At 38.8% G+C, this 281,957-nt stretch overlaps 21 protein-coding genes, 14 long non-coding RNA genes and 8 pseudogenes across 70 annotated transcripts; 16 read left to right on the plus strand and 27 right to left on the minus strand.

The window, feature by feature from the left end:
- Nucleotides 1-6,700: 6,700 nt before the first annotated feature.
- On the plus strand, nt 6,701-8,928 carry LOC139196513 (F-box/kelch-repeat protein At3g06240-like). The gene is made up of 2 exons (XM_070822618.1): nt 6,701-7,045; nt 7,489-8,928. Exon 2 carries the CDS (start codon nt 7,560-7,562, stop codon nt 8,640-8,642), a length of 1,083 nt encoding a protein of 360 aa, XP_070678719.1. The 5' UTR covers nt 6,701-7,045; nt 7,489-7,559; the 3' UTR covers nt 8,643-8,928.
- An 808-nt stretch (nt 8,929-9,736) lies between these two features.
- LOC139196514 (F-box/kelch-repeat protein At3g06240-like) lies at nt 9,737-10,916 on the plus strand. Its single transcript, XM_070822619.1, has 2 exons — nt 9,737-9,878; nt 10,332-10,916. The coding sequence occupies exon 2, from the start codon at nt 10,400-10,402 to the stop codon at nt 10,823-10,825; it is 426 nt and encodes a 141-aa protein (XP_070678720.1). The 5' UTR covers nt 9,737-9,878; nt 10,332-10,399; the 3' UTR covers nt 10,826-10,916.
- A 1,936-nt stretch (nt 10,917-12,852) lies between these two features.
- Nucleotides 12,853-16,785, plus strand: LOC139196515 (protein NARROW LEAF 1-like). Its single transcript, XM_070822620.1, has 6 exons — nt 12,853-13,106; nt 14,058-14,565; nt 14,708-14,851; nt 14,947-15,187; nt 15,497-15,997; nt 16,192-16,785. Exons 2-6 carry the CDS (start codon nt 14,071-14,073, stop codon nt 16,629-16,631), a joined length of 1,821 nt encoding a protein of 606 aa, XP_070678721.1. The 5' UTR covers nt 12,853-13,106; nt 14,058-14,070; the 3' UTR covers nt 16,632-16,785.
- Nucleotides 16,786-17,385: 600 nt separating this feature from the next.
- LOC139196516 (serine/arginine-rich splicing factor SR45-like) lies at nt 17,386-23,327 on the plus strand. 2 transcript variants are annotated; one of them, XM_070822622.1, is made up of 13 exons: nt 17,386-17,840; nt 18,209-18,274; nt 18,684-18,772; nt 19,304-19,350; nt 19,431-19,511; nt 19,607-19,766; nt 19,857-20,076; nt 20,178-20,228; nt 20,797-20,910; nt 22,098-22,161; nt 22,239-22,270; nt 22,631-22,694; nt 22,889-23,327. In XM_070822622.1, exons 1-12 carry the CDS (start codon nt 17,632-17,634, stop codon nt 22,692-22,694), a joined length of 1,197 nt encoding a protein of 398 aa, XP_070678723.1. In that variant the 5' UTR covers nt 17,386-17,631; the 3' UTR covers nt 22,889-23,327. The 2 variants fall into 2 exon arrangements, with proteins under 2 accessions (XP_070678723.1, XP_070678722.1); XM_070822621.1 differs by having other exon boundaries at nt 17,410-17,840; nt 20,175-20,228.
- Nucleotides 23,328-24,904: 1,577 nt separating this feature from the next.
- LOC139195755 (protein Iojap, chloroplastic-like) lies at nt 24,905-27,657 on the plus strand. Its single transcript, XM_070821187.1, has 5 exons — nt 24,905-25,232; nt 25,529-25,655; nt 25,837-25,975; nt 26,085-26,173; nt 27,099-27,657. Exons 1-5 carry the CDS (start codon nt 24,984-24,986, stop codon nt 27,218-27,220), a joined length of 726 nt encoding a protein of 241 aa, XP_070677288.1. The 5' UTR covers nt 24,905-24,983; the 3' UTR covers nt 27,221-27,657.
- On the minus strand, nt 27,502-31,452 carry LOC139195754 (uncharacterized). 2 transcript variants are annotated; one of them, XM_070821185.1, is made up of 5 exons: nt 31,297-31,396; nt 30,326-30,378; nt 29,150-30,219; nt 28,394-28,778; nt 27,502-27,945 (listed from the first exon to the last, which is right to left on the minus strand). In XM_070821185.1, the coding sequence occupies exons 2-4, from the start codon at nt 30,376-30,378 to the stop codon at nt 28,402-28,404; spliced, it is 1,500 nt and encodes a 499-aa protein (XP_070677286.1). In that variant the 5' UTR covers nt 31,297-31,396; the 3' UTR covers nt 27,502-27,945; nt 28,394-28,401. The 2 variants fall into 2 exon arrangements, with proteins under 2 accessions (XP_070677286.1, XP_070677287.1); XM_070821186.1 differs by lacking the exon at nt 30,326-30,378 and having other exon boundaries at nt 31,297-31,452.
- Nucleotides 31,453-33,079: 1,627 nt separating this feature from the next.
- On the minus strand, nt 33,080-36,698 carry LOC114824953 (G-type lectin S-receptor-like serine/threonine-protein kinase At4g27290). 2 transcript variants are annotated; one of them, XM_070821188.1, is made up of 7 exons: nt 35,304-36,698; nt 34,887-35,033; nt 34,660-34,790; nt 34,310-34,520; nt 33,972-34,209; nt 33,700-33,850; nt 33,080-33,610 (listed from the first exon to the last, which is right to left on the minus strand). In XM_070821188.1, the coding sequence occupies exons 1-7, from the start codon at nt 36,592-36,594 to the stop codon at nt 33,308-33,310; spliced, it is 2,472 nt and encodes an 823-aa protein (XP_070677289.1). In that variant the 5' UTR covers nt 36,595-36,698; the 3' UTR covers nt 33,080-33,307. The 2 variants fall into 2 exon arrangements, with proteins under 2 accessions (XP_070677289.1, XP_070677290.1); XM_070821189.1 differs by lacking the exon at nt 34,887-35,033.
- Nucleotides 36,699-36,945: 247 nt separating this feature from the next.
- LOC114824954 (uncharacterized) lies at nt 36,946-37,464 on the minus strand. The gene is made up of 3 exons (XR_003773571.2): nt 37,402-37,464; nt 37,187-37,270; nt 36,946-37,017 (listed from the first exon to the last, which is right to left on the minus strand). It is a non-coding gene; the product is annotated as an uncharacterized lncRNA (long non-coding RNA).
- Nucleotides 37,465-38,960: 1,496 nt separating this feature from the next.
- On the minus strand, nt 38,961-40,681 carry LOC103426925 (uncharacterized). Its single transcript, XR_011580677.1, has 3 exons — nt 39,989-40,681; nt 39,548-39,635; nt 38,961-39,408 (listed from the first exon to the last, which is right to left on the minus strand). It is a non-coding gene; the product is annotated as an uncharacterized lncRNA (long non-coding RNA).
- A 16,244-nt stretch (nt 40,682-56,925) lies between these two features.
- LOC103435573 (G-type lectin S-receptor-like serine/threonine-protein kinase At4g27290) lies at nt 56,926-60,307 on the minus strand (annotated as a pseudogene).
- Nucleotides 60,308-63,811: 3,504 nt separating this feature from the next.
- On the minus strand, nt 63,812-64,746 carry LOC139196225 (uncharacterized; annotated as a pseudogene).
- A 5,016-nt stretch (nt 64,747-69,762) lies between these two features.
- Nucleotides 69,763-70,293, minus strand: LOC139196226 (uncharacterized). The gene is made up of 2 exons (XM_070821898.1): nt 70,070-70,293; nt 69,763-69,931 (listed from the first exon to the last, which is right to left on the minus strand). Exons 1-2 carry the CDS (start codon nt 70,291-70,293, stop codon nt 69,763-69,765), a joined length of 393 nt encoding a protein of 130 aa, XP_070677999.1.
- Nucleotides 70,294-83,712: 13,419 nt separating this feature from the next.
- Nucleotides 83,713-87,159, minus strand: LOC108169302 (G-type lectin S-receptor-like serine/threonine-protein kinase At4g27290). Its single transcript, XM_070821215.1, has 6 exons — nt 85,724-87,159; nt 85,101-85,231; nt 84,723-84,961; nt 84,463-84,690; nt 84,191-84,341; nt 83,713-84,101 (listed from the first exon to the last, which is right to left on the minus strand). Exons 1-6 carry the CDS (start codon nt 87,063-87,065, stop codon nt 83,799-83,801), a joined length of 2,394 nt encoding a protein of 797 aa, XP_070677316.1. The 5' UTR covers nt 87,066-87,159; the 3' UTR covers nt 83,713-83,798.
- A 1,203-nt stretch (nt 87,160-88,362) lies between these two features.
- On the minus strand, nt 88,363-137,232 carry LOC103435479 (uncharacterized; annotated as a pseudogene).
- Nucleotides 90,957-97,487, minus strand: LOC103435425 (G-type lectin S-receptor-like serine/threonine-protein kinase At4g27290). 20 transcript variants are annotated; one of them, XM_070821201.1, is made up of 12 exons: nt 96,804-97,487; nt 96,363-96,450; nt 96,184-96,224; nt 95,747-95,822; nt 94,917-94,962; nt 93,028-94,239; nt 92,625-92,771; nt 92,398-92,528; nt 92,048-92,258; nt 91,710-91,947; nt 91,437-91,587; nt 90,957-91,347 (listed from the first exon to the last, which is right to left on the minus strand). In XM_070821201.1, the coding sequence occupies exons 4-12, from the start codon at nt 95,801-95,803 to the stop codon at nt 91,045-91,047; spliced, it is 2,496 nt and encodes an 831-aa protein (XP_070677302.1). In that variant the 5' UTR covers nt 95,804-95,822; nt 96,184-96,224; nt 96,363-96,450; nt 96,804-97,487; the 3' UTR covers nt 90,957-91,044. The 20 variants fall into 20 exon arrangements, with proteins under 20 accessions (XP_070677302.1, XP_070677306.1, XP_070677296.1 ...); XM_070821205.1 differs by having other exon boundaries at nt 92,628-92,771; nt 93,028-94,242; XM_070821195.1 differs by having other exon boundaries at nt 93,028-94,242.
- Nucleotides 106,707-107,164, minus strand: LOC139196436 (uncharacterized). The gene is made up of 2 exons (XR_011581353.1): nt 106,971-107,164; nt 106,707-106,850 (listed from the first exon to the last, which is right to left on the minus strand). It is a non-coding gene; the product is annotated as an uncharacterized lncRNA (long non-coding RNA).
- On the plus strand, nt 114,791-117,652 carry LOC139195962 (uncharacterized). Its single transcript, XR_011581046.1, has 4 exons — nt 114,791-115,119; nt 115,257-115,591; nt 117,113-117,225; nt 117,548-117,652. It is a non-coding gene; the product is annotated as an uncharacterized lncRNA (long non-coding RNA).
- LOC139196302 (uncharacterized) lies at nt 118,327-119,367 on the plus strand. Its single transcript, XR_011581120.1, has 2 exons — nt 118,327-118,377; nt 119,126-119,367. It is a non-coding gene; the product is annotated as an uncharacterized lncRNA (long non-coding RNA).
- On the minus strand, nt 122,535-126,718 carry LOC103409095 (G-type lectin S-receptor-like serine/threonine-protein kinase At4g27290). Of its 2 annotated transcripts, XM_070821214.1 has the most exons (8): nt 125,607-126,163; nt 124,719-125,516; nt 124,292-124,447; nt 124,067-124,197; nt 123,708-123,918; nt 123,367-123,604; nt 123,102-123,252; nt 122,535-123,012 (listed from the first exon to the last, which is right to left on the minus strand). In XM_070821214.1, the coding sequence occupies exons 1-8, from the start codon at nt 126,037-126,039 to the stop codon at nt 122,710-122,712; spliced, it is 2,421 nt and encodes an 806-aa protein (XP_070677315.1). In that variant the 5' UTR covers nt 126,040-126,163; the 3' UTR covers nt 122,535-122,709. The 2 variants fall into 2 exon arrangements, with proteins under 2 accessions (XP_070677315.1, XP_028958659.1); XM_029102826.2 differs by having other exon boundaries at nt 124,719-126,718.
- On the minus strand, nt 126,790-137,244 carry LOC103409046 (uncharacterized; annotated as a pseudogene).
- Nucleotides 137,245-137,926: 682 nt separating this feature from the next.
- On the minus strand, nt 137,927-141,499 carry LOC108173349 (G-type lectin S-receptor-like serine/threonine-protein kinase At4g27290). Of its 4 annotated transcripts, XM_070821212.1 has the most exons (8): nt 141,484-141,499; nt 140,107-141,400; nt 139,688-139,843; nt 139,463-139,593; nt 139,113-139,323; nt 138,772-139,009; nt 138,500-138,650; nt 137,927-138,410 (listed from the first exon to the last, which is right to left on the minus strand). In XM_070821212.1, exons 2-8 carry the CDS (start codon nt 141,395-141,397, stop codon nt 138,108-138,110), a joined length of 2,481 nt encoding a protein of 826 aa, XP_070677313.1. In that variant the 5' UTR covers nt 141,398-141,400; nt 141,484-141,499; the 3' UTR covers nt 137,927-138,107. The 4 variants fall into 4 exon arrangements, with proteins under 4 accessions (XP_070677313.1, XP_070677312.1, XP_070677314.1 ...); XM_070821211.1 differs by lacking the exon at nt 141,484-141,499 and having other exon boundaries at nt 139,691-139,843; nt 140,107-141,434; XM_070821213.1 differs by lacking the exon at nt 141,484-141,499 and having other exon boundaries at nt 137,927-138,293; nt 140,107-141,434.
- Nucleotides 141,500-142,259: 760 nt separating this feature from the next.
- Nucleotides 142,260-144,631, minus strand: LOC139196227 (G-type lectin S-receptor-like serine/threonine-protein kinase SD1-1). Its single transcript, XM_070821899.1, has 7 exons — nt 144,611-144,631; nt 144,366-144,558; nt 144,163-144,288; nt 143,943-144,073; nt 143,261-143,821; nt 143,033-143,182; nt 142,260-142,778 (listed from the first exon to the last, which is right to left on the minus strand). The coding sequence occupies exons 1-5, from the start codon at nt 144,629-144,631 to the stop codon at nt 143,642-143,644; spliced, it is 651 nt and encodes a 216-aa protein (XP_070678000.1). The 3' UTR covers nt 142,260-142,778; nt 143,033-143,182; nt 143,261-143,641.
- Nucleotides 144,632-144,705: 74 nt separating this feature from the next.
- Nucleotides 144,706-145,604, minus strand: LOC139195756 (uncharacterized). Its single transcript, XR_011580678.1, has 3 exons — nt 145,466-145,604; nt 145,278-145,379; nt 144,706-144,938 (listed from the first exon to the last, which is right to left on the minus strand). It is a non-coding gene; the product is annotated as an uncharacterized lncRNA (long non-coding RNA).
- A 2,133-nt stretch (nt 145,605-147,737) lies between these two features.
- LOC103408004 (uncharacterized) lies at nt 147,738-151,833 on the minus strand. Its single transcript, XM_070821216.1, has 3 exons — nt 151,355-151,833; nt 150,420-150,981; nt 147,738-150,290 (listed from the first exon to the last, which is right to left on the minus strand). Exons 1-2 carry the CDS (start codon nt 151,686-151,688, stop codon nt 150,605-150,607), a joined length of 711 nt encoding a protein of 236 aa, XP_070677317.1. The 5' UTR covers nt 151,689-151,833; the 3' UTR covers nt 147,738-150,290; nt 150,420-150,604.
- Nucleotides 151,834-154,611: 2,778 nt separating this feature from the next.
- Nucleotides 154,612-158,110, minus strand: LOC139195757 (G-type lectin S-receptor-like serine/threonine-protein kinase At4g27290; annotated as a pseudogene).
- A 2,189-nt stretch (nt 158,111-160,299) lies between these two features.
- Nucleotides 160,300-166,796, minus strand: LOC103415885 (uncharacterized; annotated as a pseudogene).
- Nucleotides 166,797-167,470: 674 nt separating this feature from the next.
- Nucleotides 167,471-171,115, minus strand: LOC103409093 (G-type lectin S-receptor-like serine/threonine-protein kinase At4g27290). Its single transcript, XM_008347912.4, has 7 exons — nt 169,575-171,115; nt 169,156-169,311; nt 168,930-169,060; nt 168,580-168,790; nt 168,239-168,476; nt 167,967-168,117; nt 167,471-167,877 (listed from the first exon to the last, which is right to left on the minus strand). Exons 1-7 carry the CDS (start codon nt 170,863-170,865, stop codon nt 167,575-167,577), a joined length of 2,481 nt encoding a protein of 826 aa, XP_008346134.2. The 5' UTR covers nt 170,866-171,115; the 3' UTR covers nt 167,471-167,574.
- A 14,844-nt stretch (nt 171,116-185,959) lies between these two features.
- LOC108170617 (uncharacterized) lies at nt 185,960-189,864 on the plus strand. The gene is made up of 4 exons (XR_011581516.1): nt 185,960-186,161; nt 186,436-186,478; nt 188,621-188,710; nt 189,289-189,864. It is a non-coding gene; the product is annotated as an uncharacterized lncRNA (long non-coding RNA).
- Nucleotides 189,865-201,673: 11,809 nt separating this feature from the next.
- Nucleotides 201,674-202,663, minus strand: LOC139195758 (uncharacterized). Its single transcript, XR_011580680.1, has 2 exons — nt 202,465-202,663; nt 201,674-202,208 (listed from the first exon to the last, which is right to left on the minus strand). It is a non-coding gene; the product is annotated as an uncharacterized lncRNA (long non-coding RNA).
- Nucleotides 202,664-202,776: 113 nt separating this feature from the next.
- Nucleotides 202,777-207,468, minus strand: LOC108174126 (uncharacterized). 2 transcript variants are annotated; one of them, XR_011580679.1, is made up of 7 exons: nt 207,321-207,468; nt 207,088-207,169; nt 206,891-206,951; nt 205,216-205,297; nt 204,217-204,291; nt 203,507-203,639; nt 202,777-203,172 (listed from the first exon to the last, which is right to left on the minus strand). It is a non-coding gene; the product is annotated as an uncharacterized lncRNA (long non-coding RNA). The 2 variants fall into 2 exon arrangements; XR_001790894.3 differs by lacking the exons at nt 202,777-203,172; nt 203,507-203,639; nt 204,217-204,291 and having other exon boundaries at nt 205,103-205,297.
- A 2,573-nt stretch (nt 207,469-210,041) lies between these two features.
- On the plus strand, nt 210,042-213,624 carry LOC114823181 (uncharacterized). The gene is made up of 6 exons (XM_029098589.1): nt 210,042-210,761; nt 210,866-212,325; nt 212,417-212,725; nt 212,815-212,920; nt 213,021-213,257; nt 213,415-213,624. Exons 1-6 carry the CDS (start codon nt 210,042-210,044, stop codon nt 213,622-213,624), a joined length of 3,042 nt encoding a protein of 1,013 aa, XP_028954422.1.
- Nucleotides 213,625-214,301: 677 nt separating this feature from the next.
- Nucleotides 214,302-216,235, plus strand: LOC139196228 (uncharacterized). Its single transcript, XM_070821901.1, has 5 exons — nt 214,302-214,526; nt 214,610-214,780; nt 214,899-214,991; nt 215,090-215,191; nt 215,483-216,235. Exons 1-5 carry the CDS (start codon nt 214,302-214,304, stop codon nt 216,233-216,235), a joined length of 1,344 nt encoding a protein of 447 aa, XP_070678002.1.
- A 724-nt stretch (nt 216,236-216,959) lies between these two features.
- Nucleotides 216,960-218,026, plus strand: LOC139196517 (uncharacterized). Its single transcript, XR_011581522.1, has 3 exons — nt 216,960-217,021; nt 217,263-217,403; nt 217,917-218,026. It is a non-coding gene; the product is annotated as an uncharacterized lncRNA (long non-coding RNA).
- Nucleotides 217,495-221,647, minus strand: LOC103427314 (uncharacterized). Of its 5 annotated transcripts, none has more exons than XR_011581517.1 (9): nt 221,354-221,647; nt 220,933-220,985; nt 220,306-220,394; nt 219,889-219,997; nt 219,017-219,184; nt 218,828-218,933; nt 218,223-218,313; nt 217,868-217,973; nt 217,495-217,739 (listed from the first exon to the last, which is right to left on the minus strand). It is a non-coding gene; the product is annotated as an uncharacterized lncRNA (long non-coding RNA). The 5 variants fall into 5 exon arrangements; XR_011581519.1 differs by having other exon boundaries at nt 218,824-218,933; XR_011581518.1 differs by having other exon boundaries at nt 220,306-220,807; nt 221,354-221,642.
- Nucleotides 221,648-222,379: 732 nt separating this feature from the next.
- LOC103425115 (G-type lectin S-receptor-like serine/threonine-protein kinase SD1-1) lies at nt 222,380-224,751 on the minus strand (annotated as a pseudogene).
- On the minus strand, nt 224,660-228,269 carry LOC114823180 (uncharacterized). 3 transcript variants are annotated; one of them, XM_070821219.1, is made up of 6 exons: nt 227,992-228,222; nt 227,238-227,316; nt 226,545-227,151; nt 225,529-226,167; nt 225,341-225,434; nt 224,660-224,889 (listed from the first exon to the last, which is right to left on the minus strand). In XM_070821219.1, exons 3-4 carry the CDS (start codon nt 226,876-226,878, stop codon nt 225,791-225,793), a joined length of 711 nt encoding a protein of 236 aa, XP_070677320.1. In that variant the 5' UTR covers nt 226,879-227,151; nt 227,238-227,316; nt 227,992-228,222; the 3' UTR covers nt 224,660-224,889; nt 225,341-225,434; nt 225,529-225,790. The 3 variants fall into 3 exon arrangements, with proteins under 3 accessions (XP_070677320.1, XP_070677318.1, XP_070677319.1); XM_070821217.1 differs by lacking the exon at nt 224,660-224,889 and having other exon boundaries at nt 225,342-225,442; nt 227,992-228,260; XM_070821218.1 differs by lacking the exons at nt 224,660-224,889; nt 227,238-227,316 and having other exon boundaries at nt 225,342-225,442; nt 227,992-228,269.
- Nucleotides 228,270-233,554: 5,285 nt separating this feature from the next.
- Nucleotides 233,555-234,014, plus strand: LOC139196519 (uncharacterized). Its single transcript, XR_011581523.1, has 2 exons — nt 233,555-233,692; nt 233,868-234,014. It is a non-coding gene; the product is annotated as an uncharacterized lncRNA (long non-coding RNA).
- An 869-nt stretch (nt 234,015-234,883) lies between these two features.
- LOC139196518 (uncharacterized) lies at nt 234,884-237,407 on the plus strand. The gene is made up of 3 exons (XM_070822624.1): nt 234,884-235,918; nt 236,005-236,480; nt 236,561-237,407. The coding sequence occupies exons 1-3, from the start codon at nt 234,928-234,930 to the stop codon at nt 237,212-237,214; spliced, it is 2,121 nt and encodes a 706-aa protein (XP_070678725.1). The 5' UTR covers nt 234,884-234,927; the 3' UTR covers nt 237,215-237,407.
- A 6,839-nt stretch (nt 237,408-244,246) lies between these two features.
- LOC108173455 (G-type lectin S-receptor-like serine/threonine-protein kinase At4g27290) lies at nt 244,247-247,755 on the minus strand (annotated as a pseudogene).
- Nucleotides 247,756-256,713: 8,958 nt separating this feature from the next.
- LOC108171613 (uncharacterized) lies at nt 256,714-259,036 on the plus strand. The gene is made up of 6 exons (XR_011580682.1): nt 256,714-256,823; nt 257,212-257,298; nt 257,429-257,531; nt 257,736-257,974; nt 258,064-258,175; nt 258,903-259,036. It is a non-coding gene; the product is annotated as an uncharacterized lncRNA (long non-coding RNA).
- Nucleotides 259,037-259,169: 133 nt separating this feature from the next.
- LOC108173057 (uncharacterized) lies at nt 259,170-261,342 on the plus strand. The gene is made up of 5 exons (XR_011580681.1): nt 259,170-259,714; nt 259,849-259,938; nt 260,173-260,216; nt 260,363-260,688; nt 260,999-261,342. It is a non-coding gene; the product is annotated as an uncharacterized lncRNA (long non-coding RNA).
- Nucleotides 261,343-264,337: 2,995 nt separating this feature from the next.
- Nucleotides 264,338-268,045, minus strand: LOC103430883 (G-type lectin S-receptor-like serine/threonine-protein kinase At4g27290). 3 transcript variants are annotated; one of them, XM_070821222.1, is made up of 7 exons: nt 266,501-268,045; nt 266,084-266,236; nt 265,857-265,987; nt 265,514-265,724; nt 265,173-265,410; nt 264,905-265,055; nt 264,338-264,815 (listed from the first exon to the last, which is right to left on the minus strand). In XM_070821222.1, exons 1-7 carry the CDS (start codon nt 267,798-267,800, stop codon nt 264,513-264,515), a joined length of 2,487 nt encoding a protein of 828 aa, XP_070677323.1. In that variant the 5' UTR covers nt 267,801-268,045; the 3' UTR covers nt 264,338-264,512. The 3 variants fall into 3 exon arrangements, with proteins under 3 accessions (XP_070677323.1, XP_070677321.1, XP_070677324.1); XM_070821220.1 differs by having other exon boundaries at nt 266,081-266,236; nt 266,501-268,001; XM_070821223.1 differs by having other exon boundaries at nt 266,081-266,227; nt 266,501-267,936.
- An 11,664-nt stretch (nt 268,046-279,709) lies between these two features.
- Nucleotides 279,710-281,409, plus strand: LOC103435422 (probable BOI-related E3 ubiquitin-protein ligase 3). The gene is made up of 3 exons (XM_008373813.4): nt 279,710-280,015; nt 280,133-280,508; nt 280,632-281,409. The coding sequence occupies exons 1-3, from the start codon at nt 279,960-279,962 to the stop codon at nt 281,262-281,264; spliced, it is 1,065 nt and encodes a 354-aa protein (XP_008372035.2). The 5' UTR covers nt 279,710-279,959; the 3' UTR covers nt 281,265-281,409.
- Nucleotides 281,410-281,957: the final 548 nt, after the last annotated feature.

The following is a 281,957-nucleotide window of genomic DNA, read 5'->3' on the forward strand; positions in this document are numbered from 1 at the left end:
GCTTCACCTACAAAAGCTTCAACACACAAGCTTCACCTACAAAAGCTTCAACACAAAAGCTTCACCTACAAAAGCTTCAACACAAAAGCTTCACCCACAAAAGCTTCACCTACAAAAGCTTGACCCACAAAAGCTTGACCCACAAAAGCTTGACCTACAAAAGCTTCACCCACAAAAACTTGACCCACAAAAACTTGACCCACAAAAGCTTGACCCACAAAAGATTCACCTATAAAGCTTCAACACAAAAGCTTCACACTATCTTCATTAAGATAGTGTGAAGCAAAATCAATTCATTGTGCCCAACAAAGCTTCACCTACAAAGCTTCAACACCAAAGTTTCACCTACAAAGCTTCAACACCAAAGTTTCACCTACAAAGCTTTAAAATATATATATTTTTTTTCTTTTTCGGAAATTCGAAAATTCGAAAAAGAAAAAAAAATCGAAAAAAAAAATTGCCTAGGCCTCCTCTTCTTTGGGCCTAACAACTTTCATAACAAATATATATATGAAGAAGGAGTTTTGGGCTACCACTTAGAAAGGAAATGCCTCATTCGTCAACTCCCTCGACCGGAGACTTGGGGGACTCCTACCATATGCTACTGCACCTTGATACTCGAAAGTCTCACGACCACTCAATAACTTGGATTTTTCAAGTCTCCAAACGAGAAGTTTTACTCACTCGGGAAATTAAGGGAGCACTATCTCAACCTACATGCTTCACTCACAAAGCTTCAACATACAAGCTTCAACAAAAGGAAAAATTCAAAGAACTTAGTAAAGAAGGTCTTGGTGTATTTAACACAATACGTTGAAATGAAGCAAGGCTTGTTTATTGATATTTCCGATAAGTTACAAATATGTACATATACATGAATCAAAATAAACAAACAAGAGGAAGCCTTCACAAAGGTTGCTTAGAAGAAGTCTCAGCAGTCGGCAGAGCCCCAGAAAGATGAGGCACCAGAGGGTGATTATTCGGAGCCTCAGTACTAGGCAGAACCCCAGAAGGAGGAGGCACCGAAGGTTGATCATTTGGAGCTTTATTACGCGGTATAGCCCTAGAAGACGAAGGTAATAAATGCCTTTGGAACAAACCCACAAACCTCTAATGATCAAGTAAAATCTGACCATCAGATTCCTACAACTGGTCGAGCTTCATCTTCATGTTTGTAGCATAGTCATGTGCGAGCCTGTTTAACTATTTATTCTCATGCTTGAGCCCTCTGATCTCCTGTTTGAGACTTATCACTTCAGCCGCCAATGATTTAACTTGGCGGGTTCGAGCAAATTGGCGTTGTGCCATATTAGACACAGAACCTACACACTGAACACTGAGAGCCAGAGAATCCTTAACAGCTAACTCATCAGACCGTTTGGAAAGTAGTCTGTTATCTTTGAGAATGAGAAGGTTCTTGGCCACAACTGCAGCGGTCATATCATTCTTCATCACAGAGTCCCCAACGGTAAGAGGACCAGTAGGGGATAAGAATGATGGGCGTCATATGTTGTCTTGAGAAGGCATGGCTGCCTTTTCACCAAAGTTCAAGTCAAAACAACGGTCGGATAGGCCAGACATTCTCAGAAATGATGAAGGAGAAATGAGGTGCAATAAATCTCTGAGGTAAGGGGAAAATTCCTACAAGCAATAACTCTCTGAATGTACTTCTTGCACACAATTGGTGCCCTTATAAAAGAAAGGGCAACAAGGCCGTTGATTCAAAAATCGAAGAGGCATCACTCTCCGGATTTCGAAGAGGCACCACTTTCCATACGCAATACCAGCTCATCGGTTACCACAGATAACTTTGCCAAAGATCTTTGACAAAGTTTAGACACATAAATTTTGAAGGTCCAGCTATCCTACTATTACCCACAAGGGTAAAGGAACAACACCACTGCTTGATAACTAAAAAGTCCCAATATCTGTCAACCTCCGTGCTCCGTGGCAAGGCAGACTGGCAAAAATGCCCAACCTTTACTCACATTTGAGAAACCACTCCCAACAAGATTGCTTGCTCAAAAATCGAAGAGGAACCACTATCCGAATCGCGAGAGCCAGACTCCCAACAGGATTACTTTATCAAAAATCGAAGAGACACTGCTCTCCGAATCTCAAGAGTCAGACTCCCAACAGGATTGCTTTCTCAAAAATTGAAGAGGCACCGTTCTCTGAATCTCGAGAGCCAGATCCCCGATAAGATTACTTGTTCGAAAACCGAAGAGGCACCGCTCTCCGAACTTCAAAAGCCAGATTTCCTTGGATAAAGCTTGTCTGCAATCTTCACATGCAACATCAGCTTTCCAGATACCACATACCACTTTTTCAAAACGCTCTGACAAAGTTAAAACATGTGAAGCTTGCAGTTCTCACTACATTGCTATGACCAAAAAGGGTAAAGGAATAGCATTATTACTTACTCAAAAATCGAAGAGGCACCGCCCTCCGAATCTTAAGAACCAGACTCCCAACAGGATTACTTTCTCAAAAATCGAAGAGGCACCGCTCTCCGAATCTCATGAGCCAGACTCCCAACATGATTGCTTTCTAAAAAATTGAAGATGCACCGTTCTCTGAATCTCGAGAGCCAGATCCTCGACAGGATTGCTTGTTCAAAAACCGAAGAGGCATCGCTCTCCGAACTTCGAGAGCCAGATTTCCTTGGATAAAGCTTGTCTGCAATCTGCACATGCAACATCAGCTTTCCAAATACCACATACCACTTTTCAAAGTGCTCTGACAAAGTTAAAACACGTGAAGCTTGCGGCTCCCACTACATTGCTACGACCAAGAAGAGTAAAGGAATAACATTACTACTTGTTGTTAGGAAGACTCCTATATATGTCGACCTCCATCCTCCACGGACAGGCAGACCTGCAAAAATGCTCAACCCTTCCTCATATCTGAGAGGGCACTCCCAACGAAGCCTCTCGAAATACTCAGCTTTCTTCCCCCTAATAATACCTATGCAAACCAGCCACACCAGAGCAAGAGTATCTCATATCATAAGGGTCAAAAGCAAGAGTATCCCATATCATGCTTTTTCCCTGTCTTTTCCTTTGCCCTTGTTCTTACCTGCAAGACAAGGAGAAAGAGAGCAATCAGTTAGCACTTGGAATCAAGCTTCCAGTCAGGAACTGACTGCCTGGAACCCCTTACCTGATTACTTACCTGACATTGCTCTCGAGTACTCATCTTCAACATCTTATGCTTCCAAAAAAGATACCACATCTGCCTGAGGAACAGATAGGGCAAGTGAGAATGATACAAGGAAACATGTGGAGACAAGCGCAATAGAACACGTGCCGATTCATCTATTACTTCGTCAACAGCAAAAACATCCCATATCATCAAGGTCGAATGCACTCTTGATTTGATGGACTTGTTTTGACCCTCAAATTCTTGAGTCGGCCTTATACTCTAGAGGAAACCAGAAAACCCTCAAGCCCAGTTCAAGAATAAGCCTGTGGAAAGTTACTTCTTTAAAAGCAAAAGTATCTCATATCATCTCTTCTCCATTTGCTTCTCCTTATCCTTGTTGCTATTTACGACACAAGGAAAAGGAGAACAATCAACCGGAAGCCAAAGTCGAACCTCCGATCCAGGTTGCTTGCTTGGAAGTCTGGTTGCTTACCTTGTCTGTTATCTCTTTCGGTAAATCTCCTAGCTCGGCGACTTGGGGAACTCTTACTATAGGGTTTTGTATCGCACTTGACCAAGCCCGAAACTACAAGTAAGCTTCAAGTGAAATTGATACATTACCTTGTGCATCTTCATCGATTAAAGATACCACCCCTGGATAGAGGAAAATTACTTCTAGAGAAGATGCCACATCTATATATGAGACAGATAAGGCAAGTGAAAATGATACCACACTTCGGTACTTAGAAGTTTCGTGATTACTCAATGGCTTGGATCTTGCAAGTCCCCAACCGAGGAGTTTCCCTCACTCAAGAACTTAAGGGAGCACTATTTGTACCATACTTGACCAATCCCGAAACTACTGAACACTGGTCAACGTTCTACCGTCAAGGACCCAGAAGAGTTTCCCTCCAACCAAGAGGCCAATCACAGCGTGACACGTGTCGACATCAGAAGCCAATCATAGCGCGACACGTGTCAACATCAGAAGCCAATCACAATACGACACGTGTCAATGTCAGAATGAAACTAGAAACTCTCTTCTATAAATAGAGATCATTCTCTCACAATATTTCCTAATGTCATTTTTACTGAATCATTCACTAGTACTCACAAAAGGAGAGCTTGAACCTATGTACTTGTGTAAACCCTTCACTAATTAATGAGAACTCCTCTACTCCGTGGACGTAGCCAATCTAGGTGAACCACGTACATCTTGTGTTTGCTTCCCTGTCTCTATCCATTTACATACTTATCCACACTAGTGACCGAAGTAATATAGTGAAGGTCACAAACTTAACATTTTCTGTTGTATCAAAGTCCTTATTGATTTTGTGCATCAACAAATTCGAACTTTGAAATTTTGAATACCCCACCACAACTTCTCCATTAAGCTACTCGCAATGGCCGACGAGAGTTAGGATTTTTGAAATTCTTAATGCCCATTTCTAAGGTTTGCCTAATTTCCTCTTTCAGATTTTCAAGACTCCATTTTTTGTTCTTTCTATTTTTGTTGACTCATATGGAGGTGGATTGTCTTTCTATTTTTGTTGACTCATATGGAGGTGGATTGTCTGCCCTCCTATTTCCATACTATTCCCATCCCCTCATGTTTTGTGTGGTCACGTTAACATTTTATATTCCTATTACCTTTTGTTTTATTATTTTTATAAAAAAATCAATATAAAATGTTGACGTGGCTTAACCGTGACCACACAAATAAGAGAGGATGAGAAGAATATAGAAATGGGAGGGCAGACAATCCACCTCCGACTGACTGACTGGCCACCTCCACCTATTCCTCATCTGCCGGGATATCTGAGTTTGCAGTTTGAGAGAAACGGCTTTGCATCTATCGTGGTGGAGTTTATCTCCTCCACATTTGATTTTTTGAATTACCATTTTGTTCCTATTTTACTTGGCTAGTTGTTCATTGTTCTTCACTATCAAAGTGAGGGCATGATTGAGATAATGAAGCTTCACCATTTTGTTGCTCTCAAATTATATATATATATATATATATATATATATTTTTGGTCAACTGATAGATTTGTTAAATTAAATATTAGATTAGATGTTAGATTGAGATATTAAATTAGATGTTAGATTAAGCCAACAGGGTTGGAACCCAGTATAAAATCAACACTTATCTCCACCACTGTAGTAAATGACCGCTTGTTATATATATTTAAAATACATATTAATCAGACCCCCTGTTGTCATCAAAACTCTAACAACTTATCACTCTAACTCTCTCACTAGAACTGAACAAAAATAAAATTTATTGTTTTTATACTAAGTCATATAAATATGACATATCATATTTAAAAATTAAAAAATAAATAAACAAACCCCACTTTCTCTTCCCTTCTCTCTTCCTTTTTTGTATTTGTCTTTTTTTTATTGAGTTGTCATTGTACTCAATAATAATAAGTTATATTAAAATAAAAAAACAAATTTAGTTACACATGCGAAACGTGTGTGCCAATTGTTAGTACAGATGTTTAGATCAAGACATTCCCGTGAGGAAAACATCTTCATGTAACAAAATTTCAGTGTATGAGGAACAAAAAATGATACAACAAATATCATAATATAAATGATCGAAATTTTTTTTGAAGTGTTGAACCATTTGTTCCGTAACATTTATGGCCCATTTACTAATCCGTAATCAAAATAAATGGAATTGGATTGAGGGGGAATTGAATTGAAGAGGAATTGAATTGAGGAGAATTGAAATCCAGATTTCCATTAAAGTTGTTTACTACATTTTTCGGAATCGGAGTATAAATGGTCTAATTTAAATATAAGTTGTTTACTAATTCACTTGAATTGGAATGAAAATTTGTATGATTACTACAATGCCCTTTATTATAAATAAATATTTTATAAGAACTTATAGGAAATCAAGTCAATTGATATAAAATTAAAAATAAAAAACTAACCAACCCCAACCCAACCGTTCTCTCTATCTCTGCCTCAATCATCTTTCAACAATTTGAAATTCACGGTGGGTTTGAGGACTATGGGAAGTGCTGGTTGTGGTGATGTAATTTCTTTGAAGTTTAGTTTACGGGGTATATCATTTGAATGTGAGGAGTTTGGTTTTTAGCATTGTGTTAAAATGAAATAACTAAAATGAGTTCTTCTTCAGCTTTCGCTTGATCTTGTTTTCTGGTTGTAGTTGTTGTCTAGGAAGATGATGGTAGGTATGCGGCCTTTGGAAGACAGGAAGGGGGCGGTAGTGAGGGAGAAGCAGATAGACTAGCGCTGGGCACGGGAGCTGGTTTTATCATTGGAATTTCAGCAATTATGTGAGGGCATTATGGGTATGAAAAATGGATTCCCCATTCCCTCATTCTTCGGGAACTCAAATACCACCTACTATCAAGGGATCCAATTCCTCCAAAGTGAGGAATTGAATTCCAAACTTTGTGTGAGTCCCACCATATTTTTTATTCTTTAAAATTTAGTAAACACATGAATGGTCCGTAATCGGAATACGATTTCATGTTTTGATTCCCATTACGTGTACGTAAACGCGCTCTTACGGTATAACACCGCGTTTCCGTCTCACTGTAAAATCTCGATCTCCCTTGCAAACAGGGCCTAAAGCCGCTTTCATTTCTTTCGTCGTGTGATTCGACTTGACTTCATGTTCCTTTCTTCTGTTGACCTCGTTTTTATTTCTTTATTTCTTTCCATTTTCCAGAACGAGCGAGAGAGACTCGTCCCCAAAACCCCAAATAGAAGTATGGAATGAGAGTATTTGGCGGTGCCGATTAAAATAGAAGAAGAAGAAGCAGCCCAAGGCACGAGCTAGCAGAGAGAAGGAGAAGCAGAGAAAGATTGACACTGTCACTGGATTTGCAGAAAAAAAAACCCCACCCTTGTTTTCTGGGTATCATCACATTTTCTTCCTGCTAACCCTCTCTCTCTTTTGTTGCTAAATTTTGCGTTTATATCCTTTTTTTTTGGGTGAATAATTTTGCTTCGTCTCTATTTTTAATTTCTCTGATTATAAAGCTATTTAATTTATATGATTATACAGACCCATGTTTAGTTCCTGAATTAAGAAACCAAATTATAATCTAGATAAAGTACTCAACTTCAGGCATCTATGCCGAAATTTTGCTATAATCTGTTTAAATCCTCTGTGAAAATGTTTTTCATCTAAAATTATGTGTAATTTTTTCTTGTTTTTAAGGACCCATGGTTAGTTATTGATCTAGAAATTAAGTTGCAAATATCTTGGTGTAAGGACATGGATTTTGGAACTCCCATCTTTGCCACCTGCACTCGAAACTGAAATTTGTGTAAGTTGGGTTTGTTCTTTTTCTGCAGAGTGAGAAGGGAACAAAGAGTTTGAAAATCACTAAGCCGTTGTCAAGTACTGAACTTTTAGGCATCAATCAATGCAAAACCTGTTTTTGGCCCCGAATAAAATGTCAAACGGCCCAAAGCTTTCAGAAGATATCATTGAAGACATTCTTTCTAGACTTCCTGTGAAGTCTGTGTGTAGATTCCGGTGTGTATCGAAGTTATGGCTCCATCTCACCACTCAACCCCACTTCATCCAAGCTCACCTCAAGAGAACCCAGAGTTGCAAACTCCTTATTAGTTCTGCAAATTCTCTCTTCTCCTTGGACCATCTCGCACCTATAGATGATGATTTGTTACCCCTGGAGCTTGATTTTCCACTCAAGGGCGGCCAACCCTTCCTTCCTTGGATCCAAACCTTTGGTTCGTGTAATGGATTGGTCTGCATTATGCCCGGGCCAGAAAAATTCTTTATATTCAATCCTACCACCAGAGATTGCTTGAGGGTACCGGATTGCCCCATGCCGATTCATGTTTGTCCTGGACAAGACAGCCGTAATGGTTATCATAGGCACAGTTTTGGTTATGCTCCTTCTATCAATGACTACAAGTTTGTGAAGGTTGCTTATGGATGCATGGTGCATGTGTTTTCACTGAAAAACAATTCATGGAAAAGGGTTCAAGATTTTCCTTACAAACATCTTCTGGACGATTCTACAACATTTCTCAATGGAGCTGTGCACTGGTTATGTGGCCCTGTCGGAGTTGGAGATACCTGTGTCATTGCTGCATTTGATTTAGCAGAGGAGAAGTTCTTAGACTTGGCACCACCTGATTCAGTCACAAATCATACTAGATTTACGATTGGCGTTCTGGGAGGGTGCCTTTGTTTGCTACACCAGAACAATATCAAGCAACACTCATTTTGGGTTATGAAAGAGTATAATGTGAAGGAGTCTTGGACGAGGATCTTGATCACTGACTCATACTTTTCTCTACAGCCATTGTGTTACTGGAAGGATGGCAAGATATTACTGGTGAGAAATAGAAAGAAATTACTTCTGTGCAACACGAAGAATGGAACATGTAAAAAGTTCTTGGTAAATGGCCTTCCGTCTCGCATATTTGCTGACGTGTATGTGGAGAGCCTGGTGTCTCCAAACTTTCAGCAGAACTAGTGATTGTGTGCTTAATCCGGTGCGTACGTTTCTACCTCTATCGGTCTATGCGTCTTTGGTGTTTGCTACCCAATTCTTGTATGGAACTCAGCAAGTTTATATTTTGTTGTTAAGGAAGTAGTTCTCTTGTGTTTGCTTTGGTGAAATCATACGTTTATTTGACGGCGGACGATGATTTACTCTTGTTTGTTATCTGATTAGTTAATCTCTCAACAAATTTGTTAATGGCTTTGTAGTTTTTGGAGTTAAAGAGTTTACCATGACTCTATGAAGCATTATTTGTGAAGATTGAGCATTTAAGTCACTTTGGTTGTTAAGGTAGATATGGAAAAGGCAGACTATTTGTCTTGCATCAACTGGTAAATTACTCTCAAATTGACATTTACTGCTTCAGATTACTCTGTGTGGTGAAACTGAACAAACTTTTCAAAATTTACTGAATTTTAGATGGCCTTTTTGTCTTGTTGGCAATTTGCAGCTAAATTTTCTGAATATTGGCAGCAGGTTGTATTATTATTATTTTTTAAATATGAGCAGCAATTGTGGCATGCTACACACCTATCAAACGTGGGTATGTCAATTTAACCTGAGGGGCTTGCCAGCTTGGGACGTGCTTAATGTGACTTTAACTTGATGTGGTAATGAATCTCTCATCCTCTCGATTTAAATCCTCACACAACTAATCATTTTAATACCCTACTTATTAATTGTGGGCTATTAGTCTCCAAGTATGTCTGATTTTTTGCGGATTCAAGTCAAGTGACTTGCATGGAACACATTTTAAAGGGTAATAATTATTTTTCCGCCAATAAACTCATATTGTTGCATATTGATTGCGAATTTATCCTTCAACGTTAACTTTATAAATTTTCCATTTTAAGAATATAAGTCTTCAACTCGTTATAAATTGTCAATCTATCTTTGAAAGTGTATCAAATACGAGTGATAAATTGACGAATAATTAAATAAAACAACCGCAGTTTTAATTCTTGATATTCATGTTCGAATTTTGGATACATTTTTATTCAATAAAATAAAAAAGCACATAATTTTCCAAATATTTTGCGCGCATTGAACGGAGCCCAGAGCTTCTTTCCGTCGTATATGCCTCGGAGACGGCGCCCAAAGCCGCTTCATTTTTTATACTGATCCGATAGAAGAGGAACCCCAGAGAGAGAGAGAGAGAGAGTGTCGCTGTCACTGGATTTGCAGAAAAACCCTTCTCTTATTTTCTGGGTATTTATCACATTCTTCCAGCTACTCCTTTTTTTGCCAAATTTTCTCCTTTTTGGTGAATAATCTTTCTTATCCCCTCTGCGAAATTGGGTTCATCTCGAACCATGTTTAATTTCGCTGATTATAAAGTTTTTTAATTTCTCTGATTATGCATGTTTTAGTTCCTGATAAAGAAATGAAGTAATAAAGTTCTAAACTTTAGGGAATCAATGCCAAAATTAAGTTAAGTAATACGTTTAATTCCTCTGTGTGAAAAATGGGTTCATCTCAAATTATGTTCAATTTCTCTTATTGTAAAGTGATTTAATTTCTTGAATATATGTATATGTGAAAGTTTTTAAGCACCCATGAGGCCATGATTAGTTCCTGATTGATCTCATATCTTGGTGTATGCACATGGCTTTTGGCCATCTGCGCTCAAAACTGAATATTTGATGAATTTTGTCTCTGCAGAGTGAGTAGGCAAAAAGGAGTTTGGAAATCACTAACCCAATTGTCTAGTAGTGAACTTTTAGGCATCAATGTCAAACCTTTCAGAAGATATCATCGAAGACATTCTCTCTATACTTCCTGTGAAGTCTGTGTGTAGATTCCGGTGTGTATCGAAGTTATGGCTCCATCTCACCATGCAACCCCGCTTCATCCAAGCCCACCTCAAAAGAAGCCAGTGTAAAATCCTTGTCAGTTCTAAAGATTCTCTCAGCTCCTTGGACCATCTAGCGCCTATCGATGATGATTTGTTACCCTTGGAGCTTGATTTTCCACTCAAGGGCGTCCAATACCTTCCTTGGGTCCGGATTGTTGGTTCGTGTAATGGTTTGGTCTGCATTCTGCCTAAGCCAACAACTTATTTTATATTCAATCCTACCACCAGAGAGTGTTTGAGGTTACCAGGATGCCACACCACAGCATCGGCAATATCAAGCAATACTGGTTTTGGATTATGAAAGATTATAATGTGAAGGAGTCTTGGACTAGGATTTTGATCGCTGACTCGTACATTTCTCTACAGCCGTTGGATTACTGGAAGAATGGCAAGATATTACTGGTGAGAGATCACAAGGAATTACTTCTGTGCAACACGAAGGATGGCCTTCAGTTACCCTTCTTTGCTTACGTGTACGTGGAGAGCCTCGTGTCTCCAAACTTTCAGCACAACTAGCGACTGTGTTTGAATGAGTGCGTTCGTTTCTACTTGGATCATTCTGCATATTTACTACCCAGTTACATGAAAATCAGCAAGTTTATGTTTTGTGGTTAATGAAGTTGCTCTCTTGTGGTTTAAGCCTTGACTTTGATTTTGTGACGATGATTCATTATTTGCAGACAACTATTTCCTGATTATTTGCAGTTTGCACTCAAATTGACATGTACTGCTTCAGATTGCTGTGAATCGAAACTATGAATTTTTGCGATGTGTATAAACTGAAATTTCATGCGAGTTCTTTGAACTTGTTTTCCACTGGGTATATCTCTTTTTTAAGAGAGTTGTTGCTGGCACTCCTAAAGCTTTGTTTTTGCACGCAAGGGATAAACTGCTCTTAGAGAGTAATGCACAATGACTATTCGGGAGTGCCAACAATAGTTTGCCGTTTAAAAAATTGATTTGGAAATGTAGGCAAAGAGCCTCCAAGACATGATGTTGATAAAGTATCCACTCTTCACTCGATCTAAATTGTTGCGCGACGACAAAATATTGTGAACAATTTGATCAGTTTTCAACGAATTGGACTAAATTTTTAAAATGAAAGCCAACAATTTTGGGAGAAATTTTTGTTTAATCGTAACTCCGCTACGTAGTATTATAAATTCATGTATGTCGTATCAAATTAGCGGTGTGAATTTATGGTACGCCTATGCTAGAATTTTACTCTTGGAAGTAACAAATAGAAGAAAACCAGAACCCCTTGGAACCAACTTTGGTCAATTAAAGATATGGTAAAAGAATCCACAAATTGTTGAAGACCAAAATTCTCATTAAACATCAGGATCCAGTTTATAATATTTTGCAAAAACAATGTGGATTTGCCCTTATGAAATACTTTCTTACTTCAACAAACGTGAAACAAAATTGTACTTTATACGAGGAGTTCGTAACGCAAGTGGTTAAAAGTATCATCATTGGATATGACATTTTGTATTCGTTTCTCCCCCTCCTTCAATACAAATGTAATGTCCTACATACATATCCGAGCTTGTATCTCGAGAGCAGTTAAAAGTGTTATCTCTCATCCGATGTTCTGTATTTGATTCTCCTCCTCCTCCAATACAAATGTGATGACCTACGTACGGATACATCACATATACGAGCTTGTATCTCAAGAGCGGTTAAAAGTGCTATCTCTCATCCAATGTTTTGTATTCTATTCTCCTCCAATACAAATGTAATGTCCTACATACATATCCGAGCTTGTATCTTGAGAGCAGTTAAAAGTGTTATCTCTCATCCGATGTTCTGTATTTGATTCTCCTCCTCCTCCAATACAAATGTGATGACCTACGTACGGATACATCATATATACGAGCTTGTCTCTCAAGAGCGGTTAAAAGTGCTATCTCTCATCCAATGTTTTGTATTCTATTCTCCTCCAATACAAATGTGATGACCTACGTACGGATTGGGTACTTTATCCCTAACTAGAGAATCAGTTTTCAAGTTAAAGGGGCCAGAGCCAATACAAATGAGACAACTTCAAGCCTTCAAGACCCAAGTATTAGCAAACAAGTCCATTTTTTTATCACCACCATTTAGTGTGGTGTATGCTCATCATCCTATTTATCACCGTTAGATGAGTTTGAATTTTAAGATTTGTTCCTATCCACTACACGAATCTCGAAATTAAAACTCATTTAATAATAATAAATAAAGTAATGAGCATACACCAACTAAATGATAGTAAGCAAAAAAACGCAAAAAACCCCCTCCACTATCCTCTCTCTCTTCCCCATAAAAAAAAAAAAAGGAAAACGCTCATTAAAATAAGAGCACAAGCTATTAACTTTACCAAGCTTTAATTAATTTTATGGGTTTTAATGACCTCTTATAGCAGCAGCAACCACTCTGCTGCTGACAAGCAAACTGCTAATCACACAAGCTTTTTGGCCGATTCTTGCTCCAATACGGCTGAATTGCTACCTGGGTTGGTTTCTCTTGAGGTGTTGAGGTTCCTGAAAGAAGAACCCGTATAATATTTTTGTGTTCTGTGGCAGCTCCACCATTGCTGATCAGTGAGCTCTCTTCTTTTAACTCAATTTATTTGTTTTGAGTTTTTGTTCAAGTTGTTGTATTTGGTGGTGAGTTAGTGATTGTAGTGGTTCTCTTGTCTTAAAAAAACAAGTTTGCTTTTTGGGTTTCTGCTGGGTTTGCTGTTTCTTCTTTGATTGCATAAGCTTGACGAATTGCTTCTTGTATGTTCCCTCTGTGATTAGATTTTTGGTATCCGTTGAGCATCAATTCGAAACAAGTTTTCCCAACCCTTGTGTAAAATTGGAACATTTTGGTCACGAAGCAGCTTTCTTTAAGCAAGGTTCTGCTAGTTTGAAAGCTTTTATATTTCATTTGCTTTTGAGTTAAACAGCGAATGTCGAAGTGAATCTTAGTTTGATATGTTTTTTTGGAGATAGGAAGCAGAAGATACATCAATTCTCTCTTCATTTCTTCCACTTACTAGGAAACAAGACATGGTTGGCAATGATTATCATTTCTTTGTTAAATCTCATCACTTGGTTTTAGGAGTTTTTTTTCGTATTAATCTCCGCGTTGGGTGGTGCTCAAAAGTCGGATGATGCTTTTAAAGTTGTTTCGGGGCTTATAGGCTATAGCATGCGTTTCTTGTACGCGTAGTGGAAAACATCATAATTATATGTAATGTTGAAACTTAACGCTGCTGAACTGTAGGAGGATGTTTAATAATCCGTTTGTCTTTTGGGGCATGTCTTATTTTGAGGCATATCTTCACTCTGCGGTCTCTACTCACATTTGGGGATTGCATGGTCCACCCAATCTCCGTCATGTCTAATACGGTTATAATATTGTCTTGCTTGAATTTCTGTCGAGAAGTTTAGCATATTGTGTTTGCAACCTAAAATCTCCTGTTTTTCCGTTCATTTTTGTGAGTTGGAGTATTGTTACCTTAGGACCGTCCCACCATTTGTTTTTTCATTCTGTTATCGTGTTAGGCAAACCGGAAAGATGGAGCGGAGCAGATTTAATATGAGGATGCGTTGTTCTGGTTCAACACTGTCAGATGAGTCAGCTTTGGATCTTGAGAGAAACTGTTGCAGTCATTCTAATTTGCCTTCATTAAGTCCACCAACACTTCAACCCTTTGCATCAGCTGGACAGCATTGTGAGACTAACGCTGCTTACTTCTCGTGGCCTACCTCAAGCCGATTGAATGATGCTGCTGAAGAGAGGGCAAACTATTTCACTAATCTACAGAAAGGGCTCCTTCCTGAAATTCTTGGCCGGTTGCCGAAAGGGCAGCAAGCGACTACATTGCTTGAACTGTTGACTATTAGGGCATTTCACAGCAAGATCTTGCGATGTTATAGTCTTGGAACAGCAATTGGGTTTCGTATTCGACGGGGTGTGTTAACTGACATACCAGCTATTCTTGTCTTTGTTTCAAGAAAAGTTCACAAGCAATGGCTCAGCCCAATACAGTGTTTACCCACTGCCCTAGAGGTCAGGAAAGAATGTTAAGAATGGTTCCATTTTTCATTCATTTTGTAGTCATCAAGTTTGTTTTGGGTTATCGATGCCCTTTCCATCTGAATTTACTTGTGTTTCAAAGTTTAGTTAAAATAACTCTTTTTACTTTAATCAGGGACCTGGAGGTATATGGTGCGATGTGGATGTTGTGGAATTCTCATATTTTGGTGCTCCCGAGCCAGCTCCCAAAGAACAATTGTACACAGAAATTGTAGATGATTTGCGTGGAGGTGATCCATGCATTGGCTCAGGTTCTCAGGTATTGTTAAGTTACCTCCCGAGCTAGTTATTTTTCATAGTATTATCTAGTAAATCTGAATGCTGGTAAGTACTGTTTCATTTGCTGGTGTTCAGGTGGCAAGCCAAGAAACATATGGAACATTGGGTGCTATAGTAAGGAGCCAAACAGGCAATCGACAAGTTGGTTTTCTCACAAATCGGCATGTTGCAGTTGACTTAGATTACCCAAATCAGAAAATGTTTCATCCCCTGCCTCCTTCGCTTGGACCTGGGGTATATCTTGGTGCGGTGGAGAGAGCTACCTCATTTATCACAGATGAGCTTTGGTATGGCATCTTTGCCGGAATTAACCCAGGTAAATACGAAATTAAAAGTTGGTAATGTAACTTACATTGCTTTTAGAGATGGATTTAATAAAAATTTCTCTCAAGAGTGCTCATCAATCCAAATTTGAGTAGCTTGACTTTGTTTCTTTGACCTTTCTGTCAAGTTCCAAGTGGATATCTACTTAGCTAAGTTAAGCAAGCTCTAGTAAAGAAGTTGACAGTTTAAATGTAAAGATTACAAGCACAATACTCAATACAGATGTAACTTTTTTTTTAAAAGAACGAAGGAAAGGGAGAAGGAAGAAACACTTATTCATCCTGATTTGTTGTTATTACAGAGACGTTTGTGAGAGCAGACGGGGCATTCATTCCTTTTGCTGATGATTTTGACATGTGTACTGTTATTACATCCATGAAAGGAATAGGGGAGATTGGCAATGTTAAGATTATTGACTTGCAGTCTCCGATTAGTACCCTTATTGGAAAGCAGGTGATGAAGGTTGGAAGAAGTTCTGGTTTGACTGCTGGAACCGTGTTGGCCTATGCTCTTGAGTACAATGACGAGAAAGGCATATGCTTCTTAACTGATTTTCTAGTTGTTGGTGAGAACCAACAAACATTTGACCTCGAAGGAGACAGCGGGAGCCTGATAGTACTAAAAGGTGTGAATGGTGAGAAGCCACGACCAATTGGGATCATATGGGGTGGTACTGCTAACCGAGGACGACTTAAATTAAAAATTGGTCAACCTCCTGAGAATTGGACAAGCGGAGTTGATCTCGGACGTCTTCTGAAGCTCCTTGAACTTGACATCATTACAACTGATGAAGGGCTTAGAGGTTTGTGCTTTGGAAATTGCCCTTTATGCTGGTTTCCTTCCCCCCATGGTTAATGCACTGCATTTGTCTATCTTCAGCTTTTTATTTGTAGTTCGTCTACATGTATCTCTGATTGCTTCGCTCATTTTCCTTGCATATAATTTCATAGATTGTAAAGTGAATTAATTACAAATTTGTGTATATGTTACCTGCAGTGGCTGTACAAGAACAAAGGACTGCTTCAGCAACGGCAATTGGATCCACTGTTGGCGACTCTTCCCCTCCAGATGTGATGCTTCGAAAGGAAACATCTGAGGAGAAGTTTGAGTCACTGGGTCTTCAAATTCAGCATCTTCCTTTAGAAGTCGAACCCAGCAGCCCACCCAGGAATCCGTCCTTAGCGGAAACAGAGTTTCATCTTGAAGATGGGATCAAGGCAGTCCCCAGTGTCGAACATCAGTTTATACCAAGCTTCATCAGAGGCTCCCCTCTACATAAAAAGAATCAGATCCATGGAACAGTTTCTGAGAATCTCTCGTCGCTAAGGAATGGCTGCGACGAAGATATTTGTTTTTCGCTGCAGTTGGGGGACAATGAGGCCAAGAGAAGACGTTCAGATGCTTCAACCAGTGCCGGAGAACCAAAAATGAACTAGACTCCTAGCTTAAGCTTGGGGGAACCAACCCGTTTTGCGCGATAGGAAACACTATTTCGAGAGAATTATGTTGAAGTGAGCTACAATCCAAGTTAACATTTCTTGTACCGTTGATTTCTCCTAGCTAAAAGTTGAAGATAATTACTATGCACAACTAGTGTTCCTTGAGGTCTACCAAAAAAACTATGAAAATAAGCACTCCGATTTCTACGAGGTTTATCAATACGGGAAAGGATTCTCGCCCTATTATTTTCTTGGGGATCTTGTGATTGTGGCGGTCATCGTATATCGTGCTGTTAGTTTTTGTTATAAACTATTTATATTTAATTTTAAATTTTAAATTTTAAATAATTTTTGACCACACGATATACGATGAACGGTCACGATCACGGGATTCCCTGGATTTCAGAAAAGGATCCTATCAATACATCAGAACCTTTAAGGGAAGGTTAAAAAAAGGGATTAGTGGTGGGACTTCAACATTGAATTTTAACTATCCAAATTGCATATTTTTCAAGTTGCACTTCTTAGATTATTCTTGCAAAATATTAGTCAAATTGACAATATTTGAGGCAACTAATTAAATTCAAAGAAATTGACGACATTATATTTTAAGAAACATTAACATTTATCGTGATAATTAAATAGACAAATAATTTCGAATGAATTGAATTTTGCAAAGATGATCTATCAATCACGCGCGGCACACGCATTTTACTACCATCAGAAGGAGTTTGTTGCCATCTACCCAGTTGAGTTTGTTCATCATCGTTATATTACCATTTACGACTCTCATTAGTTATTATGTGTAAATCTGAGTCTTAATCCTAATTAGTAACTTATTGTATTGTTAAAATTTATTTAATTTAATTAGATATTTAAAAAAATCACCAAACATAACTTAAAAAACCACCTTCTCCCTTATCTCTGTGCCCACTTTACCAGAGCGGGGTTTATCTAGGGTTTCCTCTCTCTTTCTCTCTCTCTCTCTCTCTCCGCCATGGCGAAGCCAACCCGAGCCCGTCGCTCGCCATCTGGCTCCGTGTCCGGCTCATCCTCCCGGTCCCGTTCCCGCTCCTACTCAGGCTCCGACTCCCTCTCCAGCTCGCGTTCTCGCTCTCGATCTCGCTCCAGGTCCTTCACCTCTTCCTCCTCTCCGTCCCGGAGCGGCAGCTCTCGCAGCCGAAGTCCCCCTGCCTCCAAAAAAAGGTTCGATTTTCGTTTCCCGCTCCTAATTTGACACTCTAGGGTTTTGTGTCTGCTGTTTGGTTGCTTAGAAAGTGCAGTATAAATTCGTAAAGGAATATTAAACAATTTATACGATTAAAGTCACTAAATTTGAATGGAATGCCTAACAACCAAAACAACAGTTATAAGTGGATTAATTGATGAGGTTAGAGCAGTCGAACGTATAACTTTTTATGCATAGTTTAGATTCTAAACCATGCATCTTCGCTTTTCTTAATTTTTTTTTTTGTTGTTGTCGTGCTTTAATGTGATTATGGAATCCGTTAATTCAGGTTTTCATAAAAAAAACTATTGCTTTATTGTTAATTAAACTGATTTGTTTTTCACAGTCCTGAAGTTGCAAAACGAGGTCGTTCTCCACCACCACAATCTAAAAAGGCGTCACCGCCCCCAAGGTATTGATAGTTTTTTCTTTGAATTTGTGGTGTTTTTTTAGGGTACATTGGGAAGTAGAACTTGTTAGTTAATTTGAAGTAGACTTTGATTGGTTCAAGTGACTGTTCATGTACATATGCATTCTATGAGTATTGACAGCATCCTGTTATGTGATTTATTTTTGGTAAGCCAAAAATTATTAGCTTAAATTATGTTGGTGTAGATATTTTTTCCCTTTTTTACTGCAATTGACATTTGGATATGAGTTTTCTCTTAGAAACTTTATTTTCAACTTGCTACACAGAGTCTTAGATATTGCGTTCTTGCTGGACTTGATAGTTTTCTCTGGAGTAGATCCACTACGTTTTACTTTCTTAACCCCCTAAATTATAATGCGCATCTTTCATCTGATAATAAGTCACATTTCAGGAAAGCTTCTCCAGTTCATCAGTCACTTGTTCTTCACATTGACGCGCTTACGAGGAATGTGCATGAAGGCCATTTACGAGAAATATTCTGTATGGTTTTGTTTTGTATCTATAATATTTGACTTCTTTTTGCATTATGAGATTATGTTGGGATACCTAATTCCAGAGGAGTTGATCCTAAGCTAACTCCCCATACAAATCTTTATTTACATAATAGCCTATAGTGCAACAACTTAAAAATCATTCCAAAGGAGTCCAACATATATTTTTAGATCATACTCCTCACTATAAGATTTTCATATCAGCTTCTGGGAAAATTTGAAGTAACTTATGATTTGAACTTGTATTCTTTTAAAGTTTCATTGTTTTGGTTTTTTTGTTGTATTTATGCAAAATTGTAAAAGGATCAATTCCATGTAATTTTTAAAGCAACTAGTAATGACTTCATATTTAGGCAATTGCATGTGTCTTGTGCTTCGTAGCACCGATCCTAAACTCAGATTTATAACCATATGTATGAGAATTGCTTACATAATTGGCTCGTGTATTTTTTCTTCGCTAATGTCCAGATAAACTGAGTCACAGACAGTGTGTCTCATTCCGTTTTGTATTACTTTGTAGGTAACTTTGGTGAAGTTGTCAATGTGGAGCTGGCAATGGATCGTACTGTAAGTGCATGCTAGATTTAATTCTTGACTTTGAAGTATCTTTCTGTGCAACAAGTATGTTAAAGTGCCTTCTTCTGCAGGTTAATCTTCCAAAAGGATTTGGATATGTTGAGTTCAAAACACGAGCAGATGCTGAAAAAGCACAATTATACATGGACGGCGTAAGTTTTCTCGAAGTGTGGGAGTATAATAGTTCCTATAACTTTTAAGACCATAACATTTTTGGAATATGATGTGTTGAATTTCCTTATTTCAGGCTCAAATTGATGGTAATGTCGTTCGAGCAAAGTTTACATTACCTCAACGTCAGAAGGTGTCTTCTCCTCCTAAGCCTGTTGCCACTGCTCCAAAGAGAGATGTTGTGAAAACTGATGGTGCCAGTGCTGACAAAGATGCACCAAGGCGACCGAGGGAGGGTATAATCTTTCTATATTTTATTCTTTTTATGGTATCATATATATTTTTTCTACTATGTTAGTGATCTATCTTTTACTTAATGATATCAGCTTCTCCTCGTCGGAGAGGTGTTCCCTCACCACGAAGAAGATCACCTGTCGGTCGAAGAGGTGAATCTCCAAGACGACCATTAGATTCTCCACCACGTCGTCGTGCTGTCTCGCCTGCTCGTCCCTACCGTCATGGTGGTTCACCTCCAAGGAAAAGGCTTGCATCTCCACCCAGAGGTCGTTCTGGATCGCCGCCACCAAGGCGACGTTCCCCTGTTAGGTATTATATTGAAGCAATTTTGCATTTTTTCATGCTAAATTGTTTGAGTTATTTAAACAGTGTTGACTAATCATATACTTGAATATGACCTCTCCAAGAAGGATACGAGGCAGTCCCATTCGTAGACGCTCTCCAGGACCTCCAAGGCGCCGGTAAATAACTATTTTTCTGCCTAAGATTCTTCACAAATCTTGTGCTTAAAAAATAAGCCAATATATGGATTTTTCATAGACCATGAATTTCTGTGGAATTGAAAGAGATCTTGTACTACTCCTGGTTGATTTTACTGGTTTTGCATGTTCTTCCAACAGTTTCGTGAATCTTTATCACCTTGGAGAGTTGTCTGATTTCTGTGTATATGTGCTTATTCTTGCAGTCTTGTGATATTAAGTACCGTGCATATAAATCCTGCAAAGAAAAATGAAGTCAGGCTATTAATTTCTTGATAAATGCATAACAAAGATGATTCAAAGGGCTTAGTGTGTTTTGATAAGTAGGATGCATCCTATAAACCAATGGTATTATCACAGAATTTACATGCAACTTCGTGCACCATTTTTAATAAGATCTTGGTGTTTAGTCATGTATTGCAGCAAAACGTTGATGTTACTACCAAATGTGCTTACAAATACGAGTCTGTTAAGCTATTTTTTTCCTTTCGGTTAAGTTACTTTGAATTTATATATTGGTTTAATCTTATAAGCGAATTTAATTCTTCAGTTCACCTCCTAGACGGTTTCGTAGTCCTCCCAGAAGGTCTCCAATTCGTAGGCGTACCCGTTCTCCCATTCGTAGGCCTGGTCGATCCCGCTCAAGGTCAATCTCGCCGCGGAGGTAACATCTATATCCATGTCTGAAGAAGTCTTTTGCTTTATGCTTGAAGTGGATCATGTTTCTTGATTTTTCATGTTCTCGATTCATTGAAGTTGGATGGAATTGCATTGACTAGTGCATTGAGTTTGGAGTTTGTGATGTTTATTCATATTTTGTTGAAAATAAGGTTTGATTGAACTCATGTGTTGTAGTCTAGCTTTTGGGTGGGACAAGAATCATTCTGATTGTATATGTGTTCGTATGGTGTGTTGTAAACAGAATGTTCTTATGTTGGAAGGTTTTAAAGGGCGAAGGCGTAATTGAGGCATTTCATGGATAGCCTCGCCTAGGCAAAAGCCTTGAGGCGTGAGGCAAAGCCTTGTGGGACCTGAATAATTGGGTACTGCTGTAGATTATTAAAAAAATGGGGGACTGCTGCGGCATTAAAAAAAGGGGGACTGCTGTGGGTTATTAAAAAAAATAGACTTGGCCAAAACGACGTCGTTTTGAGCCAAGTCATATAAAAAAACTTGGCCCAAAACGATTTAAAAATAAATCCTTCTTATTCGCGATTGTCTCCTTTGTGAATATGCCGCCGCTGCAACTGAAAAAAAAAACCAGAGGGTAGAGCCTCAGAGGCCCAGCCTTCGACTTCAAGGGGTCCCCAGAATATTTCAAGCAAGGATTTCGGCCACCTCAGAGTGCTGGGGTGTGCGTCTAGGCGAGTTTTCGCATACTCCCATTGGGCAGAGGTGTTTTCACCCCCGCCCCGCCTCCGTAGCTGCCTAGGCACGCCTCAGGGCGCATTTTTTAAAACACTGTTTGACGAAGAATGAATGCATGAAGTAGATGTGGCCACTGATGCAGTCATCTGGATTACTTCGAATTTGCCATTGGATATGATTTTCCTCCAGAAATTCAGGGTGCTACATTTTATTTTGTTGTTCTTTTCTGCATCAGTATGTTCCAATGTATGTGGTGGAATATATGTTTGCGTACATCTCATTACTTAAACCTGCCGAAGTTTTTTTCCCCTCCAAGCGATATAGTGGTACTATCTTCTAGGACCTATTTTTTTGAATTCTTGGTTCCTGCTCTGCATATTGCCAAAATATACCTTTCAAAGTTCTTATATTGTCATTTTATTTTGAAGGAATAGTATGCTTGCTAATATGCCTTATACCTACTTTGTTGCTTGTATTCAACAGAGGTCGAGCACCAGCTACTAGACGTGGGAGGTCATCGTCATCTGGATCACCTAGTCCACGAAAGGTATGTTTTTATCAGTTTGTTTACATAACTTGGCTTCTGGGATAAATTACATGGATTAACTCTTTGCACTATAACAGGCACCCCGAAGAATCTCTCGCAGTCCGAGAAGGTAATTTTTTAATTTTTAGTTTTAACTTTGATCTGAATGAATTTCATTCCAGGTCCGTTTGTATCTGTTTTAGCTCTCACATTTGTATAACTTTGTTTTCATCTGCAATTATCCTTTCGGTTGTATTATGTATGTCTTTTTCATAATCAGTTTTATGTCTGATCATTTTTTCTACAAGTTCACAGCATATGTGTTTATTAGTCGCATATTAAACACCTAATTGAGATCCCAAACTTTGGCTTAGTACTTGTGTAGTAGCTTAAAAAATTCTCATGTTTCTGTGGACTGGGTTTGCTTGGTTTTTAACGGATTTGGTACTTGATTTTAGCTTGTTCTGATGTGGGAGGGTGTTTTATATAGGCCTTTAAGGGGAAGAAGCAGTAGCAAGAGCAGCACCAGCAGTTCACCCCCTCGTAAGCCATAGGTAATACTCTCTCTTGGATTTTTCAGTGGTTTTGTTGATAAATATTATATCTAATCGTAGTGGAACACAATTGGGCTAATGTTATTTAAAGTTGATACTTGTTCTTATGCAGTAGCTTAAATAAGATTGCTCATGATTTTTGGCGGGTTAGGTGGATTGTTTGGTTTTTGACGCTTTGTTATTTGCCTATTTAGCTTTAGGTTGTTCTGGTGGCGGGCACTTTATGAAGGTCTTTAAGGGAAAGCAGTAGCAGTTCACCTTCCGCGTAGGCCATAGGTAACACCTGCATCTCCCTCCTCTCCCCCTCACTCCCCCTCACTCCCCTCTCCCCTCTCCCCCGCTCCTTTCCTCTTTCTGTCCCTTCCCCTCCTGCTTTTACTTTGTTGTCATGAGTACGTAGCACAAAATTCTCAAGAGTGACGGATATTCTCGGAGTTGAAATTACCATTTGGATCGCTTATGAGTAGACAGGATCAAGTTTGTGTTATTTTGAGCTTTTAAAACTCTTTTCGGTGCTTTGCTTTTTTAATTCAATGACTGTATCCACGCTATGTGGGAAGGAAGGATGCTCTGCTTAATTGCACATTTGGTTAATCTATTGTGAAACAAGTCTATGATATGGTTTTCTTTTTAGCCAGGTGGTGTCATGAATTGAGTTGTACGGTTAAATTCTCTAAAGTTGTACCCCAACAAAAATCGGATTGTCGGATTCTTTCACCTTGTTAGATCCTTTGTCAAAAATACGTTGACCATGATCTAAAGGTTAAAGAATATGGATTATATAATACTCCGAAGCACCATAGAATTTTCGAAATGTGACAAAAATTTATTCACTTCTCTGCCAATAATAATTACCAAGGGCATTGTTCTATTGTGTCAACCGGAAGAGAATTTTTGCACCGGTTTAACCCAGCTTTCCAATAAGCTCTTAAAAATCTTGGAAGATGTGTTGGTTTACGACTCTGCACCAAGTCTCCTTGTAGGGAACTTTCTTGATGCTCCGGAGTATCCGGTACTTCGGAGTAGGGATGGGCACGGGCCGGGCCGTGCCCCAAATTTAGAGGAGTCGGACTGAACCTGTTTTAAAATGCAACGGGGTGGGGTGGGACTGGCTTACGAATTTTGATTTGTGGAACCGGGCCTAACATGGCCCATTTGAATTGGGCCGGGTCCATGGGTCCAAATCCTTTTTTCCTTTTTTCATTTTTTAAGTTTTGGATTGGTATATGAACATTCAGCTGCAGTATCATAGGAAGACAAATAATTTCTGGGCCAATATGTTCGCATGTCTAGAGCTAGCAATACGAACGCATGCCAACAAAAGTTGCAGAAAGAAAAGGTCAAATCGAGATAGTGGGGATTGCGGGCTCGACCAAGTGAGAAAGAAATTCAATCCCTTGATCCAATCCATTCGTTTCATATTAGAGACGGGCCGGTCCGGCCCCCGTGCTTCCTAAGTTTTGGACTCGCCCCGTCCCGCCCCATTTCTTCTTTGATAAATTTGTACCCCCCCCCCCGGGGAATCGTGAGTACCAAATCCTGGACTCGTTTGTCCACCCCTACTTTGAATCACTTAAGAATTTTTGCTTCTTGTAGTGTTCCTTTAGTTTTGTAGAATGATTATAAAACTGGCAAGTCCTGAAAGTAGGATGGTGGTGGTTGACAGAGAAAAATAATTATCACCAAGGGACGCAAAACACCAAATTTACCTCCACAAGACTTTGCGATCGAAAACCTTTTCTCCTAAACAAAATCTGGTTTCTCTTTTTTTTTCTTTTCTTTTTCTTGTGGCACAAATGAGAGCAGAAAGAGGGAGAAACGAACCTAGGACCTTTTGTGCGAGATAAGTGACTGATCTAGCATGCAACTCCTATGGAAAGCAAGTATTTTTATGCATAAGACTGAGTCAATTTGATTTCTAAAAAGGATTCCCAATCCTTAACTTCCAAGGAATCCGTAAACTGTGGTTGTGATTGATTGATTTTCTCAATCTTTTCTACCTTGGTTCCATAAGAGCAACTTAATCGCTTTAACTACAAATTTCTTGCAAAATCCGACTTTCTTCGTAAACAAATAAAAGAAAAAACTAATTCACGAAAAAGAAATAAATAAAGAGAGAGAAAAAAAAGACTGGGCCAGACATGATGTAGAAAGCCCAAGCCCAAATACCCGAACACCCGAACACCCAAAACCCATTATGATTCGATGACCATTGTTTCCGGTGATGTCGTATATTTTCTCTCATCTTCAACAATCTTTGCAGTCGTACCAAAAACCAAAACACCCAAAATGGCGGTGCTCATTACTCTGTCTGTCGCCGGAGCTGGTGCTGGATTCCGGTTCTCCGACGACCTCCAAAAGCTGGGTTGTCTTCAACCCAGGCTCTGTCAAAGTCCCACCACGATTTTTCCTCATAAGTGCTTGCACTGCAAGTGCTTTTGGCAAGCGCCTAGAAGCAAGAACTTAAATTTGAAGTCCAGGGAATTGCCCAGATTGCGTTTGGCTCGCGCCAAGGAAGCTGAAGATAGTTTCACTCCGGTATGTGATTTCGTTTTTCGGGTTTCCAAATCCATGTGACTAGCGTTAAAGGTTTTGAATTTTGTGTAATTTCTGCTACTAAATGAACATATTTATGATTTTTTATTTTTTTGAAGCTTATCTTGTAAATATTCAAACTTTTCGTATGATGTTTTTTTTTTCTTGTATTGTTTTGTATAGAGTCGTTGTTTTATGAGAAAAGAAGTAAAACTTGTAAGGGTTTTTTTTAATTTTTGTGATTTGTGTTCTGTCGTTTTAAACCTTGAATGCTTAGCTGAATCAATGGCACATTGCAGAATGTAAGCGAAGATACAGACGATATGTTTGATGACTTGTTTGATAAATATGGAAAGGTGGTATATAGTAGCAATGACAGGAAGTCACCTAGCACAGAGCTTGATGATGATGCTGAAAGCTTATCATGTAAGCTCATATCGTAAGCAATCTGAGCTAGATTCTTTGTTTCGGCCTTAATGTTACACGGGCAACTGATATGAAGATTCTTTCTAGTTTTCATTATTATAATCTCTAGCGTTATGAACCTAGACCTTCAAAATATGCTTATTTTATGAAGCTGATTAGTGATTTCCTGCAATCTATTTAGTTGCTGTTGCAATGGCCAACGTTGCAAATGACGTAAAAGCAGGAGATATAAAGGTCCTATTTGTGAAGCCTCTTGTGTATTGGACTCGGTTTTTTATTATTGCCACAGCATTTTCTCGTCCGCAAAGTGATGCAATTGCGTAAGTGCTTCAAACTTTAAATTTTTGAATGTTTATGTTTGATTTGCATGATAAATTGTGTGGCAGACTTGGAAGAAATATTTGATTTGATCTTTATGCTGCAATTAAGGTCCCGGATAAGAGATCTGGCAGAGGAGAAGTATGGAAGAGTTTCATCTGGGGACTCAAAACCCAACTCATGGACCCTGTTGGATTTTGGTGAGTTTTATTCCTTCACATTGTAGTGAAATTTTTTAATCATGGCTTAATTGGAAATATGGGATGTGACGTTGAACTCATTTTAGATTTACATTGATGCAGATTCCATGGGTAATAATATATAATATGAACCTTGTGCTTTTATTTTGCTTACCTATTTACTATATCCTTCTACTCCATTCATGGTTTTTGGCAACTGGGATGTGGTACCTGTTTGAAATTGTTATCGCAGTGCTAATGTGAAACAATTCCTGTTGTTTGATTGATGTGGGAGTAACTATTTCCATATGGTAGTATCTGAGCTGCCTATAACTTTCTTATATGACCCTTTTGACTTATTTAGATGAAACGTGTTATTAGCCAGTCAAATTTTTATTTTTTGAGTGCATAAGCTTGAGTGAAAAACAATGAATATGTTGGCAGTGACTATTGCCAAGACAGTCCCAGTGCCCATAGCACCCACCAACATATTCAATGTCCCCAATTAAGCTTTGATGTTACTCTGCTTTGTGAATTTCAACCCCATTCTTCTCAAGTTTTTCTTCTTGCGTCATAACTATGCATAAAGGGATTACATTCTGTACTGAATTGTGTCTTCTGTTCTAGAACTTCAAGACATGGCTGCATGTTCTGTTAGGTTCTAGCTGTTATACATTTTAAATTGGGAAGTATTGTAGCATCAGTCTGTTGGGAACTTGATTTTGCTAGTCATAAGATACCTGAAAATGTTGTTTTCCGGTCATGATTTTGGTGTCCTCAGACATATTTGCACAGCTATGGGGTCAATCATTAGGTGTCTGGTGATTCGTTGTAAGCGTGAGAGTGTGGTTGCAGTGTCTTTCTAGAAATTGTTAAATTCGCTGACAGATTCTTATTCAAGAATTCTCGATCTAACCCAGAATGCTTCACTCGTGTCTTATTTCAGGTGATGTTGTTATTCATATATTTCTTCCGCCACAGCGAGCTTTCTACAACTTGGAAGAATTCTATGCTAATGCTACGCCCGTTAAATTGCCTTTTGAAAACCAGTCACCATTTCGAGGCTGAGAAAAGCCTTGAATTTACGCGGAAAATTCAAACCGAGTGCTGTGGATTGCTACTGCAGATCTGTAAACCTCTACCAGTTTTGGGCCCTTGAACTACTGTCTCACTTGCAGAGTGACAGAAGGTTACTGAACAGGGTTTCTTGGCAATACCAGTTATAAAATGCAGCGGGCACGTTGTATTGTGTAAACACTAACGCAACTTTAAGGAGTGCTTCTGTTTTCTCGGGGCATCCAAACGACCCGAGGCTTGTATGTACCGACCGTGCGCGGTTATGTTTAGAATCTTGAAAAACTAGGTGTCTGTATTATTAACCGTGAAATATAAGTTGCACTGTATAAAACAGAGTACAAGATTGGTTAGAGGAAGATCTACCAACAAGATCAGGTGCTCTCTCTTTATTAATCTACAACTCGCACTGGAAAGCATTGAAATTCGAATTACAAGTGTAGTATTACAGCATCAAAACCTACACCATTTCATTCAGCGCTTTTCCGATCCTATTGCTCCCGACACGATACATGTAGCAGATGAAGGTTCCAAATACATGGTGTTCGCTTTGTCAACTTTTCTCAAAATGTCTATACAAACCGAAAACTTAGTATGGGCAGTATGAGTCACGATTGTCATCCTACGAGAATCGCGTGAAGTTGGACCACGCTTCTCGGTGCCGTGTATTGGAAGTTACCAGTACTGTTATCGGCCATCAAAGTCGAGTCAAACAATTCCTGCAGGGAGAGAAAAAAAAAAGGATGAATATCAGTTCGCATAGTAGACATCAAATTTAATGAGGGAAATGCAGCCCAAATGAGCTATATCAGGGAAAGAACTGCAATACAACTAATTGTCCAATTCTGTGTTGCATTTACACAACAGAGAATTAACATATATCCACGGAACTCCTGCAACGAAAAATATCACCATTGGCAAAGTTTACTTTTCTGTTCTTAATTCTACCACAGAGAGAAGCATATAACTTCTATTCCTAGCACAATCTTTAGACACTACGTTTCACTGGCATATATCCTATTATGATTTCACATATAATGTGTGCGCCAAGAGAAATAATATGTGATTATCTGCAAAGCATTGAACTAAAGAGAGGAATATAATGTGTAAGGATGCTTGGTTATTTAAATACTAACTTTTTTACTTGATTGCTAGAATGGGACTTACAGTTACAATTAACCGAGTGTTGACTGGCCAGCCTGTCCAGGTTCAGTTAGACTTAACTCCATATCATGAGTGGCTGTCCAACCAGGTTCATAGGCTTCAAGGAAACCGATCTTTGCCTTGTTGGGGAGATCATGGGGATGAACAAATGGCACCCCGTGTGGCCACCCAATCTCCATTCTTATATTGGCACAGGGGCTATCAACTGTCTGAATGTGATTCTCACACTCCTTCAGGTTGCAGAACCTCAGCTTGATTCCCTTCTTGTCTGCAATGTCTTGAACCCTTTCCTTCAGGACTCTCTGGGCCTCAACCCGTAATCTCTTGGAAGGTGGCAAAGGTTTGGTTCTTTCACTCTTTCTCCTCCTCAACAAAGGCTTCATAGATCCTGTACCAGCATTTCATCGACCCAAGGACCTGCTGTTAAAAGCTTCTCACTAAGAGATACACATAAACACGTGCAATCCAATATCAAGAGGATTCAAGAGACAGAGATAATTTTAGAAGATAAAACTAGATTGAAGATCCTTGTTTATGACAGCAGAAATGTGAAAACTATTAAGTAGTTGATGATTACTATCAATAGAGCCGGACTTAATTTAGCTTATACATTGAACTTATTTTTGGTGTGTGCATATGCTTCAGTCAGTAAGACCAATCCTAATTAAAGTAAGCTGTCATTAAAAAAATTGCATTATGAAATCAATTTACAGTATGTAACAAGCAGGCAATTGGTAAAGAAGATTAAATGCAGCATACCATCTTGTGCTGCATGGAAATTGGAACTTTGGAAACCATGTCTGTTAAAGAGTTGATCGGTGGGGTGGGATCTCTGCATAAAGTCATCAACCGCTACTGGAAGCTGGAACTGAGCTTCAACCCCATGACCAGCGGCTCTCATCTCTGAACAACTAAGACTGGTCATGGATTTAGGCATGAGTTTAAAAGCCAAAGAACATCGCCCAAACAAGTTGCTCTGTGTATTAGCAGTCTCCGTTCTCTGCAGTGCAGGGTTAACATATCCTGCAGTTGCCTGATAGAGTGCAAGTCCAGGGTAAACAATAGCTTCTTGAGGACCAAGATTTTCGTCCACAAGAACCCAACGACCCTGAAAGTCCTTTATGTGTAGACCAGCCTTGTCTGACTTGACAAGAGATATCAAGCTTTTGTCAACTTGATGCTCATGGTCAGAAAACATAACCAACTGGCCATCCTCTTGGGTCGTAAAACTATGGTGTTGTGTCCCCTGAAATGATGGCCTTGCATGACAACATACAGATAATACTGAAGAAGATATTTCCCGGTCTCTTAAGGGAACATTATCAAGTACTTCAGTAAATGGTGAGCTCCTCAAGTTCAAATAGAAGCTGATAGCGTCCAATATATCTCGAGCTGCCTTTGCAAGCAGTGGAAATATATCTGGTAAACCTGCTGGAGGAAATTCCATTGTGTTGTCGGGCTCTAAAGGAGTGAGTCCAGGTCTGTAATCATAGGTTTCTAGCCACAATTGAGGATCTGCATTATAACCGGAAGTCTTGCACCAGTCACGAGGGTCATTGTTATTAACCATATCTGCAGATGGGTATGATGCTTTCTGGTGGAAGTAGAGGCGAGCCGAATCTAAACCCGACCTCAAAAGTGCCCCATCACTCACTGGAAACTGAATGATGGCAGCAGAATAGAGTGCTAGTGATTGTGACAAAGTCGAAACAGATAGTCTGTAAGAATCTGATGGAAGGCCTTCAGCAGGTGCCAGATCAGTTAGCTTCACACGACCTAGAGATGGCAGGCCATTACTTGCCATGACACCCTTTGGGTATACTTGATACCTGATTTTGAAGAGAGGCACAGGTTACCACTGACATAACTCAAAATTAATAAACTGAAAACAGCATAATCATTCATCAATCAGAATCTCCTCTCTTTTTTTTTAACGAGAATTTAGGAACTCCTTGACCCCTAAGTTGAAGCCACAAAAGCTGAACCATCTGCGTATTATAAAGAAAGAATATGAAGTATAAATATATACATACAAATACATGCGTGTACATAGATGAACATTTTATATTGAAAAAGTGCTCTCCTAAGGTCCTTAAAAATGTCAAGCTGCTCAACTATTGATTGTATATGTACGCTAGAAAAGCAAGATCTATGGTACGTTGCATGCCAAGGGGACATTTGACCTATGTATAGATAAAGTTATAAACCAAGTTTTCCAAATTACTAGTATGAGCAACCAACACAAAAACTTTTCTTATTAAACTTCGATCTAACAATCTCGTTAGTCAGGAAATTGAAGTGATGTCCAAAATCTGCCACAATGTCATCTAAACTCAACACAAACTAGCAGTGTGGCCAAGTCAAACGATTGTCTGATACGAAAAAAAATAAAATTGCTTAACAGTTCTGCAAGATGAAGACTAAATGCTACAGCATCGACCGGAAACACTCTTCCAAACACTAAACCAACCTTGCAACCATATTCCTTCCAAGTATATTGTCCAAACGGGGTAGTCTTTGCTCATACAGAAGATTGAAAATCTTTAAACACACTCGATGCAGCGAGGAACGATTACTGTCTCCATTAAGATTTATGCAACTTTTAAAATGTTGGGTTTGTTTCAAAAGTTGTATTACTTTTCTCCCCAATTTTCAAACAAACAAATCATAAGTGACAAGAGCCCATAAGATCAATTGGCAACAATTCGCAATCCAGATTTAGCTTCATTAATTGTTACCCAACAACTAATTCAATCCAAAACGTGGAAAAAAAAAACTGGAACAATTTGTTTCCTTTACTTAATCTAATAAATATGGAAATGGTTCAAGAACACGGGAAATTCCCAATTCTCAAAACAAAGAGAGAGAGAGAGAGAGAGCGAGAGAGAGAGAGAGAGAGAACTGACCTTTATTGGTAGAAAATGTTGCAGAGGCCAGCCAACCCAGAAGAAAGTTCAATCCAGGGGAAGATTAGGGCTTTTCAAGAGGGAAAGAAGAGAGGAACAGACAACACAACTTTTTTTTTTTTTTTTTTTTGAGGTATTCATCAATTTCCCGAACTTGTAATTATTGGCCAATTTCCCCCTTCAACTTTAATTGTGGTCAATTCCCCCCTCAACTCTCATAATTAGTCAATTTTCCCCCTCAATTTTAATTTGGCCAATTTCTCCCATCAACTCTCATAATTAGTCAATTTACACCTTACTGTTAATTTTTTTTTCCATCTATTATTATTATTTTTTTCAATCTTTTTAATAACTTCCAACAAAGTACTAAAATTAACATAAACTCACCTGCATAATATAGGGTAAAATGTACAAAAACATAATACAATTAGTATGTGATATGGGTTGATTATAAGAAAAAGTTATGAATCGGGTTTAAAACATGTAGAAGAAGAAATAATAATCCTAAACTCATGGATCAGACCTATTTCAATAAAATGGGTTATTCTTAATAAGGAGTCGAAAATTATGAATTGACTAGTCATTTTTGCATTAAAGCTTGATTCTCCGCAATTTACTTGAACTTAGCTTTCACTTTTATAAATAAAATTGTATTCACATACAAAAATGTACACATCAATCCGTTTCGTTATCAATTTTGTATAGTAAAAAATCAAATAAAATTACTCCATACTGATTTATTATGACTAATAATACTATCTATGATAATTGTAAAATTCTAAATTTTAATGTATTTGTAATAGGATAAAGACATAGGAAAATGATTAACATACATCTTATTTAGTTTCTTACACACACTTGTTTAATTATGATCAAATTAAAAAATTAACAGTAGGGTGCAAATTGACTAATTATGGGAGTTGAGCAGGGAAATTGGCTAAAATTAAAGTTGAGAGGGAAAATTGGCCAATAGTCACAAGTTCATGAGGGAAATTGATGAATACCTCTTTTTTTTTTTTACACCTTAGATTAGTGATGAGATGGAAATTTGCTTGACCAAAAAAAAAAAAAAAAGAGGGGAATTTTGGATTTGGAAGTGACGGGTACAGAAGTTGTCGAATGCCGTATCACCTACTTGGACATGTCTTTCCGCGTTTCAAACTGAATAAATTTATGTCAGAAGTAGTTATTCATATATTTATTTTTATTTTTTAAGCATTCTTGTTAATATTTGGTTATGATTTAATTTTATTTATTTGATTTGACGGGTGACAATTGAGAGTGTTAGAAGTAAAATGAGTGTCTAGATAGCGCTACTCATTTTTTTATAAGAAAAAACTAACAAAAAATCAATTTTTTTTTAATTTTAATGAAAGGGGACAAATAAAGGTGTAGTGAATAGTACCCAGAAAGGTAAAAATGTTATTTTTCGTTAAAAGTAAACAGTACCGGAAATGCTTCGTTAAATTTCTCTTTTTTATATACAATTATCATTTAAGGTTTTAAATCTGTTTTGGGGAATTCAACATAAACGTCATAAAACTTATTTTCGTACAATTTTTGTTGCATTGTAAAATTTTTCAGAATTCATTTGAAACATTTTGAAAATGTTCCAATCGACGAAAATTTGTTCTAGCCACATACTGAAATTTGTTGGAAATTTTCCTCGTTGATTTTCATTTTTTGGCCTTAAAAATGAATAATGCTTGACCACTCAAAAATGAGAATTCCTCACAAACGGCTTGTAATACTTTTATTGATTGTTTTTATATACCTTAACGACTAAACAATATCATAATTTATTGATTGTTTTTTTTTTGTTGAAATATTATCTTTACAAATCGATTTATAATATGATAGTTCTGATCATATTCACAACTTTTGTGAATCGGCCTAAAGAGTGTTGCTATGTGACAACGACTTATATAACATTGTCTTCCAATTGAAGAAATTATAGGAAAATCAAGAGACAAAATAAAGACAGACGTGTGCGAAAATCATTTCCAATATTTTATCGAGCCTCGAGTAGTGAAATAGTGACTTCATTAGTTGAGCATGCTTTAGAAGAATGACTGGCTTCGAGTTCAGTCAGATCCCTTTCACTGTAGAAACCCGGTTTTAGGGGTGAGGGTAATGCACCTTCACCACCCAACATTAGAATTGTAGCTGACATGCTCGGCCTATCTTTTGGATTCTGCTGCACGCACAAAAGACCCACAAGAATCGTTCGTTCAACTTCATGCAAAGTGATGGAGTCCTCTATCGATGTATCAAGCAATTCGAGAGGCCTGCCTTCTGTGTGTAGCATCCACGCCTAAAACATGAAAACTAGTCTACTTAGTAGAAGTACTAGAATCGACTGATAAGAAATTTTAACCTGACATTTGATGTTGTCACACTCACATGTCCAAGAAGGTTGAGTTTGTGGTCTGGATGAGAGAATCCTCTATTTTTGCTCCCACTCACTATCTCTAACACCATAACACCAAAGCTATAGACGTCGGACTTTATAGAGTAGAAACCATCAATTGCATATTCTGGGGACATGTAACCGCTGCAAACCAATGTGTCAAAAAATGTTTTTATATGCAAAGAATCTAGACTTTCTAGTTTCTATAAGTGTTTTTGAAAATTCGTAAAAAAAGAGTCGTACAATTGTGTTTTAGGATACTTACTATGTTCCGACCACTTTCTTCGTTTTTGCTTTCGTTTCATTTCCTCCAAAGCTTCTAGCCAGGCCAAAGTCTGAGATTTTCGGATTAAATTCACTGCCTAACAAAATGTTACTTGCTTTGAGATCTCTATGGATAACTCTCAGTCTAGAATCTTGATGAAGATAGAGGATCCCTCGAGCTATCCCATTAATAATTTCAAAGCGCTTCGGCCAGTCTAACAACATCCTTCTTCTTTGATCTGCAGCATATCATACTTCAGTTCACAATTGTCAAAAAATACATCATGCGAGCATAAGTGGACTAATCGAACTAAATGTAAGGTTTTTGAGTGGTCAAACCGAATATAAAGAAGTCTAAGCTCTTGTTAGGCATGAACTCGTAGATCAGCATCATCTCATCTTCTTGAATGCAGTATCCGAGAAGCTTCACTAGATTCCTGTGCTGAAGTTTGGCAATATGTGTAACTTCATTCTTGAACTCGTTGAGTCCTTGTTGAGAACTTTTTGAAAGCTTTTTCACTGCGATTTCTTGTCCATCTTTCATTGTACCCTGAAATCCATCAGCGTATGTTATGGCCAAAATTCATACTTTGTAGTTTGCACACTATTTGTATCCATCATTCCATATTGTGATCAGAATTACATGTATCTATGGAACTTGGAAACTGTGAAGGACTATTTGGTTTTACCTTAAAGACAGATCCGAAACCGCCTTCACCAAGTTTGTTTTCAATTGAAAAGTTACTGGTTGCAGAAACTAAAGTCATCAAATCAAATAACGGTAATTCTAGATCCTCCTTTTGGCCGCATCCCAGTTTTCCTGCAAAGAAATAGTTACGGGGGTGAAAAAAATTCCCTATACAACAGAACTATGTAACTTGGAAAGCAGAGGAGCAGAGTAGTACAGCCAACTTACCACCTATCTGGTGCTGCTTCTTCCAAACATAAAACAGCAGGGCCAGGCCCATGATCAACAGTCCGGTAGACAACACAATTGTGCTTATTATGATTCTCATTTTCTTCGCTTTGGATTCAGAGTATTTAGCGTCGATCTTTGTATTGTCTTCATGATTTATAAGTGATTTTTTAAAACAGAAAATCTATGAGTCAGACAGTACTGAATAAATAAATAAAAACTCTATAGCGTCTATCATCCAACTAATAGTTGCTAGTTTGTGAGACAATTCTAAAAGAAGATATTGCTAATTGTGTCAAAATTCAAGGTTTAAATTGTTGGAATCAATACAACGTTTCACTTCGTTATGTCTTGACTTTGTTTCGAGCTTTTGATCATGAATAAATGCATAGTCACCAACAGGGGTTTTTTACATACCTAGTTCCGATGAGGCCATTCTTATATAAATATCTTGCCCGTTTTCAGCGAAGTATCTTATATCAATTAGATCGCCGTACCATAGCAAACATCCGCTTCCTCCATCTCGGATATCCAAATTTGTATACGCCGTGCAGGAGCAGTTCTTCAAGCACACCATCTCACATTCCTTGAGGTTCATACTTCTGTCAAACCAGGATTGTTCTGTGCTAGGCAATTTCAAACCCGAGTACTTTTGGAACATGTCTCCGGTGCAATTTAGAGAAGTCTTTCTCACACAACCATTTGACCAATCTACCAAATCCCATTCTTTCGGAAACTTCGGTGTAAATCCTTTCAAACAGCTACAAACCGGGGACTTTTCAATGTTACATGTACCATGTACACCACAGAATGCATAGTTGTCACAGTTATCGATCTGGACTGTTAGGTAAAGAACCCAACTTTGGGTTCTATCAATCCATGTATAGCGCCGCAGAAGTCCATCTGAAGTTAACACCAAGTTCGAAAGAATTGAGCTGTTGCGAGGCTTGTAACTGTAGTACAATTCATCAGGCTCAAAAACAAGACCGTATGTGTACATAGGGTTTGGATTTAACTGAGGCATTCCACTGAACCGGACTCCATTCCACGGTCCACTCCGAAATTTTATGACCGAACCTTCCCTCAGAAACATTTCTGCATATCCTTTGGGACCAAATTGATATGTATAATTACCTTGAGAAGGATCCTGAGGACTTTTCCATGATCTAACATGCCAACTGAAGCCTGTAACTGTGTTCCTACCAAGCTTCGCACCTGGTAAGACTATATTGCCAGGGTAATCAAAACTTTGCCACAGAAAGTTTTCAGGGTCATCATCACTCCTATCTATCACGACAAGATTACCCGAATCCAAAAGACGTGCCACTGGATTCTGTGCAGTTCTCGATGTATTGGAGGACCAAATTGTGTTCATGTTGTGGTTGAGGACAAGTATTCCGGGGTTGGTGACCTTCAGGACGCCAGACAAATCAGTGAGGGGTGTGTCTCTGTTGGCAACCCATACAATGGTTTTAACAGAAATCTTCTTGTACCATATCCCCACGTACCGTCTATTAGAAGCATCGGGACTGTAGAATCCTAGCTCAAATGTTCCGCCGGTTGAAACTACAGTCTCACCGTCACTAATGGACTGAAATGTACTTGTGCCGTCATCAGCTATGGAGAATACTGCTGCAACAATGAGCAGCAAAGTAGAGTAGAAAAGAAGCAAGCACATCTTGGTTGAAGCTTTCAATGGATTTTTCATTAAATTCGTGGGAAAGCAATGAAAATCAAAGACCTCAATTGTCCCTCTACGCCCTTCTTACATGTATGATTTCGCATTTTTTTGTCATTTTTACTACAATATTGTTGAATAATTGGGCACATGGGAAGACAAATTGTTCTCCAGTGTGTAACTGAGGAAATTATCGGAAGTAGACATCGGACTCGGTCCAAGAATGATATTGTCTTAGCAAAATATATAAATTAATATATAGTAGCATTATTGTTGGAAAAATTAGACGAAGAGAGCAGCCCCCACATTTGACTTCAATACACAAAAAATTATAGCTTAACTAATTGAAAGATAAGTAGAAATAAAAATACTCGTACTTACTGTCACTGTTTCAACTGAATAATAGCCACGGTCCACATAATCTCCCATAAACAAATAGTTTGTATCTGGGCACTGCAAACAAAATTGCAACAACAGGAAATAAATGTTAGTTTTGGAAAGTGAAACATCCAACAGAACAAACCAGAAAACTACAAAATAGGAAAGAGAAAACATCACCGATAAGTAGCAACCTATTAAGCAAATGTAAGAAGAATTAAATAGCCCAAATCAGAACAAATACCTTTCCTCCAATGCGGAAAAGCTCCGCCAGATCATGGAATTGTCCATGAATATCACCACAGATAGTTACAGGGCTTTTCACAGGCTGCAAAACATAAGACCCAAAATGGTTATTCATTTACCTCAAGACATGTCCAAATCATTATAGGTCCAAAACCTGTATGAAACAATACAAAGAAAGACATGAAACGGAAACTTGCAACTAAAAAGGCCCACCTGGACATTGCTTTCTTCCATTAATATTTCCTTGGTCTTCTCGCAGAGCACCCTTAACTATATTAAACAAAAAAATTAAGATGACAATTATTATACATCTTAAATAAACTCCCAAGAAGCCAACAAACATTAAATTGAACATGCGTGCACTTTCAATAACAGATTTCCGTTTTCTTGCTCATTAGCACTTTCAATGAGCAATTTTTTTGGTCTTATAACGTGTAATAGTGTATAGGCTGGTGTACCACAGAACATAGCCATGTTCTGAAATTCAAGAATCACTAAAGCAACTCACTTTCAAAGCTAACACTCTTGTAAAGTATGCCATCAGCCTAGCATATCCACACAACCCTTCATCCCTCCCCAAGAAATATTCGTAGCTTACATGCACTATAAAGCATACACCGCAGAGTGCACATTATTTGGCAAATCAAAAGGCGTATAGAGTTTCCTCATAGAATAGAATGTAAACTAAGGACGTTTAACATTACTGATTTCAGAACTGTCCAAATAAGGAAGAATTCAAGGTATCTCCTTAACAATGTATTACAATGATCACATTTAACCAAAACCATACTCAAATACTACGCTCCGTAAAGTCTCTGCTAATCACATGGTCTAAAATATCCATAATATCCCTATATTTCCATCGAAATTTTCGTGTTTTTGGACTACCGATATTTCCGATATCATCGATATTTTAGACTTTGCTAAGTCACTCATGTATCTTACCATGCAATGTATAAAGTGTAAAATATTGTACTAATTCATTATATATAAATGATTATGGTGTGTTTAAACTTCTTTCATTAATTACTACATATTTTCTACACTCACAATGTTTGCCAGCTCGTTATATAATCAACTTAAATCAGTTATATCTTCATGCAATGCATTTCCTTCCAATTTTTTGTGATAAACTAATATATAATTGACTAAATAAACATCCTGCAAAGTTTCAATAAAAATTTCCAAGTTATTCTTACAATTTCCGTGATTTTTATTCAATCGGTATCGATAATATCCCGATATTTCCATCAAAATTTCCGTGCTTTTAGACTACCAATATTTCTGATATTATCGATATTTTATACATTGGCTAATCATAACTCCACATAGGTTTAAAAATCTATTGAAAGATTCAGTTTTTGTGGCCTTATACTTAGAAACTCAAATTTTGTTTTTTTTGTTCACAAACCCACACACGGAAACCCGCAGTGTCACAGAAAAGGGGATCTGACCCACATTGCCAATACCCAATCCTAAAAGCAGAACAAATCATTTCAAACCCCAAGTTCATGTATTTCTTTAGAATTTTTAACCCTGTGGTAAATCCAATAAAAAGATCGATCCACCTAAGTGAAATCAAAACATTCATCCATGGATCCCCAAATTATATGAAATCACAACCCTAGATCGGTCCAATAAGAACCCTAATTCAGCTAAATTCAATTCACAGATCACGCCCATAGTGTCAAACAAAGAAATGCACCACATTTTTCGAGCTGCCCCATCAAGCTCTAACATTTCAGAGCTCGATCCGTCTCATTTCCTAAAACTCAACACAAATTCTCACCAAAAACACATTTACACCAAAATTTGGTCCCTGTATAGAATTATAACCACCCTTTTAAATTGTTGATAATTATAACCAAAAGTTGAATGAAAGTACGAATATACCCTTAATTACTAAAATCCTCCTCTTTTGCTCTTTTAACGGTTTAAGAACTAGCAGTGCTAGCTTCAGTTTTTCCACAATCCTTGCATCCCCAAATTCCATCTGTGTTTCTCTTCTCAGCATACTTGCCACACAATTCATGCACTATTTGATCAATATTAAACACTAATGCATGAATACCTTTCCTTATCTTTTCCTCCCCTGGGTCTTGCGTCTTCGTATACAACTTGCTAAAACCATGCCTTTTGTATTCTTCAATACGTAAAAAAAAAATTGCCAGATCCATACCTTTTACATTCTTGGTCCATAAAAGGAACAAATTAATTAACCTGCAATTCATACAATTAAATAAAATCAGAACAATAAACCCGTTTATTTTTTTCTTATAAAAACACCAAATAAGCTTTAGATGTAATCAGATTCGTTTTGAAAAAGAAAAAAAGACATCAAAAACAAAATAAGAGAGACATTTGAGAAACCCAGCATAGAAGGTCGGTTCCAAAGAGTGGGTGTTTGAGAGTGATGTATTCTGATGTTCCACAGCTACCCAAGAAACCTAACAACAAATTTAAGATCAACACAAAAACCAACAATTATGCATTTGATGTAGTAATCACTTGGTTCAATTGCCTCTGAGTATAGAGAAGTGTGGTGGTAGTGTTTCAACAATTGGGATAGAGATGAAGAGTTAAAGAAACAAACACTAGAGCTCCAGAGGTAGGAGAAGAAGATAGAGTTTTGACATACGGGTAATTAAGTTTTTTTAACTTCAATTTTGGCTAGTTTTATAAGAATTAGAAAGGATAGGGTATGTTTCATTAGATGGTTCTCAAAATGGTTATATTTCCAAATTTCTCAAAATTAAAATTAAAATAATTGAAAATCTTAAAAGTTAGAGGCTTTGGGTACCTCTTGTTCAGACAAGGACTTGCACTGCATGAGCTGAGCAATCTGTTCATCCAGGTTCGCATGTGAGTTCGAAGGGACCGAATCCATCCTCTTCTTCCTCTTCCCCCAAAACGCACCGTCTTTCGCAGATCAAGATGCCCCTCCGAAACCCTAACCTTAGATCTATAGGCAATCGTATATTTCCCTCTTCGTCTTCTTCGTTTTTCTTCGAGCCACTCAGAGAGAGAGAGAGTTGGGAGAGAGAGCGGTGGTGGAGAAATCCTCTCATCTCTGTGCAGCCCATACCGTTGCCTGTAAACCCATACTCCCATACCCGTTCCCTTCAATCCTCGCAGAAAATCCTTTCATCTCCCTCTCTCTCCCTTGTCCCATCTCTCTCTGCAAATCGCAGAAATACTCCCATCTCTTTCCCTCGGCGGCAACGAAGAGCTCGTTCTGCTTCTTGTACCTGAACGGATGGCGGAAGCTGACGCGGGCCAACGGAGAGCCGCGCCCGGGATCGTGGATGATCTCCCTCTCCCTCTCCCTCTCCTATCTCTATCTCTATGATGATCTATCTCTATCTCCATAAGCACGACCTCCCAAATGCGAAACCCTCAGAGAGGGATCCCTACTCATTTCTCTCCCTCTCCCTCCCTCTATCTCTATCCCAGAGGCGGCATGGCCTCTCGAACCCAAACCTTCCGCAATGGCCATTCATTCAAGCAATGGCATAGCCGTAAATAGAACAAAAATCCGGTCCAAACCACAAAGGCCACTCTGTAAAACAGTGGCATGGCCGTAATTAAACTGAAATTCGGACCCAAACACTGTTCATTTAAACGGTGCCGATTTCAAACCTTGCTTTAGACTAAAGTAATTATAACCAAAAGTTGAATGAAAGTACGAATATACCCTTAATTACTAAAATCCTCCTCTTTTGCTCTTTTAACGGTTTAAGAACTAGCAGTGCTAGCTTCAGTTTTTCCACAATCCTTGCATCCCCAAATTCCATTTGTGTTTCTCTTCTCAGCATACTTGCCACACAATTCATGCACTATTTGAGGTAATGACTTAGGTTAGTGCCAGGTGTCGTTAGTAGAGTAAAGAATATGGAGTTAGTTATAAGGTGGTTGTATTTATATATAAGTGAGGTAAACATATTGTATTTGATATCTGGAAATATACATAACATTTCTTTTACTCTCTCTCCTTCCTCTCTCTACATTTTCTCTCTGTACTTTCCTTCATTACTGTTGACATGGTATCTTCGCCGGCAAAGGGTAACACCGTCGTCGGTTCCTGATCGCTGTGCTTCCGCTCGTCTTGTTTGTGCTTTCATCTTGGTAATAATTGTTCTCGTCTTGCTCGTCTCGTTTCGTCGTCGTGGATCTAAGTCGGTTGCTGCAACCCTAGAAATTTGGGGCTTTTTCGTCTGTCGGTCAGTGATTGTTCTTCTTGAAATTCCTTCGTTAATTGTTGCTGTTGTGTGTTTCTTGAAGGCGTTGTGGTGTAGTTTTATCGTCGTTTTGTCTCGCTCATTTGCGATTGTTGCTGCGGTGGGATTGTTGAGATTTTCTTGATATTATCTTGATTGGAGTTTCTTGTGTTGCTTGATCTGGTTTCTTGATGTGCCTCTTGCTTGCTTACGTATTGCTGTTCGTCTGTGGAGAATCTTATTGACCAATTGTGTGTCTTTAGTTGTTTTCTGAGTCTTGACGATACATTGATCTTTTACAGTTCTCGTCATGGTTACAGTTGCTCAATTAGCACTTACTCAGTCACCAATTTCTTCGCTGATTCCTAGTGTTGGTAACACTGTCACTGTCAAATTGGATGATTCCAATTATGTTACCTGGAATTTTCAAATGGGGCTTTTATTAGAAGGAAATGGAATTTTTGGTTTTGTGGATGGATCCATTCCTTGCCCAGATAAATATCAGGATTCTGATTCTGAGGAAGAAACTGTTACTAATTCACATCATATTACTGACGATTACAAAGTATGGAAGATTCATGATAAAGCTCTCATGACTCTAATCACTGCTACATTGTCCACTGCTGCTCTGTCCTGTGTTATTGGTTGTCAAAGTTCACAGGACATGTGGAATAATCTGAAGGAACGGTTTTCTAACATGACTAGAACCAGTATTGTTCAAATGAAGATTGATCTGCAGAACATAAGGAAAGGGTCCGAGTCTATTGATTTGTATCTGCAGCGCATCAAGGACTGTAGGGATCAACTTGCTGCTGTTGGAGTGTTTATTTCAGATGATGATATTGTAATTGTTGCTCTTAAAGGGCTTCCGCATGAGTTTAATACTATCAAGGCAGTTATAAGGGGCAGAGAGAATCTTGTGTCTTTAAAGGAATTGCGTTCCCAATTGAAAGCTGAAGAGGCTACTTTGGACGAAGTTATTAAACAGGCTCCTATCATGTCTGCTATGTATGCTTCTAATTCAGTCTATGATGTTGGGGGATCATCTGGTGGTGCCGCACATAATGCATCTCAGCATTCTGTCAATAGTTCTCCTTTTCCGATCTCTTCAACCCCAGTGTTTCAACAAATGCCATTTCCTAATCAAATGTTCCAGATGAATAGTCCTCTTGCTTTTGTATCTCAGGGTGGTTAAGGGACTTATAACAATTTCAGGGGGAATAACTTCAAACCAAAGGGGAAAGGCAAGAAATTTTATAATAATTTTCAGCAACCTCAATAAACTGGTGCTTCATTTCCACAGCAGTCTTCATCAAATAATTTTCATCAGGGCTCTTCTTTTCAGTCTCTCCTTTCTCCTCTGCCTACTGAGCAAGGATATCAACCTTTGCAGATTTGTCAAATATGTAATAGGAAAGGTCATGGTGCTCTTCATTGTTTTCAAAAAGGGTGTCAAATTTGCAATCGGAAAGGGCATACTGCTGCAACCTGTTTTGATCGAAATAGTGGTTTTTCTTCGATGGTACCTCCCCAGTTTTCTTCATCGTCCCACGGGTTCTCTCCACAGCAGTTTCAACCCTCTCAACAGGCTACTTTTCCTGCACCATTTCCACCTGCTCATGTGGTTCATCCTCCTCAGTTTCATCCTGCCATGATGAACTCTCAAAATCATTCTCCGGTTGCTATGACTGTGCAAACTACTTCTTCTCCCTCTGCACCACAGCAAGAATATTGGTTGCTTGACTCAGGGGCCACCCATCACATGACTTCTGATTTGTCTAACATTCACATGGCTGCTCCTTACTCATCCTCTGATACTGTCACTGGTGCTAATGGAGAAGGTTTACATATTGCTCATATTGGCCATTCTAATCTTCCATTACAGTCTCATACTCTTTGTCTCAAATCTGTCTTACATGTACCTCAATTATCACAACATTTATTGTCTATGCATTAACTGTGCAAGGATAATAATTGTAGGTGTATTGTTGATGAGTCTTCTGTGTGCATACAGGACAAGGTCACTCAGGAAATTCTGTATCGAGGATTGAGTAACAATGCTGTCTATCCTTTACCAGTAATGAAGTCTTCTCCCGTTTCTCCCGCAGCATATATTGGACAAAGAATAAATTCTGCACTCTGGCATTGAGATTGGGTCATCCTGCTTCTTCAGTAGTCAAGGCAGCTCTTTCTAAGGCTGATATTCATTTTAAGTGTCTTGATTCTTTCTATACTTGTAAAGCTTGTTTACAAGGCAAATTTGCCAATCTACCTTTTCCTTCTTTGGCTTCAAAGTCTGTAATTCCTTTTGAAGTCATTCACACTGATGTTTGGGGTCCGTCACCTAGTTTGTCTATTGAAGGATATAGGTATTATGTGTCCTTTATTGATGAATGTACAAGGTACACATGGATATTTCCTATCATGAATAAAGCTGCTGTTTTTGGTCTGTTTGTCCAATTTCAAGCTTTTGTGCAAAATTTCTTTAATGTTCATATCAGAATATTGCAAAGTGATGGTGGTGGAGAGTATATTGGGATTCATTTTCAGAATTTTCTTAAGGACAAGGGTATTTTGCATCATAAGTCTTGCCCTTACACTCCTTAACAAAATGGGCTTATCGAGAGGAAGAATCGGCATATTACCGAGACAGCTATCACTCTTCTTCAACAAGCTTGTCTTCCTCCTCAGTTTTGGTACCATGCATGTGCCACAGCAGTATATCTTATTAATCGAATGCCTACACTGGTCTTGTCTATGAAGTCTCCCTTTGAAGTGTTATATCATTCTTCACCCAAACTAGATCACTTGAAGATTTTTGGTTGTGCTTGTTATCCGTCATTGAAGCCTTATAGATCTCATAAGCTTTCCCCAAAGACCAGTGAATGCATATTTTTGGGATATGCTGCTCAGTATAAAGGGTTTATCTGCTTTAATCCTACAGACAATAAACTAATTGTCTCTAGGCATGTTCTATTTGATGAACGTCATTTTCCTGCAACTCTTATGGCTCGTCATTTTGTCTCTGGTTCCAAGGTGGCTTCCATGTCTTCCACTGTACCCTCCAACACTTTTCATCATCCTCCTTTAGCATCTATACCGGTTCCACAAGTGTTCTCCCGGGATTCAAGTTCTCAGCATAGTCCTCCAGTATGTTCTTCAGCACCACGTGAGTTTGTTTCTTCTGGTACCATTTCCTCACTACCAGGGGATATTTCCATGGGTCACCTGTCCAGTGCAGCTCTTTTTGGTCAAGCCATGTCTGAGTTACATCCTGATACTCATCTGTCTCAAGTATCTGAGTTGCAACAAGTTTCTGTTGCTGCTGTTAACTCTCATCCTATCCAGACTCGGTCCAAGTCGGGCATTTTTAAGAAAAAGCATGCCTTTTCTGTTGACGTTCAAGCTGGTGCTCAGGAACCTCAGTCCTACTCTGCTGCTTGTAAATTGTCCGAGTGGCGAGGAGCAATGCAGGACGAGATGGATGCTCTTCTTCAGCAGAAAACTTGGACCTTGGTTCCTCTTCCTCCCGATAAGAACTTGGTTGGGTGTAAATGGATTTATAAGATCAAAAAACATCCTGATGGTACTGTTGCTCGGTACAAAGCTCGGTTAGTGGCTAAGGGATTTTCACAGGAGGCGGGGTTAGATTATTATGAGACTTTTAGTCCTGTGGTTAAACCTACCACAGTGAGACTTCTCCTTTCTTTAGCTGCTTCTAATGGCTGGCACTCAACCAATTGGATGTCAAAAATGCTTTTTTACATGGCTTTCTTGACGAGGAAGTATATATGGCTCAACCTCAGGGTTTTGTCGATCCTTTTCACCCCACACATGTGTGTAAACTCCAAAGATCTCTATATGGGTTGAAGCAGGCTCCCCGAGCATGGAATGAGCGTTTTACTAAATTTCTTCTTACTTTGGGCTTCAAATCCTCTTATGTTGATCCATCCTTGTTTGTCAAGTATGAGAATCAGTCTATTGTTGTTCTTTTGTTGTATGTGGACGACATTATTCTTACCGGTAATAGTGTTGCTGGGGTTCACAGTGTGATACAACAGTTGACTGCAGAGTTTGATATGAAAGATCTTGGTCTTTTGCATTATTTTCTTGGGTTACAGATTGAGTATCGTTCCAGTGGTCTTTTTGTTCATCAATCCAAGTATATCACGGATTTGTTACACAAGGCAGACATGTTCCATTGCAAGCCGTGCCTTACTCCCTGTCATCCTAATCATAAGCTGTTGACTCATGGCAGTCCCTCTTTCTCAGATCCTTTCAAATATCGGAGTATCGTTGGGGCGCTTCAATATCTAACTTTTGCTCGCCCTGACATAGCCTATTCCGTGAATCAGGTTTGTCAATTTATGCATGATCCTCTTGAAGATCATTTCATTGCTGTTAAAAGGATCTTGCGATATCTCCGTGGCACTATGCAGATTGGTATCCATTTTACACCTGGATCTCTTGATATTAAAGCATATACTGACGCTGATTGGGCTGGAGATCCCAATGACCGTCGTTCCACCACTGGTTTTGTTGTGTTTTTGGGTTCTAATCCTATTTCTTGGAGTTCCAAGAAACAACATACAGTGAGTCGCTCGTCTACTGAAGCTGAATATCGTGCTATGGCCACCACTACTGCTGAAATAGTATGGCTTCAACAACTTTTACGGGATCTGCATATTTCTTGTCAATCTGTACCCCTTCTTCATTGTGATAATCTTTCTGCTATGGCATTGGCTACTAATCCTATCCTTCATTCCAAAGCCAAGCACATCGAGATAGATTGCCATTTTGTTCGTGAACGAGTTCAACAAGGGACGATCATGCTTCAGTTTGTCTCTACCACAGAACAGTGTGCTGATGTGCTCACCAAAGGTTTATGTTCCTCTCAGTTTCAGGTTCATTGTTCCAATCTTATGTTGGGTTCTTCCCTTCATAAGATTGCGGGGGAATGTTAGGGAATGACTTAGGTTAGTGCCAGGTGTCGTTAGTAGAGTAAAGAATATGGAGTTAGTTATAAGGTGGTTGTATTTATATATAAGTGAGGTAAACATATTGTATTTGATATCTGGAAATATACATAACATTTCTTTTACTCTCTCTCCTTCCTCTCTCTACATTTTCTCTCTGTACTTTCTTTCATTACTGTTGACAGTTGGTTGTGGTTGTTTTTTGCAACCTTGTTTCCATTGCTGTCAGTTGCCTCAATTGCTTTCATGTTATTGGTTGTATTTTAGTTAAGTTGTACCAAAACAAAATGTTCAATCATGTATTGCAATAAACATTAGAACATACAGTAAAGTTGTCGAATCTGAACTACAGTAGTTCAAATGTATAATCTAATCCAATTGAAATCTATAAACGATAATGCACTTTCACCACTCAACATCAAAACTGCTGATGAATTTCGCTGCCCACATAAAAGACACATGGATCGACCGTAAAACGGCATGTGGATTACTGAAGTTCAATGGACTTGCCTTTGTGTGTTAATTCCATGCCTAAAAGATCACAACCACCAATCGTACTGAATAAATAGAAGTATAAATAATCGAGTAAATATAAACAATAATGCTAGACAAACCACATTTTATATTTTTAAGTGGAATCGAATCCATTTTTTAATGAGTTATCGTCACCAGATGTTAATAGAGAAGTCACTGTCACACATTGTATATCATTGGCTAATGCAGTCAGAATATAGTCCCTCTAGCATAATTCGACGAAAAATTATCAATTTGACAGCTAGCACTTACATGTCCTAGCAAGTTGAGGTTGTGGTCTGGATTAGAAAATCCTTTGTTTCTCTTCTCATTCACTATCTTGAGCACCATAACACCAAAGCTATAGACGTCAGATTTTATCTAGTAGAACCCATCGAAGACATATTCTGGGGACATGTAATGTAACCAATGCAAAGCAATGTATCAAGAACTATATTTTACAAGCAAAGCAAGTAAATGTGTTCCTACCAAGTTTTGTACCCTGTAGGAATGTGTCAACAGGGTAATCAAAACTCTGCCACATAAAATTCTCAAGGTCGTTACGATCATTACAATCTGTCACAACAAGATTTCCGAATCCGAAAGATGCGATGCTGGATTCGACGCAGATGTTGGTGTGTTTGAGGACCAAACGCTTGTCATGTTAATCTCAACAAGGACAAGAATTCCAAGGATGGTGACCGTGAGTAGACCTGATGAATCAATGAGCGGTGTGTCTCAGTTGGCTACCCATACGAACTTTTTTACTTGATTGCTAGAATGGGACTTGCAATTACAATTAACCGAGTGTTGACTCAATCCGAGAAGCGAATATTGAAAAGATGTGTGAGAAGTAAAAATGGCCATCTTCAATCGAGGGCTGGCCAAATGGCTCGTTTTAGCCCTATGACCATCCAAGATATTAATATTTTAATGAACAGTATAAGGTTATATTTGCCTCCATCTACAACCAAGAGTCAAAGGGTCATATGACTCGTTTTAGCCTTGTCACAAAAAAAGGTCTCCAACCGAGGGCCAAACATAATTTATTATTAAATTTAAAAACTAAAACAACAACTTAAATTTAAAAACTACAACTTATATTTGAAAATTATTGAAAAAATTGAAGGATAGATTTCTGAAAGAGGAAAGAAAATATGAGAATTGAAATGGTGTAGGAACGGTGAAAATTTTGTGAGGAATGATGAATGAATGGTTTAGGTATTTATAGGGAAAAAAAATTAGAATTTCTAAGAATTAAAAAAAAAATGGCCCAAAAAACCAAAAAAAAAAAAAAAAAATGGATCCAACGGTAACTGGCATCAGCTAGCTGTTGGATTCAAAAATTTATTTAAGCATTCATGTTGGTTATAATATATTTATATTAAATATATTCCTGTCGGTTATATCCGACAGGAATGCTAGAATTTCTGGCCAGCCCCGGGCTGGCTGGCTGGCTGGATCGGGCCAACCCTTTAGCCCTTTCAGATTCTGTGGGCCCCATAAGCCCTCTGGCCTAGACCTCGATTGGAGACGGTTTTCGGACTATTTTCGGCCCTCTGATCCTTTGGACCCTTCAGTTGGAAATGGCCTGAGTGTGTGGATAGCATTACCTTATATATATATGCATAACACATTATGAAACATACTTGAATTATACATAATGAAAGTAATGATTTAAATTAATGATGCTGATATTCGATTGAAAATATATTTATTGAAAATAGAAGGACTTACAAACAAACGTTTTGTCTACTGACAATTTAGGAGAGAAACATGGAGCTCGCAGGCATCCTTAGCTGATATAAATTAAAATATAAGTGTTTGAAGTATTACAAATATGAGGACTCTGTTCAAGATGAATACGCAGAGTTCTTCTTTCTCGAAAAACAACCTCCTCTTCAAATGGAGCTGGAGACCCTTGATAAAGGCCAGGGAGGTGATCCGGAATTCAGGATGGAAGCGGGATTCCCGCTTTGCATGTGCTACTGCTGTAAAGAGGCCGAAAGCAGAAGATGCTGTCGGAGACTGAGATTTTCACTCGGGTGAATACTGTGGAGGCAATGATGGATGAATAGTAAAAGTGATTTTACTATTCATGAATAGTGCCATGTCTGCTACTGCTGCTTTCATATGCGGCTGAATAATGCCATGTCTGCTACTGCTGCTTTCACATGCGGCTGTCGCTGCTGCATCGTGACTTGAAATACAAAATACAAAATACCCTACTGGGTCTAAATACGACGTACAAATCGGAAATTCCTATACATGCTATTACATCTTAAAATTCGTATGGGTCTTGAGAATCAGGCGGGAAAATATTTCCTTGTGTGGCTACTGCGCACTGAGATGAAGCATCCGAAGAGTTGTCGGAGTCCGAACTATCTTCATTTTCTTCTTGCAATTCCTTCATGAGGATTTTGGCTAGAGCCTTGGGCTTTGATGACTTCTTTTTCTTCGAACTGCTTGAAGATCTGGATGACTTGGTCTTGCCTTTGAGAGAGGAAGAAGGACTAATGTCCGATAATGACTCGATTTCTTCCTTGATTGGTTCTGGTAAAGCCGTTGCTGGAGGAGCTGCTACTGCAGGTACTGAGGTTGAAATTGGGGGAAAATCCTTAAGAATCACTTCAATGATCTTCTGATGATTGAATTTATCCCACCATTTGATCATTCTCTGTCGGAAGACTTGGTTGGATTCAAGCTCGTAATTCCATCGGAGAATCCAGGGGACCTTGTACTTTGCTATGAATAAGGCAAACAGGGGAATGCCTTCATCAAAACGAGCTCTATCGAATTTCTTCTGGAAGGTGCCTGATAAGACTTGTTTGAATTCATCTGGCATGAGATCGGAGATAAGGCCATGATCTGACCACCATCGGGGAAACCATGCAGGGAAAATTAATTTGAAACTTCTGTCAAAGGTTATAAACCATGAATGGCTAAAATCTTCAGACTGGTGTAAGAAAATGTTAGACCAGGCTTGGATGTAATCAAAATAAGTATAATGATTTGAATGGCTAGGGAAAGTGGTACTCCTAAAGGGTTTAGGCTGAAAAAAGGGTATTCCCCATTCGGATTCAATCAAGAATTTATTAATGGTAAGGGAATGATATAGGATTCTATTTTGATGACCCGAGGTTTTGTCAAAAATAGGTTTTATGGTGATGGATTCAGTCTCATTGAGGATAGTGGTATAGTACTTGAGGGTTTTGTGAAATTCACTTGGCTGGAAATGGGAGTTGGTTGGAAACATCTTTTTGGCTATGACCTCAGGTGTTTTCAGATGTTTGTAGTTGAAGGGGATACTGAATAGGTATTCTTTGGAAGGTTTAATAACATAAGGAGATGTTTTGGTATAGCTTACAGAGGGGGATGGCGATTGCCTGTAGGTAGAGGAGAAAGGATCATACTGGTTTACTAACGCTGTTTGGTAGTTTGGTCGGATATTTCCTATAGTTGATCCTAAGGGAGTGAATCTGTTGGTAATGGCTAAGGCCAAGGAACCGGGAATAGGTTCCTGTTTTGGTGGTGGTAATGAGGCAGGAAGCCTCCTTTGTTGGCTACTGCCCTGTGAAGAAGCTGTGTTTTTATTAGACATTCTTCCCCTGCAAAAATTCTCTGGTTAAGAAATCTGGAATGCAGTTATGGCTGCCTTTAATGTATTCAATATCAAAATCAAAAATTGATAATATGGCTTGCCATCGTGCAAAAATCTGTTTTGATGCAATATTTTGAACATCTTTTTGTAAAACATGTTTTGCAGATTTGCAGTCGACTCTAACAAGAAATTTTTGATTTAATAAATCATCTTGAAATTTACTAATGCATAATACTATAGATAATATTTCTTTCTTAATAGTACTATAATTAGTTTGAGCAGGATTCCAAACACCTGAATGGAAACGAACAATCTGTTCAGGCGAATTGGAAGAAGTTTGCTGTTTGAGGATACCTCCATAACCAACGTCAGAGGCGTCAGTTTCAACTATCTTAAAAGAGTTGGGAGTTGGAATGCCAAGACAGGGCAAAGTCTTAACATGATTTTTGATCTGTTTGACAATAGAAGTATGAATGGTAGACCAGGCAGGAGGATTCTCCTTAAGGCGATCAAACAAAGGTTTACATTGTTGACGCAAATGTGGATAAAATTCTGAAACATAATTCAAAAAACCTAAGAATCTTTGAAGCTGGGTTTTTTCAGTAATCTGGTCTGGAAATTTATCTGCAAATTGGATGACACGGTCAATTGGTTGGATGGTAGACCTATGGATGTTATAACCTAAAAACCTGACATTAAGTTGAAACAACTTAATCTTAGTGGCTGACACAACCAATCCATTTGATCTAATGATCCTAGCAAACAAGTTTAAATGTTTCCAATGTTCATCTATGGACTTAGAATAAACAAGAACATCATCAATGTAAACAATAGTAAAATGGCTATATTGATTAAAAATCTCATTCATGATATTCTGAAATTCAGATGGTGCATTTTTCAAACCAAAAGGCATAACATTCCATTCATAATGGCCGAAAGGCGTTACAAAAGCAGTTTTATACTTATCAGATTCATGGATTTGAATTTGCCAAAAACCTGATTTCATGTCAAACTTTGAGAAAATAGTTGCTTTACTAAGCCTTTTTATTAAATCTCTTTTGTTGGGAATTGGATATCGAATCCATTCCAAAACTTCATTTAAAGGTTTATAGTTAATAACTAGTCGGGGGGATCCCCTTTCAAGTTCTGCACTTTTCTGAACATAGAATGCAGGACATGACCAAGGTGATTTACTTTTACGGATAATTCCTTTATTAAGAAGGTCCTGAATTTCTGCCTTACAGAAATCCATTACTTCTTGACTCATTTGAATAGGTCTGGCCTTAGTAGGGATTTTTGATTCATTAAATTCCTTGATATAAGGTAATTTAACGATATGTTGTTTTCGGTGCCAAAAGGAGTTGGGAATATCAGAACATACTTCTTTAATAAGTTGTTCTTCAAATTTAAAGATTTTTTGAGATATAATCTCTTGTTTGAGTTGTTCTTCAGTTCTTTTGTGATGAATATCATCTTTCAGGAATTGAAGGTGTTTAGTCTTATTAGAGATTATGTTTAAGGATCGCGAAGTGCTATCCTTCTGGAGATGTCTAAGTTTTTTGAGGTTTGTTTCCAGGCAGAACTCAAAAGTGACCTTCTGTCCTAAGACTTTTGAGGTAATCCTATTATGATGTGTTTTAAAAGGATAGAGGAGTGCTATAAAGGGTAATCCTAATATGACAGGGTCAGATAAGTTCTTAATTAGAACGAAAGGTGTTTTGAAGCAAACTTCATTTTGGCAAACATGCGCCTTAGGAAGTTCATATTTGATTTCCATTGGAGATTCATTAGCAGCACTAAGGATTTCCTTTGATTTGTGGAAATACCTAGTGGGAATTAGGCCTTCTTGAATACAATTCAAGTCTGCGCCTGAATCAATCAATGCAATTGTTTCGAATCGATAATCTTCAATTACTATTGTTACTTTAGAATACCATTTTTGGATTCTAATTTTGTAAAGAAGATTCAGAACTAAGTGTTCTGAATGTGTATCGGATTCCGATTCGTGATGACTACTGGAAGAAGAGGAACTAAATAGTTCTTCTTTTGGAGGAGTATTGACTTTAATAAGTTGTGAGTGAATTTCGTGGTTGTCAGATTTCAGAAGCTTAATTTCTTCTTTAATGTTATTAATTTCTTTTTGGAGGTCACTGACCGTGATTTCTTTCTTAGTCTTACTAAACTTTGCTAGTGTAGAACTAAGAGAGATTTGGGGTTTCTGAATTTGAGGTTGGCTAGTGCCTACTTCTTCTTGGGAGACTAAGTTTTTAAGCTTTTTGAGGTAGAACTTTTTGAGTTCAGTGTCCTCAACATTGCTTATTAGCTCTAAGAGTAATTCTTCTTGTTTTTCTTGTTTAGTTAATACTGATATACTTTTACAACAAGCATCGAGACATCCGAGCTTGATGTTTGAAGTAGAGTGCTTACTAGAAGCAGATTGATATGAGGATGATGAGGTAGATCCTAGATCATCTTCAGATGAATGACTACTGTCGGTATTTTGGAGTTCTAAGGCTTGGATAAGTTGAAGCTTTTCTTCCTCAGAAATCTTCAACTGACTTATAGTTTTCTTAACTTTGCATTTATTGGCATAATGGCCTTCTTTGCCACATTTGTAGCATTTTCCCTTATGACTATTGTCTTTAGAGTGGAATTTTCCAGAGGATTTTCTCTTTCCTTTCCATCTCTTCTGTTTGGGATTTTCATAAAATGGGTTTGGTTTGACATACTTGCCTTTACGATATTTGGAGTAGTTGGTCTGTGGTTTAGAGATCTTTGATCTATTGAAGGTAGTTGATTTCTTTTTGAGATTGGAAGGAGCTATAGGTGGTAGACCATATTGCTCACAGAAGGTTCCTAATTCATATTTGGCGATAGCCTTTTCAGATTGTGCTTGTCTAGATATTTTCATATCTATGCACATTTTTAATCCTTCTTTTTGGATAATACTTATGATATGTCCATAAGTAAGATCATTATATGGTATAATACCTTCTTCGTTTATTAAGGTATTCCTTATTTTGTTTGCAAAAAGGTTTGGTAATCCGTTTATAAATTTTTCTTTCCAAAATGGTTGATTACTATCATCTCTAAGCATAACTCTTGACATAAATACATCTTTATACCATCTAAAATCACTTAGGGTTGGACACCTTAAGTTACTTAGTTGGTCATGGATCCTAGATGTGATGTTGGAAGGGATTCTTATGAAATGTTGTATGATTGTATAGAGTAAGGTATTGACTGCATCTGGGACACCACGTCCTAGATGTTCATCGAAGATAGGTATTCCTTCTTCATCTTGTTTTACAGCATTTCTTATTAGATTTCTGGAGTCTTCAGTGAGATGTTTTTCCCACCAGGAATGAAGCATTCCGGTAAATCCAGAGACAAGGATGTCAACAATTTGGGTTTGACTAAGGTCATGATTGGTGATATAGCTATTTGCTACCATGGATATGTGCTGAAGTTTGTTTAATAACTCTTGTTCTGATAAGCCATCTATATTCCATTCATAGAGTTTATCAGATGAAACAGTAAATTGGGATTGAAAATTCCTTTCTTCGAATTGAAGATCAGGAGGTGTTGGTCTGGGATACCAATTTTTAGTTAAGGATGTAGGATTAGTTCTTTTAACATTGAGACGTTTGACCTCAAGATTTTGAAAGGCTTTTTCTATGGAAATAACACTTTCATCAGCTGATTCCTGAGTTGATGAAGATGTTTCAGTATCATGTGGATTATGAATCACACGAACTGATTTTTCTTTTTCTAGCTTATGAAGCATTTGTTCTATCTTAACAGATGTTGAGGTTTTTAAAGAGGGTGACTCTCTAAAACTAGTTAAGGGTATTTCTTTACTAAGCGGTTTGACTGACAAATTGTCAACCTTTGTTTCAATTTTATCCAACTGTTTACCTATAATATGTAGGCTTTGGTTGGTAAAATTGTTTTGTTCAATAACAGGTTTGACACCTGCATCTTCCTTCGGAAGTTTGAACGGTGAGGCTGGGATTTGCGTATTCGCAGTACTAATAAGAATCGTTTCTTGTGGAGGATGACTAGAGGAGACTACTGTCTTGTCCTCTTTAACCCAATTTTCTTTGGTTATCACCTTTACTTGTTGGTCAGACTCATAATGTTTTTCTACGAAGTCGAAGAAAAATATTTCAAGCCTGTTTGTCTGCATGAAGGTTTTCCATGCTTTATGGATTTGTAATTTTTCTTCAGTAGTATATTTACTTCTGAAGATATTCCGTCTAGGGACATTTTCTAGGGCTTCTATGTCTCTACAGAGTTTTTTACGATCATATTTAAAAGGTTCTTGTCTGGTTAAAACCAATAATTGGTGATGGACTGGTTCTGCCTCAAAGTCAGAAGCAGTTGGGGATGATTGTTCATCCTTAGTAGGAATGGATGGGGTATGATATGTAGGCTGGACTACTTGAGCGTTTGTCTCAAGTGATTGGAGTTTGAAATTTAAAAGGTCATTTATTAATTCTTGTTGAGTGACTGATGAGCCTGTATCTACTGATTTTAATTTCCTATTAGCTAGGGAATTGATTAATTCTTGGTCTCGACCTTGCCTATCGTTTGACATAGATCCAGAGAAAGAATTCCTATTGGAAGTAAAGGATTTAAGTGATCGATTAGAATCACAGGATTTTCTAGCAGGACGATTAAAATTAATTTTAACCGTACCGTCAAAGTATTGTTCTACATTGTCTAAATTGACTAGACTATTTTGGATAGCTACTGGTCGGCTCTCGTTTATCAGACACCAATCTGAAGGGAGATTGATTTCTGACCACCTAATGGTTCGAGGTATTTTAATATTGGCATTCTCTTGATCGGTCTGGATCAAGAGAGTATGATCCTTCGGACTTTTAGTTAAAGCCTGAAAGTTCATATTTGTGCCAGTAACTTTATAATAAATTCTGTAAATTAAAGCCAAAGGTTGTGTTCCTTCAAGGACTTTGTATCCTGAAGTTTTAATATTTAATGTGAGTGCTTTTAGCATGTGTGGGTCGGATAGACTTATGGTAAGATCTGGAAAGCAGTCAAAGTGAATAGGTCCATTACAGAGGCTGGATTCAACCATACCAAGTATGCTATCACTGAAGTCAGTGAATCTAGCATCACGAAGACATAAGAGGATAGAGGTATTAAGACCTCTACGTGTTAACGGTTTGGCTGCAATTTGCACTAAACCTATATGGATATAGTTATGACCATCTTTCCTATGGGAATTAATTTGTTCTGGGGTAAACAATTGGCAAGTTTCATGATCTTTACTAAGAGCATAAGCTTGTTCAACCGTTTTGACATGGTGTTCAGTTTTAAAAGAGGCGAATGCCCATTTCTTTTTATAAATATTTTTTGAAGATATTTTTGGAATATTCCATTCAGCAAAATCTAAACTACTGTCTGTTTGAAATTCAAATTTTTGTTCTTCATTGACAATATTGGGTATTGTTCCTAGATTTGATCTAGAGCTAGTGCTGGCCATAGAATTAGATCTAAATAATCTACTCATACCAATAAATTCAGATAGTCAAAATACAGAAACCTTAACAGAAAATCTTACTAGTGATTCTAAACACCAAGCTCTCTGGGTCATGCGCGCCGCTCAGGCCCTATCCTCCGGGACTTACTGTTTGGGTGACGCCTTACTGCTCAGACCTTATGGAGATCAGAAGACACTAAGAAGATTAAACTGAAAAGATCAACTATAAAAAGACTATACCAAATTTAAAGATATAAACAGAGTATTCAGATACTAATGGTATAACCAACCACTTGGCTCTGATACCAAATGGGGGCGGAAGCAGATATCCCAAATGAGACAGAGAGACTCTATATACATGATGATATAATATCTGGGATGAGGACGGAAAATAAATCCGATAGGAGTAGAAAGTATAATAAATATGCATAACACATTATGAAACATACTTGAATTATACATAATATATATATATATATATATATATATATATATATATACAATTGTTATTTGGGGTTTTTAATTTGTTTTGGGGAATTCAACAAAACCGTCATAAAGCTTATTTTCATAGAACTTTTGTTGTTTTGTAAAATTTTTCAGAAGTCATTTAAAACGTTTCGAAAATGTTCCAATTGATGAAAATTTGCCCTAGCCACATACTAAAATCTGTTAGAATTTTTCTCCGTTGATTTTTCTTTTTCGCCTTAAAAATAAACAATGCTTGGCCACTCAAGAATGAAAATGCCTCATAAACACTTCGTAATACGTTTATCAATTCCTACCATATGTTTTTATATAGCTCAATAACTAAACAATATCATATTTTATTTTTTTTGCTGAAAAATCATCTTTACGAATCGATTTATAATATGACAGTTTCGATCATATTCACAAATTTTTGTGAATCAGCCTAAAGAGTGTAGCTATGTGACAATGACTTATATAACATTGCCTTCCAATTGAAGAAGTTATAGGAAAATCAAGACACAAAATATAGACGAAAGAGTGTACGAAAATCATTTCCAAAATTTTATCGAGCCTCGACTAGTGAAATAGTGACTTCATTAGCTGAGCATGCTTTAGAAGAATGATTGACTTCGAGTTCAGTCAGATCCCTTTCACTGTAAAAACCAGGTTTTAGAGGTGGGGGCAACGCACCTTCACCACCCAACATTAGAACTGCAGTTGACATGTTCGGCCTGTCTTCTGGATTCTGCTGCACACATAAAAGACCCACATGAATCGTTCTTACAACTTCATGCAAAGTGACGGAGTCCTCTACCGATGCATCAATCAGTTTGAGAGGCATGTCTTCTGTGTGTAGCATCCATGCCTAAAACATGAAAACAAGTCTACTTAGCAGAAGTAGTAGAGTCAAGCGATAAGAATTTTTAACTTAACATTTGATGTTGTCACACTCACATGTCCAAGAAGGTTGAGTTTGTGGTCTGGATGAGAGAATCCTCTATTTCTGCTCCCACTCACTATCTCTAGCACCATAACACCAAAGCTATAGACGTCGGACTTTATAGAGTAGAAACCATCAATTGCATATTCTGGGGACATGTAACCGCTGAGAACCAATGTGTCAAAAAACATTTTTATACGCAAAGAATCTAGACTTTCTAGTTTCTATTAGTGTTTTTGAAAATTCTAAAAAAAGTCCTACAATTGTGTTTTAGGATACTTACTATGTTCCGACCACTTTCTTCGTTTTTGCTTTCGTTTCATTTCCTCCAAAGCTTCTAGCCAAGCCAAAGTCTCAGATTTTTGGGTTAAATTCACTGCCTAATAAAATGTTACTTGCTTTGAGATCTCTATGAATAACTCTCAATCTAGAATCTTGATGAAGATAGAGGAGCCCTCGAGCTATCCCATTAATAATTTCAAAGCGCTTTGGCCAGTCTAATAACATCCTTCTTCTTTGATCTGCAAAATATCATAATTCACAATTGTCAAAAAATACATCGTGCTAGGCTGCTAGCATAAGTGGACTAATCGAACTAAATGCAAGGTTTTTGAGTGGTCAAACCAAAAATAAAGAAGTCTAAACTCTTGTTGGGCATGAACTCGTAGATCAATATCATCTCGTCTTCTTGAATGCAGCATCCAAGAAGCTTCACTAGATTCCTGTGCTGAAGTTTGGCAATATGTGTAACTTCATTCTTGAACTCGTCGAGTCCTTGTCTAGAACTTTTTGAAAGCCTTTTCACTGCGATTTCTTGTCCATCTTCCATCGTACCCTGAAGTCCATTAGCGTATGTTATGACCAAAATCATACTTTGTAGTTTGCACACTACTTGTATCCGTCATTCCATATTTTGACCAGAAGTACATGTATCTATACAACTTTGAAACTATGAAGGACTATCTGGTTTTACCTTAAAGACAGATCCGAAACCACCTTCACCAAGTTTGTTTTCAATTGAAAAGTTACTAGTTGCAGAAACTATAGTCATCAAGTCAAATAACGGTAATTCCAGATCCTCCTTTTGGTTGTGTCCCAGTTTTCCTGCAAAGATGCAATGATGGGTGAAAAAAAATCCCTATACAACTGAACTATGTAGTTTGGAAAGCAGAGGGGCACAATAGTACGACCAACTTACCACCTTTTTGGTGATGCTTCTTCCAAACATAAAATAGCAGGGCAAGGCCCAGGATCAGCAGTCCGGTAGACAACATAGTAGTGCTTATTATGATTCTCATTTTCTTTGCATTGGATTCAGAGTATTTAGCATTGATCTTTGTATTGTCTTCATGATCTACGAATGATATTTTTGAAGACAAAAAATCTATTGAGTCGGAGAGTAATAAACAAATAAATAAAAACTGTGTAATGTCTATCATCCAACTAATAGTTTCTAGTTTGTGAGACAATTCTAAAAGAAGATATTGCTAATTGTGTCAAAATTCAAAGTTAAAACCGTTAGAATTAGTACAATGTTTCACTTCGTTATGTCTTGACTTTGTTTCGAGCATATGATTGTGACTAAATGCATAGTCACCAACAAGTGTATTTTACATACCTTGTTCTGCTGCGGCCATTCTTATATAAATATCTTGCCCGTTTTCAGCAATGTATCTTATATTAATTAGATCACCGTACCATAGCAAGCACCCAGTTCCTCCATCCCGGATATCCAAATTTGTATAAGCCGTGCAGGAGCAGTTCTTCATGCACACCATCTCACATTCCTTGAGGTTCATACTTTTCGAACACGTCTCCGGTGCAATTTAGAGAAGTCTTTCTCACACAACCATTAGACCAATCTACCAAATCCCATTCTTTCGGAAACTTTGGTGTAAATCCTTTCAAACAGCTACAAACCGGGGACTTTTGAATGTTACATGCACCATGTACACCACAGAATGCATAGTTGTCACAGTTATCAATTTGGACTGTTTGGTAAAGAACCCAACCTTCGGTTCTATCAATCCAAGTGTAGCGCCGCAGAAGTCCATCTGAAGTTAACATCAACCTCGAAAAGATTGAGCTGTTGTGAAGCTTGTAACTGTATGACATTTCATCAGGCTCAGAAACAAGACTGTATGTGTATATAGGGTTTGGATTTAACTGAGGGTTTCCACTGAACCAGACTCCATTCCATGGTCCAGACCGAAATTTAATGACCGAACCTTCCCTCACAAATAATTCTGCATATCCTTTGGGACCAAGTTGAGATGTACAATTGCCTTGAGAAGGATCCTGAGGACTTTTCCACGATCTAAGATGCCAATTGAAGCCTGTAACTGTGTTCCTACCAATCTTCATACCTGGTAAGAATGTATCGCCAGGGTAATCAAAACTTTGCCACAGAAAGTTCTCAGAGTCATCATCACTCCTATCTATCACGACAAGATTACCCGAATCCAAAAGACGTGCCACTGGATTCTGTGCAGTTCTCGATGTGTTGGAGGACCAAACTGTGCTCATGTTGTGGTTTAGGACAAGAATTCCGGGGTTGGTGACCTTCAGAATGCCGGACAAATCGGCGAGGGGCTTGTCTCTGTTGGCAACCCATACAATGGTTGTAACAGATATGTGCTTGTACCATATCCCCACGTACCGTCTATTAGAAGCATCAGGACTGCAAAATCCTAGCTCAAACGTACCGCCAGTTGAAACTACAGTCTCACCGTCTCTAATGGACTGAAATGTACTCGTGGCATCATCAGCCATGGAGAATACTGCTGCGAAGATGAGCAGCAAAGAAGAGTAGAAGATGAGCATGCACATCTTAGTTGAAGCTTTCAATGGATTTTTCATTAAATTCATGGGAAGACAAATTGTCCCTCTACGCCCTTCTTACATGTATGATTTCCGCATTTTTGCTTTCAATTTTGACTTCAATATTGTTGAATAATTGGGAGCAGACATCGGAAGCAGACATCGGACTCGGTCCAAGAATGATATTGTCTTAGCAAAATATATAAACTAATATATAGTAGCATTATTGTTGGAAAAATTAGACGAAGAGAGGAACCCCCACATTTGACTTGAATACACAGATGCCGAAAACAGAGTATCAAATAAAAGCATGGGAGATAGTATGCCTTGTAACCGGTTGTATGTCCCTTTGTGTGTGTCTTTCTCTCTCTCTTCGTGTGAATTTTTTTATAGCAAAGTCAATATTTTACAGAATGATTCCAGGGATGCTACTGCCTTTTTTTTTATGCCATTGTGTCTACCGTTCCCTGCCGAATTTCTTTGTAGAAGTTTTGCTTTCTCGAAGTCTCTTTGTTTCTCTTACTTGTTTTTGCTTCTGCTTTGGGTTGTTCTTGGTTGCTGATTGTGGTTGTTTTTTGCAACCTTGTTTCCATTGCTGTCAGTTGCCTCAGTTGCTTTCATGTTGTTGGTTGTTTTTTAGCTAAGTTGTGCCAAAACAAAATGTTCAATCCTGTATTGCGGTAAACATTAGAATGTACAGTAAAGCTGTTGAATCTAAATCACAATAGTTCAAATGTATAATCTAATCCAATTGAAACATTAGAACGTACAATAAAGCTGTTGAATCTGAATCACAATAGTTCAAATGTATAATCTAATCCAATTGAAATCTATAAGCGATAACTATTTAATCTCTCTAATTCAAACTTCAACCTCGAGTTCTGTAAAAGTGACTTCATTAGCTGAAAATGCTCTAGCCTTGTTCGCACAAGGATCGACTTTGAGGTCCTCTAGATCCCTTTCGCTGTAAAAACCAGGTTTTTGAGGTTGAGACAATGCACTTTCACCACTCAACATCAGAACTACAACCGGATTTCGCTACATGCATAAAAGGCACATGGATCGACTGCAAAAAGTCATGTGGATTACTTAAGTCTCCTATTGATGTATCGAGCAGTTCAATGGACTTGCCTTTTGTGTGTTAATTCCATGCCTAAAAGATCACAACCACCAATCGTACTGAATAAATAGAAGTATAAAGAATCGAGTAAATATAAACAATAATGCTAGACGAACCACATTTTATATTTTAAGCGGAATCGAATCCATTTTTTAAATGAGTTATCGTCACCAAATGTTAATAGAGAAGTCACTGTCGCACACTATATATCATTAGCTAATCTCCATTCTTCATTCTTATATTGGCAAAGGGGCTATCAAGTGTCTGAATGTGATTCTCACACTCCTTCAGGTTGCACAACCTCAGCTTGATTCCCTTCTTGTCTGCAATGTCTTGAACCCTTTCCTTCAGAACTCTCTGGGCCTCGACCCACAATCTCTTGGAAGGTGGCAGAGGTTTGGTTCTTTCACTCTTTCTCCTCCTCAACAAAGGCTTCATAGATCCTGTACCAGCATTTCATCGATCCAAGGACCTAATGTTAAAAGCTTCTCACATAAGAGATACACATAAACACGTGCAATCCAATATCAAGAGGACTCAAAAGACGGATATAATTTTAGAAGATAAAACTAGATTGAAGATCCTTGTTTACGACAGCAGAAATGCGAAAACTATTAATTAGTTGATGATTTCTATCAATAGAGTTGGACTTAATTTAGCTTATACATTGAACTTATTTTTGGTGTGTGCATGTGCTTCAGTCAGTAAGACCAATCCTAATTAAATTAAGCTGTCATTAAAAAAATTGCATTCATGAAATCAATTTACAGTATGTAACAAGCAGGCAATTGGTAAAGAAGATTAAATGCAGCATACCATCTTGTGCTGCATGGAAATTGGAACTTTGGAAACTGTGTCTGTTAAAGAGTTGATCGGTGGTGTTTGGATCAAAACTTGAACTTTGGGCTCAAGGAAAGAGCTGGCCCGAAAAGAGGCCCAAAGGGAAAGATAGCCAGAACCCAGTCAAAGCCCAGAAGGCAGAAAGGGTCTTTTCTGACTTAGTGCAGCTCTTGAAGACCACTTGCTTACTTACCCAAAGGCCAAGTGGTGTGGACTGATCAGCTACACAGCCCATAAAACACTTTACGGTGGCATCACATGTAAAATAGTTGATGAGTCATCATCCTCACACCACATTCGGGCAAGGCTGCTGCTACAGAAGACCAAGCCGAGTTGTCTATATAAGAAGAAGGAGAAACCAGGAATAAGGACACTCAATTAAACAAACAAATGCAAGCACAAACTCTGCTCAAAGCCAGATTTGCCTTCAAAACAAAGCTGTAGTCAGCCTTCATCCCTTTCGGGACAAGCCTTCATCTCTCTCGGGATAACCCTCTCTTCAACCCTTTGTAATAGCTCTGCTACCTTGTTCAACCTTGCTGTAGTATCGATTCATCTTTTGTAATCTCTCTCTCTCTATCCCTCTAAGCTTTCAGACCTTTGACAAAACTACAAAGATAGGAACCTGCAAGACGAGCAACCTTACCCGATAAGGTTTAACCTTGCCCGACCTTCTTTGCTTTGTTTTTGTCTTTTCAATATGTTGTATACTTCCAGTTATATGCAAGTTATTTCTAGCAATATGACTATTAAAAGGCTTTCTCAGTACTTGAATTCGGTTTGAATATATCGTCAGTGTTCAAACCAGATCCAAGTCCTAAGCCCTCGGGCATGTAAATCTGATCAGTTAAAAGTCCTTGGCCTCAAGGCATAAAAAAGAACCTTATGTGGACTTAACCCATCCACGACAGTCCTTGATAAACGAGAAGTCCGAAGTTACTTGAGGCGCAAGTAATCGACCTACTTTCTAGTTTTATTTCTATTATATCATGATTACCATAGAACGCTTGAGCATGGAATGGATTCTGATGGAAAGCCTCAAGGCCTACACCTAAGGCCCCACAAAGGCATCCATTTGGATTAATTCCGTTCTGCGATATAAAGAGTCTGAGTATAAGAATGAACTCTGATGGGAAGCCTCAAGGCCTACACCTAAGGCCCCACGAAGGCACCTATTGGGGTTCATTCTACTTCTTGGACTCGGATAATCAGAAGTATAATAGTTAGAAAACTCCGGCAATCACGAGAACAAATATGATGTGTTCGAGCACCGGTTTAGTTATTGATGGGAAGCCTCAAGGCCTACACCTAAGGCCCCACAAAGGCACCTGTTATAACTAACACGGTTTCTTGGATACATACATATATGCAACTAAAACGCGACATCCATTTTACATTTGCCATGCTAAAGATGGCAGTGGCACGCCTAAGCACCTAAATGTTAACCTTGATTGTGAGCCTCAAGGCCTACACCTAAGGCCCCACAAAGGCACATCTCAAAGTTAACGCTGTCATTCTCTTTCAGCCTTGCCCGACGAGCCTTGCCTGAAGAGTCTTGCCCGACGAGACTTGCCCGACTAGACTTGCTCGACAACGCCCGACAGCGAAGCAGAAGCCCGACATCAGCCCTCAACCGGCGCCAACCTCCAGGGGAGCTGTGTGCTCGTCGGCCAGGAAACATCCCCGATGGAAATTCCTGACGCGAACAGGTGGGGTGAGATATCGGCATATAGTCATCAACCGCTGCTGGAAGCTCGAACTGAGATTCAACCCCATTACCAGCAGCTCTCATCTCTGAACAACTAAGACTGGTCATGGATTTAGGCATGAATTTAAAAGCCAAAATACATCGCCCAAACAAGTTGCTCTGTGTATTAGCAGTCTCCGTTCTCTGCAGTGCAGGGTTAACATATCCTGCAGTTGCCTGATAGAGTGCGAGTCCAGGGTAAACAATAGCTTCTTGAGGACCAAGATCTTCGTCCACAAGAACCCAACGACCCTGAAAGTCCTTTATGTGTAGACCAACCTTGTCTGACTTGACAAGAGATATCAAGCTTTTGTCAACTTGATGCTCATGGTCAGAAAACATAACCAGCTGGCCATCCTCTTGGGTCGTAAAACTATGGTGTTGTGTCCCCTAAAATGATGGCTTTGCATGACAACAGACAGATAATACTGAAGAAGATATTTACCAGTTTCTTAAGGGAACATTATCAAGTACTTTAGTAAATGGTGAGCTCCTCAAGTTCAAATAGAAGCTGATAGCGTCCAATATATCTCGAGCTGCCTTTGCAAGCAGTGAAAATATATCATGTAAAGCTGCTGGAGGAAATACCATTGTGTTGTCGGGCTCTAAAGGAGTGAGTCCAGGTCTGCAATCATAGGTTTCTAGCCACAATTGAGGATCTGCATTACAACCAGAGGTCTTGCACCAGTCACGAGGGTCATTGTTATTAACCATACCTGCAGCTGGGTATGATGCTTTCTGGTGGAAGTAGAGGCGAGCTGAATCTAAACCCGACCTCAAAAGAGCCCCATCACTCACCGGAAACTGAATTAAATAGCCCAAATCAGAACAAATACCTTTCCTCCAATGCGAAAAAGCTCCGCCAGATCATGGAATTGTCCATGAATATCACCACAGATAGTTACAGGGCTTTTCACAGGCTGCAAAACATAAGACCCAAAATGGTTATTCATTTACCTCAAGACATGTCCAAATCATTATAGGTCCAAAACCTGTATGAAACAATACAAAGAAAGACATGAAACAGAAACTTGCAACTAAAAAGGCCCACCTGGACATTGCTTTCTTCCATTAATATTTCCTTGGCCTTCTTGCAGAGCACCCTTACCTATATTAAACAAAAAAATTAAGATTGTTATATAAATGTAAAAGTTAGAGAGATAACCTTTATAGTGAGTGGACCGAAGCAGAGGTAAAATATTACAATGTAATTAAAACACAAGGAGATGGCAAATTAAAGAGGGGGATGAATGATATTATTGATCTGTTTTCGTATCCTCTGATTGCATTCGAGTGCTCTATTTATAGAGCAACTCAAACAACCGTATTAATTACATATGGAAATTTACAGCATGTAACCTTTGACAAACATGATCTCCTGCATCCAAAGTCAATTTCCAATTTGCATGGTCATTGAAAACTTCTACCAATGTTTTCAGTTTCTACGTGGGCATTCAATACCCACTAGTATTTTCAACACTCCCCCTTGGATGCCCACATATCAACATCAGTTGCCTCGTTAAAACCTTGCTTGGAAAAACCCAGTGGGAAAAATCCTGATTGAAGGAAAAAGAGTACAACAAGCATGTATCATGGATGCTCCCCCTGAGATGTATCTCCCCCTGATTCCGCATTCTCCAAACTTAGTTATTTGGTAAGTCGACGTAATCCGATACTTTGCACTAACTTCTGAAACGTGCATTTTGGTAGGGACTTGGTGAACAAGTCTGCCAGATTTTCATTAGAACGGATTTGTCTGACTTCAATAACTTTAGCATTATGAAGCTCATGTGCACTGAAAAACTTTGGAGATATGTGTTTAGTCTTATTGCCTTTGATGAATCCTTCCTTCATTTGAGCAACATAGGCTGCATTATCTTCATGAATGACAGTTGGATTATCTGTCTTCGAAGTTAGACCACATGAATTCCGAATATGATGGATCATTGATCTTAACCAAGAACATTCACGACTTGCTTCATGTAAAGCAAGTATTTCTGAATGATTTGAAGATGTAGCAACTAAGGTTTGCTTTGTTGAGCACCATGAGATTGCTGTATCTCCATTCTTGAACACATATCCAGTTTGTGAGCGGGTTTTATGCGGATCAGAGAGGAAACCAACATCTGCATATCCAACAAGGACCTGGTCATTTATGGAGTTCTTTGAGTAAAAGAGACCTATATCTGTTGTCCCACGAAGGTATCACAATACATCTTTGACACCCTTCCAATGACGGATTGTTGGAGCAGAGCTATATCTGGTCTAGTACATTGTGCTAAATACAACAAAGCACCTATTGCACTCAGATATGGTCCTTCTGGACTAAGGACCATTTCATCTTCTTCTTTTGGACGGAATGGATCTCTCTTAATGTCCAGAGAACGAACGACCATTGGTGTGCTGAGTGGATAAGCTTTATCCATGCCAAATCACTTCAGAATTTTTTCAATGTAAGCTGATTGGTGGACCAAAATTCCACTAGCACAATGCTCGATCTGCAGGCCGAGACAATATTTTGTTTTCCCAAGGTCTTTCATTTCAAATTCGCTTTTCAGATATTCAGCAGTTTTATGGAGCTCTTCAGGAGTTCCAACTAGGTTCATATCATCAACATATACTGCCACTATAGCAAATCCAGAGTTGGATTTCTTAATGAATACACAAGGGCAAATGAAATTGTTGATATATCCTTCTTTGATCAAATACTCACTAAGACGATTATACCACATTCGTCCAGATTGTTTCAACCCATACAATGATCGCCTTAATTTGATCGAGAGCATACCTCGTGGTTTGTTACTTGTTTCAGGCAACTTAAGTCCTTCTGGGACTTTCATGTATATGTCAGTATATAATTCTCCATATAGATACGCAGTGATGACATCCATAAGTCGCATGTCAAGCTTTTCTGAAACCACTAAACTTATTAAGTAACGGAACGTAATTGCGTCCATTACAGGAGAGTATGTCTCCTCATAATCAATTCCAGGTCTTTGTGAAAAACCTTGTGCAACGAGTCGTGCTTTGTATCTAGCAATCTCATTTTTCTCATTGCGTTTCATTGTGAATACCCATTTGTAACCCACAGGGTTTACATCAGGCGGGGTTTGGACTACTGGTCCAAAAATACTTCGCCTTTCCAAGGAATTTAATTCTGCCTGGATTGCATCTTTCCACTTAGGCCAATCTTGTCTCTGTTTGCACTCATCAACAGAGTGGGGCTCAATATCATCACTTAATATGATTTCAGTGGCTACTGCGAATGCGAACATATCATCAATGATTATTTCATTCTGATCCCACAATTCATTAGTACATGCATAATTTATAGAGATTTCTTTGCTTTCATGTACTTCTGTCTCTTCAGGGACATATGTCTCATCGAGGACATTTTCTTTTTCTGGAAGTCCAGAATCATGAATTGTGGATTTGTCATTCATTCTTTCTTCCTGAATGATTTCATTTGGATTCAGTTGTGCCCTTGTCTTTCTCTTTCGAGGGGCTAAATCTTTTGAACCTGGTGGTCTACCACGCTTCAGGTGTGCACCAGATGAATCATTCGCTGCTACTTTATTTTGTCCAACAGGGACATCAATTCTAGCAGGTGCATTTGCAGCTGGTATATGCGATTTTGTCACTTTCATAGCATCATTAAATGCATCTGGCATTTGATTGGCAATGCTTTGAAGATAAACGATCATTTTTACTTCATTTTCACATTGAATGCTTCGAGGATCAAAATGAGACAAAGTGGGAACAACCCATGTCAGTTCTTTCCGTTCTTCTGGAACGGTCTTTTCTCCCCCTAACGATGGGAAGACTGTCTCATCAAAATGACAATCAGCAAAACGAGCTGTAAACATATCACCTGTCAAGGGTTCCAAATATCTAATGATAGATGGTGAATCAAAACCCACATAAATTCCCTGTCTACGCTGAGGTCCCATTTTAGTGCGTTGCGGGGGTGCAATAGGCACATAAACAGCACAACCAAAAACTCGTAAATGTGAAATGTTTGGCTGATGTCCAAACACGAGTTGTATGGAGGAGTATTGGTGGTTGGCTATAGGTCTCAATAGAACCACTGATGCAGCATGTAGGATGGCATGTCCCCATGCAGAAGCTGGCAATTTGGTTTTTATAAGCCGAGTGCGGGCTATTAACTGAAGCCGCTTGATCAATGCTTCTGCTAAACCATTTTGAGTATGGACATGAGGAACAGGGTGTTCAACATCAATGCCCAATGTCATGCAGTAATCATCAAAGGTTTGAGATGTAAATTCACCAGCGTTATCAAGTCGGATTGACTTAATGGGATAATCTGGGAACTGTGCTCGTAACTTAGTTATCTGAGCAAGAAGTCTCGCAAAAGCTACATTCCGAGTAGACAAGAGACAAACATGTGACCATCTGGTGGATGCATCAACCAAAACCATAAAATATCGAAATGGTCCACAAGATGGTTGAATAGGTCCACAAATATCCCCTTGAATTCTTTGCAGAAATGATGGGGATTCAGCATCAACCTTTAGTTGTGATGGTCTTATTACCAACTTCCCTTGAGAACAAGCCTTGCAAGGGTTATCATTTGAGATAACAATGTCTCTGCTCAATAATGGATGTCCATTAGAGTTGGTAATGATCCTACGCATCATGGTGGATCCTGGATGACCCAAACGGTCATGCCAAAGCATGTAAACGTTTGAATCAATGAACTTCTGGTTCATGACAGTATGTGATTCAATTGTCTTTATGTATGTATAATATAATCCACTCGAAAAACCACCAACTTCTCCAATATACGCTTCTGGGTATCATTGGAGGTAATGCATAGATACTCCACATTTTCTGCACTTTTCATTTCAATGTGGTATCCATTTAGACATATGTCTTTGAAACTCAACAAATTTCGAGTAGATCGAGTAGCATACAATGCATTTTGTATGGACAATATTGTTCCATTTGGTAACATAATCTGGGCTTTCCCTGAGCCTTCAATCACATTTGAAGGTCCTGATATTGTTGTTACCCCTACTCTTGTAAGCATTAAGCTTGAGAAATACTTTTGATCACGAAGTATTGTATGTGTGGTTGCACTGTCTGCAAGACAAATATCTTCGCCATTTCTCATGTTCTGAGAATAACCATAGTTTTTATCCATGCTTTCTAAGTAAATGGAATCACAGTTAACAAACAATTTATAATAGGAAATTTACATGCCACTTTTATTGAATCTGAAAAACTAGTTTTAGACAACAAGTTCAGCATAATAAAAGTACATCAAACATAAATGATTTAGTCGGACCGATATACTTCATTCCCCCTTTCCATAATGAAGTGTGAAACATCGAGGTGAGTTGCGTCAAATTGCCCTGATAAATCAAACACTGGATCAGGTATATCCATTGGTTTAGCCTGGTCGAGAAAATTGGTCTCGACACCCTTCTCCTTGAGGGAGGCTTGATACAACTCTACTAGAAGTTTTGGGGTACGACAAGTTCGCGCTCAATGCCCATTGCCACCACACCTAGCGCAGGCTCCTTCAGAGTTCCTGGGAGCATTGGTCATGTGAGCTTTGCCTTTGTGACGATTCACATTTTTGAAGCTTGGGCCAGAATTATGCCTCGGAACCTGGTTGTGAAACTGACCACCATGGTTCTTGCCTTTCCTATTCCATTGACCTCGTTTGTGGCCACGTCCTCGTTTATGATAATCACCACCAGAGGATGTGGCGTTCACTTCGAGGGAAGCAACATTCACTTCTGGGAATGGTGCAGATCCAGTAGGTCGGGAATTATGGTTTTTCATCAGGAGCTCATTGTTCTATTCAGCTACCAGGAGCACAAATATCAGCTGGTTGTATTCAGTGTAGCCTCGTGCTCTATACTGCTGCTGCAGGAGCACGTTATTGGCATGAAATGTGTTGTAAGTCTTTTCCAGCAACATTTCCTCAGTAATGATATCCCCACAAAGCTTCATCTGAGAGGTAATCCTGAACAACGCAGAATTATACTCCGCTATTGATTTGAAATCCTGAATTCTCAGGTGAGACCGCTCATAGTGAGCTTTTGGAAGAATCACCGTTGTCTAGTGATTGTATCTGCTTCTCAAGGCCTCCCAGAGAGCTAACGGATCTTCAACCGTTAAGTACTCACTCTTTCGTGCCTCATCAAGATGGCGGCGAATAAAGATCATGGCCTTCGCCCGATCTTGAGAGGATGAGCTGCTTTCTTCCATGATGGTATCTCCAAGATTCCCTGCTTCCAGATGGATCTTGGTATCAAGTACCCAGGTAAGGTAATTCTTCCTGGTAATGTCTAGGGCAGCATATTCAAGCTTTGCCAAGTTCGCCATTTTCTTTTCTGAAAGAAAATGAGATGTGTAAGAACTTGCAATAATATGTATTCCTGGAGGAATGTAATGTTAGAACTACTGGTTCTTACAAATTTTTCATTTTGATCTTCAGGCCAAAATGATAAGCACTCGAAACTTCTGGCTCGAGATTTTCAGGGTGAATGAGAAGGGCAATTGTACCGCACTATTCTCATTAAAAGAATGTAACATGGAATGGGCGATTAGTCCGCACCACTCAAGTAGCAAGAAAATTGAAATATGTAGAGCAAGGTGGGCGATTATACCACACCACCTAAAATTGTAATGAAATTAAACAACAGGTAAATGTAAATTTGCAGAGCAAGGTGGGCGATTATACCGCTTCACCTGAAATTTGCAGTAAAAGTAGATCTGCAGTCCAAGATAGGTGATGATACCGCACCATCTTGGATCACAGTAAGATGAAATTTGCAGTTCAAGATGGGCGATTGTACCGCACCATCTTGGATTGCAGTAAAATCAACATAAATAAATACTGGGTTAGTAATCAATATCCAAACCAAACAAGTAATCAAAGATGTATGTAACCGCTAGTTGGAGAACTACGAGCAGGCATGGAGCAAATAGTTCGTCGCGAGGGTATACCGCACAATTGAGGCAGAGGAAGAAGATGAACAGGAAAAACCTTAGAGGAAACATTTTTTTTTTTCGTTCGGCGGAGAGAAATGAGAGAATGATTTCCTTTTTGTTTAGTGAATGTAAATGAGACATGGTTATATTTAGAGACTCGTGCTGATAACGTGTTATATAAATGTAAAAGTTAGAGAGATAACCTTTATAGTGAGTGGACCGAAGCAGAGGTAAAATATCACACTGTAATTAAAACACAAGGAGATGGCAAATTAAAGAGGGGGGATGGATGATATTATTGATCTGTTTTCGTATCCTCTGATTGCATTCGATTGCTCTATTTATAGAGCAACTCAAACAACCGTATTAATTACATATGGAAATTTACAGCATGTAACCTTTGACAAACATGATCTCCTGCATCCAAAGTCAGTTTCCAATTTGCATGGTCATTGAAAACTTCTACCAATGTTTTCAATTTCTACGTGGGCATTCAATACCCACTAGTATTTTCAACAAAGATGACAATTATTATACATCTTAAATAAACTCCCAAGAAGCCAACAAACATTAAATTGAACACGCGTGCACTTTCAATAACAGATTTCCGTTTTCTTGCTCATTAGCACTTTCAATGAGCAATTTTTTGGGTCTTATAATGTGTAATAGTGTATAGGCTGGTGTACCACAGAACATAGCCATGTTCTGAAATTCAAGAATCACTAAAGCAACTCACTTTCAAAGCTAACACTCTTGTAAAGTATGCCATCAGCCTAGCATACCCACACAACCCTTCATCCCTCCCCAATAAATATTCGTAGCTTACATGCACTATAAAGCATACACCGCAGAGTGCACATTATTTGGCAAATCAAAAGGCGTATAGAGTTTCCTCATAGAATAGAATGTAAACTAAGGACGTTTAACATTACTGATTTCAGAACTGGCCAAATAAAGAAGAATTCAAGGTATCTCCTTAACAATGTATTACAATGATCACATTTAGCCAAAACCATACTCAAATACTACGCTCCATAAAGTCTCTGCTAATCATAACTCCACATAGGTTTAAAATTCTATTGAAAGATTCATTTTTTGTGACCTTATACTTAGAAACCCAAATTTTATTTTTTTTGTTCACAAACCCACACACGGAAACCCGCAGTGTCAAAGAAAAGGGGATCTGACCCACATTGCCAATACCCAATCGTAAAAGCAGAACAAATCATTTCAAACCCCAAGTTCATGTATTTCTTTAGAATTTTTAACCCTGTGGTAAATCCAATAAAAAGATCGATCCACCTAAGTGAAATCAAAACATTCATCCATGGATCCCCAAATTATATGAAATCACAACCCTAGATCGGTCCAATAAGAACCCTAATTCAGCTAAATTCAATTCACAGATCACGCCCATAGTGTCAAACAAAGAAATGCACCACATTTTTCGATCTGCCCCATCAAGCTCTAACATTTCAGAGCTCGATCCGTCTCATTTCCTAAAACTCAACACAAATTCTCACTAAAAACACATTTACACCAAAATTTGGTCCCTGTATAGAATTATAACCACCCTTTTAAATTGTTGATAATTATAACCAAAAGTTGAATGAAAGTACGAATATACCCTTAATTACTAAAATCGTCCTCTTTTGCTCTTTTAACGGTTTAAGAACTAGCAGTGCTAGCTTCAGTCTTTCCACAATCCTTGCATCCCCAAATTCCATCTGTGTTTCTCTTCTCAGCATACTTGCCACACAATTCATGCACTATTTGACCAATATTAAACACTAGTGCATGAATACCTTTACTTATATTTTCCTCCCCTAGGTCTTGCGTCTTCCAATACAACTTGCTAAAACCATGCCTTTTGTATTCTTGTTTGGACCCAAAAGTACACCATCAACCCATGCAATCGAGGCCGTTAAGTAAGCATTGTTCTAGACCGTCGGATAAGTTAAGATAATTTTGTTTTGAGATAATGTTATGGTTTTTAATCATATTAATTATCTTTTGATAAATCATCTTGATTTTCTTGTACAAAATAAATGGGATACAAATCATATCCCCAACTCAGAAGCAAAAAGAACAGTCCAAATTAATTTGGATTTGTTAGCAGTGCACCGTGTGAAGAGCAGCTTGGATTGGGACTCCTAGCACTGATGTGGTCATGATGGCTTTTGCACCGCAGATGAAATAAGAAAATAGTTGCGTGATGCGGTAGAAGGTTATTATGCAAGATGAAATTTGTATTTAGGGGTTTAATTCTTTGTTGATTGTTATTCTTCTCTTTCTCGGAGGATTTATATTTATACACACCGCATCTCTTGCAGTACAATTAAAGGAATGAATCCTAACTAACTAGGAAATACAATAAACCAATAATTACATTCCTATTCAAATAGGGACTCACACGCCAACACTCCCCCTCAAGTTGGTGCGTAGATATCTCCTAGCCCCAACTTGTCAAGTGAGTCCTGAAATCTTCCAGCAGAAATTGCATAAGTTAAGATGTCAGCCAATTGTTCTTTTGTCCTGACAAACGGAATGTCAATGAGCTTAACATCCAACTTCTCTTTTATGAAGTGCCTATCTACCTCAACGTGCTTGGTTCTATCATGTTGTACTGGATTATTAGCTATCTCTCGCACATCCTGATTATCACAGTAAACACCATAGATCCCTTTGGTTTGAATCCTATTTTAGTAAGTAGGATCCAAAGCCATAAGAGCTTACAAATACCATGTGCCATTCCCCTGTATTCTGCCTCTGCTGACGATCTTGCCACGACATTCTGCTTCTTACTTCTCCAAGTCACAAGATTACCAGCCACAAACATGAAATAACTTGACGTAGATCGCCTGTCAATAATATTCCCAGCCCAATCTGCATCAGTATATTCCTTCACATTCATGTGTCCATGCTTTTTGTACATTAATCCTTTCCCAGGAGCCCCTTTTAAGTAACTAAGAATCGGCATTATTGCTGCCATGTGATCCTCACTTGGTGCATGCATAAACTGACTTACCACACTTATAGCATAAGCAAAATTGGGTCTCGTAAGCGATAAGTAAATCAATCTTCCAACTAACCTTTGATACCTTTCTTTATTCGTCGGGACTTGGTCTTGATAAATTGCAAGGTGATGATTTTGCACGATCGGGGCATCCACGGGTTTACGTGCCAACATACCAGTTTTTTATAACAAGTCTAACACATACTTTCGTTGCGACAAGTATATGCCTTCTTGAGACCTAGCAACTTCGATTCCCAGGAAGTATTTGAGTCCTCCGAGATCTTTCATCTCGAACTCAGAGTACAAATACCCTTGTAACTGTTCAATCTCCTTTGTGTCATCACCTGTAACAATCATATCACCCATATATATAATGAGCACCTTACCATCCTTACGCTTGATGAATAAGGTATGATCTGAGAAAATCATCCAAACCATGCTCTAGGTGATTGTTTCAAACCATACAATGCCTTTTGAAGTCTGCATACTTTCCCATTGGAGTATTCAATGTCGTAGCCTGGTGGAAAATCCATGTATACCTCTTCCTCTAAATCCCCGTGCAAAAAAGCATTTTTTACATCAAACTGTCTTAAAGGCCAATCAAGATTAGCAGTAAGAGATAACAGAACTCTAATGGTATTCATTTTTGCAACTGGAGCAAAAGTTTCCTGATAGTCAACACCAAAGGTCTGTGTATATCCTTTGGTTACTAATCTTGCCTTGTATCTATCGATTGTTCCATCCGCCTTATGTTTGATGGCAAACACCCATTTGCACCCTACTGATTTCTTACCCTTATGAAGTGTAGCCACTCTCCATGTCTTATTTTTCTGTAATGCTTCCATCTCAATTTGCATTGCCTCTGTCCACTTTGGATCTCTCAAGGCTTCTTCTACCTTGGTAGGAATTTTAATATTTTCCATTTGTTGAACAAGTGCACAATATTTCGGCGATAGTAAATAAGTGGAAACATAGTTAGCAATTGAATATCGCACCTTCCCTTCTAGGGAGTACTTGTCTAGTGGTTTTCCCCGATTCTGTCTAGGAGGTAACACATAAACTGATTCGGTAGGTTTTGAGTGAGTACTTACCTCGGAAATTATTTCTGTAAGACTGACGTGTACTTAAGGAATTGATGGGGGCTATTGTTGTCATTGTACGTCACACTTAGTCCAACTTCATCCCTTGCAGCATGCCCACGTGGGCACACACCAAACAAAAAATCATTTTGTATTGTGACATCTTCTGGCCCACTTACTATCGTTTCGGCCTGGTCATCTAGCCCACTTAGGCTTTCATTGCACTCAATGTTGTTGCACTCGGTGCTGTTACAGTTGGCTGCTGCCTCACGCCCATTTGGGCTTTCTTTTCCCATGTCATCATGCCCATTTGGGCCAACTGAAACTTGATAGTTGTCACGCCCATTTGGGCTACTTGCAGCTTCATTCTCACGATCTGGGTTGGCAGCTGGGTCGACATCCATCCATCCATAATCTTCATCTCCAGTCGTCTCCCCTTGAAAAGTATAGCTGGGGGGAAAATAAAGTTCATCTTCCGAGAAGGTCACGTCCATGGTGACATAAACATGTTGAGTAGGGGGATGATAACATCTATACCCCTTTTGTTAAGGGCTAAAGCCAATGAAAACACATCGCACCACACATGGATCAAGCTTACTCCGTTGATTTTTGTGAAGATGAACATAAGCTATACACCCAAAAACTCGCGGTTCCAGATGAAGAGTGGAAATGAGATAGACATGATTAGCGAGCATAGCAAAAAGAGTTCGGAAAGAGAGAACCCGCGATGGAATTCGATTCATGAGATAAATGGCATAGGGCACTGCATCGGCCCAATATGTTTTGGGTACACATGCACCAATTAGAAGTGCACGGGTAACCTCAAGAAAATGTCTATTTTTCCGTTCAGCTACTCCATTTTGTTGAGGGGTCTGAGGACATGTAGTCTCATGAAGAATACCTTTGTCTTTGAAGAACTGGGACATGTCCTGATTGAGATATTCACCACCATTGTTAGATCGGAGAACTTTAACAGGAAGCAAATATTGTGTGTAGACCATGTGATAAAATGTTTTGAATATTTCACCCACATTACTCTTATTTTTCATGAGATACAACCAAGTCATTCTAGTGCAATCGTCAACAAATGTGACAAACCAACGAATTCCATGCCGAGAAGTAACTGGAGACGATCCCCACATATCAGAATGAACTAACTCAAAAGGAACCGTTCTTTTAATGACACTTGGAGAATACGAAGCACGATGACTTTTAGCTAATGTGCAGACATTACACTTGAGGCATGAATCTGAAATGTTACTGAATAATGTTGGAAGTAATTTCCGCAAATATCTGAATGAGGCATGACCAAGATGACGATGCCATAATTGAACAATCTTTAACTTTTTACTAACCTGACTTTGAACTTGATGAGCACGACCTTGTGTAACATCGTCAACATAGTACATCCCCCTTCTCTTAATACCACGCCCAATGATCGCCTGAGTTCGGATATCTTGAAGTAAACAGAATGAAGGAAACATTAGCACAACACAGTCTAATTGTTCAGTGACCTGTCCCACAGATAATAGATGACTAGACAATGTGGAAACAAGTAAACAATTGTGCAGGGAGAGAGTTGGAGTAAGTGGAATTGATCCAACTCCTGTAATTGGAGCAACTCCTCCATTGGCAGTAACTATACTATTTCGTGGAGGCGATGTTGTGGAATTAAAGAGAGTATGATCGTACGTCATATGATCCGTAGCTCCGGAGTCAATAATCCAACCTGTATCATGATCAATAGACGTAATTAGGGCAATGCTTATGTTACCTGGATATTCAGATTCCTCGTTTAATCATATTCAAGAAAGAGAGCTGTGGGCCCAGTTCATTTGGGTCGGCCTCCTGTTTTTTTCCCACAGGTTGGCAGATTTGGCCCAAGTCACTGGCAGCATGATTTGAGTTGGCAGACTTGGTTGCTATTCCATTTTCCCGTAGGTTTTGGGCTGTCTTGGCACGCCCACTTCTAGGTGAATTATTCATCAAAGCTGCTGCTACATTCTTCCCATGTGGACTCTGGGTTCCTAATGTCGGTGCCATGGCTGGAATAATAACCCTGTTGTCAGCCATAGATTGTGGCTTCTATGTATTTTTTTCTTTTTTCTCTGCTTTTGTTTGCTTATGATTCAAAGTTCTTATGAAAGTCTCTTGTCTTGAGACTTTCAAAGGCAGTCGGTGATTGTTTTTTGGTATGTGATTTTGGCAACAAGTCGAAAAGCTCGCGGCATTCTTTAGTTGGCTGGGCAGCCAACAAGAAAAAAATTATATTTTCACGCTGGCATTAGTTGGGATTAGGGTTGAGGCAGAGACAGGCCGAAACCTGCTTTGATACCATTTGTCACATCCCGGCCCGGGTCCACCACGTCCTGGGCCTGCTCTACCACCGTAACACGATATTGTCCACTTTGGGCTTACCATTCCCTCACGATTTTGTTTTTTGGGAACTCACAAGCAACTTCCCAGCAGGTCACCATCTTAGGAGTGCTCTGGCCTCCTTCTCACTTAACTTCGGAGTTCCTACGAAACCCGAAGCCAGTGAGCTCCCAAAAAGCCTCGTGCTAGGTAGGGATGGGAATATAAATTTAAGGATCACTCCTCTAGGCGATGTGGGATGTCACAATCCACCCTCCTTAGGGGCCCGACGTCCTCGTCGGCACACTTCTGACCAGGGATTGGCTCTGATACCAAGATGAAATTTGTATTTAGGGTTTAATTCTTTGTTGATTGTTATTCTTCTCTTTCCCAGAGGATTTATATTTATACACACCACATCTCTTGCGGTACAATTAAAGGAATGAATCCTAAATAACTAGGAAATACAATAAACCAATAATTACATTCCTATTCAAATAGGGACTCACACGCCAACAATGCATGCATGGATAGATCATGAAAAAGCCTAGATAGGCCTGACTTTTGGTGATGATGTGATAAGCCTAGGATTCGATGGTCTTGGATAATGGTGAAATAAGAAACCTAGGTAGGCTAGGCCTTTTTGCATGGTGATGGAAGTTATCAGATGAGTTTAAAGGCTTCTGATGGAGGTTTTTTATGAGATAAGAAGCCTAGGTGGGCTAGGTTTTTGATGTGATGTGATAAAGCCTAGATAGGCTTTATTTTGTTTGAAAAGTCACGAAATTTGAAGGATATGCCTTGGCATTTGACATAGATCAATTTTAGTTCAACGAGGTAGAGTTGCAGTTGGACTCTACAAAGTTATTACGCCGTGTGAAGTAAAAGACAACCACTACAAATACAGAGTCGTATGCAGCAATGAGCTCCCCTCCAATTCAACACACAAACTGCCCTGCACAACCTCTCAACAATCTTGAGATTTTTATTTTCCTTTTTCGCCAACATATCTTCAATTTGGATAAACAGCACTATGAAGGCAACCAATGAACATCTTCAGTTTGAATAAACAGTATTGTTACCATAGAATCAGCTGACCCTGAAGCACCTTCAGTTTAGATAAACAGCACAGTGACAAGGTCAACTGGTTATCTATCCAAGTCTCGATCGAGAAGGATTTTCAAATCCTTATTGGCAGAAGTCATCTGATCAGTCTTCTCGACGAAGTGAGGTGTACCAGGTTACTACATTCGGCACCCTGAGAGCCGAAATTGATATTGAACTTCGTCGAACTAGCAGCCTTGTCTTCAAGCTTTGGAACCTGGAGGCCGAGATGTGTTCCTTCCTCGGCCGCAGTCGCGAGATTAAGAAGTTAGCAGCGCTCCCAAAGCAACATCAACAAATTTTACTCACCGACAGAGCTCGGCTGTCGAGTTGCACGCCCCGCACACAACCTAAGGAAGTAGTTAGCTTATCAATTACTCAGCATGCGTGCCATGTAGGCTTAGTAGTTTTTAGGGTCAACAATTCTTCCATTCGTAAAAAAAAAAAAATTGCCAGATCCATACCTTTTACATTCTTGGTCCATAAAAGGAACAAATTAATTAACCTGCAATTCATACAATTAAATAAAATCAGAACAATAAACTCGTTTATTTTTTTCTTAGATCTCTTTCGCGTTGTCTCCCTCTCCCTCTCCCTTTCTCTATCTCTATCCCAGAGACGGCATGGCCTCTCGAACCCAAACCTTCCGCAATGGCCATTCATTCAAGCAATGGCATAGCCATAAATAGAACAAAAATCTAGTCCAAACCACAGTGGCATGGCCGTAATTAAATTGAAATTCGGACCCAAACACTGTTCATTTAAACGGTGCTAATTTCAAACCTTACTTTAGACTAAAGTAATGTCCCTTTGCGTGTGGGTGTGTGTCTCTCTCCCTCTTCGCGTAAATTTTTTTTTTTATAGCAAAGTTAATATTTTTCAGAATGATTCCAGGGATGCTACTTCCTTTTCTTTTTATGCCATTGTGTCTACAATTCCCTGCATAATTTCTTTGTAGAAGTTTTGCTTTTTCGTAGTCTCCCTGTTTCTCTTGTTTGTTTTTGCTTCTGCTTTGGGTTGTTGTTGCTTGTGGTTGTTTTTTGCAACCTTGTTTCCATTGCTATCAGTTGCCTCAGTTGCTTTCATGTTATTGGTTGTATTTTAGTTAAGTTGTACCAAAACAAAATGTTCAATCATGTATTGTAGTAAGCATTAGAACGTACAGTAAAGCTGTCGAATCTGAATCACAGTGGTTCAAATGTATAATCTAATCCAATTGAAATCTATAAACGATAATGCACTTTCACCACTCAACATCAGAACTGCTGCTGGATTTCGCTGCCCGCATAAAAGACACATAGATCGACCGCAAAACGACATGTGGATTACTGAAGTTCAATGGACTAGCCTTTGTGTGTTAATTCCATGCCTAAAAGATCACAACCACCATGAAGGAAATTTTGTGAAAAACATGTTCATTTGAGCAACATCTATGGCATGCAATTAACATTTAAAGGCGGAATCATGCTTGTATGCACTCTAAACAAAACATTACCCATGAAATTCAAAGCCTAGTAGAAAGGTGAACCAAGACTCAACTCAAGAACAAAGTGAGTTGAGAGATTTTATACCTTTGTTGATTCCTCTTTGCATAAGCAAAGGCTAATCACCCAAGGAGAGGGCCTTCATTCCTTGCTTCTTAGATCCATGGATTTCTTGGATGAGGATGGTTGAAAGGATTCTCCAAGTTCCCAAAGTTAAGAACCTCTAATTTTTCCACACCAAAGATGGACTTGAAGAAGAGATAAGTGACCTTGGAGGATGAGAGATTGCTAGCTAATCTCCTCCAAGGGGGCCGGCCTCTTAGAGAGAAAGGGAGAGCATTGTGTTCTCATCCTTTCCCAAAAACAAAACCCCAAGGATGAAATGGCTATAAAGTTGCCTTTACACCACCTTACAATGGAGTGGCAAACTTGCAATTAAAGCAAGTTCACTACCCTCCTCTATTTGGCCGGCCTTAAGGGTTTATTGGGCTTTCAAGCCCTTTGTTTATTCAAGTTGTCATACAACTTGAGTTAATGGGCTTGACATTCAAATCCCATTGGGCCTTGCGGCCCAAAACTAACCCGAGGTCTTTAACGAACTTTATTCGTTTGATTAATTAACATATTAATTAATCCTTGCCATAAATAATTAAACCATTTAATTATCCTTACTCATCTCTGTTATTTCTTCAATCTCTACCTTACACGGTGTACGATCCATTAGGTTCCTTTTAGCGAGGCAGTGGGCGATTAGAACTCTTTCAAATCGATTGTGAATTGAAACTTACTTTCAATTCTCCCTTTAGTGATTATACACGTTTAGGGCTTCCACAAACCATGAGTGACACCTAGCAGCATGTCATGGTTACCCAAGCTAATCAGAAGAGGTGGAGAACCTATTCAGTTTAGGATTACAATACAATACGGTCTTTCTCTAATACAATACTCTTAACCACATTGTTTGGTTTGATAGTTTATTCATGTCTTCTATCCAATGTGATTCTCTTACTTATATGATTACCTTGAATGTGATTTGGAACGACTTCCTAAATCTCATTCATACTCTGGCCAGAGATTCTTAATCATATCATAGAGTATTCTCCCTCAAACGGTTTGAAGGTTAGAGATCCCTTGTTGCGCATTTACTTGCCTCCATGGCTAAGTGGCTTAACCCCAACTATGCCGCGGGTACCCTCTGATGGAGTGACTTTGACATAGTCAAAGATCAATGACCTAACCACAAGACAACTATGATGCCTCAGGTCAAAGGACTACTTTGCATTATCCCAACCATGAGTTCTCATGTGACATGAGTATGAGAACTCATCGTTGATCGTGTTCAGTGGACTCATTCTCTATTGAGCACCTACATGCTTGTCTTGGTGTCAATCACACCAATGTCTCGAGACTAATCACTCTCCCTAAGAGAAGACATAGCACGTACTGATCTTAACGGACTGTCAATGCCCAATTGGCAATCCTATGATCAGGAACGTTTATGATATTTATACAAAAGAGAATGGTCTCATGAATCTAACTTCTTTAAATTACATTCTCCTAATTACATATTCCTTGGACTTATCGTTTAAGCATATAACATTTATATGAGACGGCTTAAAACAATAATCTTTGCCCTTGATATTAAACCAGATTAGTTTAACATGTGAAATGTCCGTAAAGTATCATCATATGATTGGTTTTAGGGCACATTTCCAACACACCAATCGTACTGAATAAATAAAAGTATAAATAATCGAGAAAATATAAACAATAATGCTAGACGAACCACATTTTATATTTTTAAGCGGAATCAAATCCATTTTTTAAATGAGTTATCGTCACCAGATGTTAATAGAGAAGTCACTGTCACACATTGTATATCATTAGCTAATGCAGTCAGAATATAGTCCCCCTAACATAATTCGACGAAAAATGATCAATTTGAGAGATGGCACTTACATGTCCTAGCAGGTTAAGGTTGTGGCCTGGATGAGAAAATCCTTTGTTTCTCTTCTTATTCATTATCTTGAGCACCATAACACCAAAGCTATAGACGTCAGATTTTATCTAGTAGAACCCATCGAAGACATATTCTGGGGACATGTAATGTAACCAGTACAAAGCAATGTATCAAGAACTATATTTTACAAGCAAGGCAAGTAAATGTGTTCCTACCGAGTTTTGTACCCAGTAGGAATGTGTCAACAGGGTCATCAAAACTCTGCCACATAAAATTCTCAAGGTAGTTGCGATCATTACAATCTGTCACAACAAGATTTCCGAATCCGAAAGTTACGTTGCTGGATTCGACGCAGATGTTGGTGTGTTCGAGGACCAAACACTTGTCATGTTAGTATCAACAAGGACAAGAATTCCAGGGATGGTGACCGTGAGTAGACCTGATGAATCAATGAACGATGTGTCTCGGTTGGCTACCCATACAGACTTTTTTACTTGATTGCTAGAATGGGATTTACAATTACAATTAACCGAGTGTTGACTCAATCCGAGGAGCGAATATGGAAAAGATGTGTGAGAAGTAAAAATGGATATCTTCAACCGAGGGCTGGCCAAGGAGCTCATTTTAGCCCTATGACCATCCAAGATATTAATATTTTAATGAACAATATAGGGTTATATTTGCCTCCATCTCCAACTGAGGGCTAAAGGGTCATAGGGCTCGTTTTAGCCCTGTCACAAAAAAAGGTCTCCAACCAAGGGCCAAACATAATTTATTATTTAAATTTAAAAACTACAACAACAACTTAAATTTAAAAACTACAACTTATATTTGAAAATAATTGAAAAAATTGAAGGATAGATTTTTGAAAGAGGAAAGAAAATATGAGAATTGAAATGGTGTAGGAATGGTGAAAGAATGGTTTAGGTATTTATAGGAAAAAAAAAATTAGAATTTCTAAGAATTAAAAAAAAAAAAAATTGGCCCAAAAAACCAAAAAAAAAAAAAAATTGAATCCAACAGTCACTGGCGTCAGCTGGTCGTTGAATTAAAACATTTGTTTAAGCATTCATGTCGGTTATAATATATTTATATTAAATATATTCTTGTCAGTTATAACCAACAGGAATGCTAGAATTTCTGGCCAGCCCCGGGCTGGCTGGCTGACTAGATTGGGCCATCCCTTTAACCCTTTCAGATTTCGTGGGGCCTATGAGCCCTCTGGCCTAGACCTCGATTGGAGACGGTTTTCGGGCTATTTTCGACCCTCTGACCCTATAGACCCTTCGATTGGAGATGGCTTGAGTGTGTAGATAGCATTACTTATATATATATATATATATATATATATATATATATATATATATATACAATTGTTATTTGGGGTTTTTAATTTGTTTTTGGGGAAATTCAACAAAACCGTCATAAAACTTATTTTCATAGAACTTTTGTTGTATTGTAAAATTTTCAGATCATTTAAAATGTTTCAAAAATGTTCCAATTGATGAAAATTTGTTCTAGCCACATACTAAAATTTGTTAGAATTTTTCTCTGTTGATTTTTCTTTTTCGCCTTAAAAATGAACAATGTTTGGCCACTCAAGAATGAAAATGCCTCATAAACAGCTCGTAATACTTTTATCAATTCCTACCATATGTTTTTATATATCTCAATGACTAAACAATATCATATTTTATTTTTTTGCTGAAAAATCATCTTTACGAATCGATTTATAATATGACAGTTCCGATCATATTCACAAACTTTTGTGAATCAGCCTAAAAAGTGTAGCTATGTGACAATGACTTATATAACGTTACCTTCCAATTGAAGAAGTTATAGGAAAATCAAGACACAAAATAAAGACGAAAGTGTGTACGAAATTCATTTCCAAAATTTTATCGAGCCTCAACTAGTGAAATAGTGACTTCATTAGCTGAGCATGCTTTAGAAGAATGACTGACTTCAAGTTCAGTCAGATCCCTTTCACTGTAAAAACTAGGTTTTAGAGGTGGGGGCAACGCACCTTCACCACCCAACATTAGAACTACAGCTGACATGCTCGGCCGGTCGCCTGGATTCCGCTGCACGCATAAAAGACCCACATGAATCGTTCTTACAACTTCATGCAAAGTGACGGAGTCCTCTACCGATGCATCAATCAGTTTGAGAGGCATGTCTTTTGTGTGTAGCATCCATGCCTAAAACATGAAAACAAGTCTACTTAGCAGAAGTAACAGAGTCGAGTGATAAGAATTTTTAACTTAACATTTGATGTTGTCACACTCACATGTCCAAGAAGGTTGAGTTTGTGGTCTGGATGAGAGAATCCTCTATTTCTGCTCCCACTCACTATCTCTAGCACCATAACACCAAAGCTATAGACGTCGGACTTTATAGAGTAGAAACCATCAATTACATATTCTGGGGACATGTAACCGCTGAGAACCAATGTGTCAAAAAACATTTTAATACGCAAAGAATCTAGACTTTCTAGTTTCTACTAGTGTTTTTGAAACTTCGTAAAAAAAGAGTCGTACAATTGTGTTTTAGGATACTTACTATTTTCCAACCACTTTCTTCGTTTTTGCTGTCGTTTCATTTCCTCCAAAGCTTCTAGCTAGGCCAAAGTCTGAGATTTTTGGGTTAAATTCACTGCCTAATAAGATGTTACTTGCTTTGAGATCTCTATGAATAACTCTCAATCTAGAATCTTGATGAAGATAGAGGATCCCTCGAGCTATCCCATTAATAATTTCAAAGCGCTTAGGCCAGTCTAATAACATCGTGCTAGGCTGCTAGCATAAGCGGACTAATCGAACTAAATGCAAGGTTTTTGAGTGGTCAAACCAAAAATAAAGAAGTCTAAACTCTTGTTGGGCATGAACTCGTAGATCAGTATCATCTCGTCTTCTTGAATGCAGCATCCAAGAAGCTTCACTAGATTCCTATGCTGAAGTTTGGCAATATGTGTAACTTCATTCTTGAACTCGTCGAGTCCTTGTCTAGAACTTTTTGAAAGCCTTTTCACTGCGATTTCTTGTCCATTTTCCATCGTACCCTGAAATCCATCAGCGTATGTTATGACCAAAATTCATACTTTGTAGTTTGCACACTACTTGTATCCATCATTCCATATTCTTACCAGAAGTACATGTATCTATACAACTTCAAAACTATGAAGGACTATTTGGTTTTACCTTAAAGACAGATCCGAAACCACCTTCACCAAGTTTGTTTTCAATTGAAAAGTTACTGGTTGCAGAAACTATAGTCATCAAGTCAAATAACGGTAATTCCAAATCCTCCTTTTGGTTGCGTCCCAGTTTTCCTGCAAAGAAGTAGTGACGGGTGAAAAAAATTCCCTATACAATTGAACTATGTAGTTTGGAAAGAAGACAGGCACAATAGTACAACCAACTTACCACCTTTTTGGTGCTGCTTCTTCCAAACATAAAACAGCAGGGCAAGGCCCAGGATTAGCAGTCCGGTAGACAAGATAGTAGTGCTTATTATAATTCTCATTTTCTTTGCATTGGATTCAGAGTTGATCTTTGTATCGTCTTCATGATCTACGAATGATATTTTTGGAGACAAAAAATCTATTGAGTTGGAGAGTAATAAACAAATAAATAAAAACTGTGTAATGTCTATCATCCAACTACTGTGAGACAATTCTAAAAGAAGATATTGCTAATTGTGTCAAAATTCAAAGTTAAAACTGTTAGAATTATTACAATGTTTCACTTCGTTATGTCTTGACTTTGTTTCGAGCATATGATTATGACTAAATGCATAGCACCAACAAGTGTTTTTTACATACCTTGTTCTGCTGCGGCCATTCTTATATAAATATCTTGCCCGTTTTCAGCAATGTATCTTATATCAATTAGATCACCGTACCACAGCAAGCACCCAGTTCCTCCATCACGGATATCCAAATTTGTATAAGCCGTGCAGGAGCAGTTCTTCATGCACACCATCTCACATTCCTTGAGGTTCATACTTCTGTTAAACCAGGATTGTTCTGTGCTAGGCAATTTCAAACCCGAGTACTTTTGGAACACGTCTCCGGTGCAATTTAGAGAAGTTTTTCTCACACAACCATTAGACCAATCTACCAAATCCCATTCTTTCGGAAACTTTGGTGTAAATCCTTTCAAACAGCTACAAACCGGGGACTTTTGAATGTTACATGCACCATGTACACCACATAATGCATAGTTGTCACAGTTATCAATTTGGACTGTTTGGTAAAGAACCCAACCTTGGGTTCTATCAATCCATGTGTAGCGCCGCAGAAGTCCATCTGAAGTTAACATCAACCTCGAAAAGATTGAGCTATTGTGAAGCTTGTAACTGTAGTACATTTCATCAGGCTCAGAAACAAGACTGTACGTGTATATAGGGTTTGGATTTAACTGAGGGTTTCCACTGAACCAGACTCCATTCCATGGTCCAGACCGAAATTTAAGGATCGAACCTTCCCTCACAAATAATTCTGCATATCCTTTGGGACCAAGTTGAGATGTACAATTTCCTTGAGAAGGATCATGAGGACTTTTCCACGATCTAAGATGCCAATTGAAGCCTGTAACTGTGTTCCTACCAATCTTCATACCTGGTAAGAATGTATCGCCAGGGTAATCAAAACTTTGCCACAGAAAGTTCTCAGAGTCATCATCACTCCTATCTATCACGACAAGATTACCCGAATCCAAAAGACGTGCTACTGGATTCTGTGCAGTTCTCGATGTGTTGGAGGACCAAACTGTGCTCATGTTGTGGTTGAGGACAAGAATTCCGGGGTTGGTGACCTTCAAAAAGCCGGACAAATCAGAGAGGGGCTTGTCTCTGTTGGCAACCCATACAATGGTTTTAACAGATATCTGCTTGTACCATATCGCCACGTACCGTCCATTAGAAGCATCAAGATTGTAAAATCCTAGCTCAAACGTACCGCCAGTTGAAACTACAGTCTCACCGTCTCTAATGGACTGAAATGTACTCGTGGTGTCATCAGCTTTGGAGAATACTGCTGCGACGATGAGCAGCAAAGAAGAGTAGAAAAGAAGCAAGCACATCTTAGCTGAAGCTTTTGACGGATTTTTCATAAACTTCATGGGAAAGCACTGAATGTTGAAGGTTTCAATCGTCCGTCTCATTTGAACACCTTATTGAAATAACATTGATACCTTTTTCCTGCAAGCAACCAATCATTTTCAAGTTCAATATTGTTGAATAGTCGGGTGGGTGGGAAGACAAATTGTTCCCCAAAGTGTGAAACTGAGAAAGTTGTCTTCAATCTGAAGTAGACTTCGCATTCGGTTAAGAATGACGTTGTCGTAGCCGGATATTTCACTATGACAACTAAGATATTTTCATCTAGTAGAAAATATCCGAATTAATATGTGGTCATCCAGTTCCCTCGGCTCAAGGGAAACCTAATTTTGAGAGAAAAAGGCATGTGAAAAAGCACATTAGTCTCTAGGTGTAAATCACATTAGTCTAATTATGGCTAGGATAAAAAATCATGTCATAAACTGTGGTAGTTGTTGTTGTAATAGCTTTGAACTTTGTATAGAGAGGAAATTATTTATTATATTTCTCTCTATTTGTTTCTTTGGTGTGTGAGAGCTATTGGTTGTATTGCGGTTTTGGGTTATGAGCTTGCCAACACTTGTAAACTCCCATTTGGTTGATAGTGGATTATTGGGTGAGCTCCTACTGCTCCGAAGACGTACTCCAGTTACATTGACTGGTGAGGAACCTCGTTAAAATATTAGTGTCTTTTATATTTTGTTCTTTCATTCCATTTGATATATTTCATGTGGGTTAGCTTGAGTTAGTTCCAATTGGTTTGGTGTTATCGAAGCACAACAAGAGTGTAAAATCCTAGCTCAAACGTACCGCCAGTTGAAACTACAGTCTCACCGTCTCTAATGGATTGAAATGTACTTGTGGTGTCATCATCTAAGGAGAATATTGCTGCGAAGATGAGCAGCAAAGAAGAGTATAAGAGAAGTTGAAGCTTTCAATGGATTTTTCATTAAATTCATGGGAAGACAAATTGCCCCTCTACACCCTTCTTACATGTATGATTTCGCATTTTTGCTTTCATTTTTTACTTCAATATTGTTGAATAATTGGGAGCAGACATCGGAAGCAGACAAATTGCCCCTCTACACCCTTCTTATATATATTGTCTTAGCAAAATATATAAACTAATATATAGTAGCATTATTGTTGGAAAAATTAGACGAAGAGAGGAACCCCCACATTTGACTTGAATACACAAATGCCAAAAACAGAGTATCAAATAAGAGCATCTCGGATGGGAGAAAGTATGCCTTGTAACCGGTTGTATGTTCCTTTGTGTGTGTCTTTCTCTCTCTCTCCGTGTGAATTTTTTTGTAGCAACAATCTGTCACAACAAGATTTCCGAATCCGAAAGCTGCGCTGCTGGATTCGACGCAGATGTTGGTGTGTTCGAGGACCAAACGCTTGTCTTGTTAGAATCCATACGAACTTTTTTACTTGATTGCTAGAATGGGACTTACAATTCCAATTAACCGAGTGTTGACTGGCCAGCCTGTCCGGGTTCGGTTAGACTTAACTCCATATCATGAGTAGCTGTCCAACCAGGCTCATCGGCTTCAAGGAAACCGATCTTTGCCTTGTTGGGGAGATCATGGGGATGAACAAATGGCACCCGTGTGGCCACCCAATCTCCATTCTTATATTGGCACAGGGGCTATCAAGTGTCTGAATTTGATTCTCACACTCCTTCAGGTTGCACAACCTCAGCTTGATTCTCTTCTTGTCTGCAATGTCTTGAACCCATTCCTTCAGGACTCTCTGTGCCTCGACCCATAATCTCTTGGAAGGTGGCAGAGGTTTGGTTCTTTCACTCTTTCTCCTCCTCAACAAAGGCTCCTTAGATTCTGTACCAGCATTTCATCGATCCAAGGACCTGCTGTTAAAAGCTTCTCACATAAGAGATACACATAAACACGTGCAATCCAATATCAAGAGGACTCAAGAGATGGATATAATTTTAGAAGAGAAAACTAGATTGAAGATCCTTGTTTACGACAGCAGAAATGCGAAAACTATTAAGTAGTTGATGATTTCTATCAATAGAGTTGGACTTAATTTAGCTTATACATTGAACTTATTTTTGGTGTGTGCATGTGCTTCAGTCAGTAAGACCAATCCTAATTAAATTAAGCTGTCATTAAAAAAATTGCATTCATGAAATCAATTTACAGTATGTAACAAGCAGGCAATTGGTAAAGAAGATTAAATGCAACATACCATCTTGTGCTGCATGGAAATTGGAACTTTGGAAACTGTGTCTGTTAAAGAGTTGATTGGTGGGGTGAGATCTCTGCATAAAGTCATCAACCGCTACTGGAAGCTGGAACTGAGCTTCAACCCCATTACCAGCAGCTCTCATCTCTGAACAACTAAGACTGGTCATGGATTTAGGCATGAATTTAAAAGCCAAAGAACATCACCCAAACAAGTTGCTCTGTGTATTAGCAGTCTCCGTTCTCTGCAGTGCAGGGTTAACATATCCTGCAGTTGCCTGATAGAGTGCGAGTCCAGGGTAAACAATAGCTTCTTGAGGACCAAGATCTTCGTCCACAAGAAACCAACGACCCTGAAAGTCCTTTATGTGTAGACCAGCCTTGTCTGACTTGACAAGAGATATCAAGCTTTTGTCAACTTGATGCTCATGGTCAGAAAACATAACCAACTGGCCATCCTCTTGGGTCGTAAAACTATGGTGTTGTGTCCCCTGAAATGATGGCCTTGCATGACAACAGACAGATAATACTGAAGAAGATATTTACCGGTTTCTTAAGGGAACATTATCAAGTACTTCAGTAAATGGTGAGCTCCTCAAGTTCAAATAGAAGCTGATAGCGTCCAATATATCTCGAGCTGCCTTTGCAAGCAGTGAAAATATATCAGGTAAAGCTGCTGGAGGAAATTCCATTGTGTTGTCGGGCTCTAAAGGAGTGAGTCCAGGTCTGTAATCATAGGTTTCTAGCCACAATGGAGGATCTGCATTACAACCGGAGGTCTTGCACCAGTCACAAGGGTCATTGTTATTAACCATATCTGCAGCTGGGTATGATGCTTTCTGGTGGAAGTAGAGGCGAGCCGAATCTAAACCCGACCTCAAAAGTGCCCCATCACTCACTGGAAACTAAATGATGGCAGCAGAAAAGAGTGCTAGTGATTGTGACAAAGTCGAAACAGATAGTTTGTAAGAATCTGATGGAAGGCTTTCAGCAGGTGCCAGATCAGTTAGCTTCACACGACCTAGAGATTGTTGAATAAAAAACCCGCACACTAGACCTTGTTCTTTAATATTTGGTTATTATTTTATTTAATTTATTTGATTTGATGAACGACAATTGAGAGAGTGTGTGAAAAGTAAAATGAGTGTGTAGATAACGTTACTTTTTTTTTTATAAGGAAAACTAATGAAAAGTTCAAAAAAAATTTAATTTTAATGAAAAGGGACAAATAAATATGGAGTGAATAGTACCAAGAAGGTAAAAATATGGTTTTTCATTAAAAGTGACCAGTATCGAAAATGTTTCCTTAAAACTCATTTTTTATATACTATTATTATTTTGGGGAATTCAACAAAAACGTCATAAAACTTATTTTCATAGAATTTTTGTTGCATTGTAAAATTTTTCGGAATTCACTTAAAACATTTCGAAAATGTTCCAATCGACGAAAATTTGTTCTAGCCACATACTAAAATCTGTTGGAATTTTTCTCCGTTGATTTTTATATTTTGGCCTTTAAAATGAACAATGCTTAACCACTTAAAAATGAGATTTCCTCACAAACGGTTTGTTATTGATTGTTTTTATATACCTTAATGACTAAACAATATCATATTTTATTGATTGTTTTTTTTATTTTTTATGATATATTATCTTTACAAATCGATTTATAACATGATAGTTCTGATCATATTCACAAACTTTTGTGAATCGGCCAAAAGAGTGTCACTATGTGACAATGACTCATATAACATTGTCTTCCAATTGAAAAAGTCATAGGAAAATCAAGAGACAAAATAAAGCCATGTGTGCGAAAATCATTTCCAATATTTTATCGAGCCTCAAGTAGTGAAATAGTGACATCATTAGCTGAGCATGCTTTAGAAGAATGACCGGCATCAAGTTCAGTCAAATCCCTTTCACTGTAGAAACCAGGTTTTAGAGGTGGGGGCAATGCACCTTCACCACCCAACATTAGAACTGCAGCCGACATGCTTGGCCTATCTTCTGGATTCCTCTGCACACACAAAAGACCCACATGAATTGTTCGTACAACTTCATGCAAAGTGATGGAGTCCTCTACCGATGTATCAAGCAATTCGAGAGGCCTGCCTTCTGTGTGTAGCATCCACGCCTAAAACATGAAAACTAGTCTACTTAGTGGAAGTAGTAGAATCGAGTAATAAGAAATTTTAACCTGACATTTGATGTTGTCACACTCACATGTCCAAGAAGGTTGAGTTTGTGGTCTGGATGAGAGAATCCTCTATTTCTGCTCCCACTCACTATCTCTAGCACCATAACACCAAAGCTATAGACGTCGGACTTTATAGAGTAGAAACCATCAATTGCATATTCTGGGGACATGTAACCGCTGCAAACCAATATGTCAAAAAATGTTTTTATACGCAAAGAATCTAGACTTTCTAGTTTCTATTAGTGTTTTTGAAAATTCGGAAAAAAAAAAGTCGTACAATTGTGTTTTAGGATACTTACTATGTTCCGACCACTTTCTTCGTTTTTGTTTTCGTTTCATTTCCTCCAAAGCTTCTAGCCAGGCCAAAGTCTGAGATTTTCGGATTAAATTCACTGCCTAACAAAATGTTACTTGCTTTGAGATCTCTATGGATAACTCTCAGTCTAGAATCTTGATGAAGATAGAGGATCCCTCGAGCTATCCCATTAATAATTTCAAAGCGCTTCGGCCAGTCTAATAACATCCTTCTTCTTTGATCTGCAGCATATCATACTTCAGTTCACAATTGTCAAAAAATACATCATGCGAGCATAAGTGGACTAATCAAACTAAATGTAAGGTTTTTGAGTGGTCAAACCGAATATAAAGAAGTCTAAGCTCTTGTTAGGCATGTACTCGTAGATCAGCATCATCTCGTCTTCTTGAATGCAGTATCCAAGAAGCTTCACTAGATTCCTGTGCTGAAGTTTGGCAATATGTGTAACTTCATTCTTGAACTCGTCGAGCCCTTGTTGAGAACTTTTTGAAAGCTTTTTCACTGCGATTTCTTGTCCATCTTTCATTGTACCCTGAAATCCATCAGCGTATGTTATGGCCAAAATTCATACTTTATAGTTTGCACACTACTTGTATCCATCATTCCATATTATAATCAGAACTACATCTATCTATGCAACTTGGAAATTGTGAAGGACTATTTGGTTGTACCTTAAAGACAGATCCGAAACCTCCTTCACCAAGTTTGTTTTCACTTGAAAAGTTACTGGTTGCAGAAACTACAGTCATCAAATCAAATAACGGTAATTCAAGATCCTCCTTTTGGCCGCATCCCAGTTTTCCTGCAAAGACACAGTTACAGGGGTGAAAAAAATTCCCTATACAACAGAACTATGTAACTTGTAAAGCAGAGAAGCAGAATAGTATAGCCAACTTACCACCTTTCTGGTGCTGCTTCTTCCAAACATAAAACAGCAGGGCCAGGCCCATGATCAGCAGTCCGGTAGACAACACAGTAGTGCTTATTATGATTCTCATTTTCTTCACATTGGATTCAGAGTATTTAGCGTCGATCTTTGTATTGTCTTCATTTTTTAAAACAGATAATCTATGAGTCAGAGAGTACTGAATAAATAAATAAAAACTCTATAGCGTCTATCATCCAACTAATAGTTGCTAGTTTGTGAGACAATTCTAAAAGAAGATATTGCTAATTGTGTCAAAATTCAAGGTTTAAACTGTTGGAATCAATACAACGTTTCACTTCGTTATGTCTTGACTTTGTTTCAAGCTTTTGATCATGAATAAATGCATATTCACCAACAGGGGTTTTTTACATACCTAGTTCCGATGAAGCCATTCTTATATAAATATCTTGCCCGTTTTCAGCCAAGTATCTTATATCAATTAGATCGCCGTACCACAGCAAACACCCGCTTCCTCCATCTCGGATATCCAAATTTGTATAAGCCGTGCAGGAGCAGTTCTTCATGCACACCATCTCACATTCCTTGAGGTTCATACTTCTGTTAAACCAGGATTGTTCTGTGCTAGGCAATTTCAACCCCGAGTACTTTTGGAACACGTCTCCGGTGCAATTTAGAGAAGTCTTTCTCACACAGCCATTTGACCAATCCACCAAATCCCATTCGTTTGGAAACTTTGGGGTAAATCCTTTCAAACAGCTACATACCGGGGACTTTTCAATGTTACATGTGCCATATACACCACAGAATGCATAGTTGTTACAGTTATCAATCTGGGCTGTTAGGTAAAGAAACCAATCTTTGGTTCTATCAATCCATATATAGCGCCGTGAAAGCCCCTCTGAAGTTAACACCATGTTCGAAAGGATTGAGTTGTTGCGAAGCTTGTAACTGTAGTACATTTCATCAGTCTCAAAAACAAGACCGTATGTGTATATAGGGTTTGGACTTAACTGCGGCATTCCACTGAACCGGACTCCATTCCATGGTCCACTCCGAAATTTTATGACAGAACCTTCCCTCAGAAACATTTCTGCATATCCTTTGGGACCAAATTGATATGTATAATTACCTGGAGAAGGATCCTGAGGACTTTTCCATGATCTAAGATGCCAATTGAAGCCTGTAACTGTGTTCCTACCAAGCTTCGCACCTGGTAGGCATGTATCGCCAGGGTAATCAAAACTTTGCCACAGAAAGTTCTCAGGGTCATCATCACTCCTATCTACCACAACAAGATTACCCGAGTCCAAAAGACGTGCCACTGGATTCTGTGCAGTTCTCGATGTGTTGGAGGACCAAATTGTGCTCATGTTGTGGTTGAGGACAAGTATTCCGGGGTTGGTGATCTTCAGGACGCCAAACAAATCAGTGAGGGGTGTGTCTCTGTTGGCAACCCATACAATGGTTTTAACAGAAATCTTCTTGTACCATATCCCCACATACCGTCTATTAGAAGCATCGGGACTGTAAAATCCTAGCTCAAATGTTCCGCCAGTTGAAACTACAGTCTCACCGTCACTAATGGACTGAAATGTACTTGTGCCGTCATCAGCTATGGAGAATACTGCTGCAACAATGAGCAGCAAAGTAGAGTACAAAAGAAGCAAGCACATCTTGGTTGAAGCTTTCAATGGATTTTTCATTAAATTCGTGGGAAAGCAATGAAAATCTAAGACCTCAATTGTTCCCTCTACGCCCTTCTTACATGTATGATTTCGCATTTTTTTGTCATTTTTTACTACAATATTGTTGAATAATTGGGCACATGGGAAGACAAATTGTTCTCCAGTGTGTAACTGAGGAAATTATCGGAAGTAGACCTAGGACTCGGTCCAAGAATGATATTGTCTCAGCAAAATATATAAATTAATATATAGTAGCATTATTGTTGGAAAAATTAGACGAAGAGAGGAGCCCCCACATTTGACTTGAATACACAAAAAATGCCAAAAATGAACTATCAAATAAGAGCATCTCGGATGGGAGAGAGTATGCTTGTAACTGGTTGTACTAGCAAATAAGCCCACGCGTTGATGCGGGAACCATCTGTTTCAGGCGTAATCGGATGAATAAAACATATTTAATTTGAATAAGAATGTCCCCATGATTATTCTTCTCGTTTATTTTTCACAAACCAATCACATATTTAAAATCCAAGTACGAAAGCTTTGCAAAGATAAATAAAAAATTTATATAACTAATTAGACTTTGAACATGCAATCAGGGCACAAAATTGTATACCTAAAAATAGTAAGGAACTGGCTTCTTCCTCCCACAACCAGAGTTCCTGAAATTTCCAAAGAAAGTAAATCTGTTAGCAATTCAAAGAATTGGAGGACCAAATCGTATTAAATTTGAGTTAAATGAGCAAAAGGTACACCAATTAAATGAGATACTAAGCACATGTCGAATCTATGAAATAGAAGAACAATCATGTTAAGACTCCCAAGATGGTGTCCTGAGCACAAAATTATAGGTTAAAGGTAAATCCCAATCCAAAACTCCAACCTTTTAACCGAAAATGAAAACAAAAAGCATGGAACATATATTTGGGTTTTATTATTAGATTTTCTAAATCCTCAATTTGAATGTGTTGTAAAGATAATACCACCAACTAAGGGTGGCAATCTGACCATCGTTGTGCATGTCATGTCGACTCTATGCAACTGAATATACAAAATAAGGATAGCAGCAAAGAGAACCCGTCTCTGCATTTCCACCAATATATACAAAAGGGTCAAAATTTGAGTTTCTGAAGACAAATGACACTTAAAATGGGCTCACCATCTCTTATTACTTATTGGAGTGTATAGTAAGATCAAATATCACATTCATACACAATAATATCTAGTATTAAAGCTCTTTTGAGTTTCACTCCAAAACCTCAAGTTACAGCTTTAGATTATAATGTTCCCCTCAGACAATGATCATTCACATTCAACAAAACCATTCCATCTGCTTCATTGATAAAGATTCATCAGCTATTTAACTCTACAAATAAAATGAACATATAAAATTTTGAATTCAAATCGAATCACACAAACAAATTAGTTATGAATTGAGAACTATACCTTGCATGCATGCCAAAATCCTGCCAAGATAAGAGGTTGGAGTAGCCAAAAACACATTTACACCAAAATTTGGTCCCTGTATAGAATTATAACCACCCTTTTAAATTGTTGATAATTATAACCAAAAGTTGAATGAAAGTACGAATATACCCTTAATTACTAAAATCCTCCTCTTTTGCAATTTTAACGATTTAAGAACTAGCAGTGCTAGCTTCAGTTTTTCCACAATCCTTGCATCCCCAAATTCCATCTGTGTTTCTCTTCTCAGCATACTTGCCACACAATTCATGCACTATTTGATCAATATTAAACACTAATGCATGAATACCTTTCCTTATCTTTTCCTCCCCTGGGTCTTGCGTCTTCTTATACAACTTGCTAAAACCATGCCTTTTGTATTCTTCAATTCGTAAAAAAAAAAATTGCCAGATCCGTACCTTTTACATTCTTGGTCCATAAAAGGAACAAATTAATTAACCTGCAATTCATACAATTAAATAAAATCAGAACAATAAACCCGTTTATTTTTTTCTTATAAAAACACCAAATAAGCTTTAGATGTAATCAGATTCGTTTTGAAAAGAAAAAAAGACATCAAAAACAAAATAAGAGAGACATTTGAGAAACCCAGCATGGAAGGTCGGTTCCCAAGAGTGGGTGTTTGAGAGTGATGTACTCTGATGTTCCACAGCTACCCAAGAAACCTAACAACAAATTTAAGATCAACACAAAAACCAACAATTATGCATTTGATGTTGTAATCACTTGGTTCAATTGCCTCTGAGTAAAGAGAAGTGTGGTGGTAGTGTTTCAACAATTGGGATAGAGATGAAGAGTTAAAGAAACAAACACTAGAGCTCCAGAGGTAGGAGAAGAAGAGAGAGTTCTGACATACGGGTAATTAAGTCTTTTTAACTTCAATTTTGGCTAGTTTTATAAGAATAAGAAAAGATAGGCTAAATTTCATTAGATGGTTCTCAAAATGGTTATATTTCCAAATTTCTCAAAATTAAAACTAAAATAATTGAAAATCTTAAAAGTTAGAGGCTTTGGGTACCTCTTGTTCGGACAAGGGATTGCACTGCATGAGCTGAGCAATCTGTTCATCCAGGTTCGCATGTGAGTTCGAAGGGACCGAATCCATCCTCTTCCTCTTCCCCCAAAACGCACAAGATGCCCCTCCGAAACCCTAACCTTAGATCTGTAGGCAATCGTAGACTTCCCTCTTCGTCTTCTTCGTTTTTCTTCGAGCCACTCAGAGAGAGAGAGAGTTGGGAGAGAGAGCGGTGGTGGAGAAAATCCTCTCATCTCTGTGCAGCCCATACCATTGCCTGTAAACCCATACTCCCATACCCGTTCCCTTCAATCCTCGCACAAAATCCTCTCATCTCCCTTTCTCTCATCCTTGTCCCATCTCTCTCTGCAAATCGCAGAAATACTCCCATCTCTTTCCCTCGGCGGCAACGAAGAGCTCGTTCTGCTTATTGTACCTGAACGGATGGCGGAAGCTGACGCGGGCCAACGGAGCACCGTGACCGGGATCGTGGTTGATCTCCCTCTCCCTCTCCTATCTCTATCTCTATCTCCATAAGCATGACCTCCCAAATGCGAAACCCTCAGCGAGGGATCCCTACTCCTTTCTCTCCCTCTCTCTCTTTCGCGCTGTCTCCCTCTCCCTCTCTCTATCTCTATCCCAGATTCCCAGAGGCGGCATGGCCTCTCGAACCCAAACCTTCTGCAACGGCCATTCATTAAAGCAATTGCATAGCCGTAAATAGAACAAAAATCGGGTCCAAACCACAAAGGCCACTCTGTAATGCAGTGGCATGGCCGTAATTAAACTGAAATTCGGACCCAAAGGCTGTTCATTTAAACGGAGCCAATATCAAACCTTACTTTAGACTAAAGTAACTAGAAAATAGGCCCGCGCGTTGCAACGGGATTTGAATAAATTCAACACAATCATGAATGAACAGAGCGGCAAAAAATGCAACCAATAAGCATTTAGACAATGTTTTAGATAAAAATTTGAAGCAATAGTTGATAAAGAAAATACAAAACATAATTTTTTATGAGTTAATGATTCTTGCGGGTTCAATATAAACATCCATGAATTAAACTTAATATTTTATGAGTTAATGATACTTGCGGGTTGAAAGTAAATATCCATGAATTTTGCTGAACATGTAAGCTACATTCATGCATTGTTAAAAAGCCACTCATTTTCTTAAATATGGAAGTTGCGATTTGTCTAAAAATATTTCTGGTTCGTTGAGAGAGCGCAGTTATCAACAACACATATTAAAGCACTTCAAGAAGAATGAGAAAGTTCACTACCAGAGCCTTGATTCAAGTGCAATCGCTGCGGACCCCTAGATCAAAGGCAGTAGCAAGAGTAGATCACGATGTTGCGATGATAGTTCGATCTAAACTGCAAAAAAATCAATGAGATTCAGAGTAAGAATTCAAAGCGCAAATAAATGGACAACAGGAAAAATACCTCAATCTGTGACCTCTGATAAAAAAAAATTATGGCCTCTGCTCAATTTAAAACCACATGTAGAAAACTCTGCTCTAATCTGTGCATCACACACAGCATACACATTTTAAAACAAACAATAACAATCACAAAAGAACCAAGAGTGATGGCATAAAAATGTCAGGCATGTGGCATCATCTGTCAATGAACAAAAATCAGATGCATCACGTATTCTAGAGGAATAGATAACTGAGAATTCCATTCACAAGGTCACCACCACAACAATAAACAATAGAAGCATGAACAAAAACATGCAAAACACATACAGTGTGGTTTTTGCAGAGAGGTTGTAACACTGAAAAACCAGTAGAGCAAGAGGAAAAAGAGAAATGGAGAGCAAGGTGGTAGCCAAAAGAGAAAACCAAAGTTATCAAATAGCAATTAGCACAAAATATCTTCTTAGCTCTCCTAATTTAATAATTTAAAAGCATTTGTTGTACTCCAACCAAAAGGTGGAGAACTGAACCACAACTGAACAGTGAACAAACCAGAAGGAAAAAAAAAAGCCTCTTCAATTAGGATCAAACCATAAGTAGCCAAAGAAGAAAAAATTGGTTCGAAACTGAGACTTATCTTTTGAACCAAATGAAACTGCCAGCTGGGGAGAACACCTCATCAATTGTTGTGGAAATGACCTTCATCAATTCTTGTGGAAATGACTTCCAGCTAGAACAAAATTACTGAAAGCAACCCTACCCTCGCCCTCCCTCCCTACCTAGCCATCTCTCTGTGCACCCATTTCCGACAAAAACGCAACCAAGCTTTCAGGCACCCATAACCCTTGATTTGCTCATCCCACCCCTTGTTTCCAAACCACACGACTCTTCCCTCTCTCCTCTTCTCTCTGCCATCCCTTTAGGTCAGCCCTGGTCTTCTCTATGCCATTTCAGCAGGTCAGCCCTGCTCTCTGTCCATGACTCAAGCAAATTGATAGCAACCAAAAATATATAATAAAAAACTAACCACAAAGCAATTTCATAAATTTATATATATAAAGGATCATATCAAAATGGTAAATTCGTCTGCCACAAACAATTCATAGCAACCAAACAAACTCAAGGAGCCCAAACACACAAAGCCCATTCTTATAAACCAATGGCATGGATGTAAATAACAATTGCAGCAACATTGCTTTTTGCAGTGCCAAATTCAATTAAGTAATACTCCTAAAAATATACTTATTACATCATAAATACTAATTCTATTTACATCCTTGGTTTCATGAAAGGGAGTTGTTAGTGATACTGTAAAAAATTTATTGCATTGTCAGCTGAATACATATGTAAAACAAAGCAAAGTGAAAGAACACAGTTTAATAGTCCAATGAATTAAAAAAATCAGAAATGTGAGTTTTCACAAACAATTACTAAATTAATAATGGATGTAACAACTAACTGACCATCCTAAATCTCCAGCTTAATTCTGTGAGCCACATTGTTTGATATCTGTAGTTTATTGTCATTCAGCTTCACACATGTTTGAGTAGGGGACTCCATGAAAGCTACAATGTCCATAAAATGTAATTATTACTAATTATAAGCAATGTAATCAAACATAATGGTACGATCTAGTTTTATTCCTTTCCACAAAGCTCTCAGGTTCGACTCTTATGAAATGTTGAGTTCAATACAAATTATTAATGAAAGAAACACTCCAGCATCTTTTGAGTTTAAGTATTACTACTTAAACATGTTAACACACCCATAAGCTAACTAATTTTAATTAGTCTTTGATGCACTTTCTATGTACTTATATGAAGAACCAACAGAGTGAGTAAAAACAAATTCTTAGTAAAAGAATTAGCCAATTCTAATTAACAACTACTAATCAAACTGCAAAAGCAACATATGAGTTTTTCTGGCTTGAAAGTTCAAACATAGAACCAAAATAATCAAAGGTCTTCATATGCATTATGAGAAAAAACTCATTACGGTATCAGAAATCATAACTTAAAGCTAAACCAAAAAAAGTAAGAGACACAATTGATGTTCTTTATGTCCATCTAAGAGATGGGCAAGCAAATTTTGTGAAGAAAACACCTGCTGGTTTGTCCAACCTGAGAAGATATTAAGTTCTTATTGAAGATTCATTGCTTGAGTGGTTTATTTATTTAAGTGATTTCTATTTTTTTGAGAAAATGATACCGCCATAAAAATTATAAAAAAAAAATACATAACAGCGCAATCAAATCATTTTTTATGTCCTATACAGTCTGGTTGAAGGTGCCCAAATCAAAACAAAATGGATATCTGCAGACTTGCTTGCTCTAAGGACACAACGATTTCCAACTTTAGTAGAATCACATCAAACTCTATCAATTACTTCTGAAATAGTAAAAAACCATGAAATTGTGTAGTCACTAAAGACCTAAATACTGAAATCCCAAAAGAAAAACAACCCAATTCATAAATTAATGAATGAAAGGAGTATAAAGTTCAATCATACACTAAGAAGAGTGAGAAAAGATGTAGAAAGTCTTCTCATAAGAAAATTTGTATAAATTAATAATTTAGTCCTTCTCGGGCTTAAAAATACCATGTACTACACACATTAATGTAATCAATAGCTCAGATAATTCAGGAGGCGAAAACCAAAAGCCAAATTTTTTCATTTCATGCATTGAAAACAGACTCTTCAGTCTATACAGTCCAAAAGGATATAATACTACCTGAGGACCCTCAGATCACTTGAAAGTGTATCCCAAGTGTGAAGGCTGTCAGCGAAATCGAACTCCTGGGTTAAGAGGAGGGTGATCCACTTAAATGCATAAAATTGGGATTGACCTTTCATTTAAAATAGAAGCCCAGTCAGTCTTGTATAAAGAAATATGATATTCTCAAATAACCATGAAAACCTTAAGGTGATGAATATTTAAGCAGCATTTTACTACAATTGGTCACCAAAAACATATATTGGAGAATCAAATTGAAAAATCCAACATAACCCAAATTTACATCAACAAACAAAAGATGCTACAACAAAGAAAAAGAGAGCCAAGAACAGAATTTTACTTCATCTATGCTGATAACTGTCTGAGAACGAAACAAAGACTAATTGGAATGCAAAAAATAATGAGGTGAAATCAGCATACGGAAGTGTTATTAAAGTGAAATTATCCACTATGGTTTGACATATGGATAATTTCGTCTAAGAAAGAGAAATAAGCATATGGAAGCGTTATATACATATATATAGAGTTTTTGCGCTAATTTATTGTGTATTGGGAAAGAAAATAATGTAGTTATCATTACTTATTGGTTTTGAATTTGGGTGTCCGGAAGACTTAATATTTGGTTTAGTTTGTGTAGTTTTTTTTTTTGGGTATCTTTGTTTTCTTCTAATCATGCAATTTCACGTTGTATGTTTGAATGCTTTTGTTTCAAAAGACCTGACAAAAATGAGAAAAGAGAATGGAGACCTTATGGCATGTTGTTGGTTGAATGCTATATGAGAATACAGAAAGGCCAAACCTTCGGGAGTTATTTTAAGTTAAAAAAATATCGATGCATCAAATACACTTAATGCACACTCCCAAATGCAGTCTTCATGTTCCCATCGCAACACTATGCATCTAAATCCTATACTCAATTCATAAAGGTTATGAAGACCCCATCAATTAAGGGAATATAATTGCAATATGCATTATTAGTTGATATCAACCATGCATATCTCACACAACTAAGAATGCAGGGCCAAAACCAGAGTATACTTACATAGGTGTTATTTCCTATTTGCATTTTGATAAGTCTCATGTTTTAGCAATCATCCAGCATCCCACTCATGGCATAATTGTTTGTGGGATGACACAACCCATGACACAACTGGAGTCTAATTCTACAGAACCAATGACACTAAACAATCCAAAATTAACGGATTACAGTGACAACATTCCAACAAAAGAAAGAAAAACCAAAAAAATTATCTATTCTAAAGTAATTTAGTTCCATCATGCATAAATCAAGGTAGTCACGTAAGGCTACTATCTGTAGTAATCCCTCACACAGTGCAGCCCCCTAGCAATCTAACAAAGAAAGATTTATGTAAAAAGAGAAAAAGAAAAAGAGCTTTAAATGCGAGTTGTTTGGTGTGGTTTTCGTTTTCTCTTCTCTTACAAACTAAGCATACATCTATCTATCCATCAAAGCTATGCTGAACTCAATTTTGCTCTGAAATCTCTATTTTAGACTTAGTATCGAGAAACAAAAAGACTTATATGCAAAAGATAACTCATTCATCACAAAGAAACAATACATTTGCAGTAAATGTTTAAGTCAGAACATATTGATCATCATGAATTGCAGCATTAGCATTCCAATTAGAAACTTGTAGCCATAAACTTCAACATTTCACTACCACGTTTGATCACATTAAACAATCCAATTATCGATAATTACCTTGGCAGAAGCTTGAATTTCTTTGGCAGTCACATGCAAAGCAAGTGCATAACCTTAAACCCTCCGATTTTTGCTAATCAGATTTAAACTCAAAACCAAATCATTAACAACATCATTATACTAAAACTAAATCATTAGCAGCAGCATTATTAACTGATTAATTAAACTAAATCATTAACAGTAACACTATTAACTGATAAATTAACTGACCTTAAAAAAAAAAACGGATTAATTGACAAATAACAGTAACGAAAATTACAAATTTACCGGCGACGTAATCCATGGCTGTGAGATCCCCACTCTTGCCTTTCCCTCTCTCTCTATCGCTCTGTCTTTGTCCGCTGGCGTTCTTACGGAAACATGATATCTTACACAAAACCCATGAATCTAACTGAAAAGGCCAAATTTAAATGAACCAAGACAAACAAAATATCAAACACAGTTCATTGTCTCTCTTTGAATTTTAAATCACATGGTGCTGCCCAATTTATTATCGGCTAGCATTTCATATACTCATGCATTAGATAAAAAATGATATCTATGTTAAAATTACTTGGACTGCTTTACCATGACTTAAGAACGCAAGCCCAAATCATAGTATCTACATATTCCTTTAGATTATGTAAAACACTAAAACAAAATCCCCACTTCTCACTACATGTTTAAGATGCATGAGCCCATACGAACCGCTTCACTGTTCACCTATACCCTCAGTGCTATAAATCCAAATAAAAAAACCAATAAGTAAAACTAGCTGCTAACCAAGCATCCCTTGAACAAATTAAGAAATTCAAATAAAATTAAACACAAAAAAAAAATTAACACAAAAGATATGCTTGAATTGTTAATCAAATCAAAACACACAAAAAGTTAACAGTGCGAGAAACAACAGCAAGCCTACCAGCAGCAGCAGGCACATCCTGTCACACATACCCATATTGGAATCGAATGCACTTTCACATATGCGCTGTCATAAGGATGCAAATTAATTGTTGCATTTATATTGTTTGCTCCCTAAATCCGCCATAGGCCTTGCAGGCATACCGGGGATTTGCTCACATACGAGATTGGTGGGTGCGGGCGTGCCACTACTAGATGCTGCTAGTAGACGAGATTTGAATGATTGAGGTTGCGCCTGAGTTTGACTTCGAACCAAGAGATTGTGCCATTGAGTGGGAGTTACTCAAATTAAGGTTCTTTGTTTGCCTTAAAAATAAGGACTTTACTTATATGGCGAGATAGAACAATATGTAAATGACAAGGTTGCTTGGAAATATAAATGACAGAGGAAAGTGACTAATATATTGCAGATTGCTTGTAGATTAAATGACTGAAAGAGGGTTGTACATAAAAGCTACAAATCAGATCGATACTACAAGTGAGTAGCAGAGCTAACAAACAAGAAAAGCAAATGATGCTTGGCTAAAAATAAATGTCTACAAGGAAGCTGATGAGCTAATTTGAGTAGAGTTTTGATTGGTTGTTTTGAGTGTCCTTAATCCTTGTGTTTGGGCTCCTTTAAATAGAGATCTGGAGGAAACCCCCTGCTGAAGACACTGCATCTGCCCGAAAGAAACTTGGGCAGTTTGTATTTTCACTTGCCAACTTGCATGGAGAAATAATATTAAAAGGGGAACTTGCTTTTCCACCACATGCTTTCATCACATGTCTTCCCACTTGTAATAAACTAACATTTAAAAGAAGCAAGTTGGCTTTTTTCACATGTTCTCTACATCCACATCCGTATGTTGCCTTCCAACCCATTTGCAAGGATGCATGTATCTTGATTAAACAAAGGCTTGACAAACCTCCACCACCCAAACAAATGGGAAAAACAATATTATAGTGTCAAACCCCTCCACTTGATAGCTAAATATCTTCAAAGTTAGTCTTCTTGCTCATTAATCCTCCAAATGCCATATTTTACCCATATTGCCCAAATAAGTAAAAATGGGTATATTTTGAGTGTAAACAGTGCCCCCCAAGTTTTACAAATTTGAGCAAAGTTTGTGAAACTTACAACTCCAATAAGCTCATCCAGAAGATTGATGATATAGCAGGCATAAGAGACATTTGAGCATGAAGAACACTTGATCACAAATGGCAACTTTGTTTGCTATGACTTCCCAAAAGCCTTGGTGGCTCTAGTGCTACTAGAAAGGAAGAGACACGTCTACCTCTTCGGTCATTCTGTCGTTGATAAATTTGGCAAGATGAGCAAGGCAATTGACAGTGTAACTAGCATTGGAAAGAAGGTTGTCTGGCTTGTATTCCTTCTTGTTGATACCAAAAAACATGGGAGCACCTTTATTCATTACAGAGATGATAAACCAGAAAAATGCCTGAAGTCGGGCAAACTAGAAAAGAGGGATAAGAGATAAATAAACTTGGGCAACTATCCTTTTTATTGTTCTTTTTCCTTTTTGCCTCTTCTCATATAATATAATATAATATACTATATATATATAATATAGATTATGTCTCTTCAGGCAAAGTAGAGGACAGAAAGAGACAGGAAGAAAGAAAAGGGAAGGAAAAGAAAGAAAAAGAAAAGGAACAAAGAGAGAGAGAGAGAAAGAGAGAAGAGGGAAGAAAGACAAAAAGAAAGACAGAGACAGCCGAGCAACTGCCCTTTTCTTTGTTGCTTTTCTGTTCATATATATATATATATAATATATATATACACATAGCCCGATCAAGTACAGGGAAGAAAAAGATATATACAATATAATATAGATATTATATATAGAGAGAGAGAGAGTCGTCTCTTTGGGCAAAAATAAAAGACAGACAACTCATTCGGGCAACAACAAAACATGACAAGAGAGAGAGAGAAATAATAAAAAGAAAAAGAAAGAAAGAAGAAGACCCTCTTTTCGGGTAAAAAGGGGACAGAAGAGATAAGAAAGAAAAGGGAAAAGGGAGAGAGAGAGAAAGAAAATGAAAAAGAGGAATAGAGAGAAGGATATAAAAAAGAGAAAAGGAAAGCAAACAGGTCAGCACTGGAAATGGCTGCAGAGCTCAAGAACTTCGGCAAGGAGGTCTGAGTATCAACATCAGCATATCTGCTTTGGTTACCCAGAAATTTGTGCGGAATGGATAGATTCTGCATTTGTGAATTTCTTTCTTGCTTCATCAGACTTCTGATTTTGAACTCCTGAGGTATTTTGAAATAGTTCTTTTGGGGAAGTTACTATCCATCCCAAAATTCAAAAATTGAGATGCAAAGGATGATCAAGCTGTTGGAGTACTGTTAGTTGAGGACGGTGCTGGTATCTACAAGAAGTTTCAGTGCTCTCATTCGAACCTTTAATTCTTTTATAAGCAGTTTGGTAACATATCTTTGGAGTTGTAGCAGTTGTGGCAAGAACACTTCATGTTTGCCAGATCGAATGTGGGGCCTCACATTTGATTGACAATATCTAAATCAATTGTAGTGGAGAATATATCATGTCCCTCGGGAAAAATTGTAGTTCCGTCGGGCCACAGCAACATAATTTTCTATCATCTTCCTCCAGCTTTCGAATTTCACATTTAGATGCAGCTCCATTTTTCTATTTTCTCACCCATGAAAACTAGTCTCCAGTGATTAATAGAAGCCACATCAAAAGCTCTTACTGTAGCCTCCGATCAGTGGCGGAGCCAGGATTTCGGGTTAGGAGGGGCCTCTCACAAATATTAAAAAAAAATTAAATCGATAGTAGTTACAAAACTGTTAACCAAAACATCATAGTATATATATGAAAAGTAACCAAAACATCATAGTATATATATGAAAATGATCATATTGGAGAGTTTCCGAGTTAATTTCCATAGAATCCATACAAGTTTGTTTTGAACTACTTTCATTGTTCTTTAGACTCTTTGGAGACGGTTCTAATATCTCATGTTGTGTTTTTCTTTTGAAATATCTTTCCATAACTGAAAAGTAAAAAAAACATAGACTCACTAACTTTAAATTAAAAGAAATATGAACATATATGCTAATTTTACAAACTAAAACAAATTAGGCAATAGTTAAGAGAAATTGCAAGACATCAATTTAATCATAATTTATAAACAAAAAATTGTAACAGGAATTGAGAGTAAAATACATACTTTGGGTTGTTGACCAATTAACTAAACTTCAATGTCTTTTTTATGGAATGATGGAATAATTGAATTCTTTAATCTGCAAAAAAAAAAATATTATTTGTTAAATTAATTTACAATTGTAGATGACAACATATATGAATTAGCAAATTGTAAAAAAAAATTGAAAATGACAACTATGGAGATTCGAAGTTCATACTCTTGAGGATCATGGAAATTGAAGACTGATAGATTGATAGACTGGTTGAAGACTGTGACATGCTATAGATGAGAGAAGCAGTGTACGGCTTGTGTACCACGGGAGGGATCAGACTGAGAGAAGCAGTGTTCTGACTATTTTTTTCAAACTAGCAGCAGAGCAACAGTCGGCTAGAATTAGAGAATAATAAAATACTAATTTTTAGTATTGGGAAAATGAATGGAAGATGGAGTGTTGGAAGTTGGAATGTTGGAAGTTGGAATAGGTTATAGGTAGGCTTTAGGGTTATTTAAAGAGGGCCGGATATTCTTAAAATATTTAAAGAGGGCCGGATAGTTTGTCTACGAAATAGGAATGATTTAACTGAAAATAATAAAATAATAAGTAATACTAATTTTTAGTTATAAACAAAAGCAGGATGGGCCTAGGACTACTGTGGTCCTATGGTCCCTCCGCCCCTGCCTCCGATAGTAGTTGTCGAAGTAGCCCGACCCTTGGTTGTAAGAGCTGGTGAGAGTTAAGGAGACATGCAGAGTCTGTTGGTGGTAAGCATGGAAGACGTCATTCCTGTCAGGCATGGTTATGGTTCCATCGGGCACCATTAGTCGGGCAAGATAGCCCCATGCTCTCTTGCAATAGCCATTGAGAATCAGATGACATGCTTTTCAGCAGGAAAGCCATAGTTTTGGCTTTTAATGAAACTCCTCATTCCATGAATTTGGGTACAGCCACTGGATGGTTTTCTAATTTCAATTTTTTGGGTTAGGGCTAAATACATCCATTGGATAAGAGAAAAGTGGAAAGAAGGGTAAAAATGGCTACTCACAAACTACCAAACTCTTTATATTTTCTGTAAAGCTCCCCAACAAGAAAACAAAAAGGGAAAGAAAGCAAGAAAGAAAAACAAAAGCAAGAAAGCAAAATGTTTTTGTGATTTTGGAATTTTTTATTTTTATATCTTTTTCTCTGTGACAACGTAAGAAACAAACAAAGAAAACACAGCCCTTTTGGGCAAACAGAAAAAAGAAAATTAAAGCCCTTAACGGGCAAGTCGAAATAAAAATAAATAAAAAGAAAGACTTGTCAGGCTACTAAAACAGTTAAACACATAAAGACAAAGTCCTTTTGGGTGAACCAAACAACAACAAGAAAGCCCTCAGCCGGGCAACAGAAATGCCCATTCGGGCAAAGTTAAAAAGGTTACCCATATTTTTAAAAGCAAAAGGAGAGAGAGCCCTTTTCGGGCAAAAGGAAACAAATCAGATTTTAATCTTTTATATTTTCTTTGTTGTTTTTTTTTTCAAAACTATATTATAATAAAATATATATAATATATATGTACATAAAGCCCATTCGGGCAAAGTACTTCCATTTCCCTCTTTTCACATATAATATATATATATATATATATAGCCCTTTTGGGCAAAGTAAAAGACACGACAAGACAAAGAGAAAGAAATAATAAAAAAGAAAAAGAAATGAAGGAGGGATTTGGTACCTACTCTCAAGCAAAAGGAAAGAGGAGAGAAAGAAAGAAGAAAAGGAAGACAGGGAGTTCCACTTCGGGCAAAAGAGGAAACAACAAAATAAGCCCTATTTGGGCATATTGGTCAAGCCCCTTGATTGCCCAGATATCTCTTAACACTCAAATCTTTTTCTCTTTTTAAAATTGAGTATAGAAAGATCAAATCCACCTTTTAACTTGGCCATACCATATAGCTTGGGAACCATAGGAGGTGGCCATTCATGTTTGATCCCGAGCTTTGCCCTCATTGAGATCTCGATATGGATAACATGCTTGTGTTGGCGGGGAGGAGTGTATGAGCTTTTTTCTTCTTCTTCGGGCTCCACTTGAGGTGTGAGTTCGAGCCCCCCGAGCGTTGGTGTTTGGCCTACAATAGCCATAAGCTCCATCTTAGCCGTTATCAGTTCCAATATGTCGGCTTGGTCTTCTACAACCATATCCATTTTCATGGATTTTTCATTGGGTGGGGCCATTGTTTGGCCTTCATCAACGTGTATGATTTGTTCTTCCTTGGTTGTAGTAAGGTGAGTGTGCTTTGTAGAGGGGATTTGACACATTTGATCTATCAACTTTCTCAAAGTTTCTCCAAAAGTTGTATAGCTTTCCTCCACCCTTTTAAAACACTTAGTCACCTCTTCACCATATTCGATGCTTGCCATATGGAGTTTGGACACCTTCTCCAATTTGCCCACATCCTCTTTGTAGAGCTTTTCATCTGGATGATCATGAGTTGGCATCTCATATACTGGCTCTATGTACTTATTGGAAGCATTTTGATACTCAAAGCCATTTGTTGGCCTATCATAGTATTCATGAATGCGATTGTCTTCAAAAGAATAATAACCTTCATCATAGCCATAAGTTGGCTAATCTTCAAGATTATTATTTATTTGATGGCCATGAGTTGGCCGACAATCATATTCCATAGGACTTGAGTACTCTTCAGCCATGTACCCATAAGTTAGCAACTCATAGGTTGGCTCTATGTGATAGCCATAGCTTGGGCGCTTTTCCACACCGTCATCCTCCGAAAAAGCAGAAAAATCATGAACATAAGGATTGTTCATGATCTATCTTCATATAAGGATCCCACCGGGTGTGCCAAAATGTGTTTGCTCCCTAAATCCGCCATGGGCCTTGCGGGTATACCGGGGATTTGCTCACATACGAGATTGGTGGGTGCGGGCGTGCCACTACTAGATTCCGCTAGTAGACGGGATTTGAATGATTGAGGTTGCGCTTGAGTTTGACTTCGAACCAAGAGATTGTGCCATTGAGTGGGAGTTACTCAAATTAAGGTTCTTTGTTTGCCTTAAAAATAAGGACTTTACTTATATGGCAAGATAGAACAATATGTAAATGATAAGGTTGCTTGGAAATATAAATGACAGAGGAAAGTGACTAATATATTGCAGATTGCTTGTAGATTAAATGACTGAAAGAGGGTTGTACATAAAAGCTACAAATCAGATCGATACTACAAGTGAGTAGCAGAGCTAATAAACAAGAAAAGCAAAGGATGCTTGGCTAAAAATAAATGTCTACAAGGAAGCTGATGAGCTAATTTGAGTAGAGTTTTGATTGGTTGTTTTGAATGTCCTTAATCCTTGTGTTTGGGCTCCTTTAAATAGAGATCTGGAGGAAACCCCCTGCTGAAGACACTGCATCTGCCCGAAAGAAACTTGGGCAGTTTGTATTTCACTTGCCAACTTGCATGGAGAAATAATATTAAAAGGGGAACTTGCATTTCCACCACATGCTTTCATCACATGTCTTCCCACTTGTAATAAACTAACATTTAAAAGAAGCAAGTTGGCTTTTTTCACATGTTCTCTACATCCACATCCGTATGTTGCCTTCCAACCCATTTGCAAGGATGCATGTATCTTGATTAAACAAAGGCTTGACAAACCTCCACCACCCAAACAAATGGGAAAAACAATATTATAGTGTCAAACCCCTCCACTTGATAGCTAAATATCTTCAAAGTTAGTCTTCTTGCTCATTAATCCTCCAAATGCCATATTTTACCCATATTGCCCAAATAAGTAAAAATGGGTATATTTTGAGTGTAAACATATATAATCAAATATAAATCACAAACATACTCCAAAAAACAAAAAGAGAATGCTGGAAAGGAGAAATTAGAAAATCATATTGAAGAGCCTTCAAAGCACATTAATAATATAATGAATGTGATGTCTAAATCCTGCCAAGCAACCACATAGCGGGGAGTTGTCAATATTACATGCACCATTTGGCCAACATATTCCTTAGTTGTCACACATATCAGCCGGTGTTCCTAGTAAAACTTCCTAAACTTGGGATCTATTAATCTAGTTGTAGCTTTCACACTCCCGTCTTGTGTCAACACCAGCCTCGAAAGAATTGAGCTGTTGTGAAGCTTATAACTATAATAGATTTGATCCCGATCAAAAACAAAATTGTCATATATGTTCGTACGGTTTGGATTCTGTTCGTGGCTAGAATTTCCGTTGGGGATGTTTCCTAGCCGACGAGCACACAACTCCTCGAGAGGTTGGCGTCGGTTGATGCTTTCTGTCAGGCTTCTGCTCACTGGCGGGCTTGTCGGGCAAAACTTGTCGAGCAAGGCTGAACGAGAAGGACAGAGTTAACTTTGAAATGTGCCTTTGTGGGGCCTTAGGTGTAGGCCTTGAGGCTCACAATCAAGACTAACTTTTAGGTGCTTAGGCGTGCCACTGCCACCTTTAGCATGGCAGATGTAAAACAGATTTTGAGTTTTAGTTGTATATATTCCCGAGAGGCCATGTTAGTTATGACAGGTGTCTTTGTGGGGCCTTAGGTGTAGGCCTTGAGGCTCACAGTCAATAACTAACCCAGTACTTGAACATATAATGTTTGTTTCATTGATTGCAGAAGTGTTATAACCATTATAGGTCTAATTACCCGAGCCCGAAGAGCAGAATGAATCCAAATAGGTGCCTTTGCAGGGCCTTAGATATAGGCATTGAGGTTTCCCATCAAAACTCCTTTTATACTCAAACGTTCTATGATAATCATAATATAACATAAATAAATCTAAGGGATAGGTCGATTACTTGCGCCCCAAGTAACTTCGGACTTCTTGTTTATCAAGGATTGTCGTGGATAGGTTAAGTCCACATAAGGTTCTTTTTTATGCCTTGAGACCAAGGATTTTTTAATGATCAATCTTACATGCCCGAGAGCTTAGAACTTAGATCTGATTTAAACTGTGAAGACACATTTCAATCGGATCTAAGAACTGAGGCGTCTTTTAATCACCAACTTTCTAGAAATAACTTGGATACAACTGAAAGTATACAACATATTGCTGGACTAATGAATGAAAAGACAAAAACAAAGAGGGTCGGGCAAGGCTGATCGTCTTACAACTTCCTATCTTTGTGATTTATCAAGAGGTTTGAAAACTTAGAAAGAGGGATAGGGAGATGAGTTTACAGAAGGAAATCGATACTACAGCATGATTTAGACAAGGTAGCAGAGCTATTACAAAGGCTTTGGGTGAGGGTTGATCCCGAAAAAGATGAAGGCTTGGGCTGACTACAGCTTCGTTGAAGGCAAATCTGGTTTGAGTAGAGTTTGTGCTTGTATTTGTTTGTTTGTTTGAGTGTCCTTATCTCTGATTTGTCTTTCTTCTTTTATAGACACTTCGGCTTAGCCTCCTGTAGCATTAATCTTACCCGAATGCAACTTGAATGGTAGTGACTTATCAGCTATTTACTTGTACTGCCACTGTAAAGTACTTTTGGGCTGATTAGCTTGCTGGTCTACACCACTTGGTCTCTAGGCAGGTGAGCAAGTGGTTCAAATAGCCTGCACCTAGTCAGAAAATGGCATTTCCTGCCTTCTGGGCTTTGGCTGGGCTTCGGGCTTTTCCCCTTCTAGACCTCCTTTCAGGCCAACTCCTTCTTGAGCCCAAAGTTCAAGTTTTAACCCAAACAGATTCAAATCAGGCATCCCACTGAATCGGATTCCATTCCATGGTCCAGTACGAAGTTTCATATCCGAACCCTTCATGATTTCCATCAGTAACAAGTTGGTAAGAGTAAATTCCTTAAGAATGATCCTGGGGACTTTTCCATGATGTAAGTTGCCAATAAAAACCTGTTACCTTGTTCCTACCAAGCTTCATACCCGGAATGAGCGTATCACCCGGGTAATCAAAACTCTGCCACAGAAAATTCTCTGGGACAACGTTGCGATCATTACCATCTATCACAACAAGATTTCCCGAATCCAAAAGCCGTGCCACTGGATTCTGTGTAGGTATTGATGTGTTGGAATACCAAACTATGTTGTTGTTCTGGTCAACAAGGACAAGAATCCCAGGGTTGGTGACCTACAGAACACCGGATGAAGCAGCGAGGGGAATGTCCCGGTTTGCTACCCAAACAACGGTCATATCCGATGTCTTCTTGTACCATATCCCCACGCAGCGTTTATTTGAAGCATCGGGACTGAAAAAACCAAGCTCAAAGGTGCCACCATCTGAGATTATGGTCTCACCATATGTAATTGACTGAAATGTGGTTGCATCGTTGACTTGTGCTGTGGAAAATGTTGCAGCAGTAATGACGAGGAGGAAGAGCAGCAAAAGATGCAAGCACATGTTAATTGGGATTTTTCTTTGCCTTGGTGGGATCTGAAATGTGGTATAAAGATATGATATGTCAACAGAGACGTAATCTATCGAAATGAGAGCGAAGTCAAAGAAACCAGAGGAATCGAAGAGAGAAGAAGCTGCATAACTGCTTCTTTCATTCAATAATTGGGTCATGATTACGTAGCCTTCAAACTATTTATATAAATACAATAGGGAGGCAGATTCTCTGCCCTCCCCGACTTCCCGTGCCCTCCGTACTTTTCTCTTTTGTGTGATCACGGTTAAGTCACGTCAATATTTTATATTATTTTTTTAGAGAGATAATAAGACAAAAATGAATAGTAATATAAAATGTTGACGTGACATAACCATGACCACACAAACAAGAGGGCACGAGAGGGCACATGAAGTAGGAGGGCAGAGAATCTACCTCCATACAACAACATAACTAACTCAAGACACTCCTAATGATACAACGACACCTGACCACTCTTTTGTGTGGTCACGGCTAATCCCCGTCAATATTTTATATTTTTTTATAGAAAGATAATAAGATAAAAATGAATATTAATATAAAATGTTGACGTGGCATAACCATGACCACACAAACAGGAGGGCACGGGAAGTGGGAAGACAGAAAATCTACCTCCATACAACATCATAACTAACTCAAGACATTCCCAATGATACAACGACACCTGACCACTCTTTGCACTTGACACATGCATAGCCTAAGCATTCTTACACTCTGTCATTCTCCCTCAAGCTTATGTTGGGAACAACCAAGCATAAGATTGGAACAATTACTTTAGTCTAAAGAAAGGTTTGGAATTGGTACTTTAGAAATGAACAGTGTTTTGCACTGAATTTCATTCTATTTACAACTATGCCACTATTTTGTTTGTTGACCAAAATGAGTGGGCTTCGGTGGTGACCATTGAATGGGTTAAAGCCCTGAACGTCAAATGCCTATTTTACCCTATCTACATTCTAAATCTGATGGACTGGATTAGAAATTGCATGGGTATTTGGTCATTCTCAGTTTGGGAGAGTGGTGGTGTGCCTGGGTTCGATGGGATTGAGGGATTAGGGTGAGGGATGGGCTAGTGTTGCAGAGGGTGAGGGAGGAAGTTGAGAGAGGTTACCAGACCTGACTGAGTGAGGGATTTTGTGAGGATTCCACTGACTTGATTGACTGAGGATGGTCTGACATTCGGTAAGGCAAAAACAGAAAGAGAGAGGCGGCTTGCAGAGGCAGAGAGAGAGGGAGGGGTGGGGGCACTGAATAGGAGCAAGCAAGGTGTTTGATGCCTTATTTTGGCGATGAAAGGAAGGGTCATATGTAGAGAGAGAGGTTTCCTTTCGTGCACATTACTGGTTCGATCCGTTTCGATTGCTTCGACAGCAAGCCGCCACCATCCCCACCTAGAACAAAAAATAAACACCTGCCACTGCTTTTCAGCCGTCGTCTCTGGCGATACATTCAAATCTCCGATCAAAATAGGTATTTACTTCCGATTCCATTGATTTCAGATCGTTCAAATTTTCATCATAATTCGCAATCAATCTCCCAAATTTGTTGGATTTAGGGCTTTGTATTTGAATTATTGTTGAAATTGTGTGATGGGTTGAATGCAGAGAGAAACTTAGGGAAAGATGAGCGACGTATTCGAAGGGTACGAGTGCCACTACAGTGAGCTCTCCGCCAACCTCACCTACGTTAGCTGGTGCTATCAATAGAGGCCAATTTTTTTTTCTCACTTTTCCTTATTTATTTATTTATTTTTGTGAATATAATATATACATGTAGTTGCGCTGTATTTTGGATGATTTATGTTGTATTCAGTTGTGCTGGTGTCCTCTTCAACGTTTACTTTTGTCTCGAAATCTTCCGTTCTAGCAAAACCCCCAAATCTTTGGTTCTCTCTAACTTTCTCTTTCCTTTTTTTTTAGTTGATGTGTAATCTCGCGCCGATGGATCCCTTCGATTTGAAAAGGTATACTATTGCTACTTCATTTTGCAACTTTATTATTTTCATTTGATTTTTATAATTTTTTGTATTTTACTTGCATTTAATTTGTTGAGATCTATTGAATTTGGCTGCTTGAGTAATTAGGGATTTGGTTCCTTGAGTGTCCTTAGGAGTAGCAGATTGAATCGATGAGATCAACGGCTTTGCCATCTAGGATTTCAAAGTTGTTGCCGGATTTCCGACGAATTTCCAACCCAGTTTGTGCGCATCCTGTCTTCAGATCATAGTGAAATGAGTTTTATTCAACTCAGGTATTGTATTTGAGTTTTAATTTTGTATTTTTGTTAATTTGGACGACACCCTAACAGTTAGGTTTTGCGGTGAGTTGTGGTGCTTTGTTAGGGCTTTCCCAGCTAAAAAGGGATTTTGCGTTTTGTCTCCTCAGTTGATAAATCTGAGATTTGGCAATAGCTAGAATGCCACTGTTACTTATTGGGTATGTTTTCCGTCCTACTTTTTCCTAATTTGAATATGTATTCATAGTTGTCGGTTTAAAATGTATCTGTAGTTTTTGGGAAGAGATGATGAATGATGGTATATGTTCCTTCCATGTTAGAAGCATTTCAGGGTTTTATTTCATCTTATCTGCATGATTACTTGCCACCACCTCCACTGTTCCTGTATTTTCTCGATTTTTTTTTCCTGAACTAGATCTATCTGATTGGTCTAATTCTTAACTTCTTGTGGTTTAGTCTTAGATTTTGAATATTGAGAAATTTGGATCTTCATGTGATTTACCATGCAAGATATTGAGTCTGTATGACATCAATGAGGAGAACATTGATGGTGTCACTGATCTTTCTCAACTTTCAACAGTAACATAACCATCTCCACTCCAGATGTAACTACCTATATTAGAGTTGCCAAAAGTTTGTTCTTCTCCATTCCGTTTATTTGTGATATTCATGTAATTTCAAATCCAGCATATGGACATTAGATGCTAATAATTGTGTTGCGTTTATCTAGAACCTCCCAGGTGTTTAGTGCTCCTGCCTCCACCTTTCTGGAGTTGTTATTGCGTTTACTTAGTTTGCCTGAGTCGGCATGAAATATCTTAGTTGTATCTTTATGATATTAAAGTGAGCTTGTTTATGTGTGTTCAATTAGGTCTAGGTTTCTTCTTTATATAATGTGGTTGTCACCTTCGTTGGAATTTCTGAACTTTTTGAGATGTGAGATATCTCAATAAAAATAATGCTCATCATATAACGTGTAATTTAGTAGAACAATATTGATACTGTTGCTTGAGTTGCGAGCATTCTGTTTTCCTCTTCTAGAATTGTGACTCTAGGAGCTTTTTATGATTCACCGTTTCTATTTTGCTTCTGTGATGATATTTGGGTTGAGATTCCTATTTCAGTGTTGTTTTCTCCCATCTCTATAGGATCTCTTTGCCACAATTAATCACCCCCAAAAAAATTATTTGCATTTGATTGTTTCCATCACTGGTCAGCAGACACAGGTTCTGTAGATCAGTTAGCATGTTTTGTTCCAATGTATTGTCAGGAGCACCTGTTCCTGAGAAGTTGATGAGTCTACCATTCAACTTTTAACGTTTTGGATTTCAAAAGATTAATCGACTCCATAAGCTATTAATACATTGATTCCATAGAGACACCGGAGGGTCCTAATAAAGCGACTCAATCTGCAAATGTCAAATAAAGCAACTTATAAGTCTTGTATATCACTCACCCAACGCATATTACTTTGTCTGCAATGGTACTAAAATATTGGTAAACATCCCAACAGTGTACATATTCAAATATCTGCCACTTCAAGTCTCTGTGTGTGTTGTTTACCCCAGACTTTGGACATCAATTTGGTTCTGTTTTCTTGATGGTTTAATGCGTTTTGTGTTGTGTTTTTCGGTCAATTGACTCGGTTCATATGATTAATTCCCATGGTTTCCATGCCATATTGGTTGAATTTATTTTAACTATATTTATTTTTGGTGCAGCCATATCCTCATATAAACAACAAGTGGAAGGTTTACAAGACATTAACCAATTAGTTGGGCTATTAGTTCCTTTACTCTGTGGTGTCCCTGGTGTGAGTGAAAAAAATGTTCAGGTACTTTATAGTTAGGAAGATTTAACGATGCTTTTTCTATGTACTTTACTTTATTATGTTTTGATAAACGGAAGTTCAGCAACAGGTGACTGAAATTATCACTTATATATATAGCCTCCACCACAAAGTAATTTCCTAAGAAATGTGTAGTACTTTGTCTTCTGGGTTAGTGTTCTCTAATTTAGATTAGACATTAGGGCTTTGAGCTTGGTAAGGTTTCTTTTCTTGATGCACCTCATTTTTTTGTTTACTGCTTTTCTTTATGGAGTTTTTGATTTACAGATAAATTCTACATTTAAATTCTATTTTTGTGATCCTGCAGATTTTGTCTCTGTAATCAGATGGTTGATATCGCTGTCTGATTTCGTTCTTCTTCTCTTTCAAGAAGCACCGGAGTTTATTGAAGGTATATAATCCGTTTAGACATTTAGTTTTCAATGTATCAAGTATTTTGCGTTGTTAGTTTTCTGTTACTTTTGTTGTTACCTGCCTTTTTTGTTCTATTTTTTTCGTTTTTATCCGCTTCTCTTTCACTTTTGTGCAACCCATTGTCCTCGTTTATAATCTTACGTTGGATAATATGATCGCCTAATGTATTCTCAAGCAACATCTTTGGTTTTAAATTGTTCTAACCAGTTTAATCTTTAAACTGTTCAATGTTAACCCCAACATTTTATTTTCATTTTGTACACATTGGAACCAAACTTAATTGGTGCTAAAAACGTATAGAGCCTTTAACTATACCATGAATGCAATGTTAGCCAATAAATAATTATAAAATTAACTTTGTCATGGGCTATAATCATATCCAGCATCGTTCCATGATTGTTACCAACCTTTAAAATCAAATTTAGCATCAGTATGTTTTACCTCTCTGTTTCAATCTCAACCACTAGCAGCTACAATTTTGTATTAATCACCGTTATTGATTGTCTTAACATATGATCATCAGACCCCAATATGTTGACCGTCATTTTCCCTACCTTATCGTATGTGAAACGATTATATTTGCACTCACTTTTATTCATTGGAAACAGTATTTGTGTCTCCGTATCCAATCCTTGGTGCAAAATGTTTACAATTTGAATATGTTTTTCCTACAGCCAAATTGGAATCAATCTGAAAGAACTGCGTCTATTTGCGGTCTTCAAGGTATAACATTGATCACTCTCAACTTTTCATTTCTTTTTCAACATTTTTTCCTTTTGCATTTCTAAAAAAAACCTTTATTCAATATATACTGATATGGTCACTTATAACATAAAAAAACTTCATCTTTTTTGTCAATATTTAAGTTTTTCTTATTTTTCTTCATGAACCAGGTCAGCCCATAACTCTGTAACCATCCACATATATAACTTATCCATTTTTATCATTGTGGTATCAATACAAATTTACTCTTCTTTTTTGAGGTGGGATTGGTCCTAAAACACAGGAACCAGAATTTAATTGATCCCATGCTTCTCCTTAGTTTTTTACCTATTTTTTCATTTTTTTTTCTCGCATCATTCTATCTTTCATGATTAGGTTTAGCACACAGTTTTTAGACCTCTTAAACCCTATTCGTTTTAAGTGTTTTGCTTCATTATTTAACATTCATTTGGATTTGTGATTGAAATCAACTTGGTCAGGTTTTCATTACATGCAAAGCATCTTTAGAGTAATGCCTTTAAACTGTGTCAATTTTTCATTGAAAATTCTTGAGAACCTTATTCAGTATTTGGCGATTAAATGAAACATCAACACAATTTCCCTCGCTTTGACCGATTCTCTGTGATTAAAGTCTGGAAAAATACAGTGAAAAAATGCAACCTTTTTATGGGATTGACAATTTTCGGCTTGGTTTTGGCTAAAAAAAAAATAGAGTGTAACTTATTAAGTTGAGTTAACAAATTTGCAGGATGCAACAGAGATCATAGGACAAGTTTTCAAACGAGTTAAGAAGATCCAGCTGAAAAGAGCATACAAGATAGAAAACGGGTATGCTGCTTTGTCTTTGTGTTGGATTTTGATGTTTAGGTTCTGCTGCTCAGTAGACTTTATAGTGTTCTAAATCTGTTTTGTAAATGTGCTAAAAGATTGGACATGTTATTGAATATTAGCCATGTAGTTTGAATTGGATATGTGATTGAATATTAGGTATTGAGTTTGAATTGATTTGGATATGTGGTTTATTGAATTGGAATTTGGATATGTGCTAATTTGAATTGGATATGTTGAATTAGAGATGTGCTACTTTGAATTGGATAGGTTGAATTAGAGTGTGCTATATTGATATATGATGAACTGATGGTTACAGAACACACGCACACACTCACCAGTCATCACATACTCTGGGTCTGCATAACCATAGATTCCCATGACTCACGTCGAAACATGAGTTTTATCACCCTTAGGACCATCTTTCGCAAGTTCGAAATCTGAAAGCTTGGCATTGTAATCCTAAAATAACTCATTCATTTAACACATATGAAAATTATGCATTTTCATAATTAAAATTTTAAATTGTCATCATTCTGTTCAAATGCACCATTTCCTTTTTGTTTCCCTTCTCTCATCTTGTAAGCACTCATGGTGTCCATTTCCTTTTAATTTCGGTTAATGCAGGTTTTGAAATTTGTGATAATCATTTTCAAATTTCTATAAATTTTGAGAGAAAAAGGCATGTGAAAAAGCACATTAGTCTCTAGGTGTAAATCACGTTAGTCTAATAATGGCTAGGATAAAAAACCATGTCATAAACTGTGGCTTGGTTACACTGCAATTTCAATTTGGGATTTGAATTTATTTACAGAATTACGATCCTTTTTAAAATTTAGAAAAGAGCATGTTAAAAGACCAATTTTCTTTATAGGAACTTGAATAAAAAGTAGGCCATGAGTGTAAACCAACCAGCAAAGATTATGGTGATTCACTAATTTAAACATAAGCCAGCTTTGAGAATCATGCTCACCCATTGTCGGTTTTCCTTGCGAGCATATTTCCTACCCAAAGTTTCCCAAACTGTGTTCTCAAACCGCTGCATCGACATATCTTTCCAACTTCTAATGGTCTTTGGTGCTAGAACATCTTCTAACTTCATTCTAAAAAAATTGATTCATAAGTAAAGACACCTAAAAGCAACTAAGTAAACAGTTTAATCAAGAAGCAATTCAGAAGTAGAACCAAATAAGCCACAGTCCAACTTTCGCACACCCTCCGGCGTAATTTAATATCAGAAACCGTCTCCTGAATTCAAGTTTGCCTAGAGCTTCTAATTGTGTGTGCCCATCGTGTCTTTCTTGGTCTACAGCCAAGGACTGATTAGTGAGAGCTTCAAAAATAGATAGTTATCACAAACAAACAATTGATCACGATGATGTTTTTTGTAATTTGGGTTTATAGTGCTTCTAAATGCTGTTTTAATTGAGTTTTCTGTGTTTGGTCGATTTGTTGTTGCGGATGGGTGATATGTTTTTTTTTTTCTTTCAGTTAGGAAACGGAGCCTTTCAGAGTTTGTAATTTTTTTTTTTGGGGTTTTTTCAAGCAGCTGTGTTAAAGGTATATGATGTGTTTTTTTTCTTTTTGCTTTATTCTTGCTGATTTGGGATGGTTTTTACATTGTATTTTTGTTATAAGTTTGTTGTCCCATTTTTGTGATGGACTTGGAATGAAATGGGATTGGCGGGTGATAAAAATTTCTATCTAGCTAGGGAAAGGTCACAATGTTCAGATTTTGCAGGCGGGATATTAGGGTGAGGGAAAAATGGGAAAGAGAGCATGGAAGACAAATTTAGGAATAGAGATAGGAAAACTACTCAAAAGATTATGACAGAGGAATGGGTTGGGTTAATTTGGAATTTTTTTTTTTTTGACTGATTTGGGATATTTTTTTTTTTTTTTTTTTTTGCTGTGATTGCCAAGTCAGCTTGAAAGAGAGCAATAACCAAATTATTCGAAGATAGGTTCTTTACATAATTAGGTTCATGCATGTAGCTGATCTCCTTCTCCATGCATATGGAAAGGGCCTGCTCATACTCTGTCAGTCAGGATATTGTACTGACATTAATTTGCAAAAATAGTGTCTTTATGTTGTTAACGGTGTCTCCGTTTGGTTGAACACTATTATGTGATATGCTCCCTCTGTTTGTAAAGCAAAATAAACTGGTTGGAGTATCCTCTAATAGGCTCCTGCAATCTTTTAATGTGCTCTTGCAATCTTTTTAATTACTCTGTTATTTCCTTTAGTTATGGGTATCTGACATTCTGTTTTATTTCTATATATGTTGTTCCAATGGAATCAAGTGCCAAAATTATAACAAACATCCTTTAGTCAAGTTGGACACTTTTCCATATAATGTTTGGTTCAGGGATCCTCGTACAAACATAATATTCTTATGTATTTCAATCAGACTTGACCCTCATGGTTTAATATGTGTAAACTGAAGCTTGGTTCTGTTTCTTCAGTTTCGTATGGAAATAGACCACCTGTTTTTTTTGCCTTTCAACAGTTGTGGTTCCAAAATTAGCAACTTGAACAAGTTCATAACACTTTCTGTTTCAAATTACCTGTTGAACTAGTTGCCTACACTGCAGGACACATATTATATGTGTGAACTATATGTTTCTTCTGTTTCTTAAGGAAACAATTTTTTTTGGAAACCATCTCTTTCTAATCAAACACGTACAGTTTCTTCTCACTCATTCTGCAATTTGTTTATATGCTAACTCACTTAAATGTGTACAAAAGCAAAAAAATTTATCTTACCGGCCTCATTCATTCATGTATCTCTCTGTTTGTTCGTAATTGTCTTAAATTTATTCAACTTAAATGTGTTTTATCCATCTGATTATGTCTGAACCAGCTGGTTCCCGCAGCAACGCGTGAGCGTAATTTCTAGTGAACATTAAACAGAAGAGAACACAATTCTTTTGTGAAAATGTCTGCATACTGATCTGTAGAAGCTACAAAATGTAACAAAACAGTCCCTTGTTGAACTCTTTCACGTACAAAATAACAGTCAGTTTCAATATGCTTGGCCTTGGAGTGCAATACTGGATCCATTGCTAATGCCATGGCAGAAATGTTATCACAGTGAAGTAAAGGAGTATCAGAACTTACAATGTGTAAGTCCTTGAGTAGCTGTTGAATCCAAACAATTTTTGGAGTAGTATTGCATTCCTTTTATGAATTCTCCCGTTTGCTGAAAAAAGAAGGAAAATTTGATCCATATACTTGTTTATATTTTTTTTCAAAGTTTAAAACCTTTTTGTTGCTGTAATATTGTATGAAGTTATGAACTATACCTCAAATCCAAAGAAAACGTGAATAAAAACAGTAAAGGCTTGGAATCTCTCATATTTGTGTTCAATTCTAAGAAGTTATATGCACCAACACGAAATATAAATTACGACATATCATTTATTTCTTGCCTTGAAGAAGTTGTAGTAAAATCAAGGAACAAAACAACGAGGGATAGGTGTGCGGAAATCATTTCCCGTATATTATCGAGCCTCAAGTACTGAAATAGTGACTTCATTAGCTGAGCATGCTTTAGAAGAATGACTGGCTTCGAGTTCAGTCAAATCCCTTTCACTATAAAACCCAGGTTTCAAAGGTTGAGGCAATGCACCTTCACCACTCAACATTAGAACTGCAGCTGACATGCTCGGCCTGTCCTCTGGATTCCGCTGCACGCACAAAAGACCCACATGAATTGTTCTTACAACTTCAAACAGAGTGATGGAGTCCTCTACCGATGTATCAAGTAGTTCGAGAGGCCTGCCTTCTGTGTGTAGCATCCATGCCTAAAACACAAAAACTAGTCTACTTAGTAGAAGTAGCAGAGTTGAGTGATAAGAATTTTTAACTTGACATTTGATGCTGTCACGCTCACATGTCCAAGAAGGTTGAGTTTGTGGTCTGGATGAGAGAATCCTCTATTTTTGCTCCCACTCACTATCTCTAGCACCAGAACACCAAAGCTATAGACGTCGGACTTTATAGAGTAGAAACCATCAATTGCATATTCTGGGGACATGTAACCGCTGCAAACCAATGTGTCAGAAAAACATTTTTATACGCAAAGAATCTAGTCTTTCTGTTAATGTTTTCAAAAAATCTTAAAAAACAGTCATACAATTGTGTTTTAGGATACTTACTATGTTCCAACCACTTTCTTCGTCTCTGCTTTCGTTTCATTTCCTCCGAAGCTTCTAGCCAAGCCAAAGTCTGAGATTTTCGGGTTAAATTCACGGCCTAATAAAATGTTACTTGCTTTGAGATCTCTATGAATAACTCTCAATCTAGAATCTTGATGAAGATAGAGGAGCCCTCGAGCTATCCCATTAATAATTTCAAAGCGCTTCGGCCAGTCTAATAACATCCTTCTTCTTTGATCTGCAAAATATCATAATTCACAATTGTCAAAAAATACATCGTGCTAGGCTGCTAGCATAAGCGAACTAATCGAACTAAATGCAAGGTTTTTGAGTAGTCAAACCGAAAATAAAAAAGTCTAAGCTCTTGTTAGGCATGAACTCGTAGATCAGTATCATCTCGTCTTCTTGAATGCAGCATCCAAGAAGCTTCACTAGATTCCTATGTTGAAGTTTGGCAATATGTGTAACTTCATTCTTGAACTCGTCGAGTCCTTGTCTAGAACTTTTTGAAAGCCTTTTCACAGCGATTTCTTGTCCATCTTCCATCGTACCCTGAAATCCAACAGCATATGTTATGACCAAAATTCATGCTTTGTGGTTTGCACACTACTTGTATCCATCATTCCATATTTTGACCACAAGTACATGTAACTATACAACTTCTACAACTTCAAAACTATGAAGGACTCTCTGGTTTTACCTTAAAGACAGATCCAAAACCGCCTTCACCAAGTTTGTTTTCAATTGAAAAGTTACCGGTTGCAGAAACTATAGTCATCAAGTCAAATAACGGTAATTCCAAATCCTCCTTTTGGTTGTGTCCCAGTTTTCCTGTAAAGACACAGTGACGGGTGAAAAAAACTCCCTATACTACTGAACTATGTAGTTTGGAAAGCAGAGGGGCAAAATAGTACGGCCAACTTACCAACTTTTTGGTGCTGCTTCTTCCAAACAAAAAACAGCAGGGCAAGGCCCAAGAGCAGCAGTCCGGTAGACAACACAGTAGTGCTTATTATGATTTTCATTTTCTTTGCATTGGATTCAGAGTATTTAGCGTTGATCTTTGCATCATCTTCATAATCTACAAATGATATTTTGAAGACAGAAAATCTATGAGTCGGAAAGTAATAAACAAAAAAAATAAAAACTGTATAATTTCTATCATCCAACTAATAGTTTCTAGTTTGTGAGACAATTCTAAAAGAGGATATTGCTTATGGTGTCAAAATTCGAAGTTATAACTATTAGAATTAGTATAATGTTTCACTTCGTTATGTCTTGACTTTGTTTCGAGCATATGATTATGAATTTATGACTGAATGCAAAGTCACCAACAGGTGTTTTTTACATACCTAGTTCTGCTGCGGCCATTCTTATATAAATATCTTGCCCGTTTTCGGAATAGTATCTTATATCAATCAGACCGCCGTACCACAGCAAGCACCCAGTTCCTCCATCCCGAATATCCAAATTTGTATAAGCCGTGCAGGAGCAGTTCTTCATGCACACCATCTGGCATTCCTTGAGGTTCATACTTCTGTTAAACCAGGATTGTTCTGTGCTAGGCAATTTCAAACCCGAGTACTTTTGGAACACGTCTCCGGTGCAATTTAGAGAAGTCTTTCTCACACAACCATCAGACCAATCTACCAAATCCCATTCTTTCGGAAACTTTGGTGTAAATCCTTTCAAACAGCTACAAACCGGGGACTTTTCAATGTTACATGCACCATATACACCACAGAATGCATAGTTGTCACAGTTATCAATCTGGGCTGTTAGGTAAAGAAACCAATCTTTGGTTCTATCAATCCATGTGTAGCGCTGCACAAGTCCATCTGAAGTTAACACCACCCTCGAAAAGATTGAGCTGTTGTGAAGCTTGTAACTGTAGTACATTTTATCCGGCTCAGAAACAAAACCGTATGTGTATATTGGGTTTGGATTTAAATGAGGCGTTCCACTGAACCGGACTCCATTCCATGGTCCAGTCCGAAATTTTATGACCGAACCGTTGCTCACAAATATTTCTTGATATCCTTTGGGACCAAGTTGATATGTATAATTGCCTTGAGAAGGATCCTGAGGACTTTTCCATGATCTAAGATGGCAATTGAAGCCTGTAACTGTGTTCCTACCAATCTCCATTCCTGGTAAGAATGTATCGCCAGGGTAATCAAAACTTTGCCACAGAAAGTTCTCAGAGTCATCATCACTACTATCTATCACGACAAGATTACCCGAATCCAAAAGGCGTGCCACTGGATTCTGTGCAGTTCTCGATGTGTTGGAGGACCAAACTGTGCTCATGTTGTGGTTGAGGACAAGAATTCCGGGGCTGGTGACCTTCAAAACGCCGGACAAATCAGCGAGGGGCTTGTCTCTGTTGGCAATCCATACAATGGTTGTAACAGATATCTGCTTGTACCATATCGCCACGTACCGTCTATTAGAAGCATCAGGATACTTGTAAAATCCTAGCTCAAACGTACCGCCAGTGGAAACTACAGTCTCACCGTCTCTAATGGACTGAAATGTACTTGTGGCGTCATCAGCTGTGGAGAATACTGCTGCGACGATGAGCAGCAAAGAAGAGTAGAAAAGAAGCAAGCACATCTTAGCCGAAGCTTTTGACGGATTTTTCGTAATGTGATTTGAATGTTTGTCTGTCATTTGGACACCTTATTGAAATAACATTGATACCATTTCGTGCAAGCAACCAATCATTTTCAAGTTCAAAATTGTTGAATAGTCGGGTGCGTGGGAAGACAAATTGTTCTCCAAAGTGTGAAACTGAGAAAGTTGTCTTCAATCCGAAGTAGACTTCGCATTCAGTTAAGAATGATGTTGTCGTAGCCGGATATTTCACTATGACAACTAAGACGTTTTCATCCAGTAGAAAATATCCGAATTAATATGTGGTCATATACAGTTCCCTCGGCTCAAAGGAAACTTAAATGTCTGATTGGTGTACTCTTTCGCATTAGTCTTGTATTCGATATCGTTTTCTTTCCTTTTCAATTCTTGTAATTCAAGATTAATCCCAATCTAGAAAGTTTGAATAAGAGCGTCTTCGGTGGGCGATAATATTCCCTATAACTGGTTGTATGCTCATTGTGTCTATCTCCCAAATCACGTTAATTTTTTTCATTTCAAAGTCAATATGTTACACATGTAATGGATTAATTTGGTACCCTGTCATTTTCTCTAGTTATATTTTGGCGGGACTTGTTCAGAATGATTCCAGGACGACTGACTTCTATTTCTTATGCCGCTGTATCTACCATTCCCTGCGGATTTTCTTGGTTGCTGATTCTTGGTTGCTGATTAAGTTGTGCACAAAAGAAAAAAACCATTAGCTCATACCATACTGCAGTAAACATTAGGAAATACAGTGAACAATCTGTTGAATCCAAATCACAGTAATTCGAATGTACTATCTACTCAAATTGAATTCCTCTCCAATCGAGTCGCCGTTGATATCAGAGCAAAGCATATGTAAAGCAAGAAAATGTATAAGCAGGATTACCCGAGAAATATCTGATCAACTTAACTCACTTCAATAGACATCAGATCAAGTTATGATGAAATAAACAGCAACATGAAATATGAACTATCGAGCCTCGAGTAGGGTAAATGTGTCTTCATTAGCTGAAAAAGTTGTAACCTTGTTTGCACAAGGATCGACTTTGTTGTCATCTAGATCCCTTTCACTATAAAAACCAGGTTTTTCAAGTTCAGGCAATGCACTTTCACCACTCAACATCAGAACTGCAGCTGGCATGCTTGGCATTTATGCCGGATTTCACTGCACGCATAAAAGACCCACATGGATTGACCGCAAAACTTCATGTGGATTACTGGAGTCTCCTACTCATGTATCGAGCATTTCAATGGACTTGCCTTCTGTGTATAAATTCCATGCCTAAAAGATCACAACCACCAATCGTACTGAATAAATAGAAGTATAGAGAATCAAGTAAAAACAAATAATAATGCTAGACAAACCACATTTTAGATCTTAAGTGGAATCGAATCCATTTTTTACATGAATTGTCGTCACCAGTTGTTAATAGAGAAGTCACTGTCACAGTAGTACTTCATTAGCTGATGCAGTCAGAATATAGTCCCTCTAGTATTATTCGACGAAAAATGATCAACTTGACGGCTGACACTTACATGTCCATGCAGGTTGAGGCTGTGGTCTGGATGAGAAAATCCTCCGTTTCTTTTCCCTTCACTATCTCAAGCACCATAACACCAAAGCTATACATGTCAGATTTTATCAAGTAGAACCCATCGATCGCATATTCTGGGGACATGTAACCACTGCAAAACAATGTGTCAAAACCTACACTTTACAAGCAAGGTATATAGAATGTCTGATTGTACTTTTACATTTCTTACTATGTTCCAACCACTTTATTTGTCGCTGCTGTAGTTTCATTTCCTCCAAAACTTCTTGCCAGGCCAAAGTCTGAAATTTTGGGGTTAAATTCACCGTCTAATAGAATGTTGCCGGCTTTGAGATCTTGATGAATTACTCAGAGTCTAGAATCTTGATGAAGATAGAGGAGCTCCTGAGCAATCCCATCAATAATGTCAAAACGCTTAGGCCAATCTATAAGATGCAGCATCCTAGAAGCCTCACTAGATTCCAGCGCTGAAGTTTGGCAATATGTGTAACCTCATTCTTTAACCGGTTGAGTCCTTGCCTCGAATGTTTCGATAGACTTTTCACAGCTATTTCTTGTCCATCCATCAGTGTACCCTGAAATTCATCAGCACGTATCATGATCAAAATTCATACTACTAGCTAACTGTATCTGTTACTCCTCCTAAAGTGACATGCTCAAATGTCAAGCTAATTGTCGTGCGGACTGTGATTTCACCTTATAGACAGATCCAAAGCCACCTTCCTCAACTTTATTGTGGTTTGAAAAATCATTGGTAGCACAAATCACAGTGCCCAAGTCAAATAATGGTAACTCCAGATCTTCCCTTTGGTCCGATCTCGGTTTTCCTGCAAAGCACATAGTGAAGTAAATCGTGTACCATGGAACTGAACTTAGAAAACGGAGGGGTAGAAGAGTAGAAACTCAAATAGCTTACCATCTTGTTGGTGCTTCTTCTTCTGAAAACGTAAGAGGAGGGCTAGGCCCAGGATTAAAAGTCCAGCAGACAACACAGTACTGGTTACTACGATTCTCGTTTTCTTCACTTTGGATTTTGCATTGTCTGCTTGAAGTGGTAATGAAGTATTTGAAAGAAGAAAATTAATAAGGAATTATAAAGAAGAATAAACACCACCATACCTGGTTCAGATGCAGCCAATCTTATGTATATATCTTGCCCATTTCCATTGAAAGTTCTTGAGCAGCCACTTCCTCCTGCCCTGATATCCAAATTTGCAAAAGCTGTGCAGGAGCAGTTTTCAGTGGAGTCATTCTCATACAGGCATATGTTGCACCCCGAAAGGCCCATTTTTGTTGAAAATTTGGTCTAAATCCTTCCAAGCAACCACATAGCGGGGAGTTATCAATATTACACGCACCATTTGGCCCACATATTCCATAGTTGTCACATGTATCAGCCGGTGTTCCTAGTAAAACTTCCCAAACTTGGGCTCTATTAATCCAGTTGTAGCTCCTCACACTCTCGTCTTGTGTCAACACGGGAAATGCCCAATTCTCAAATAAAATTGCTTAAAGTTCTGCAAAATGAAGACTACATGTTACAGCATCGACCAGAAACACTCGTCCAAACACTAAACCAACCTTGCAACCATATTTCTTCCAAGTATATTGTCCAAACGGGGTAGTCTTTGCTCATACAGAAGATTGAAAATCCTTAAACACACTCGATGCAGCGACGAACGATTACTGTCTCCATTAAGATTTATGCAACTGTTAAAATGTTGGGATTGTTTCAAAAATTGCATTACTTTTCTCCGCAATTTACAAACAAGCAAATCATAAGTGACAAGAGCCCATAAGACCAATTGGCAACAATTTGCAATCCAGATTTTTAGCTTCATTTATTGTTACCCATCAACTAACTCAATTCAAAAAGTGGAAAAAAAAACTGGAACAATTTGTCCCAGACCCTGCGTAAAGCGGGAGCCTTGTGCACTGGGTACGACCTACGACGACTTCCATCTAATAAATATAGAAATGGTTCAAGAACACGGGCAATGCCCAATTCTCAAAACAAACACAGAAATAGAGAGAGAGAAAGAGAGAGAGAGAGAGAGAGAGAGAGAACTGACCTTTATTGGTAGAAAATGTTGCAGAAGCCAGCCAACCCAGAAGAAAGTTAATTCAGGGGAAGATTATCGTCACCAGATGTTAATAGAGAAGTCACTGTCACACACTGTATATCATTAGCTAATGCAGTCAGAATATAGTCCCTCTAGCATAATTCGACGAAAAATTATCAACTTGACAGCTAGCACTTACATGTCTTAGCAGGTTGAGGCTGTGGCCTGGATGAGAAAATCCTTTGTTTCTCTTCCCATTCACTATCCGAAAGCTGTGCTGCTGGATTCGACGCAGATGTTGGTGTGTTCGAGGACCAAACGCTTGTCTTGTTAGTATCAACAAGGACAAGAATTCCAGGGATGGTGACCGTGAGTAGACCTGATGAATCAGTGGTGTGTCTCGGTTGGCTACCCATACGAACTTTTTTACTTGATTGCTAGAATGGGACTTACAATTACAATTAACCGAGTGTTGACTGGCCAGCATGTCCAGGTTCGGTTAGACTTAACTCCATATCATGAGTAGCTGTCCAACCAAGTTCATAGGCTTCAAGGAAACCGATCTTTGCCTTGTCGGGGAGATCATGGGAATGAACAAATGGCACCTCGTTTGGCCACCCAATCTCCATTCTTATATTGGCACAGGGGCTATCAAGTGTCTGAATGTGATTCTCACACTTCTTCAGGTTGCAGAACCTCAGCTTGATTCCCTTCTTGTCTGCAATGTCTTGAACCCTTTCCTGGACTCTCTGGGCCTCGACCCACAATCTCTTGGAAGGTGGCAGAGGTTTGGTTCTTTCACTCTTTCTCCTCCTCAACAAAGGCTTCATAGATCCTGTACCAGCATTTCATCGATCCAAGGACCTGCTGTTAAAAGCTTCTCACATAAGAGATACACATAAACACGTGCAATCCAATATCAAGAGGACTCAAGAGACGGATATAATTTTTAGAAGATAAAACTAGATTGAGGATCCTTGTTACGACAGCAGAAATGCGAAAACTATTAAGTAGTTGATGATTACTATCAATAGAGTTGGACTTAATTTAGCTTATACATTGAACTTATTTTTGGTGTGTGCATGTGCTTCAGTCAGTAAGACCAATCCTAATTAAAGTAAGCTGTCATTAAAAAAATTGCATTCATGAAATCAATTTACAGTATGTAACAAGCAGGCAATTGGTAAAGAAGATTAAATGCAGCATACCATCTTGTGCTGCATGGAAATTGGAACTTTGGAAACTGTGTCTGTTAAAGAGTTGATTGGTGGGGTGAGATCTCTGCATAAAGTCATCAACCGCTACTGGAAGCTGGAACTGAGCTTCAACCCCATGACCAGCAGCTCTCATCTCTGAACAACTAAGATTGGTCATGGATTTAGGCATGAATTTAAAAGCCAAAGAACATCGCCCAAACAAGTTGCTCTGTGTATTAGCAGTCTCCATTCTCTGCAGTGCAGGGTTAACATATCCTGCAGTTGCCTGATAGAGTGTGAGTCCAGGGTAAACAATAGCTTCTTGAGGACCAAGATCTTCGTCCACAAGAACCCAACGACCCTGAAAGTCCTTTATGTGTAGACCAGCCTTGCCTGACTTGACAAGAGATATCAAGCTTTTGTCAACTTGATGCTCATGGTCAGAAAACATAACCAACTGGCCATCCTCTTGGGTCGTAAAACTATGGTGTTGTGTAACCTGAAATGATGGCCTTGCATGACAACAGACAGATAATACTGAAGAAGATATTTACCTGTTTCTTAAGGGAACATTATCAAGTACGTCAGTAAATGGTGAGCTCCTCAAGTTCAAATAGAAGCTGATAGCGTGCAATATATCTCGAGCTGCCATTGCAAGCAGTGAAAATATATCTGGTAAAGCTGCTGGAGGAAATTCCATTGTGTTGTCGGGCTCTAAAGGAGTGAATCCAGGTCTGTAATCATAGGTTTCTAGCCACAATTGAGGATCTGCATTATAATCGGAAGTCTTGCACCAGTCACGGGGATCATTGTTATTAACCATATCTGCAGCTGGGTATGATGCTTTCTGGTGGAAGTAGAGGCGAGCCGAATCTAAACCCGACCTCAAAAGAGCCCCATCACTCACTGGAAAACTGAATGATGGCAGCAGAATAGAGTGCTAGTGATTGTGACAAAGTCGAAACAGATAGTTTGTAAGAATCTGATGGAAGGCCTTCACCAGGTGCCAGATCAGTTAGCTTCACACGACCTAGAGATGGCAGGCCATTACTTGCCATGAAACCCTTTGGGTATACTTGCTACCTAATTTTGAAGAGAGGCACAGGTTAACACTGACATAACTCAAAATTAATAAACTGAAAACAGCATAATCATTCATCAATCAGAATCTCCTCTTTTTTTTCTTATGAGAATTTAGGAACTCCTTGACCCCTAAGTTGAAGCCACAAAAACTGAACCATCTACGTACTGCAAAGAAAGAAAGTATATGAAGCATAAATATATACGTACAAATACATGTGTGTACATATATGAACATTTTATATTGAAAAAGTGCTCTCCTAAGGTCCTTAAAAAAGTCAAGCTGCTCAACTATTGATCGTATATGTACGCTAGAAATGCAAGATCTATGATACGTTGCATGCCGAGGGGACATTTGACCTATGTATAGATAAAGTTAGAAGCTAAGTTTTTCCAATTACTAGTATGAGCAACAACAACAACAACAACAACAACAACAAAGCCTTTTCCCACTAAGTGGGGTCGGCTATATGAATCCTAGAACGCCATTGCGCTCGGTTTTGTGTCATGTCCTCCGTTAGATCCAAGTACTCTAAGTCTTTTCTTAGAGTCTCTTCCAAAGTTTTCCTAGGTCTTCCTCTACCCCTTCGACCCTGAACCTCTGTCCCGTAGTCTACTCCTACTTTACCTCGGATATCCTCATTCCCAATCTTATCCTTTCTCGTGTGCCCACACATCCCACGAAGCATCCTCATCTCCGCCACACCCATTTTGTGTACGTGTTGATGCTTCACCGCCCAACATTCTGTGCCATACAACATCGCTGGCCTTATTGCCGTCCTATAAAATTTTCCCTTGAGCTTCAGTGGCCTACGACGGTCACACAACACGCCGGATGCACTCTTACACTTCATCCATCCAGCTTGTATTCTATGGTTGAGATCTCCATCTAATTCTCCGTTCTCTTGCACGATAGATCCTAGGTAGCGAAAACGGTCGCTTTTTGTGATCTTCGCTAGATTGCTCCGGTCATTAGTGTGGATAAGTATATAAATGGATAGAGACAAGAAAGCAAACACAAGATGTACGTGGTTCACCCAGATTGGCTACGTCCACGAAATAGAGGAGTTCTCATTAATTGTGAAGGGTTTACACAAGTACATAGGTTCAAGCTCTCCTTTAGTGAGTACAAGTGAATGATTTAGTACAAATGACATTAGGAAATATTGTGGGAGAATGATCTCGTAATCACGAAACTTCTAAGTATCGGAGTGCGGTATCGTCTTGACTTGCCTTATCTGTCTCATAGGTAGATGTGGCATCTTCTCTGGAAGTACTCTTCCTCCATCCAGGGGTTGTATCTTTAACTAGTGGAGATGCACAAGGTAATGTATCAATTTCACTTGAAGCTTACTTGTAGTTTCAGGCTTGGTCAAGCGCGATACAAACCATGTAGTAGGAGTCCCCCAAGTCGCCGAGCTAGAGGATCTGCTAAAAGAGGTGACAGACAAGGTAAGCAATCAGAGCTCCGGCTGATTGTTCACATTCTCCCTATCTTGCAGGCAGCATGAAGGATAAAGAGAAGAAAATGAGAAGAGATGATATGGGATACTTTTGCTTTTGAAGAAGTAACTTTCCACAGGCTTATTCTTGAACTGAGCTGGAGGGTTTTCTGGTTTCCTCCAGAGTATAAGGCCGACTGAAGAATTTGAGGGTCAAAACAAGTCCATCAAATCTAGAGTACGTTCGACCCTGCTGATATGGGATACTTTTGCTTTGACAGAGTAATGGATGTATCGGCACGTGTGCTGTTTCGCTTGTCTCCACATGCTTCCTTGTATCCTTCTCCCTTGCCCTAGCTGTTCCTCAGGCAGATGCGGTATCTTCCCTGGAAGCATAAGATGTTGAAGATGAGTACTCGAGAGCAATGGTAGGTAAGTAATCAGGTAAGGGGTTCTAGGCAGTCAGTTCCTGGCTGGAAGCTTGATTCCAAGTGCTGACTGATTGCTCTCTTTCTCCTTGTCTTGCAGATAAGAACAAGGCCAAAGGAAAAGACAGGGAAAAAGCATGATATGGGATACTCTTGCTTTTAACCCTGATGATATGAGATATTCTTGCTCTAGTATAGCTTGTTTGCAGAGATATTATCGGGGGGAAAGAAAGCTGAATATTTCGAAAGGCTTCGTTGGGAGTGCCCTCTCATATATGAGGAAGGGTTGAGCATTTTTGCAGGTCTGCCTGTCCGTTGGGGATGGAGGTCGACATATATAGGAGTCTCCTTAACAACAAGTAATAATGCTATTCCTTTACCCTACTTGGTCATAGCACGGTAGTGGGAGCTGCCAGCTTCACATGTTTTAACTCTGTCAGAGCACTTTGAAAAAGTGGTTTGTGGTATCTGGAAAGGTGATGTTGCATGTGAAGATTACAGACAGCTTTATCCAAGGAGATCCGGCTCTTGAAGTTGGGAAAGTGTTGCCTCTTCGGTTTTCGAACAAGCAATCCTATTGGGGATCTGGCTCTCGAGATTCGGAGAACGATGCCTCTTCGATTTTTGAGAAAGCAATCATGCTGGGGGTCTGGCTCTCGAGATTCGGAGAACGATGCCTCTTCGATTTTTGAGAACGATGCCTATTGTGGGTTTATTCCAAAGGCATTTATTGCCTTCGTCTTCTAGGGCTGTACCGCGTAATGAAGCTCCAAATGATCAACCTCTGATGCCTCCTCCTTCTAGGGTTCTGTCCAGTACTAAGGCTCCGAATGATCCCCCTCCGGTGCCTTCTCTTTCTGGGGCTCTACCGACTGCTGAGACTTCTAAGCAACCTTTGTGAAGGCTCCCTCTTGTTTGTTTATTTTGACTTATGTATATGTACATATTTGTAGCTTATCGGGGATATCAATAAATAAGCTTTCCTTCATTTCAACGTATTGTGTTAATTACACCAAAGCCTTCTTCGCTAAGTTCTTTGAATTTTCTTTTGTTGAAGCTTTGTGAGTGGAGCATGTAGGTTGAGGTAGTGTTCCCTTAATTTCCTGAGTGAGGAAAACTTCTCGGTTGGAGACTTGGAAAATCCAAGTCATTGAGTGGGATCGGCTATATGAATCTTAGAACGTCATTGTGCTCGGTCTTGTGTTATGTCCTTCGTTAGATCCAAGTACTCTAAGTCTTTTCTTAGAGTCTCTTCCAAAGTTTTCCTAGGTCTTCCTCTACCCCTTCGGCCCTGAACCTCTATCCCATAGTCGCATCTTCTAATCGGAGCGTCAGTAGGCCTTCTTTGCACATGTCCAAACCACCGTAACCGATTTTCTCTCATCTTTCCTTCAATTGCGGCTACTCCTACTTTACCCTGGATATCCTCATTCATAATCTTATCCTTTCTCGTGTGCCCACACATCCAACGAAGCATCCTCATCTCCGCTACACCCATTTTGTGTACGTGTTGATGCTTTACCGCCCAACATTCTGTGTCATACAGCATCGCCGGCCTTATTGCCGTCCTATAAAATTTTCCCTTGAGCTTCAGTGGCATACGGCGGTCACACAGCATGCCGGATGCACTCTTCCACTTCATCCATCCAGCTTGTATTCTATGGTTGAGATCTCCATCTAATTCTCCGTTCTTTTGCAAGATAGATCCTAGGTAACGAAAACGGTCGCTCTTTGGTATTTCTTGATCTCCGATCCTCACCCCTAACTCGTTTTGGCCTCCATTTGCACTGAACTTGCACTCCATATATTCTGTCTTTGATCGGCTTAGGCGAAGACCTTTAGATTCCAACACTTCTCTCCAAAGGTTAAGCTTTGCATTTACCCCTTCCTGAGTTTCATCTATCAACACTATATCGTCTGCGAAAAGCATACACCAAGGAATATCATCTTGAATATGTCCTGTTAACTCATCAATTACCAACGCAAAAAGGTAAGGACTTAAGGATGAGCCTTGATGTAATCCTACAGTTATGGGAAAGCTTTCAGTTTGTCCTTCATGAGTTCTTACGGCAGTCTTTGCTCCTTCATACATATCCTTTATAGCTTGGATATATGCTACTCGTACTCCTTTCTTCTCTAAAATCCTCCAAAGAATGTCTCTTGGGACCCTATCATACGCTTTCTCCAAATCTATAAAGACCATGTGTAAATCCTTTTTCCCATCTCTATATCTTTCCATCAATCTTCGTAAGAGATAGATTGCCTCCATGGTTGAGCGACCTGGCATGAACCCGAATTGGTTGTCCGAAACCCGTGTCTCTTGCCTCAATCTATGCTCAATGACTCTCTCCCAGAGCTTCATTGTATGACTCATTAGCTTAATACCCCTATAGTTCATGCAATTTTGTACGTCGCCCTTATTCTTGTAGATAGGCACCAAAGTGCTCGTTCGCCACTCATTTGGCATCTTCTTCGTTTTCAAAATCCTATTGAAAAGGTCAATGAGCCATGTTATACCTGTCTCTCCCAAAACTTTCCACACTTCGATTGGTATATCGTCTGGGCCTATTGCTTTTCTATGCTTCATCTTCTTCAAAGCTACAACCACTTCTTCCTTCCGGATTCGACGATAAAAAGAGTAGTTTCTACACTCTTCTGAGTTACTTAACTCCCCTAAAGAAGCACTCCTTTCATGTCCTTCATTGAAAAGATTATGAAAATAACCTCTCCATCTGTCTTTAAGCACTCCTTTCATGTCCTTCACAAAAAAATTTCTTACTAAACTTCGATCTAATAATCTCGTTAGTCAGGAAATTGAAGTGATGTCCAAAATCTGCCACAATGTCATCTAAACTCAACACAAAAAAAATAAAATTGCTGAACAGTTCTGCAAGTTGAAGACTAAATGCTACAGCATCGACCGGAAACACTCTTCCAAACACAAAACCAGCCTTGCAACCATATTTCTTTCAAGTATATTGTCCAAACGGGGTAGTCTTTGCTCATACAGAAGATTGAAAAATCCTTAAACACACTCGATGCAGCAACGAACGATTACTGTCTCCATTAAGATTTATCCAACTGTTAAAATGTTGAGTTTGTTTCAAAAATTGTATTACTTTTCTCCCCAATTTTCAAACAAGAGCCCATAAGACCAATTGGCAACAATTTGCAATCCAGATTTAGCGTCATTAATTGTTACCCATCAACTAATTCAATCCAAAACGTGGAAAAAAACTGGAACAATTTGTTTCCTTTACTTAATCTAATAAATACACGGGAAATTCCCAATTCTCAAAACAAACAGAGAGAGAGAGAGAGAGAGAGAACTGACCTTCATTGGTAGAAAATGTTGCAGACGCCAGCCAACCCAGAAGAAAGTTAAATTCAGGGGAAGATTAGGGCTTTACAAAAGGGAGAGAGGAGAGGAACACACAACACAGTGCCTTTTTTCAATTTTTTTTAACAGTTACACTTTCATGGTGGATTTTACTTGCGGCAACCAAAACTTGGTGATGAGATGAAAATTTTGGATTTGGTAGTGACCGAACACAGAAGTTGTCGTAAGCCATATCCCGTATGCCAGTCATATTGAAAAATTTCTTCTACTTGGACATGTCTTTCCGCTTCTCATACTGGAGAAATTTATGTAAGAAGTAGCTAATGTTATTCACACGTTTATTTTTATCTTTCAAACACCTTTGTTAATATTTGGCCTTGATTTTCTCCAATTTACTCCATCCAAGCAGCGAATATTGAAAGAACATATGAGAAGTAAAAATAAGTATGTAGATAGCATAACCCTCTTTTTTATATACAATTGTTATTTTTTTAATTTGTTTTGGAGAATTCAACAAAACCGTCATAAAACTTATTTTCATAGCACTTTTGTTGTTTTGTAAAAATTTTCAGAATTCATTTAAAACGTTTCGAAAATGTTCCAATTGATGAAAATTTGTTCTAGCCACATACTAAAATCTGTTAGAATTTTTCTCCATTGATTTTTTTTTTTCGCCTTAAAAATGAACAATGTTTGGCCACTCAAGAATGAAAATGCCTCAGAAACAGTTCGTAATACTTTCATCAATTCCTACCATATGTTTTTATATAGCTCAATGACTAAACAATATCATTTTTTTTTGCTGAAAAATCATCTTTACGAATCGATTTATAATATGACATTTCCGATCATATTCACAAACTTTTGTGAATTGGCCTAAAGAGTGTAGCTATGTGACAATGACTTATATAACATTGCCTCCCGATTGAAGAAGTTATAGGAAAATCAAGAGACAAAATAAAGACGAAAATGTGTACGAAAATTATTTCCAAAATTTTATCGAGCCTCGACTAGTGAAATAGTGACTTCATTAGCTGAGCATGCTTTAGAAGAATGACCGGCTTCGAGTTCACTCATATCCCTTTCACTGTAAAAACCAGGTTTTAGAGGTGGGGGCAATGCACCTTCACTACCCAACATTAGAACTGCGACTGACATGCTCGGCCTGTCTTCTGGATTCCTCTGCACACACAAAAGACCCACATGAATCGTTCTCACAACTTCATGCAGAGTGACGGAGTCCTCTATCGATGCATCAAGCAGTTCGAGAGGCCTGCCTTCTGTGTGTAGCATCCATGCCTAAAACACGAAAACTAGTGTACTTAGCAGAAGTAGCAGAGTCGAGCGATAAGAATTTTTAACTTAACATTTGATGCTGTCACACTCACATGTCCAAGAAGGTTGAGTTTGTGGTCTGGATGAGAGAATCCTCTATTTCTACTCCCACTCACTATCTCTAGCACCAGAACACCAAAGCTATAGACGTCGGACTTTATAGAGTAGAAACCATCAATTGCATATTCTGGGGACATGTAACCGCTGCAGACCAATGTGTCAAAAAATATTTTTATACGCAAAGAATCTAGACTTTCTAGTTTCTATTAGTGTTTTTAAAAATTCGTTAAAAAGGAGCTGTACAATTGTGTTTTAGGATACTTACTATGTTCCGACCACTTTCTTCGTTTCTGCTTTCGTTTCAATTCCTCCAAAGCTTCTAGCCAGGCCAAAGTCTGAGATTTTCGGGTTAAATTCACTGCCTAATAAAATGTTACTTGCTTTGAGATCTCTATGAATAACTCTCAATCTAGAATCTTGATGAAGATAGAGGAGCCCTCGAGCTATCCCATTAATAATTTCAAAGCGCTTCGGCCAGTCTAATAACATCCTTCTTGTTTGATCTGCAAAATATAATAATTCACAATTGTCAAAAAATACATCGTGCTAGGTTGCTAGCATAAGTGGACTAATCGAACTAAATGCAAGGTTTTTGAGTGGTCAAACCAAAAATAAAGAAGTCTAAGCTCTTGTTAGGCATGAACTCGTAGATCAATATCATCTCGTCTTCTTGAATGCAGCATCCAAGAAGCTTCACTAGATTCCTGTGCTGAAGTTTGGCAATATGTGTAACTTCATTCTTGAACTCATTGAGCCCTTGTCTAGAATTTTTTGAAAGCCTTTTCACTGCGATTGCTTGTCCATCTTCCATCGTACCCTAAAATCCATCAGCGTATGTTATGACCAAAATTCATATTTTGTAGTTTGCACACTACTTGTATCCATCATTCCATATTCTGACCAGAAGTACATGTATCTATACAACTTCGAAACTATGAAGGACTATCTAGTTTTACCTTAAAGACAGATCCGAAACCGCCTTCACCAAGTTTGTTTTCAATTGAAAAGTTACTTGTTGCAGAAACTATAGTCATCAAGTCAAATAACGGTAATTCCAGATCCTCATTTTGGCTGCGTCCCAGTTTTCCTACAAAGACGCAGTGACAAGTGAAAAAAATTCCCTATACAACTGAACTATGTAGTTGGGAAAGAAGAGGGGCACAATAGTACAACCAACTTACCACCTTTTTGGTGCTGCTTCTTCCAAACATAAAACAACAGAGCAAGGCCCAGGATCAGTAATCCGGTAGACAACACAATAGTGCTTATTATGATTCTCATTTTCTTTTCATTGGATTCAGAGTATTTAGCATTGATCTTTGTATCGTCTTCATGATCTACAAATGATATTTTTGAAGATAGAAAATCTATGAGTCGGAGAGTAATAAACAAATAAATAAAAACTGTATAATGTCTATCATCCAACTAATAGTTTCTAGTTTGTGAGACAATTCTAAAAGAAGATATTGCTAATTGTGTCAACATTCAAAGTTAAAACTGTTAGAATTAGTACAATGTTTCACTTCGTTATGTCTTGACTTTGTTTCGAGCATATGATTATGACTAAATGCATAGTCACCAAAAGGTGTTTTTTACGTACCTTGTTCTGCTGCGGCCATTCTTATATAAATATCTTGCCCGTTTTCAGCAGTGTATCTTATATCAATTAGATCACCGTACCACAGCAAGCACCCAGTTCCTCCATCCCGGATATCCAAATTTGTATAAGCCGTGCAGGAGCAGTTCTTCATGCACGCCATCTCACATTCGTTGAGGTTCATACTTTTGTTATGCCAGGATTGTTCTGTGCTAGGCAATTTCACCCCCGAGTACTTTTGGAACACATCTCCAGTGCAATTTAGAGAAGTCTTTCTCACACAGCCATGAGACCAATCCACCAAATCCCATTCTTTCGGGAACTTTGGTGTAAATCCTTTCAAACAGCTACAAACCGGGGACTCTTCAATGTTACATGCACCATGTACACCACACAATGCATAGTTTACACAGTCATCAATTTTGGCTGATTGGTAAAGAACCCAACCTTTGGTTCTATCAATCCATGTGTAGCGCTGCACAAGTCCATCTGAAGTTAACACCACCCTCGAAAAGATTGAGCTGTTGTGAAGCTTGTAACTGTAGTACATTTCATCAGGCTCAGAAACAAAAATGTATGTGAATATAGGGTTTGGATTGAACTGAGGGCTTCCACTGAACCCTACTCCATTCCATGGTCCAGTCCGATATTTAATGACCGAACCTTCCCTCACAAATAATTCTGCATATCCTTTGGGACCAAGTTGAGATGTACGATTTCCTTGAGAAGGATCCTGAGGACTTTTCCACGATCTAAGATGCCAATTGAAGCCTGTAACTGTGTTCCTACCAATCTTCATACCTGGTAAGAATGTATCGCCAGGGTAATCAAAACTTTGCCACAGAAAGTTCTCAGAGTCATCATCACTCCTATCTATCACGACAAGATTACCCGAATCCAAAAGACGTGCCACTGGATTCTGTGCAGTTCTCGATGTGTTGGAGGACCAAACTGTGCTCATGTTGTGGTTGAGGACAAGAATTCCGGGGTTGGTGACCTTCAAAACGCCGGACAAATCAGCGAGGGGCTTGTCTCTGTTGGCAACCCATACAATGGTTGTAACAGATATCTGCTTGTACCATATCGCCACGTACCGTCTATTAGGAGCATCAGGATAGTAAAATCCTAGCTCAAACGTACCGCCAGTTGAAACTACAGTCTCACCGTCTCTAATGGACTGAAATGTACTCGTGGCGTCATCAGCTGTGGAGAATACTGCTGCGACCATGAGCAGCAAAGAAGAGTAGAAAAGAAGCAAGCACATCTTAGCTAAAGCTTTTGACGGATTTTTCATAAACTTCATGGGAAAGCACTGAATATTGAATGTTTCAATCGTCCACTGAATATTGAATGTTTCAATCGTCCGTATATACTTTCTACATGTGTGATTTGAATGTTTGTCCGTATATACTTTTCGTGCAAGCAACCAATCATTTTCAAGTTCAATATTTCACTATGACAACTGAGAAAGTTGTCTTCAATCCGAAGTAGACTTCGCATTCGGTTAAGAATGATGTTGTCGTAGCCGGATATTTCACTATGACAACTAAGATATTTTCATCTAGTAGAAAATATCCGAATTAATATGTGGTCATATCCAGTTCCCTCGGCTCAAAGGAAACTTAAATGTCTGATTGGTGTACTCTTTCGCATTAGTCTTGTATTCGATATCGTTTTCTTTCCTTTTCAATTCTTGTAATTCACGATTAATCCCACGCTAGAAAGTTTCAATAAGAGAGTCTTCGTTGGGCGATAATAGTCCCTATAACTGGTTGTATGGTCATTGTGTCTATCTCCCAAATCACGTTAATTTTTTTCATTTCAAAGTCAATATGTTACACATGTTATGGATTAATTTGGTACCCTGTCATTTTCTTTAGTTTGTATTTTGGCGGGACTTGTTCAGAATGATTCCAGGACGACTGACTTCTATTTCTTATGCCGCTGTATCTACCATTCCCTGCGGATTTTCTTGGTTGCTGATTCTTGGTTGCTGATTTTGGTTGTGTTTTCCTTGTTTGCTTTGTTGATTGCCTTATTACCTTTCATGCTGGACTTTTTTTTGAACCGTGTTTAATTAAGTTGTGCCGAAAAGAAAAAAACCATTACTTCATCCCATACTGCAGTAAACATTAGAAAATACAGTGGACTATCTGTTGAATCCAAATCACAGTAATTCAAATGTATTATCTAATCAGATTGAATTCCTCTCCAATCGAGTCACCGCTGATATCAGAGCAAAGCATATGTAAGGCAAGAAAATGCATAAGCAGGATTACTCAAGAAATATCTGATCAACTTAACTCACTTCAATAGACATCAGATCAAGTTATGATGAAATAAACAGCAACATGAAATATGAACTATCGAGCCTCGAGTACGGTAAAAGTGTCCTCCTTAGCTAAAAAAGCTGTAACCTTGTTTGCACAAGGATCGACTTTGTTGTCATCTAGATCCCTTTCACTGTAAAAACCAGGTTTTTCCGGTTCAGGCAATGCACTTTCACCACTCAACATCAGAACTGCAGCTGGCATGCTTGGCCTATCTGCCGGATTTCACTGCACGCATAAAAGACCCACATGGATCGACCGCAAAACTTCATGTGGATTACTGGAGTCTCCTACTCATGTATCGAGCATTTCAATGGACTTGCCTTCTGTGTATAAATTCCATGCCTAAAAGATCACAACCACCAATCGTACTGAATAAATAGAAGTATAGAGAATCAAGTAAAAACAAATAATAATGCTAGACAAACCACATTTTAGATCTTAAGTGGAATCGAATCCATTTTTTACATGAATTGTCGTCACCAGTTGTTAATAGAGAAGTCACTGTCACAGTAGTACTTCATTAGCTGATGCAGTCAGAATATAGTCCCTCTAGTATTATTCGACGAAAAATGATCAACTTGACAGCTGACACTTACATGTCCATGCAGGTTAAGGCTGTGGTTTGGATGAGAAAATCCTCTGTTTCTTTTCCCTTCACTATCTCAAGCACCATAACACCAAAGCTATACATGTCAGATTTTATCAAGTAGAACCCATCGATCGCATATTCTGGGGACATGTAACCACTGCAAAGCAATGTGTCAAAACCTACATTTTACAAGCAAGGTATATAGAATGTCTGATTGTACTTTTACATTATTTACTATGTTCTTCCAACCACTTTATTTATCGCTGCTGTAGTTTCATTTCCTCCAAAACTTCTTGCCAGGCCAAAGTCTGAAATTTTGGGGTTAAATTCACCGTCTAATAGAATGTTGCCGGCTTTGAGATCTCGATGAATTACTCTCAGTCTAGAATCTTAATGAAGATAGAGGAGCCGCCGAGCAATCCCATTAATAATGTCAAAACGCTTAGGCCAATCTAGTAAGATGCTTTTTCTTTGATCTGCAAAATAGTACATAATAGTAGCATATCACAATAAAACAGTCTAATACTTTCCCTTCCGTTACACAGCCAATCGACAAAGGATCATAGGAAGTTTACAAATGGGAAACAAACCGAAAATAAAGAAGTCTAAGCTTTTGTTAGGCATGAACTCGTAGATCAGCATCATCTTCTTGAATGCAGCATCCTAGAAGCCTCACTAGATTCCAGCGCTGAAGTTTGGCAATATGTGTAACCTCATTCTTTAACCGGTTGAGTCCTTGCCTCGAATGTTTCAATAGACTTTTCACAGCTATTTCTTGTCCATCCATTAGTGTACCCTGAAATTCATCAGCACGTATCATGATCAAAATTCATACTACTAGCTAACTGTATCTGTTACTCTTCCTAAAGTGACATGCTCAAATGTCAAGCTAATTGTTGTGCGGACTGTGATTTCACCTTATAGACAGATCCAAAGCCACCCTCCTCAACTTTATTGTGGTTTGAAAAATCATTGGTAGCACAAATCACAGTGCCCAAGTCAAATAATGGTAACTCCAGATCTTCCCTTTGGTCCGATCTCGGTTTTCCTGCAAAGCACATAGTGAAGTAAATTGTGTACTATGGAACTGAACTTAGAAAACAGAGGGGTAGAAGAGTAGAAACTCAAATAGCTTACCATCTTGTTGGTGCTTCTTCTTCTGAAAACGTAAGAGGAGGGCTAGGCCCAGGATTAAAAGTCCAGCAGACAACACAGTACTGGTTACTACAATTCTCGTTTTCTTCACTTTGGATTTTGCATTGTCTGCTTGAAGTGGTAATGAAGTATTTGAAAGCAGAAAATTAATAAGGAATTATAAAAAACAATAAACACCACCATACCTGGTTCAGATGCAGCCAATCTTATTCTTATGTATATATCTTGCCCATTTCCATTGAAAGTTCTTGAGCAGCCACTTCCTCCTGCCCTGATATCCAAATTTGCAAAAGCTGTGCAGGAGCAGTTTTCAGTGGAGTCATTCTCATACAGGCATATGTTGCACCCCGACAGGCCCCTTTTTGTTGAAAATTTGGTCTAAATCCTTCCAAGCAACCACATAGCGGGGAGTTGTCAATATTACACGCACCATTTGGCCCACATATTCCATAGTTGTCACATGTATCAGCCGGTGTTCCTAGTAAAACTTCCCAAACTTGGGCTCTATTAATCCAGTTGTAGCTCCTCACACTCCCGTCTTGTGTCAACACAGGAAATGCCCAATTCTCAAATAAAATTGCTTAAAGTTCTGCAAAATGAAGACTACAAGTTACAGCATCGACCAGAAACACTCGTCCAAACACTAAACCAACCTTGCAACCATATTTCTTCCAAGTATATTGTCCAAACGGGGTAGTCTTTGCTCATACAGAAGATTGAAAATCCTTAAACACACTCGATGCAGCGACAAACGATTACTGTCTCCATTAAGATTTATGCAACTGTTAAAATGTTGGGTTTGTTTCAAAAATTGCATTACTTTTCTCCGCAATTTACAAACAAGCAAATCATAAGTGACAAGAGCCCATAAGACCAATTGGCAACAATTTGCAATCCAGATTTTTAGCTTCATTTATTGCTACCCATCAACTAACTCAATTCAAAAAGTGGAAAAAAAAACTGGAACAATTTGTTTCCTTTACTTCCATCTAATAAATATAGAAATGGTTCAAGAACACGGGCAATGCCCAATTCTCAAAACAAACACAGAAATAGAGAGAGAGAGAGAGAGAGAGAGAGAGAGAGAGAGAACTGACCTTTATTGGTAGAAAATGTTGCAGAAGCCAGCCAACCCAGAAGAAAGTTAATTCAGGGGAAGATTATCGTCACCAGATGTTAATAGAGAAGTCACTGTCACACTGTATATCATTAGCTAATGCAGTCAGAATACAGTCCCTCTAACATAATTCGACGAAAAATTATCAACTTGACAGCTAGCACTTACATGTCCTAGCAGGTTGAGGCTGTGGCCTGGATGAGAAAATCCGTTGTTTCTCTTCCCATTCACTATCCGAAAGCTGTGCTGCTGGATTCGACTCAGATGTTGGTGTGTTCGAGGACCAAACGCTTGTCTTGTTAGTAAAGGATGATACATTCCTGATCTCTTGGGATTGTTTCCTGTTTCATCATGATTTCCAGATTTCCCTGTTTTATTAAAACATTCCCTTTATGTATTCTTTGTAGATTAATTATACTTGTAAATCAAGTCATTGTACACTATTTAAATCAATGATAATGCACCCTCTATAGTATCGAGGGATTGAGCCAAAATACCTTCTTTTACTTTTGCTGTCTTGTCTGCAATTCCTCCTTTGAGTTATCTTTTATGGTATCCAGAGCCAGTGACTAACTTTTTTTTTTTTTTTTTTTCGGATTCTTACTACTCTTCTCCATGGCTGCCTCAACCAGTTCGACTACTCCTTCCTCCGACATCTTCCCTTCTGTTTCTCATGCGATCTCCATCAAGCTTGACTCTTCCAATTATCCTCTTTGGTTGGCTCAGTTGCTACCTGTTCTTCGCAGTCGTCAATTGTTGGCTTTTGTTGATGGTACTTCCATCTGCCCCTCGGCGTTCTTGTCCGACGCTACCGGCAACGCCTCTCCCAAGCCCAACCCAGCGTATGCTGACTGGGTTCAGAAGGACCAGCTTGTTCTTTCTTGGATCAATGGCTCTCTTGGTCACCAGGCCCTCGCCGCCACTGCTCGTCATTCCACTGCCCGTGATGTTTGGGTTGCTCTTCAGCAGCGTTTTGCTTCTACAAACCAAAGTCGCATTCTTCAGCTTCGTACTGCTTTCTTCCAGACCAAACGAGGTGATTCTTCAATTTCTGACTTTCTTGATAAGATCAATGGTATTGCAGATCAATTGGCTCTTGCCGGGGCACCTGTTTCTCCTGATGACATGGTGCCGGTCGTCATGTCTAATGTCGGCCCCAAATTTGAGAACACTGTTGCTGCTGCTCAGGCCCGTGACAAGCCCATCTCCCTTCCTGATCTTGAGGCTCTTCTTCTCGCTGCTGAACTTCGCCTTGCTGATCCTCCTGCTCCGCCGGACTCCAGCGTCTCGGCCCTGGTAGCCTCCCGCGGCTCTTCTGCCTCTCGTGGCCGCTTCTCTTCTGATCGCGGCGGCGATCGTGGCTCTGGCCGTTTCTCACGTGGGGGTGGTCGTCCTCAACATGATGGGTCTCGCAACAATGGTGGTGACGGCTATCGTGGCTATCGCGGTGCTGGTGGTTTCCATGACCGTCCGTTTAGCGATCGTGGTGGTAGTCGTCCTCAGCACGACGGCTCTCGCTTCCGTGGCTCCAACAATACTTCTGGGGTTCTTGGTCCAGCCCCATCTCACGGTTCCTCCCGTCCTCGCTGCCAGATTTGCAATACTTTTGGACATGGTGCTCTTGACTGTGCCCAACGCCTTAATTTGGCTTATGAAGGTCGTCCTCCTTCTTCACGTCTCACTGCCTTGACTGCTCAGCACTCCCAGCCTTGGCTTCTTGATTCCGGGGCCAACTCGCATATCACCAATGATCTCAATACTTTGTCTCAGTCCCGCGATTATCGTGGTGGTGATTCCGTCGGTGGTGTCGTTGGAGGTACAGGTTTGCCCATTAACCGTATTGGCTCCTCCACTCTCTCTCATAATAATATTTCTTTCAAGCTTAATGATGTTCTTCATTGTCCGGATGCTTCTACTTCTGTGTTGTCTGCTAATAGGTTTATGTTGGATAACAATTGTTATATTACATTGTTTCCTTCTTGTTTCTATATTCAGGATATGGAGACGGGGACGATTCTTTTTTCGGGCAAGAGTAGCAATGGCTTTTATCCCTTTTCCTCTTCATCACCGACTGCTCATGGTCGTGCTGCTTTTCTTGGTGTTCGTGTTAGTAGTGATGTCTGGCACTCTCGTTTAGGCCATCCATCTTCTTCCATTTTAAAATTTCTTTTTTCTAGGCATTCGAATAAGTTGCCTGTTTCTGGCAACCTCAATCTCAATACTTTTATGTGTCATTCTTGTCCCTTAGGCAAAAGTGTTAAGTTACCTTTTTCTGCATCCTTGTCTGTTACTCACGCTCCTCTTGAGCTTATTCACTCCGACGTGTGGAGTGCGTCCAATAAGTCTGTTAGTGGTTTCCAATATTATGTTCTTTTTGTTGATAATTTCTCTCGTTATTCTTGGATTTATCCCATGAAATTAAAATCTGAAGTTTTTAATATTTTTACTCACTTTAAGACCTTGGTTGAAAATCAATTCTCCACTAAAATTAAGATGTTTCAGTCTGATGGTGGGGGCGAATACACTAGTCATCAATTCAAGCATTTTTTTCTTCACCATGGTATTCATCATCGTCTCTCATGCCCTCACCATCCCGAACAAAATGGTTTGGCGGAACGCAAACACCGTCACATTGTCGACACTGGACTTACTTTAATGGCCCATGCGTCGATGCCTCCTGCCTACTGGGCTGAGGCCATGCACACAGCAGTTTATCTTCTCAATCGCCTCCCCTCTAAAGTCCTTGGTTTTATGTCTTCTTATCAAAAGTTGTTTCTTAAAGAACCTGATTATAGTTTTTTAAAGACCTTTGGGTGTGCATGTTTTCCCTACCTACGACCCTATAATAATAATAAACTCCAATTTCGTTCTACTAAATGTGTTTTTCTTGGTTACTCTCTCAATCATCAAGGTTATCGGTGCTTAGACATCTCTACTAATCGCATCTTTTTATCACGCCATGTTGTGTTTGATGAAGGTAATTTTCCTTTCAAGGCCATCTCTGGCTCTCTTGCCCCGTCCTCTCCGGCCTCGTCTCCTCCTCCTGTTTTAGAAATCACTGGGCCTCTTCCGCGTGCCCCCCGACTGTCTAGCAGCCAACCGGTGGTTGTGTCCCCCTCTTTGGAGACTCATCAATCCCGTCCATCATCCGACCCACCACAGCCGGCCCTCCAGGTTTACTCCCGTGACCCTCACAGGCGGGTTCTTTCTTTTGCACAAGCAGCCACCCCCTCTGCCGTTCACTCTGATGCGCCTCCAGAGGCTCCCTCTGCTGCTGTACCACCTGCCGTGCCCTCTCCTTCCCATGGTATGCTCACCAGGTCCAAAACGGCTTCTCTTAAGCCTCCTAAATATGTTTTTTCTGCTGCCATTTCTTCTACCGGTCCTATTGAGCCTACTTGCTTTAGTCAGGCCAACACTTTTCCAGAATGGCGTACTGCGATGGCCGATGAATTTAATGCACTTCAACGTGCTGGTACTTGGACTCTTGTTCCTCGTACTACTTCTATGAATATTTTGCCAAACAAATGGGTGTTTCGTATTAAACAGAATTCTGATGGGTCCATTCAGCGGTATAAGGCTCGTTTGGTAGCCAATGGTTTTCATCAGCAACCCGGCCTTGATTATGGTGAAACTTTTAGTCCTGTTGTCAATCACTCTACTATTCGCTTAATTTTGGCTCTTTCAGTTCAGTTTCAATGGCCTGTTCGTCAGTTGGATGTTCAGAATGCTTTTCTTCATGGCTCTTTGTCTGAGGAGGTCTATATGCACCAACCTCGTGGCTTTGTTGATCCACAGTTCCCTCATCATGTGTGCCGCCTTCGTCGTTCTTTATATGGGCTCAAGCAGGCGCCCCGTGCATGGTTCCAATGTTTTTCCACTCATTTGGAAGATTTGGGTTTTCGTCCCTCTACCGCGGATCACTCGCTTTTTACCTATATTCATGGCTCAACTCGTATTTATCTCTTAATTTATGTTGATGATATTTTGGTCACCGGGAATAATCCCTCTCATATTGTCACCCTCATTAAGAATTTGGGCCTCCGTTTCTCTATGAAGGACCTTGGACCGGTTCATTATTTCTTAGGCATGGAGGTGGTCCGCACTCCATCAGGTCTCTCTCTTTCCCAACAGAAGTATGCCACTGACCTCCTTCACCGCACCAAAATGCATGGTGCCAAGCCGGTTCCTACTCCTGCCGTTAGTGGGCGACGGCTCAGTCTTCAGGATGGTGACCCTCTGCCGGATCCTACTGAATACCGAAGTGTTGTCGGCGCCCTTCAATACTTGACTCTCACTCGCCCCGACATCAACTTCGCCGTCAACCAAGTCTGCCAATTTCTTCACCAGCCGACTTCTACTCATTGGGCCGCCGTCAAACGCATTCTTCGTTACCTTGTCGGCACTACTTCTCACGGTCTTATCTACAAGCCTGGTTCATTTCGTCTTACGGCATTTTCCGATGCCGATTATGCCGGGGATCCTGATGATCGGCGTTCCACCGGGGGCTATTGCTTGTATCTGGGTTCCAATCTTGTCTCATGGAGTGCCAAGAAACAAAATGGGGTCTCTCGGTCCAGCACTGAAGCCGAGTATCGTCAACTTGCAATCACCGCTGCCACTCTTTCATGGTTTCGTATGCTGTTCCGTGACCTCCAGTTTCCTCTCCATTGTCCTACACTGTTCTGTGACAATATCAGTGCTATATCCCTTGCTTCCAACCCGGTGTTTCATGCCCGCACTCGGCATGTTGAGGTAGATTACCATTATGTTCGTGAAAAGGTTGTTCGCAAGGAGCTTGATGTTCGTTATCTTTCTACTCATGATCAGATTGCTGACATCTTCACCAAGGGCCTTTCTCTTCCTCGTTTTCGACTTCTGGTTTCCAAGCTTCCTGTACTTGATTGTACTGTCAGCTTGCGGGGGCGTAAAGGATGATACATTCCTGATCTCTTGGGATTGTTTCCTGTTTCATCATGATTTCCAGATTTCCCTGTTTTATTAAAACATTCCCTTTATGTATTCTTTGTAGATTAATTATACTTGTAAATCAAGTCATTGTACACTATTTAAATCAATGATAATGCACCCTCTATAGTATCGAGGGATTGAGCCAAAATACCTTCTTTTACTTTTGCTGTCTTGTCTGCAATTCCTCCTTTGAGTTATCTTTTAGTTAGTATCAACAAGGACAAGAATTCCAGGGATGGTGACCGTGCGTAGACCTGATGAATCAGTGGTGTGTCTCGGTTGGCTACCCATACGAACTTTTTTACTTGATCGCTAGAATGGGACTTACAATTACAATTAACCGAGTGTTGACTGGCCAGCCTGTCCAGGTTCAGATAGACTTAACTCCATATCATGAGTAGCTGTCCAACCAGGTTCATAGGCTTCAAGGAAACCGATCTTTGCCTTGTCGGGGAGATCATGGGAATGAACAAATGGCACCTCGTTTGGCCACCCAATCTCCATTCTTATATTGGCAAAGGGGCTATCAAGTGTCTGAATGTGATTCTCACACTCCTTCAGGTTGCAGAACCTCAGCTTGATTCCCTTCTTGTCTGCAATGTCTTGAACCCTTTCCATCAGGACTCTCTGGACCTCGACCCACAATCTCTTGGAAGGTGGCAGAGGTTTGGTTCTTTCACCCTTTCTCCTCCTCAACAAAGGCTTCATAGATCCTGTTCCAGCATTTCATCGATCCAAGGACCTAATGTTAAAAGCTTCTCACATAAGAGATACACATAAACACGTGCAATCCAATATCAAGAGGACTCAAGAGACGGATATAATTTTTAGAAGATAAAACTAGATTGAAGATCCTTGTTATGACAGCAGAAATGCGAAAACTATTAAGTAGTTGATGATTACTATCAATAGAGTTGGACTTAATTTAGCTTATACATTGAACTTATTTTTAGTGTGTGCATGTGCTTCAGTCAGTAAGACCAATCCTAATTAAAGTAAGCTGTCATTAAAAAAATTGCATTCATGAAATCAATTTACAGTATGTAACAAGCAGGCAATTGGTAAAGAAGATTAAATGCAGCATACCATCTTGTGCTGCATGGAAATTGGAACTTTGGAAACCGTGTCTGTTAAAGAGTTGATTGGTGGGGTGAGATCTCTGCATAAAGTCATCAACCGCTACTGGAAGCTGGAACTGAGCTTCAACCCCATGACCAGCAGCTCTCATCTCTGAACAACTAAGATTGGTCATGGATTTAGGCATGAATTTAAAAGCCAAAGAACATCGCCCAAACAAGTTGCTCTGTGTATTAGCAGTCTCCGTTCTCTGCAGTGCAGGGTTAACATATCCTGCAGTTGCCTGATAGAGTGCGAGTCCAGGGTAAACAATAGCTTCTTGAGGACCAGTCACGGGGGTCATTGTTATTAACCATATCTGCAGCTGGGTATGATGCTTTCTGGTGGAAGTAGAAGCGAGCCGAATCTAAACCCAACCTCAAAAGAGCCCCATCACTCACTGGAAAACTGAATGATGGCAGCAGAATAGAGTGCTAGTGATTGTGACAAAGTTGAAACGGATAGTTTGTAAGATTCTGATGGAAGGCCTTCAGCAGGTGCCAGATCAGTTAGCTTCACACGACCTAGAGATGGCAGGCCATTACTTGCCATGAAACCCTTTGGGTATACTTGCTACCTGATTTTGAAGAGAGGCACAGGTTACCACTGACATAACTCAAAATTAATAAACTGAAAACAGCATAATCATTCATCAATCAGAATCTCCTCTTTTTTTTCTTATGAGAATTTAGGAACTCCTTGACCCTTAAGCCGAAGCCACAAAAACTGAACCATCTACGTACTGCAAAGAAAGAAAGTATATGAAGCATAAATATATACATACAAATACATGTGTGTACATATATGAACATTTTATATTGAAAAAGTGCTCTCCTAAGGTCCTTAAAAAAGTCAAGCTGCTCAACTATTGATCGTATATGTACGCTAGAAATGCAAGATCTATGATACGTTGCATGCCGAGGGGACATTTGACCTATGTACAGATAAAGTTAGAAACTAAGGGCCTGTTTGGTATCCTATTTGAAAATTTTTATCATTTCTCAAAACATTTTTTAAGAACATTTCTTGAAAATAGTTTTTTTGAAGACTCAAAAACTTGATTGGTTTCTAATTTAAAATTTTTAAATCTTACAACTTAAACTATAACAAAGAGATCTAAAAAGAGGAGGACGCAAGAGAGGTAGAAAGAGGAGAGAGGAGGAAAGAAAGTAAGAGATGATTTAAGGAAAAAGAAAGAAAAGAGAGAATTGGACGAGATAAAGAGGAAGATGAGTGAGAAAAAAAACCTAAAGAATAAAGAAAGCGAATTGGAGAAGAGACGAAAAAGATAAAAAAAAAAAAAGGATAAAGAAAGAAGAAAAGAGAGAGATTTAGAGTGAGAGTAGAGGAGGAAGAGAAAAGAAAGAAGTGAGTTTAAGTTTAAAAACTCTAAAAACTCACTTTTTAGTTTTTAGATAATATATTATATTTTTTAGTTAGTCTTAATTTCAGTTTTTTAAAATAGTCCTACCAAACAAGTTTTTAAGGTCTAAAACTTGAAAATTGTTTTTGAGTTTAAAAAGTTGGATTCAAGTACACTACCAAACAGGCCCTAAGTTTTTCCAATTACTAGTATGAGCAACGAACACAAAAAAATTTCTTATTAAACTTCGATCTAATAATCTCTTTAGTCAGGAAATTGAAGTGATATCCAAAATCTGCCACAATGTCATCTAAACTCAACACAAAAAAATAAAATTGCTGAACAGTTCTGCAAGATGAAGACTAAATGCTACAGCATCGACCGGAAACACTCTTCCAAACACAAAACCAACCTTGCAACCATATTTCTTCCAAGTATATTGTCCAAACGGGGTAGTCTTTGCTCATACAGAAGATTGAAAAATCCTTAAACACACTCGATGCAGCAACGAACGATTACTGTCTCCATTAAGATTTATCCAACTGTTAAAATGTTGAGTTTGTTTCAAAAATTGTATTACTTTTCTCCCCAATTTTCAAACAAGAGCCCATAAGACCAATTGGCAACAATTTGCAATCCAGATTTAGCGTCATTAATTGTTACCCATCAACTAATTCAATCCAAAACGTGGAAAAAAAACTGGAACAATTTGTTTCCTTTACTTGATCTAATAAATATAGAAATGGTTCAAGAACACGGGAAATTCCCAATTCTCAAAACAAACAGAGAGAGAGAGAGAGAGAGAGAGAGAGAGAACTGACCTTCATTGGTAGAAAATGTTGCAGACGCCAACCAACCCAGAAGAAAGTTAAATTCACGGGAAGATTAGGGCTTTACAAAAGGGAGAGAGGAGAGGAACACACAACACAGTGCCTTTTTTCAATTTTTTTTAACAGTTACACTTTCATGGTGGATTTTACTTGCGGCAACCAAAACTTGGTGATGAGATGAAAATTTTGGATTTGGCAGTGACCGAACACAGAAGTTGTCGAAAGCCATATCACCTACGCCATAAATTTTTCGTTCTGACCGGAATGGGTGGTACATCGTTTGTTTATATATAAATTGTAAGAAATTTTATTTTTTAAGTTATTAATTTTTTAATATATATATCTCATTATTTATATAATGATACGAATTGTATCATTTCATATGCTAGTCATATTGAAATATTTCTTCTACTTGGATATGTCTTTCCGCTTCTCAAATTGGAGAAATTTATGTAAGAAGTAGCTAATGTTATTCACACGTTTATTTTTATCTTTCAAATACCTTTGTTAATATTTGGCCTTGATTTTCTCCAATTTACTCCATCCGAGCAGCGAATATTGAAAGAACATATGAGAAGTAAAAATAAGTATGTAGATAGCATAACCCTCTTTTTTATATACAATTGTTATTTTTTTAATTTGTTTTGGAGAATTCAACAAAACCGTCATAAAACTTATTTTCATAGCACTTTTGTTGTTTTGTAAAAATTTTCAGAATTCATTTAAAACGTTTCGAAAATGTTCCCATTGATGAAAATTTGTTCTAGCCACATACTAAAATCTGTTAGAATTTTTCTCCATTGATTTTTTTTTTTGCCTTAAAAATGAACAATGTTTGGCCACTCAAGAATGAAAATGCCTCAGAAACAGTTCGTAATACTTTCATCAATTCCTACCATATGTTTTTATATAGCTCAATGACTAAACAATATAATTTTTTTTTTTGCTGAAAAATCATCTTTACGAATCGATTTATAATATGATATTTCCGATCATATTCACAAACTTTTGTGAATTGGCCTAAAGAGTGTAGCTATGTGACAATGACTTATATAACATTGCCTCCCGATTGAAGAAGTTATAGGAAAATCAAGAGACAAAATAAAGACGAAAATGTGTACGAAAATTATTTCCAAAATTTTATCGAGCCTCGACTAGTGAAATAGTGACTTCATTAGCTGAGCATGTTTTAGAAGAATGACCGGCTTCGAGTTCACTCATATCCCTTTCACTGTAAAAACCAGGTTTTAGAGGTGGGGGCAATGCACCTTCACTACCCAACATTAGAATTGCGGCTGACATGCTCGGCCTGTCTTCTGGATTCCTCTGCACACACAAAAGACCCACATGAATCGTTCTCACAACTTCATGCAGAGTGATGGAGTCCTCTATCGATGCATCAAGCAGTTCGAGAGGCCTGCCTTCTGTGTGTAGCATCCATGCCTAAAACACGAAAACTAGTGTACTTAGCAGAAGTAGTAAAGTCGAGCGATAAGAATTTTTAACTTGACATTTGATGTTGTTACACTCACATGTCCAAGAAGGTTGAGTTTGTGGTCTGGATGAGAGAATCCTCTATTTCTACTCCCACTCACTATCTCTAGCACCAGAACACCAAAACTATAGACGTCGGACTTTATAGAGTAAAAACCATCAATTGCATATTCTGGGGACATGTAACCGCTGCAGACCAATGTGTCAAAAAACATTTTTATACGCAAAGAATCTAGACTTTCTAGTTTCTATTAGTGTTTTTAAAAATTCATTAAAAAAGAGCTGTACAATTGTGTTTTAGGATACTTACTACGTTCCGACCACTTTCTTCGTTTCAATTCCTCCAAAGCTTCTAGCCAGGCCAAAGTCTGAGATTTCGGGTTAAATTCACTGCCTAATAAAATGTTACTTGCTTTGAGATCTCTATGAATAACTCTCAATCTAGAATCTTGATGAAGATAGAGGAGCCCTCGAGCTATCCCATTAATAATTTCAAAGCGCTTCGCCCAGTCTAATAATATCCTTCTTGTTTGATCTGCAAAATATCATAATTCACAATTGTCAAAAAATACATCGTGCTAGGTTGCTAGCATAAGTGGACTAATTGAACTAAATGCAAGGTTTTGGAGTGGTCAAACCAAAAATAAAGAAGTCTAAGCTCTTGTTAGGCATGAACTTGTAGATCAGTATCATCTCATCTTCTTGAATGCAGCATCCAAGAAGCTTCACTAGATTCCTGTGCTGAAGTTTGGCAATATGTGTAACTTCATTCTTGAACTCGTTGAGTCCTTGTCTAGAATTTTTTGAAAGCCTTTTCACTGCGATTTCTTGTCCATCTTGCATCGTACCCTAAAATCCATCAACGTATGTTATGACCAAAATTCATATTTTGTAGTTTGCACACTACTTGTATCCATCATTCCATATTCTGACCAGAATTACATGTATCTATACAACTTCGAAACTATGAAGGACTATCTAGTTTTACCTTAAAGACAGATCCGAAACCGCCTTCACCAAGTTTGTTTTCATTTGAAAAGTTATTGGTTGCAGAAACTATAGTCATCAAGTCAAATAACGGTAATTCCAGATCCTCATTTTGGTTGCGTCCCAGTTTTCCTACAAAGACGCAGTGACAAGTGAAAAAAATTCCCTATACAACTGAACTATGTAGTTTGGAAAGAAGAGGGGCACAATAGTACAACCAACTTACCACCTTTTTGGTGCTGCTTCTTCCAAACATAAAACAACAGAGAAAGGCCCAGGATCAGCAATCCGATAGACAACACAATAGTGCTTATTATGATTCTCATTTTCTTTTCATTGGATTCAGAGTATTTAGCGTTGATCTTTGTATCGTCTTCATGATCTACAAATGATATTTATGAAAACAGAAAATCTATGAGTCGGAGAGTAAAAAACAAATAAATAAAAACTGTATAATGTCTATCATCCAACTAATAGTTTCTAGTTTGTGAGACAATTCTAATAGAGGATATTGCTAATTGTGTCAACATTCAAAGTTAAAACTGTTAGAATTAGTACAATGTTTCACTTCGTTATGTCTTGACTTTGTTTCGAGCATATGATTATGACTAAATGCATAGTCACCAAAAGGTGTTTTTTACGTACTTTGTTCTGCTGCGGCCATTCTTATATAAATATCTTGCCCGTTTTCAGCAGTGTATCTTATATCAATTAGATCACCGTACCACAGCAAGCACCCAGTTCCTCCATCCCGGATATCCAAATTTGTATAAGCCGTGCAGGAGCAGTTCTTCATGCACACCATCTCACATTCCTTGAGGTTCATACTTTTGTTATGCCATGATTGTTCTGTGCTAGGCAATTTCACCCCCGAGTACTTTTGGAACATGTCTCCGGTGCAATTTAGAGAAGTCTTTCTCACACAGCCATGAGACCAATCCACCAAATCCCATTCTTTCGGGAACTTTGGTGTAAATCCTTTCAAACAGCTACAAACCGGGGACTCTTCAATGTTACATGCACCATGTACACCACACAATGCATAGTTTACACAGTCATCAATTTTGGCTGATTGGTAAAGAACCCAACCTCTGGTTCTATCAATCCATGTGTAGCGCTGCACAAGTCCATCTGAAGTTAACACCACCCTCGAAAAGATTGAGTTGTTGTGAAGCTTGTAACTGTAGTACATTTCATCAGGCTCAGAAACAAAACTGTATGTGAATATAGGGTTTGGATTGAACTGAGGGCTTCCACTGAACCCGACTCCATTCCATGGTCCAGACCGATATTTAATGACCGAACCTTCCCTCACAAATAATTCTGCATATCCCTTGGGACCAAGTTGAGATGTACGATTTCCTTGAGAAGGATCCTGAGGACTTTTCCACGATCTAAGATGCCAATTGAAGCCTGTAACTGTGTTCCTACCAATCTTCATACCTGGTAAGAATGTATCGCCAGGGTAATCAAAACCTTGCCACAGAAAGTTCTCAGAGTCGTCATCACTCCTATCTATCACGACAAGATTACCCGAATCCAAAAGACGTGCCACTGGATTCTGTGCAGTTCTCGATGTGTTGGAGGACCAAATTGTGCTCATGTTGTGGTTGAGGACAAGAATTCCGGGGTTGGTGACCTTCAAAACGCCGGACATATCAGCGAGGGGCTTGTCTCTGTTGGCAACCCACACAATGGTTGTAACAGATATCTGTTTGTACCATATCGCCACGTACCGTCTATTAGAAGCATCAGGATAGTAAAATCCTAGCTCAAACGTACCGCCAGTTGAAACTACAGTCTCACCGTCTCTAATGGACTGAAATGTACTCGTGGCGTCATCAGCTGTGGAGATTACGGCTGCGACCATGAGCAGCAAAGAAGAGTAGAAAAGAAGCAAGCACATCTTAGCTAAAGCATTTGACGGATTTTTCATAAACTTCATGGGAAAGCACTGAATATTGTCTGTCATTTGAACACCTTATTGAAATAACGTTGATACCTTTTCCTGCAAGCAACCAATCATTTTCAAGTTCAATATTGTTGAATAGTCGGGTGCGTGAGAAAGTTGTCTTCAATCCGAAGTAGACTTCGCATTCGGTTAAGAATGATGTTGTCGTAGCCGGATATTTCACTATGACAACTAAGATTGTTCATCTAGTAGAAAATATCCGAATTAATATGTGGTCATATCCAGTTCCCTCGGCTCAAAGGAAACTTAAATGTCTGATTGGTGTACTCTCTCGCATTAGTCTTGTATTCGATATCGTTTTCTTTCCTTTTCAATTCTTGTAATTCAAGATTAATCCCACGTTAGAAAGTATCAATAAGAGCGTCTTCGGTGGGCGATAATATTCCCTGTAACTGGTTGTATATCTCATTGTGTCTATCTCCCTAATCACGTTAAGTTTTTCATTTTCAAAGTCAATCTGTTACACATGTAATGGATCAATTTGGTACCCTGTCATTTTCTTTAGTTTATACTAAAAATTATTGGCCGCACGTTGTTGCAGGATTAAAAATTGTAAAAAGCATTATATTTGAAAGATATAAAAGATTGTGTCAAGAAGATTAATACAACTCATTGCTATATTTAATTGATACTCCACATAAAAATCGTAGAAGTTTTGGCTATCTATGTACATAAAATATTAGATCAACACATTCCACTTAGGTAGTTTTTGTGATTTTCGATTGACAGCAGTACTTAAATACGAAAGATTACGAAACTTTGGGTTATTTACATGAAAAAAATGTTAAGAAATACTGTCATTTACATTGATAAAATATGACAAAAATTGTTCAATGGAATACCAAAAGATCACTCCACTACTCTTGATTGTCAAGAAATTAGTTTAAACCAATCCAAAGATCAAAACTCTTTCAAAATTCCATGTGTATTCAGTTTCTCTAAATCAACCAACTTCTCCATTCCAAACCATCTAACAAATATTTGGCAGCAATACAGCCATCAACAAACATTTTAAACCCATTTCCATGTGTATTAATGATTTTCAACCAAATTATTTGAAGATGGGGAATCACAGAGCGAGCTTAATTAGGAACCAAAGAAGATCTGCAAAAGCAAGTTAAGAGATCATCGTACTACAGAAGCAAATTACATAATAAAATTAAGAGAGCATTATATTACCAAAGCATAATAATATGTTCATTTCCAAATGTATTACGAAAACCTATTGTTTCATTTTTTTTCAACCCACAAAATTTACAGTTTAGTTCAAAAAATTTGATCTGATTATTAATATTCACACGGAAAAGATACGACTCAAATGAACTGGGCATTTGAAGTCACTTTCTTATTTCTTATAACCACATCAGTATCATATATATATATATATATATATACAAACGTAGCAAAACAGCCCAGAGTTTTGGAACTGTATAAAACGTAGCAAAAAGAAAATGGGTTTGTTTCTTCACTTTGTTCCTCCTCCTTTCTTCTGATACGTAGGTGCTTTGACACTTTGTACAGCTCCAAAGCTGCCTCCTTGAGAAAACCAGTTTTTGGAAGCTCAACAAACCCTGCTTCTCCCAGATGGTTCTGAACAAAGCTTCACCTGCATCACTCGCACCATGGTCTATACACCTACATGCAACTTTTGATTTGATTATTATATATTTTATTATGTCGATACTCTACTATAGAAACAAAAATAATTACACAATACAATTCAAAAGGAGAAATAGTTCTTCAACCCAGTTGCAAGAGACGTCGAAAATAAAGAAATGGAGATATGTGTATTAACTTGTTCATATTTGAACACATATACTTATCTATGATATATTTTTTACAGTAGCACATGGCTAAAGATATGTTACGCGATAATATATGTTATGCCAATTATTGACTGAAGACATGGCAGAAGAAGCAAAACGAAAAACAATGGCAAAGAATTTAGAGAGAGAAAGTGAATGACTAAAGATTGTATTCCTTGAACAATGAAGGAATTCCAGAGAGAGGCGTTCGTTATTTATACAAGTATTCTTTGCTTCACTCATAAGCTACTTACCAACTTTCTTATCCCTACAAATCCCAACAGACTAACAGCCTTCCTACAATCTCAACAAACTAACTGCCTCGCTGATGTGTGCCTTGCTGATGTGTAACCTTCATGCTGATGTGTCTGTAGAGCCATACTGATGTGTACATATCAGTCAACAGACCCATGGCCTGAAGCAATAACTTTATGTTTCTTGAGTATTCATCTAATAAAAGGCTATTTGGGACAAGACTGGATCTTTAAGATAATCTGATGTGCTGCAACAACATACATGGAGACCTAGAAAACAAAAAGCAAAGAGCATTGGTAAGTAATAATAAAACATAAAAAGTACACAAATTTATCAACAAGCCATGAATGACCAATCTTGTGATAATTCCAAATCATGTTTTTTTTTTTTTTTCAAATGGTAATTCATTCAACACGATAGAACTCCCTGTATACAAGGAGGAGAGATAAGCATATGAGAACACCAAATAAACTTCAATAGACCATCTTTTACAATCACACACACTAGTAAAACTGCTTGCAAGTCACAATCTTTCACATAGTTTTTCCTAAACCCCATGCATGCTTCCCTCCTAGCAAAGCAGTTACAAACTTACATGATGTCTGACATGGTTAAAGACAAGGGCAACTTTTACAAAAGAAACGCACCAAGTAATCAACCACAGAGCATTATCGTGTCTATCAAGTCTCACATGTTTTGTACATCCTAAATAATGAAAAAGCATTATCATTCAATTCCATCTTTAGCAGCTTTGGCCTTATGAAGAATCGCAGCTGCTAAAGATGCTAAGCATGGAAAATCAAAAGCGTCCAACAATGAATATAAAGTGGGATAAAGTATGCAACAAGAAAATAAATCACTAGGCTGGGGGAGGAAAAGAAGTTGGACAAAGGACATGATTTTACAACAAAAAAGATATCCGATAATTTGGCAACTGATTGCCAACAAACAGGTTCTTACAACGAAAAATAATGACACCACTGATGCACAAGGACAACTTGCTTAGCATACTATGACCATACCTTCCAATATACAACAGCAACTAACAAGAAAAAGAAGCACGATGCAAAACAAGAATCAAATAGAAAACTAAGAAAAACGTTAGCCAAAACCTATATATTTCATCTCTCCCTTCCCCCTAAAAGAAAATACTAACAAGGAATAAGAAAATCCCTGGCAGGCAACGTTACATTGTCCCTTCAACCCCTTTTCCTACCAAAATATTTCCACCCATAGAGACACCTCTTCGACTATCTATGTTAATTGTTACAGTCTCAGGGAAATGCTCTAAAACCCACAGTGATGCAGCTCTCCAATATGGATGAGTGACCGAGGGACATTTCAAACCCATTTTCCAATCTAGCCTACGCATTTTCTTACGATTTCACCATGCAAGAAAGGCTTCTCAGTGTGTGTTTAACTCCCAGTACAAAGGGTTATTTATGCCGAACCCAATTTTTGTGAAAAAAATTATGGAATTTGCCAAAACCCCTAAAAATATTTAGCTCAAACACTTCACAAACGATGATTCTGCACTAATTTTACGACCCCAAAGCATCTCTTCTTTCATAAAACACAATTTGGGTCAAAACCCAAATGTATCAAAACTCAATTATACACACTGACCAATAATCAGTAAAATAACCATTAAAATGCATCAAACTGATTAACATTTCAGCTGACCAAATGCAGAAAGAACCAGCTTTTTCCATCATACAAAGCCAAGCTCACAACCGAACCCACTAAATCGCACAGCTCGGAACCAGATCCAATTCTTTACAAACCAGAATCGTAATAAACCTTAAAAATCAGACTTTGTTCTTTTTCCCAAGCACAAGTTAAACCAGAGAAACCAAGAAAACTAACTTATTTTCTCATAATCATCATATTTTCCCAAAAAAATTGAAATTTTCCATGGAAAAATCAAGAAAACGAACCTGGAGATGCAGCGGCTACGGGAGAAGACCGAGATTGAACCTGGAATGAACATGTTTTTTAATTTTCTGATTTTATTGCTGCGGCAAACTAATTAGAAGGGAAATCCCAAAATCAAGTCTTATATTTTGGAGGCATGTTTTCACTAAATCAGTGTTCGTGTGTCCCCAACAAATTGAGTGAGTTTATGGCTGTTGCATATAAGGCTAGATTGGAACTCTAATACATTAGGATAGTGGGTTCCAAAAATTTAAGAGTATGAACAGAAAGAAAAACGCATCAGACCTCCTAGAAGCAATTTTTTTTTTTTCAGTTGCAGATCGAAGCAATACAAAGAAAGAGAAACCGAGAGGCAGATCGTACCTAGACTGGAGATGCAGAGCTGAAGTTCACAGAGAAGGTTGCAAAGGGGAGATGCAGAGGATGAGGAGGAAGGTTGCGAAGGGGGGAGATGCAGAGGAGAGGAATGAGGAAGACAACGGCAAGGCAGAGAGAAGAGATATTGTTTTAGGGTTTGTAATGATTTAGATGGTGTAATTTTTGAAAAAGATATGGGGTATATTTGTCTTAAAATGGTAAAATATTGTGTTCCACAGGCGTGGAACAACCTGTTCCAGGGGGTAGACGCGGGACACAAAAACACCCAAATTCTGTCCCGTGGAACAGCACGTTCCACCCTATTTTGGCGTACCAAAGGCGGGACGGAACGTCTTGTCCCGTTCCGTCCCGTCCCATCCCGCTTACCAAACGCACCCTAAGTGACCCTGGTGTGAATATTTCCCAGAGCCGAACAATACCCTTTTTGTGCACAGTTTTGTGCAAACTGTAACAGGACAGAATGGTTATGATCATTACTGGTAAAGAATAAGCAATATGCAACACTCGAGAACAGTATTTTAATGTAATCTGCCTAAGGCTCTGGGTTTAAATTTCATCATCCATGTCAACTGCAATATCGACCGTGATATGCAATACTTCAGATTAAAATACTTGTAACGCAACTCCATACTTGCCAACATGGAAGCAAAAGGAGGAAAGGAATGCATATTCTACTTTACCTTCTGAGTAAGCACTTGAAAGCTCTTTTTGAACTCTTTTGTGCTCATCCTAATTTTGTGATCGCTCAATTTCAAGTGTAGCCTCTCTTTTCTAGTGAGAGATTCCACTACAACCTGATAGGCATATTCAAGCATTTAATAATCTACAGAAATTAACTCAGCAATATTAAATATCAAACCCACTTACTTACCATCTATCTTATCCAACTCTTATTTCGGTTTCTCTGTCAAAGCTTCGCAATAATCTAATTCAATTACTCTTCCTTGCTTTTTAATAAGATCCCTACAATCAAACAAACATAATTATTCTAGTAAACACATTCGAATTCAAACACATAAAAGATGTTATTCATACCCATATCGTCATATTGCTGCTCTGATCTTGAAAAATTAAAATTAATAATAATCGTTCAAATCATATTACAATATATCACAAACTATGACATCTGATAATCAATACATTTAAGAAAATTTAAAATGAATTCAATTCACTCCAAACGGTGATATTATATGTTCACATATATATTCACAACAACAACAAAATCACTTTCTAGCCACTGGGATAAAAATAAGAACAGAAAACATTAATTCGAGTGCACATATGAACATCACATAAAAATCATAACAAAATCCAAAACAGAAGGAGAGATAACAAAAATGATAATTTTTTGGGACTTACAATTACAATTAACCGAGTGTTGACTAGCCAGCCTGTCCAGGTTCGGTTATACTTAACTCCATGTCATGAGTAGCTGTCCAACCAGGTTCATAGGTTCATAGCCTTGTTGGGGAGATCATGGGAATGAACAAATGGCACCCCGTTTGGCCACCCAATCTCCATTCTTATATTGGCACGGGGGCTATCAAGTGTCTGAATGTGATTTTCACACTCCTTCACGTTGCAGAACCTCAGCTTGATTCCCTTCTTGTCTGCAATGTCTTGAACCCTTTCCTTCAGGACTCTCTGGGCCTCGACCCATAATCTCTTGGAAGGTGGCAGAGGTTTGTTTCTTTCACTCTTTCTCCTCCTCAACAAAGGCTTCATAGATCCTGTACCAGCATTTCATCGATCCAAGGACCTGCTGTTAAAAGCTTCTCACATAAGAGATACACATAAACACGTGCAATCCAATATCAAGAGGACTCAAGAGACGGATATAATTTTTAGAAGATAAAACTAGATTGAAGATCCTTGTTATGACAGCAGAAATGCAAAAACTATTAAGTAGTTGATGATTACTATCAATAGAGTTGGACTTAATTTAGCTTATACATTGAACTTATTTTTAGTGTGTGCATGTGCTTCATTCAGTCAGTAAGACCAATCCTAATTAAAGTAAGCTGTCATTAAAAAAATTGCATTCATGAAATCAATTTACAGTATGTAACAAGCAGGCAATTGGTAAAGAAGATTAAATGCAGCATACCATCTTGTGCTGCATGGAAATTGGAACTTTGGAAACTGTGTCTGTTAAAGAGTTGATCGGTGGGGTGAGATCTCTGCATAAAGTCATCAACCGCTACTGGAAGCTGGAACTGAGCTTCAACCCCATGACCAGCAGCTCTCATCTCTGAACAACTAAGACTGGTCATGGATTTAGGCATGAATTTAAAAGCCAAAGAACATCGCCTAAACAAGTTGCTCTGTGTATTAGCAGTCTCCGTTCTCTGTAGTGCAGGGTTAACATATCCTGCAGTTGCCTGATAGAGTGCGAGTCCAGGGTAAACAATAGCTTCTTGAGGACCAAGATCGTCTTCCACAAGAACCCAACGACCCTGAAAGTCCTTTATGTGTAGACCAGCCTTGTCTGACTTGACAAGAGATATCAAGCTTTTGTCAACTTGATGCTCATGGTCAGAAAACATAACCAACTGGCCATCCTCTTGGGTCGTAAAACTATGGTGTTATGTAACCTGAAATGATGGCCTTGCATGACAACAGACAGATAATACTGAAGAAGATATTTACCTGTTTCTTAAGGGAACATTATCAAGTACTTCAGTAAATGGTGAACTCCTCAAGTTCAAATAGAAGCTGATAGTGTCCAATATATCTCGAGCTGCCTTTGCAAGCAGTGAAAATATATCTGGTAAAGCTGCTGGAGCAAATTCCATTGTGTTGTCGGGCTCTAAAGGAGTGAGTCCAGGTCTGTAATCATAGGTTTCTAGCCACAATTGAGGATCTGCATTATAACCGGAAGTCTTGCACCAGTCACGAGGGTCATTGTTATTAACCATATCTGCAGCTGGGTATGATGCTTTCTGGTGGAAGTAGAGGCGAGCCGAATCTAAACCCGACCTCAAAAGTGCCCCATCACTCACTGGAAACTGAATGATGGCAGCAGAATAGAGTGCTAGTGATTGTGACAAAGTTGAAACAGATAGTCTGTAAGAATCTGATGGAAGGCCTTCAGCAGGTGCCAGATCAGTTAGCTTCACACGACCTAGAGATGGCAGGCCATTACTTGCCATGACACCCTTTGGGTATACTTGCTACCTGATTTTGAAGAGAGGCACAGGTTACCACTGACATAACTCAAAATTAATAAACTGAAAACAGCATAATCATTCATCAATCAGAATCTCCTCTCTTTTTTAATGAGAATTTAGGAACTCCTTGACCCCTAAGTTGAAGCCACAAAAACTGAACCATCTACGTACTGTAAAGAAAGAAAGTATATGAAGCATAAATATATACGTACAAATACATGTGTGTACATATATGAACGTTTTATATTGAAAAAGTGCTCTCCTAAGGTCCTTAAAAATGTCAAGCTGCTCAACTATTGATCGTATATGTATGCTAGAAATGCAAGATCTATGATACGTTGCATGCCGAGGGGACATTTGACCTATGTATGGATAAAGTTAGAAACCAAGTTTTCCAAATTACTAGTATGAGCAACCAAGACAAAAACTTTTCTTATTAAACTTGGATCTAATAATCTCGTTAGTCAGGAAATTGAAGTGATGTCCAAAATCTGCCACAATGTCATCTAAACTCAACACAAACTAGCAGTGTGGCTAAGTCAAACGATTGTCTGATACGAAAAAAGTAAAATTGCTTAACAGTTCTGCAAGATGAAGACTAAATGCTACAGCATCGACCGGAAACACTCTTCCAGACACTAAACCATATTCCTTCCAAGTATATTGTCCAAACGGGGTAGTCTTTGCTCATACAGAAGATTGAAAATCTTTAAACACACTCGATGCAGCGAGGAACGATTACTGTCTCCATTAAGATTTATGCAACTGTTAAAATGTTGGGTTTGTTTAAAAAATTGTACTACTTTTCTCCCCAATTTTCAAATAAACAAATCATAAGTGGCAAGAGCCCATAAGACCAATTGGCAACAATTTGCAATCCAGATTTTAGCTTCATTTATTGTTACCCATCAACTAACTCAATTCAAAAAGTGGAAAAAAAAACTGGAACAATTTGTTTCCTTTACTTCCATCTAGTAAATATAGAAATGGTTCAAGAACACGGGAAATTCCCAATTCTCAAAACAAACAGAGAGAGAGAAAGAACTGACCTTTATTGGTAGAAAATGTTAAATTCAGGGGAAGATTAGGGCTTTACAAAAGGACGAGAGGAGAGGAACACACAACACAGTGCTTTTTTTTTATTTACGGTTACATCTTAATGGTGGATTTGACTTGCGGCAACGAAAACTTGGTGATGAGATGAAAATTTTGGATTTGGAAGTGACGGAACACAGAGGTTGTCGAAAGCCATATCACATACTTAGACATGTCTTTCCGCGTCTTATGCTAGAGAAATTTATGTAAGAAGTAACTATTGTTATTCACACGTCTATTTTTATTTCAAATATTTTTATTAATGTTTAGCCTTGATTTTTTTCAATTTACTCAATTCGAGGAGCAAATATTGAAAGGATGTGTCATAAGTAAAAATTTGTGTGTAGATAACATTACTTTCTATTTTATATACAATTGTTATTTGGGGTTTTTAATCTGTTTTGGGGAATTCAACAAAACCGTCATAAAACTTATTTTCATAGAACTTTCGTTGTTTTGTAAAATTTTTCAGAATTCATTTAAAACGTTTCGAAAATGTTCCAATTGATGAAAATTTGTTCTAGCCGCATACTGAAATCTATTGGAATTTTTTCACGTTAAATTTTTTTTTTTTTGGCCTTAAAAATGAACAATGCTTGGCCACTCAAGAATAAAAATATCTCAGAAACAATTCATAATACTTTTATCAATTTCTATCATATGTTTTTATATAGCTCAATGACTAAACAACATCATATTTTATTTTTATTTTTTTGTTGAAAATCTTTACGAATCGATTTATAATATGACAGTTCCGATCACATTCACAAACTTTTATGAATCGGCCTGAAGAGTGCATCTATGTGACAATGACTTATATAACATTGTCTTCCAATTGAAGAAGTTATAGGAAAATCAAGAGACAAAATAAAGATAGAAGTGCGTACAAAAATCATTTCCAATATTTTATCGAGCCTCGACTAGTGAAATAGTGACTTCATTAACTGAGCATGCTTTAGAAGAATGACCAACTTCGAGTTCAGTCAGATCCCTTTCACTGTAAAAACCAGGTTTTAGAGGTGGGGGCAACACACCTCCACCACCCAACATTAGAACTACAGCTGACATGCTAGGCCTGTCTTCTGGATTCCGTTGTACGCACAAAAGGCCCACATGAATCGTTCTTACAACTTCATGCAGAGTGACGGAGTCCTCTACCGATGCATCAAGCAATTTGAGAGGCATGCCTTCTGTGTATAACATCCAAGCCTAAAACACGCAAACTAGGCTACTTAACAAAAGTAACAAAGTAGAGCAATAAGAATTTTTAACTTGACATTTGATGCTGTCACACTCACATGTCCAAGAAGGTTGAGTTTGTGGTCTGGATGAGAGAATCCTCTATTTCTGCTCCCACTCACTATCTCTAGCACCAGAACACCAAAGCTATAGACGTCGGATTTTATAGAGTAGAAACCATCAATTGCATATTCTGGAGACATGTAACCGCTGTAGACCAATGTGTCAAAAAACGTTTTTATACGCAAAGAATCTAGACTTTCTAGTTTCTATTAGTGTTTTTGAAAATTCGTAAAAAAGGACTCGTACAATTGTGTTTTAGGATACTTACTATGTTCCGACCACTTTCTTCGTTTTTGCTTTCGTTTCATTTCCTCCAAAGCTTCTAGCTAGGCCAAAGTCTGAGATTTTCGGGTTAAATTCACTGCCTAATAAAATGTTACTTGCTTTGAGATCTCTATGAATAACTCTCAATGTAGAATCTTGATGAAGATAGAGGAGCCCTCGAGCTATCCCATTAATAATTTCAAAGCGCTTCGACCAGTCTAATAACATCCTTCTTCTTTGATCTGCAAAATATCATAATTCACAATTGTCAAAAAATACATCGTGCTAGGCTGCTTGCATAAGCGGACTAATCGAACTAAATGCAAGGTTTTTGAGTGGTCAAACCAAAAATAAAGAAGTCTAAGCTCTTGTTAGGCATGAACTCGTAGATCAATATCATCTCGTCTTCTTGAATGCAGCATCCAAGAAGCTTCACTAGATTCCTGTGCTGAAGTTTGGCAATATGTGTAACTTCATTCTTGAACTCGTCGAGTCCTTGTCTAGAACTTTTTGAAAGCCTTTTCACTGCGATTTCTTGTCCATCTTCCATCGTACCCTAAAATCCATCAACGTATGTTATGACCAAAATTCATACTTTGTAGTTTGCACACTACTTGTATCCATCATTCCATATTATGACCAGAAGTACATGTATCTATACAACTTCGAAACTATGAAGGACTATCTGGTTTGACCTTAAAGACAGATCCGAAACCGCCTTCACCAAGTTTGTTTTCAATTGAAAAGTTACTGGTTGCAGAAACTATAGTCATCAAGTCAAATAACGGTAATTCCAGATCCTCCTTTTGGTTGCGACCTAGTTTTCCTGCAAAGACGCAGTGACAGGTGAAAAAAAATTCCCTATACAACCGAACTATGTAGTTTGGAAAGTAGAGAGGCAGAATAGTGCTACCAACTTACCACCTTTTTGGTGCTGCTTCTTCCAAACATAAAACAGCAAGGCAAGGCCCAGGATCAGCAGTCCGATAGACAACACAGTAGTGCTTATTATGATCCTCATTTTCTTTGCATTGGATTCAGAGTATTTAGCGTTGATCTTTGTATCGTCTTCATAATCTACAAATGATATTTTTGAAGACAAAAAATCTATGAGGTGGAGAGTAATAAATAAATAAATAAATAATGTATAATGTCTATCATCCGACTAATAGTTTCTAGTTTGTGAGACAATTGTAAAAGAAGATATTGCTAATTGTGTCAAAATTCACAGTTAAAACTGTCCGAATTAGTACAATGTTTCACTTCGTTATGTCTTGACTTTGTTTCGAGCATATGATTATGACTAAATGCATAGTCACCAACAAGTGCTTTTTACATACCTTGTTCTGCTGCGGCCATTCTTATATAAATATCTTGCCCGTTTTCAGCAATGTATCTTATATCAATTAGATCACCGTACCAAAGCAAGCACCCAGTTCCTCCATCCCGGATATCCAAATTTGTATAAGCCGTGCAGGAGCAGTTCTTCATGCACACCATCTCACATTCCTTGAGGTTCGTACTTCTGTTAAACCAGGATTGTTCTGTGCTAGGCAATTTCAACCCCGAGTACTTTTGGAACACGTCTCCGGTGCAATTTAGAGAAGTCTTTCTCACACAACCATTAGACCAATCTACCAAATCCCATTCTTTCGGAAACTTCGGTGTAAATCCTTTCAAACAGCTACAAACCGGGGACTTTTCGATGTTACATGCACCATGTACACCACATAATGCATAGTTATCACAGTTATCAATTTGGACTGTTTGGTAAAGAACCCAACCTTTGGTTCTATCAATCCATGTGTAGCGCTGCAAAAGTCCATGTGAAGTTAACATCAACCTCGAAAAGATTGAGCTGTTGTGAAGCTTGTAACTGTAGTACATTTCATCAGGCTCAGAAACAAAACTGTACGTGTATATAGGGTTTGGATTTAACTGAGGGTTTCCACAGAACCAGACTCCATTCCATGGTCCAGACCGAAATTTAATGACCGAACCTTCCCTCAGAAATAATTCTGCATATCCTTTGGGACCAAGTTGATTTGTACAATTGCCTTGAGAAGGATCCTGAGGACTTTTCCACGATCTAAGATGCCAATTGAAGCCTGTTACTGTGTTCCTACCAAGCTTCATACCTGGTAAGAATGTATCGCCAGGGTAATCAAAACTTTGCCACAGAAAGTTCTCAGAGTCATCATCACTCCTATCTATCACGACAAGATTACCCGAATCCAAAAGACGTGCCACTGGATTCTGTGCAGTTTTCGATGTGTTCGAGGACCAAACTGTGCTCATGTTGTGGTTGAGGACAAGAATTCCGGGGTTGGTGACCTTCAAAACGCCGGACAAATCAGTGAGGGGCGTGTCTCTGTTGGCAACCCATACAATGGTTGTAACAGATATCTTCTTGTACCATATCCCCACGTACCGTCTATTAGAAGCATCGGGACTGTAAAATCCTAGCTCAAACGTTCCACCAGTTGAAACTACAGTCTCACCGTCTCTAATGGACTGAAATGTACTTGTGGCGTCATCAGCTATGGAGAATACTGCTGCGAAGATGAGCAGCAAAGAAGAGTAGAAGAGAAGCAAGCACATCTTAGTTGAAGCCTTCAATGGTTTTTTCATTTAATTCATGGGAAGACAAATTGTCCCTCTACACCCTTCTTACATGTATGATTTCGAATTTTTCTGTCATTTTCGACTGCAATATTGTGATTTCGCATTTTTCATTAAATTCAAGGGAAGACAAATTGTTTTCCAGTGTGAAACTGAGGAAATGGTTTTCAATCGGAAGTAGACATCGGACTCGGTCCAAGAATGATATTGGGGCCTGGCTTCTCTGCTCTCTCCGTTCCCATTCACTCACATCCCCTCTGCTTTTTTTATTAATGTCAACATTTTATATTATTATTTTTTTTTGTCTTATTATCTTTATAAAAAATTCAATATAAAATGTTGACATGATTTAACCGTGACCACACAAAATAAAAAAAGATGGAAGTGCATGAGAACTGGAAGTGCAAAGAAGTCGGGTCAATTATATTGTCTTAGCCTCACAATTTCCTATGACAATTAAGTTTTTTCATACAGTAGTAAAATATCTAAATTAATTTGTGGTCATCCAATTCCCTCAGCTCAAAGGAAGCTTACGTGCTTTGATTGGTATTACTCTTTGCCTTTATTGGTGGAAAAATTAGGCGGAGAGAGGAACCCCACGTTTGACGTTTGCCGTTTGACGTTTGCCGTTTGACGTTTGACTTGAATACACTGTTAAAGCAATATTAGAAAATATGAAAATAACACAACAACTCTAATGATTATACTCTTATAATTATAAAGAAAATCACAACATCTATAATATACGAGATTATATAAACAACTAGAGAGAAAGTTAGAAAAACTAGCAAACTTGGAGATTGAGGCTTGCATAAATGCAATATCCTAAAGATAAAATTTCACCCATACTTTTGTGCTTGTTGTGGAGCCAAAAATATTCACTAGGCGACACGTGGATTTGTGAACGAAAGAGGACAAAAATACCCTTGAGGTATATCGGGATTCCTACGCGCAAGTAGTGGGTAATCATCCTCAACCAATTCAAAAATGCTCCAGAAGAGGTAACTAATTCCAAATTATCTTATTTTAGGTAATTATTTCCAAAACTTAATTTCCCTAATATATTATTTAGTTAATTAATTATCTAAATAATATATTCTTCCCATATCTCCTAAAATCATCCCTTAATTACCAATTTGAAACATCCACTCAAACCTAAAAAATGGGATAGGGCCGGCTACCCCATTCAAAGTCTATTCCATCACCTTTTTTTCTACCTTTTCCACCTTTCCTTCCCTTTTAAATTAGCCAATCAATACCATAAATAATAAAATATCTCATTTCATATTTAATTAGCCAATTAATTGGCTAATTAAACCTAAAATTAAACCTAAAAATCCCATAGTAACCGGCCACATTCCCTCCCATCTTTTCCCTACCTTTTTTTTTATTTTCCTCCACTTTATTACTCAAATAAAGCTAATCATTTAAGACCCCATTCATTTCTATTTTATTAGCCAATAAAGGGGCTAATAAAAAACCACAAATTGACTAAGAAAAGGGAAGGGTGTGGCCGGCCCTTCCTTGGTGAAAAATGGGGAAGCCTAATCCTATAAATAGGCTCCTATTCTCACCAAAAATTCATTCCAAACCTCTTGCAAAAATTCCAAAACACTCTAAACACTATTTCTCTCTAAATTTCTAACTTTGGCATCGGAGGTTCTTCGGCCAAAGCCCCCCCCCATTCATCGTGGGCGCGTGAGGCTTTTGGCCTTAACCTAAGGTGCTAGTTGTTTTGTAGGTGCAAAATCGTCCAAGATCGAAGAGGAGAAAATTTGCATCCACAAATTGGTGCTTTCATTGAGAGTTGTAATCCATACTCGTAGAAGACTCTCGTACAAAAAGGTTTTTTCTTTATTTTCTAGTCTATTTGGATATTTTTCATACGTTCTTATTATTAGAATTTTCTACTTGCAAAGGTTCTTTGATAAAACGTATAAGAAAAATATAATGACTAGAAATTTAGAAAATTCCGCAAGTAAAAATTCTAGTATTCAAGAAATGGGACTACGGAGATCCATGAGGCAAAATGCGACAAGAAGGGGAGCGACATCATCACCACGAGCTTCCACCATGGGAACCACCGTGATGGCTACCTCGGTAGCCACCCGCGGCGAGGTCCATGGTGCCTTCACCACGGCCGCCATGGGAACCACCACGGTGGCTACTTCGGTAGCCGCTCGTGGCGAGGTCCATGGAGCCTTCACCACAGCCGCCATGGGAACCACCACGGTGGCTACTTCGGTAGCCACTCGTGGCGAGGTCCATGGAGCCTTCACCACGGCCCGAGTCGTGCCATCCAAGTTTACGTGGACCAAAGCCCAAGCCTCGCATTCACATGCACCGCGCATTGAGCAGCCTGCTCCCGTGATCCAGCCTGCTCTTGTAGCCCAGCCTGCTCCAACGATCCAGCCTGCCCCAGTGATCCAGCCTGCCCCCGCAGCCCAGCCTGTTTTCATGGTTTCCCAAGCTGCCCAAGTCCGCCCGAGACAATCTCAACCATCCGGACCAATCATCGAGGCTGAGGCGTTTTCACCGCATTTCTCTGCAGATTTGACATTCCCCAACTCAAATCTCGCACCTGGAGTCAACCACCCTTTCATTGTTCAAGGAGGTGCATTCCATCCAAGTTCTTCCAATCCGAATGGCGAACAAAACTTGTCCCGACAAGTCATAGAATTGACGAGCGCCCTTGCACAACAAACCACCTTGGTGAATCAACTTTTACAACGTACTGAGATGCATCGCGCTCACGATGAAGTTTCCCGGAGTAGAACAAGGGTAGACAAGGAGCCTTTTAAACAGCGTCCTGGAAAGCAGCCATTCAACCCATCACAAGTGGAGCATTCAGACAGTGCACACTCTCGATTGGGCCCCCGAAATAGCGTATACTCCCGTCTTAGCGCGCGGATGAGCGTGCACTCTCGGTTAGGCCCACGAGCAAGTATACATTCACGGTTGGGGCCACGCTTTGATAATCAACATGGGCAACCTTCCAGGCAAAGCATTCATTCGCGATTAGGCTCACAAGGAGTATCCTCCACATCACATCGGAGCAGGCAGCCTGACAAACGGAAGGAAACGATCGTTCAATCTGGCTCTAGTTCAACCGGTAGCCTGCAAAGAAATCCCTCGCCTGCTAGGAATCTATCTCATCCATTGCAGCCACAGCGTAGACGAGCCGAGCGAGAAGAAGAGCAGCCTAGACCGGTAGAAAAAGACCAAGGGCAGCAAAAAGCTCCGCTACCCCAACAAAAGCAAATCCAAGAAGAGGTAGAAAGGCTTTTCAATGAGCGGATGCGTGATTTTCGGCGCAACGAAATGGTTGATGAGGCACTAAGGCGAGATATGACCAACATGAGCAGGTCACCTTTCGCGGATGAGATCGAGCAGGCAGAGCCTCCGCGCAAGTTTAGCATGCCACACTTCACATCTTTCAAAGGAGATGGGGATCCCGAAAGACACTTGAAGCATTACCGAAATGCGATGGTCCTTTATCGGAATAATGACGCCCTTATGTGCAAAATATTCGCCACTACTTTACAAGGCGAGGCACAAGATTGGTTTCATACCTTGCCGGCACGATCCATCCTGAATTTTGATGATCTTTCCTTGGTCTTCACCAAAGAATACTCATCTTATCGATCGATCAAGAAGAAGTCCGATCACCTGTTCAACGTAAAGAAAAACCCAAAAGAGTCGCTTCGCGATTACGTGAAGAGATTCAAAGCAGAGAAGGCGAAGATCGTCGGATGCGACAACTCGATAGCAAGTGCAGCCTTCCAAAAAGGACTACCAGCAGACCACCCACTGTTTGGAGAAATGATCATGAAAGAAGACCTAACTCTAGCAGATTCCTTTGCTCTGGCAGAAAAGCATGCGCTTTGGGACGAGGCTCGACAAGCAGAAAAGGCTCCCGAACAACCTCGAAAAGAGTTGGCAGCTACTCAAAAGAAGGATGAAAAACAACCCAACAAGGGCAGGCAGGAGTTCAAGCGCAGGGACCGACCCACGACCAAAGAAGGCCCGATGACCAACAACTATTCTAAGTTCTCAATTCCGATTCATCAAATCCTTCGTGACGTCAAGAATGAACCATGGTTCAAGTTGCCGAAGCAGTCAAAAGGAGATACTTCCAAGTTGGACCACACTAAGTATTGTGCATTCCACCGAGGTCCCGGTCACACAACCAACGATTGCTACACTTGGAAGAACTACCTAGAGAAACTCGTGAAAGAAGGCAAAGTCGATAGATATTTGGACAAGCCAGCTGAGCAGCAAAAAAGGAATGCAGACGGAGATGAGGAGCCACCAACTAAGACGATTCGAATCAACGGCATTTTCGCTGAGTCCGAGCACTTAGGGGCTACTAATAACTCCAAAAAGAGGAAGATCCAGCAGGCCTTACTAATCTCACAAGTTCATGCAGTCGATACCCAACCTGGACCTATCATTGGCTTCACGGAGCAGGATGCAGAAGGAGTCGACTTCCCACACGACGATGCATTAGTAGTATCTGTCCAACTAGCCCATGCTATAGTCGACAGGATGATGGTTGACAATGGAAGTGCGGTCAACCTACTTCAACTTTCAGTCATTCAGAAGATGGGCCTGGAAAGTACAATCATACGCCGGGCAGAGGTACTTACTGGATTCAACGGACACACCTCAACTGCCATCGGTCATATCATACTTGACGTAAAAACACCGCCAGTCGTCTCAAAGCAAACATTCACGATTGTAAGCGACCCATCTCCCTACAATGGGATTCTTGGGAGACCTTGGTTGATCAAGCTGGATGCTGTCACTTCCGTCAAGTATCAAAAAATCCGATTCCGCATCCCGGAAGGAGGAGTCGGAGAGATCAAGTCTGACCAGGCTTCATCCCGACGATGCACTGTGCAAATGTTAAAAGAAACAAAGAAAAAGACCTTTACCCCCGTAGAGGTTACCGAAGTCCAAAAGGGCAAAGAAATTGCCAAATAGCAATTACAGCAGGTGGATCGAGAAGATGGCACCCAAGCAGACAGGATAGGATGGAAACCCGAAGAGGACGCCGAAGACATCATTCTTGATCCCCAACAGCCGGAAAAGACGGCTAAAATTGGCTCACGACTAAGCCCAGACGAGAAGGAAGAACTCACAATTTTCCTTAGGAAAAACCGAGATATCTTCGCATGGTCACCATCCGACATGCCCGGTATTGATCCCAAAGTGGCCTGCCACAAGCTGCACGTCGATCCAACTGCCAAACCGGTAATTCAAAAAAGAAGACATTTCGCTCCCGAACGAGTAGCGATCATCGAGGCAGAAATCGACAAACTATTGGAGGCCGGTTTCATAGAAGAGGTAGCACACTCGGCATGGCTTGCTAATGTCGTACTAGTCATGAAGAAAGAGAAGGGCAAATGGAGGGTTTGCGTAGACTACACTGACCTCAACAAAGCATGCCCAAAAGACCATTATCCTGTCCCCCGGATTGATCTATTAGTAGATTCAACTTCTGGAAACCAGTTACTTAGTTTCTTAGACGCATACTCCGGCTACAACCAAATAGCCATGCATGAGCCCGACAAGGAGAAAACTGCGTTCGTGATAGAGCGAGGCACTTACTGCTACAAGGTCATGCCTTTTGGCCTCAAGAACGCGGGAGCCACTTACCAAAGGTTAGTAAATATGATGTTCAAAAAGCAAATTGGGGTAACCATGGAGGTCTATGTCGACGATATCATGGTAAAGGGCAAGCAGCGATCAGATCACATTCGCAATTTAGCAGAAGCTTTCAATATCCTTAGAAGGTACAAGATGAAGCTCAACCCCACCAAGTGCACGTTTGGAGTATCTTCAGGTCGATTCCTAGGGTACTTAGTAACCCAACGAGGAATTGAGGCACATCCCAAGCAAATCCAAGCAATCATAGAGATGAAATCTCCAACTACCTTGAAGGAGATCCAAAGCTTGACCGGACGAGCAGCCGCCCTCAATCGCTTCCTCTCACGATCCACCGATCGATGCAAACCCTTTTTCAAAGCTATCAAGAGGGCACAAAGAAACAAATGGGATGAAGAATGCGAAAAAGCTTTCCAAGACTTGAAGAGTTATCTCACATCACCTCCCTTACTATCCAAGCCGGAAGCAGCGGAGGATTTATATATTTATTTGGCAGTTTCCGAGGTAGCAGTGAGCTCTGCTCTCATACGAGAAGAGCTGGGGGCCCAACTGCCGGTATTCTACACTTCTAAAGCTCTTCTCGATGCAGAAACAAGATATCCGAAGATCGAAAAATTAATTTTGGCGTTAGTTGTTGCGGCTCGGAAGCTCAGACCCTACTTTCAAACTCATACAGTCATTGTTATGACTCAATATCCCTTACGATCAATATTACATGGTCCGGACGCTTCTCAACGAGTGATGAAATGGGCATTGGAACTTGGCCAATATGGTTTAGTTTTCCAACCTCGCACAGCGATAAAGGCCCAAGCCTTGGCGGATTTCGTGGCAGAATTCACACCTAGCCTAGGCAACGCAACAGTGCGGCCCAACGACGCCCCAGAAGCAGCAGAGAGTACCTTAGCCACACTTACTCCATCCAATAAAGATTTCTGGAACTTGCATGTCGACGGTGCATCCAACTATAAAGGCTCGGGAGCAGGTGTAGTTCTTGTTACTCCAGATGGCTCAATGCTCGAGCAGGCGATCACTCTAGGTTTCAAAGCATCCAATAACGAAGCAGAGTACGAGGCTCTACTAGCGGGCCTCCGAATGGCAAAAGACTTGGCGGTGAAGAAACTCGCAATTCATTCTGATTCCCAACTAATCACCAGCCAGGCTACTGGGGAATACAATGCAAAACACCCAAGGATGGCACAATACCTAGAGAAAGTACGCCAGCAGCTTGAAGCATTTCAGACTTACACTCTCACTCAAGTTCCGCGGGCAGACAATGCACATGCAGATGCACTAGCTGGTTTAGGCTCCGCCCTTGACCACCAATTCAAACGCTCTATTCCGGTGGAATATCTAGACAAGCCAAGCATAGAGATGGAGTCGATAGCCGAAGTGTCACAGGTTAGTGTAACTCCCACTTGGCAAAGTTCAATTATAGACTACTTGGTCAACGGCACATTACCCACAGAAAGATTGGAGTCAAGGAAGCTTCAAATTAAGTCGGCACGCTACTATATGTGGAATGGCATTCTCGTCCGAAGATCCTACACCGGACCACATCTCCGCTGCCTGGCACCTCCCGATGACTTGAAGGTTCTAAGCTCAATCCACGAAGGCGTTTGTGGGAATCAATCTGGAGGTCGATCCTTAGCCCAAAAGGCTCTTAACGCAGGCTATTACTGGCCTACCATGCACCAAGATGCTAAGGAGTTAGTACAAAAATGCGACCGTTGCCAACGCTACAAACCAGTACCAGCACTACCCGCCAGTGAGCTACACCCGCAAACGAGTCCTTGGCCATTCATGCAGTGGGCAATCGACCTGGTAGGGCCTATGCCGCCTGCTACGGGGGGCAGATGCATGATGATCGTGGCAACCGACTATTTCACCAAATGGGTAGAAGCAGAACCCATGACAACCACGACTCAGACGGATATAGAGCGCTTTATATGGAGGAACATCATTTGCCGATTTGGCATCCCTCAGTCCATCGTCACTGACAACGGTCCTCAATTTGTGGGAAAAGATTTGGCAAAGTTCTTCCAAAAATACGGCATCAAACAACACATGTCCACACCAAGATATCCTCAAGGCAATGGGCAGGCTGAAGCATCCAACAAGACGATTCTCGACTGCCTCAAGAAATCCCTCACCGACAAAAAGGGAAAATGGCCAGATGAGCTCCCAGGATGTTTATGGGCATATCGCACCACCAAAAGACGAGCAACCGGTGAAACTCCTTTCTCTTTGGCGTTTGGTTCGGAGGCAATCATACCTCCCAACATCATCGTGCCAAGCATCAACACTCTATTGCTAAACGTTGAGCGGAACAGTAAAGAAATGGCCACAGATTTAGATCTGGCAGAAGAAAGGCGCGAACAAACCATCACCCGCATCGCAGCCTACCAGCAGCAGCTCATTTCCAGCTACAACAAAAGGGCCAAGATCCGGCAGTTCCAACCTGGAGACCTAGTCCTAAGAAAAGCTTTCATCACTGCCCGCAGAGAAGGCTCGAAAAAAATGGACCCCATCTGGGAAGGTCCTTACAAGATCAACAGAGTCGGCGGCAAAGGCAGTTATACTCTTGCTACCATGAATGATAAAGAGATCGAGAAGCAATGGAACGCCTACAATTTGAGGAAATACCATGTGTGACTTCACACTATATCAAGACCCGAAGACTCGAGCATCTCAACGGTCACCACCTCGTAAACCGAGGACTATCCAATCATCATGCAGTTTTTGCAACCAAGTTATTCGTTCATTTTATTTTTCAATAAAGAATTCAAAAGTAATTTGTAATTTGGCTTTAATATATGTCTACAACAACTTATTTCTTTCTGCATTTCAAAAGAAAATTACACCCCCCAAGGGACCAACTGTGCTCTCCAAGGAGGGAGGATAAACTCAACACTCCGAATATCCAGACGTGGATGAGCTTGGCTGCCCTAGAATGACTAGGTGCATGATGGCTTGCGCCGGGATTCCTAGAAGTAGCCACAATGGTCTGTTTCAAGGCTTAGCTAGTTGAAGGATTATGGGTCTATCGGCTTAATCCGCAGGGAACCGGGCCCTAGATACGGAGGGGGCACATTATGCAGCACACCCAATGGGCGGCTGCCCTGGAAACCTAAAGCTGCTACCGAGTGCACTAAGGTAGCCTACGGATTTCCAGAAGACTGCCTACGACTTGCCCTTCGAGCAGTAGAACCACGCTAGACTTATGCAACCGCACATTATTGTGAAAGGTTAAACAAGTTAGCGTGCACACACGAAGATTTTATCCACTACCGACATGCTACGTAGTTGATAAGCTTCACCTCTGTCAAACGCAGAATAACTTATACCAAATCCTAAAGTGTTGTGATACTTACTACACGGCCTACGGAATTGGAAAAATCCAAGGTTGAATAACCAAGTGGTTACGCGGATTCGTCTGCTTCTGTAAGTAAGGCATCCGGCTGCCAACCCTATGGTTAATAACTTTGCAGAAGTTTCTACATCAACACCTACGGTTGCATAGGCTATGTGGGCCTGTCTACTTATAGAAAAGTAGCACGCCTGCCACTGGCTTATAAGGTCTAAAGGTTAAAAAAAAAAAATGGGAAAAGCAAAAGAAGCGAGTTTATTAAATTTTATAGCAAAATTGATAAACAACAAGCAAATACCAAAAGAGTTCAAGCAAAAGCAACAAAGGAAAGAAAAGGAAACCCTAAAAGCTACCTAGAAGACTACTCTTCGGTAGTTTGGACATCTCCCAACTGCTCGGTTGTTACACCTTCAGCAGCCTTGGTGTTCTCAGCAGCGGCATCCTCCGGACCTTTACCCTCGACTGTTCCAGCCTGGGTATCAACTCCTCCAGCTATTTCACCGATAGAAGACTCAAAGGTAAAATCGAGCAAGTCTTCTGGGGAAATAGAGAAGGTCTCGAAGTCTTTACCGGAAAACTCAAAGTCAGACGGCCGCCCATAGAGATGATCTACATAGCCCAGCTTGTAGAAATCAGATTGGTTCTGAATAAGCGAAGCCTCGAAACCATTTTTCTCACTCTTCAACTGCTCATTCTCCTCAAACAGGCAAGCACGAACTCGCTGCAACTCCTCAATTTCTTTCTTAAGATTGTCGTTGGTCTTCAAAACACCTTGAAGTTCCGACACTTGAGGCTCAAGCCTGTCAGCAACCTCTTTGAAGTGGATCGCTTGGTTGTAAGTAGCAATCAATTCTTCATCCTTTGCATAAGCAGCGGAGCGAAGTTCAGATATGGAGCGTTCAAGATCTCGAATCTGAGGTATGTAACGCTCGATTTCCTTCTCTGCACTTTCATTCTTTGTTTGGACCGCATCAAACCTAGTCTTCAAATCCATGATCTCCTGGTGAGCGGCCTCAAGCTGCTGAGAAGTGGGGTCAGAAGTATGAGATTCCTTCAAAGCAGCAAGCTCAGATTCCAATTTTTTGATTTTTTCAACCGAGGAATAAGCTTCGGCAGCCATAGTTCTTGCCATCTCTTTAGCAGCCTTGGTGTCCTCTTGGTCAAGGAACATAGACTCGGCTGCCAGAATTGTTGTTTTCTGCATCATGGCTAGCAGAGCAGTCTTCCTATACTCGGGTGTATGCTTTGCAAAAAGACTCGGACCAACAATCTCTTTGACGCCATCAACAAACTGGGCGCATACATCCATGTCTTCAAGAAGATCTGGTTTCAAAAGAGCACAAATCTTAGCAGCCTCCTCAGAAACGGCCTTGGCGGATTCTTCAAGCCTGCCTGAGCGAGCAGCTTCATTCTTATCAGCAGACGAGATGGTTGCAGCAGCGGAAGAAGCAGTATTCGGCGCCACTTTAGCAGACAGGGGCACCTTATCACTCTTCATAGTAGCAAGTCTCTTCAAGGGTAAGTCAGGTTTAGTCCCGGACGGACGTTTTGGCACAAACTTCGGTACCAAAGGCACGGAAGAACTTTTACGCTGAGCAATTTTTTCAGCAATCGAGCTAGCAGCCTTCGAAGCAATAGGCGTTACTGGCACAAATGTAGCAGTTCGTTCTTTCTCGCCCTTAGAGGAAGTCAAGTCAATCACAATCTTGGGAACAGCCGGAGAATCCCCACGAGCAGTCTTCATTTTCTTCTCAGCAGGTATCTCTTGAGCAGGCGGGGAATGTTTCTTTTTCCCACCTTCATTGGTAGTAGGCTCCACCACAGTGATAGGACGAGCCATCGCGTCTGCCTTGATCCGTTTTATTTCTTCTTCTGGGGGTAGTCCACCTTTTTCCCTACGAAGAGGACTAAGCAGCCAACGCCACTCACGATACTCGGAAGGAATACCCAGAGCGACATGCACTTTTTTCATATCTGGAGAAACCCTAGGAGTTGAGCCAAATTCCGAATCTACAAAAAAAAAAAAAAAAAAAAAAAGAAGACAATCAGAAAATTGAAGAATGATTTGGCACTAAAGCAAAGCAGCCGAAAAGACTAAGCAGTCTGCTTACCAGATATGAAGACCGTTGATACACGCAGCTCGGGAGAAGAATCAGATTCCCATTCTCCACTTATCTCCAAAGTCTCTTTGGCCCAATCATGATCTCCTTTACTCGAATTATCAAAAAGCTTATGACGGATTCGCAGTTGTCCAACTCCATCAATACGACCTATGTCAAAGAAATACCAAAATTCGTTGGTGGTTAGTCCCAAGTCAAAGAATTGGTTCAAATTGTGGAACCCCACCATCACTCGGACCGCATTCGGGGAACATTGGGCAGGCGCACATTTCATAGAGCAAAGCACTTCTTGGAAGAAACGCGGTATAGGGAAAGTAAACCCTAACACAAAATAGTAAGGATGGAACTTGATAGTTCTCCGAGTTCCACTGCATGGTTCTCGGCTGCTACCATCTTTAACTCGTCTCACACGCACTCCCGACGGAATGGCATGCCAATACGTTTCAAGAAAATCTCTAAACAAATTGTCGGAGCTAATCTTGATGTGAGCAGCTTTGAAGTAGCCAATCTTGCTCAAAGACCCGCCTTGACGGTACAGCGGGGGCACACCATCATCATTCTTACGGCTCGAGGAAGACATGCTTGAAAATTCTACAAAAGTACAAGGAAGATTTGTTAGAGAGTTGTTAAAAAAAAAAAAAAAAAAAAAAAAAAAAAAAAAGAAGAAAAGAAACAGCTCTCGGCAGCAAAAAAAAAAAAAAAAAAAAATTAGGCTTAAAGCCGCAGGACCAGCAAACCTGCCAGGCCCCACGGCCTGGCTTGCTTCAACGCCCAGCAAGAAAAAAATATATATATTTTCATGGCATTACCATGCCATGGTTCACCAGATCAACCTATAACAAGTCTCTGATTCCCATCAGGCCAAGAATCAAGATCCAAAGATTCCAGAAAATCAAGAAGACAAGAAAAATAATTTTTTCTTACTTGGAAGCAACGAAGAGCGATCCTTTACACGGGCAAGACGTAGAAGATTGCTAGAGGAGGGGGAACAAATATCCTCTAAGCTCTCTTTTTCTCTTGTAAGGATGAATAAGTTTCACTCTAAAAGTTGATTTAACAATCCACTTAAGGTGGACTTAAATAAGCTTTGGGGAAATTTATTTCCTTTTCCTAGAAGGATTTAATTTCCTATTGAAAGAAAGAATCAACAACAAAATAGGAAACAGTTCAGAATTTCCTAAAGCAAGAAAATCTCTACACCTATTGCCCTTTTCTGCAAACAGCTCAACAGGTGTGGGGGCATTTGTGGAGCCAAAAATATTCACTAGGCGACACGTGGATTTGTGAACGAAAGAGGACAAAAATACCCTTGAGGTATATCGGGATTCCTACGCGCAAGTAGTGGGTAATCATCCTCAACCAATTCAAAAATGCTCCAGAAGAGGTAACTAATTCCAAATTATCTTATTTTAGGTAATTATTTCCAAAACTTAATTTCCCTAATATATTATTTAGTTAATTAATTATCTAAATAATATATTCTTCCCATATCTCCTAAAATCATCCCTTAATTACCAATTTGAAACATCCACTCAAACCTAAAAAATGGGATAGGGCCGGCTACCCCATTCAAAGTCTATTCCATCACCTTTTTTTCTACCTTTTCCACCTTTCCTTCCCTTTTAAATTAGCCAATCAATACCATAAATAATAAAATATCTCCTTTCATATTTAATTAGCCAATTAATTGGCTAATTAAACCTAAAATTAAACCTAAAAATCCCATAGTAACCGGCCACATTCCCTCCCATCTTTTCCCTACCTTTTTTTTTTATTTTCCTCCACTTTATTACTCAAATAAAGCTAATCATTTAAGACCCCATTCATTTCTATTTTATTAGCCAATAAAGGGGCTAATAAAAAACCACAAATTGACTAAGAAAAGGGAAGGGTGTGGCCGGCCCTTCCTTGGTGAAAAATGGGGAAGCCTAATCCTATAAATAGGCTCCTATTCTCACCAAAAATTCATTCCAAACCTCTTGCAAAAATTCCAAAACACTCTAAACACTATTTCTCTCTAAATTTCTAACTTTGGCATCGGAGGTTCTTCGGCCAAAGCCCCCCCCCATTCATCGTGGGCGCGTGAGGCTTTTGGCCTTAACCTAAGGTGCTAGTTGTTTTGTAGGTGCAAAATCGTCCAAGATCGAAGAGGAGAAAATTTGCATCCACACTTGTAGTTCGGTAGACGTCCTATTGAGCAAAAATTGTACACAATATGTAAACAATTAATTCACTCAACACAATTTCACCCTCGTTCATTTTTTAAGAGGGTTTTATTAATTCGAGTTCGACCTATTATAGGCTATGCACCTATTAATTACAACTCTTCATTTGGGAAAAGAATATCATTTGATTCTAATATGAATACATCGTAACTTGGGGGTTTGGGTGTTTATTTGATTTTGTGACTGTGTCTAGGTAGAGCCCTAGATTGCCTACGTACCTTCGTTGAGGGATTAAGTCACTCGTAGTTCCTTATGTGTTTTGTCGGGGTTTGATGTCTTGTGCAGTTTCAGCTCATGCAAGTAATGAGCAATTAATGCCTTGTGCAGTTTTAGTTCATGCATGCGAGGACTTTAAGCCTATTAGAGCTGGATGTGGCTTCGTGCCATTTGAATCTTGTTGCGGCCTCGTGTCGTTTAATATTTGATACGACCTCATGCCATTTGAGATTTTTCTTCGGTTTTGTGCCATTCGAGGCGTCTTTGTGCCTTTTGTAATTTGAATTGGCTTTATGTCATTTGAAGTTTGATGTGGTTTCGTGCCTTTTGAGTGAATCTATTTTTTTATTCATAGAGTCAAAAAATATAAAGCACACGTGAATACGAAATTGTTGTTTTACTTCAATCTCATATGGAGCAACATTCCCTAGAAAAACTAGGAACTTTGTTGCATGAGTAGCATCCATTAATTGGAAATCTAGGAATTTGTGCTTGAGGACTTCTCTTTTACTCTTTGTAGAATTTGTAATTACTTGATCGAAGTAGCAGGAGTGAATTTAGTTTATATAAACCAGTGATGCGTTTCGGTTTCACGGTTGCGTCTAACACTTGATATCAGACTGCCTACGTATCCTTAACGGAATCAAACCGGCGTAATTTGAAATATTTTTTATTTGAAATTGTGTTCAGACTTTGGCTAAATGAAATGCCAATTGGATTTATTTAAAACCCACATATGACCTTCGTACTCGCCTAATAGGCTTTGTGAAATAGGAGTTTATTTTGTTTTTTCCTCAAGTACCTTAGGATTTGCAGGCATAAAGTGGGATTCCCAGCCCCACGTGAGATGCACCATTCAAACTTTTCCTTAAGTGGTTGAGACTTGAAGACAAAGTGGGACTCCAAATTTCTGACAACAAGCTTTACTTTTTCTCCCCCTTTTTATTTACTTGACTTTTAAAGTTTCCCAAGTTCCAATAGGACTTGAAAGTTCAACAAACTTTCTTCCTCTCCACGTGAGGTGCAGGTTCATTTAGCATTTATTCCCTTTTTTTTTATACGAGTTTTAAAAAAAAAACTCACGTTACTGTTTATTTTAACGAAAAATCACATTTTTATATTAAAAAGTTAAACCTGGTATTATTAACTTTGCCCTTTATTTTACCTTTATCATCAAAACTCAAAATTTTCAAAACTTTTTCATTAGTTTTCTTTTTTCTTATTTCTTTCTTTTCAACTTTCACCTTCATCTAAGCACGGAACTTTGAACCAATTTGACCCAAGTTTTCTGACGGCAAGTTTCACTATTTTTTATGCGACTTTAAGGGTTTCCAATTTGAACAACTTGACTTTCCAATTTCAATAACCTCACTTCTCCATGTGAGGTACTTGACTACAAATTTGACCCAAGTTTTCTGACAGCAAGTTTCACTATTTTTTATGTGACTTTAAGGGTTTCCAATTTCAACAACTTTGACTTTCCAATTTCAATAACCCCACTTCTTCTCCACGTGAGGTATGAGGTGCAGATTTCATTCACACCCCCCTCTTGCGAGATGGCTTTCAGCAAAAATTCCTCTTTTTTTTTTCTTGGCTCCAAGACACGTGGTTTTCCTCCAAAAGCAAGAATCAATTCCGATATACTTGGGCTTTCGAACCTCCATTTGGATTGTGTAACCGTTGATTTCCAAGTGAGAATGGGTAAAGGTTTGTTGGAGTTCATATCCTTTTCAAATTTTTTCAATTTACCATTATTTCCCCCCTTAAATCGCAAAGGCTTCCTCATGTGCAGGTCATAAACTCTTTCATTTTTCTGCTGCATTGTTCTCTTGCTCATCAGTAGTCTAAATTTCTGTAGTCTAAATTTGATGTTGGTAGCTTCCGTAGTCTAAATATATTTGAACTTTTCCTTTATCATCAGTAGCTTTCAGTATCACTTTGTCTTAGTTTTTGACATGGCTGTTGGACAACTATTTTGCAGTACCGAGTTTGTTGAAAACAGTTGTTGATTCATGGCTCCAAAGGTGAGAATTGCCCCTCTGAAATTTGTAGTAACGCACTCTTCATGTCTGCCATACTAGATTGAGTTTTTGGTGCGTTAAGGTGTAATTATCACCTTCCGGCATCTTTGTTTCCATGTAGAGAATTATTTGATTGGTCTTGACGGTAGACATTGGTCACCCCTTTTGTGCTCCCATCCATGTGTTGTCTTTGATACTTGCCATCCTTTCTCATGAACACTTGTACAAAGTGATGCTTTTCCAAAAATCTTTTGTAATTTTGATTTGTCTTCTAGTTATTTGGGTGTTAATGCAAAGGTTGCCATGTGAATGAGTTTCCCAAATAATTTGGGAAGTTTGACAACAAGCTTTTCCTTCCCTGTGAATTTGGGACGGCTTGAACTTCCTTTTTTTCTTTTAGTTCAATCTTCACGTGGCAGAGAAGTAGGTTTCTTTTAGTTGTCCATTTAGCGCCCGTTTGTTTGACCGGATTAGACAGGATTGGACTGGACTAGACTGTAGTCCGTTGTTTGGTGTGCTCCAGGATTAGGTTTAATGAGCTTAGGTCGGACTCGCTCGGATTAAAGACCTCCTTACGCGTTCTTAACGGGGATCCCCAATTTCGGGTGGACTCGTAAGCCCTTCGCCGTTCTGATAGAGAGAACCACGAGAGAGTCGTTGGTCCTCATCTCTGCGTCTTCCTTTATCGTCATCCTTGCCTCCCTCATCGTCGTCGTCCTCACCCTCATCTCTTTGTCTTCCCTCATCTGCATCTACTCGCCCTTATCTGCTCAGAGTTGTCAGGTAAACTTCGAAACTTCGATTTATTTCTTTGATTTGTTTGAAGATCGTGATGTTACTGAGCTTTATTTGATTTTGTTGTTTTGGGTTTGAGAAATTTTCAATCATAGACCTCTGCACTTGAACAAATTAGGGTTTTGATGTTTGGGTCAAATTGAGATTAGAATTTGGGGTTTTCATATTTCAACTATTCATTCAAATCCGAACTCAGAAACCATGCTTGGCCATAAAATCGACAAGTTTCTTTTGCAGAAGGAACACATACTTCCATCTCTGTTATGTTAGCATAAATCTGTGTGGTTTTTCGTTTTTATGTTCTTGGTTCACGAATCTTTACTAGTTTCTCTTTTTTATTTTATTAAATTTCATGTAGGGTTGGATGTTTGTGAATTGTTTGGATGAGAATTTATGTGAGTTGAAGAAATTTTTGTTATGCACTCTTTATATGAGATTATGAGAAAATTAGGTGTTAGTCTGAAGGCATATATAAGGAGATCTGTATTACCAGGCATGTTTGACATTAAAATCCTGGCCTATTTTATAGGGCTTATGGAGTTTGGATTACAGTGGAAACTCTGAATATCTTCATTCAGCTTTTAGAGAAACTTTTGCAAGAATTTTCGTCTTTGGTCTCATTTTATTTGTTTGTTTGATTCTTTGTGAGAGGCGTAAAGATTTCTTCTGATAACAAGGAGAGATGACTAGTGAAAGGATTGTCTTTACTGGTGCATGGGCCATGAATTAGACATTTTTAGTTGGCATAAAATGTACTCTACTTTTGTGCCACTGGGAAGTATATGAAAGTGGGAGCAATTGCATACAAGTTGAGTTATAATGTGTACCCAATGAATTTCCATAGTTGTTCTTATAAGCAGCTAATCTGAAAATTTCGTGTCCTTTCATACTTTGGACTTTCTATATGGCAGGAGGGTTAACTAGCATGCATCCTGAATGCATTTGGATTCATATACCCACCTCCCGCCCACCCCTCCTTTTAAAGTGAATAAAAAACACTCACAACTCTGTTCATTCACAGGAAAATACTACTTGTTAACTATGATGGCTTTATAATTAAGCCTTGCGACCATGGTTTCACAACTAAGCCTTGCTATATCTCACGTGACAAGTGATGAAAGAATCTGGTTTGTGGTTATGTTCGAAGTCGTATCCTCTGTTTGGTTTTGTTTCTGCATTTTTTGATTTCCTTTTACCTTCCTCGGACCACCTTGTTTGAATGGCATTGGAGATAGGCAGGAAGCAATTCCATATGTCCTGTCAATGCCCAACCATGATATTACAATGTGAATGTTTTGTACCATGTGGGGTTGATTCTGAACTGCAATATTCTGTGGTTGTTGGTTGCAGAGAAGAGGAGCATAAACGGAAGTGGCCAGTGCTCAGAACCCAAGGGAAAACAAGTAACAAACGACTGAAAACCCTCAAGTCTAGAAGAAGGTATAATTCCTAAACCCATAGATCAATTTTCGACATGGATCTATTGAATGTAGTCCTTGGATGTGTGAAAGTTTGCGTTGCATCTCTGTGAATATGACTTCTGTGATATTATAGAAAAATCAAACTGTTCAGGCAATATAAAAAAGGACCCACCATTTTGTAAAACTTCATGGCTGTTTGATATTTGATCGTATGAATTTAACTTTAGAAATACACTTCTTTAATTAGGTGGTAAAGATCCCCAATTCCAGTGTCCTACATGTTTAATTGGATGACAATATCTTCAAAGGAGTGTACTACAAGTTTGAACTATGTTTAATTGGATGACAATAGCTTCTTTTCCTGTTGAATGCTATGTTTCCGATGAATAAGTTTGAACTACAAGTTTTTTTCCTAGATAGCAATTTCAATAAAGGAGGCGGTCTTCTTGTGGTTTTTATCATACAAACTGTTTGTTCATAGTGAAGTCTATATGCACTATGATTGCCACCTTAAGATTGTAATTTAATGTACCATTTCCATAGTTAATGTTGTGAAGTTGACAAAGGATTGGCGTATTTATGATGTTGTGTTGACAGTACAAGAACATGTACCCTCGGGACCATACCATGGTCACTTCTGTCTGCTGCTGCCCACTGGTTGTTGTTACACTGAGTTGTATTCGACCCATTTGCTTGGACCCCTGCTGAGTTGTTATTCTGTGTTGCATGAGTTGAAAATTGTGGGAAGGTGAAGAAGTCAGCCAAAGGCTGTTGCTTGCTCCTCTTGTTGCTGTTCATGGACTGAAAAATTTGCTCTAGCTCCTTCACAAAGTTTATGGCACCCCCAACAATTGATGCTTGGTCCCCCTGTAACAAATATTTATAACAATATTAATTTGGTCCAATCCCCAAAAAAAAAATCCGTTTAAAAGAACATATGGGTAGAAATCCATGTGAGTTTTTTGGGTTAATCCCAAAAACATTTCAATCTAAAGAAAATGGAGATGCAAGGGACTTCTAGTTGTACTGCCTCCTTTAATAGTGGTTAAGCCAGTTTACCCTCACATTCGAGGTTCTGTGTTTGTGTATCTCCCTCCCGTAATATGACTTTTGTAAAAGAAAAACAAAAATAAAAACATATGTAGCTCGATGAAATTTTTTGGCCTTTTTGTACCTCTTGATTTGTTTCTTGTTTTCTTGTTTAAACTTGGAATACTTGTGGAGCCTGCTCTGTGTTCTAACAGAATTGAGGTTGTTTTTGTAACTAGACAAAATCTTGGAGGGAAAATAAGTGGTAAAACCATTTTATACACCAAGCCCAATTTCATTTGAATTAGGATATGTATTTATCTTTTCATTTATATTAGCAGGTACTAAAAACAAAACAATTGTCCTCTTTTTTTAAGATTCATAATGTACATGGCAAAAATATGCTCAAATTAACCCAGATCATGAGATTTGTAGCATTTACTCTATTACACAATGACAAAAAAATTTAGGGCGTTGGGCACAGGTTTTTGAGCTATTAAAATAGAACAATAATGTAGTTCTAGTCTAAGCAAACACAAATCTGGTGAACAGTACTGTTTTCATTATCCTGCTTCTTAGTCCGACATTGCACCAAACGCTTCACTAAGTTAGTCCAGCTTAGTCTAGTCTAAGCTAGTCCAGCTTAGTCCCTGCAGCTAGTCCAGTCCGAGACAGTCCAGTGCAACAAACGCACCCTTAAGGATTTGGAAATTTCCTTTCTTTCCTTCATGTCTTGTAGCATCTGTTGGTTTTATTTCAATGCCTTGGTCAAAATTTTGACACAATGTTTGATCAAAATGATAGCCACACAAGTCCTTCAAAAGACATCTGCTTCATTTTCCTTTCTCTGGAGTAATCTTTGAAGTCTAGGACATCAGTAACTAACCACTTTTTTGGGGCATATTGTTCTACTTTTGCCAACGAGCTCCTGCACTGTTGTTGATTGAATAAAAAACAGGTTGCGGTTGATATTTGGAGTCGAAACTTGTTATTTCTTTATCAAATCTATTGCTTGTCGTGACACCAATGGTTCCTTCTTTCTTAGCATGGACGATGAATACGGATCTCTTAGACTTGATTGGAACTTCACGGGGTGGTTTAGGCCACCCCGAAGAAATTCATGGGATTTTGGAGATTATTTCTGCTGTTGTCAGTGGGGAGTCCAGGTCCTCTTCCTCATTTCTCTTTTAAACGTTGCAATTTCCTTGTATGAACTGAAGGTTACATACTCTAGGTGGTTGATTACGCCCTTTTTTTCACTTTTGTCTGCAACACAACATTAAACAAGAGAGAAATAAATTAACAGAACTTGTTTCATACCTGGTGATGAATGTTCTTCCTTTGGATCTTGACTTGAAAGCACAAATGATTAAACTGCTTGCTCACTTTTCTGGCAGCATCTTGTTGCTTTTGGTATTTTTCCTCAAAGTTTCTCTATTTTTTCTGCAGAGTTTCCCCTCTCTTTTTCTATGTTTTTCTCTTGCTGTAGCTGATGCCTATTGATAGGCATCCCAAGAAGGCTCTAGAGTTTGTTACGTGGGGGAAGATGGAGGCCATGACCTCCAGTCACTTTCCCCTAACCTCTCCCACCAACTGTGCAGTTTTTCCCATGCCTTGCAGAAAAATAGGAGACCATGTTTTGCACAGTTTCTTCCCCCTTTTGTAGGAAGAAATTCACATTTTATTTATTTTATTTTATTTATTTATGGATGTTAATTTGTATGTAAAACTCATCCTCATCTTTTGGGCTGGATTACATTTTTGTTTTGCCTTGTAGTTTGACCCAATTTGTATGGACTCTATTTTTTTTATGTTTTCTATTTTTGTTGTTCAACACGTCTCTCTCACATAATTCAACAATCTATAATCCAAAATCAAAGCACTTCAATCTTTAGACTCTAGCGAACTCAATATATTTCGTACTCTCAAGACACGACTCAGAATTAAACAACAAAGAAAGAACATAGTGTACATGGAAATACTCTTTGTCCAATACGTTCTAATTGACTCTCTATCTAATCTATATATATAAAGCCAAGGGCCCATTGAATAGTATTTTTTTGGTGTCACAAGCTTCACAAAAAATAATTGGACAAAAATGCCCCTCAAATAAAAAACTTTAAAAGCAACCCAAAATAATGTATCAAATGTGGTATGGACATTTTCATCATTTTAACAGTATTTTTTTAATAATTAATTTTATTTTTATAGGTTTTTTTTTCAATAATTAGTACCTCACAATAGGCTAGCAATAATGTAATTCAATCAGTTGTTCATTAAATATTATTTTCTCTATTTTTAAATACATTCAAAACATCTTAAGAGACGTGTAATGCCAGTTATAAAAAGGTCTTTCACACGCGGATAATAATGTGATTAAATTAGTTGTCAAATGATTATTATTATTATTATTTTGAACAAATGATATTACCTACACTAACGGGAAATGGGTGAACTTAGCCTCACAATAGACTAACAATAATATGATTCAATAAGTTGTTTATTAAATATTATTTTCTCTATTCTTATTATAAATTCAATAGAGACCGATTTAATTATATGGATTCAGCTGCTTTAATTGGTTTATGAGAGGTTTCTTCTAGCATGATCTAAGATTATAAATTTACTTCAAATATTTGACTTTTCTTTTGTCAATTTACGCATATAAACACAATTAAAATGTGTAAGTTGCGCGTAGTACACTGTGATTCAAAAAATGTCTTCTGCATGCGCGTGAGCCCGTGCATGAAGGCTAGTACTAATTACACGGATGCGATTATGGATTATAAAAAAGGGAGTCTTAACGAAACAATTATAGTACTATTCACTTTTAACGTTAAAGATATTTGTACTCTAAAAAATTATTCATGATACTATTCACTTACAACATATTTTTATTATTTTAATTAAAACTCAAAATTTTTAAATTTTTTTTATAGTTTTTCTTATAAAGAACCCAAGTGACTTTTAGGAATGGCTGAAGTGGCTGTTCATAAAGTGATGCCATCTTTTCATCTAATTCATACTTCATTACAAAAGTCATGTCTCTTGCGCAATGGTGCCGCTGCACTATTTGGTTATTTATTTATTTTATTTTATTTTTTATTAAACGCACTATTTGGTTAAATCTTTGAAATTAAATATTATAATATTTAATAAATATTATAACATAAATTTCCAACATACACAAATGCCAAAAACAAAGTATCAAATAAGAGCATAACAGATGGGAGAGAGTATGCCTCTTAACCGGTTGTATTTCCCTTTTTGATAGCTAAGTCCATATTTTTCAGAATGATTACAGGGATGCTACTTGCATTTTTTTTATGCCATTGTCTACTGTTCCCTACAGACTTTCTTTGTCGAAGTTTTGCTTTCTCAGAGTCTCTTTGTTTCTTGCTTGTTTATGGTTCTGCTTTAGTTGTTCTTGGTTGCTAATTGTGGTTGTTTTTTGCAAACTAGTTTCCCTTGCTGTCAGTTGCCTCAGTTGCTTTCATGTTGTTGGTTGTTTTTAAGTTAAGTTGTACCAAAACAAAATGGTCAATGCTGTATTGCAGTAAACATTAGAACGTACAATAAAGTTGTCGAATCTGAATCACAGTTGTTCAAATATATAATCTAATCCAATTGAAATCTATAAATGATAACTATTTAATCTCTCTATTTCAAACTTCAAACTCGACTACTGCAAAAGTGACTTCATTAGCTGAAAATGTCCAAGCTCTTAACAGTGCAATATTTATACACCAGAAACTATGGAAGATGAACAAATTTAGAGAGAAGAAATGAAAGCTTTGTATATATGAAATGTGAATCATCATACACTGAGCTGCTCACAACCTTTTATACATAACTAATCTGCTCACTAACTTTCTTACACAGTAAGCTTTCTTATAACCACTCTAACTAATTATTAACTGTTTTCTTGATGACATGGCATATGATGTGGCATTCCTCAGTCAACATAAGTCAACACTAGCCTTGTTTGCACAAGGATCGACTTTGAGATATGTTGATGCACAAAATCAGTGGGGACTTTGGTACAACAGAAAATGTTAAGTTTGTGACCTTCGCTAGATTGCTCTGGTCACTAGTGTGGATAAGTATGTAAATGGATAGAGACAGGAAAGCAAACACAAGATGTGTGTGGTCCACCCAGATTGGGTACTGTGGATGCAAATTTCTTCCTCCTCGATCTTGGACGATTTTGCACCTACAAAACAATTAACACCTTAGGTTAAGGCCAAGAGCCTCACGCGCCCACGATGAATGGGGGGGGCTTTGGCCGAAGAACCTCCGATGCCAAAGTTAGAATTTAGAGAGAAAGAGTGTTTAGAGAATTTTGGGATTTTTGCCAAAGTGTTGGAATTGATTTTTTGATGAGAATAGGTGCCTATTTATAGAGTTAGGAGGTGGCTAGGGTTTTTAGGTTTAATTTAGGTTTAATTAGCCAATTTATTTGGCTATTTAAACATAAAATGAATGTTTTGGTGGTTTTTGGAATTAATTGGCTAGTTAATTAGGGTAATTAAAAAGGGAAAATGGTGGAAAAGGTAGAGAATATGATAGGCTCTTTTTGGATGGGAATGGCCGGACCTTGGTGTGATTTTGGGGTGATTTGGTGATGTAAATAGCCTTTAATATATTGATTATATTAATTGGTTGAGGATGTTATGGAATGTTTGAAATAAATGGCTAATTGAATAAGGAAAAAATGAGGTAAAAACATATATGAAATAGGTTTTGAATTGTTACCCATTTTGGGTACTCCTGACTTGGTTGATGGATGATTCTCAACTGCTCGCGTGTAGGAGACCCGGTATGCCTCGAGGGTATTTTTGTCCTATTTTGTCCAAAAATCCACGTGTCGCCTAGTGAATATTTTTGGCTCCACAAATGCCCCCACACCTGTTGGGCTGCTCGTAGGAAAGGGCAGCAGGTGTAGAGATCTTCTTGCTTTAGGAAACGTAGGATTGCTTCTTATTTTGATGTTGATTCTCTCTTTAATTGGAAATTAGGCCCTTCTAGGAAAGGGAAATAAACTTCTCTCAAAGCCTATTTAAGTCCACCTTAAGTGGGTTATTAAATCAACTTTGGAGAGCAATTTATTCTACCCCACAAGAGAGAGAAAGTTAGAGGATATTTGTTCCCCCTCCTCTAGCAATCTTCTACATCTTGCCCGTGCAAAGGACCGTCTTTCGTTGATTTCTTCATCTTCTCCGTGCCGCACCGATGTAAGAAAAATTTAATTTTTCTTGCCTTCTTCTTGGATTAGTGCTATTGCGGGGCAGCCGTCGGGGTGATGCAGTACGTCGGCTGGCAGGGGCCAGGAGTTGGCTCGGCATGGGCCGAGGAGATGTCGTGGCAGGGACCACTGCTTGGGCAGGCTTGGCTTGGCTTGAGCTAAGGGCAGCTTGTGCGGCTGGGGTCGCGGATTGTGGCGCTGGGGCGCAGTGCTAGGCGAGCCGCATGGCTCATGTCCTTTGGGCTCTTAGACTTGACTCGGGCCAGGCTGGCGATTGAGAGAAATGAGGAGATTGTGGGCCTCATGGGTTGCTGGAATGTTGGGTATGCAGGCCTTCTGCCTGCTGGAATGCTGGTTGAGCTCCCCTGCTGAGTACCATAAATGTCGTTGGCTGCTTAGTCCTCTTCGCTGAGAGAAATGTGGGCTGCTCCCGAAAGAGGAGGTGAGTAGGATCAAGGCAGATGCATTGGCTCGTCCAATCACTGTTGTGGATCTTGCTACAAGTGAAGATAGGAAAAGGGATCTTCCTTGCCTGCTCAAGAGATGCCGGCTGAGAAAAAAAAACCAAAGGCTTCTTTCGCTCGCACGGGTTCGCCGACTGCCTTCAGGCTTGTGATTGACTTGACTTTTTCCAAGGGGACGAAAAATGAGGCTGCTAGATCTGAGCATGTGGCGCCTTTGGAGAGGTTTGCTATTATGAAGAGCGATAAGGTTGACTCTGCTGCTAAAGTGGTGTCAAGGCCCATTCCTTATGCTGTTGAGACTAATTCGCCTGTTGGGAATGAGGAAACTGCTCACGTAGGCAGCTGTGAGAAATCCATTAAGCCTGCTTATAGGGAGGCTGCTGAGATCTATGTGCTTTTGAAACCAGATCTCTTGAAAACATGGATGTTTGTGCCAAGTTTGTTGATGGCGTTAGAAAGGTGTTTGCCCAAGCTCGTTTGCGAAACATACGACCCAATTATAGAATGACTTCTCTACTTGCTATGATGCAGATATAGCAAGGCTACTAAGGAGACGGCAAATACTATGGCAAATTCTGAGCTCGTTGCTTTGAAGGGGTCTCATATGTCTGCCCCCACTCCTTTGCAGCTTGGGACCAAAAGATCGTTGACTTGAAGACTAGGCTTGACGCGATCCAAGTTAAGCATGAAAGTGCATAGAAGGAGATTGGATGTTACATACCTCAGATTCAAGATCTTGAGTTTGCAGTTTCTGAGCTTCGTTTCGCTGCTTATGCTAAGAAGGTAGTGGATGAGCTTCTCTATTTCTCCGGAAGACTTGCTTGCTTTTACTTTTAAGGCTTCCATTGGTGAAGTAGTTGGAGAAGTTAGTGCCCAGGCTGGGCAGTCGGGGGTGAAGCGCAGGATGATGCCGCTGCTAAGAGCGTTACGGCTGCTGAAGGTGTAGCGACCGAGTAGTCGTGGGATGTCCAAGCAGGTGTAGTGTAGTATTCTACGTAGCCTTTAGGATTTTCTTTGTTTTTCCTTGTAGCTCTTGTTTTTCTTGAACTCATTCGGCCTTTGCTAGTTGTTTATAAACATGTTTTCCTTCATCTTCGCTTCTTTTGTTCACGCTTTAACCTTTAGACTTGATAGACCAGTGGCAGGCATGCTACTTTTTTATAAGCAGACAAGCTCGCGTAGCCTATGCAGCCGTAGGTGTTGGTGTAGAACTTTGCAAAGTTGTTAGCCATAGGGTTGGCAACCGGATGCCTTACTTACAGAAGCAGACAAGTCCGCGTAACCACTAGGCTGTTAACCTTGACTTTCTTCAATTCCGTAGGTTGCGTAGCAAGTATCACAACACTTTAGGACTTGGTGTAGGTTGTTCCGCGCTTGGCAGAGGTGAAGCTTATCGACTACGTAGCATGTCGGCAGTGGATAAAACTTCGTATATGCACGCTAGCTTGTTTAACCTTTCACAAGAATGTGCAGTTGTATAAGTCTAGCGTGGCTTTACTGCTCAAAGGGCAAGCCGTAGGCAGTCTTCCGGAATCCGTAGGCTACCTTAGTGCATTCGGTAGCAGCTTTAGGGTTCCAGGGCAGTCATCTGTAGGGCGTACTGCATAATGTGCCCCCTCCGTCTCTAGGGCCCGGTTCCCCACGGATTAGGCCAAGAGACCCAAAATCCTTCAGTTAGCTAAACCTTGAAAAAAGACCATTGTGGCTACTTCTAGGAATCCCGGCGCAAGCCATCGTGCATCTAGTTATACTAGGGCAGCCAGGCTCATCCACGTCTGGATATTCGGAGTGTAAAGTTTATCTTCCCGTCTTGGAGAGCTAACCCATATGGGTGTCGGGGAATTGGTTTACCCTCTCGTACTGGAGAGCATGGTTGGTCCCTCGGGGGGCGCAATTCCTGCGATGAGTCCCTAAGAATGGCGCATTCTTCTTTTGAAGTGCAGGAATGATCAGTTGTTGTAAGCATGCAGCCGAGCCAAGTTGTGATTACTTCTGAATTTCTCATTGAAAAATGAGTGAAACGAACGAGAACTTAACTGTAAGGTAGGAACTGCATAACAACTGGATAGTCATCAGTTTGTGAGGTGGTGCCCGTCGAGCTATTTGAGTCTTCAGGCTTTGATGTAGCGGGAGGTCACACATGGTACTTCCTCATATTGTAGGCGTTCCACTGCTTTTCGATCTTTTTGTCGTTTCATGGTGGCAAAGATGTAATTACTCTTGCCGCCTACTCTGTTGATCTTGTACCGGCCTTTCCAGATGGGATCCATCTTTTTTGAGCCTTCTCCGCTGGCAGTGATGAAGGTTTTTCTTATGACCAAATCTCCAGGCTGGAACTGCCGGATCTTGGCCCTTTTGTTGTAACTGGAGAGGAGCTGATGCTGGTAGGCTGCGATGCGAGTGATAGTATGTTTGCGCATCTCTTCTGCCAGATCTAAGCTTGTGGCCATCTCATTTCGGTTGCTCGTCTTTTGGTTGTGCGATATGCCCATAGACATCCTTGGAGTTCGTTTGGCCATTTTCTTTTCTTATTGGTGAAGTAGTCGGTTGCCACGATCATCATGCCTTTGCCCCTAGTAGTCTGGCTGGTGATTAGCTAGGACTCGGAATGAATTGAAAGCTTTTTCACCACCAAGTTTTTTGTCATTCGAAGGTCTGCTAGTGGGGCTTCGTACTCTGCTTCATTGTTAGATGCTTTGAAGCTTAGAGTGATCGCCTGCTTGGGCATTGAAACGTCTGGGGTGGCAAGAACCACGGCTGTTCACGTGCCTTTGTAGTTGGATGGGCCGTCGACATGCAAACGCCAGAAATCTCCACTGAGGGAGCAGGTGTGGCTAAAGTGTGCTCGGCTGCCTTCGGGGCATCGTTGGGCCGAGTTGTTACGTTCGTAAAAAAACTTGCATCTGCCAGGGTCTACGCCTTTATCGTCGCTGGTTTGGATTCGGCGAAATAGTGCGTCATGATGATGACTGCTTGCGTTTGAAAGTAAAACTTAAGCTTTTGGGTTACAACAATTATCACCAAAGTTAGTTTTTGAATTTTTAATAGCATTGAGGAGAGCTTTTGAACTGTAGAATACAGGTAGTCTGGCCCCCAGCTCTTCTCGCATGATGGTAGAGCTTATTGCTACTTTAGATACCGTCAAACATGCGAATAAGTCCTCCACTGCTTCTAAGGAGGTGATGTCGGGTACTTCTTCAAGTCCTTGAATGTGCATTGGCGAGCCTCATCCCAAAGTGCATGCTTCTCTGCTAAAGCAAAAGAGTCTGCCAGAGTTAGATCTTCTTTCATGATCAATTTTCCGAATAGCGGGTGGTCTGCTGGAAGTCCTTTTTGGAAGACTGCTCTAGCTATCGAGTCGTTGCATCCGACTATTTTTGCCTTCTCTACTTTGAACCTCCTCACATAGTCGCGAAGCGACTCCTTTGGGTTCTTCTTGACGTCGAACAAATGGTCAGACTTCTTTTTGATCGAGCGATAGGATGAATATTCTTTGGTGAAAACCAAAGAAAGTTCGTAGAAATTCCGGATGGATTGTGGCGGCAGGGTGTAGAACCAATCTTGCGCCTCGCCTTGTAGAGTGGTGGCGAATATCTTGCACATGAGATCATCGTTGTTTCGATAAAGGATCATTGCACTTTGGTAACGTTTTAAGTGTCTCTCCGGGTCTTCATCCCCTTTGAAAGATGTGAAATGTGGCATGCTGAACTCGCGTGGAGGCTCTGCCTGCTCAATCTCGTCCGTGAAGGGTGACCTGCTTATGTTGGTCATGTTCCGTCGTAGTGCCTCGTCGGTGACCTCGTTGCGTTGGAAATCATGCAATCGCTTGGTCAAGAGTCTCTATACTTCTTCCTGAATTTGCCTTTGTTGGGGTAGCGGAGCTCTTGGCTGCCCCCAGCCATGACTTGCTGGTCTAGGCTGCTCTTCCATGTGTTTGGCTCGTCTATGTCGCAGATGCAGTGCATGTGGTGCGTTCCTAGCAGGCGAGCGAGTTCTTCGCAGGCTGCTGGTTGAACTTGAGCTGGATTGAGTGACTGCTTCTCTCCGTCCGTTGTGCTGCATACTCTGATGTGAGGTGGATGATGCTCCTTGTGGGCTTAGCCGCGAATGAACACTTTGTCCCGAAGGTTGCTCATGTTGACTATCGGAGTGTGACCCCAACCGTGAATGTATGCTCATCCGTGGGCCTAGTCGAGAGTACAAGCTCATCCGCGCGCTAAGACGGGAGTATACGCTATCTCGGGGGCCCAATCGGGAATGTACACTGCCTGAACGTTCGGCTCGTGGCTGGTCGAATGGCTGCTTGCCGGGACGCTGCTGGAAAGGTTCGTCTGCCCTTGTCCTACTTCGGGATACCTCGTCTGGGGCACGTTGGATCCCGGTGCGTTGCAAAAGTTGATTCACCAAAGTTGTCTGTTGTGCAAGGGCGCTCGTTAACTCTATGACTTGTCGAGACAAGTGTTGTTCGCCATTTGGATTGGAAAAGCTTGGAATGAATGCGCCTCGTTGGGCAGTGGAAGGGTGGTAGACTCCGGGCGTGAGATTTGAGTTGGGAAATGTCAAATCCGCGAAAAAATGTGGTGAGAATGCCCCCGGCTCGATGGTAGGTCCGGATGGTTGAGATAGTCTTGGGTCGACTTGGGCTGCTTGAAAAGCCACTGGAGCAGGATGGGCCGTGAGAGTGGGCTGCTCGTCGGGAGCAGGCTGGGTCACGAGAGCAGGCTGCTCGGCAGGAGCAGGTTGGGCCGCGGGAGTGAGCTGCTCGACGGAAGCAGGCTGGACCACGGGAGTGGGCTGCTCGTCGGGAGCAGGTTGGGTCACGAGAGCAGGATGCTTGGCAGGAGCAGGCTGGGCCACGGGAGCGAGCTGCTCGACGGAAGCAGGCTGGACCACGGGAGTGGGTTGCTCGTCGGGAGCAGGTTGGGTCACGAGAGCAGGATGCTTGGCAGGAACAGGCTGGGCCACGGGAGTGGGCTGCTCAACGGAAGCAGGCTCGACCACGGGAGTGGGCTGCTCGACGAAAACAGGCTGGACCACGGGAGTGGGCTGCTCGTCGGGAGCAGGCTGCTTGGCAGGAGCAGGCTGGGCCACGGGAGTGGGCTGCTCGACGGAAGCAGGCTGCTCAACGCGCGGTGCATGTGAATGCGAGGCTTGGGCTTGGGTCCACGTAAACTTGGATGGCACGGCTTGGGTCGTGGTCTTGGTACCGTGAGCCTTGGATGGCACGGCTCGGGCCGTGGTGAAAGCTCCATGGACCTCGCCACAAATGGCTACTGAAGTAGCCACCACGGTGGTTCCCATGGTGGCCGTGATGAAGGCACCATGGACCTCGCCGTGGGTGGCTACCTAGGTAGCCACCACTGTGGTTCCCATGGTGGAAACTCGTGGTGGTGATGCCGCTCCCCTTATTGTCGCATTTTGCCTCACGGATCTCGGCACTCCCATTTCTTGAACACTTTTTTGTGCGAGAGTCTTCTACGAGTATGGATTTCAGCTCTCAATGAAAGCACCAATTTGTGGATGCAAATTTCTTCCTCCTCGATCTTGGACGATTTTGCACCTACAAAATAATTAACACCTTAGGTTAAGGCCAAGAGCCTCACGCACCCACGATGAATGGGGGGGGCTTTGGCCGAAGAACCTCCGATGCCAAAGTTAGAATTTAGAGAGAAATAGTGTTTAGAGAATTTTGGGATTTTTGCCAAAGTGTTGGAATTGATTTTTTGATGAGAATAGGTGCCTATTTATAGAGTTAGGAGGTGGCTAGGGTTTTTAGGTTTAATTTAGGTTTAATTAGCCAATTTATTTGGCTATTTAAACATAAAATGAATGTTTTGGTGGTTTTTGGAATTAATTGGCTAGTTAATTAGGGTAATTAAAAGGGGAAAATGGTGGAAAAGGTAGAGAATATGATAGGCTCTTTTTGGATGGGAATGGCCGGACCTTGGTGTGATTTTGGGGTGATTTGGTGATGTAAATAGCCTTTAATATATTGATTATATTAATTGGTTGAGGATGTTATGGAATGTTTGAAATAAATGGCTAATTGAATAAGGAAAAAATGAGGTAAAAACATATATGAAATAGGTTTTGAATTGTTACCCATTTTGGGTACTCCTGACTTGGTTGATGGATGATTCTCAACTGCTCGCGTGTAGGAGACCCGGTATGCCTCGAGGGTATTTTTGTCCTATTTTGTCCAAAAATCCACGTGTCGCCTAGTGAATATTTTTGGCTCCACAGGTACGTCCACATAGTAGAGGAGTTCTCATTAATTGTGAAGGGTTTACACAAGTACATAGGTTCAAGCTCTCCTTTAGTGAGTTCTAGTGAATGATTTAGTACAAATGACATTAGGAAATATTGTGGGAGAATGATCTCCTTTTATAGAAGAGAGTTTCTAGCTTCGTTTTGATATTGACACGTGTCGTGTTATGATTGGCTTCTGATGTTGACACGTGTCTCACTATGATTGGCTCCTAGTTGGAAGGATACTCTTCTGGGTCCTTGACGGTATAACGTTGATCGGTGCTCAGTAGTTTCGAGATTGGTCAAGTATGGTACAAATAAGGTCCTCTAGATCCCTTTCACTATAAAAACCAGGTTTTTGAGGTTGAGGCAATGCACTTTCACCACTCAACATCAGAATTACTGCCGGATTTTGTTGCATGCATAAAAGACACATGGATTGACAGCAAAACGACATGTGGATTACTGAAGTCTCCTACCGATGTATCGAGCAGTTCAATGGACTTGCCTTCTACGTGTAAACTTCATGCCTAAAAGATCACAACCACCAATCGTACTGAATAAATAGAAGTATAAATAATCGAGTCAATATAAACAATAATGCTAGACGAACCACATTTTATATTTTTAAGCAGAATCGAATCCATTTTTTACATGAGTTATAGTCACCAAATGTTAATAGAGAAGTCACTGTCACACAATGTATATCATTAGCTAATGCAGTCAGAATATAGTCCTTCTAGCATAATTCGATGAAAAATTATCAACTTGACAACTGGCACTTACATGTCCTAGCAGGTTGAGGTTGTGGCCTGGATGAGAAAATCCTTTGTTTCTCTTCCCATTCACTATCTCGAGCACCGTAACACTAAAACTATAAATGTCAGATTTTATCTAGTAGAACCCATCGACAACATATTCTGAGAACATGTAATGTAACCGTGCAAGGCAATGTATCAAGAACTATATTTTACAAGCAAAGCAGGTAATTGTGTTCCTACTGAGTTTTGTACCTGATAGGAATGTGTCACCATGGTAATCAAAACTCTGCCACATAAAATTCTCAGGGTCGGTACGATCATTACAATCGGTCACAACAAGATTTCTGAATCCGAAAGCTGTGCTGCTGGATTCGACGCAGATGTTGGTGTGTTCGAGGACCAAAGGACAAGAATTCCAGGGATGGTGACCGTGAGTAGATCTGATGAATCAATGAGGGGTGAGTCTCGGTTGGCTACCCATACAAATGTGATAACCAATATCTCCTTGTAACATATCCCCACGTATCGGTTTTCAGAAGAGCTGGGAATGAAAAATCTGAGCTCAAAGGTTCCACCAGTTGAGACTAAGGTCTCGCCATCTGCAATGGAGTGAAATGTGCTTGTTTCGTAGTCTTTGGCTGCGGAAAATAGTAACTGTAGTAGTGATGCAAATGAGCAGCAAAAGATGCAACCGCATGTTGTATCCTGAACGGATTTTCTGTTCCAATTCTTCCTGTAATATTGTTAAAATTATGATTAGGAACATTGAGCTTACTTTAGATATCATCATCTCATTCATATAACTTTAAAATGATAGAAATTGTTTTCAAATGATAGTGCTTTTGAAATCAATCCTTAATAAAAATGCAAATGAATCATAGAAAAGCATTTAAAGTATTTCTTGCAAAAAGCACATAACTAGCGCTTCCTGCAAGAAGCACTTTAAGTGTTTTCAGTCATTTTAAAATCAATTACAAACGAGCCCTTAACCAATCGAAAAGGAATAATATTGGAGGTGAAGTTAATTGGACTTAATTGTTTGGACTTGGGCCGGTACGGGCCATTACCAGCTTCCTCACTTGGTTCTACTCCGATTAGTCCTTATGGGCTTATTAATTTTCTTTTGAACATTCGCCCTTCAAGTTGATTTGTGGTTGAATCCTCCTTCGGCATGATAGGATTAAGCTTCCAATAGGTCTGCTGGAAAGTGAGCAAAAAGAAAAAAAATAACTAGAAATTATCACAGTACCGAACCATGGAATTACCATAAATCTTCTGTAAAATTTGTGTTTGTAAATCCTGTTGGGATAACTAATTTTAGGGTTTTGAATAGTTGAGATCTATAGAGTTTCGAACAGCTGAAATGCTTATTACGTTGTGGAGTCACCAACTCTATTTCCCCTTTAACACCTCTCCACCAACTCTCCACTAATACTATCGTTTTTTTTAGTACATCGATATTTTTACACTAGGAGGAGGGGGAGTCCGACAAAGCCACACAAGGAGCAACCTAATTTGGTATCGAATTCACCATCCACGAGATTCAAACCTAAGATCTCTCACTTCTAAGCGAAGAGAAATACCACTAAACCGTATTACTAAAAATATATATCATACCTTAGGAAGGGGATGCTGATGTTGAAAATGAAACTGAAATTAATGGACGGAAGAATCTTACATGAAATTATAAGTAATTAATTGAATTACTCTCTTAATATTGTCATTCAATTTATAATGTAAACTCAACTTCCTTAAATTGTAATTACAGCTTCCTTACCATTACCAATAGTTGAAGGTGGGGAAATTATGTTTCCAGATTTGTATTGTATTCCAAAATCTAGACCGCATGCACCTAAAAAAGTAAAGGGAAAAAAATAAGGAAAAAGATTTTTTATGATTTCTTCTGTGAACTGACAAATGCAGTGTCGTTTGTTATGGTAGAGGCCTACATCATAATATATTGTGGGTGACTGTTGGTGGTGAGGTAGTCTCCATCGGGACAAGTATCTCTCTCAAGCCTCTCGATTGAATTCTGAATCGATCATATTATTAATACGCATTAACAAATTAAATTAAATGTGAAATGGACCTGTCCTAAAGTATGAGTGGTATTGAAATGCACTTGTTACGCCTGCAGGCAAACACCCACCCATCACCGAAACACACAGATCGACCCACAGCCACAGGGAGGGAGAGAGAGAGAGACATGCATGCATGCATTGGGAAATGCGCATCTCTGAGCGATCGACCAGATTTATATCAGAGAGCATTACTTTTAGGGGTGTGATATCCACACACCCCATTTTACTTCTCACACACCCTTTTAATTTTCGGCCGTCGGATCGGATGAATTGAAGAAGATCAACGGACAGAAATTAACAAGGGGTGTGTGGGAAGTAATTTGGGGTGTGTGGATAGCACACCCCTACTTTTATTTATTTTCTTTTTCTTCATCACAAGTATACATCACTTTCCATATCCAGATTAAAGTTCCCAAACCCCATGTCGGACTCCCCCACTTCCCTTCTTTCTTTGCATGTCTATCATTCAATGTTGCAACTTTCTTACTTTGTGGGGAGTAACTTCAATGCATGTATGAACCTCAATTAATCCCGTATTGTGAGTGAAATTTTCATTTTTAACCACTAAATCAGAATAACCACTGCTAGGTAAGCAAACATCTAGAACCTGACAACCAGTATACAAACTTAAAACAAAAACCAGGCTCAATCGTATGTATTTCCACAGATGCATGTATAAAGGTGTACATACACACCTGATTCATATCACACATCCATACATATGTGAGAACGCTTATTCCCGCCACCATAGCGTTGTTGCTTTAGTATGTGTTTTCACTGAGAAGAAAAGGAAAGAGCATCATGAAAAATTTAGTTCCAGTATACCTGAGAACAATTACAATAGCACAGATAGAGAAATGCACTACCAAATAAATCAAGGGTTGTTTTTAATAGAAAGGGAAAAAACAGTAATACGAAAAATTCACATGTTATTACCTTAAACTAGAGTTAAAATTACTCACCTATTTAATGGGTAAATTACATTTTACCATCTCAAGTTTGAGATCTATTGCAATATCATACAATATCTTTACTTTTATCCCTCACATCCTTCATGTACTATTTTATTTCAATATAATACATCTGTTATATTTTTCATTCATTAATCCGTTAAGAGCTGGCGTAGTTACCATATTTGTGCCAAATCACAAAAAAAAAAAAATTAAAATTTATGATTAAAAAATATTATAATATTGACCCTATTAAAAATTAAAAAATTAAAAAAAAAAGCCAAAAACCTAGAAACCGTTACCCCGACCTCCCTCTCATCCTAGAACGGCGCCGACTCCACCCCTAAAATTGGCTTGGAGTCACAACGCCTCCTCCTCCTACCCCGTCATCTGTTCCCTAGACCTCCCCAGCGCGAGGGTTTGGATGATTTTCTCGAGATCTTTGACGAGAGTTTGGAGAGGGATGTGGGATTCTCTGACCTCCACCATCGCGGCATCGCCAGGTGGGTCGAGAGGGAATAAGAAGCGGGAGAAGAAGAGGATTTTGGTGGTTGTTGCGACTGCCTTGGCCTCTCGGGCTACGTATTCCCGACCGAATTTCCCCATTCTTTGCTCTGGGTTTCTTGCACTTTTTTGGGTTTTTGTTTTTGATTCCATTGCCCTCTGATTTCTGGAATGGATTTTCTGGAATTGAAAAGCCAGAGACAGAGAAGATAAGAGACGATGTGGAGTAGCTCAAATGGGCTGGGTTTTGGGGTCAATTTCCGGTGGGGGTGGGGGTTGCGGGTTGCAGGGAGGTGAGGGTGGGGTTGGGTTTCTGGGTTTCAGTTTAATTTTTTTTTAATAGTATAAATATTATAATATTTTTAATCATAAAATTTTTTTTTTTTGCTAAGTGGCACAAATTTTGCAGCCACAGCCCACATGTCACAAATATGATTGGCATGTCAACTCTTAACAGATTGGAAAATGTAACAGATATATTTTATTGAAATAAAATAATACGTAAGATATAAAAGTGAAATTTTTTGAAGATGTTGTATGAGGTTGTAATAGATTTCAAATCTGAGATGGTAAAGTGTAATTTACCCTATCTTTCATCGCACCAAGACATAAAATAAAGAAAGACTTCTAATCCCATAAATTAGCAAAAACTCTACTATCCTAAATTCCTGATCCCACTTGACTTCGTTGCGCCTGCCCCAAACCTTTGTCCTATGTCTGCCATTAACTAAAAACACTCCCAAATCATACCAGCCAGCCATACAAAGCCACTGGCCTCATCAAACATTAGGCAAGATTCCGGTAACCAAATTCAAAAAACAGAATTTAGATAACGAAATGCAAAGAACACGATACATATGGTAAAATTCAAGAACGTGATTTAGAGGATTTGAACTATATTGTGTTGAAAATTTACCGAAGAGTGACGATTCCAGGGTGGTAGCAGTCAGGCTTCTTGACTCCTCCAGTTATGGGTGCTGATTTAATTGCAGCATATACAAAATTAAAACAATTAGCAACTTAAATTTAATAATCTGATTGTTTCTCGGAAAAAAATCGCTTGCAATTATCAATTCTAATTTTCTAGACATTAGAAACCCAAACGAAACTCACCTTGGTGGCGAGTGCCTTCCTCAAAGCCTTACCATTTCATACGACCCATTTCTTCACAAATGAATGATAAAACGTAAAGAATCTGAAGTAAGAGAGACAAAGAACCGTAAGAACCCAGAGTTTACGAACACAACAGAGCAATAAACTTTGAAAGCAAAAAGAACTACGAAAACAACATATTATGTTTCATTATCATCATGCACAAATTCAATCTACAAACTCATCGTTTCTACCAGATTCCTCCACTAACAGCACCGCTCCAATTTGGTATCTGCATCACCTCAGTCAGAGAAGCCTAACATGGGAAAAGCACTATCCAATTAGGAGGCTTCAGTTATAACTGGTTTATAATGAGACGTTTAGTAGTTCTTGTGTGACGTAATTCTATTTTGGTTTTCGTATAATCGATAGGATTGAGGTTGTAACTCCAACATATATGTAGTTATATCGCTAAGAATAGCAAATCCATAAATGGGTCTCCTCACTTTCATAGTTGACTAAGGGCTGGTTTGGTATTACTGTGTTTTGAAAAAAAACTGTTTTTGTTATGCTGTGAGAATAAACTCATTTTTGCTGCTTCACGTTTTCATTTTTTTTCCATTCAAAATTATGAAAATAAGCTGTTTTTAAGTATTTACCAAACATCTTTTTTAGGTTAGCTTTTTTTAATACCTACTTTTTATAAAAGCACCTCAGTACTAAATCAGTACTAACAGTAGACTCGAAGAATGGAAGACTTTTAGAAAACTATAATGACGATGTTTTCCCAAAATTATGAAGATTATACCAATCATTTGATATTTTCTAGTCACAAAGTGACAGTATAAATTAGGAGGAGACTGTCAAAGGATTTAAAAGGGAGAAATCGTAGTTCAGCCGTTGATTTCTTTTGCGAAGTTGTAGACATCAGACCCATGTTTTTAGTCCAGGTTGAATTTTTTGCCTCCAGCTCGAGTAAAGAAGAGTAGTTTGTAACTTTTAGTTCTACCTCATACTATGGTCTAAAGGTCTCACCAGTTGGGACTAAAGGTACCGTTTGGTATGCGGACGGGACGGAATGGAACGTGATGGAATAGTGGTTCCATGTTATGTTTGGTAGGCGCAGGACAGAACAGGAGAGTTGTTCCGTTCTGCGTTTGGTAAGCGCAGGACGGAACGAAACCAAAAGATTAAAATAACTTACCCATGTTCCGTTTGTTGTTTGGTATAATGTTAGCTTGGGACGGGACGGAACTATGAGCGCCTTCTCTCCGCTTCCTTCCAACCAAGATACTCTCTCTCTCGATCGACACTCATACACACATTTCTAACCCTAGAACCGCCGGAGAACCCGACTAAGGAAACCGTGGAGGAGCTTAGTTGTCCGGTTCTTTGTTGTCGAATTAACTTTGTTAACCTCAGCTTGATCTTGTTTCATATATAGAAACAATCGCCATGTCAGTATGGGAGCGGAGAAATGGTTGGACATTGAAATTTGGAACTCTACTGCTGAGTGCTTTGAAGTTCTGAAATCGCGAGGGCATCGAATTGCCACAACGCATAACGGACGCGGTAATTATCCACTTTCTTCTGCTGTGTATTTTGTTTGTTTTGAAAAATATTAGCTTTAAGTGTCGGACAGTGGTGGCGGTTAACGAGTCATACTATCAGATAACAGATGTCCGACACATAATTTATTTAGTGTCGGATAAAGGAAACTTTCTGTCGCTTATAACCGACAGTAATTACTGTCGGATATTTACTGTCGGGTAAAAACGACACAAATGTTTTATAACCGCCAGGAATTTTGAATTTTTTTTGAAAATATTTTTTTTATATTTTGGCGGTTTTGAAGTGCACGGTGTCGGTTTGAACCGACAGAAATTTATTACTTTATCATTTTAGTATTCTAGCCGTTATTATTTGAGTTTTCTGTCGGTTTTAACCGACAGAAATTTAATAGTTTATTATTTTTATGACAAATGTTTTCCAGTTTCAGATTTCATTCTCTTCTTCATCTTCATTCTACAATCTTCAATCATTTTCTACTCTTCATCAACAATCTTTTTGTTCTCTTTACTTCAACCCACAATCTTCATCTTCATTCTACAATCTTCAATTATTTTCTGCTCTTCATCAACAATCTTTTTGTTCTCTTCATCTCACAGTAAGTTTTTCATTTCTTTTGCTTTCATACTTTTTATTTATTTCTTCATCAAACACTGCATCTTATTTTTCTCTTCATCTCGTAGTAAGTTTTGCATTTTCTTTTGCTTCCATACTTTTATCTTCTATTTGTTTCTTCATCAAGCACTTCATGGGTTATTTTTATTTTATGATTTGATTTTGCAAGGGCTTTATTTAGGTGGTTGACTACATAAAGAGTAGATCGACGACATAATTCTTCAATAATTCAGGTTTTATTACTGAATTTCTTAATGTTTAAATTGTTTGTTTAACTAGTAAAATATATTAGGAATATTTGTGTTCCATTACTTTATTTGATTATTTATTCAGAGATTTTAATTTAATTAGTAAAATAAATTAGGAATATTTGTGTTCCGTTACTTTATTTGATTTACTTAAATTGTTATAAAGAAACTGAGATAAATATTATTTGTAAATATTTATGTTAAATTGATAATATTTAATATAAAATAAATTGGTAATATTTAGTAATATAGGTATATATTATGTTAACTAATTAAATATTTCACTGTAATTGCTATGAGGATATACAAAACTTAAATTTAATAAATAATGAAGAGTGTAGATAAACATATTTTTGTTAACCTTTTATTGTTTTTTAATTTGTTTTACTGTGATAGGTGTTGGAAATTAAATTGCAATTGTGATAGTTCGAGGTTGAAAGATAGTGATTGAAATTTCTAATAGTTATGCCTACATGATAGGGATTGAAAGATTGTAGGCATCTTAGTTTCAACGTAATATTTGCTCTTGTACAGTGGTAAAACATGAAAAAGAGTTGGTTGACAGTATCACGAAATTTGGAAACGTATACAGATGGAATTAATTTGTTTTTGGATCAAGCAGTTGCAAATGGTGTTGGCCCCGATAAGTTTAGATGTCCTTGCAAAAGATGTTGTAATCAATATACTTTTGTTAGAAAAACTATTGTCGAACATCTTGTGTTGTATGATATGGATAAAGATTACAAAAATGCTTCGTGGCGACATCATGGGGAATCTTTCATGGGAGAGCAAAATATGGGGATTGGAGAAGAAGGTGTTGGGCCATCTATTGAAACAGAAGATCGGTTGACTGGTATTCATGATGTTCTTAATGAGGTATTTGTCCAACCATTAACGGAAGAAGGTATTGGGCCGTCTACTGAGCCCCTTTCTGGGGAAGAGCGTCCGAAAGAGGTCGAGACTTTTAAGTTGCTTGAAGAGGCATATCAAGATTTGTGGCCAGGTTGTAAAGAATTTAAAAAATTGGAGGCAATTGTAAGATTGTATCAGATTAAGTGTATAGCAAGAATGTCGGATGGGATCTTCACCAAGTTACTCGAGTTAATTAAAAAAATGTTGCCTGATGGAGATTGTTTGCCTGAATCTTGTTATAAGGCAAAAAAACTTATAAATGACTTGGGTCTGACGTATGTGAAGATTGATGCGTGTCCTAATAATTGCATGATTTATTGGAAAGAAACTGCAGAGTTGACCGCATGCTCAGTTTGTGGTGAATCAAGATATAAAAATGTCAATGAAGAGAATGGCTCTAGAAAAAAATCGCAGCTAAGGTTATGTGGTATTTTCCTTTAAAACCACGATTGCAGCGGTTGTATATGTCGAAGCATACGGCTGAGCATATGAGGTGGCACACAACTGAATGTCCTAAGGATGGGTTTATGAGACATCCTTCAGATTCTCCAACATGGAAGCATTTGGATAATTTATATCCGGAGTTTGGATCAGAAATTCGAAATGTTCGATTGGGGTTGGCCAGTGATGGATTTAATCTTTTTGGAAAAATGAGGCAAGACCATAGCACATGGCCTGTGGTGCTTTCAGTTTACAATTTACCACTCTGGATGTGTATGAAACAACCAAATTTGTTGTTGTCTCTGTTAATACCAGGACCACGCAGCCCCGGTAAAGAGATTGATGTGTACATGCGTCCATTGATTGATGAGTTGAATGAGTTGTGGGAGGTGGGCACTCCTACTTATGATGCGTATTTCAACCAAAATTTTCCTATGAAGACTGCCGTCTTATGGACTATAAGTGATTTTCCGGCTTATGGAATGTTATCAGGATGGAGTACACATGGATATAAAGCATGTCCACATTGCATGCATGATAAAGAATCTATTTATTTGCCGGCGAGTCGTAAGATTTGCTATTTAGGGCATCGACGCTTTCTTCCTGCTGATCATAGGTTTCGAAGGCAAACCACATCTTTTGATGGTCGACGAGAGCATCGTAATGCACCAAGGCAGTGGACTGGTTTACAATGTCTTGAAGAACTTTGTACTTTGAGATTTATTTTTGGAAAACCAAAGAAAGATACTTCGGTTGGGCAACGTAGAAAACGAACTGAGAGCAGCACAAGTAGTAAGAGTCAGTGGAAGAAGAAATCTATTTTTTATGAACTACCTTATTGGAGACATTTGTTGATTAGACACAATCTTGATGTTATGCATATTGAAAAAAATATATGTGACAATGTAGTGGGAACATTGTTAGATATGGATAAAAAGTCTAAGGATGGATTGGCTGCACGTGCAGATCTTGAAATCTTGAACATAAGACATGGACAACATCCACGTAGGGAAGGAAATAGAACATTTCGACCTCCAGCATTGTTCACGTTGAAAAGAGAAGAAAAAACTGCATTTTGTGAAGTGTTGGCTACTATTCGGGTTCCCGATGGTTATTCATCAAATTTGTCACGATGTGTGCATGTGAATGAACGAAAAATACATGGATTGAAAAGCCATGATTGTCATGTTTTAATGCAGCAGTTACTCCCGCTTGCAATACGTGCGGTTTTGCCTAAATCAGTTACTATGATATTATTAGAGTTGAGTGCAATTTTCAGACAATTGTGTAGCAAGAAGGAGTCCAAGGAAGGTTTCAAGCAATTGAATTCAAGAATTGCCTTGACATTATGTCAATTGGAGAAGATATTCCCGCCTGCATTTTTTGATGTAATGATGCACCTCCCAGTTCACTTGGCAGATGAAGCCGCTATTGCAGGGCCTATTCAATATAGATGGATGTATCCAATTGAACGGTAATTAACAAATCTTTATAAAATATGTTAATTTCTAATGATAATTTTTATTAGTAATTATAATAATTTGTGTTTTGTATTATAATTATAGGTTTTTGCAAACACTGAAGCATTATGTTCATAATAAGGGTCATCCTGAAAGTTCTATTGCTGAAGCATATTTGGTGGATGAGTGCTTGTCCTTTTGTTCCTTGTATCTTAGAGATGTCGAGTCTCGTCGCACTCGTAGAGGTCGAAATGAAGATGGTATTGGACGTGGAGTATCTGGTGGGTTATCAATATTTTCCTCTAAAGGATGTTATATGGGTTCAGGAGAAAATGTGGAGCTTGAGTTAAATGTTCTTGATCAATGCCACATATACATTCTAAATAATTGTGATGAGGTCAGCCCATTTAGAAGGTAAGAACATCTAGTCATACGTCTTAATGGTTTATCAATTTTCTTTATTTTGAAAAATTAGTTAAGCATATTTGGACTTGATTGGCTAGGCAACATGAGGAATTCTTGAAAAATCAACATCGTCGAGCAAGGCTAACAATTCGACAAATCAAAAAACTAAGCAAGAAGGAATTTCCAGAATGGTTCAGGCAACATGTGAGTTAATATAACAGTCACATTTTTACTCTTTTTTTATATTTTAATTATGATGTGTTTACATTTGTTGTGTCAACTTTTATGTTTTTACTTATTACAGATTAATTCAAGATGTCATGCTAATGACAACTTGATATCTGAAGACTTGCGTTGGCTAGCCAATTATCCTAGGGTTGTGACGAAATATAAAAGTCACATTATTCATGGGTTTAGATTTCGTACAAAATCTGTGGACGATAAACATAAGAATCAAAATTGTGGTGTCTTTGTACCTGCAAATGTCCCTGGTGCAATTGGGCAAGTGAATTGTTATGGCAGAGTCATAGACATGTTTAAGGTTAGATATTGTGGCCCTACCGAAGTTGGAGATAGAGGTCGAGCTGTGATGTTGTTTAAGTGTGAATGGGTTAATAGTGAAAGGATTACAAGCATTACAAGCATTTTACGTGGAGGACACAATTGAAAAAGATTGGCATGTTGTTCTTTGAACGCAGCCGAGAGATTTATTTGACGTATTGGAGGATAATGATGCACTTGATGATTATGCCATACCTGATTTGGATGATCGTTTACTTGACAATGAAAATTTGCATACAAGGGTTGGCGTGGAAGAGACTCCTTTTCACGAAGTATTACCGTTGCCTACCCAGTTCCCTGATTTTGTCAATGTCGTCGATGATCTAACAGAAGATGAAATGGAATAGTTTTATAATTTACTTTATGCTTTTTAAGTAATAATTAGACTATATTTTAATTTGTGTGGTGATTTTTATTTAAAATATTTTAGTTTATGTGGTAAAATTTAAAATGTTATTTTCGTATAAACACATGGTTTCATTTTTTTTTTTTATTATTCACATCCCTATCGGATATAACCGACAGTAAAAGGAAAAAAAAATTGGGCGGGATTTTTCCCACGCCGTTACTCAAAAATATTAAAGGCGCAAAAACAAAATACAGAGGAAATATTTGTGTCAGATAAAACCGACACAAAATAGTAATATTGTCGGATATACCCGACACTAGTCTGACCTTCATAAATGCATCCTCTGACATTCATATATCTGCCAACTGATGTTCATAAATGCACCGTCTGACATATTAATGTCAGACACTGTCGGATTTTCTTTTCCTGGCGAATATAACCGCCACAATGTTTGAAAATTCTGTCGGATTTATACTTACTGGCGGATATAACCGCCAACATTTGTTTACCTCATTTATTTCTCATTTTTACTTTAGCTGACTTCCTGGTTGAACTTCACCATTTTTACTTTGTTCCCATTTCTACTCTCTTCCTCTTCTCCATCCCATTTCTACACAGTTCCTCTTCTCCATCCCATTTTTACTGCTACCCATTTTTACTCTTCTTCCCTTTAACATGGAGGAACAAAGTGGACGTAGGACCCGTGGAGCTGCTATTCCAAAGTGGAAAGAGAAACAGCTTTGTCTATTTGATTCGAAAGAGAAATGTGTTAGTGAAAATGCCTCTGAGTTTTCGAAATTGGTAGCTTCAGAGGTTAAGGATCCAAGACTTATTCCATTGAAGAAGGATTGGAGATTGGTACCTGAAGATGTTAAGGATGGTTTGTGGGAAAGAATTAAGGTATATGTTTTCGTTTGTATTTCTATAGTTCAACCAAGACTTATTTCGGATTTGTTGTAACATGGTTGTTTTTATTATTGTAGGGATATATCATTTTTCTAGATGAAGACTTGGATAGAATTCCATTGATTCGCAATATGACCCTCCATGTTGCGGATCATGCTTACAAGGAGTATCGTAACAACTTAAAAGCAGAGTATTACACCAAAGACAAGAGGAAGAGCGCTTGGAACCTCCCCCTGGTGTGGATGGTGGTCAGTGGGCTAAGATGTTAGCGTATTGGGATAATCCAAAAACAAAGGTTAAAAATTGTGGTTTGATTTTTGGTGTAGAAATGTTTGTATTATAATGTTTTTTTTTTTTAACTTTCAGGAGGTGGCAGAGAAAAACAAGTTTAATCGGGAGTCAAAAACGATGAACCATACGACTGGTTCCAAAACATTTGCTCGGGTTCGTGAGGAACTTGTAAGTGTTGCTAATTTTTAATATAAGTTGTGTTTTTAATTTTTGTATATAAACTGGGTTTAATATGGATTTTGTTGTTCTCTTTTCACGATTTAAAGAAGAGAAAGCATGGGAAGGAGCCGGATCCCATATCTTTTTTTCGAGCAACTCATACCAGGAAAGACGACTCATGGATTGATGAATCCTCCCAACAGAGAGGGGTAAATGATTTTGAACTCTATTTGAATTATGACTTTGTATTTAATTCATATTTTCCTTTCTATTTGGAATGCTGGATCTGTTTATCACATTATTTTAAAAATGTCATTGGATTTGTTAGAACATATAAATTAAACGTGGAATCTATTTTTAATGTAAAACTTGTGTATCTTTCTGTTTGGTTTGATGAAGCTGTTTTTATGAATCAAGTTCAGTCTGTTGCTGGATCTGTTTATCACATTATTTTTCTATAATAATGTTTTTATTGTTTTGTTTAAATATTGTTTTGAAAGTCATCTATGGAGAGTCAAGTTCAGTTTGTTGTTGAGTCTGGGCAAGAGGACACGTCGGACGTACGAACACAGATTTATGTTGAGCAGATGGGGTCTGAGACAAGAAATAGGGTACGAGGCTATGGCCATGGGGTGATACCAGAAATGGTGTCATATGCAAGCTCTTCAGGTTCCAGGTCATCCAGGAGTTCATCCAAAGGTTCATTTGCCAAGGTGGTTGCTGAGAACAACGAGTTGAGGAGGAGGGAGGAAGAAGCCTCCAGAAAGTTGGCAGAGGTAATGGTTGAGCTAGAGAAATCAAAGACCTCACAGCAGCAGGCGATGAATCAGCAGATGTTGATGAATCAACATCAAATAATGTTGTGGCTTCAAAGCATTCGGCCACCACCCAGCCCTCAGGCATCACAGCATTCAGCCCCATTGCAGCCACCAGCGCCTGTATATTCCATGCACCATATGCCTTTCCAGCCCCAGTATCCAATGCCAGTATATCGACCGAAGATGGCTTCTCCCGGTGACGCACATTTTTCTCAAGGTGGTTTCAATGGTGGATTATCATCGGGTTTCTTATCTGGGTTGGTGATGGGAAGTTTTGATGGGGATGTGATGAGGTATTTGGAAGCACATGGAGGGTTGGCAGAAGGCGTTGGTTCACAGGGAGGATCGGCAGAAGGTGTTGGTTCACAGGGAGGATCGGCAGAAGGCTCTGGAGCGCAGGGCGGATCGGTGGAAGGCTCGGGATCTGTTGAATAGTTTGTTGGTTTTCCTTACGGTTATGTCTGACACTTTTGTCTACTTTGGCGAATGTTTTTTGTGTAGTTATGTAATATGGCGGATGCAGATGATCGTATTTTGGGTTATTTTATATTTGATGTCAACTTTATTTGTTATGGCGGATTTAAATGACATTATCGAACGTTATATTTGAATGCATATTTCGTTTTGTTTTATTCTTTTATTGTATTTAATTTTTTATACAATTAGAAATTTAAAAAAAAAAATTTATACAATTAGAAATTAAAAAAAAAAGCCTGAGACCGTAACAATTTATTTATTAATATTTTTCTGTCGGTTGTGACCGACGGAAAGTTGTTTTTCTTAATATTTTAAAATGTTAATCCGACAGTAATTTATTAATTATTGTCGGTTGTTACCGTTAATTATTGTCGGTTTTTGCCGACAAATTAATAAAATCCGTCATTAGTTGAGTACATGTTGTCGAATATATCCGACATAAGTTATGTCGGTTTTCATGCAATTTCTATCGGAAAGTTAATTTCCTGACGCTGGCAATTCTGTCGGTTAGTATAACCGCTGCTGCACCCATTTTCTGTCGGATTTTGTGTAATAGCCGACAGAAAGAGCTGTTTTTTGTCAATTAGAATTGCGACATTATTAAATGGTTTTGTAGTAGTGATGTTCCACAGTTTTACTCTCAAGCATGTATCTGAGTTATTCCTCCATTTTGTATTTTAAAGTTTCTAAATACGACATGGATTGGTCTTGCCCAACTGCGATTGTAGTCGGAAATGAAAATAGGTATTATACGTTTTCCCTATTTAGTGATCATTACATTTTTCGATATCATCCACGCTGGTTCTTTGTTCAATTTTAAACTGATATACTTGTGTGTCTCTGTGACCAATATCAAATTTTCTGATACACTTGCACCTGATGAAGAATTTAGAAATTCAACCGAGAAAAAGTTAGTAACATGAAGAAAATTACATCTTAGATATGTTCTTCTTCGATATTAATTTGAATGCAGTGTCTAATTTAGGGGAATAAGTGATGAGGCCCTGGCTTTGTCAGATTTGCATTGCAGTAATCCAATGAAAGGCATGGTCGACTCTTTCTCAATGTTTCAGTTGCTGCAGGCCTTCTCATGCACCATGCAGTTTGTGATAGAACATCTCGCCGGGTAACGACTATACTGCTATTCTTTCTGTACTGAATAATCCATCCACTGTTTTTATCGTTTTCTTTTTTATTTAGAAATTTACATTCACGACTGTTTAATCATCTTCATTGATTGGATTTTTATAGTGGAAAAGGCATTGACAATAAATTACAGGACAATCATAAACCCTACATTTATTGCCGGCTATTGATATTGTTTTGGTGTGCAATTGAACTTCCATTTTGCATTGCATAATGTGAAGCCTGAATCAGTTCTCAACCCTCTTTTCTTGCCTCGTTTTTCTACAATCCTGTGTTGGTCCTGAAGTTGCTGGATTCTTTCTACTATGGGTCAAGACTACAGCAACATTCATGTCAAAGTTTGTATCAGGCACTAGACAATTTGCAACTCAATTTCACTGTATTTTGTGACGTTCTGTTTTTCGCAATAGGATTAGTAATCGTACAAAGCAGTTGCGTGCTTACTTAAATTTCAAGCATTAGATGTTAATAACTGTTGCCCGCAAATATACAGGGTAGCCATGGGGATCTGACATTTGAAGAGAGCCAAATTCTACACGCTGAATTCTCTCTGCGGCATAGCAAGAGTTCAATTAGCATTGCACGTGAGTATGTATAGCGGAATGAAAGCAAATTGTATGAAAGATTATGCAATTTCATTTTTTTTCATAAGCAATACTTGAGTCGAGAACTAAGAATTACAAACACCAACGCAAGCAGAATGAAAGCAAGTTGCTGACCCTAGTTTTTTTGTGAACAGTAATAAAATTCAATCAATATCTACCAAACAAATGCACACGTAGAAACTAAAATAGTAAACCTTCTCATTTTCTGTTCAAAAAGTCATGCAAGTGTCAGAAGTTCGCTACTGATGGACTCGAATTCTCTTGTTTTCAGTTCAAGAGCCATTCCTGCAAAAACATCAATCAATGTGATTGTGGATATAATGGTATATTATAACAGTAATGTAGTTATAAATTAGATTGTGTGCAGAGTTTCTCAACAAATTTATAGTTAATTTAAAAAATAGTAATCTGCAAGTAATTTAGAAACTCGTTCCAACCCAGAAAGTAGTTCAAATCATTGAAATTGCAATTTTATATGTCACTAAACCCAACTTACAGATTATGTAATCAATCTCACTTCCCTCCTTTTCATTTATTTCCTCCAATTATATCAAAGCATATACTTTCAAGTTCAATCAATCCATCAAGAAATTCAAACATATCATAAAGATCAATTCAGTTCTTAATTAGCATCAACAACATGATATTAAGATTCCCGGTAAATAGCACAAACCACCCAAAGGCATTACTCTAATGATCAAACAATATTGAGATCCACAATCAAGTAGCCAAAGGAAAACAATTATCAGATATTCAGATAAGAAAAACTATGATATACTGAGATTAAAAGGTTACCCACACTTAAGCGAGTGAATATTGAGCTTAAGCTGATAGTAAATTCAAACTGAGCAACCACTCAAATTTCGACGGTAAGCATAATATACAGATTCAAAATCACCCGACTCCTGCAAAAAGAACATATAATACTTATTCCACATCGAAAGTTGAAAAACAATACAATTTCTTTGAGATTTTTCAGTGAAAGTACCTCATCAGACACCTTTTGGGAATAAACTCTTGCCTCATTCTGGTCCGGAGTACATAATCCGCAGCAGTTTGAGCATTTCCAAAACACCACAGAGCATCATCTTTCCTAGGATTCATCAACAATGCCTACTCCAGCTTCGAAATAGCATCTGGGCAAACGAACACAAACCTGCATTTATAATTTAAAATTTTCAAGACTACCAGGTAGAACATGGAGAATTCCGAAGTGTAAAAATAGTTATTAAACATGAAAGACCACTTCCAAGAACTAATTAGGCTTGGAAAAAAATGGATCCAAGTAGATAATAGATTGAAATCGAGCATGAAATCCGTCAAGAAAATTGGAGTCTCGTTGGAAAATGTCAAGTTGATTCCACTGTTTCTCTACACTGTCATAAACAATGATATGAATTGCCTACTGATGGACAGAACTTGAAAATAACAGCCCTCATTTTACGATCTGTCACATTTATTTTTTTACATAATGGACATTGCTTATCAAATTTTCAGTCTTGCGAACTTGTCAGGTTTAATGAATCAACTTCGTTATTAAAGAACTTGCACTATAAGATTCATAGAGAAATGCTTTTTCCAACAGATAGCTAAGATGATTTGGGAGTCATCTAATATTCTTATTGACATTTTCGCTATCATTCCCCTTCCACACGCAAGATCAGCTCTTCTTAGAGTAAATTTCACAGTTCATTTCTTTATTTTCTTAGATGAAAATAGGGTTCTATTAATATTGTCCATTTGTGTTTGAATTTCGAAGTTGATATACAAAGACAGCACTGAAACACAATAATTTTGAACATAAAAGAAAATGTAACTAAAAAAAGTAACCGATGAAAAAATGGAGAAATATGCACGAACCTTGGAAGTAAGAAAGCAGCTATTATGACTTTTATATGAGTTGCTTTCTAGTTTTTGAAATTGATAGGCACTCCCCCTTCAGAGGACCAGATGATAGATATTGACGTTTCTGGAAAAAAGAAACGAACATAATCAATGTACCTAATATACAAATCTATTGCCTTTGATTTATCCTTTTGAATTTGAAAAGGAGTATGAAGTAAACTGAATTCTTTTAAGAATTGTATCCTTTTCAATAATTTCAACATAAATCCCCAAAATCACAAAAATGAAATTTCAACAGAAAGCTCATTTAGAAAGGAAAATTTACACTTCTACACACATAATATTTAAACCACAAAAATACCCACCCCAAATCAGCTGAAGAACTCAGCGGTAAATGCTACCTTTTCGGGGCCAAAACTCTAAATTGCATACCTTGCGTAGAGAGAGCTCTAGAAAACAACGTCGTTGGAGAACCAGCCTTTGATGCAGCTGCGGCACATGAGGTGGCGGTTCAATTTTGCCTGATTCACAATACAAAAAAGGGTACAAATACACCAATGAAACAAGTAAGACTAAGACTAAAATTGCTGTATTTCTTGGTTGCCCACTCCATTAGCTTCTATTGGCAATACCAGTATATTGGCTCAAAAGCCATATGTTGTGGTGACATTGAAATTGCCACTTTGTAGCAGAAATAAAATTAAAAATAATTAAAAATAAAAAAACATACATTCCGTAATACTATCTTGAAAAGTAAACATAAAAATATGGGGACTTCTTTATCTTATGATGTTTTTCAGTCAAAGGCTGGATCCACAAACATATACAAATGCAGGAAAACCATATCTTGGCTGCCCACTCCATTAGCTTCTGGTTGTCAATACCAGTATATTGGCTCAAAAGCCATATCTTGTGGTGGCATTGAAATCGCCACCTTGCAATAGAAATTTAAAGAAAAAAACATCATATATTCCGTAAACTATCTTGAAAGATGAGTAAACATAAAAACGGGACTTCTCAACTTCTACTTTGTAGCAGAAGAAAAAACCAAACACTTACTATGTATTATGACCTTAATTCCAATTGCCATTTCAAGCTCCCTCAATCACGACCTGCAGGAAAATATAAAACCCAAACATAAGTGCACTGAAATCCGAATTCAACATAATCAAACACAAACAAAATACCAAACTCAACTCCGATTATTAAAAAAAAACCTAAACTAAACTATAAATTGAATAACCCCAGAATTTTAAATTATTTACCTTGAGAACAGAGGGTTTTGGAGCCTACAAACAAACACCCCAAAATTCGAAAAACCTACTAACCCAAAATCACAAAAACACCAAAACTAAACCACGGGATCACATTTTCTCAGCTACCGAACAGAAAATTATGAATCCAAAACTCAAAAAATAAAAAATAAAAAATAAAAAATAAAAAACGATTCAAAAAATTCACGGTTGGGTGAAGCCCGTACCTTGGATTTTGAGGAAACGCTGAGGAATATGGGTTTCGACGGATCGGCGAGGTTTGAGAGCGAGAGACGCTGAACGCTTGAGAGCGTGAGATGCTGAACGCTTGAGAGCGAGAGAAGAGAAGGGCGGAATCAGCGACTTGAGAAACAGTGAGATAAGAAAAATGGGGAAGGGAAAAAAAAATTAGGGTTTCAGATAAAACAAAAGGAGGGCCAACATGCGTGAAAGCGGCGAGAACAACAGAGAAAAAGAAAAATTAAGGTTTCAGAGACAAACAAAAGGAGGGCCAAAATGCGTGAAAGCGGCGAGAACAACAGAGAAAAAGCTAGAAGAAAGCTCCCTCACCTTTAATAAATTGTACCAATGATTCTTTAACTAAAAATTTATTATCATTGCTCTCTCAATTTATTAAAATGGATAATTATAGTCATTTTCATCAATTTTGTTAAAATAAGTTATGTTGGAATAACTATTTATATAATTAGGATCCCTCAACTCATCAAAGTGTGTAGTTATGATCATTTTCGTCAACTACGTCAAAAATTTTGTCAAAACGAGTTATGTTGGAATGACCATTGTTGATCATAGCTGCACGTTTTGATGAGTTGAGGGACCAATGATAATAAATTTTAATTGATGAACCATTGCTCTAATTGAGTTAAAATTAAAGGAAGATAGTTACAATTTACTCTATAGGAATAATATAATATAATTTTGGCAGGGCTTGTTCAGAATGATTCCAGGACAACTGACTTCTATTTTTTATGCCGCTGTCATTCCCTGCGGATTTTCTTAGTCAAAGTTCATGTTTTTCCAGGTAACGGCGAAGTTTTGCATTCTCGTAATATCCCTGATTCTTGGTTGCTGATTTTGGTTGTGTTTTGCACCTTTGTTTGCTTTGTCGTTTGCCTTATTACCTTTCATGTTGGTGTTTTTTTGGACTCTGTTTAATTAAGTTGTGCCGAAAAAAAAAATCATTACTTCATCCCATACTGCAGTAAACATTAGAAAATACAGTGAACAATCTGTTGAATCCAAATCACAGTAATTCAAATGTATTATCTAATCAGATTGAATTCCTCTCCAATCGAGTCACCGCTGATATCAGAGCAAAGCATATGTAAGGCAAGAAAATGTATAAGCAGGATTACTCGAGAAATATCTGATCAACTTAACTCACTCCAATAGACATCAGATCAAGTTATGACGAAATAAACAGCAACATGAAATATGAACTATCGAGCCTCGAGTAGGGTAAATGTATCTTCATTAGCTGAAAAAACTGTAACCTTGTTTGCACAAGGATCGACTTTGTTGTCATCTAAATCCCTTTCACTGTAAAAACCAGGTTTTTCCGGTTCAGGCAATGCACTTTCACCACTCAACATCAGAACTGCAGCTGGCATGCTTGGCCTATCTGCCGGATTTCACTGCACGCATAAAAGACCCACATGGATCGACCGCAAAACTTCATGTGGATTACTGGAGTCTCCTACTCATGTATCGAGCATTTCAATGGACTTGCCTTCTGTGTATAAATTCCATGCCTAAAAGATCACAACCACCAATCGTACTGAATAAATAGAAGTATAGAGAATCAAGTAAAAACAAATAATAATGCTAGACAAACCACATTTTAGATCTTAAGTGGAATCGAATCCATTTTTTACATGAATTGTCGTCACCAGTTGTTAATAGAGAAGTCACTGTCACAGTAGTACTTCATTAGCTGATGCAGTCAGAATATAGTCCCTCTAGTATTATTCGACGAAAAATGATCAACTTGACAGCTGACACTTACATGTCCATGCAAGTTAAGGCTGTGGTTTGGATGAGAAAATCCTCTGTTTCTTTTCCCTTCACTATCTCAAGCACCATAACACCAAAGCTATACATGTCAGATTTTATCAAGTAGAACCCATCGATCGCATATTCTGGGGACATGTAACCACTGCAAAGCAATGTTTCAAAACCTACATTTTACAAGCAAGGTATATAGAATGTCTGATTGTACTTTTACATTATTTACTATGTTCTTCCAACCACTTTATTTATCGCTGCTGTAGTTTCATTTCCTCCAAAACTTCTTGCCAGGCCAAAGTCTGAAATTTTGGGGTTAAATTCACCGTCGAATAGAATGTTGCCGGCTTTGAGATCTCGATGAATTACTCTCAGTCTAGAATCTTGATGAAGATAGAGGAGCCCCCGAGCAATCCCATTAATAATGTCAAAACACTTAGGCCAATCTAGTAAGATGCTTTTTCTTTGATCTGCAAAATAGTACATAATAGTATCATATCAAAATAAAACAGTCTAATACTTTCCCTTCCGTTGCACAGCCAATCGACAAAGGATCATAGGAAGTTTACAAATGGGAAACAAACCGAAAATAAAGAAGTCTAAGCTTTTGTTAGGCATGAACTCGTAGATCAGCATCATCTTCTTGAATGCAGCATCCTAGAAGCCTCACTAGATTCCAGTGCTGAAGTTTGGCAATATGTGTAACCTCATTCTTTAACCGGTTGAGTCCTTGCCTCGAATGTTTCAATAGACTTTTCACAGCTATTTCTTGTCCATCCATCAGTGTACCCTGAAATTCATCAGCACGTATCATGATCAAAATTCATACTACTAGCTAACTGTATCTGTTACTCTTCCTAAAGTGACATGCTCAAATGTCAAGCTAATTGTCGTGCAGACTGTGATTTCACCTTATAGACAGATCCAAAGCCACCCTCCCCAACTTTATTGTGGTTTGAAAAATCATTGGTAGCACAAATCACAGTGCCCAAGTCAAATAATGGTAACTCCAGATCTTCCCTTTGGTCCGATCTCGGTTTTCCTGCAAAGCACATAGTGAAGTAAATTGTGTACCATGGAACTGAACTTAGAAAACGGAGGGGTAGAAGAGTAGAAACTCAAATAGCTTACCATCTTGTTGGTGCTTCTTCTTCTGAAAACGTAAGAGGAGGGCTAGGCCCAGGATTAAAAGTCCAGCAGACAACACAGTACTGGTTACTATGATTCTCGTTTTCTTCACTTTGGATTTTGCATTGTCTGCTTGAAGTGGTAATGAAGTATTTCAAAGCAGAAAACTAATAAGGAATTATATAGAAGAATAAACACCACCATACCTGGTTCAGATGCAGCTAATCTTATTCTTATGTATATATCTTGCCCATTTCCATTGAAAGTTCTTGAGCAGCCACTTCCTCCTGCCCTGATATCCAAATTTGCAAAAGCTGTGCAGGAGCAGTTTTCAGTGGAGTCATTCTCATACAGGCATATGTTGCACCCCGAAAGGCCCCTTTTTGTTGAAAATTTGGTCTAAATCCTTCCAAGCAACCACATAGTGGGGAGTTGTCAATATTACACGCACCATTTGGCCCACATATTCCATAGTTGTCACATGTATCAGCCGGTGTTCCTAGTAAAACTTCCCAAACTTGGGCTCTATTAATCCAGTTGTAGCTCCTCACACTCCCGTCTTGTGTCAACACAGGAAATGCCCAATTCTCAAATAAAATTGCTTAAAGTTCTGCAAAATGAAGACTACATGTTACAGCATCAACCAGAAACACTCGTCATACAGAAGATTGAAAATCCTTAAACACACTCGATGCAGCGACAAACGATTACTGTCTCCATTAAGATTTATGCAACTGTTAAAATGTTGGGTTTGTTTCAAAAATTGCATTACTTTTCTCCGCAATTTACAAACAAGCAAATCATAAGTGACAAGAGCCCATAAGACTAATTGGCAACAATTTGCAATCCAGATTTTTAGCTTCATTTATTGCTACCCATCAACTAACTCAAGTCAAAAAGTGGAAAAAAAAACTGGAACAATTTGTTTCCTTTACTTCCATCTAATAAATATAGAAATGGTTCAAGAACATGGGCAATGCTCAATTCTCAAAACAAACACAGAAATAGAGAGAGAGAGAGAGAGAGAGAGAGAGAGAGAGAGAGAGAGAGAGAGAACTGACCTTTATTGGTAGAAAATGTTGCAGAAGCCAGCCAACCCAGAAGAAAGTTAATTCAGGGGAAGATTATCGTCACCAGATGTTAATAGAGAAGTCACTGTCACACTGTATATCATTAGCTAATGCAGTCAGAATATAGTCCCTCTAACATAATTCGACGAAAAATTATCAACTTGACAGCTAGCACTTACATGTCCTAGCAGGTTGAGGCTGTGGCCTGGATGAGAAAATCCTTTGTTTCTCTTCCCATTCACTATCCGAAAGCTGTGCTGCTGGATTCGACGCAGATGTTGGTGTGTTCGAGGACCAAACGCTTGTCTTGTTAATATCAACAAGGACAAGAATTCCAGGGATGGTGACCGTGCATAGACCTGATGAATCAGTGGTGTGTCTCGGTTGGCTACCCATACGAACTTTTTTACTTGATCGCTAGAATGGGACTTACAATTACAATTAACCGAGTGTTGACTGGCCAGCCTGTCCAGGTTCAGTTAGACTTAACTCCATATCATGAGTAGCTGTCCAACCAGGTTCATAGGCTTCAAGGAAACCGATCTTTGCCTTGTCGGGGAGATCATGGGAATGAACAAATGGCACCTCGTTTGGCCACCCAATCTCCATTCTTATATTGGCACAGGGGCTATCAAGTGTCTGAATGTGATTCTCACACTCCTTCAGGTTGCAGAACCTCAGCTTGATTCCCTTCTTGTCTGCAATGTCTTGAACCCCTTCCATCAGGACTCTCTGGACCTCGACCCACAATCTCTTGGAAGGTGGCAGAGGTTTGGTTCTTTCACCCTTTCTCCTCCTCAACAAAGGCTTCATAGATCCTGTTCCAGCATTTCATCGATCCAAGGACCTAATGTTAAAAGCTTCTCACATAAGAGATACACATAAACACGTGCAATCCAATATCAAGAGGACTCAAGAGACGGATATAATTTTTAGAAGATAAAACTAGATTGAAGATCCTTGTTATGACAGCAGAAATGCAAAAACTATTAAGTAGTTGATGATTACTATCAATAGAGTTGGACTTAATTTAGCTTATACATTGAACTTATTTTTAGTGTGTGCATGTGCTTCATTCAGTCAGTAAGACCAATCCTAATTAAAGTAAGCTGTCATTAAAAAAATTGCATTCATGAAATCAATTTACAGTATGTAACAAGCAGGCAATTGGTAAAGAAGATTAAATGCAGCATACCATCTTGTGCTGCATGGAAATTGGAACTTTGGAAACCGTGTCTGTTAAAGAGTTGATTGGTGGGGTGAGATCTCTGCATAAAGTCATCAACCGCTACTGGAAGCTGGAACTGAGCTTCAACCCCATGACCAGCAGTTCTCATCTCTGAACAACTAAGATTGGTCATGGATTTAGGCATGAATTTAAAAGCCAAAGAACAACGCCCAAACAAGTTGCTCTGTGTATTAGCAGTCTCCGTTCTCTGCAGTGCAGGGTTAACATATCCTGCAGTTGCCTGATAGAGTGCGAGTCCAGGGTAAACAATAGCTTCTTGAGGACCAGTCACGAGGGTCATTGTTATTAACCATATCTGCAGCTGGGTATGATGCTTTCTGGTGGAAGTAGAGGCGAGCCGAATCTAAACCCGACCTCAAAAGAGCCCCATCACTCACTGGAAAACTGAATGATGGCAGCAGAATAGAGTGCTAGTGATTGTGACAAAGTTGAAACAGATAGTTTGTAAGATTCTGATGGAAGGCCTTCAGCAGGTGCCAGATCAGTTAGCTTCACACGACCTAGAGATGGCAGGCCATTACTTGCCATGAAACCCTTTGGGTATACTTGCTACCTGATTTTGAAGAGAGGCACAGGTTACCACTGACATAACTCAAAATTAATAAACTGAAAACAGCATAATCATTCATCAATCAGAACCTCCTCTTTTTTTTCTTATGAGAATTTAGGAACTCCTTGACCCCTAAGTTGAAGCCACAAAAACTGAACCATCTACGTACTGCAAAGAAAGAAAGTATATGAAGCATAAATATATACGTACAAATACATGTGTGTACATATATGAACATTTTATATTGAAAAAGTGCTCTCCTAAGGTCCTTAAAAAAGTCAAGCTGCTCAACTATTGATCGTATATGTACGCTAGAAATGCAAGATCTATGGTACGTTGCATGCCAAGGGGACATTTGACCTACGAAAAAAATAAAATTGCTTAACAGTTCTGCAAGATGAAGACTACATGCTACAGCATCGACCAGAAACACTCTTCCAAACACTAAACCAACCTTGCAACCATATTTCTTCCAAGTATATTGTCCAACCGGGGTAGTCTTTGCTCATACAGAAGATTGAAAAATCCTTAAACACACTCGATGCAGCAACGAACGATTACTGTCTCCATTAAGATTTATCCAACTGTTAAAATGTTGAGTTTGTTTCAAAAATTGTATTACTTTTCTCCCCAATTTTCAAACAAGAGCCCATAAGACCAATTGGCAACAATTTGCAATCCAGATTTAGCGTCATTAATTGTTACCCATCAACTAATTCAATCCAAAACGTGGAAAAAAACTGGAACAATTTGTTTCCTTTACTTAATCTAATAAATACACGGGAAATTCCCAATTCTCAAAACAAACAGAGAGAGAGAGAGAGAGAGAGAGAGAGAACTGACCTTCATTGGTAGAAAATGTTGCAGACGCCAGCCAACCCAGAAGAAAGTTAAATTCAGGGGAAGATTAGGGCTTTACAAAAGGGAGAGAGGAGAGGAACACACAACACAGTGCCTTTTTTCAATTTTTTTTAACAGTTACACTTTCATGGAGGATTTTACTTGCGGCAACCAAAACTTGGTGATGAGATGAAAATTTTGGATTTGGTACTAGTGACTGAACACAGAAGTTGTCGAAAGCCATATCACCTACTCCATAAATTTTTCGTTCTGACCGGAATAGGTGGTACATCGTTTGTTTATATATAAATAGTAAGAAATTTTATTTTTTAAGTTATTAATTTTTTGATCCATATATCTCATTATTTATATAATGACATGAATTGTATCATCCTATATGCTAGTCACATTGAAAAATTTCTTCTACTTGGACATGTCTTTCCGCTTCTCATACTGGAGAAATTTATGTAAGAAATAGCTAATGTTATTCACACGTTTATTTTTATCTTTCAAACACCTTTGTTAATATTTGGCCTTGATTTTCTCCAATTTACTCCATCCGAGCAGCGAATATTGAAAGAACATATGAGAAGTAAAAATAAGTATGTAGATAGCATAACCCTCTTTTTTATATACAATTGTTATTTTTTTAATTTGTTTTGGAGAATTCAACAAAACCGTCATAAAACTTATTTTCATAGCACTTTTGTTGTTTTGTAAAAATTTTCAGAATTCATTTAAAACGTTTCGAAAATGTTCCAATTGATGAAAATTTGTTCTAGCCACATACTAAAATCTGTTAGAATTTTTCTCCATTGATTTTTTTTTTCGCCTTAAAAATGAACAATGTTTGGCCACTTAAGAATGAAAATGCCTCAGAAACAGTTCGTAATACTTTCATCAATTCCTACCATATGTTTTTATATAGCTCAATGACTAAACAATATAATTTTTTTTTTGCTGAAAAATCATCTTTACGAATCGATTTATAATATGACATTTCCGATCATATTCACAAACGTTTGTGAATTGGCCTAAAGAGTGTAGCTATGTGACAATGACTTATGTTGATGCACAAAATCAGCGAAGACTTTGGTACAACAGAAAGTGTCAGGTTTTATGACCTTCGCTTGGTTGCTTCGGTCACTAGTGAGGATAAGTACGTAAATGAATAGAGACAGAGAAGCAAACACAGGATGTACGTGGTTCACCCAGATTGGCTACGTCCACGGAGTAGAGGAGTTCTTATTAGTAGTGAAGGGCTTACACAAGTACAAAGGATCAAGCTCTCAATTTAGTGAGTTCTTGTGAATGATTTAACACAAAATGGCATTAGCCCATATTATGGGGGAATGACCCCTATTTATAGAAAAACTTGTAGCTTTGTCACATTGACATGTGTCATGTTATGATTGGTTCTTGATGTCGACACGTGCTGCACTCTGATTGGCTTCTAATCTTGACACGTGTCGAGTAGTGATTGGCCTCCTGGTCGGAGGGGAACTCTTCTGGGTCCTTGACAGTATAGCGTTGGCCGGTGCTCGGTAGTTTCGGGATTGGTCAAGTATGGTACAAACAGTGCTCCCCTAAGTTCCCAAGTGAGGGAAACTCCTCGGTTGGGGACTTGCAAGATCCAATCCCTTGAGTAATCATGAAACTTCTAAGTACCGAAGTGTGGTCTGATCTTCATCTGCCCTTCTCTGGAAGTACCTTTCCTCCATCCGGGAATGGTGTATTTAGCTGATGTTGACGCACAAGGTAATGTATCAATTTCACTTGAAGCTTAGTTGTAGTTTCGGGCTTAGTCAAGTGTGATACAAACCCTATAGTAGGAGTCCCCCAAGTCGCCGAGCTAGGAGATCTGCCGAAAGAGGTGACAGACAAGCTAAGCAGTCAAACTTCCAAGTAAGCAACGCAGGATCAGAGATTTGACTTCGGCTTCCGGTTGATTGTTCTTCTTCTCCTTGTCTCTCATTCAACTGTCAGGATAAGGAGAAGCAAATGGATAAGAGATGATATGAGATACTTTTGCTTTTGAAGAAGTAACTTTCCACAGGCTTATTCTTGAACTGTGCTGGAGGGTTTTCTGGTGCCCTTCAGAGTATAAGGCCAACTCAAAAATTTGAGGGTCAAAACAAGTCCATCAAATCTAGAGTACGTTCGACCTTGATGATATGGGATACTTTTGCTGTTGACGGAATAATGAATGTGGTATGGGAAGGTGTCGTGCTGTAGTGATCTGTTTCAGCCCACCGTTGAACCTTCTGCTTCAATCTTTTGCATGGCAGAAGTGGTGTGCAACCTTTGCATTCAAATGGTCCTTCAGAACATTCCTTCATAGTGACTCATCCCCGCTTGGCAGCTTCAGTGTAAAGAGCCAATATCTGATCAACTGTCATGAGGTATTTGCCGGTGGAATTCGTGACCTTGACAGCAGTTGAGGATGAGTACTCGAGAGCAATGCTAAGTAAGCAACCAGGCAAAGGCTCCAGGCAGTCAGTTCCAAATTGGAGGTTTGATTTCAGGTTCCGACTGACTGCTCTCTTTCTCCTTGTCCTGCAGGTGTGGACAAGGACAAAGACAAAGACAGGGAGAAAGCATGATATGGGATACTCTTGCTTTCGACCCTGATGATATGAGATACTCTTGTTCTTGGTGTGGCTTATTTGCTGAGGTATTATCGGGGGGAAATAAAGCTGAGTATTTCGAGAGGTTATGTTGAGGGTGCCTTTTCGAATGCGAGAAAGGGTTGAGCATTTTTGCAGGTTTGCCTGTCCGTTAAGGAGGGAGGTCAATGTATATAGGGATTTCCCAATAACAAGTAGTAATGCTATTCCTTTACCCTTCTTGGTCACAGCAATGTAGTGGGAGCTGTCAGCTTCACGTGTTTTAATTTTGTCAGAACACTTTGAAAAAGTGGTATGTGGTATCTGGAAAGCTGATGTTACGTGTCAAGATTACAGACAAGCTTTATCTAAGGAAATCTGGCTCTCGAAGTTCTGAGAGTTGTGCCTCTTCGGTTTTCGAACAAGCAATCCCGTCGAGGATCTGACTCTCGAGATTCGGAAAGCGGTGCTACTCCGGTTTTTGAGAAAGTAATTATGTTGGGAGTCTTTTCTCGAATGTGAGTAAAGGTTGGACGTTCTTGCCAACCTGTCTTGCCGCAAAACACGGAGGTCGACACACATAGGGACTTTCCAGTTGTCAAGCAGTGGTGCTGTTCCTTTACCCTTATGGGTAATAGTAGGGTAGCTGGAACTTCGAAATTCTCGTGCCTAAACTTTGTCAGAGATCTTTGACAAAGTTATATGTGGTACCCGAGGAGTTGATGGTGCATATGGAGAGCGGTGATTGAACAGTAAGATTCACGTGCTTTCTACTTCACCAGAAATCTTCGACAAATTGCCCATAATTTCCGCAAAGCTGAGTGTGCATGTGACAGGTGCTGACGAGGCTGAAAAAGCAGGTGCTTCTTCGATTTCTGAGATCGGCCCTCGTGGTCTCTGAGCAGCCCAGCTTTTGAGAAAGCAAACGCCTCTTCGATTTCTTAAGCTCCGTCGAGTGCAGATTTTTATAGAGGCTGGCATTAAGTTCCACAGCACACTTGAATCTCTACTAGTAGAAGCTCATTTCTTGCACTTCTAAGATCTTGATTTGTCTGACCTTTTCCCTCTTCAACACATTTGAAAATGTCTGGACCCTCCGACCGTCGTTTTGACTTGAACCTTGGAGAAGAGACAGCCACGCCTTCTCCAGACAACATATGGCGCCCATCCTTCATATCCCCTACTGGTCCTCTTACCGTTGGGGATTCTGTGATGAAGAATGATATGACCGCTGCAGTGGTGGCCAGGAACCTTCTCACTCCCAAAGATAACAGACTACTTTCCAAACGGTCTGATGAGTTGGCTGTTAAGGACTCTCTGGCTCTTAGTGTTCAGTGTGCAGGTTCTGTGTCTAATATGGCCCAACGCCTATTTGCTAGAACCCGCCAAGTTGAATCATTGGCTGCTGAAGTGATGAGTCTCAAACAGGAGATTAGAGGGCTCAAGCATGAGAATAAGCAGTTGCACCGGCTCGCCCATGACTATGCTACAAACATGAAGAGGAAGCTTGACCAGATGAAGGAATCTGATGGTAAGGTTTTACTTGATCATCAGCGGTTTGTGGGTTTGTTCCAAAGGCATTTATTGCCTTCGTCCTCTGGGGCTGTACCTGGTAATGAAGCTTCAAATGATGAACCTCCAATGCCTCCTCCTTCTGGGGTTTTGTCAAGTACTGAGGCTCCGGATAACCATCATCCGGTGCTTTCTCTTTCTGGGGCTCTACCGACTGCTGAGACTTCCCCTAAGCAACTTTTGTGAAGGCTCCCTTTTGTTTGTTTATTTTGACTCATGTATATGTACATATTTGTGGCTTATCGAAAATATTAATAAATAAGCTTTGCTTCATTTCAACATATTGTGTTAAATACACCAAAGCCTTCTTCATAAAGTTCTTTGAATTTTTGCTTTTGTTGAAACCTGTATTGTTGAAGCTTTGTGAGTGAAGCATGTAGTTTGAGGTAGTGTTCCCTTAATTTCCCGAGTGAGGAAAACTTCTCGGTTGGAGACTTGAAAAATCCAAATCACTGAGTGGTTGTGAGACTGCCGAGTATCAAGGTGCAGTAGCATATGGTGGGAGTCCCCCAAGTCTTCAGGCGAAGAGAGTTGCCGAATGAGGTGTCTAGCTAGTAGTCAATGTCATGAGTAGGAAAACTTCACTTGTTTCTTTTTGAAGTGGTAACCCAGGGCTCTTTCTTCATATATTGTTTTTTTTGTTATGAAGATGTGTTAGGCCCAAAGAAGTGGAGGCCTTGGCCCTTTTTTTTTTTTTTTTTTTTTTTTTTTTTTTGTCGACTGAGTGGGATGTGTTCAGCTGAATCCAAATAGGGGGATGTTTTCAGCCGAATCCAAGGAGGGGGGAAAGCATGACTCATCATCATTTGTCATGATGTTGTTCCTACACTTCATCATCATTTACTACTTTTCCTTTTCTTCTTTCATAATATGCCATCAATGTGTTTAATTTTCTTTTGCTTTGCCTTTCCGTTTTGGCTGGAAAGATTGCCATCTTTCCTCACAATCTGATTTACTGCAGTCTTGTTGAAGGAAATGTGGGTGTTGGAGCTAGGTAAACCAAGGAGGGTGTCTACGTAGAGGGAGTGGTAGCTCTTCAATATAACACCATTTTCTGTGGCGCAAATCGCAAAACCATCTTCATGAAAGTTGTTCCTTAGCTCGTGAACTACAACATATCCGAATTGGAGATCCATCGGAGCAGTACAACTCCAGAAATTCAGGTATGATGAGTGATTGTTCGTCATTTGTATATCAACGCGTCAGACCTGTTGTGAGCTTCAAAAACTCCATTTTCTCTTGCTCAGATCAACATACTTTCTTCATCGAAGTTGTTCCTTAACGTGTGAACTACAACATATCCAAATTTGAGGTCCCTCGGAGCAGTATAACTCCAGAAATCCAGGTATGATGAGTGACTGGTTATTATTTTTCTGTCAACCCGTCAGATTTGTTGTGAGCTTCGAAACTCCATTTTCTATTGTTCAGATCAGCATACTTTCTTCATCGAAGTTGTTCCTTAACTTGTGAACTACAACATATCCAAAATTGAGATCCCTCGGAGCTGTATAACTCAAGAAATTCAGGTATGATGAATGACTGGTTATTATTTTTCTGTCAACCCGTCAGATTTGTTGTGAGCTTCGAAACTCCATTTTCTATTGTTCAGATCAGCATGCTTTCTTCATTGAAGTTGTTCCTCATCGTCCCTTTCATAACATATCAAAACTTCAGAATGAACTAATGGTTAAATATTTCCAGATCTTCGAAACATCACAGCAGCTTCGAAATCTGCAAGAATCCGACTGTCATGTTTGGAGCTTCAACACTTTAATTTCCGTCGCTCAAACAGAAATGGTTCCTTCTTGAAAGTTGTTCATATGCTCAAAAACTATAGGGTGTCCAAAATTCAGCTCCATTGGAGCAGAGCAGAGGTTGCAGAAATTTGATAGATGAAAGGAGGCGGAAGAGGGAGAGAGAGAAAAAGTCTCTTGGGTTGGATTTCTATTTTGGGGCAGATTCCAATTTTTGTAGCACCTGCATTATTGATGAATTGCTTGTACTTTTGTCCATTAAGAAACCTGGGACTTTGGCTTGTTGTTGGATCTATTATAATATGTTTGGGAACATATATAAGTGAATAAATAAGAAGGAAAATTTTGGGCCCTTGTGGGTGTAAAACAAAAAATGTTTATGTTTACCCAAGTGTTTTTGTACAAGTTCAAGGGCATCTTGGGTTTTGTGAACAAAATTTGGTTATCTGGAGCAAGGTTTTGTGTTGAAGCTTTGTAGGTGAAGCTTTGGTGTTGAAGCTTTCTAAGTGAGGCTTTGATGGTGAAGCTTTGTAGATGAAGCTTTGTAGATGAAGCTTTCTAGGTGAAGCTTTTTTAGGTGAAGCTTTGTAGGTGAAGCTTTTTTAAGTGAAGCTTTCCGGGTGAAGTTTTTTGGGTGAAGCTTTGTGGGTGAAGCTTTTTAGGTGAAGCTTTGATGGTGAAGCTTTGTAGATGAAGCTTTGTAGATGAAGCTTTCTAGGTGAAGCTTTTTTAGGTGAAGCTTTGTAGGTGAAACTTTTTTAAGTGAAGCTTTCCGGGTGAAGTTTTTTGGGTGAAGCTTTTTAGATGAAGCTTTTTTTTTTTTTTTTTTTTTTGGCGCTTGACACGGTCTTCATTTGCTTGTTTTGTAGTGACTGTGGAAGACGGATTGCTTTCTGATTGAGAAGGGTTCCGGCATCGCTTTGCACCATCTTCATGTGGGTAATATAGGAACTTCCTTATGTTTTGATCATGCATGTAGTGATAGAATTTGTTTCTTCTTATTGTAGATGTCAGAGCCTGGAAGTTCTAGTGATGAGGGCTCTTCTAGCTTTAGCTCTAAGTTTGAGTCTGCAATGTCGGAGTCTTCAGGGTCTTTGTTAGAGTCCTGTACTAGAGAAACATTGGATGATCTTCCCAACCGTCAAACTTTAGCTATTGCTAGTTCTTCCTCCATGGCGTTGGGTGAGGGGGTTGTTTTTTATGCCATACCCATAGTTCGCTCTGAGTTCACAGCAGACCATCTAAAGAATAACTTGTTAAATAATGAGAAGCAGGTTGAGGCGCTAAGGCAGTCATGTAATATCCCTCGTAGTGTAGGGATACGTTTGGTACATGATGAAGAATGGCCTTCTGAGCCTCCCCAGGGTCATGTTATGTTCTACACCCAGATATTACTGACTTTAGGGGTGAGACTACCTTTACATCCGTGGTTGCAAAAGATGTTATCTTTGATCGGATATGCACCTGGGCAACTCAATCCTGGTTTCTGGGATACTTTGATTGGATTTTATATCATTTGGATGGAGTGTGGGTTGTGTGAGCCTTCCTTCCATCAGTGGCGTTACTGTTACAAGATGCGCCCAGCAAAATCATGCACTGGTTATACCGAGTGTGCATGTCGGAGTGAGAGAGAGCGTATTGTGTATGGTAAGAAAAAGGCATACTACACATGGAAAAACCGTTGGTGCTTTCTGTATAATGATTGGGAGTATGATAAGGGTGTCACGCCTGAGCGACGTGTGCTTACTCACTTCCAGACTGTAGGTTGTAACGTATCAACCGTTCGTACTATTTGCTATTTGTTGTGGTCTTTTCTTGCTTCTAACACTTTGCTTCATGTAGTGACGCGGGGCACCATCCAACTGTTTGGGCAGGAGCTATCTGACATAGAGAAGGTGTTGAGGGTGCCCAAAGAGGATAGACACTTAAGCAAGCTACGACCCTTATTTCGTCGGTACGGTTTCCAACCCTTAGTTTCCGAGAGCCAGGGACGATCGAGTAAGTTGTATCCTTCATGTAAACTTAGCTCAATTCCTTACTTTATTTGGAAAGTTGTATTTCTTATTTTGATTTTCCTTATGCAGTGGAGAAGGTAAGCAAGAAAACAGGGACTAGCACCAATAAAAGGAAAGCACCAGTGTTAGTTCCTTCGGAAGACATCCTACCGCATAAGAAAATTCATAAGTTCCGAGGGGAACCATCCGTTAGACCTAAGTCCCAAGATGGGGTCCTTAAGGGGCCTGCCTTTAGGAAGACTGGAGTCGAGGCCGTTGAAAATGCTGCTGCCGTAGTTGCAGGAGAAGGGAGCCGACTGTTGCCTCCTCCTCTTACTATGGAGCACACTGTCCAGGAAAGTGATCCTGGTTCCCGCCATGAGGGGAAAGGCAAGGAAAGAGCTGGCAGTGTCCCGTGGAAGGACTTGAGGGTTGCCACGCGGCCAAAGGATTTTGGGGATATCAACAATTGCTTGGCAGGGCGTCGATTCGCCTTCGATGAGCTCGGAGAGCCCTTAGCTAAGGATGAATCGGATTGCGACCGGATGTTGAAGCTGTCTTCATATGTGAGTGTTACTTTGTCATTTCTTTACTTTTTCCTCTTTATTATCATTATTTAGGTAGTGATGATCGTCTTGCCATGCAGGTCATGGCCGAGTATCACGACAGACTGCAAGAGGTTGAGCGGTACAAGGCAAAACTGAAGGAGAATAAGCAGCTTGTGGACGAGGCCCGAAGGAATAAGGGACTTTTGACTCAGGCTCTCCAACTGAAGGACGAAACCATGGAGAGCTTGAAAAGGCGAAATGGTGAGAACCTAAGGCTTAAGAAATTGCTTGAGGCAACTAAAAAACAGTTTGAGGTGGCTACCTTGGAGGTATCCAAGGTTAGGGGAGAATTGGATGGTGCCTTAGTTGAGATTTCTGAACTGGAGAAGAGCATTCCAACTGAAAGGGAGGCTGCTGTGCAAGAATACTTAAGTTCTTCGACCTTTCATCTTGCTATTAAACCCTACTGTGCTCAAGAAGCTCGCTTTGAAAAAAGGAAATGGATGGCCGTCCTTGATCGTTATGATGATGGGAGCATTCTTCGAAAATACCACGAAGATATAGATGAGCATCATCGAAAGGGCGAGACATTTGTCCTTGCTGTTGATCCTAGCAGCGAAGATGAGTCTGATAACGAAGGCAGTGCTGATGCACAGACTCAGCATGGTGAAGAGGATCTTAGGGATGCAGAGGATGATGGTAGGACGCGGAGTGATACTGCCAGGGGTTCGGCTTCAGATGAGAATGAATAGCAGTGTCTTTACTATCTGCATGTATTCTGGATGTAGTAGTCTGATGTGTGTATAACATGTGCCCATGTTATAAGCTTGAGAGTTTTGGATTTTAGGTGTTTATGAGTGTTTGCACTATTATTAATGCATGTTTGGCTATGTATGAATAGATCTATTGTTTGGATATAAGCCCTTGTTTGGTTGTTCCTTTCTTTGTATAGTCTTATCGACACATACTTAGATTTTGTTTCGTGTTGGATATATCTGCTTTGAGGTTTCAACACTTGAGTGTTCCATTGCTAGGAATGTAAAAGAGTGAGGGCTGAGTTGGCTAAATTACCTCTTTATTGAATTCATTGCCAAATGGCCTTCATTACATAGGATGCCGAACAGCTATAGCTCAACACTTGTACATCGTGAGTCTATTTGTAGTAGTACTTCAAGTGATCAGCGTTCCATGGATGGCCAAGAGTCTTGCCATCGGAGCTTCTAAGTGTGTAAGAGCCAGGGCGACTGATGCCAATGACTTCATACGGTCCATCCCAGTTTGGACTAAGTGTGCCTTCACTCGGGACTCTGTCGCAGAGTAATCTTTTCTTTAAGACCCAGTCTCCTATTTTGAAAGAACGAGGCTTGACCCTAGAGTCATAATAGTTGGAGATGCGCTGCTTGTAGGCGACATTCCTCAAGTGAGCTTGGTTTCTGTGTTCCTCGACTAAATCCAAGTTGAGGGTGAGTTGTTTGTCATTTTCACTTTGAATGTAGTTCTGGACTCGGAATGTTGCTTGCTCGAGCTCAACAGGGACAACCGCCTCTGTGCCAAAGGCAAGTGAGAATGTAGTTTCTCCTGTTGAAGTCCGATATGAAGTGCGATATGACCAAAGAACTTGGGGTACAAATTCTGGCCAACAGCCTTTAGCTTTGTCCAAGCTGGTTTTCAAAGTGCGCTTGATTATTTTGTTGATGGCCTCAACTTGTCCATTAGACTGGGGATGAGCTGGAGAGGCAAAGCATAAGTTGATGTTGAACTTAGAGCAGAACAACCTGAACTTCTTGTTGTCAAACTGTCGCCAATTGTCAGTGACTATCGCATTGGGAATGCCGAATCTACAAAGGATGTTCTTCCACACGAAGTCTTCTATCTTTGCCTCAGTAATGGTTGCCAAGGGTTCTACTTCGGCCCACTTTGTGAAGTAGTCCACTGCAACGACTGCGTAACAGACTTTGCCCTTCCCTGCCGGCATTGGGCCGATCAAATCAAGTCCCCACTGGGCGAAGGGCCAAGGGCTGATCATAGGAGTAAGAGGCTCTGGAGGGGAATGAGGAATAGTCGCATATCGTTGACATTTGTCACATGAGCGGGATACTTTGATGGCATCCTGGTGGAGTGTTGGCCAGTAATATCCTTGGCGAAAAGTCTTGTGTGCTAGGGACCGAGATCCAGCATGATCTCCACAGACTCCCTCATGTATTTCCCGAAGGACGATTTCCGCCTCGGCAGGCGTAAGACACCTTAAGTATGGCAGGCTAAAACCTCGCTTATAGAGTTGATCATTGATGATCAGGTAGCGGGTAGACTTGTATCGAATTTGCTTAGCCTGGACTTTATCATTTGGGAGGGTGCCATGAGCAAGGAAATTATAGATCGGGGTGATCCAACTATCCCCCTGTTGTAAGTTGCATACTTCTGCGGCCATGGTGCTTGGTGTTGCCAACAGTTCGACATGAATTTTTCTTCCAATCTTGTCTTCCACAGCTGAGGCGAGGCGAGCCAGGGCGTCTGCATGACTGTTTGCCGCTCGAGGAACTTGGGTGATCTGGTAGTGGAAGTGCTTGAGCAAAAGTTGTGTTTGCGCAAGATATGCTGCCATGGAGCTGTCCTTAGCATCAAAGTTGTTGGTAACCTGGTTGACCACTAATTGGGAGTCACTGAAAATATCAATTTGTTTAACCCCGAGGTGTTTGGCCAAACGTAATCCTGCTAGAAGGGCTTCATACTCGGCCTCATTGTTTGATGCCTTGAATTTGAAACGAAGAGCATACTCCATTGCTACTTTGTCGGGCGTAGTCAAGACTAGTCCCGCTCCACAGCCCTGTTGGTTGGATGAGCCATCAACATACAAACTCCATGCTGAGGTCGTTGATTCTACCTTCTGAGCTTCCGATGGCAATGAAGCTACTACTTCAGGTGTAGAAGCAATGTCAACAGGATATGTGAAGTCGGCGATGAAATCTGCTACTGCTTGGCCTTTTTCGGCTGGTTTTGGTTGGTAGGAGATGTCAAACTCACCCAATGCTATCGCCCATTTGATCATTCGTCCAGACGTGTCAGGACTCTGGAGTATCTGTCGAAGAGGGTGATTGGTAAGCACGATGATGGCGTGTGCTTGGAAATAAGGGCGAAGTTTCCGAGCAGACATGACCAATGCTAGAGCTAATTTCTCAATGTTGGAGTATCGTGTCTCCGCATCTTGTAGGGCCTTGCTAGCGTAGTAGACGGGCCGTTCGACACCACTGTCCATTCGAATAAGAACAGAACTGACTGCTGAAGCCGAAACCGATAGATAGATGATGAGAGTGTCACCAACTTCTGGTTTGGAGAGCAGAGGGGCTTTACTCATGTACTCTTTGAGGTTCCTGAATGCCTTGGCACATTCCTCCATCCATGTAATGTACTTCTTATTTCCCTTGAGTGCTTTGAAGAAAGGAGCACATCTGTCTGTGGCCTTAGAGATGAATCTGGTTAAGGCTGCCACCTTGCCAGTAAGGCTTTGGATGTCTTTTGAAGTTATTGGCTCTTTCATGTCGAGGATTGCTTTGATCTTTTCAGGGTTAGCTTCAATGCCTCGTTGGCTAATCATGAAGCCTAAGAATTTGCCAGAGCCCACGCCGAAGGCACATTTGTTGGGGTTCAACCTCATTCGATACCTCTTTAGAATGGTGAAAATTTCAGATAGGTTGGTGATGTGTTGGTCAGCATGTTTGCTTTTGACTAGCATATCATCAACGTAAACTTCCATGTTCTTCCCAATTTGTTCGGCGAACATTGAATTGACCAGTCTCTGATAAGTTGCTCCTGCATTCTTTAGGCCGAAAGGCATGACTTTATAGCAATATAGTCCCCTGTCAGTAGTGAAGGCCGTGTGTTCTTGGTCTGAGGGGTTCATGAGGATTTGGTTGTATCCTGAATAAGCGTCCATAAAGCTCAAGAGCTCACACCCTGCCGTAGAGTCTATAAGCCTGTCAATAAGAGGAAGAGGGAAACTATCTTTCGGACACCCTTTGTTTAGGTCGGTGTAGTCAACACACATCCTCCACAAGACCTTTTGAAGCGAAAGACTTTCTTTGGTCGGATTTTTCCTAACAAGGACCACATTTGCTACCCATGTCGGGTAATTGACTTCGCGGACAAAGCCTATGCCTTTGAGTTTTTCAACTTCTGCTTTCATTGCCTCGTATCGTTCAGCGTCATAAGATCTTCGCTTCTGTCTCACCGGCTTGATCTTGGGGTCAATACTCAAACGATGACAGATGACATCGGGAGAGATGCCTGGCATGTCCTCGTATGACCAGGCGAAGACTTCAGTGTTCTCTTTCAAAAAAGATATCAATGCTAACCGAAGGGGTGGTGACAATGTGGTGCCAATATTCACCATGCGGTCTGGATGATCTCTTGAGATAGGTACCTTCTCCAACTCTTCAGCAGGTTGGGCTTGCTGGGTGAAAGAGTCATCTCGAGGATCATCGGGTTGATTGTTGCTATCAGGAAGATCCAAGTTCGCTTCATCTAGGCTGGTCTTTGTGACTTGGTTATGTACAGACAGGGTTTCCTTGGGTCCGGGCAAGTGTTGTTGCTTAACTGAAGTGTTGTAACATGATCGTGCACTAAGCTAATCTCCTCTGATATAGCCGTTGCCATGGGGGGTTGGAAATTTCATCAACAGCATATGCGTGGATACCATAGCCTTGAGATCATTGATGCCTGTGCGCCCAAAGATGACATTGTATGCCGTTGGGCAGTCAACCACTAGGAAGTTAGTGGTAATGGTAGCCGTGTAAGGGCCTGTACCAATAGTAAAGGGTAAATGTATGCTCCCTAAGGGTTGCACGATATCACCGGAGAAGCTTATCAGAGGAGAAATCGAGCGATCGAGCAAGTGTTCAGCTACACTGAGTGCCCTGAAAGCTTCGGCAAACATGATATTGACCGAAGCCCCTGTGTCTACGAGGATTCGTCGAACATCAAAGTTGGCTATGTGAGCCTCCACGATCAATGGGTCGTTATGAGGGTAGATGATGCCTCTTTCTTCCTCAGGGTAGAAACATATTGGATCCTAGTTAGGCTTTTGATACTTCCCTCCCCTGATGTCTTCCACGTGAAACACTCGGTGACCAGGCCTCAGAATTCGTCCACTGTTTTTCATGGCCCTATTGGAAGATTCAGATATGGGTGTGCCGCCGCTTATGGAATATATGACATTCACCTGGCGTTGGTTACGGTTATCCCTTTGAGGGTGAAGAAGGAATTGATCAATTTTTCCTTCTCGTGCCAAAGCTTCAATACGATCACGGAGGATGATACATTTCTCGCTATCATGGCCGTTATGCTCATGGTAGCAACAAAACATGCCCGCGTTATTCGGGGGCGTGTAATCTGGATGCCTCGGCTTTGGCTTTGGTATCAGGTGAGCTATGCTGGGGTAAATGGCCGCGCATGTGGCATTCAAGGGCGTGTATGTCTCATACCTTGGGGTAGGGGGTATCTTGACGCGGGTTTGACCCACTGCATTGACTGCCTGGGGGCGAGCGTTATTGTGGCGATACCCTTGGTTATCGGGATAGTGTCCCTTACTCTTTTTACTGGAAGGAGAGTGGTGAGGATGGAAATCCTTCCTCTTGCCTTGAAATTGATATGTCTGTTGATTCGGTGAAGCATTATGCAAGGCATGGGGAGGTGCCACTGCTGTTTGGAAAGTCGAGGTCTTCTCATTTAGGTGAGTCTGGCTTCCACCTCCCACTTGTTGATAAAGGATGGTTGTAGGGGGTTTCTCCTGATATGTCTTTGCCTCGGCGGAGGCATGGTTATAAGCCTGCGCCATCACCTCAGAGTAAGTCTTCCAAGTATTGGCATTGATCATGTATTTAAAGAAACAATCACGTAGGCCTGCCGTGAAGGCTTTGAGGGCAGTCTTGTCGTCTGCCTCGGCACACCGGGAGTATTCATGGCTGAAGCGGCCAGCATACATACGTAATGACTCGTCTGGCTTCTGGCGGATAGTGTACAAGTCATCTGCAGAGTGCAAGCGATCGGTTTGGAAAATGTGTTGGGAAACAAATAGTTTCCTCAATTCCTCAAATGAGTCTACCGTCTCAGGTGTAAGACGACAATACCAATTTAGAGCTCCACCAGAGAGGGTGGAGGGGAAGAGAAGACATCGCTCTTCGTCGGTGTGCATCCGGTATGCCATGGTGGACTCAAAGAGGTTAAGGTGCTCAATCGGGTCCTCTTTTCCAGTATAAAATTGCAAGCCAAGCTTTTGTTTTGTCTTTGCTTGAAGGGGGGTGTTGAGGATCCTCCTTGTAAGAGGGCCAGGCCTGGGTTGGTTCCAGTCAGGTATTTCAGCCTGACGTTCAGCCTTCAACTTGTTTACTTCCTCAAGAAGTTGTAGGACAAGGGGGTCCTGAGCGGAGTTATGTGTCACTGGAGCTTTCTTTCGTAAATCTCCATCTCCTATTGGAATTAGGAAGGTTTGATCAAGGGCATGTGATTTTTCCCTGGACTCGCTGTACTGGCTTCCAGGGTATGTCTGTCGGAACACCTCTAAGTCCCCTGTACCCTCATGTCTCTCTAGGACTTGTTGCCCCTTCCCCAAATTGGTGGCCGGCTTGGGCCGTGGCAGGGGACCGAGTCTCTCAGAAATCCTTGGGTCATTAATCTTTGAGCTTATATGGATGGAATTCTCTCGACGTTGCTTCAGGAAATCCCGACAATCGCGAAAGACGGCTTTCGATCCTTCTGCCCCTTCAGCAAAGAGGTGTCTCCCTCCACTTCTCATGGTTCGGGTCGAAGCAACTGGGTTAAGAGAAGCCTCATGTTGATTATCAAGTCGAGGGGTAATCTGTTCCCTATCAGGGATATCTATGTCGAATGCATGTGACCCTCCATGTTGGAGGGCACCCAGTTGATGGTTGACTTCCACGGGGGCAACAAGCTCGCGTGTCTGAGCTTGCCTAGCTTCGTGGAGTGTCTCGAAGAGCTTCTCATATTGCTCCTGGAGGACCTCATTCCTCATTGCTATCTTGTTGTTATGAGCTTCCAACTCATCGACTTTAGCTTGAAGAAGAACTCGTTTTCCTTCCTTCTTTCGTTGTTTCGCACTATGTGCAAGGGGGGTGTCATTCTGTGTGCTGTGGCTTCCTTCGCTTCCCATGCTGGAGAGGGATGCCTGATCAAAAGAAAGTGTACGAATGATAGAAACCAGCTTGACACAGCTGAAGAGAGTAGGAATAAGTGTCGTTTCCCACAGACGGCGCCAAATGTTGATGCACAAAATCAGCGAAGACTTTGGTACAACAGAAAGTGTCAGGTTTTATGACCTTCGCTTGGTTGCTTCGGTCACTAGTGAGGATAAGTACGTAAATGAATAGAGACAGAGAAGCAAACACAGGATGTACGTGGTTCACCCAGATTGGCTACGTCCACGGAGTAGAGGAGTTCTTATTAGTAGTGAAGGGCTTACACAAGTACAAAGGATCAAGCTCTCAATTTAGTGAGTTCTTGTGAATGATTTAACACAAAATGGCATTAGCCCATATTATGGGGGAATGACCCCTATTTATAGAAAAACTTGTAGCTTTGTCACATTGACATGTGTCATGTTATGATTGGTTCTTGATGTCGACACGTGCTGCGCTCTGATTGGCTTCTAATCTTGACACGTGTCGAGTAGTGATTGGCCTCCTGGTCGGAGGGGAACTCTTCTGGGTCCTTGACAGTATAGCGTTGGCCGGTGCTCGGTAGTTTCGGGATTGGTCAAGTATGGTACAAACAACTTATATAACATTGCCTCCCGATTGAAGAAGTTATAGGAAAATCAAGAGACAAAATAAAGACGAAAATGTGTACGAAAATTATTTCCAAAATTTTATCGAGCCTCGACTAGTGAAATAGTGACTTCATTAGCTGAGCATGCTTTAGAAGAATGACCGACTTCGAGTTCACTCATATCCCTTTCACTGTAAAAACCAGGTTTTAGAGGTGGGGGCAATGCACCTTCACTACCCAACATTAGAACTGCGGCTGACATGCTCGGCTTGTCTTCTGGATTCCTCTGCACACACAAAAGACCCACATGAATCATTCTCACAACTTCATGCAGAGTGACGGAGTCCTCTATCGATGCATCAAGCAGTTCGAGAGGCCTGCCTTCTGTGTGTAGCATCCATGCCTAAAACACGAAAACTAGTGTACTTAGCAGAAGTAGTAGAGTCGAGCGATAAGAATTTTTAACTTGACATTTGATGCTGTTACACTCACATGTCCAAGAAGGTTGAGTTTGTGGTCTGGATGAGAGAATCCTCTATTTCTACTCCCACTCACTATCTCTAGCACCAGAACACCAAAGCTATAGACGTCGGACTTTATAGAGTAGAAACCATCAATTGCATATTCTGGGGACATGTAACCGCTGTAGATCAATGTGTCAAAAAACATTTTTATACGCAAAGAATCTAGACTTTCTAGTTTCTATTAGTGTTTTTTAAAATTCGTTAAAAAAGAGCTGTACAATTGTGTTTTAGGATACTTACTATGTTCCGACCACTTTCTTCGTTTCTGCTTTCGTTTCAATTCCTCCAAAGCTTCTAGCCAGGCCAAAGTCTGAGATTTTCGGGTTAAATTCACTGCCTAATAAAATGTTACTTGCTTTGAGATCTCTATGAATAACTCTCAATCTAGAATCTTGATGAAGATAGAGGAGCCCTCGAGCTATCCCATTAATAATTTCAAAGCGCTTCGCCCAGTCTAATAATATCCTTCTTGTTTGATTTGCAAAATATCATAATTCACAATTGTCAAAAAAATACATCATGCTAGGTTGCTAGCATAAGTGGACTAATCAAACTAAATGCAAGGTTTTTGAGTGGTCAAACCAAAAATAAAGAAGTCTAAGCTCTTGTTAGGCATGAACTCGTAGATCAGTATCATCTCGTCTTCTTGAATGCAACATCCAAGAAGTTTTACTAGATTCCTGTGCTGAAGTTTGGCAATATGTGTAACTTCATTCTTGAACTCGTTGAGTCCTTGTCTAGAATTTTTTGAAAGCCTTTTCACTGCGATTTCTTGTCCATCTTGCATCGTACCCTAAAATCCATCAGCGTATGTTATGACCAAAATTCATATTTTGTAGTTTGCACACTACTTGTATCCATCATTCCATATTCTGACCAGAAGTACATGTATCTATACAACTTCGAAACTATGAAGGACTATCTAGTTTTACCTTAAAGACAGATCCGAAACCGCCTTCACCAAGTTTGTTTTCAATTGAAAAGTTATTGGTTGCAGAAACTATAGTCATCAAGTCAAATAACGGTAATTCCAGATCCTCATTTTGGCTGCGTCCCAATTTTCCTACAAAGACGCAGTGACAAGTGAAAAAAAATCCCTATACAATTGAACTATGTAGTTTGGAAAGAAGAGGGGCACAATAATACAACCAACTTCCCACATTTTTGGTGCTGCTTCTTCCAAACATAAAACAACAGAGAAAGGCCCAGGATCAGCAATCCGGTAGACAACACAATAATGCTTATTATGATTCTCATTTTCTTTTCATTGGATTCAGAGTATTTAGCGTTGATCTTTGTATCGTCTTCATGATCTACAAATGATATTTTTGAAGACATAAAATCTATGAGTCGGAGAGTAATAAACAAATAAATAAAAATTGTATAATGTCTATCATCCAACTAATAGTTTCTAGTTTGTGAGACAATTCTAAAAGAAGATATTGCTAATTGTGTCAACATTCAAAGTTAAAACTGTTAGAATTAGTACAATGTTTCACTTCGTTATGTCTTGACTTTGTTTCGAGCATATGATTATGACTAAATGCATGGTCACCAAAAGGTGTTTTTTACATACCTTGTTCTGCTGCGGCCATTCTTATATAAATATCTTGCCCGTTTTCAGCAGTGTATCTTATATCAATTAGATCACCGTACCACAGCAAGCACCCAGTTCCTCCATCCCGGATATCCAAATTTGTATAAGCCGTGCAGGAGCAGTTCTTCATGCACAGCATCTCACATTCCTTGAGGTTCATACTTTTGTTATGCCATGATTGTTCTGTGCTAGGCAATTTCACCCCCGAGTACTTTTGGAACACATCTCCAGTGCAATTTAGAGAAGTCTTTCTCACACAGCCATGAGACCAATCCACCAAATCCCATTCTTTCGGGAACTTTGGTGTAAATCCTTTCAAACAACTACAAACCGGGGACTCTTCAATGTTACATGCACCATGTACACCACACAATGCATAGTTTACACAGTCATCAATTTTGGCTGATTGGTAAAGAACCCAACCTTTGGTTCTATCAATCCATGTGTAGCGCGCTGCACAAGTCCATCTGAAGTTAACACCACCCTCGAAAAGATTGAGCTGTTGTGAAGCTTGTAACTGTAGTACATTTCATCAGGCTCAGAAACAAAAATGTATGTGAATATAGGGTTTGGATTGAACTGAGGGCTTCCACTGAACCCTACTCCATTCCATGGTCCAGTCCGATATTTAATGACCGAACCTTCCCTCACAAATAATTCTGCATATCCTTTGGGACCAAGTTGAGATGTACGATTTCCTTGAGAAGGATCCTGAGGACTTTTCGACGATCTAAGATGCCAATTGAAGCCTGTAACTGTGTTCCTACCAAGCTTCATACCTGGTAAGAATGTATCGCCAGGGTAATCAAAACTTTGCCACAGAAGGTTCTCAGAGTCATCATCACTCATATCTATCACGATAAGATTACCCGAATCCAAAAGACGTGCCATTGGATTCTGTGCAGTTCTCGATGTGTTGGAGGACCAAATTGTGCTCATGTTGTGGTTGAGCACAAGTATTCCGGGGTTGGTGACCTTCAGAACGCCAGACAAATCAGTGAGGGGTGTGTCTCTGTTGGCAACCCATACAATGGTTTTAACAGAAATCTTCTTGTACCATATCCCCACGTACCGTCTATTAGAAGCATCAGGACTGTAAAATCCTAGCTCAAATGTTCCCCCAGTTGAAACTACAGTCTCACCGTCATCAGCTATGGAGAATACTGCTGCGAAGATGAGCAGCAAAGAAGAGTAGAAGAGAAGCAAGCACATCTTAGTTGAAGCTTTCAATGGTTTTTTCATTAAATTCATGGGAAGACAAATTGTCCCTCTACGCCCTTCTTACATGTATGATTTCGCATTGTTCAGTCATTTTCGACTGCAATATCGTGATTTCGCATTTTCATTAAATTCAAGGGAAATTGTTTTCAATCGGAAGTAGACATCGGACTCCGTCCAAGAATGATTTTGTCTCGGCCTCACAATTTCCCATGACAATTAAGTTTTTTCATACAGTAGCAAAATATCTAAATTAATATGTGGTCAATGATCATCCAATTCCCTCAGCTCAAAGGAAGCTTACATTAGCAAAATATCTAAATTAATATGTGGTCATCCAATTCCCGTGACAATTTACTCTTGGCCATTATTGGTGGAAAAATTAGACGAAGAGAGGAACCCCACGTTTGACGTTTGACGTTTGACTTGAATACACTGTTAAAGCAATAGCACAACAATTCTAATCATATAAAGAAAATCACAACATCTATAATACACAAGATTATATAAAGAAAGTTAGAAAAACTAGCAAACTTGGAGATTGAGGCTTGTATAAATACAATATCTTAAAGATAAAATTTTGTCCATACTCTTGTGCTTGTGATTCGGTAGGTGTCTCTCTCACATGATTCAACAATCTATAATCCAAAGTCAAAGCACTTCAATTTTTAGACTTTGGAGAAACTCAATTTATTCCGTACTCTCAAGACACGACTTAGAATTAAACAACAAAAAAAGAACATAGTGTACATGGAAATACTCTTTTGTCCAATACGTTCTAATTGACTCTCTATCTCATCTATATTATATATATATATATACACACACACATATAAAGGCAAGGGCCCATTGAATAGTATTTTTTGGTGTCAAAAGCTTCACAAAAAATAATTAGACAAAAATGCCTCTCAAATAAAAAACTTCAAAAGCAACCCAAAATAATGTATCAAATGTGGTAGGGGCATTTTCATCATTTTAACAATATTTTTTTAATAATTAATTTTTTTCTTATAGTTTTTTTTTATATAAATAATTAGTACATCACAATAGGCTAATAATAATGTAATTCAATCAATTGTTCATTAAATATTATTTTCTCTATTTTTAAATACGCTCAAAACATCTTAAGAGAAGTGTAATGCCAGTTATAAAAAAGGTATTTCGCACGCGGATAATAATGTGATTAAATTAGTTGTCAAATGATTTTTTTTTTTGAACAAATGATATTACCTGCATTAAGGGGAAGGGAGTGGGCGTAGCCTCACAATGGACTAACAATAATATGATTCAATAAGTTGTTTATTAAATATTATTTTCTCTATTCTTAATATAAATTCAACAGAGAGCGATTTTATTATATGGATTCAGCTGCTTTAATTGGTTTATGAAGGGTTTCTTCTAGCATGATCTAAGATTATAAATTTACTTCAAATATTTGACTTTGCTTTTGTCAATTTAAGCATATATGTTATACCCACCCCCACATTTTTTTAGCTATATTTCTATATTCCTCCTGAAACATGTTTAGGTCTATCAATTTAGTCTTTATTCTCATTTAGACCTAGCCATCTCTCTCTCTCTCTCTCTCTTTTTTCCTTTTGACCAATTCTTCCACTCTCTCTCTTTTCCTTTACATTTTTTTTCTCTCTCTCTACCCACCCACCACTATCAGACACTTCTTTACATTTTTTTATTAAAATGTACTTTTACTCTTTCACTCTCTTTCTTCTTCTTCATCCAACCTCACTATCCTTCTAACTCTCGAAACTCTCTCTCTAGCTCCATCAAAACCAGCCACCACCAGTGCTCGTTCCTTCACAAATTTAATCCCAAATCTTGATACTTTGAACCTTTGGGACATAGGGAACACGACTACAACTTTGCATGCAACATCAGAGCAACTCCGAGTGCTCTACCATTGAAGACCCGAGAGCTTTGAGCTCTCACCCTCAATCTCAGCCCTGTTATCCGCTTCATGTGCATGCATACCTTCCCCGAGGACGAACTCCGGCGAGTTTGTTGCTGTGGGTACACAAACCTCTTTGAATTCGAACCCAGGTAATTAATTACCTTCTTGTTTGTTGTTCAGTGTCGTGAGTGTGTATGCAGTACAGTGTATGTATGGTGTGGGCTGCGATGTGTGTGTGTGTTGTGCCGTGTGTGTGTGTGTGTTGTGCCGTGTGTGTGTGTGTGTTGTGCCGTGCCGTGTGTGTGTGCGTGTGCAATATGTGTGGTGCATGTGTATGTGTGTGTGTGTTGTGCCGTGTGAGTGTGTGTTTAAGTGTGTGTGAATGTGTGTGGTGCACGTGTATGTGGTGCACGTGTGTATGTGTTGTGCATGTGTGCATGTGTGATGTGCATGCATATGTGTGTGCTGGCGTGTGTGTATGTGTGTTGTGTGGGTTTAGGCTTAAGCTCAAACCACCCATTTGTTTCTAAACTATCTAAACCCAAAACCCAATAAGTCCTAACCCTATTTAAACTAAACCTAAACCCTAATCCGGATCCAAACCCAAGACCCATTTCCATTTCTTAAAATTCTATAGTTGGGTAGTTTGATAAATTGTACATTTTTTGTGCTTAGATGAAGTTGCTAATGGGGAAATTCTTAATCATTATCCGCACAACTCTACTGCTACGTGCTGAGGGACATGGAGCAGGCATTGGGCCAGAAGTTGGTAATCTCTGGCTACGGGAGCATAGATCATGGTGTTGGCATAGGGTCGGGAGTTATATTTATTCAGTGATCTTACTGGCAGCACACCGCACTTACGAGACGATCTATGAGACGATTAATATTTTGATTTCCGCGATGTTTTTCTGCGATATGTCTTTTGAGATGTTTTTGGCATGCTAGGGTTTTCAGTAAACCTATCACTTATTATGCTAGTAGTTTTCTTTATATAAATCGTAGGGATTAGTATCTTGATAACTATTTTATTATTATTGTATATATGAACTTGGTCCACTCACCTTTGTTTTGCGCCCCTATTCAGGTCTTAGAAACGAGGACTACGACACAACGTACGAGGCATTCCCCTACTAGTAGCAGTCTATCATACATTTGTGTGATATCTTGTAATGATCTTTCCTTTTGTGATCTTGAATTAGAACGTACTATGTACACTCTAGACATTTCCTTAAACTATGTTTATTACCTTTAGATTCTAATGATTATTCATGTATATTTCCTCCTAATCATTACTCTTGTATTCAATAAATGGATTTCGTCACCCTTGGGTGTCGACCAACACGTGCCTATCCGGGTATTCAGGGAATATCGGGGTCGAGACGTGTCAGATTGGTATAAGAGCAAGGTTAGGGTTTCTTTCCATCAATTTGGTAAATTTCAGCTATTTTAAATCTTGTTGTCCTTGTTAGAATCATGGCTAATCCTGGTGGGAATGTACCTCGACAACCTCGTTCTTTTATAATGGGAGGAATCCAGCAGTTTACATATGCATTAATGAATGCTCTTTCGGATCATAGGCCGAATCGGACGTATTTAGAAATCGCTAGAAGTCATGGAGTTACTGAGTTGAAATCTGTGGGAGATTGTGAAGAGGTTGAGTAGTGGTTAAAGAAAATGGAGGATACTCTGGAGGCTATGAAATGTCCACTAAATGAGTGGGCAAACACGACAAGTTATTTTATTCAGGGTAATGCTAGGAATTGGTGGAAATCAACGAAAGAATCTCGTCCACTTGGTTCTTGGATGACATGGGCTGCCTTCAGGAAATGTTTTATTACTTACTTTCTAAGCCCCGGTTACAGATTGAGAAAGAGGCAGGAGTATTTAGAGTTCAGACATGGTGACCTCATCATCACAGAATTTGACAGCACCTTCAGGCACTTGGCTAAGCATCATGATGGGACTTATGATAATCCACAAGCACAGATGGATCAGGCAATGCTTGCACTGAACCAAAAGTATCGTACACTGGTAACTGCTCAGAGACCTAGAACTTATGAAGAAGTAATCGAGATAAGTCTGAGTATAGAACAGTCTAAATGGAATATAGAGATGCAGGATTAACCTCAGATTTTGGGCCAGCCCTAGAGATAAAATAGACAGCGGAATTAGAATCAGATGAGTCGGAATTTCGGTCACGGAGTACCAGAGAATCAGTGGGCCCCTCCATTTCTGTAGGTCCCAAACATTCTTTTTCCTTTAAACGACCATGTCGGGGTTCAGGGTCGTCCAGTGAAAGCTCAGGCAACGAGTCGGTGAGACGATCTTTCGGTCATTTCACTTCGAGTTATCTGGTCTGTAATCAATGTGGGTTACGTCATCGAGGGAGTCGTGGGATAACTGTTGTAGTTTGTCACAGGTGCGGTGACATTGGGCATTTTGTTCGTGATTGTCCTTCAGCACCACCACATGGTGATTTTGCCTCTGGCTCAAGCTACAGTGAATATCAGACAATTCAGAATTTTGGTGCCAGACAGAGCTATGATGGCAATGGCAGTAGTAGTCGAAGTTATGGTAGCAGTAATAATCAGAACTACAGGGGTAACAGAGGTATGCAGTTTGGTGGCAGATGTAGCCAAAGTTTTAGAGGAAATGACAGCCGGAGTGCTCAGTTTTCGACCCAGCAGCAGGCTGGAACATCTTATGGTAACAGTAATCAGGGGAACAGAGCATGACGTGGTTCCATAGGTCGTGGCAATCGGAACAATAATGCGGGATATCAGGTTCATGGACGTATAAACGCCATGACTCAGCAGGAGGCTGATCAAGATCCTCGAGTTATCACCAGTACGTTACCTGTCTGTAATACTTGGGCTAGAGTTTTAATTGATTTGGGTGCTACATAATCTTTTGTTTCTTCATCTTTTGCTCGGGTTATACATTCTCAACCTCAGCCACTAGGTTTTGATAGGCTGATTCAAATGCCACGTGGTGAATTGTTTTGTGCTCACTAGCAATATCGGAATTGTCCAGTTATTGTGGAATGGGAAAACTTAGAGATTGATTTAATTCCTTTTAAACTAGCGGAGTTTGATATCATTCTGGGAATAGATTGGCTATCTAAGCACTGAGCGAATGTCGCATGTTGGGAGAAAATTGTGATGTTCAATCGGCCAAGACTTCCAGCAGTTACATTTATGAGTGAGTGACATGTCATCCCCAATAGTATTATTTCTGCTATTCGAGCAACTAGGTTGTTGAATAAGGGTTGTGTGAGGTTTTTAGCCCACGTAGTTGTGAATGATGAACCTTTTTTACGTCCAGAAGAGGTGCCAGTTGTAAGGAACTTCATTGATGTGTTTTCGGATGATTTACCAAGGTTGCCCCCTGCGAGGGAAATTGAGTTTACTATCGATTTACTCCCAGGTACAAATCCTATTTCCTTGGCACCTTATCGAATGGCACCAGCGGAGTTGAGAGAATTGAAGATCCAACTCCAGGAATTAGTAGACAAAGCTTGCGTAACATTCTCTTGGCAAATTCAAGTTTATGGAATGATCTCTTGGATCCCAAGTCCATGGATGGGTTGTTGCAGTAGAAAGAAAAAAAGCAGCCATGGAAATGCTAGTCCTATACAGCATAAGCAATTATAGAGGGGCAAATGACGCCTTTTTGAATAAAAAACATTCAATTAGATATGTGATTTTATTAAGGGAGTGGGTGTAAAGATAATTTTACATTTTGAATTGGGTTTGAAAGGGTAGTTTAGGTAATAAATTTGGGTTTAAAGAGATATTAATTCTTTAATAAAAAACAATATGGGTGAAGATGGTAAGTTGGGTGTAGAAAGAGATTAGATGTATTCAAATAAAATTTCCCTTAATTTTTTAACACACATATCCCATCATTTACATAGTGACACGTGGTGTACCACCTCATGTGCCGGTCACACTGATAAATTTCTTCTACTTGGACATGTCTTTCCGTGTCTCATACTGGAGAAATTTATGTAAGAGGTAGCTAGTGTTATTCACATGTTTATTTTTATCTTTCAATCACCTTTGTTAATATTTGGCCTTGATTTTCTCCAATTTACTTCATCTGAGGAGCGAATATTGAAAGAATGTGTGGGAAGTAAAAATGAGTTTGTAGATAGTATAACCCTCTTTTTTATATATAATTGTTATTTGGGGGTTTTAATCTGTTTTGGGGAATTCAACAAAACCGTCATAAAACTTATTTTCATAGAACTTTTGTTGTTTTGTAAAATTTTTCAGAATTCATTTAAAACAGTTTCGAAAATGTTCCAATTGATGAAACTTTGTTCTAGCCACTACTAAAATATGTTAGATATTTTCTCTGTTGATTTTTTTCGCCTTAAAAATGAACAATGTTTGGCCACTCAAGAACGAAAATGCCTCATAAACAGTTCGTAATACTTTTGTCAATTCCTACCATATGTTTTTATATGGCTCAATGACTAAACAATATCATTTTTTTTTGCTGAAAAATCATCTTTACGAATCGATTTATAATATGACAGTTCAAATCATATTCACAAACTTTTGTGAATTGGCCTAGAGAGTGTAGCCTTGTGACAATGACTTATATAACATTGCCATCCAATTGAAGAAGTTATAGGAAAATCAAGAGACAAAATGAAGACGAAAGTGTGTACGAAAATCATTTCCAAAATTTTATCGAGCCTCAACTAGTGAAATAGTGACTTCATTAGCTGAGCATGCTTTAGAATAATGACCGGCTTCGAGTTCAGTCAGATCCCTTTCACTGTAAAAACCAGGTTTTAGAGGTGGGGGCAATGCACCTCTAAAACCTGGTTTTTAGAGGTTCAATTGGCAGAATAGCATATGTACATCCTGCATCAGGTGAATTATATTATTTAAGAATGCTTTTGAATTTAAAAACAGGTGCATTAGATTTTGATGATATCAAAATTGTTAATGGTGTTGTCCATTCTTCATATCAAGTAGCATGTAAATCATTAGGATTATTAGGTGATGATAAAGAATGGTTATAAGCTTTAGCAACTGTTGTACATGTTGCATTGTCTACTCAATTGAGACAATTGTTTGTTACAATACTTTTATATTGTGATGTTGCAAATCCTCAAATTCTTTTTAACACTCATTGGAAAAACATGTATGATGATATCTTATACAAACTACGAAAAACTTTTGGAATTCCTGATATGATTGTACCAGAGAATGAACTAAAAAATTCTGTCTTATTTGAATTAGAATTACTTTTTAACAATGCTTCTACCTCTTTGGTTAAATATAATTTGCCATTGCCTGATGAAAAAAAATGTTGGAAATAAAAAATAAACTTTTAAGAGAGGAGCTAAATTATGATTATGAAGAATTGTCCAAAAAACATGAAATTTTAAAGTCACAACTTAATCAAGATAAAAAATATGTGTATAATTCTGTTATAGATGCTGTAAATACAAAAAAAAGGAGGATTATTTTTTGTATATGGTCATGGTGGTACTGGAAAAACTTTTTTATGGGATACAATTATTAGTAAACTTAGATCTGAAGGTAAAATTGTTTTGGCTGTAGCATCATCAAGAATAGCATCTCTGTTATTACCAAGTGGTCGAACAGCTCATTCCAGATTTAAAATTCCGTTGGTTCTTACTGATGCCTCAATTTGCCCAATAAAAAAGAAAACTCATCTTGCTGAATTAATTGAAAAAACAGATTTGATTATATGGGATGAAACACCTATGAATCATAAATATTGTTTTGAAGCATTGGATAAATCGTTATGTGACATTTTATCACATTTACACGCTCCAAATAACAATGTTCCATTTGGCGGTAAACCTCTTTTATTAGGTGGTGATTTCTGACAAATATTACCTGTTATTCCTGGAGCAAGCAAAGAAGATATAATAAATGCTACTTTAAATAGCTCTTATTTATGATCACATTTTAAAAAATTTCATTTAAAAGAGAATATGAGACTATTAAGAAATGATTTAAGTATTGATGAGAAAAATAAAATCAAAGATTTTGCACATTGGATTTTACAAATAGGTGATGGACAAATTCATGACATAATAAATGATTCAAATGATGCAGACTCATCTTTTATTCAAATACCTGAAGATTTAATAATTCATTCTTCTACAGATCCAATTTCTTCAATTTTTCTGGCAACTTATCCTGATTTTGAAAATTCTTTTGACAATGCATATCTAAGAGAGCGAGCTATTGTAACACCTCAAAACACAACTGTATCAGATGTGAATAATTATATAATTAATTTAGTACCTGGAGAACAACATGCATTTTTAAGTTATGATTCTTTGTGTTCTTCAAATGGTAATGTTGAAAATCTTGAAACAATGTATCCTACAGAGTTTTTAAACAAACTTGAATTCACTGGTTTCCCTGCACATAACTTGATTTTAAAAATTGGGATGCCAATTATGTTGTTACGAATTTTAAATCAGCCTCTTGGTTTATGTAATGGAACTAGATTGGTCGTTACACAATTATTTAATAGAATTATTGAAGCTAAAATACTTGCTGGAACCAATATCGGTCACAAGGTTTTCATACCAAGGATCACTCTTGCAGCAACCGAAAGCAAATGGCCTTTTATTTTTAAAAGACGACAATTTCCAGTTAGACCATGTTATGCAATGACGATTAATAAAAATCAAGGACAATCATTGAAGCAAGTTGGATTGTATCTCCCAGAACCTGTTTTTACCCATGGTCAATTGTATGTTGCATTATCTAGAATCACATCAAGAGAAGGTCTGAAAATTTTGATAGAAAATGGAGAGAACAATTCAAACAATTATACTACAAATATAGTATTTAAAGATGTGCTACAAAATTTAGAATCAAGTTTTTAACTTCATAAATGGATAGATCATAAATAAATATGTTCCTGTCCTGTTAAAAAAGGGATTGTTGTGCTACCATTGTTCCATCCAACAGTGTTGCGGTACGGTACCATCTGTTTTTAATCTCTTTTCTTCTTTCTTTCACTTTTTCTTTTCATTATCTATTGATTTATTAATTGAAAATTGAAAATCCATTTTCCTGATACGCAGATCATCATACCATTATCTTTCGTTTGTGTCCCGGATGGCTCATACCTCATTGGCTCAATGTACGTTTCTTCTTTCACTTTCATTACTTTTTCTTCTTTGTTTATAACTCTGCTTTTCATTTTTGTTCAAAGAGAACATAAAAAATTCAACGTTTCGTAGTTGGGCAGGTTTATTTTAAGCAGGAGTCACTCACCAAGACATTGCAAGGCACAAGGGTACTATTCGGACTCGGGATATGTAGGTATATATTGATTTCATTTCTGTTGTATTGGTTGAAGCGTTGTTAACAGTACTAGAGTTGTTAAATTTGTCCACCATATATATTCACCAAATTATGTCTCAATGTTGTTGTTGCTGTTACTCGGTAATGGGGTTTCTTAAGGTAGACTTTTATCAAGTTCGAATTTTCCAATTTTCTTTCTGCAAATTATTTTTTAATTATTTTTTGTTTTAGGAACTGCAATTGTATAATTGGATAAGAAAACTAGAAAATATGTTCGATTAGAACAAATAATTGTAATCATATCTTTAATTTATTTTTGGATTCTATCTTAGTATCATGTTGAGTGTTAGTCTTATCTTTAAACTTTATGATGTTGAGTTTGTTTAAACTCTAATCGTAATTGTAGGTTGATTTGGACCTGGGCAACTATGAACACTTCCTAGATGTGACTCTTACTAGGGATAACAACATGACCACTGGCAAGATATATCAGGTGCTTCTAACTCGATTTTGACTTCCTTTGCGGTGTGTATCATTTCCGAATTTTGACTTCAAACTGTATCTTACTTATAGTTTTTAGTTTTTGAGAAAGATGTAAATGTAATAACTGAGGTTTGTAATAGGGAGGGAGACACCATCAGTTGCTGGAATCATTAACCCAGGTTCTGAGGGATTTCAGAAGCTATTTTTCGGTCAAGATGAAGTCGCCATACCAGTGCACTCAAAGTAATTCGCCATTTTCTCATCCTCTTCCTAGATTTCGTCTTTCGTGGCTGCAAGCCACCTTTTGTATAGTTATGTATATGCATGTATGCTTGGTTAATTTTAATTTTCCATATCCAATATGTTCAAATCATGTTATTAGTTAGATTATTATTCTTTATCTGTTGTTTCGAGATTGTCTGACCCTTGGGTTGATAACTGTTGCAGCATTGAAGCATCATGCGCCGCACATCCTACTGCTGATGTTTTAATCAACTTTGCTTCATACAGAAGGGCAGTGATTATTCTATGAGTAGTGTTTTGGAGTGCGAAACTTTTATGGTTGTACCTAACGATGAATGTATGTTGATATATGTGCAATGCTGCTGCTTCTTCCATGGCTGCTCTCAAGCAACCAACCATTAGAGTTGTGGCAATTGATCGCATGTGCACGGGCAAACAACAAGGTTGCACAATTGATGCAAAGTCATCTTAATTTCACTAACCTGGGAAAATGAACTGGCAATACTAACTTTAATTATCGTATCTTTTGCAGGTTGTCATTGGCCCAGCTACTGTTGGAGATTGGTGACACTGCTGGAACAATTGATAATATTATTCACTGCAAGCTATACAGGACTGGATCTGTTGGTTTTGTCTCCAAATCTGTATGTAGCTAATCCAATATCTTGAACTTCAGATAATTTGGTTATTCATAAGACTTTCATGATGTATATACCTTAAACGTTTAGCGTATTGAAATTGAGTTCATTCATTTCTGTCCTGTGCCCTTATGTTGGCAAAACTGTCCAGGTGATGGTACAAAATCACAATGTTCATATGTCCTACCTTTTCTTTTTAGCTTCACTTGCTTGAACACTGATGACTAGCTTTCTTCCGTGATTTGAGTCCATTTAGGTGGTTCCACACATAATTGATGTCATCAAGACATGGGTCGGATTTGTTTCAGTCATTTCCGTCGATGGAAAAGAGGGCCCTGCAAATGTTTATGCAGATCATTAGGAGCTTAATTTATTAGTATTTATGTAGAAATAGAAATAATTATAAACGAAACCTTCTTATCAGGCATGACCTTTCTTTTGATGTTTGTTTGATTTTCTTTTGTTGGTTGTGTTTTGCAACTCATCAAGAACAGTAAACAAGTGAAAGGTATAAGCTCTCCATAATAGGGTAGCCTTCTATTCATTTAAAAATCATCCGTATGGTAGTTGGTAGATTTTTTCTATTTGAGATTTCTTATTGTTGTGCTAGCCAGAGCTGTGTTGTGATTTCTTTTGCTATTTGATATACATTCTTTACATACAATTTAATATGTCCATATATGCTCTCGAAAATTGATAAACTATATATTTTGGTTCTGCATCTTTGTAACAGAATGGACAGCCTCCCGTGGTTTACAAGCTTTTAAACCACCAAAAAAGATAAGGGTCTCTGTGTGTAAAGTATGGAGAAGTTAAGGCAGGTGAATTTCAAAAACTCATGTTTGTACAAGCTGTTATAATTTGAACAAGTAACAACTATATATCTTATGCAAATACTTGGTACATGTTTTATAAATTCTACACACAATTCTTACAACATATTTGTTCCCTTATGTAACATTTATATACAATACTTACAATATATTTGACATTCCCGCAGCAACGTACGGGCAAACTTCCTAGTACATTCTAAATCCGACGTACCAGATTAGAAATTGCAGGGGTATTTGGGTCATTCTCAGTTTGGGAGAGTGGTGGTGTGCTTGGGTTCGATGGGATGGAGGGATTAGGTGAGGGATGTGCCAGTGTTGCAGAGGATGAGGGAGGAAATTGATAGAGGTTATCACTGACCCGATTGAGTGAGGGATTTTGTGAGGATTCCATTAACTTGATTGATTGAGGATGGTCTGACATTCGGTAAGGCAAAAACAGAAAGAGAGAGGCGGCTTGCAGAGGTAGAGAGAGAGGGAGGGGTGGGGGCACTGAACAGGAGCGAGCAAGGTGTTTTGATGCCTTATTTTGGCGGTGAAAGGAAGGGTCATCTGTAGAGAGAGAGGTTTCCTTTCGTGCACATTATTCGATCCGTTTCAATCGCTTCGACAGCAAGCCGCCGCCGCCATCACCATCTAGAACAAAAAATAAACACCCGCCACTTCTTTTCAGCAGTCGTCTCCGGCGATCCATTCAAATCTCCAATCGAAACAGGTATTTACTTCCGATTCCATTGATTTCAGATCGTTCAAATTTTCATCATAATTCGCAATCAATCTCCCAAATTTGTTGGATTTAGGGCTTTGTATTTGAATTATTGCTGAAATTTTGTGATGGGTTGAATGCAGAGAGAAACTTAGGGAAAGATGAGCGACGTATTCGAAGGGTACGAGCGCCACTACAGTGAGCTCTCCGCCAACCTCACCAAAAGATGGACGGTAGCTAGTGCTCTCAATAGAGACCAATTTTTTTTCTCACTTTTCCTTATTTATTTATTTATTTTTGTGAATATCATATATACATGTAGTTGCGTCATATTTTGGATGATTTATGTTGTATTCAGTTGTGCTGGTGTCCTCTTCAACGTTTACTTTTGTCTCGAAATCTTCCGTTCTAGCAAAACCCCCAAATCTTTGGTTCTCTCTAACTTTCTCTTTACTTTTTTTTTTTAGTTGATGTGGAATCTCGCGCCGATGGATCCCCTCGATTTGAAAAGGTATACTATTGCTACTTCATTTTGCAGCTTTATTATTTTCATTTGATTTTTATAATTTTTTGTATTTTACTTGCATTTAATTTGTTGGGATCTATTGAATTCGGCTGCTTGAGTAATTAGGGATTTGGTTCCTTGAGTGTCCTTAGGAGTAGCAGATTGAATCGATGAGATCAACGGCTTTGCCGTCTAGGATTTCGAAGTTGTTGCCGGATTTCCGAAGAATTTCCAGCCCAGTTTGTGCGCGGCCTGACTTCAGATCATAGTGAAATGAGTTTTATTCAACTCAGGTATTGTATTTGAGTTTTGATTTTGGATTTTTGTTAATTTGGACGACACCCTAACAGTTTGGTTTTGCGGTGAGTTGTGGTGCTTTGTCAGGGCTTTCCCAGCTAAAAGGGGATTTTACGTTTTGTCTCCTCAGTTGATAAATCTGAGATTTGGCAGTAGCTAGAACGCCACTGTTACTTTTTGGGTATGTTTTCCGTCCTACTTTTTCCCAATTTGAATATGTATTCATAGTTGTCGGTTTAAAACGTATCTGTAGTTTTTGGGAAGAGATGGTGAATGATGGTATATGTTCCTTGCATGTTAGAAGCATTTCAGGGTTTTATTTCATCTTATCTACATGATTACTTGCCACCACCTCCACTGTTTCCTGTATTTTCTTGATTTTTTTTTCCTGAACCAGATCTATCTGATTGGTCTAATTCTTAACTTCTTGTGGTTTAGTCTTAGATTTTGAATATTGAGAAATTTAGATCTTCATGTGATTTACCATGCAGGATATTGAGTCTGTATGACATCAATGAGGATGACATTGATGGTGTCACTGATCGTTCTCAGCTTTCAACAGTAACACAACCATCTCCACTCCATATGTAGCTACCCATATTAGAGTCGCCAAAAGTTTGTTCTCCATTCTGTTTATTTGTGATATTCATGTAATTTCAAATCCAGCATATGGACATTAGATGCTAATAATTGTGTTGCGTTTATCTAGAACCTCCAAGGTGTTTAGTGCTCCTGCCTCCACCTTTCTGGAGTTGTTATTGTGTCTACTTAGTTTGCCTGAGTCGGCATGAAATATCTTAGTTATATCTTTATGATATTAAAGTGAGCTTGTTTATGTGTGTTCAATTAGGTCTAGGTTTCTTCTTTATATAATGCGGTCGTAGCCTTCATTGAAATTTCTAAACTTTTTGAGATGTGAGATATCTCAATAAAAATAATGCTAATCATATAACGTGTAATTTAGTAGAACACTATTGATATTGTTGGTTGAGTTGCGAGCATTCTGTTTTCCTCTTCTAGAATTGTGACTCTAGGAGCTTTTTATGATTCACCGTTTCTGTTTTGCTTCTGTGATGATATTGGAGTGTGCTATATTGATATATGATGAACTGATGGTTACAGAACACACACGCACACTCACCAGTCATCACGTACTCTGGGGTTGCATAACCATAGATTCTCATGACTCACGTCGAAACATGAGTTTTATCACCCTCAGGACCATCTTTCCCAAGTTCGAAATCCAAAAGCTTGGCATTGTAATCCTAAAATAACTCATTCATTTAACACATGAAAATTATGCATTTTCATAATTAAAGTTTTAAATTGTCATCATTCTGTTCAAATGCACCATTTCCTTTTTGTTTCCCTTCTCTCATCTTGCAAGCACTCATGGTGTCCATTTCCTTTTAATTTCGGTTAATGCAGGTTTTGAAATTTGTGATGATCATTTTCAAATTTCTATAAATTTTGAGAGAAAAAGGCATGTGAAAAAGCACATTAGTCTCTAGGTGTAAATCACATTAGTCTAATTATGGCTAGGATAAAAAACCATGTCATAAACTGTGGCTTGGTTACACTGCAATTTCAATTTAGGATTTGAATTTATTTACAAAATTACGATCCTTTTTAAAATTTAGTTAAAATTTAGAAAAGAGCATGTTAAAAGACCAATTTTCTTTACAGGAACTTGAATAAAATGTAGGCCATGAGTGTAAACCAACCAGCAAAGATTATGGTGATTCGCTAATTTAAACATAAACCAGCTTTGAGAGTCATGCTCACCCATTGTCGGTTTTCCTTGCAAGCATATTTCCTACCCAAAGTTTCCCAAACTGTGTTCTCAAACCGCTGCATCAGCATTTCTTTCCAACTTCTAATGGTCTTTGGTGCTAGAACATCTTCTAACTTCATTCTAAAAAAAATTGATTCATAAGTAAAGACACCTAAAAACAGCTAAGTAAACAGTTTAAACAAGAAGCAATTCAGAAGTAGAACCAAATAAGCCACGGTCCAACTTTCACACACCCTCCGGCGTAATTTAATATCAGAAAATGGGATATTAGGGTGCTGGAAAAATGGGAAAGAGAGCATGGAAGACAAATTTAGGATTAGAGATACGAAAACTAATCAAAAGATTATGACAGAGGAATGGGTTGGGCTAATTTGGTTTTTTTTTTTTTTTTTTTTTTTTGCTGTGGTTGCCAAGTCAGCTTGAAAGAGAGCAATAACCAAATTATTCGAAGATAGGTTCTCTACATAACTTGGTTCATGCATGTAGCTGATCTCCTCCATGTAGAATAAACATCCTTTAGTCAAGTTGGACACTTTTCCATATAATGTTTGGTTCAGGGATCCTTATACAAACATAATATTCTTATGTATTTCAATCAGACTTGACCCTGTTCTGTTTCTTTAGTTTCGTATGGAAACAGACCACCTGTCTTTTTTTTTTTTTTGCCTTTCAACAGTTGTGGTTCCAAATTTAGCTACTCGAACAAGTTCTTAACACTTTCTGTTTTAAATTACCTGTTGAACTAGCTGCCTACACTGCAGGACACATATTATGTGTGAACTATATGTTTCTTCTGTTTCTTAAGGAAACAATTTTTTTTTGGAAACCATCTCTTTCTAATCAAACACATATAGTTTCTTCCACTCATTCCGCAATGTGTTTATATGCCAACTCACTTAAATGTGTATAAAAGCAAAACTGCTTATCTTACCAGCCTCACTCACTCATGTATCCCTCTGTTTGTTTGTAATTGTCTTAATTTATTCAACTTAAATGTGTTTTATCCATCCGATTACGTCTGAAATAGCTAGTTCCCGTAGCAACGCGTGAGTGTAATTTCGAAGAGAACACAATTCTTTTGTGAAAATGTCTGCATACTGATCTGCAGAAGCTACAAAATGTAACAATACAGTCCCTTGTTGAACTCTTTCACGTACAAAATAACAGTCAGTTTCAATATGCTTGGCCTTGGAGTGCAATACTGGATTGATCGCTAATGCCATGGTAGAAATGTTATCACAGTGAAGTAAAGGAGTATCAGAACTTACAATGTGTAAGTCCTTGAGTAGCTGCTGAATCCAAACGATTTTTGGAGTAGTAGTAGCAAGAGCTATGTATTCTGCTTCTGTGGAAGACCGACAAACAATGTGTTGTTTCTTATAACTCCAAAAAATATGCTTGGAGCCAAGAAATACTATAAAACCAGTAATTGAACATCTATTATTAGGATCACCAGCCCAATCGACGATACACGTCCCTTAGAATGTTTCGAAAATGTTCCAAATTTCCAATCGACGAAAATTTGTTCTAGCCACGTTTTGATGAACAATGCTCGGCTTTGAACATTTCTCCATTGATTTTTCTTTTTTCGGGCTTAAATATGAACAATGCTCGACCACTCAAGAATGAGGAGAAATTCCTCCCATAGTTTTTAATACTTTTATCAATTCCTACTAATTCATTTTTATATAGTTCAATGATTAAACAATATCGTATTTTATTGGTTTTTTTTTGTGCAAAAATTATCTTTATAAAGTGATTTATAATATAAACGGTTCTAATCATAATTACAAAGTTTTGTAAACCGGCACAAAGAGTGTAGCTATGTGACAATGACTTATATAATAGGCATTTCGTTTTGACTCATAGTTTAGTTTTGCATTCCTTTATGAATTCTCCCGTTTGCTGAAAAAAAAAAGGCAAATTTGATCCATGTACTTGGTTTTTTTTTTTTTTTTCAAAGTTTAAAACCTTTTTGTTGCTGTAATACTGTATGAAGTTATGAACTATACCTCAAATCCAAAGAAAACATAAATAAAAACAGTAAAGGCTTGGAATCTCTCATATTTGTGTTCAATTCTAAGAAGTTATATGCACCAACACGAAATATAAATTACGACATATCATTTATTTCTTGCCTTGAAGAAGTTGTAGTAAAATCAAGGGACAAAACAACGAGGGATAGGTGTGCGGAAATCATTTCCCGTATGTTATCGAGCCTCAAGTACTGAAATAGTGACTTCATTAGCCGAGCATGCTTTAGAAGAATGACTAGCTTCGAGTTCAGTCAGATCCCTTTCACTGTAAAAACCAGGTTTCAAAGGTTGAGGCAATGCACCTTCACCACTCAACATTAGAACTGCAGCTGACATGCTCGGCCTGTCCTCTGGATTTCGCTGCACGCACAAAAGACCCACATGAATCGTTCTCACAACTTCAAGCAGAGTGATGGAGTCCTCTACCGATGTATCAAGCAGTTCGAGAGGTCTGCCTTCTGTGTGTAGCATCCATGCCTAAAACACAAAAACTAGTCTACTTAGGAGAAGTAGCAAAGTCGAGTGATAAGAATTTTTAACTTGACATTTGATGCTGTCACACTCACATGTCCAAGAAGGTTGAGTTTGTGGTTTGGATGAGAGAATCCTCTATTTCTGTTCCCACTCACTATCTCTAGCACCAGAACACCAAAGCTATAGACGTCGGACTTTGTAGAGTAGAAACCATCAATTGCATATTCTGGGGACATGTAACCGCTGCAAATCAATGTGTCAAAAAAACATTTTTATACGCAAAGAATCTAGACTTTCTATTAATGTTTTCAAAAAATCTTCAAAAAAAAAAGTCATACAATTGTGTTTTAGGATACTTACTATGTTCCAACCACTTTCTTCGTCTCTGCTTTCGTTTCATTTCCTCCAAAGCTTCTAGCCAGGCCAAAGTCTGAGATTTTCGGGTTAAATTCACTGCCTAATAAAATGTTACTTGCTTTGAGATCTCTATGAACAACTCTCAATCTAGAATCTTGATGAAGATAGAGGAGCCCTCGAGCTATCCCATTAATAATTTCAAAGCGCTTCGGCCAGTCTAATAACATCCTTCTTCTTTGATCTGCAAAATATCATAATTCACAATTGTCAAAAAATACATTGTGCTAGGCTGCTAGCATAAGCGAACTAATCGAACTAAATGCAAGGTTTTTGAGTGGTCAAACCGAAAATAAAAAAGTCTAAGCTCTTGTTAGGCATGAACTCGTAGATTAATATCATCTCGTCTTCTTGAATACAGCATCCAAGAAGCTTCACTAGATTCCTGTGCTGAAGTTTGGCAATATGTGTAACTTCATTCTTGAACTCATCAAGTCCTTGTCTAGAACTTTTTGAAAGCCTTTTCACAGCGATTTCTTGTCCATCTTCCATCGTACCCTGAAATCCATCAGCGTATGTTATGACCAAAATTCATGCTTTGTAGTTTGCACACTACTTGTAGCCATCATTCTGACCAGAAGTACATGTATCTATACAACTTCAAAACTATGAAGGACTATCTGGTTTTACCTTAAAGACAGATCCGAAACCGCCTTCACCAAGTTTGTTTTCAATTGAAAAGTTACTGGTTGCAGAAACTATAGTCATCAAGTCAAATAACGGTAATTCCATATCCTCCTTTTGGCTGCGTCCTAGTTTTCCTGCAAAGACGCAGTGACAGGTGAAAAAAATTCCCTATACAACTGAACTATGTAGTTTGGAAACAGAGGGGCACAATAGTACAACCAACTTACCACCTTTTTGGTGCTTCTTCTTCCAAACATAAAACAACAGGGCAAGGCCCAGGATCAGCAGTCCGGTAGACAACACAGTAGTGCTTATTATGATTCTCATTTTCTTTGCATTGGATTTAGAGTATTTAGCGTTGATCTTTGTATCGTCTTCATGATCTTCAAATGGTATTTTTTAAGACAGAAAATCTATGAGTCAGAGAGTAATAAACAAATAAATAAAAACTGTATAATGTCCATCATCCAACTAATAGTTTCTAGTTTGTGAGACAATTCTAAAAGAAGATATTGCTAATCGTGTCAAAATTCGAAGTTATAACTGTTAGAATTAGTACAATGTTTCACTTCGTTATGTCTTGACTTTGTTTCGAGCATATGATTATGACTAAATGCATAGTCACCAACAGGTGTTTTTTTACATACCTTGTTCTGCTGCGGCCATTCTTATATAAATATCTTGCCCGTTTTCAGCAAAGTATCTTATATCAATTAGAGCACCGTACCACAGCAAGCACCCAGTTCCTCCATCCCGGATATCCAAATTTGTATAAGCCGTGCAGGAGCAGTTCTTCATGCACACCATCTCACATTCCTTGAGGTTCATACTTTTGTTAAACCAGGATTGTTCTGTGCTAGGCAATTTCAACCCGGAGTACTTTTGGAACACATCTCCGGTGCAATTTAGAGACGTCTTTCTCACGCAACCATTAGACCAATCTACCAAATCCCATTCATTCGGAAACTTTGGTGTAAATCCTTTCAAACAACTACAAACCGGGGACTTTTCAATGTTACATGCACCATATACACCACAGGATGCATACTTGTCACAATTATCAATTTGGGCTGTTAGGTAAAGATCCCAACCTTTGGTTCTATCAATCCATGTGTAGCGCTGCACATGTCCATCTGAAGTTAACACCAACCTCGAAAAGATTGAGCTGTTGCGAAGCTTGTAACTGTAGTACATTTCATCAGGCTCAGAAACAAGACCGTATGTGTATATAGGGTTTGGATTTAACTGAGGGTTTCCACTGAACCGGACTCCATTCCATGGTCCAGAACGAAATTTAATGACCGAACCTTCCCTCACAAATAATTCTGCATATCCTTTGGGACCAAGTTGAGATGTACGATTTCCTTGAGAAGGATCCTGAGGACTTTTCCATGATCTAAGATGCCAATTGAAGCCTGTAACTGTGTTCCTACCAATCTTCATACCTGGTAAGAATGTATCGCCAGGGTAATCAAAACTTTGCCACAGAAAGTTCTCAGAGTCATCATCACTCCTATCTATCACGACAAGATTACCCGAATCCAAAAGACGTGCCACTGGATTCTGTGCAGTTCTCGATGTGTTGGAGGACCAAACTGTGCTCATGCTGTGGTTGAGGACAAGAATTCCGGGGTTGGTGACCTTCAGAACGCCGGACAAATCGAGGAGGGGCTTGTCTCTGTTGGCAACCCATACAATGGTTGTAACAGATATGTGCTTGTACCATATCCCCACGTACCGTCTATTAGAAGCATCAGGACTCCAAAATCCTAGCTCAAACGTACCGCCAGTGGAAACTACAGTCTCACCGTCTCTAATGGACTGAAATGTACTCGTGGCGTCATCAGCTATGGAGAATACTACTGCGAAGATGAGCAGCAAAGAAGAGTAGAAGAGGATCAAGCACATCTTAGTTGAAGCTTTCAATGGATTTTTCATTAAATTCATGGGAAGACAAATTGTTCCTCTACGCCCTTCTTACATGTATGATTTCGCATTTTTGCTGTCATTTTTTACTTCAATATCGTTGAATAATTGGGCACATGGGAAGACAAATTACCAAGCTGCAACGGAAGACTAATTGTTCTCCAGCGTTGAAACAGAGGAAATTATTGGAAGTAGACATCGGACTCGGTCCAAGAATGATGTTGTCTTAGCAAAATATATAAACTAATATATAGTAGCATTATTGTCGGAAAACTTAGACGAAGAGAGGAGCCCCCGCATTTGACTTGAATACACAAATGCCAAAAACAGAGTATCAAATAAGAGCATCTCAGATGGGAGAGAATATGCCTTGTAACCGGTTGTATGTCTCTTTATGTGTATCTTTCTCTCTCTTCGCGTGAAGTTTTTTTATAGTAAAGTCAATATTTTTTAGAATGATTCCAGGGATGCTACTGTCTTTTTTTTATTTTATGCCATTGTGTCTACCGTTCCCTGCCGAATTTCTTTGTAGAAGTTTTGCTTTCTCGGAGTCTCTCTGTTTCTCTTATTTGTTTTGCTTTCAATCTTGTATTGCAGTAAACATTAGAACGTACAGTAAAGCTGTCGAATCTGAATCACAATTGTTCAAATGTATAATCTAATCCAATTGAAATTTATAAACTATAACTATTTAATCTCTCTAATTCAAACTTCAAACTCGACTACTGTAAAAGTGACTTCATTAGCTGAAAATGCTCTAGCCTTGTTTGCACAAGGATCGACTTTGAGGTCCTCTAGATCCCTCTCGCTATAAAAACCAGGTTTTTGGGGTTGAGACAATGCACTTTCACCACTCAACATCAGAACTGCAGCCGGATTTCGCTGCACGCATAAAAGGCACATGGATCAATCGTAAAAAGTCATGTGGATTACTGAAGTCTCCTACTGATGTATCAAGCAGTTCAATGGACTTGTCTTATGTGTGTAACCTTCATGCCTAAAAACAATCTCCAATCGTATTGAATAAATAGAAATTGAGTAAATATAAACAATAATGCTAGACAAACCACATTTTAGATTTTTAAGCGGAATCGAATCCATTTTCTACATGAGTTATCGTCACCAAATGTTAATAGAGAAGTCACTGTCACAACCTGTATATCATTAGCTAATGTAGTCATAATATAGTCCCTCTAGCATAATTCAACGAAAAATTATCAACTTGACAGCTGACACTTACATGTCCTAGCAGGTTGAGGCTGTGGCTTGGATGAGAAAATCCTTTGTTTCTCTTCCCATTCACTATCTCGAGCACCATAACACCAAAGCTATAGACGTCAGATTTTATCTAGTAGAACCTATCGACAACATATTCTGGGGACATGTAATGTAACCAATGCAAAGCAATGTATCAAAAACTATATTTTGCAAGCAAAGCAAGTAAATGTGTTCCTGCCGAGTTTTGTACCCCGTAGGAATGTGTCACCAGGGTAATCAAATCTCTGCCAACCGATATCTTCTTGTACCATATCCCCACGTATCGGTTTTCGGAAGAGTCGGGAATGAAAAATCCGAGCTCAAAGGTTCCACCAGTTGAGACTAGGGTCTCACCATCTGCAATGGAGTGAAATGTGCTTGTTTCGTAGTCTTCGGCTGCGGAAAATAGTAATACTGTTGTAGTGATGCAAATGAACAGCAAAAGATGCAACCGCATGTTGTATCCAAAAGAATAATATTGGAGGTGAAGTTAATTGGACTTAATTGTTTGGACTTGGGCCGGTCATGGGGTTACCAGCTTCCTCACTTGGTTCTGCTCCGATTAGTCCTTATGGGCTTATTAATTGTCTTTTGAACATTCGCCCTTCAAGTTGATTTGTGGTTGAATCCTCCTTCGGCATGATAGGATTAAGAGCCCAATAGGTCTGCTGGAAAGTGAGCAAAAAGAAAAATAATAATAATAACCAGAAATTATCAGAGTACCAAACCATGAAATTAACCATAAATCTTCTGTAAAATTTGTGTTCGTAAATCCTATTGGCATAACTTGTTCTTAATCTTACCACAGTTTATCCCTTCGAATGAAAATCAAAACAGTTAAAACAATCAAGACTTAGATAAAAGTATCACTTCTTGTATATGTAAATTAATTTTGCTGGTGAAACATCAGAGGTGGAACTCTCCCTCCAACTAAATTATACATAACCCATTTGAAGTTAGCCATTAGGCGTTCCTAAGATATCATGGTTAACTTTTAGGGTTTTGAATAGTTTAGATATGTAGAGTTTCTAACAGCTGAAATGCTTATTACGTTGTGGAGTCACCAACTCTACTTCCCCTTAACACCTCTCTACCAACTCTCCACTAATATTATCGTTGTACTAAAAAATAGAATAAATTACATTTTAACATTTCAATTTTAGGTTGCATAACAATCTCATATTGCATGTTTTAAACATTTTAATGTTATACATCAATTTAGTGGACGGAAAGACCTTACATGAAATTATAAGTAATTAATTGAATTACTCTCTATATTGTCATTCGATTTTATAATATAAACTCAACTTCCTGAATTTGTAATTACAGCTTCCTTACCAATAGTTGAAGGTGGGGAAACTACGTTCCCAGATTTGTATTGTTTTTTACCATTATTCTTCAAGTATCCCAAAATCTAGACTGCATGCACCTAAAAAAGTACAGAAAAAAAATAAGGAAAAAGATTTTTTCTTTCTTCTGTGAACTGACAAATGCAGTGTCGTTTGTTATGGTAGAGGCCTACATCATAATATATTGTGGCTGACTGTTGGTGGTGAGGTAGTCTCCATCGGGACAAGTATCTCTCTCGAGCCTCTCGATTGAATTCTGAATCGATCATATTATTATTACGCATTAACAAATTAAATAAATTAAATGTGAAATGGACCTGTCCTAAAGTATGAGTAGTATTGAAATGCACATGTTACGCCTGCAGGCAACACCCACCCATCACCGAAACACACAGACCAACCCACTGGGAGGGAAGGAGAGAGAGAGAGAGAGAGAGAGAGAGAGAGAGAGAGAGAGATGCATGCATGCATGCATTATTGGGAAATGCTCATCTCTGATCGATCGACCAGATTTATATCAGAGCATTACTTTTATTTATTTTCTTTTTCTTCATCACAAGTATACATCACTTTCTATATCCAGATTAAAGTTCCAAAACCCCATGTCCGATTCCCCCACTTCCCTTCTTTCTTTGCATGTCTATCATTCAATGTTGCAACTTTCTTACTTTGCGAGGAGTAACTTCAATTCATGGTAAAAATCACATTTTGTTCAACAATAAATAGAAAGAAAAGAAATTTTGGAAGTTAAGTAATACGTCATTGTGAAATTATGTTTATCTCTCTCGTCACGTATATATTAAACATTTAAAAATCTCTTGATGTTGTTGTAGTTATCTAATTCTGATAGTTTTCGCACCGAGTAAGACAATTGAGACTAAAATAAAGAAAAATTTTCATAATTTGTGAAAAGTGTTTGTGTTAAAGAGATTTTTCCTATACCCAATTCAAAAGCTCAATGACGAACATCCAAACAATAAGTATTTGTCACGTATTTAAAAAATAAACTTTATATTCAATAGAAACACTCATCACTTGATGCTTCGGTAACAAGAGAATATCTCACCACTAACCTAGTCGAGTTTTTATCTGAGAGTTACTGGATATTGATAGATGACTACAGAATCATCATGTAGCTATAGAGTGGGTCCAGGGCTTCTCTGCAAAGGACCCGACCCAGCCATGCAGGCCCCATGAATGAATGCCATTTCTCCGTCACTTTCCCCAACCAAACGGTCAAATTTTACTTTGGCAAAGAGAAGGAGAGAGGGAGATTGCATATATATAAAGCTGGCATATATTTCCAAGCATCCTGAGCACAAGTAAGGTATGTTTCCAATACAAGAAATAATGATATCCCCATCAGACCCGGTGCCAGACCCCATCAGCAAGCAGCAGCCGCAGTAAGCATCACACTTGGTTGTCATGACAATTCTGGCACAATATTAATTCAAACCCAAAGCCAAATGGAAAAGTCTCCTTCCATTATTATCTCTTTTGCTGTGAGACAGAAGTCACCATAGTCATCACCGACGTTAACAAAGATAAACTTATATAACATGAGTATAATTTTTTAGTAATATTTCGAATCAATGATAGAATGATACAACGTTATTAGATATGTAAACAATGCTTTAAATATTGTCTTTGTATTATTGATATAGACTATTACAATAATGATGTATTCGTGTCATGAAAATTATTCTTCTATGTCTGATGCATGCATTAGCAAAACATGAGTTTTGGTTTTATGTATTGGTGAAAGAGACGAATGGAAGGGAGACAAATTCAAAGGGTTGGTTTTATATGTTTGTTAGGGTGATGAGTGAGATTCCCAAAAAAATGGAAAACAAAGCTGTAAAGATAGAGAAAGAGAGCGAGAGATTCTTCATAATGTGAGAGTTAAAAAGGGTCGAGATCACATGTAGAATATAAACACCAACTTTAAGTTGAATGGAAGAAAGAAAAGAAAAAGGGTTAAACAAAGATAAAGATAACTTCCATGTCCACAAGTCAAGGTTGCAAAAACAATTTGATCTACAAAAGGTGGTGAAGCACAAACACACATGATTCCCAGTGTACTTATCTTTATTTTTCTCCTTCCTTTTTAAACTAATTTGTATAGAATCCTTATCATAATATCACGCCTCAAGTAATCTTGGCTCTCAAAATTAGTTTTTTTTTCTTAGATTGGCGGTTCAAATTCTGAATCTAATCTACTCTTACTCATCACCCTACTCACCATGACCGCTAAGCTAATCCGAGAGAATACTTTTGGCCCTTGGACTTAGTATATCTTTTGTTTCAAGAAAGCAATCAAAATGTAATAATATTGGTTGTATTTTTTTTACTTTTGATGCATGCTTTTTGGATTTGGGTAGTGGTTAAGCCAAAGTATGGTCGATCGATGCAGTTGGGTTGGCAATAATAGAGCTACTATGAAAGAGAAAGATGAGGGAAGGTGGGCAGGGAATCACTCTCTCTATATGCTTCTTTTTTCTTTTGTTTTCCATCTAATGACTATGTCCTTGTTCATGAGATGGTATCTTTCTCTATCTATTTCATCAAGTTTCGGAGCGATTGTTTAATTGTATGATCGAATTCTTGGCGAATAGAATAGAACCTTTTCCTAACTTTAGCATTTTTATTTTTGAATATTAGATAATAACGAAATAAATATAATGAGTACTAGATCAAGCTAGGTTTTCCAAATTAATTAGTAAAAGCAAAATGGAGATAGGTGTTCAAACAAAAAAAATATTATGTTGTAAGAGAATTTGGAATCAGAACTGTGAATCTGAATCTGTATCATTTACCTTGTTTCAATTTTTTTTTTAACAAACGATATTCTCTCCATTAAGGGGTGAGTGAGCAGACTAAGTCTCACAATGAGCTAATAATAATGTGGTTCAAGTTCGTTTTTGGCAATAATTAAACTTAAGACCTCTCACTTACAAGTGAAAAAAATATTACTAGACCGTAGTACTAAGTAATACCTTGTTTCTATTTAAACATTTGGTTTGTTAAGTAAAAAAGTTATAAGTCAAAGGGAAACCTCTATCACAATAAGTACAACATCCATATGATGGCCCATATTTATGATCGAATCAACTACAAACTTTGTCTCTCAAGTTATGCGGTCAACCAAAATTTGATGGAAGGATCTACCAAGGTGACGATTATTCTGAAAAAAACATATCTCTGTAGCAATTCACCACCAAAGTTGATTTTGATTTGCTATGCCTTATCTTATATTCTTTTCATTAGCTTTTATTCGGAAAAAAAAAAACAAAAAACAAAACTAGTGTCTATTTGTGGTCCAACATTTTTAATTAAAATTAAACTCTAGTGGTTAAGCAGCCTGAATTATGGCAGAGAAAACAATCGAAGAAGATTAGGATGCCATGCCAATGCCATGCTGTATATATCATAACTAGTAATGCCTTGTGACTCTGTCTGTACGGCCTGCCCTGCTACGAAAGAGAATACTATTACCAAATAATATTATTACCCATGTGGGTGTGTGTGAAACTATTTAATTAAGACTGATTAACTCGTTTTATAATCGTACTAAACAAGGTTAATTAATTGTTAATACTACTGTACTTATTTAAAAAAACCAACAGATTAGATTAGATTAGAGAAAAGTTTATCAATAATGTCAGATTATGCCTCCTCAAATCCTCCGCAGATGAAGATTATGTGCAGGATCAAGGTGTGGAACCCTTGCTAGTTGGCCACTTTAATTTATTAACTTTCCGGCGAAGTTTTTGGTCACTAATTAAATGACAGATCTGTTTGTCGTTTTGTCTCCTTGATTGAAACTACCTTTCCATCCCTTTGCTTAAGTACTTAGAAAAAATTACAAACTATCTAATTAGAATTATCTTTCTCTTGGTGATTTGGTGGTCCATAATTTATAATCGCTCACCATTCAATTTCGTATCTAGAGTGAAGATTAAAACACTAAAAAGACGTGCACTGTTAATATTGAATTTAAAAGTGAATGATTATGTATACCTGATTACCTGACTTGAAGAACATTTTTTATTCAGTTAATGATTAAAAAAAAAATATATATATATATATATATAGTCGCTTAGTCGTGACACATTTTACATTTAATATATCATTCTATAATTTATAACCATTGTTGGCTATAATGAATGCAATTGTCACCCGTTGTCTTCATAAAATGCAGAATTAAAAAAAACATTATTTAACTTTTTATTGGAAAGGTACATCTTTTATATCTTGGTACAGCATCAAATTCTTAACAAGTGAGGCAAATGACTCTTTGACGCAATAACATAAAATAATTATATTTATAAATTTTGTGCTGGCTCAATTTTTATCGATCTCTCTTCTCTTTAATAACTAACAATTTAATTTAGTAATATTATCGTTTGTTAAAAAAAAAAAACAACTATTAACAAGAGAGAGGAGTAGGGCATGGCCGCTTGGGCTAAGATAACTCAAGAAGGGATAGATGCATGTGGAGACAAATTATTGTGTGTGTTTGGATACTAATTGAGGATTAGTTCAATGACCACCGAGTTTATAGAATATTAATTATAAATATTTATATATTACATGCATGTTTCCTAGCTATGTGTTCATTTCCTATATCTATACTAGAAGCTAGTAGCTATCTCTTCGTATATATTAGCATGCTAGGGTTTTGTATCATTTACACATTTAATTTTCTTTGCCCAACTTAGAAGAAAGGTGGCAATGGCATGATCTAGGTGATGTGGAGGAAGAGTAGGGCGTGAGATAAATTGGTAAGCAAAACCCATCAACTTTGAATGAGAGTTTATCTTTTTATTATAAGCGGTCTAACGAGAGATTCTCTCTTGCAATTATTTTATATTTTCAGTTGTGTTAACTAGTCACATAATTAAATATGCCACAAGATAACATTTCCTTTTCTTGGGTACTTATTTTATGGTTGTAGCTTGAATAAAAATGAAGTAGGAATTGTAATTTCACATGGCAGGGTGATTAATTCGAAAGACTAATTAGAATTTAAACATACAATGCGTTACATAATTTGAATGACTGAAACATAAGTAAATACTAGATACTCATAAACTCAATAAAGAAAATAAACTAATTTTTGTAAGATATGGTATGTTTCAACCACATATCTTATTACGTGAAATGAAGTTTCTCACCGTAGATTTTCTCGTCAATTTAGAGTGAAAATGTAACAACATGACATACGAGACTAAATTAAAATTTAGCAAGCGTATTTCCCTTTATATAACCTATGAGCGTCCATCAACTATGATTGGGATGTTCATGCTTTTCTCTAGGGTCAACATCGTGACCACCTACAAAGTTGTATCCTTATTAATCGAATCTTAGCAGCCAAGTTATTTTCTAAATTAACAAAACTTGACTACTAATTAACAATTATGCGGAAATAACACCCAAGTAATTAAAGTGTAACCTGGATAAGTCTAAAACGGAACAAATTTTATCCACTAGTTTCTACCAATCTTATACTGATTTTATCGGATGGAGCATCAACTTTGAAAAATCACAAAAATTAGTTGGGATTGATCGTCACGCTGTCAAATTTAGATTTGGTCAAGATCCATGCTTAAAATGGACGGGAAATAAGAAGGATATTTACTAAATACAGCTTAATGATTAGAAACGGAAAATTAATTCTAATTGGTTTGTAAATTCTTGTTTGTCACTCAGTACTATAGTCTGATGGTATTTCACTTCATTTGTAAGTGGGAGATCTTAGGTTTAAATCTCGTAAATGGCGAATTCGATACCAAATTAGGTTGCTCATCCTGTGATTTGGCCAAACTCTCCCTCACCTTAGTGTAAAATATACCGTTGTACTAAAAAAATATTCTTGTTTAAGTTTTAGAAAATAGTAAATGAGAAAATATCCAAGTCCATAGCAATCTGGTTCCTTTAGATTTAAGATTATTATGGTGACCAAACGATCAAATATTAATCCGACGATGGAGCAGAAAATAAAATTACAAACGTTAAATAAATATTTATTTTGATTGAAGATCCAACAGTGGAGAAGAAAACAAAATAAAAAAAATTTAAATGAGTATTAATTCTCATCGATGGTGAAATTAAGTTTAAAAGGTTATTAACCACGATTTCCTTGGATCATAAGATTCCAGAGGATGGGATTGATACCATTAATCCATGGCTATTAGATAATCTAAAAAATAGTGTCACATGTTTCACAGAAAGAATGCGAGACGTACTAAGCGACAAATAATTCGGTTGTTTTTGTTAGTTACGGAACCAATAATTTGATGCATGCATGCACTAACATTTGTAGAAAATGAACATTTGAACATCAATAATACATATCCAGATTATCCTCAAAAAGCAAAAAGTCTCCCAAAAAAAAAATACCATGAAATCATATCATCATCTATCAAGTTATCATCTATCAAGTTGATGTATATGTATAAAGTCCAGAGGGACGGGACAGAGTTTTTTGGGTACAACGGTTCTTTTTCTTTCGAGTGAGAGTTAATATCTCGTACATGACTGTTGACAAAAATCTAATTTTTTCTAATTTTTTCTACAATATATATATATATATAGTAATTTTATTGGTCGCTGTCAAATTCTAAAAATTAATGTTCAGGAGCTTTACATACTGTTAGGTATAACTGGTCTGTATATACCAAACCGATAAATTAGAGGAGGCCCCTAAAGCTTAAAATGTACCCTATACCTATAGAGACGTCAACATTACATGATTTATCATACGAAGCCTTGTTCGTTTGTCAAATTTGTTATACATTTTAAGATATTCGAATCCCAATACTTTAATGTAAGGGCTTATGTGAAGTCCTATCATATTATATGGATTTGGATCCTCTCATGAGCTTAAGATGAGGATCCTCCAGATCAAGTAGTATGGGCCGTTGGATATACAAACAGATGATCCCTTTAAAGTTATAATAATTATACTCGTTGAATTTTTATCCAACGGTCCACACTTTATGGTCAAGAGAATCCTCACCTTGGGCTCAGGAGGATCCAAATCCATATTATATCATGCAAGTATCGTCACTTTGATCTTAAGAGTATGAATAAATTTTTTCGTAACGTATGTTAAAAAAGATAAATGTATCTGATTATAAATATAATTTTCATTAATAAGTAAAGCGGTAACTTTTGCCAATGCACGTGTGCGAAAGTCAGTTAACATTTTGTATACATATACAATACAATGACGAACAAAAGTAAAACATCATCAACATTGCTTATACTTCATGAAAACCTTGACACGCACGAGTACAATTACCGTTAATGTGACAATTACCGCATGTGCGTTGACAACATAAACGTTTTTGAATGAAAATTAAGATTCACTTACACAAATTCAGATGAAGTTGATTCACAACGCTTCACAATTACCCGCATATGCATTGACAACACAGAGTCACAGACATGCCCTCATCAAGACTAAAATGAATTGGACGGGTGTGATGAGTCGATTAGGGAGGTTGCAGGAGAGTGAGTATGGAGGAGCAAGCAGCTAGCAAAACCCTCTTGTGCCCATTTAGGGGTTTGGAAAATGTCAGGAGGATCCTCGCCTGATTATTCAATCATATATGTTTATTGTACATCGTGCGATCAGAAATTATTGTATATATATTTTTATTTAAAATTAAATATAAACAGTACTTGATAAAAAATTAATCACGTGATGCATGATATACGACGAACAAATGCACGGAATTCTCATCAAAATGATTCGAGGATGATCATTTTTTTGGAAAATAGACTGTAATCAAATGGGGATAGTGTCCAGGTGGCAGAAACAGTCCAAAGCCGAACCAAACAAAACGAAACGTATCCATGCGATGCGCCTGAGTGTGCTGTGTAGGCCGTAGGTCTCCCCCAAAGTAATAAAAAAATAAATAAAATAAATAAATAAAACTGACAAATGGGCCCACCCTCGCAGGAGTACCACCCGTACTTCCCAACGCCTTAATTAAATTAATTTAATCTCCTAAATCAAATCAAAATTATTTTTTATTTCTTTAAACTTTATTGCTTGACAAAGTCAGTTCGGTGGCCCCACGAGTCCACGCTGGCCCCTCGCACGCGTTCGGAGGGATGAGCAATTGTCGTGTTCCCTGCCTAACCAGCCCCACACGTCCGCAGTTACGGTTGTGAATTCACTGAATATATAGAGTAGGATTATCTTTTATTTTTTTTCTTTTTTTTTATTTATTTGAACAATCATAATTAAATTATGTTAATATCTTATATTAATTTTTTATAAAAATAAAAAATATAAGAAAAAGAGATGGAAGTGATGAAAAGAGGAGGGAGAGAATCTGTAAGTAAAAGGAGACAGGTGCCTACGTGGCGCTCCTGCAGGCCTCAGCGGGCAAACTGCCGCGTGGCAGATGTCCACAGTGTTAGTTGTCATCACTCTCTCTCTCTCTCTACTTTCTCTCCCCTCTTTATTTTCACTTGGTTAATCACGGGAAATAAATAGTAATTAATTATTTCTGTGCGGAGGACGAAAAACAGAAAGACGCGGCGCTGGCGTTCCGTATATGCCCCCCAGTTATCGCTGAATTTGCGGACTGACCGCATCTCTGTTACTGTGTTGGTTGCAAATTAGGAGTCAAGTAAAATTGTAAAAGTAGAAAGTAAATTGTAACAACGTTTCCTTAATTTTAATTAAATTAGAGCAATAATCTTTCAATTAAAAATCTATTACTATTAGTCCCTCAACTTATCAAAATATACAGCTATAGTCTTTTTCATCAATTTAGTCAAAATAAGTTATGTTAGAATAACCATTTATATAATTAGGGTCCCTCAACTCATCAAAGAACGTAATTATAGTTATTTTCGTCAACTATATCAAATTTTTTGTTAAAACGAGTTATATTAGAAGGATAATTGCTACAATTGGATTAAAGTTAAAAGACCATTTCTCTAGTTGAATTAAAGTTGAGGATACATGGTAATGAATTTTTAATTGAGGAATCAATAGTAATGAATTTTTAGTTGAAGGACCATTGCTCCAATTAAGTTAAATTAAACAACATTACTACAATTTACTCTAAAACAAGCAGAATACAGAAGGGTCTTTCTGGTAACGGGCATCCAATATACAAAACGGTCAAAACACCATAATTTCTGTCTCTCCACTTTTTATCTTTACTCTCACTCTCTCTCTCTCTCTCTCTCTCTCTCTCTCTAAAACTTGTATCTTTTTAATATTTTATAATTTAATTTTGTATTTTTTCTAAACCAATCCAAACCCTAAATAAACCCCACCGTCCAGCCTTGCCACCTCTACTGTATGCCCTTTTGTTCATTTCCTCCTCACTCTTGTTCTCTCTCTCTTTATAGGCACCAAAAACCTTTTAATATAAATCCAAGCAAGAACCGCCACCAAACTCCATAACGCTTCGCTCGCTCTCTCTCTCTCTCTCTCTCTCTCTACATATCTCGACACACCAATTTGCAAACCCAAAGAAAACGTTTCCTCTATTTCGTCTGCTTTCTTCTGCTTCCTTCTGCTTCCTTTTTCACCATTAAAATCATGGCTGTTGAAGCCCGGCATCTCAATCTCTTCCCTTCCCAACTCATACCCAACAGGTACTTTTCACAATCTCTCATCTTTCTTCTATGTATTTAATCACCTGGGTCTCTAAATATTGATGTTTTCGGGAAAAAGCCTGATGGGTTTGGTGCGATTTTTTAATTTTTTTACAGGGACATGATGAATCCGATTCAGGGGAACGGAAATCTGTACAATACCCAGATTGGGTACGGAGTGCCGTTATCCGCCGGAGGAGTGGCGGCGGAGGCTCTGCTGCCGACGTACAACTCCGTGATCGCCGATTCCATAATGCCTCCGAAGACCTCCACCATGAAATCCGACAGTGGCCTCACCTACAACGTCCCGATTCCTCTCCCAAGAAAGCGGTCCAGAGAATCTGTTACCAACGGCATCAGCCCTTCGTTTTCGTACCCGGCTCCGCCGTTAACCAACTACAAAAACTGCGGCCCTTTCTCTTTTCTCGGCGAGGACATTTCTCTGCACGTGCAGCAGCAGCAGTTCGACGTCGACCGTCTCATTTCCCAACACGTACGTACCCAAATACAGAGCATACATGTTTGACGGATTTGGACCGATTTGGCGTTTGATTATTCGATGGGTATCTTTGTATTCGGTTTTATTGATCTGGATTGCGTTTATTTGATTTTACAGATGGAGAAGGTGAGATTGGAAGTCGAGGAGAAGAGGAAGCGGCAGGCGCGGCGGATAATGGAGGCGATTGAGGTCGGGATGGCGAAGCGGCTGAGGGCTAAAGAGGAAGAGATTGAAAAAATGGGGAAGCTGAATTGGGCGCTGGAAGAGCGCGTCAAGTCGTTGTGCGTAGAGAATCAAATATGGCGCGACCTGGCTCAGGCCAACGAAGCCACCGCCAATGCCCTCCGAACCAACCTCGAGCAGGTCCTGGCTCACCAGGCCAAGGACGACGACAACCGGCAAAACGACGCCAACGCCGCCGCGCTCATGGACGACGCCCAGTCATGCTGCGGAAGCAGCGGCGAGGACGAGGGTCGAAACGACGGAGTCGTGGGGTTAGACGGGTGGCGCACTGTCAAGGGTACAACTAGTGCTAAGGCTGCGGAGGCGCATGTCGGGGATGAAGGTACAAGCAGGGCATGCAGGTCGAGTACAAGTAGGTGGTGCAGGAGTTGCGGGAAGGAGGAGGCCTGCGTGTTGCTTTTGCCTTGCCGGCACCTTTGCTTGTGTACGGTGTGCGGATCATCGCTGCATACTTGCCCCATCTGTAAATCCACCAAGAACGCTAGTGTGCATGTTAACATGTCTTAGATCAAATTAAGTTCACCTCCAAAAAGAAAAAAGAATACAAATTTTAATCACTAGAAATTTGTTTTTTTCCCCCCAATTTTCTCTTAACTTCTTTTATTATTTTTACTGTGAGTAATTTATAATTTTAATATTATTTTGTTATTAATCTTTGAGGTTCATAGGTTGGTTTCGAATGCTTGCATTATTTTGTTATTCATTTTTTAAGGTATAAATTTCACCCCACCCAAAACAAGTTGTCGGTGAAAAATAGATTGGAGAGTGCAAATTTCAACCCATTCGATCTTTGTTTGCTTTTGGATTTTTAATTGAACAATTAGTTTTGGATAGAAATATGGATTAATGCGGCGCATTTTAGCATAACGCGCACGTTAGCGATGCTGATGCGCATGTTAGCGACGGCACTTCAGAGTTTATGGCACAAAGGCCGGATGTGTGCGTTTGTACGTATTTCAGTCTTTCTTTCTTTTTTTTTGTTTAAATATTTTCGATAGTGTTTATTTTAACGAAAAATTATATTTTTACATTAAAAGTTAATCATATTACTATTCATTTTAACTTTTATTTTATTTTTATCGTTAAAATTTAAAGTTTTAAAAAAAAATTTATTAATTTTTTTTTTATCAGCGGATCCCGCCGCGATCAACCCCTGCAGGCTGCGGCTAGTCTTTCTAGACCAACTAGGTAACACGAAAC

The sequence above is a fragment of the Malus domestica genome, chromosome 05, assembly GCF_042453785.1.
Source record: "Malus domestica chromosome 05, GDT2T_hap1".
In the NCBI taxonomy this organism is placed as follows: domain Eukaryota; kingdom Viridiplantae; phylum Streptophyta; class Magnoliopsida; order Rosales; family Rosaceae; genus Malus; species Malus domestica.

Excerpts from the sequence above, each read along its gene's own strand:
- LOC139196516 (XM_070822621.1), top strand. The coding sequence starts at position 17,632 with ATGGCGAAGCCAACCCGAGCCCGTCGCTCGCCATCTGGCTCCGTGTCC. Across the intron at positions 18,773-19,303 it reads CCATTTACGAGAAATATTCT|GTAACTTTGGTGAAGTTGTC; the intron begins GTATGGTTTTGT and ends ATTACTTTGTAG. Across the intron at positions 19,351-19,430 it reads AGCTGGCAATGGATCGTACT|GTTAATCTTCCAAAAGGATT; the intron begins GTAAGTGCATGC and ends CTTCTTCTGCAG.
- LOC103408004 (XM_070821216.1), bottom strand. The coding sequence starts at position 151,688 with ATGACCCCCGTGACTGGTCCTCAAGAAGCTATTGTTTACCCTGGACTC. Across the intron at positions 150,982-151,354 it reads TTTCCATGCAGCACAAGATG|GATCTATGAAGCCTTTGTTG; the intron begins GTATGCTGCATT and ends ATGCTGGAACAG.
- LOC103409093 (XM_008347912.4), bottom strand. The coding sequence starts at position 170,865 with ATGAAAAAACCATTGAAGGCTTCAACTAAGATGTGCTTGCTTCTCTTC. Across the intron at positions 169,312-169,574 it reads AATGGCCGCAGCAGAACAAG|ATTATGAAGACGATACAAAG; the intron begins GTATGTAAAAAG and ends TATCATTTGTAG. Across the intron at positions 168,118-168,238 it reads AAGAAAGTGGTCGGAACATA|CGGTTACATGTCTCCAGAAT; the intron begins GTAAGTATCCTA and ends ATTGGTCTACAG.
- LOC114824953 (XM_070821188.1), bottom strand. The coding sequence starts at position 36,594 with ATGAAAAATCCATTGAAAGCTTCAACCAAGATGTGCTTGCTTCTTTTC. Across the intron at positions 35,034-35,303 it reads AATGGCCTCATCGGAACTAG|ACAATACAAAGATCGACGCT; the intron begins GTATGTAAAAAA and ends TAAATCATGAAG. Across the intron at positions 34,210-34,309 it reads CTTAGACTTCTTTATATTCG|ATCAAAGAAGAAGGATGTTG; the intron begins GTTTGACCACTC and ends GATATGCTGCAG.
- LOC103435422 (XM_008373813.4), top strand. The coding sequence starts at position 279,960 with ATGGCTGTTGAAGCCCGGCATCTCAATCTCTTCCCTTCCCAACTCATA. Across the intron at positions 280,016-280,132 it reads TCCCAACTCATACCCAACAG|GGACATGATGAATCCGATTC; the intron begins GTACTTTTCACA and ends ATTTTTTTACAG. Across the intron at positions 280,509-280,631 it reads ACCGTCTCATTTCCCAACAC|ATGGAGAAGGTGAGATTGGA; the intron begins GTACGTACCCAA and ends TTGATTTTACAG.
- LOC114823180 (XM_070821219.1), bottom strand. The coding sequence starts at position 226,878 with ATGACCCTCGTGACTGGTCCTCAAGAAGCTATTGTTTACCCTGGACTC. Across the intron at positions 226,168-226,544 it reads TTTCCATGCAGCACAAGATG|GATCTATGAAGCCTTTGTTG; the intron begins GTATGCTGCATT and ends ATGCTGGAACAG.
- LOC139196228 (XM_070821901.1), top strand. The coding sequence starts at position 214,302 with ATGGAGGAACAAAGTGGACGTAGGACCCGTGGAGCTGCTATTCCAAAG. Across the intron at positions 214,781-214,898 it reads TCCCCCTGGTGTGGATGGTG|GAGGTGGCAGAGAAAAACAA; the intron begins GTCAGTGGGCTA and ends TTTAACTTTCAG. Across the intron at positions 214,992-215,089 it reads CTCGGGTTCGTGAGGAACTT|AAGAGAAAGCATGGGAAGGA; the intron begins GTAAGTGTTGCT and ends CACGATTTAAAG.
- LOC139195755 (XM_070821187.1), top strand. The coding sequence starts at position 24,984 with ATGGCGGTGCTCATTACTCTGTCTGTCGCCGGAGCTGGTGCTGGATTC. Across the intron at positions 25,656-25,836 it reads TGATGCTGAAAGCTTATCAT|TTGCTGTTGCAATGGCCAAC; the intron begins GTAAGCTCATAT and ends CAATCTATTTAG. Across the intron at positions 26,174-27,098 it reads ATGGACCCTGTTGGATTTTG|GTGATGTTGTTATTCATATA; the intron begins GTGAGTTTTATT and ends GTCTTATTTCAG.
- LOC139196227 (XM_070821899.1), bottom strand. The coding sequence starts at position 144,631 with ATGGAATATGTGGGCCAAATG. Across the intron at positions 144,559-144,610 it reads TGGAATATGTGGGCCAAATG|ACCAAATTTTCAACAAAAAG; the intron begins GTGCGTGTAATA and ends GGAAGGATTTAG. Across the intron at positions 143,822-143,942 it reads GCTTTGGATCTGTCTATAAG|GGTACACTAATGGATGGACA; the intron begins GTGAAATCACAG and ends GATGAATTTCAG.
- LOC103435425 (XM_070821190.1), bottom strand. The coding sequence starts at position 94,396 with ATGCGAAATCATACATGTAAGAAGGGCGTAGAGGGAACAATTGAGGTC. Across the intron at positions 92,529-92,624 it reads GAAGCAGCACCAGAAAGGTG|GAAAACTGGGATGCGGCCAA; the intron begins GTAAGTTGGCTA and ends GTGTCTTTGCAG. Across the intron at positions 91,348-91,436 it reads AACTCAACCTTCTTGGACAT|GCGTGGATGCTACACACAGA; the intron begins GTGAGTGTGACA and ends TTCATGTTTTAG.
- LOC139195754 (XM_070821185.1), bottom strand. The coding sequence starts at position 30,378 with ATGGTTCAGCTTTTGTGGCTTCAACTTAGGGGTCAAGGAGTTCCTAAA. Across the intron at positions 30,220-30,325 it reads CAAGGAGTTCCTAAATTCTC|GTATCAAGTATACCCAAAGG; the intron begins GTTAAAAAAAAA and ends CTTCAAAATCAG. Across the intron at positions 28,779-29,149 it reads TTTCCATGCAGCACAAGATG|GATCTATGAAGCCTTTGTTG; the intron begins GTATGCTGCATT and ends ATGCTGGTACAG.
- LOC103430883 (XM_070821220.1), bottom strand. The coding sequence starts at position 267,800 with ATGAATTTAATGAAAAATCCATTGAAAGCTTCAACTAAGATGTGCTTG. Across the intron at positions 266,237-266,500 it reads AATGGCCGCAGCAGAACAAG|ATCATGAAGACGATACAAAG; the intron begins GTATGTAAAAAA and ends TACCATTTGAAG. Across the intron at positions 264,816-264,904 it reads AACTCAACCTTCTTGGACAT|GCATGGATGCTACACACAGA; the intron begins GTGAGTGTGACA and ends TTTGTGTTTTAG.
- LOC103409095 (XM_029102826.2), bottom strand. The coding sequence starts at position 126,039 with ATGACAGACAAACATTCAAATCACATTACGAAAAATCCGTCAAAAGCT. Across the intron at positions 123,605-123,707 it reads CTTAGACTTTTTTATTTTCG|ATCAAAGAAGAAGGATGTTA; the intron begins GTTTGACTACTC and ends GATATTTTGCAG. Across the intron at positions 123,013-123,101 it reads AACTCAACCTTCTTGGACAT|GCATGGATGCTACACACAGA; the intron begins GTGAGCGTGACA and ends TTTGTGTTTTAG.
- LOC139196514 (XM_070822619.1), top strand. The coding sequence starts at position 10,400 with ATGTCAAACCTTTCAGAAGATATCATCGAAGACATTCTCTCTATACTT.
- LOC139196226 (XM_070821898.1), bottom strand. The coding sequence starts at position 70,293 with ATGGCGAACTTGGCAAAGCTTGAATATGCTGCCCTAGACATTACCAGG. Across the intron at positions 69,932-70,069 it reads TACTTAACGGTTGAAGATCC|GATTACCTCTCAGATGAAGC; the intron begins GTTAGCTCTCTG and ends TGCGTTGTTCAG.
- LOC139196515 (XM_070822620.1), top strand. The coding sequence starts at position 14,071 with ATGGAGCGGAGCAGATTTAATATGAGGATGCGTTGTTCTGGTTCAACA. Across the intron at positions 14,566-14,707 it reads GTTTACCCACTGCCCTAGAG|GGACCTGGAGGTATATGGTG; the intron begins GTCAGGAAAGAA and ends TACTTTAATCAG. Across the intron at positions 15,188-15,496 it reads CTTTGCCGGAATTAACCCAG|AGACGTTTGTGAGAGCAGAC; the intron begins GTAAATACGAAA and ends TTGTTATTACAG.
- LOC108169302 (XM_070821215.1), bottom strand. The coding sequence starts at position 87,065 with ATGAGACGGACGATTGAAACCTTCAACATTCAGTGCTTTCCCATGAAG. Across the intron at positions 84,962-85,100 it reads GTTTCGGATCTGTCTTTAAG|GGTACGATGGAAAATGGACA; the intron begins GTAAAACCAAAT and ends GATGGATTTCAG. Across the intron at positions 84,691-84,722 it reads ACTCAAAAACCTTGCATTTA|CACGATGTTATTAGACTGGC; the intron begins GTTCGATTAGTC and ends CTAGCAGCCTAG.
- LOC139196513 (XM_070822618.1), top strand. The coding sequence starts at position 7,560 with ATGCAAAACCTGTTTTTGGCCCCGAATAAAATGTCAAACGGCCCAAAG.
- LOC114823181 (XM_029098589.1), top strand. The coding sequence starts at position 210,042 with ATGAAAAAGAGTTGGTTGACAGTATCACGAAATTTGGAAACGTATACA. Across the intron at positions 210,762-210,865 it reads CAGAGTTGACCGCATGCTCA|CGGTTGTATATGTCGAAGCA; the intron begins GTTTGTGGTGAA and ends CCACGATTGCAG. Across the intron at positions 212,726-212,814 it reads GAGGTCAGCCCATTTAGAAG|GCAACATGAGGAATTCTTGA; the intron begins GTAAGAACATCT and ends TTGATTGGCTAG.
- LOC139196518 (XM_070822624.1), top strand. The coding sequence starts at position 234,928 with ATGTCAGAGCCTGGAAGTTCTAGTGATGAGGGCTCTTCTAGCTTTAGC. Across the intron at positions 235,919-236,004 it reads CGAGAGCCAGGGACGATCGA|TGGAGAAGGTAAGCAAGAAA; the intron begins GTAAGTTGTATC and ends TTCCTTATGCAG. Across the intron at positions 236,481-236,560 it reads TGTTGAAGCTGTCTTCATAT|GTCATGGCCGAGTATCACGA; the intron begins GTGAGTGTTACT and ends CTTGCCATGCAG.
- LOC108173349 (XM_070821210.1), bottom strand. The coding sequence starts at position 141,406 with ATGAAGTTTATGAAAAATCCGTCAAAAGCTTTAGCTAAGATGTGCTTG. Across the intron at positions 139,844-140,106 it reads AATGGCCGCAGCAGAACAAG|ATCATGAAGACGATACAAAG; the intron begins GTACGTAAAAAA and ends TATCATTTGTAG. Across the intron at positions 138,651-138,771 it reads AAGAAAGTGGTCGGAACATA|CGGTTACATGTCCCCAGAAT; the intron begins GTAAGTATCCTA and ends ATTGGTCTGCAG.